This window comes from Thamnophis elegans, chromosome 8, assembly GCF_009769535.1.
Source record: "Thamnophis elegans isolate rThaEle1 chromosome 8, rThaEle1.pri, whole genome shotgun sequence".
In the NCBI taxonomy this organism is placed as follows: Eukaryota; Metazoa; Chordata; class Lepidosauria; order Squamata; family Colubridae; genus Thamnophis; species Thamnophis elegans.
The window spans coordinates 29,461,307-29,712,119 of record NC_045548.1 but is presented as its reverse complement, the minus strand read 5'-3'; the positions used below and the strand labels follow the sequence as shown (position 1 = coordinate 29,712,119).

General features: G+C 40.1%; 4 protein-coding genes and 1 long non-coding RNA gene across 14 annotated transcripts; 2 read left to right on the top strand and 3 right to left on the bottom strand.

Moving 5' to 3' along the window:
* Nucleotides 1–11,081: 11,081 nt before the first annotated feature.
* On the bottom strand, nt 11,082–25,845 carry RIOK3 (RIO kinase 3). Its single transcript, XM_032222818.1, has 13 exons — nt 25,562–25,845; nt 22,785–22,906; nt 21,804–21,949; nt 21,565–21,672; nt 20,870–20,979; nt 19,815–19,958; nt 18,739–18,866; nt 18,004–18,192; nt 17,539–17,698; nt 15,119–15,199; nt 14,938–15,027; nt 13,667–13,774; nt 11,082–12,391 (listed from the first exon to the last, which is right to left on the bottom strand). Exons 1-13 carry the CDS (start codon nt 25,637–25,639, stop codon nt 12,284–12,286), a joined length of 1,572 nt encoding a protein of 523 aa, XP_032078709.1. The 5' UTR covers nt 25,640–25,845; the 3' UTR covers nt 11,082–12,283.
* Nucleotides 25,846–28,206: 2,361 nt separating this feature from the next.
* TMEM241 (transmembrane protein 241) lies at nt 28,207–75,434 on the top strand. Of its 7 annotated transcripts, none has more exons than XM_032222677.1 (15): nt 28,207–28,386; nt 31,594–31,640; nt 33,103–33,180; nt 38,566–38,647; nt 40,533–40,610; nt 41,207–41,229; nt 45,020–45,071; nt 48,180–48,228; nt 50,203–50,248; nt 51,780–51,815; nt 52,406–52,440; nt 54,714–54,783; nt 61,335–61,428; nt 69,530–69,594; nt 73,749–75,434. In XM_032222677.1, exons 1-15 carry the CDS (start codon nt 28,315–28,317, stop codon nt 73,807–73,809), a joined length of 888 nt encoding a protein of 295 aa, XP_032078568.1. In that variant the 5' UTR covers nt 28,207–28,314; the 3' UTR covers nt 73,810–75,434. The 7 variants fall into 7 exon arrangements, with proteins under 7 accessions (XP_032078568.1, XP_032078567.1, XP_032078571.1 ...); XM_032222676.1 differs by having other exon boundaries at nt 41,204–41,229; XM_032222680.1 differs by lacking the exon at nt 40,533–40,610.
* Nucleotides 75,435–80,997: 5,563 nt separating this feature from the next.
* CABLES1 (Cdk5 and Abl enzyme substrate 1) lies at nt 80,998–151,556 on the bottom strand. Of its 2 annotated transcripts, XM_032222543.1 has the most exons (10): nt 150,249–151,550; nt 126,268–126,339; nt 113,860–113,952; nt 110,413–110,490; nt 95,859–95,961; nt 95,395–95,551; nt 94,640–94,743; nt 88,963–89,069; nt 83,717–83,924; nt 80,998–83,120 (listed from the first exon to the last, which is right to left on the bottom strand). In XM_032222543.1, the coding sequence occupies exons 1-10, from the start codon at nt 150,950–150,952 to the stop codon at nt 82,980–82,982; spliced, it is 1,767 nt and encodes a 588-aa protein (XP_032078434.1). In that variant the 5' UTR covers nt 150,953–151,550; the 3' UTR covers nt 80,998–82,979. The 2 variants fall into 2 exon arrangements, with proteins under 2 accessions (XP_032078434.1, XP_032078435.1); XM_032222544.1 differs by lacking the exon at nt 110,413–110,490 and having other exon boundaries at nt 150,249–151,556.
* Nucleotides 149,203–156,753, top strand: LOC116512202. The gene is made up of 3 exons (XR_004255848.1): nt 149,203–150,146; nt 153,376–153,544; nt 155,140–156,753. It is a non-coding gene; the product is annotated as an uncharacterized LOC116512202 (long non-coding RNA).
* An 11,016-nt stretch (nt 156,754–167,769) lies between these two features.
* On the bottom strand, nt 167,770–224,728 carry RBBP8 (RB binding protein 8, endonuclease). 3 transcript variants are annotated; one of them, XM_032223492.1, is made up of 19 exons: nt 223,692–224,728; nt 221,873–222,081; nt 213,439–213,481; nt 205,434–205,529; nt 203,434–203,546; nt 197,110–197,185; nt 195,842–195,999; nt 192,103–192,204; nt 189,231–189,316; nt 187,460–187,539; nt 186,218–187,028; nt 185,858–185,981; nt 185,208–185,299; nt 181,192–181,306; nt 176,304–176,456; nt 176,050–176,119; nt 175,419–175,515; nt 173,267–173,408; nt 167,770–168,258 (listed from the first exon to the last, which is right to left on the bottom strand). In XM_032223492.1, exons 2-19 carry the CDS (start codon nt 221,982–221,984, stop codon nt 168,161–168,163), a joined length of 2,568 nt encoding a protein of 855 aa, XP_032079383.1. In that variant the 5' UTR covers nt 221,985–222,081; nt 223,692–224,728; the 3' UTR covers nt 167,770–168,160. The 3 variants fall into 3 exon arrangements, with proteins under 3 accessions (XP_032079383.1, XP_032079382.1, XP_032079384.1); XM_032223491.1 differs by having other exon boundaries at nt 223,708–224,728; XM_032223493.1 differs by lacking the exon at nt 223,692–224,728 and adding an exon at nt 223,151–223,237.
* Between the last annotated feature and the right edge of the window lie 26,085 nt (nt 224,729–250,813).

Genomic DNA, 250,813 nt, shown 5'->3' with positions numbered 1-250,813 from the left:
ATTTACCCCCGACGAGAATAGCAAGAATGTTCAAGAACATTCTGGAAAAGTGCTGGAAATGTCATCAGATACCAGATTCATATTATCAGATGTGGTGGACTTGTATAGAAGCTAAAAGATACTGGACTAAAATCCACACTTGGTTAGAGAAAATGATACATAAACACATAGACTTTAAACCAGAGATTTGTTTATTGGTAAAAATAATAAATAAATAAAATTAAAATTGCTAAAAATTGGAGAAATGAGAAAATACCAACGCAGGAGGAAGTTATTCATAAGATAATGGAATGTGCTGAAATGAGTAAATTGACATTTGAAGTTAGAGAAAGAACGTTGGTCTTACCCAAACGTCTGTTCTCTGTAGCGTAGGTGGGAGGGACTACAACTGGGTTTGTGATAGCCTGATTGGTCCAGAGACTGAGGGATTTTTCTTTAACATCGCCTCCTTTCCCTCCTGGCTCCCAGTTTCATGAGGTCAAATGGGCTATCTGATCACTTTATGTAAGGAAACGAACATTCCAACAAGAGCGATAGACAGAAAGAAAGAAAGGAAAACACCGCACAAGTCAACCGCCCCGACCCCTTGCTGACTATCTAGGGTGGGAATGTAGTCTCTCCCACCTACACTACAGAGAACAGACATTCAGGTAAGACCAACGTTCTTTCTCCTGTAGCTCTGGTGGGAGGGACTACAACCAGGACATACCCAAGCTAGGTCCCTGGGCGGGAAGAAGATTCCTGGGGAGGGAAGGTCGCCACTTGTTGAAGCACTCTACGGCCAAAGTGCGCATCCGCCGAGGCAAACCAATCAAGATGGTAGTGTCGAATAAAGGGGGAGGCCCAGGTAGCCGCCCAACAGATATCTTCCAGAGGTGCTCTGGTAGCTCAGGCAGCCAAAGTGGCCGCACTCCTCGTGGAGTGGGCTGTGATGCCTTGAGGAGGTACCTGTTGGCTAGCCTGGTATGCCTCCATGATGGCTTGCCTCACCCACCTGCCAATGGTGGCCGAGGACACCCTAGCCCCCAATGACCTCTCCTGAAAAGACAGAAACAGGGCCTCTGTCTAAACAAGGATGTACGCCTGAGATAAATGCATAGGGCACGGCATACATCTAAATGATGCCAGAGGAGAGGGGCAGAAATTGGGAAAGATAACTTCCTGGGATCTGTGGGAAAAGGTATTCACCTTCTGGAGGAAGGTGAGGTCAAGTCTCAGGACCACCCTGTCCTGATGGAATTGACACAGATCCTCCTTGGACAATAGGGCGCCCAATTCGGAAATGCGTCTGGCGGACATGACAGCCACTAGAAATATGACTTTCAAGTTGAGAAACCTAAGATGGACCGTCCTCAGAGGTTCAAAGGGAGCGCCCGTGAGGGCCCTAAGCACCAGGGAAAGGTCCCACGAGGGAAACCTGTGAACTGGAGGGGCTATAGATTTGCTGCTCCTCTCAGAAATCACTTAACTAAGGGTGCCTGTGCTAACGAACCAGGCCCCACCCCTGCTAGGACTGAGAAGAGGGCAGCCGTCTGTCTCCGCAAGGTATTATGAGACAGACCACGGTCTAGACCGTGTTGCAAGAATTCAAGAACCTGGGTAATGGAAGCTGAAGCCGGAGAAACCTGAGACTGCTCGCACCAGGATGCAAACGCCAACCACGCCAACCACGAGTTGTAGATTCAAGTGATGGAGGGTCGTCTGGCAGCTTCAATCGTGGAGATGACCTTGGCTGAGAGGTTTGCCTCCCTCAGCAGGTGCCCTCAAGTGCCAGGTGGTCAGCTGGAGCCACTGGGTCTCCGGATGGATCAGGACCCCCTGGCACAAGGCGATTTCCTCCTGGGGAATTCTCCAGGGGGGAGATAGGGACAGCTGGATCAGATCGGCAAGCCAGGGCCGTCTCGGCCAATAAGGAGCTACCAGAATGACATGGGCCCCCTCTAGCACTATCTTTCTCAGGGTCCCCTGGATTAGGGGAATGGGAGGAAAGGCATAGAGAAGGCTGGGGGGCCACGGGCTCTGGAGAGCGTCCGTCCTCTCTGCGTTGCATGCCGGAAAGCGGGAGTAGAAACGGAGAAGCTGGGCGTTGCTCGGGCTGGCGAACAAGTCCACCTGTGGATTGCCAAAGCGGAGGCAGATTCTATGGAAGATCGTTGGATCTAGCTGCCATTCGCCGTGGCTCAGCTTAGCCAGTCCGCTTGGTAATTGGCCATGCCCGAGATGTGTTCCGAGAGGATGGATGACAGGTTCCTCTCCGCCCATAGTCCCAGTCTGTGTGCCTCCAGCCATAGGCCCCTGGAATGAGTCCCCCCTTGGTGATTTATGTGGGCCTTGGCTGCCACATTGTCCGTCAATAGGAGGACATGTCTGTTGCGGATGGAGTTCCTAAAATGCAGAAGGGCTAGAAGGGCTTCAGCTCCAGCCAGTTTATATTGTGGCGCAGGTCAGACTTTGACCAGCGACGCTGCGCCAGGCTGGACCCCATCACTGCCCCCCAGCTGAACAGGCTGGTGGCCGTTGTGATGGAGACGCGGTCCGGCTCCCAGAACTCAGCCCTCCAGTTCAAGGACGGGGATAACCACCACTTTAGGGACCAGCGGAGCTCCGGAGAGAGGCGGATGGGAAGTGGGGAATTGCTCATTCATCGGCGTTGGTACAGTATGAGAGCCCACTGGAGTGTCCTGGAATGCAGGTGGGCCCACAATCCCTATGCAGGACACCATCTTCCCCAGCAGTTGCGCTAACATCAGGATGGAAGCTGACCGACTTGTGCGAACGTGCCGTGGCAATGTCTGTAGACTTGAGAGCCATTTTGGTGACAGGTGTACCAGTCCCGTGGTGGAGTCTATTACCATGCCCAAGTGCAATATCTTTGTTGAGGGAGAGAGGTGGCTCTTGGGAAAGTTGATGGAGAACCCCAGGGACTGCAATGTTCTGATGGTGAAGTGGAGGTCTGAAACTGCCTGGGTGCGGGACTGGGAAAGCCGCCAGGACTTTCATGAATGTATGGGGGGGGGGCGAGGCTAGACCAAAGGGAAGGGCCCTGTATTGGAAGTGCCGCTCCCCTTGTGAGAATCGTAGAAATTGCGATGGGATTGCCAAATTGGTATATGTAGATACACCTCTGTTAAATCTATGGATGCCATGAAGTCCCCCTGCCGGATCCCCAGCAGGATGGACTTTAGGGACAACATCTTGAAACGCCTGTAAACCACGTAGGAATTCAGGCATTTCAATTCCAGGATTGCTCTCCATCTCCTGGAACTCTTTGGAACCACAAATAAGTATGAGTAGACCCCTAGTCCCCCTTCCTCCTCGGGAACTGGCTCGACCGCCCGGATGTCCAGCACATGTTGGATTGCTAGGAGCATCAGGCGCTCTTTTCCAGATCCCTGGAAGATGGGAAAGTTTGAAAGAGCATTGGGGGAGGGGAGAGGAACTCCAGCCGGAGTCCCTCCCTGACTGTCGACCTGACCCAGGCATCTGAGGTAACCTGGTCCCACTGGTCCGTGAAGGATGCCAGGCAGCTGCCTATGGGAAGGCTCGGGTTTGAGTCACTTCCCTCTGCAGAAGGGACAGCCTCCGCCTCCCCCCCCCGAAAGGGCCTCTTAGACTGTGGCTGATATCTATTCCTGTCCTGATAAAAAGGCCATTGGTTCTGCCTATCGTATCTATATGGCATATACCTTTGCTGACGGTAATCCTGGTCAGGACTCCTGAAAGAGGAGGAAGGCCTACGGAAGGAAGAGAAAGAACGGTTTTCTGACTTCTTGTTATTAGCGTGAAGGATCTTCTTTTTATCCCTGTTCTCCACTAGGATCGGGTTGAGGGATGCCCCGAAAAGATTGGGGCCCGAGAAAGGAGCTGCCGCTAGATTACATTTGGATTTGTTGTCCATTTGCCAGTTGCGCAGCCATAGGAGCTTCCTGGCCGTCACAGAGGTTGACAGGGCTCTGGACGCAAACTTAATAGAATCTAGGGTAGCGTAAGCGGAGAATTGGGTGGCAGATATAATTTTTGTGAGGTCTTGATGGAGACGCTCATCCTGGATCGGAATCCGATCCTGTAGCTGACGGAACCACATGACTCGTATAAAATATTTTATTCAATTTTCACATTCCATTTGCAATCATTTATATACAGGGTATTTACTATAAGAAAAGAAAAAAAAAGAAAAAGGGAATAAAACGAACAAATAAAAAGGAAACACAACTCATCATTCACAACCCCACCTAACCCTTGCATCCTCCATACACCCCATCTACCCCCTCCAACTTTCCTTTCTCCCTCTAACACTCCCCTCCTACTTCCCTTTCCCCTCAAACCTTCCTTCTCCCCTTACTCCCCAGACACCCTCCTTACATTCCCCTTACTCCTTACATTCCCCTTACTCCTTCCTTACTCCTCCCTCTTCCTTCCCTCTACCTCCCTCCTTGGTGTATGCCTTTATTCGAGTATTGTTTGATCTGATAAAAGTAAAGTGAACCAAGGAAAATAATAATAATAATAATAAAAAAAAGAACCACCGTATATAAATACATTCTTGTTCTTATTAAAACTATATTAATACCCCCCCACCCCACCCCCCACAATCCCCATCCCTAATCCTCCCGACTTCCCAGGGCCCACACCTGGCACTACCTTCTATCTAAAATATCTTGTATACATATGGATTAAAAAAATAAAAGTAATATATCAAAAAAAAAAAAAGAAAAGCAGAGAAAGAAAAAAAAAAGAAAAAAAAAAAAAAGGAAAAAAAGAAAAGAGAAAAGAGAAAAAAGAAAAAAAGAAACCACTCTTTGTGTTGATCTCAGCCCCCCATCTTTATCTATGCTTAAATAGTATAAATCATTCTATCTATATTTTATTCTCATCTCTTACTTCTTTGCTATTTACCCCAACCTTCTGTAGGCTCTCCCGTTCCCTTCCTAAACCTCATGATCCCTTCCAATAAGATTTAAGCAACGTGGTTCATGCCATATATTCAAATATAACTTTACAGACAAGTAATCAAACTTTCCCTTCTAGTAAAATTTAAACAACGTAAGTGATCTTTCTTTACCCCTTTTTCAAACAGTAATTCAAAATAATCTAACCAGATTTCCCCTTCTTAGTAAAGTTAAGCAGCGTAGATCAGATATTACTTTACACAGGAATCAATTTCTATCTTAAGATAATTCCAACCGACTTCCCCTTCTAATACAATTTAAATAACTTAGTTCATTCCACATGTATTTTACCCTCATCCCCCACTTGTCTGATATTTACCACTATCAAATTTATACTACCATTTGTTTAAAATATAACTCAGAGCGATTTGTAGCATAAATCATTCCACATATTCCAATAATACTTTCAGCAAGAGTCAGTTAACCTTCTATTTTAAGGTAGTCGCTTCTAACAAAGTTTAAACAACATAAATCATTCCGCATTCTTTTTACAGTTATCTTAAGATAATCCCAAGCGGCTTCCTATTAAACAACATAAATTTTGCCCTCTTCCCTTGCTTGTCTGGTATTTACCTCAAATAACGTAGTTCATTCCACATGCATTTTACCCTCATCTCTTGCTTGTCTAATATTTACCACTATCAAATTTATACTAGCGTTTATTTGAAATGTAACTCAAAACTATTACAACCAACTTTCCCTTCAAATAAAAGTTAAATAGCATGGATCATATTCAAATAATACTTTCAGCAGGAGTCAGTTAACCTTCTATTTTAAAATAGTCCCATCTAACAAAGTTTAAACAACATAAATCATTCCGCATTCTTTTAACCACTATCAAATTTATGCTAACGTTACTTTAGAATCTAGCTCAAAGTAGTTTCACCCAGCTTTCCCTTCTGATAAAAATTAGTCCACTTTTTCTACCGGAGAGAGGTCTCGAACCCCCATTCAGTCCTCAACTTTAGGAAGTCTTTTGAAGTATCTAAATTCTCGATCTGTGTTCTTCTGCTTCTCCGAGGGAGGAGGGGCTACCCCTCCATCTTGCAGCCGCATAGCCAGCCGTTTGCTTTCTCCTTCCGCTTGTCTCTCCTCTCTTCCAAGCGCATCAGGAAGTCCCGCCTTCAGAATCCTACAATAGAAATCTTGAGCCTCTGAAACAGAGTTAAGACGAAATCTTTGATTCTCAAATGTAACCGTGATGCCGGCAGGGGCCTCCCATCTGTATCGAATCTGTTGACTCCTAAGCTCTTTAGTTAAAAAGGTGTAGTCCCTTCTTGCTTTCAACATCTGGGAAGGTATATTTTTGAAGACAATCACGTCCTGGTCATCAACTCGGAGACTGTTATTATGAAACTTTTGCACAATCGCGTTTCTAGATTCTTTTGTAGAGAAATGTATAATTATATCCCTCGGGAGCTGTCGCTGTTCCGCTATCAATGAGTTCTGGCGATAGATTTTCCGAATCTGCCAATCAAAGTTAAGTCCCGGGCTTCCCAGCGCATGGCTGAAGGCTTCAGCAAAGGTCTGTTTCAAATTCTCTTGCTCCTTTTCACGGAATCCTCTGACTCTTATTGAAAATGCCTTCCTATCAAAATTTAGCATCATAAGCTGTTCTTCGTTATTTCTAATTTTTTCTTGTAAAATTTGAATATTGGTAGTCAAATCAAAATTAGCCTTCTCCAGACTTTCCAATTTGTTCTCTATTTCAGCAGAGTAATCCGACAGGGCAGACACGGCTGCAAACGTATTCGCCTTCATTTGATTAACTTTAGATTTTAGATCATCATAAAGTTGCAATACAAATTCCTTAAGTTCTTGCTTAAAGGCATCAAAGATTTTAAAGAGATATTCCTGTGTTAAAACTTCTCCAGTAGAGGGCGTAGGAGACAAAGGCTGTATTTCCAAAAAAGATTCTTTAAATTCTTTAGACACATTTGTAGCAAGACGCTTCTTTGATCTGGGTGCCATAATAAATAAACAAGTAAGCAGCGCTTCGCTCCCCTCTATTTCCAAAGAAAAAGAGTTTATTTTGTTAAGGAGCGGTCTGCAGGAAGATAAGCCCGGCTAAGTACATCCAGTAATCATCCACGGAGAGAAATCGCCATTTTGAAGTCTATTTAAACAAAGAAGTCTTTAAGACGAATGGTGCTGGTATTTAAGATAGTAATAAAAGCATAAATCTCACAGGGGTGGTACCCTCCCGTATCAAATCTAGCTTGAAAAAAAACTTTGTTTTGTCCTGGGGGGGGCTAGCCTGTCTGGGGCTGCCAAAAAAAAAAAAGGCAGCTGAGAAGAACTGGCCGGAGATAAAAGCTCCGCTTCGGCTGGATCTAATCTCTTCCACAGCCAAAAAAAGAAAAAGGCTGTGGCTTACGAATAGACCCTAGTCTACGGAGCTACCCTCCCTGCCCCTTTCTTAGCCAAAAAGGGGTGCTATCTATGATCTTATTTAGATATACAGACCAGATCTCTGAGGAGCTCGGTGGAGCCCTCCTCGGCAACAGGCCACGCCCCCAGGAAGCCCGACGGAACCACATGACTGTCGTACAGTTGAAGTACGATGCTGCCGCGGCTGCTTTAATGGCCCAGGCAGACACGGTGAAATTTTTACGCAAAGTGAGCTCTGCCTGCTTGTCTTCTGGTTTCAGCTTATCTGCCACATCTCCAGAAACCACAGTGGAGGCATTGGCCAGCAAGGCGACAGGAGCATCTACTGTTGGAAGTTGTAAAGCCTTGGCAAAGGCCTGCTCCATGTTATAGTGCCTCTTGTCATTCCCCCCAGGGTTGGGCAGAGAAGATTGATTTTGCACAACCTCAAGAAAGAGGGGGGAGCTGGCACCTCCTCCTTATCTGTATTGGGGTTGATGAACATGGCCAGATTAGGGTCCCTGTGTTGGGAAACAGGGGGAGCCCCTGTACCAATTTGAGTGGTCTTTTTGGCTTTATGCAGCATTGGTTTAAAGGCCTGAGGAGGAAAAAGGCCGGGAAAGGCCGGGGCCTTCGGAGGACCAGAGTCTTCATCTTCCGAAAACCCAAGTTCTGGATGAGCCCCCTCGCCCAAGATGGAACCCTCGCTAACAACTGAAGGAGAGGGAGGCCTAGCACTGTCCTGCCTGGTAGAAAGTGGAGGTCTCTGTCTGGTCTCTGATGAAGGCCTATGGTCCCCATGAGAGTTACCCTTCTGAGCCATGCCAGAAGAAATGCCCTTCTGAATTGCCAGAGATATCAGTCTCCTGATGCTGTCGGGAAGCAGGTCTAACTCATCTAGTTCATTCACTGACAGATCACATAAGGAAGGTTCTCTAGGAGCTAGTTGGGCAGCTAGGAAGTCCCTAGATCCCCCCTCCCCTGGATCCTCCAGCCCTTGCCTGTAGGCCCTAGGAGAAATGGAGGGGGAAGGGGATGCCACCTCCCTCCGGTTCCTGGTTGGAGAAATCAAAGGAGATGAAGGGCTGAACCCCCTGACAGGGGAACCTGAAGCCAGGGATCTGGTTTCTATAGGTGATCTTGACCTGCTCGGAGATTCAGGTCTGCAGGCCTGGGCTAGCTTTTCCGCTCTGGCCACCTATTTCTCCAAGGCCTTCTGCCTGCATGACTCATCCTTGGCAGTGGCCCTAGAAGGACGTTGTTTAGCTGTGGGCTTGGAGGCCGCAGCCCTGGGCCTGAGCCACCTGGGTGGTATTAGTAGAGGCCATGCTTACTCACGCTTCTTGAGCGCCTTGTCTGTCAGGAACGTGGGCCGGGTTGTAGATGTGCGGCCCTGATCTGCCGGGGCTGTAGTGCTTGGTGAAGAGGCCTGTACTAGGCCGCTGTCCAACTGATGTCTCAAAATGGCCACCGCACCACGTAGAGCAGGCCTCGGCCTGTATAATAAAGGCTGTGAGGGGGCTACCCTGGCAGCAAGCCTGGGTCCTCTGACCCTTGTATTCCGGCGCTCAGAGGCATGCTGCGTCTTATACGGCCTAGGAACTCCTCTCCAATAGCTCAGAACTCTTTCCGCTGAAAAAAAGCGGCAGCGCGGCTTTTACGCGCCGCCCACATCGCCGATCTGCTGGGCCAGCCAGATGCAGCAAGAGAAGCCTCGTGGGCAAAGGAGCAGTGCCGAGATCGCTGCTGGATGCTGCCAGACGCAGGTGTTGTTCGGAAATATGCGCCTCGCTCCGGGCGGACTCTGCTGAGCACGAAGGGAACGATCCCCCCTCCAGAGGCTGCAAGGCTGTAAGTGATGACTATGGAAGTGATGCACAGAAACCTTGTAACCAACCAACAGCTTGTAATTGAAGATGGCTTTATGTTGTTTTGTCTGTCTATGTTTGTTTAAAAATAAAAAAAATTAAAAAACAATCCAGTTACATGAATATTATACACATATATATCATGCATTCAAATTATCCTTGTGAGTACAGTTAAGTCATTAACGGATGTTTTCCTTTGACGTTATGCATTGTTTGGACTGTGGCTTTCTGGCCCGTTTGGAGGTCTGCATGAAAACAATGGGATGTTTTGGGGTGCCCATTCTCCTAAACACAATCCACAGCTTGATATGGTTGATTCAATCAAAGGCTTTTCTTATCAACAATGAAGCGCGTATTGACTTTTGGGGGGAATTCTCTTTCAGCAATAATGTCTTGTTCCTTGACTTTTACTAAAGTCAACTTGAATATCAGGCAACTTCCTTTCCATGTGGACTTTAATCTGCATTGGATGATCCTAAGCGTTATTGTACTAGCATGTGAATTTTTATTGTGTGACAATTTGCATACAGGTAGTCCTTACTATAGCAGCTGGGACCTAAATTTCTATCACTAAGTAATAAAGTTGTAAAGCATGACCACATTGCTTTGTGACAGAAATCCCTGCAGTTCCAGGCATAATTCAAATTCCTACTGTTTCAGGAAGTTGCAAGCAAGGCAGCTCACAAGCAGGTTAACAGGTAAGCAATGCTTTGGATTGGGGAGGGCATGTTGGGATGCATGAGTGTGTGAAGGAAGTGCAGCAGGGCTCAGGGAGGGTGTACAAAATGCATGGGAAATGCAATGAGGCTTAAGAATATGCAAGGGTGCAAGAGAGGTATGGTAAGATATGGGGAGGGTGCACAGGAGTCTACAAGATAGGTGTGGGGAAGGATGCACAAAGAAGGTGCAGCAAGGCTTAGGAAGGGTGTTTAGGGGTACATGAGCAGCAGGCACACTGTGAGCACAGAGGAGCTAAGGGAGGATGCACAGGGAATACTTATAACAGCAATTTGAAACATCCCCATTGACTTTCTAAAGAAGCTGATAGGGAAGGTCACAAATAGTGATCCTACAATCAGTTGTGTGAGCTGGTTGCCAAATATCCAGATTGCAGTCAGATGACCATGGGGATGCTTGGATTGCTAGAACTTTAACCACCATTCATTCAGTTGGTTGTAACTTTGAACAATTGCTGAAAAAATGTTTGTAAATTAAGAAGTACTTCTATTGTGTTAAGGTTTTTTGGTATTGGTATATAGCCTGATCTCTTCTAAACTGTGGTCACTGTGCTGTCATTTTGATTTGCTGACATACTATGATTAGAACCCTTGCAAAATTTTCTTCTATTACTTGCCAAATTTCTAAGGAAATACGATCAATTGTAGCTTTCTGACTTAGTAATGACCAGAGTACTAAGTTTATCTTCTATCAAGAGATTCTTTTAAATAGAGAGTATCTTCTAAAGCAGTGTTGGCGATCCTTTTTGGCACTGTGCCGAAACAAGAGCGCACACACAGAGGGAGCGCTGGAAACCGAAAGAGCAGTTCCTCAACAAAGGGGGAGGGATATGACATCTTCTATCTCCAATCTACAACACAGTCCTGTCAACAGTTCCAAGAAGACTCCACACCCATTTGCACACTCAGGTGATCCTGGTGAAACAGATAGGTGATCTTAACGACTGGCAAATGACCAACTGTCTGCAAAGAGTATAAATCCTTCCATTCCCCACCTCCAGTCAGAGCTGAAAAAGCTTCTTGGATGAGAAACGAAACGTCTTCAAAGAAAAATCAGAAAATCCAGTTGTCTAACGAAAAAGCACCTCTGAGATACTGCAAAATATTGATTTTGAAACAAAACTGAAATGTTTCCTGGCACAAAAGAAGAAAAGGAACACAATCTGATGTTTTATTTTTACTCCCATAACATTATATGAATGTCATATATCAACTTAACATAAAGGAGGACACATTTAAAAAAGAAACCTGTATCAGTGAATTGTCTCACTTTATACTGACTTTCTAAAATAATTCTCATACAAATGCAGATCTTGGGAATTCTTTCACTTATACATATAGCCCATGAGGACAATTTTTATGACGAATGAATCCAAATTTCATTCTCTCATGAGAATTTATATGCTCTCTGTACATATAAATATGAAGTAGGCATTCTGAGAAATATGATAAAACAGACTTGGTTCTGCTGGTTTATTTTTAAGTGGTTGTACAAACTATGTCATACCATATTACACATGAAAAGTTCAATGAACTTTTTTTCCAAATGAGGATGTTCTCTGAATCCTTTTAAAACACTGAAAATCTATAATCAGCTCAAGTTTATATAAGAGACAACCCACCTGTGTATTTTCTACTCATTTCACATAATTCAGATTTGTTTAAAGGTATTGAACTATCTTCCACTGAAGCATTATTTTAAGTAATAAAAGATTAAATATTTGTTACTGATTATCTAATAACACCTTTCTGAAGAACTATATTCTACCTAAAATTTAAAGTCAAACTGTAGGCTAATTTTCTTTATACTGTGTATAAAAATTATAGAAAAGTTTTGAAGTGTTTTTAGTGTTTAATATAGGTTTCGTTTGTTAAATATTAAGAAATTTTCCATGTTGTCCTTGTAAAAATAATAAACTTTTGATAATAATGTAATGTCAGGTAGAACCTGAATCATAATTTCAGTATCTCAAAATATACCACTATTTAAGAACAAGAAACAATGGAGGCAAGGAAAAGACCATCTATCTTTCTTACCTTCATATGTGTACTACTTTGATGTTTAAATCTGAAAGTATTACATTGTTTTGAAATCTTACTTATACCACACATACGTTGCTACTGAAAATCTGATTTAACAGAAAATGAAATTATTTTCATCGTTACAAAGGTATGCAATGAAGTTCCAATGGACTAATTGTGGACTTTTCTAAAATACATCAAAGCACCAGTGTATATTCCCTGAATGTTTCATTTACAGCATCTGAGCATCCTGTACTCCATTGCCTTTGGCAGTTGACTTTTAATCACTGCTCTAAAATTTAGATACCAATTTTTTTTTCCAGATCAATGCAAAGTGCTATTCTTTATAAAGTGTTGGTGGGTCCCCATCGCCATGTGTAAATAAAAACATTTTTTTCCCATGATTTTCTACATGATCTTCATTAATCTTCTCCAAAGTTTCAATCTGTAAAGAAGACATATGTAAAGATTAAGAACTGTGTAGCACTTCCCCAATTTGAAACTGTTTTTTTGAATTTGTGTTTTCGGTCTTTATTATCAAATTACAAATGAAGATTATACTTTATTCACATTACCACAATTCATAAAATACACAAACATAAACTGAATTCTGCTGAATTAACTTCTTGTCTCAGTGACAATAGTTACTATGCTCATAAATTACCATCTTTCTTCTTGGCAAAACCAGGCAATATCTATTGGATGTGAAGAAAACAGGTTTGTAATTTTTTAATTTTACACTTCAGGAAACGCTTGCTTCAGCACTCTGATAATTCAGCTCTCACCTGAAGGATTAGGTACATTGTGTTGGCATTTAAAAAAACAGCACATAATTAATTCATTTGTACCAGAAGAACGTTTTGCTTTCTCAAAAAGCAACTTTCTATCTTCTCCAATACATGGAAATTATTATTGAAGCAGAAATGGCTGTAAAGCTGTTTCTGATAGGGTGGAAAGGTTTTCGGTTCTAAATAAGTTAGTACTAAATTGAACATATAAAGTATATGTTTGGATCAGTGGTGGGTTCCGGCACCCGTTGCAACCAGTATGCTGAAACGGGGCTGTGTGTCCACCACGTGCACGTGTGCAGCGTGCGCATGCTTACCCACCACCTGCCACGCTCCAGCTGCTTGGCGGAGCGTTGCACAGGTGCTGTACACCGCGTGCGCAAATGCCCCGGTCAGCTCAAATAGAGGTAAGGAGAGCAGTTGAGCGGGCAGGCCCTCTGGAGCACCGTACCGGAACAGTGCTCCCAGCAGCCATCGATACACCCATACTGGGTTGTACCGTTCGTATCTCACCACTGGTTTGGATTCAAGTTATTAGATTAAAAAGCTACTGACATCTGTTGATTTTCTAAAGGATTGTAACAGTGTTTTTCATCCCTATCACCTCAAATGTTCAAATTCCAAATACTATATTAAATTGCAATTGTTATAAGGAACCATTTCTTTAAAAAAAAGCCATAAGAATTATTGACATTGGCTTTGTCATCTTGTTTTCTTCAGAAGTGCTTGGTATTGCTGAGGCAGATAACAGCACAATACTTTGAGTCTGAAATTACTTTCAAGACTGTTACTGTTTCTCCTGAATTATTCCAAATCATAGTTTAGATTCTTTATCTTCTTAAACAAGCAAAGAACTTCATAGCAAACTAGTGTAAATTCTTGTTCATAAAAAGTAATCCTTAATTAAAAACAAGCAAACAAAATACTCTTACCTGGGCTAAAAAATCCACCTCGTTTTCAGCTGCAATGTTTAATTCTGAAACAGCATTGAAGAGTTCTCGCTCATTTAGTACATCTGGCACACCACTTTTCTGAAAGAACTTTTAATAAAAATTAAAAAAAAATTAGGTACCCTGACATGTAAACTTTCTAGTATGTAACTGTTTATGAATGTATGACTTTGCAATAATAGTTCTTAAGCTGAACATGCAAATTGCTTCTACTTCAACAATTTCACATTTAGATCCCCATTGGAAAAAAATACATGTATTTTAGAAAACATAATTATGGCAAGTAAGAAAGGGCTTGAAGCTAAAAAGAGAGTGGATATTTTGGTAGGACAATGTTCTGAAATATATCTCCAAGTACTAATCAATCAAGTATTAACAAGAAATAAAAGTTTTGGAATGGCCTTCATGGTCTTTGGGCTTGAATACTATAGATCAGTGATGGAGAACCTTTTCAGAACCGAGTGCCCAAACTGGAACGTGTATGTGCATGTGCCAAAGCACCAGAAACACAAAGACCAGCTGTCCAGCATGCACATTCCTGGTTTTTGCCCACTTGGGCCAGTTTTGGGGGCCATTTTCTGGGCTGTTTTCAGGTTGGTTTTTTGGGCCATTTTCGGCCTGAAAAACAGCCTGAAATGGCCTGGAAAACGGCCCAAAAAAGGCCTGGAAAACGGCCCATGAAGACCAACTGGTGCGCGCGCTGGAAACCAGAAGAACAGCTGGCGATGGCACATGTGCCCATAGAGGGCTCCGTGTGCCACCTCTGGCACCTAGGCCATAGATTCGCCATCACAGCTATAAATAATCTATGCAGATAGTTCAAATATTCAATGCATGGAAGAAAATCTAAGAATATTTTTAATAAGAAAACAATTGTGCCAAAAAGTGTGAGAAAAGTTCCAGAAGCAAGATTGCAAATATTTTTAACTGGTTACAAGAAATGTTTGGACACTTTTACTTCTGACTAGAATGAAAGGATGTCCAAAAGTTTATACTTGCCATATGCACTATTTTCTTAGCTGTAAACCGAACAACAAAATAAGTATAGATTTGAATTTTCAGAAAGATCTTGTGCTTAATTATATGTACACAAAAGTTGTGTCTGTTTGTACAGAGATGGATTCACTAAAATATGCAATTTGACCAGGGGTTCCGAAGCTTTTCCATATAAGTATTTTTGCTTGTTTCATACACTAACTATTCTAATGTCTACAGGTCCGTTTATTGAAGACTGAGATAGGCAGAAATCTTACTTGTGAAACATTCCTACAATCTCTGAACAGGAACTGAAGTGCATGAGGATGTCTTGGATCCACAGATTGACTGACATCAATTAACCAGACCTGCAAAAAAAAAATTATATCTTGAGTATGCCAAGAAAAATACAGATGGGGCTATTTCAAATTTATCATCTTCTATTTAAAATTAGCTTACCTGTCCTTTATGCCACAGCATGTTGTACTCACTCAGGTCAGCATGCACTAAATTACATTCCTTATATAACTGTTGCATCATCTAGAAGAAAACAACAAATAATATTTTTGGAATATAACACAAATAAAAATGTCCAGTAGTCTTATTATCTATATATGTCTGTCTGTCTGTCTATCTCTCTGTGTGTCTGTGTCTGTCTTCAATTCAATACAACCAAAAAACATTACAGAACATGGCTGTATTAACATCCATGGTTACAGTTCTACTTAATTATATTTACATTTATATTTATATACATACATACATACATACACATTTATTTTATATTGTTTAAATATTTAAATTTGTTTTTATCTTCCATGATGTATAACGCACAGAGTTACTTGTTGAGATAGGTGGCTATAGAAATCAAATACAGTATAATACATTATAATTCAGGATAGTATAGTACAGCACAGTGCAACACAGTACATGTCATAAATGATACAACATACAGAAAGAGGAAGTCCTTGACTTACAACCATTCATTTTGTGACCAAAGTTACAATGGCACTGAAAAAAGTGACTTGACCGTTTTTCACACTTATGACCGTTGCAGCACCCATGGTCATGTGATCAATTTTGAATGTCTGGCAAATGACATGTATGTATTATGGTTGCAGTGTCCTGGGGGGTCATGAGATCACCCTTTACAACCTTCTGACAAGGCAAGTCAATGGGGAAGCCAAATTCACTTTACTATCATAACTTAATAATTGTTATTTAAGTTATAACAACAATTATAACTTAATAACTGCAGTGATGCACTTAACTGTGCCAAGAAAGATCCTAAAATGGGGCAAAACTCAGTTATAACTGTAGCCAATGGAAATTTTGGGCTTCATTGAGGTGCTAAGGCAAGGACTATTTGTTTTAAAGAGAAATGCGGGGTGTGAAAGAATTTTGAAGATAACTATTTTTCAAAAAGAAAATATAGCGAAATAATAATGCTCAGAATATTTATCCCAATTATATCATCTTGGAACAACCTATGTGGTTGCTAAGAGTTGACAGTGACTCAGTCAATCTCACCTGATTTGCAATTAATTAAACTCTCTATTTCCAACATATATTTAAAAGTACCCTACTCATTTTCTCCAAAAGCCAGTTCCTACTAGCTAGACCACCTTAATTTTAAACATTCTCATAATCAGTGCCTTCAAAGTTCAGTGGTTCCATGACCCTTATCAACATTCTCTGATCTGTGATTGGAAAAGCATTATATTGGGAAAGGCTACTTTATTTTCCATTCAATGCTGCTGAGCTTTATCATTTATTTTTAATTTCACAGATTGCCCTAGAACTATAGAGAGCATTTTAAGAAATGCTTTGGTAGAGGTAGTCCTTGTTTTAACGAACATTTATTCAGTGACCAAAGTTATGACAGTGCTAAACAAATGCTACTTAACAATGATACCACCAGTCCTTGAACTTATGACTATTGAAGCACTCCCAGGTTCATGTAATCAAAATTTCCATGCTTGACAGCCCACCGGTATTCATGACTGCAATGTGTGCTTCAACTCTCCCCCCACCTATCCCTCCCCCATCACTTCTTTTGGCTGCCTTGCACTCTACCACCCCTGCTATTTTGCACCCCAATTTGCACCTCTAACACCTTCAATTAACTCTTCTTTCACCCATGCTAATGAAGTGCGCTCAGTCAAAGCAGCTGATGGCCCTTTACAACACCTCAGGCCCTCCACTCCACTGCCTTTCCTGCTCCACCCTGCTGACCTTTGCTTCTTGTCCCTTTGCTGACAAAGTATGTCCAGTTGAGGTAGCTGGAGACCCTTCCCAAGGCCTCTTAACATCTCCAGAAAGTACTGAGGCCTTAGGAAGGGGAAAATCTGATATGTAGCTGCTTGGAAAGATTTTCCAGATTGTCTCTGCAGGTTTGCGCAAAACCATTTTTGCCAACATTTCTAGAAGACCTGCTGTCTGTCTGTTCATGTACAACACACAACCTATGATATCTTTTTAAGTAGCTCTTCCAGTGGACAATGTTGCCCCAGTGTTGCAAAATTGAGTGTTTCCCATTTGAATGCTTTTCATTATCCTAGTTCATTTACTTCCTTTACCTCAAATTCTGCATCTTTGCCTATTATTCATCATCATTGTAACATATTTCAGTCAGAACTTTCTGTAATTGAGAAAGACTCTGTAACATGGGATATTCATCTATAAGCCAAAGAGACACCACTGATATAATAGATTCTGCCTCTCCCATCAAATGCCCCACAGTTAAGAAGATTCTCAGAAATGAATTTGCTTGTACGTGCATGAGGTATGAAATGGAAGAAAAGGAGGAAAATATCTCTCTGCAAGCAGAAGCTTGCTTCCATAACCATGGATCTATTTTCATATAACAGTGATCTTACATGAAGAACTTGATAGTAGGCATTTTTCATATCTTCACTGTTGAGTTTTACTTCTTTTAGTTTAGGAGCTGGGACTTGATCTTGACCAATGAAAGACATGACTAAGACATGCTTTTTTAGGCTAACAACTTGTGGACAAGGAATGCCTGCCTTCTGCATTCTATCAAGAAGAAAAACAACATTAGTATGTTGATGAATGTCTAATTATGAAGTCCATTATCTTTAACATAATTCAGGGTTTCTCAAACTGAGAGCTCCAACTTCCCAAGAGGTCAAGGGCAATTTAAACAAGAGGAAATGGAATAGCCAATACAATTTGTGCAGGCACTGTCAAAATCTGTTCTGAGCAACCTGCAACTGGCTTGCTCACACAAAGTGGGGAGAAAAGAGTACATTTCAACAGGACCCCCATTTCACACACACACACACACACACACACACACACACACACATCCATTTCTGTACCTTGTTAAGTTGTGCATTTCTTTTTCAGCCCACATGCGGATAATTTTTCGTGGATTCAGTTTGCTGAAACGTTCTCTAAATCTGTAATCATCCTTGATATACTTGTCACGATTCTTAAATTCATTAAGAGTAGTTTTAAATACTTTTATAGCACATTCTGAAGGAACTGATTTGATTTCTTCATCCAAACTTTAGAAAAAAACAAAACACTGAGTTTAGACGTATGTCATACAAACTCATTCTTTAAAAGTTGCAAATCAAAAACAGATGACTAGAATATTTGTATTATTCAAATATGTCAATATTCTACTATCATATATCTCTGAAATATGAGATTTCTGCCGCATTATTGTATGCTACCTTTACAGGTATTTTAAATTTAAAGTCTATGGAGATTCTCAATCATCCAGGTTATGATTGTCCCAAAGGTGCTTTTTCAAGAGGCAACTGGACTTTCTGGTTTTTCTTTGAAGGCATTTCGTTTCTTGTATGAGAAGAAAAATGTCTTCAAAGAAAAACCAGAAAGTCCAGTTGCCTCTTGAAAAAGCACCTTTGGAACTTAAATGTAAAAATATAAATAATGGATTTATGTTAAAACTCCATTGCATAAAATACCTTTCTCAATCATTACACAAAGGACTGGGAGCAAGATAGTTCCACTGCACTTATTATTTGAAACACTGCACTGCTCTAAAATAATTTTCATTTTTAGTGATTATCAATACCACAATATACCTTCCTCCATATGCATGGAACACCACAGACTCTTTTCCTGTACTTATGCATCCAGTGATGGTATCAAGCAATCCAGAATTGACCATCTTGTACAGAAGCAGACGGGTTTTAGGATCTACAGCTTTTTCCTGCACAAGAAATGGAGTTCTTGTTATTGATCCAGGACAATTATTTTGCAAATAGATGTTTTCTTAAATTTGCTGACCAGTTCAAATAAGAAAAGGTTCTTTTAATTTACAGGTGTGCCAAAAATGAGAATTATTTTGATCAGCGTCTCAAGATCATAGAAAGAGTTGTGTTGTGATAGTGGGCAATTCCCTACTGACAGGAAACAAAGCTGTAATGTGCAGATTTGATATGACATCATGGAAAGTGAAATGTCTTTAAGATGTTTGTATCCAGGATTGATAGACAGTCTGATAACTATGTCTTTTAATGACAGATGTGGGAACAAGCAAAAATGCCAAAGAATATTTTGATTGGAATTCCAAAGACTATGGGAGAGTGCAACTAATGTTTTCTTCAATTTTTCCAGTTGGGCCATGGCATAAGAGAGAACAGGATCCTAGAAGTAAACCACTGGCCCTGTAGATGGTGTTATTCCTCAAACACAGACTGTGTTACCTAAATTAATGACTTTACCCATATGGATACATATGACAAAGACTCTCACTAGAAATGCACTAAACTAGTGAAAAAGCAAAAGAATGGCGAATACTGCATGTAATGCACTAAGGTCTGAGACCAAGAATTCTGGACATAAAGGAGGAAAGAGTAGCGAGATACATGTTCCCCTTCACTGGAGTTTTTCTAAGAGGGTGGATAGCATCTGTTCGAAATATTTTAGCAGCTCCCCTACCAAACAAGGGTTGGATTACATAACCTCTGAGGGACCACCAAATTTATGATTCTATAACAATGCCACTATTCTATTGAATTCTTAGGTCCTTCATGTGAACTTAATTATCTGTAAACCCTTTGCTTTACCAAACTATCCATTTGATAACTCTTTCATTTGATTAGAGTCATTAGAGAAATATAAAACTATTTCATTTGATTGAGTCACCAAGACACACCGCAGTAGAATGTTCCTTCTTCTCATGGAGCCTGGCACTCCGGCGTTCCTCAGAGTATGCATGCCGCTTTAAGGCATTGAAGACATGATTGGATAATTTTAAATCCATGCCAATTCCATCACCAACTTGAAATTCTGGTGCAAACTGCAAACGAAGATGTAAATTAATAAGCAACTAGATTTCAGCATTATTTTAAATAAAAATGGATCTACATGCTGATATATTCTGAGTTGAATAACTGAAATTACTGAGATTAAATATCTCTAGGTATGCTCCCTATTTACCCATTCAATTTTAAATTTAAAAATTAAATTAAATTTGGAAAAAGACACTAGTGTAATGTTAACCTTACTGTCTAAGGGATGACCTTTCTGATTATGAATCCATAGACACACTAAGAAGGGGACCAGTAGTAGCAGCTCTTTTTGAAGGTATTCTGGTTTATAGTCATCCATTGGTCACATGCAGAAAACTCATGCGTATACATGCTCTGCCTTCATTGCACTGCTCAAATACACTACTTCTTAAGTGCAATTGAGTCTTATTCTCTCCACAATTAGAAAAGATGTCAAAACTTAAATCTCTAATTTTTTTCAATCATTTTAATTATTTATTACCTTATATGTCTTTTAAATCATATTTTCAGTTTTTTTTATCTATACTTATTTTAGTATAGTGGTGGTAGTTAGTTGCTTCAAATATTCTTTGGGTGGAAAAGTAGGAAACAAATATAAATACAAATAATCAATCCAGACTGCATCAGTGTAAAAATCAACTTATTTTTATTCTTGTTGCTGAAACAGAACCAATTTTTGATTGTCTCTACCCATGCCAAAATTTTATTAGAATATCTCAATTAATTAGGCAGGTTTCTAATTTTAAGAGCTAATATATAAATTTGGTTTCTTTTCATTTTCGTACATTATGAGAGCAGGAATTCATACTACTGATAGTTCTAAGTCACTGTAAAAACCTCTCTTAATAAGGGGCTAAGAAGGTGAATAGTCCCTTCACAATGGCTGCAGTAATAGAATAGTTATTTGTCTAGAACTTACATTCTCCATCCGCGCTGTGTTCTTTCGTCCACATATAACTTCATCATGCTTTGTGGTTATATCTTTTCCTTTTCCTATAAAGCCCTTTTTTGGAGTAGTTGTAGGTTTATCTATAAATAAGCAGAACATTATATTTAAATATACAGTATCTCAAAAGCAAGTAGTATGCTATCCTTTAGCCATAGTTTACACATTCTTCTGTGCTCTGAAATCCCAATGACACTATGCTTAGGCAGCTGTTCCCCTTGAGAAAGTGTGATTCAGCTTTATATTTAAATAAGAAAACTTTCAAGGAAGCTATTTTTGTTACTACACACTACAGAACACTTAACCAATTTTGCTAAGGAACACACAGCCCATTCACAAATCTTTAAAATCTGCTCTCTTCTCTGAGAAGCCTGATTGGTCCTATAGTCCTCACAAATTAAATTTATCCCTGTTTTCCTTCCTTCCCCTCATTATAAATGTAGACCTGTGGATCAAGAGTTTGCCTTTTGCTTAGGTCATAATAATTTATACTTTATAATGTATGCTAATCAAATATTCTAGTATTAATAAAACATGAATACTTCACTGCTTACTTTTTTATTAAGTAATCACGCAGACAACACAATCATCACAAGACCTTATTTCCAAAATCTAAAAATCTTTGTTAATCATGAGATTCCTTGAAACATTTTGATTCCACAAACTACCTGCTTTGTAGGGATCATGACGAGTATCCTGCCAATCAACCTCATCTTCTGAACTGTCACTGTCTTCAAAAGGATGCACTTTTCGGTAATTCTCAAAAGATATGGATACTTGAGAAGCAAAAACAAACGTATGTCATTTAAAACAAATTCTACCATCTTTGTTTTTTGAAGATTAAGACAAAGATGAATGAGAAATAAACTTTATTCTAACAAAGGAGTTATGACAAATTTGAGGTAACCTTTGCTATCACCGTTGAACTTTTTTTCTTCACGCCGAAGTTGGGCATCATATTCTCTATCAAATTCCATTTGCATCATTTGTGCCAGCATAAGGTCACTGGAAGTATCAACATTCTCTCCACTAACAAAGGGTCTATCAATAATCCTGGGTGTAATAAGACAAAATAAAACATTAAGAGCGACAAAGCAATACCAACTCAGATTTGTTATTTCTATGGATATCATTGAATAGGAGCCATTAATACAAAATAAAAGGGTAGAATAGCTTCTTTTGTAACCTTCGGTGAAGAATTTAAATTTCAAAAAGCATGAATATACTCAGGAATACTACTATACTCAATGAAATATTAATGACATTTGGACTACTACAAAGAATGGCAAGGTAGACTATCAGAGTAAAACTGCCCCCAAATACAGGAAGCAATTACATTTACAAGATCTTTTCCCACAATGAACTATTTTGAAATCTTTGTCTCTACCAGAAGATTAAATAAATGGGGAGGTGCAGGAATTTTGCAGGACTAGGTATCAGCAGTCCAGGTTATATTCATTCAATGGAAAAATTTAGGCCATTTCTAGGAGGTCTTTCATATGCAGAGTAAAAGAACTGAGTTTCCTGTGATATAAATTAAAAATTGTAATAGATTATGTCTTTCTTCCCACATGTTGTTGCCTACTTGAAATTGTTCTCTATTTAAAGAGAATGAAGTGATAGTGTTCACATTGTGTACGGGTTTTGTTAAGAGAGCAGAAAGAGCTTTTTCCTTCTAGAAAACTATTGTGTTAGATAAAACAACTCAGGTGGCCATCTTCCCTATCTGACTTGCTATATATTTTATAAGCTCTGTCTTGTAAATCTGTTTTAAATCATTTATTTAGACATTTCAATGATTTAAAACAGGCTTACAAGACAGAGCGTATAAAATTGCAAGTCATATACATATAACTACAATACGGACATGGAAATCTATTCAACTTACGATACTACTTTTGGAAAAGAAGCACTTTCTTCTTCCAACTGCAGCTCTTTAGCTAGCTGTTCACTCATGACATCAGCAAGAGAACATGATATTGTAGTGTTTTCAGGAGTTCCCCATGGACACTGCAAAGACAAAACATTGGATTGATCAACAGAAGATGCAATGTCAGGTACAAGCAACCATGCCCATCACCAGGAATAGTCCCAAACAGACATTTTATTGTTGATTAACTATATTGTAAGAATCTCACCAGAATATCTGCCTTCCCTTGGGAAACCGTGACTATATACCTATGGTTTTGACAATAGACACTTCCTTCCCTGAAAAACTAGAACGTCTCTGGACTACCTTCCCTTTAGCCAGTGATTCCACAACACACATTTCTCTACAACTTTTCATATGTAACAAAGAAGCCCGGCAATTAAGAAAAATATTTATTTTGCCACTATTGCTTCTTCAGAATATAAATTACACTAGATTTTTTCCCCCCAAAATTTTGATTCTTGAAAAACTTTTGGTGTTTATGATGGACCCCTTAAAACTGAAAACGTAATTTCAGAATGAATGAACATTGGGATTTTGCAAAATATGAAATTAACTTTTAATGACTATAATGTATTTAATTGCATGTTTCTGACATGCTGCACAAATGTGGGGAACTCAGGCCTTGTCTTGATTATCAATCTCACAACCAAAGTATAGTTCATACACTTTCTTAAGAACTTCAGTTGTGGTGCGTCTTTCAGGCTTAAGCATGTACTGACCACAAATGTACCAGAACGTATCACGGCGACATTGTTGAGACATTTCTGCCATTGTCAATCATCCTCTCGCACATCTATAACTGGTTTACTTGTTATGTAAATTACATGTACATATCCATACAGCCTCAGCATGCCTAGACATGCCCAAATTGTACCAGATTCAGAAATGTTATGCAATATGCTGACTGCATGCCTGGACATGCTTGAGTTACACAAATCATCTTATAATGCAAGCAAAAAATAGTAAATTTGAAATATATCTAAGAAGAAATTGCAAAACCAGACGATTTCTATAAAACAGCATGTAATAAATTAAATTACAGGTTAGTTTCATGATTAAAAGCTAAAACTTTGTAAGTTATATCCAAAAGTGTTCAGAAAGCAAACTCTTTGTCGTCCAGGGTTATCAATTATTTATAAGCCAAATAGTTGGTTTCTTGGTGTCTATTAATTTTAAACTTTTTAAAACCTGAATGCACTGCTAAAGAAAAAGATTAGAAATCTAAATTTTCTTTGAAAAAATACATCTTAGCCCATTAGCTCAAAGATTACATTTTTATTTAAAAGTAAGTTACTGAAGTAGTGGGTTGAGATTCGAAATACCACAAAGGGTATGGTTCTTCTCTTTATATCCACTTTTCCTCCAATTTAAAACCACATCAATGTTTCTTTCTCCATTCCATTTTTTTGCGATATATTGACAGTAAAAGTGAAGTAAAGGCTTAAGGATGTTTATAATTCAATGTGACATTCTAGATACAATCTACTTCTTATTGCCCCTTCCCCGAATACTGGGATAAGAAAGCCCCAAATGAGCTCAGAATTAAAGGGGGGGGGAATCTTACAAGGCTAACTCAGATTTCCTGGTGCCCCTGGGAGTATTAGGATTTGTCTTCCCTGAGATGTTAATGCTTTTATTATTACCAAGAGTAAAATGGAAAGAAGGCTGTAAAAATAATTAGACCCCTCACATCCTGGACATAAATTGTTTCAACTTCTACCCTCAAAACGACACTATAGGGCACTGCACACCAGAACAATTAGACACAAGGACAGTCCCCCCCATGCCATTACTCTGCTAAACAAGGAATTTCCACAACACTGTCAAATTACCCAACTGTATTACTATTCTTCTTCTCTTCCTTCTTAGTACCAATCTCTTTCCACTTAAGACTATAACCATGTTGCTTGTATCTTTAAAATTTATAGTTTTGTTTCCAAGTATAATCTGATTGCTTTTTAGTAACCTATGACTATCACTAAGTGTTGTATCTTATGATCCTTGATGAATGTATTCTATTTTATTTTTTTCTTTATGAACACTGAGACCAAATGCACCAAAGACAAATTCCTTGTGTGTCCAATCACACTTGGCTAATAAAGAATTCTATTCTATATTCTATTCCATTTTCTATTCTATTCTATATTCCATTCTATTCTCTATTCTATCTTATCCTATTATTCTATTCTATTTTTTCTTTTCTATTATTCTATTCTATTTTATTCTATTCTGTTCTATTTTCTATTCTGTTTTATTTTCTATTCTATTCTACCTTTGGGAGCCTTAAGGCGACAGAAAAGATGGTAACCTTTATACTAGGCTAAACTGCACCTGTTGAATATCCGGTTATTAATCAACTGCGAAGAGGCAGAGTTCGAACAGAGAAAGATGGCCTCTCTGCGGGTCCAATAAGGAAGAGGGAAACCCCGAAGCCAGCGGGGCCTAAAGAATCAGGTCCTCCATCTTCGGGAATCAAAGCCAACGTTCCTGGCTGGCTGAGGCTAGAGCCTTAAGTAACCCGGTGGAGAAACACAGCGGCCCCACACAGGCACAAAGGCTGCGGACGTCACCGTTTCGGCCCGGCCAACAGTTCGCGTCAAACGTTCACGCGTTTAAAACAGCCGTTGCTCTCTCTTCCGGGAGAGATCCCAATACATGGGATCACTCAACCAAATCCAGATTCGGGATAGTCCCGGATCACGCACCCCGTCCTGCCCTTTCTCCCCGCGCACCTTGCTTTGAGGCCAGGCTGGACTGGGGCTCGCTTCAGCAGCAGCAGGGATGACAGCAGCGACGCCAACGGGGTCCATGTTGGGCGGAGAAGGAAGCAAGACGAAGGCACGCAAGAGAGAGAGAGAGAGAGAGAGAGAGAGAGAGAGAGGAGGGGAAAGCAGCTGAACCGAGCGAAGAGCAAAAGCGACTCCTTAATGGAATGGATCTCTTTCCGACTTCAGGAACTTCCCGAAGCTTCTCCCGCCCCCTGATCGTCATCGGCGGCTGTTCATTGGCTCCAAAGCCGAATTCCAGCCCAGCGGCTGAGCTGTTTCCTCTTTTGGAAAGGTCGCTTTTTCTTTTCCCCGCCCTCTCGACGTCATTTTCCCCGCCCTCTCTTGCTCCTCCCAGTTGCGTTTCATCGTGACAAGAGGCTTTGACGTTTCTGGAAACAGTTTTAAAACGGGTCTCCCACCTTGGTAACTTTACGACTTGTGGACTTCAACTCCCAGAATTCCTCAGCCAGCATGCGCTTGTGGACTTCAGCATGCGCTGGCTGAGGAATTCTGGGAGTTGAAGTCGTAAAGTTGCCAAGGTTGGAGACCCCTGAACTAGACCATCTGTAATTCTAAACAGATTCTCATAATCAGTGCCTTCAAAGTTCAACCTTCTCTGATCTGTGATTGGAAAAGTATTATATTGGGAAAGACTGCTTTATTTTCCATTCAATGCTACTGAGCTTTATCTTATTTTTAATTTCATAGATTGCTTTGCTGGCTGAGGAATTCTGGGAGTTGAAGTCCACAAGTCTTAAAAGTTGCCAAGGTTGGAGACCCCTGGTCTAAAATAAAAACAAAACAGCCTCCTTCTTTGGCTTGAGTCCTCTCCAAGCTTGAATAGATGCAAGATCAGGGAACAATTGAATAAGCAAAAGGTTGCAAAAAAAATGGCTTCGAAACAAAAGCAGGTTTTTTGAGTAACATTCATCATCACCCAAAAGCTCCTAGAGCACAAAAGACTCCACAAAAGTAGTTTTGTTAATACAACTGTGTTATGCTTACTCTCTCAACCAGGAACCATGAAATGAATGTTTGTATCAATCAGTATCTATGGAGATTCTGAGTCATCCAGGTCATGGGTGTCCCAAAGTTGCTTTTTCAAGAGGCAACTGGACTTTCTGGTTTTTCTTTGAAGATGTTTCACTTCTCATTGAAGAAGCCAAAACGTCTTCAAAGAAAAAAACAGAAAGTCCATTTGCCCCTTGAAAAAGCACCTTTGGGTATCAATCAGTAGATTGAGTGGCAGGCTGAACGAACCTTAGTGCTTCCTTTTCCTCCCCTGTTTTGGTTAGCCTCCTTTCCACTTGAAAGATGCAGTACAGTGTTTGACTTTTTTTAACTTTCCTTACACACATGCAGAGAAGCTCTCTTACAGTATCAAAACATGAATGAAGCAACGACGCCACAGTTTTAGTGTATGTTTGTCCTGATCAGTATTACTATTCTTACTATTCTTCACACTGTTTAATTTCAGAGCCCAGAAGACATTGCAGTTCACTTTTCCCTGCATCGTAAATGTAACAAGTCAAGTTAAAAGGTATAAATAAAAAGATGTGTTGGTCACATGAGTTTTATTATCAAAATAATATAAAGGAGCAGAGGAGCAGTAAGATGCAGCAAAAGCAGTGAAGAAACCTTAAAATTAAATTCATTATATAATCAGCATACTGTACATGATGAAATAAATTTTAATAGGCCAAAATATTGGCTATAATAAAGCTGTAGCTATGGGGAAACCACATGTCTCTTTGTAATTGATATCAAATAGAAATGAATGATGTCTTAAAAGTTCCTCAAAGATGGGTTGGTTTTGTGTGAGAGAAAGGAAAAATCACAGGCGTTTGGGGTTGATGTCTTAAAAAAAATGTAGGACCTTAGATTTTTTCTTGTCTTTTCCATTGTTTTTTTCTAATTCTATTACATTCCATTTTGAAAATGTTGGGAAAAATTATGCTGACAAGTTTCTAAGATAGCATGCCTTTTGACCAACATCGGTTATATTCTGCCAATCCATTTCTTTGATCCAAATCCATTGTGTCCTTTCTGAAAACAGCTGGAGTACAGATACTTCCTTTGCTCTGGAGAAGCAGTTCTGAGGGTTTCAAGACCCCATCTCTGTGTCCAGTATGCTATCAGGGAGTCTGCAAAGTCAAACAAACAAACAAACAAACAAACAAACAAACAAACAAACTGTTTACATTTCTAATGCAGTATGTATCAATAGTTATAACTCACAAACTTTATGTGTCCTCAATCATTTTTATTTGATTTATGTATTTATAACCCACCTTTATTGTTAGTATAAATAACTCAAGGCAGCTAACATATCTAATTCTCCTCCTTTTTCCTATTGTCCCCACAACAACTACCCTGTGAGGTAGGCTGAGCTGAAAGAGAGAGAGAGTAGCCTAAGGCCACTCAGCTGGCTTTCAGGGGTCCTGAGACCAAAATACTGCTCTAGAGCAGTATTTCTCAACTTTGGCAACTATGAGATACGGGACTTCAACTCCCAGAATTCCTCAGCCGGCGTGCTCTAGTTTAGGAGGTTGAGAAATGCTGTTTAGAGAGAGCGCTACCCCTTTAAGAAGGCTGTTTCTCGGCTTCTTTTCTTTGCGTCCATTGGAGCAAAGGCAGCAGCGACGTGTCCCTGTTATGGCAGCCACATGCAGCCGGACGGAGATGCTTTTTTAAAGCCTGGTGGCATGCTTTGACTGATGCCTTTCAAGAGACCTGCCACTGGTTTTGCTTTCTGTTTCTTCTACTTGAGTTCTTATTTCACCAACAAGGTGAGGATGAAGGCGCTACCAACGACAATATTGCAAACTGATCATTATGTATTCCTTTTCCTCTGGTTGGGTTTGGGGTGACCCGCTTAGGTATTCCAACATTTCAGAGGAGTTCAGGACTTGCCCGATGTATATGTTTCCATGATTAAAACCTGCTTGGTGAAGTCTGACTCGGTAGCGCTTTGTATTTGAACATCGCGGGTCCTTCATTCAGCCCACCCGGCATCCTGCCTGACAATGAGAATTGGGAGAGTGAACAAAGGGATATCTACCGTCTGAGTGGGACAGTTTGTGAAGGAAGATTTCAGCTGATTAATTCACAAAAATGCACTATTTGCATGATAAGTTGTCCAAGCTTCAATGGGACTTAATATCTCAGTGACAGCAGTCTATGCCCAGCCTAACAGTAAAACTCTCTAGCTGAGTTTGACATGCTGAACTACAAACCAGCCAACCACATTTCAACCTAGCATATTGAGAGTTTCATATAATTGATTTATAGTTCGGTGTTCAATGTGAACTTGGAAAGGGAAGTTAATAGGGTAAATAGGGTCAGTTAATATAGGTATAATGAAAAGCCTTTTATCTCAACTTTTAGGAAAAAACTAGGAAAAATTCAGTATAAGAAAATGGGCAACAGATTTATCTTATACAAGTCATATCAAGTTCAAGCATCCAACTCTACTTATGCAACATATTTTCAAGTAAGGAGGAAACTATCAGATTTTTTTGCTTATCTCTTAAACACACACACACACACACACACACACACACACACACACACACAAAAGCTATCAAATGAATACTGATCTCATAATCATTGAGTTGAGTCCAGTGCCCAGTTCAGTTCTGGAATTCAAATTAAGAATCCTTAACAAATGGCTGTCTATTCTCTGAACATCTTCAGAGAAGGGAAGCAAGCCAGCCAAAATTTGTGGATAATTGGTTCAATTATTAAACATTACTTGGTTCTTGTGAAGAGCCCACCCCACCCCATCATTCAATCACAGCACTCTTTCTTATAATTTAACGTTGTTATCTCCTGGGAGATAATTTTGATATAATCAGTCTATAATATAGTAATGAAGGGAGCATGCATACAATTGATGATTCTTCCCTCAGAATGTGGCTTTGTTTATATATTCTAAAACAATATGGTCAGTTAATGGGCCACTTATTCACTATTTTTCTTTATACTGAATCAGCATTTCATGACCTTCACCTTAAAGTTATGCTCTTATGGTATCTTAACTGCTGATGACTCATTTTTTCATTTTATAAAAGTAGATCTACATATTTTATGATAGAGCAATGTGTTCATTTAGTACTATATATACTGGGTTAGCCAATTATTGGCTTCTAATTTGTGTTGGACAATTATTGGCTTCTAATTTTGAGCGTGAAGCCACATCTTCCATAAGTGTGGCTTGTCCACGGTCACTTTATGATAATGTAATGAATGCTCTCAGTATTACATTTTCAAATATACAGTTTTCAAAAAAAGTGAGGATATACCCAGGAAATGAAGTATGTCTTTATAATATCATGCACACACAATTATTCATTAGATTTCAATATTGGCTTTATTTTGTACAAGTCTAGGTGGCATACATAAATTGTCCCACTTCCTATTTTCCCCAAAGCAACAATCTAGTGAAGTGAGTTGGAAAAAGTAATTAGCTTAAAATCACCCAACTGACTTTTGTGCCTAAGGATGGATCAGAATTCATGATCTTCTAATTTCTAATCAACTATACAGTACAAAACTGATGTAAACATCTTTTAATCTAATAAAAATGATAAGGCTTTTCAGGCCAGTGAGGTCTAGGAAAAAAATTCAGAAAAGAAAGAAAAGAGGAGTTTCCAGTGAGCCATCATGGTCTCACTTCTGGAATAGGCTGAAAATGGTCCTTAAATATGGGCTTTGGTCTGCTAAAATCTCTCCAGAGTAAGGAGAAATTGCAAGATTATCCATAGGTACTCCAGGCAGCTGGGGGTGGGGGGGGGCGTTGTAAACAGATGGCAGGAATTGCTTTTTTGCTGTTGGCTTGCAATTAGCTGGGAGTTGCAGGATTTCATTGTGCTTATAGCCATTATAGCCATTATAGTAATGTCGCCTGTATGAACTTTAAGGTTGACCGAGGCTCACCTCTTAATCACTGTGGATTTAATTTTGTTTTGGTTTTTTGGTTTTTTTCAAGATTTTCTTTTTAAGATTGAGAACATTCAGACTGGCAAATTTTATTTAAATCATTTGGTGAGTTTTTTCAATCCTTTAAAAGCAAAAGGGTTAACTAAAAATATAAACATATGTAACAAAAAGTGTTTTTGGAATGTACAGCAAAAGGATGATTAATGTTGGCTTTAGAAAATTTTAAATAGATTAAGGGCTTAGATGGGCTTGATTTTAAACTTTGAAATTAATTGAAAGAATTGTGTTTATACTTAGAAATATTTGATATGATGACTTTGCTTTGTGATTTTGTGACACAAAATTGGTTTAATGGGTTTATTTTTAATTATGAATGGATGTTTACTAGGATTGGATGGTGATGTCTGGATGAAGAGAGGGAATGGGAGTATATGTTTAAATACGGTAGAAATGGAGATAAATATAAAAGGAAGGATTCAAATCAGATGTTAAAAATACAGTATGTAATAGTTATGTTATTTCTGATAAGCCTTAATGGAGTCTTGCTGAATAATGTGGAGATATTTAAATTTTAGAGATGGATTTATAAAAATTGGGGTGATGTATGGGATGAAGAGATGTTGGTGTTACTTTAAGAGATACTGATAAATTGTTAATGTCAACTATGTTTGCTGGAGATGAAGGAATTGCTTTTCTCATTTTTCTTTTTTACTCTGCCTTTTTTCTTTTTCTGCTCTTTTTAATGTTTTACTTTTTAATATATTTATGAACAATGTAGGTTGTACTATTAGTTTTATCTGCATAATATAATTTTCAATAAAGTTATTGGGGGAAAGACAACATCTTAAGTACATGTAAAAGTGGTAAGGAGCAAATACAATCTTCTGGAGGTTGTGACTGTCCATACTCATAGTGGCAGATCTTTTGTGTGAGTGGCCTGGTCCACATTCCCACAATGCCTATTGGGTCATAAAAGTACACTATGATTTCTATAAAATGTATTTTCATGCATGTTTGTAGATAATATATACAGCTGTGTTTTCTGATTTTTCCAGTATGTCTTATCTGTCCTGAAATTCACCTATCCAACGCTTTTTCAAGGGTAAGAATAATTTCATATATACATGGAAATAAAATAAGCAATCAATGGGGATTGAACCAGAGAGAAGCTAATCTTTGTACTGCATGTATTTTTCCTGACCTGGAGAGCTCTTACAGTATTACAGTTACCTAGTACCTTTCTGGACTACATTTCCAGTCAGTAAGCCTGATTTCTGACCTTCCAGGTTATATTATATTGTATCATTACAATATATCCTAATATCCTAATAACAGTAAGTTATGGGAATAATTTATGAATGCTTTGTTTTCACTTCTTTTGATCAGCAATAAGCAAGACTATCCTGATCTGTAGATGTGATGTGCAAACATGGTTTGCATACTATACTAAGGTACGGTTTCATATCTGGGCTGAAAAATTGAACAACACTAGATTGCAGTAGAGATACATAAAACTCTTAACTTTGTTACTACTGACTAGCAGTAGCAGCCTAGATATGGTAGCTCTTATGCTCAACCATAGTTCATAAAAAAGCCACTGTTTGTTAGATTTATTACAATTCAGTAAGCTTATGGTGTCTTTCATAACACATTACCTCAAACTGAACAAGCCCAATTTGTATACATGTGAATAGGGAAGAAGAAGAAAAACAAGCCATTAATTCTTAATATTACAGAGCTTTTGGTATATACCGTATTTTTCGGAGTATAAGACTGAAAATCGGGGTGCGTCTTATACACTGAATAAAGCATTTTTGGCCTCCTGAAACCCTGCCCTGTTTGCACAAATAGCGGTGCATAGCCTTTAGGAGGCTTCCAGACTGCTCCTGGGGGCTGAGGAGGGCAGAAATGAGTAAAAAACAGATCATTTCCCCCACCAGCCCCCAGGAGCACTCTATAGGCCTCTTAAAGGCTATGCATGCCCTTGAAATGTATTTGTCATTGTGTATCTAAGGTCTCTTAGTTCAGACAGTTTATTTCTGTTAGTACTTACCCAGTGTTTCAACTTCATGATTTAACTTAATCTACATACTCCCAGAAGAAAGGGCTCAGTCTTTCATCACATGTGGTAGACATATAAAAATGTCTTTGGTATCATTTACAAACATATGTTCTTTGATAAGGAGTGGTCATTGAAGTGTTCATTCCCGTTGTTGAACATGTGCTTGTCCACACTCTACCACTAATAGTACAGGCCTAGGAAAGAGTCCTATTGACATCCTATTGATGTCCTAAGGGGACTCCTACATTACTGAATTAGATAAGTAACTTTGTTCCTAAGCTCCTTAATAATTTGGGGGGGAAAACATAATAGTAATAAAAAAACAGCAGGAATCCACAGGAATTGCAATATCAGCACACTCTGAGATTAAAAAAATTTCTAGCCTCTGCTGCTGGAAACTGAAATTTGGCATCCTATACATTGTACAGAATCCAGAAGCCTCTGTTACAAATTATAAATCACAGAATTTTTTTAACTTATATTTTTTACATATGTTGTACAGGTGGCAGACACTTGTTGGTGGAATTCTCTTACATGCTTCCTGGAAAATCGGCTGGGTTGAGATCAGCACCAGTTCAAGGTATAGGTGAAAGTGCAGCATAAATAAATAAACCAATGTTAATAGATAGTCTCTGAAGTACAATATTTAGATTAATACCCATTGAGAGACATTTTATTTTACCATATATTTTGATTGTATTCCCATTCCACCTCCCTTAATATTACAAGAATTCTGAAGTGAAAAATTTTTTAAAGGCATTTTTTAAAACTTGCTTTTATTATTGGGATGTTTTATGTGCAATAAAACAAAAACAAAAGAGGTTTGATCATGTCGTCCTTGCCATCTTGACTATTTTAACACAGTTATCTGTGACTTTTCTCGTACATTCATGAAATTCATGGTTCCTATTTTGGTCAAGCATGTTGCATGATATGTGCACCATGAGTGTTTTTCTACCACTAAAATTGCCATTAACATTGAGTAGATTTCTCAAGTCCATAAAAATCTGCTTTTGAATGTCAGATGCTATCTAGGCCTAAAAACACTAGCAAACATAACAACCCTGTTTCTAGAATATCAGCAACATTCCAGGCCCTTCAGTGAAAAGCTTTTTACAATATTTATTAATTTGGATTATTATTTGACAAAGGCCAGGTTCCCTAAGGAAGGAAAATCAAGCTTAACATTAAAGAAATAAATTTATGCTGGCTACCTTAGAAATATGAAAATATTTTCAGCCAATTATCCAGATTTTTAAACATTCTATAAGTAGTAGGAGATTCATATTGATTCCTGTCAGCATTATCAATTTCGTTGTATTTAAGTACAATGACAATAAAGATTATACTTATTTATCATTTTAGTTGTACCTGAGAGTAGATACGGGTGGGAGTAGGTGGTTATTCATATGCAAATAAAACCCAAACCGTAGTATAATTTCATGCAGTAGATGTTCAACTTCTATTCCCTTATTCTAATGCAATCTTTTTTTCTAGTTGTCCTAGACAACGTTTTATTTTTTTCATGCTTTTTCACTCGCTTTTTGTCATATTTTATTCCATGTAAAATACTGCAATTTGGAATAGTGCACAATGCCTTTTGACTGGTGATATTCCCTTAAGTTTCAAAACATGACAGTCATTTTGTTCATCATTTTCTTCACTCTATTTTTTTACATTTAGAGCTATGAGTTTTATTCCACTAGGTGTCAGTGTAATTTAAGCCAAAGAATACCACTGTTATGCCATAGTTTAGCAATAAAAGCATCTATGTTCAATATATCTTAAAGGAAAAGGAACTTGCTGTATTATAAAAGTCAACATCATCACTTTTGATTAAATCTAAAGACAAACAAGCAAGCAGACAATGCATAAGAGGAGTTTTTCATTAGATTATCAAAAGGGCTTTGAAATACTTTGCAGGCTGTTACTTCTAGTATTATGCAAAGCTGAGGTACTTGACAAAATTCACTTCCTATCTCTGTGTTAAAGCAATCCTGTCAACCAAAAAAAGGTTATAGGCTTTCAATAGTTGTGGAAGAAAGCGTTGAAACAGTTGTATGACTCTTCCACAAAAGACACCTGCTTTAATTAACATACTTTGTGATGCAATCTCTATGGCTCCTCTGCAGAGGTTTACTAAATTCTAAAGAGACTTCAAAGGCAGCTCCATGTACTGTAGAGTGTATAACAGTAAACCAATTACCGTATGTTTTGAAGTATAAGATGCACCCGAGTATAAGACACATCAAGATTATGAAGAGGTGAATATAAAAATATACCTCTTCTTAAATTTTGTGAAAAACAGGGCATGCAGAGAGTTTGAGAGGCCTGCAAAGTGCTCCTAGGGGCTGGGGAGGGCAAAAACATGACACGAAGGGATTTGGAAGGTGAAAAACAGACCCTTTTTTTGCAAAAAGCGGGACATGCAGAGGGTGTGGGAGGCCTGTAGTGTGCTCCTGGGGGGGCTGGAGATGGCAAAAACAAGCAAAAGATGGCCCGGTTTTTGCAAAAAACAGGGTGTGCAGAGAGTTTAGGGGGCCTGCACTGCTCCTTGGGGCTAGGGAAGGCAAAAACACAATTTTTGTGAAAAACCAGCATCTTTTCACTTGTTTTTGCCCTTCCCAGACCCCAGGAGCATTCTACAAGCCTCCCAAACCCTCTGCACGTCCATTTGTGTGAAAATGGATGCACGGGGAGGGGTTTTGGGAGACTATTCAGTGTATAAGATGCACCCAGATTTTCACCCTCTTTTTTGGGGGGAAGGAAAGGTGCTTCTTATACTCTGAAAAATATGGTAAATGGTTACATAGATGATTAGATAGAAGAGCCAAGGTGGCGCAGTGGTTAAATGCAGCACTGCAGGCTACTGCTAGATCAGCAGGTCAGCGGTTCAAATCTCACCGGCTCAGGGTTGACTCAGCCTTCCATCCTTCCGAGGTGGGTAAAATGAGGACCCAGATTGTTGGGGGCAATATGCTGACTCTCTGTAAACCGCTTAGAGAGGCCTGAAAGGCCTATGAAGCGGTATATAAGTCTACTGCTATTGCTATTGCTATTGCTATGATTTAGACTACTTAGATTTTTATATGTAAGTAGAATTCTCCATCAGCACATTAGCTAAATATGCTAAAAGATACAGTTCCTTTCTGAGACTTGAGCTGATTTGTATGTATTAATGAAACACCTCAATGATAAGAAACTTTTCTTTTTGAGGGAATGTGTCATTAACATAGGCAAGACCACTCTCTCCTCATCTTTGAATGGGCCATTATCAACTTTTCATACCTGATTTTTTCTTTGACTGTTCCTTCATTCTACAACCTTGATCCAATTTATGGCTTGCTGAATTTTGCTTTAGAGTTTATCACTTAGTGTAATTGAGCAAGTGGACTAATTATTTGGGATACAGGTTTATAACTGTAACACAGCGGTGCTTTGAAGAGTAAATATATTTGAATCATTCTTGAGCTTAGAAACTCTCCTACAAGGCATGTAATGCAGCCTTGTAAATTCAGATAATAGGAGTAAATTTTATGTAAACAATGGTTAATTTATTCAAAAATGTTAATATCAATGTGAAAGTCAATTGCTGTATAAGACTGCAATTATACTTCCTCAAAGCATTCTGTCTTCTTCTATATTTCTGTGTGACAGTTAACATACAGTACAGCCTTCATAGTTTTGTCCCACAATTCCTCTGATTATCAACTGGATAATCCAATTCAAGAAGAATAAACAAAAATGTAAAACAATGATTGAAACAGTTCTTAAATAATGAGTTTTTTCTTCTCTTCAACCATTTTTGTAATTTGCTTTTCTCAAAACATACAATGAGGAATTGTTGAATGAACCACTTTGGATTTCTTTTAGTTTCTTATTTCTATTCATGTTATATTTGATTCACTGGAATTGCAATTATTTTATTTGGATGGTTGTTTCTTTAAATGTATGCATAAAAAACCTAATATGGCATATTTGTAGTTCTTTTCATACATTTTCTATATTCTTTCATAATCCAGAGTTTTATAATAGTTTCTGAGCTGCAATGTGAAATTGGGATAATTGTGAATTTTAAATTATTTTTCAGTTTAATTATCTTTTATATTACTAATTTTCTCTGTATTAATTGCAATAACATTGAAAATGATCATTTTATAATATTTCATAATTTATTTTCTGTGCAGCATGAATTGAAATATCCAAGAATTGAAAGTTTGCTTTCAGTTAGGTGTCAGGTTCCGAAGGGATAATGAAACCAGCCAAACACAGAAATAGTTTGAAATGCAGTTTCTATTCTTCCTACCGCACGAACTGACCAACAAAGCACTAAGGCAATGAATAAATTGTCAGAGCTGCCACCCTGTGCTTCCCACCACCTTTTATAGCTATATTGGTAATTAAGATAAGGTGCACTCGCACACCCATCACCTTGTGACCCAGAGCAAAACCACCCAGCAATTAATCATGGATTGTTAGCATGATTTTCTTCAGTTTGTGTAGGTGGGACAGTGAGTCTTGGCAGCTGGCCCAGTCCTCTCCCCACTGAATGGCAGCTCCAGGCCTCTGAGCTGGCCGGAGCTGACATTAGGTATATTAGGTATATATATTCTTTGAAATGTTTCTTTTCCATTCTGTTCCTTTGAATGAACAGGCAAAGGCGGCACCTACCTATAGCAACCTCAAATAGTTTCTAAATGAGCTTGACTTTTAAGCTCATTAACAAAGGAAGTCTGGAATTGCTTTGTGTTTGGATACTGGTTTTTTTATTGATGCTTCTGACTTTTTCATTGAATAGCTTTTGGCAAGCTTCATTGTGAAAAAATAATGAAACTGCAGTTTTGATCTGTCACCTTCAAGTCACTGACATAGTGATGCTTTCTGTTTGTGCAGTATTACATATTTCTTCCTTACATGTTGAAAATATACAGCCCATAGCTTCTATGGTACATAGTCATTATAGCAGACTCTGATTTTCACCATTGTATGGTTTGGTCCATAAGAAGGATTGCTGCTAAAGCATTTCCTGTAGTTGTAGACATTCTTTCCAACCCTCTTGGCAGTACAGAATTCAGTTGTTACATCATGGGAACAACTTTTGTGCCCTTTTCCATTGCTTCTTATATGGCCAAAGATTCTTAAAACTTTACACTGTGGTCAGTGATCTCTATGGAGGTCTTGTTTTCAAGCTTGATGCTTTATTTTTCTCCCAGCTCAGATGACTCTGATTATTTACGGAGGCATCTGATTGGATTTTACCAACAGTGTAATTACTGTTGCTTGATTAGTCCTAAGGAAATTTATCTGGACCAATGTCCTTAAAAGGAATGATAATATTCAAACTTATGGTTAACCTTATCTGGTTATAGGGTAGTAAGGGATTCCAGCATATGTTAATTAACAATTTGAACTATAAATCAGGTAGCAATCATTTAAATGAGCTAAATTGGATTTATGTCTAATCCTTGGATTTAAATTATAAAACCCTTGGATTTAAATCAGTATGGTCAACAATTAAATATAAAGCAAATGTTTTTATTTTATTGAAACAGTTTGCCCTTTGTCTGACTATAATATAAAGTGTTTTTATAAATGCACTGCTTACATAGTGTTCTTGAAAATACATTTTAAGGCACTTTTCAAAATATGATATAAACATTAATAAGGCCATTTGAATACACTCACACTTTATGCATACACACACATATATACTTATAATAATAAGATAGTTATCAGAAAATGCAGACACAGATCTATGTGTTACCAAACTATTCAGACACCATACTTCCTTGGATTTATTTTAACTTTACTTATTTTATTCTCATCTAATCAAAGTGATGCTTGTATTTTTCTTTGGCTGAAATTATTTTTATTCAGGAAGAAAAGGATATCCTCTGAGGTTCGTAAATAGAATCTGATGATATGAACATAAATGAAGGATGATTATTATTATTATTTGTTACAGGTCTGAAGTATTATCATGGCTTCCAGCTTCTGCACTTTTTGTGGGTATTATTTATTCAGGTTCCAGGGCATTATCTAGATTGGTAAGATATTCAAATAGTATTTGGCATGCCTTTTTATTAATGTTTTGCTACAAATGTCACATAGGGTTGAAGTAATTAAGATTACCATAGTTAAAGACACATGTAGCACATTGAAAATTGAATAGATAGTTCTAGAAGTCATAATAGGATTTATTGAACAAACAGTACACAGTCAGTAAATTCCTTTTCTAACTTCCAATTCTGCAGAAAATCTGTGCAATTTGACTGAGCTTTTGAATATGCGTGGCATGGATTAATATTATTATTATTAAACATATATTATAAACATATTATTCATAAAGTGGTGCCCAATACACATAATAACTGTGAAAATAATTCCATCAGTGAATTGGTCAAATTCATCTTTATTACCTTGCTGGCCTTTAAATCAATGGATGGTCTTAAGTGAAAACATACATCTGTGTTACAAACCACTCATACAAGAATTGTGAATTAAGTTATGAAAGCATGAAGGTCAACATTTGGGCTCAAATTCCTGTCCTCGTCTTAAATCCTTTAACCCTTCATCATGAAGGGGGGGAGATAAATGAAAGGATTCCGACAAAGATGTTTTCGGCAGTTGAAAGATCACAGATATTATTCAGAATGCTGCTGTCAGAACAGAGCCTAAAGGCATATGTTGGCCTGCTTGTTTCTTTGTCTGAGGTTTGTAATGAGATGGAGTCTCATCAGATGAATTGATCAGATGAATTGATCAGATGATGGATTTGGAGAGATAGGAACTGAAACTAATTGGTCCAACGTAATTTCCTTTCCGAAAGACTAAAAGGACTAAAATGACAATCAAAGACAATAAACATCTGGTGAAAGTTAACTGAACTAGGCAATCTGGAACCATAGTTGGCAAAAAAACATTTCTCTTGGCCCTATGAAGAGTCAACAGCAAAAGAGAGATGAAAGGTGTGTGTGCATAAATGTGTAAATTTGGCTGCAGAAAAGAAAAAAAATGTAAATTCTGATGTCAGATTTTCTAGGATAACATTATTCTAGTGTTTCCTTTCATTGTGCTCTAGTTCAAAAAACTCATGCTTAGCCATGGATCTTCCTTCTCTCTCAGCAACAAATATGGCAACAAGCCCAGCAGTGGAGCTGTGAGCTGCGTTTGTTTCCGGGTTTTTTCTTTTTCTTTTCCTGATTCTTCCAGGCTTGTTATCTCTGTGTCTTGTTCATTTGTTTTCTTTAATACTGGTTCTCACAGGTTCCCAGGTAATTAAACAAAACCTTTGCAGTTGTGATCTCTTAGATTTACTCACTCCTGTCCTGAGCATACTATGTATCTTCAGTTAACTTAGAATAGTAGAAGAACAAATGCATTTTCCATTGAAAACATTTGCTAGACTCAAAATATTGAAAAACACTTCAAAGAGACCTCATATCTAAAAAGATTTTCTTATGTTAATTTGTCTAGACATTCAGTATTTCAAACTTCCCATGTTTCCATTCCATTTTTGGAATAAGAAAATGAGTTGAGTTAGCAGAGAAAATCTGCGGTACTATACTGTATACAATTCCCTCCCTCCTTTTTGGTGGCTCAGGCTATCAATGCCTCTTCTGATGTAGTCACAATACCATCTCTTTCAAAGATGGAGGCAGGTCTATAATCACTGCAACTTTTCCTCACATCAGGGATACCATGTGATAGCTCTGAGCATCGGCAGTATAAAGAAGGTCTTGATTTCCTCACTTTTAACTTAGACATCTTCAAGTATGTAGCAAACTTTTTCAAAGAAAACTGAAGGAATACTTTTGAGAGGCCTATCAAATGTCTCCCTTTAGTCCCATCAGATGGGGAGACAGTGATGGGCAGCTTGATTCATAGGGTCTGCAATGCTAACTTTATTGATCCCATTTTCTTTCCTGGCAGCCAATTCCTATCTTTCTTACCTTACACAATGCTGCAGATATTATATTTTATGGAATGGAAGTCTCAGTGCACAAAGAGGTATGGAGAATTAATTAAATAGCCTTTATACCCCTGTATATCAGGTTTCTGTAGTCGCTTTGTTAAGTATATTCTCTTAGGCTAAATATTTCAGACATTAATGCATGCAAATGGATTAAATGCAATACTTTTGCATCTGCTAGGCATTCTATTACCACAATGTGGGATATATATAATCTTTGGAGGGAACACCTTCTCTTTTCATTTGTTTGGGTAGCTGGTGATAGAAAGTTTGCTACCAGCATTTGCAATTGTGATATATAGGATCCCTATAGATTATTTTTTTTAAAATTAAGAGATATATATGATCTGTAGACAACTGAATGCCTAGTCCAGTATATTGGTGAAGATGCTAAGGAAACACAGCCTGAAATCTTTGAATAAGTTGTAACCTTTGAGCTAGTTACTCTTAGAGCTTAGCACATGTTCCTGATTGTGAGGTAAAATAAATGTTGTTCTTCTATTACTGAACTCATAATAATTGGAATTCCATCAGAAAACAGGTGACAGTTAAAAGTATGGTAAAGGTTTCTTTCATTAATCATGTTTTGAAAGTGAGGTTTTTGATATTATTGTATTTTTTTTCTTAACAGCAGAACTCCACCCTAAAACTCTGCAGGTAAGTTTCCAATGTTTGTCCAATGTAGAAATGTATGGAATTTCACAGAGACAGTACCTGAACAATTGATCCTCTATTTAATAAAGAGTTAGGACTGTTCATCATATATTATACGGTGATGAGAGCAAGTTTGAATAATGCAATACTCAGTTTAGTGCAACTTGTGAATTGATACCAGATCATGTTTAATGCAACTCAGAATTCAATTAATGCAAGGTTAATGTGAGCGCATTTGAGACAAACACCTGTGCAATTGAAGTTGGGGTTTAGATGTTGCTCATCTTCATATGTGCAAAATGGAGAAAAGGACGATTCAATGGAAAACAGTGCATTAGAACAGTATTTTTCAAACTTGGCAATTTTAAAACATGTGGACTTCAACTCCCAGAATTCCACAATTAGCATAATAAAGTGATAGAAATATCACTTCAAATGGTGCAAATTCGAATGATGGAACCATTTTTGTGAAATTCATTAACTGCACTAATTGAGATCTACTTATGTTGGTTGCAATATATGTGGCATTTTACTTAGTTAAACATCAATCCTGTTAAAATCTATTACTAATGTACATAGTGTTTATAATTAAAAATACGATTGTTTAAAATATTATTCCAGACCAGTCTTTTTTCAGGATTATAATTGGGCTTCAATTTGCATTTGCATCTTTCAAAATTTGATAGGGTGGTTTAGTAATAGATTTTCTAGTCTTTAATTCTTTAATGCTGTTAATATGACTTTGCACTACATCCTACAACATCTTGAATCTTCAAGGACCTACGCAATGATCCTTTTTGTAGACTTCAGCTTGGCATTCAATACCATCATTCTAGATCAGTGATTCCCAGTGTGGCGCCCAGGCCCCACAGGGGGGCAATTTGATTTTTAATAGGGATAATTTGAATCTTGCTTAAACCAAGTTAATGACCTTTTAGGCTTGAGTAGAGTTCACTTTTTGAGTAAAGTAAGAATTATATGTCACAAGGCATCAGGATTTTTAAAGATGCTTAGGTAGGGCATGGCCAAAAAAAGGTTGGGAACCACTGTTCTAGATATTATTCTAACTAAACTGATTCTACTAGCTATGCCTGACCACACTTGTAAGTGGATCATAACTTTCTAACAGACAGGAAGCAACAAGTGAATCTAGGCAAAATCACATCAGATACCTATACAATTAGCACAGCCCCCCTCCCCCCTAGGGCTGTGTGCTCTCTCCCCACTTATTTTCTCTATATATACAGTGACTGCATCTCAAGACATCCCTCTGTTAAAGTACTGAAGTTTGCAGATGATACAACAATGATTGGTCTCATCCGAGACAAGGGCAAATCTTCGTACAGACGGGAAGCTGAACAACTAGCCTTATGGTGCGACCAGAACAATCTTGAACTAAACACACTCAAAACCATAGAATTGATGGTAAATTTTAGAAAAACCCTCCTCTACTACCACCTCTTACAATTCTAGACAACACATAATCAGCTGTAGAGACTTTCAAGTTTTTAGGTTCTGTAGTATCTCAAGACTTAAAATGGACACCTAGCATCAAAAATATCATCGAAAAGGCAGAACTAAGAATGTTCTCCCTGTGCCAACATAAAAAGGTCAGACTGATCAAGGAACTGCTAATACAGCAATACAAAGGAATGATTTGTGTTACGTACAGGCGTATGTTATTAAATGTACATGTCTTTACATGCTCACCGCAGATTGGTTGCCCAAACACCGGGAAGTTTAAACAATTATCATTGGCTGGCTGGTCTGCCGGAGCTCCTGCAGAGCACAGTCACTTACTCTTGAAATAAAAAGTGCCTCTCACCTGCTGCTTCTCACCGATCCAATAACTTGAGTCTGTCATTTGCACCTCTATAACTGCTTGTTTGGCACTGCAACCAAACAAGACAGACGCAGACTTCAATGGATAGTTAAAACTGCAGAAAAAACAATTGCTACTAGCCTGTCTTCCACTGAGGACCAGTATACTGCATGAGGCAGAAAGAGGGCTGTGAAAATATCTACAGGCCCCACACATCCTGGACATAAACTGTTTTAACTTCTTCCCTCAAGATAATGCTAAAGGGCATTACACACCAGAACAACTAGACACTAGAGCAGTTCCCCCCACCCCCATGCCATCATTGTACTGGGATATGTTGACATATGTCTTAACTCATTCAAAAAGAAATTGGAGGAGGATAAGGAGATGGGGCAAACAGGAAGTATGGGTGAGAAAGAAGATTTCTTTGTCAAGATAGCATTTACCGTATTTTTTGGACTATAAGACACACCGGAATATAAGACACACCAAGGTTTTGAAGAGGCAAATAAAAAAAAAAGTTTTTGCACTCTGCAAACCTCCCAAAAATGGCCCGTTTTTCACAAAAACAGGCCCGTTTTCCCCCCCAAAAATGACATGGATAGCCTTTAGAAGGCTTGCAGAGTGCTGGGGGGAGGGGAATGAGCAAAAAAATGACCCATTTCTCACAAAAATGGGCCCGTTTTTTGTAAAGGCATGGATAGCCTTTAAGAAGCTTATAGAGTACTCCTAGGGGCTTGGGGGGGTTAAAATTGAGCAAAAAACGGGCCGTTTCTGCTCTCCCCAGCCCCCAGGAGCTCTCTAAAAGCTTCCTAGAAGCTATGTATGCCCCGCAGGACCATTTTGGTGAAGGTGGCAAGGTTTTGGGAGGCTAAAATGCTGTATTCAGTGTATAAGACACACCCAAATTTTCAGCCTCTTTTTTGAGGGAAAAAGGTGCATCTTATACTCTGAAAAATACGGTAAATTTCAGTCCAGAGCATTCTTTCTTACTGCCCTCTGTTTAAAGTCCAAAATAGTACTAGGGAATAAATAAATAATATTAAATCTTTACTTCTGTCTTTTCAAATATAATTTTTCAGCTGTCTTTCAAATATCATTTTTCTCCAGACAACAAAACTTAAAGTACATAATAAAATCATTCTAAAACAAATATTAGAAGTGACATTAAAATAAAATACAAGAAATATGGTAGTCAGAGGAGCAGTAAAAAGTCATTTCATTTTAAAACAGGGCAATTTATCAAGCAATTTAAAATTAGGGTTGTGCTATGTTAAATGGAAAAAACCAGAGGTTTTTTTGTGCACTTATCACCACTGTAATTGAGCCCCTCCATCTTGCTGGTTGTCTTCCACCTTTCCCAGCATTAGAACCTTTTGGAATAAAGTGTCCCAGGTATGATAATTTCATCCTGGTCATTTGTGCCTCCGGATTGATTTGGTCAAATTGTTTCCTTGGGTCTCTATGATATTCTCAGGAGTCTTGTCCAACACTAAAAGTTCAAAGGTGTTCAAAGGCATCAATACTCTTCCTGTCAAGTTTCTTCAAAGTCCAACTTTTGCTTCCATGTTATAACAACAACAACAACCAATGATAAATATAAGATTGAAGCCAAGCTGATTAAATTAATACATTAGCACTCGTGTCTGTGGAGATTCTCTTCCTCAGGAGAAAAAAAAAACCAGTCCAGTTGTCTTTTGAAAAAGCAACTTTGAGGCATAAATTAGCACTCAAAACTCTGGTCAGCCATTAAGTCCTCTGGGGATTTTGGACCAGATACTGTTTCAAAGGATTTTTATGAGAATTAAAAAAACTGTGGCAGGAATGACATCTGCACTTTCTGATCTTGTTGGAAGGAAGAGTAAATGTTAACATAAAAAGTATATATTATTTTTAACTACAGTTCAAAATAAAAACATATAATTTTTTGGAATCTCTGGTGCTAAGTTGCCTTTTCATCTTTAATTGCAGAGGGCTGATTCTTCTGGTGGCTGCAGGAGGGCTGCCTTTCAATGACCCACAGGTTAGTTCAGTGATGGGCAACCTTTTTGGCGTGGTGTGTCAAAAATTGGCAAAAAATCGAGCATAACTCGCGTTGTGTGTCACTTCGACAAAAACATAATTTTGCGCAATTTATAGTTGCTGCTAATGGCGCTCACAGTTCCCGTTGGCACTCCGCTGTTCCCTGCTGTGGTGCGGTCGTAACCGACAGTCCCAGGAGTAGACTCTCTGTGCCAGCCTGACTAGAGAGAGGCGCGCACTGTTCCCGCGCTCCTCTCCTGTGGGTCCTCCCTCGCCGCGCTGATGACGTGTGTGCACACGGCACGCACGCCTTACCAGCAGCCCCTGCGCTCAGAAAGGGGCGGCGGCGATACAGTAAGTGAGTGTGGGCGGGGGAGATCACACGTCCCGCCCCCCCCCGTTCCTCCAGCACAGATTCTTTCATCCTCGGCGGCCGTGCAGGAGCCAAGGATGAATCGCATGAAATCCTGTGCGTGTCACCCCAAATGGCTACGCGTGTCAGCACTGACACGCGTGTCATAGGTTCGCCATCACTGGGTTAGTTGTTTTGAAAGAAATCCTGAATTGCTATGAAAAGCAAACTCTCTTGTAACAGATGCATGAAATAATGAGAGAATGAACTTCACCAAGTGGTTTGAACTAAGGAGTATTTTACCTAGAACAGAGTTTCTCAACTTTGGCAAGTTTAACATGTGTGGACTTTGACTCCCAGAATTCTCCAGTCAGCATGCATTTTAGCCCACTGCATTTCAGGCAGTGGGCAAAGCAAGTCTACAAAAAGTGTATATATTTGTGGCCCCTTAGAAGTATTACATATTGCAATACTAAGTTCAATGACTTCAAACATATGCAGAACATCATTTTCATTGTGTATTTTAAATTTTCCATTTCTGATTCACTGTGTCTAATAATGCATGTATTTTATAACCCACCCACCCTGAAATTGGATGCATTTTAATATAGTATTTAATTTAGATTTTAGATTTTAGATTTTAATAGCATTTATAGGCCGCCCTTTTCCCTGAGGGGACTCAGGGCGGCTTACAATAACAAGGAAGGGGAGTGAAGACAAAACATAAAAAGAAATGTGCAATAACTGAAAAATACTAAAAACACAACATTCTCTCAGCATTCGGGAGGGGCGGAAGAGTTTATCCCCAGGCCTGACGGGCTAGCCAGATCTTGAGGGCTGTACGGAAGGCCTGGACTGTGGTCAGGGTACGAATCTCCACGGGGAGATTGTTCCATAGCGTCGGAGCAGCAACTGAGAAGGCTCTCCTCCGGGTAGTCGCCAGTCGGCACTGACTGGCGAATGGAATACGGAGGAGGCCCGCTCTATGCGATCTGATGGGACGCAGGGAGGTTATTGGCAGAAGGCGGTCTCTCAAATAGTCAGATCCACTACCATGGAGCGCTTTATGGGTGGTAAGTAAGACCTTGAATTGCACCCGGAGATCCACAGGCAGCCAGCGCAGCTCGCGGAGGATAGGTGTTATGTGGGCGAACCGAGGTGCGCCCACAATCACTCGCGCGGCCGCGTTCTGTACTAGCTGAAGTCTCCGGGTGCTCTTCAAGGGCAGCCCCATGTAGAGCACGTTGCAGTATTCCAGCTTAGAGATCACAAGGGCTCGAGTGACTGTCGTGAGAGCCTCCCGATTCAGGTAGGGCCGCAACTGGCGCACCAGGCGAACCTGGGCAAATGCCCCCCTGGTCACAGCCGATAGATGGTGATCAAAACTCAGCTGTGGATCCAGGAGGACTCCCAAGTTGCGGACCCTATCTGAGGGGTATAAATTTTGTCCCCCCAGCCTGATTGATGGTACGGTGGTCAAATTATTGGGAGGAAAACACAACAGCCACTCGGTCTTGTCTGGGTTGAGCACCAGTTTGTTTGCTCTCATCCAGTCTTTAACAGCTTCCAGACCCTGTTCCATCACGTCCACCGCTTCATTGAGTTGGCACGGGGCGGACAGATACAGTTGAGTATCGTCCGCATATTGGTGATACTTTATCCCGTGCCTCCGAATGATCTCGCCCAGCGGTTTCATGTATATGTTAAATAGGAGGGGGGACAAGACCGACCCCTGTGGCACCCCACATGTTAGGGGCCTCGGGGACGATCTCTGCCCACCCACCAACACCGACTGCGACCTGTCCGAGAGGTAGGAGGAGAACCACTGCAAAACAGTGCCGCCCACTCCCACCTCCCGCAGTCGTCGCAGAAGGATACCATGGTCGATGGTATCGAAAGCCGCTGAGAGGTCAAGGAGAACCAGGATGGACGCAAAGCCTCCATCCCTAGCTCTCCAGAGATCATCGGTCAATGCGACCAAAGCAGTTTCTGTGCTGTAACCTGGTCGGAAGCCGGACTGGAAGGGGTCAAGATAGTTTGCTTCCTCCAAGGTACGCTGAAGCTGGAGGGCCACCACTTTCTCAACAACCTTCCCCACATAGGGAAGGTTGGAGACTGGACGGTAGTTATTAAGAATAGCTGGATCCAGAGACGGTTTCTTCAGAAGGGGTCTCACCACCGCTGCCTTAAGCTCGGTGGGAAAATGCCCCTCCCGAAGAGATGCCACAGCAACCGCTTGGATCCAGCCTCGTGTCACCTCACTGCTGTTGGCAACCAGCCAGGAGGGACACGGGTCCAGTACACAAGTGGAGGTACTCACAGCTCGCATAGCCTTGTCCACATCCCCAGTGGCAACTTCCTGAAACTCAACCCAGAGATGGTATAATATAGTATTAATATAGTATTCCTTGGCACTTCTCCATTTTACATCTTGCTGCAATTTAAATGTGCCAAAATCAGTCTTGGATTTTCTTTAAAAAAATGTTCTCTGTGACAGAGGGTATTTCCTCTGCCTTATTCTTAACGCTTAAAAATTTCTTTAGAATTAACTTTTAGGAATATATTGGACTTGCTTATTGGTAGAGTTGGCCAAAGATGAGGTTGCTGGTTTTGCTTTTTCTATATTATTGGATATGAAAACTGTAAGACTATTGCTGTGGTGAAGTGATTCATAAGATGCTTTATTTATTAATAAAATATTCCTTACTGTAACAGTCACATTTTGAAACAAGGACACTTTGATATTTTATTTTGCAGTTTGATATAGATGGCTATTTTTGGGCCCTCATACATCTACTATGTGTTGGTAAGTTTTTAATAAATTAGCAAATAAATAATTCAACTTTCTGGCCTACGCGTAGCACCTCTGCTATGAGTCTCACTTTTCTGTCTTTACTTATATATGGTATCTGGTGGCTTACATAAGCATGGTCTTTGTACTTTCTCCTGGAAAAGAAAGTCGTGGAATAGAAAATCCTCTCCCCTCCCTTCCCCTCCCATCTCGTTGTCCTCTCCAAAGATCCATGTTTGGCCCAACTTTACACTGAATTATATAGCATTGTGAAAATGGAAAAGTAAATTAACAGAATCAAATGGGAGATCACAGCACAGAGGCAATTTTTTTTAAAAAATTAGGAATTAGGAAAAGAAATTTAATCTGTACTAGATAGGAAAAATGATTGTTAATACAAAATGCAACCTAAGCAGAAATAGCTTTGATGTTGTAGTAGAAGGTTTGGATTTTTATGCAGGCAAATAGATCTTTAACCATAGCTCTTGTCTCCCTTTTTAAATCTATTCCTTAGCTGTACCAGAGAATGAAAAATCTATTATCTGGATTCCTTTCAGTCTGGATTCAGGCCTGGCTACAGCATGGAAACTGCTTTGATCGCACTGATTGATGATCTCTGGAGAGCCAGGGATGGGGGCCATGCCTCCATCCTAGTGCTCCTTGACCTCTCAACGGCCTTTGATACCATCGACCATGGTATCCTTCTGCGGCGGTTGCGTGAGGTGGGAGTGGGAGGCACCGTTCTTCGGTGGTTCTCCTCCTACCTCTCTGACAGGTCACAGTCAGTGTTGGTTGGAGGGCAGAGGTCGACCCCTAGGCCCCTTAAGTATGGGGTGCCGCAGGGTTCAGTCCTGTCCCCCCTCCTGTTTAACATCTACATGAAGCCACTGGGTGAGATCATTTGTCGGCACGGGATAAAATACCATCAATACACGGACGATACACAGCTGTATCTGTCTGCCCCGTGCCAACTCAGTGAAGCGGTTGACGTGATGTGTCACTGCCTGGAGGCTGTCAGGGTGTGGATGGGTGTGAACAAGCTTGCACTCAATCCCGACAAGACCGAGTGGCTTGTGTTTTTCCCTCCCAAATATTGGCCTTGTATTCCATCTCTCAGGCTGGGGGGTGAAATTATACGCCCCTCAGACAGGGTTCACAATTTGGGAGTCCTCCTGGATCCACAGCTGACTTTAGAACATCATCTGTCGGCTGTGACCAGGGGGACATTTGCCCAGGTTCGCCTGGTGCACCAATTGCGTCCCTACCTGAACCGGGAGGCCCTCAGAACAGTCACTCATGCCCTTGTGACCTCAATACTGGACTACTGTAATGCGCTCTACATGGGGCAGCCCTTGAAGAGCATTCGGAGACTTCAGCTTATCCAGAATGCAGCCGCGCGAGCAATTGTGGGTGCACCTCGGTACACCCACCTTACACCTATCCTCCGCGAGCTGCACTGACTGCCTGTTGGGCTCCGGACGCGCTTCAAGGTGCTAATCGTTACTTTTAAAGCCCTACATGATATTGGACCTGGGTACTTGAGAGACCGCCTCCTGCCAATTACCTCTCTACGACCAATTAGATCCCACAGATTAGGCCTCCTCCGAATACCATCCGCTAGCCAATGTCGACTGTCGACCCCTCGGGGGAGGGCCTTCTCTGTGGCTGCTCCAGCCCTCTGGAAACGATCTCCCCGTGGAGATTCGGACCATCACCACCCTTCAGGCTTTCCGCAAAGCTATCAAGACCTGGCTGTTCCAGCAGGCCTGGGGCTGATGAGTTCCCAGCCCCACTTGAATTGTTGCGACTGTTGCGTTGTTTTAATCTGGTTTTTGTATTCGTTTTTGTCTCTGTTTGTTATTGTATTCCCCCGCTCCCGCCTTGTTTGTTAGCCGCCCTGAGTCCCTCGGGAATAGGGCGGCATACAAGTGTAATAAACATTGAACAAACATTGAACATATTAGCATTTTGTGTTTTTTTCTTTCATAGGGGCTTACAAAGTATTTCACAAGTTGTGGAAACCAAATTCTCTAAGGTGATTTTATTTTTTCTGAATATGGAATACTTAAAACAATTCTAGCTGGTCTGGAGAAGGAAAAATATTATATCTTTAGCTCTTTATAATTATATTATTAATATAAAAGACTAATAAGGATTAATAAGGAGACAAAGAAGAAATTGATGGTTGCCTTCTGCAAGTATAGGCTAACTTTCCAGAGTTTGATACACTTAAGATGTATTAGAACTAAAATTTCTTAGTCAGCCTATCCAGTAGATAAATAGGTACTACTTTGGTGGGACGATAATGTCTTTGGACAGCGTTGTTTCAATGGCCTTGAAATGGAGGTGAACACCGCCACTGATAGTTGGCAACAACTAGTGGAGTAAAATCCACAGGGACTCCTTTACCTTACCTTATCTATCCAGTAGTAGTTGAAAATTCTGGAAGTTACTTTTGGTCCCAATGTACCTAGAAAAACCTGGTTTGAAAGGTATATTATTAGAAACAGATGTAATGAATGGAAATATTGCTCAGTAGATCCTTACCATTCATTATGGTTATTAAATAAACTTTAGAACAAAAAATGTATGAGTAGATTTATTTATGTATAAAATTTGTTGATTACCTCAGTTCTTAGGGACTCCAGGCAGAGTACAGGTCTACAACATAATAATTGATACATAATTTGTTGGAAAACAGTAACAACCACTCTGATTTCATTAACTCCATACAACCAATGCCCACCAAAGATATTCCAAAAATACAAAATTTATATTTGCTTTCAGATAATGAGCATGGGAGTCATTTTTGCTTCTGGAGACATCTTATTCCAAAAGTGAGGTGTCCGTAGAAAGGACCCTCCATCAAGCTCTTACACCTCATAATAGGAGGACACTTTCAACATATGCATTCTGCTCATCCAGATCAGTTGTATATCTCTCAAACCAAAGTCAGTGGCAACAAAGAGTACAGAGATAAGACAGGCTCAATAAATAATTGGTTTACTCCTTGAAAATATGTATAGATACATTATTTACAGATAGCTATATTTTTGAGTGAAGACAACCTCTGAAAACAATGTCAATCTTTTTCTAATTCTGTAGACAAACAGAACATCTCACTTTTTAGTATGACGGGAAAAAATACTTGTTTTAGATCAGAGTGTGAAAAATGTGTGGGAAAGCCTGATCTGTAGTTTTCTGGAACCAGAGACACTACTCTAGCAATTTCTATCACCTTTTCTTGGAATGATGTAAAAATCAGCTTGATTAAACTTCTGCCAATTCTTGTTAACTACTCACCATGAGCATTTAACTATTTTGATGAAACATTTTCATCTTCAAGACAACTCTAGATGTCACATTATATATAGCCAAGATAACATGTATCTGTTAGATTGAACAGCTTGCCGAAATCAGATTCAAGAAATCTCTTAAGTGACAGCAAATAAAAGTTAGTACCACATGTGTATATTTGTGCATCTAATTATTTAAGGAATTATTAATATTATTTTGACAGAGTTCTGACATTAAAGTAACTGACTCTTCCCCCCCCCCCTCCTTAGTATCTCTGAACAACAATACATAAACTATGCATTCAGGTACGTTATATCTTGATTAAGAAAAAATATGGAATGTTTACCATCTCTTCATAACTGTATGAACATTGTTGAACATTAAGTTAATACCTACTATATTCTTATTGCTCATTCATCTTATTTAGTGCTATCTTTTACTTAATTAGATTTTGATGGAAACACAGAAGCAATTTTCATATACATTATCAGCTGATTATAAAAAAGTAGTGGATTTTGAATTGAATGTGATATAATGTGATGCCCCAGAGCAATTATGCTTCATTCCATGGAACCTATATCGAGAATTACATGGACCTAGAAAAATGATATTTTTCTGTCAGCATTCAGGAATGCTGCTTATATTTGTAACAAATGTCTTTCTGTGGGTATCTGCAATCTTAGACTCACAAATATAGAACCATGCTGTATTTATAGAATTCTCGTACCGAGATGAATCAGAAAATAGTCAAAAGCGTCTATATCCATCTTGAGAATATTTTTAGATGAATTGAGAAAGGTATCTGGAAGAGTCTTAGATTAAAGATGTGCATTGTAATAAATAATGGGTTATCTACTGGTATATTAAAATTAATAGTTACATCTTTTATTTCTAGTGTGGTGATGTTGGCTTTTGCATCCCACCCAACAGGTAAAAATATCAATAATTATAACTGGTATATGTGTGTGTGCATTTTTCAGATATATTATTATTTCTTTAAGCATGCTACTTAGGAATTTAGTTTGAGTGTGTGTTCAACCCCACATATTAATCATTTTTACACACTCAGGACTCTATTCCTTTTTAAAGTATTAGCTAATCCAAAAATAGCCTGAAGCCAAATCCAGAGATGTTCTGATATGGCATAACTTGGGAGCTGCACGTGCATAGCAGATGTTGTGCAGATATTGTGAACATGTGCACATTAGAGGGCAACATCAATTTGATGCTGAGGCCAAGGACTGCAGCACAACTTCATGTGAAGGAGAGTCAGGGTGCTACAGACAATGGTGTCAGTTCTTGTTGCTCTCTAGCATGGCTCCTGTTTGCCTGCAGAACAGCAGTTTCAAGTCTTTTCCTTTATGCTGAGCACTACTTCGTCAAGAGCTTTTGGGAACAAAATGCTTGTGAACGTTTCAAGCCAAAAGCATAGCTTTCTCTCTGTTGATGGTCTACAAAGGAGAGGGTTCAGATTTGCCAGTAAGGTGCTTTTATTTCTAATCTACTATAAAACAGAATTTAGTTTTTTTAAAATTTTGATCTCCAAAGATTGTGAAATAAACCATTCATAGGATATACAGCATTCAAATTTTGTGCAAACTGGGAAGCTATGAGTTCTAGTTCCTCCTTAGGCAGGAGGGTAACCTTGCACCTGTCACCTCAGCCTGCTGGATAACCTTGGACTAGCTACTTTCTCTTAGCCTTAGGAAGCAGGCAATGGCAAATCACTTCTAAAAAGGGAAACTTCATGGTCTTCTCCCGGCAGTTTCAGAGAATTTGAACATGATTAAATGGGGGGAAAAGACAAGTCTTTAGTTTACAATTGATATGGCTCTTAGCCAACAACTAGAAGACCTCCTAGGTTCCTTCCAACTCTGTTATTCTGTTATCCAAAACAAGCTAGCTATTGTGACATGGCCTTTCCATCTGCATGTCCCAGATTCCCTCAAATATTAGGACAGGCCATTTTAAGGGATACACAGAGTTGGAAATCTTGTTTCAGCAATTTTTTTTAAAAAGTGGGCAAGGCTTTATTTACCCCGACTCTCCCAGATGAAGAACATGGGCAGGTGCAAAATAAATTGACTATTGTCTTTCAGCCTTTTCTATAAACTCTTACACTTACTCCTAATTTTCCCCTCTGACTAATACCTTTTCTTGTCTGCTATTTAGGGGAAGATAGTGGAAGTTTGTAAATCTTGGGGGATCTGATTACAAGTAGTACTCAACTTACAACCATTTGTTCAGTGACTGTTTGAAATTATAGTGGCACTGAAAAAAGTGATGTATGACTGTTTTTCACACTTACAACCATTGCACCATCCCCATGGTCAAATGTTTACACTTGAAATATATTTATGATGGTTGCATTGTCTCGCGGACATGTAATCCCTTTTGCAACCTCATGAGAAGCATGGTCAACGGGGAAGCTAGCTTCACTGAACTACTGAGTTACTAACTTAACTTTCACTGATTCACTTGACAATTGTGGCAAGAAAAGTCATAAAGAGACAAAACTCACTTAACAACCGTCTTGTTTTGCAATGGTAATTTTGGGCTCAAGTGTGGTCGTATGTCAGTGATATTTCGTTCTTCAAAGAGCACAAAAATCTCTGATTTTTAGGAGACAATACATTTAACATATAAGGCTATTGAAGAACACCTCTTCTGTGCAATGTATTCTCAGATGTACCTTAAGAAGTCCCTCCTTTATGTCACCCTAAAATGGCAATCCAATTCATATCTTCTTCTTTGCAGTTTCTTCTTCTCTTTACAACAATTCAAAGTGATAGAAGGAAATAGTCATTGCTTGCAAATATTTCCTATGGCATCATATGGAGCAAAAATGAATGAATATAGTCAGTGGAAAACAAATTACTCCCTGAACAACTATAATTATAAATGGGAGTGTTGCTCATGAATCTCCATGGAAAATACAAACATTTTTAAAGTAGAAACATACTCCTTAAATGGCATTCTTCCTTTTTTACAAGCTGATTTCAGACTGATGAGAAAGAGAATGAAATGTTGTAAGAGCAGTGGCAAATTATTGAAGTGATAAAAATCATGTTAAAACCAAGAACAAGCCGTTCAATTCCAGTTTTATAATGTTGTGTTCCTCTCTTCTGCCCATTTTTCAACAGAGCAACCAAAGACTGGTGCCAGTTTTTAAAAAAAAATTAAAATATGATTTTATTTCTTAGGTGATCTCTTCAGTGCCTTGGAATTTCCACTTCTGAACTTTTACATCTTTCACAGCAGTTGCCTTGCCAGGTAACTTTTCAGGCTACAAGCCAGACCTTATGATATGGATGGGAAACAAAGTATTATATTTTTGATGAGCTGTTAAAGGTGCTTCTTTTTTTCTAGGCTCGAGTATGGTCAAAGCATTCAATTATTGGTCCACAGTGATGCATCATATTAATCTGAAATTTAATATGCCAAACATTATAATGTGAATAAACTATAGGATTATTTGCAGCAAAAGGCTGCATAAAATTTTGCTGGGGATTATACAAGTTATAGTGCAGAGTTCATGAAAGGCACCAACACAGAAAAAGTTCATTTATTATTATTTATTTATTATTATTATTTATTAAATATATTTATATGCCGCCCAATCCCAAAGGACTCCGGGCGGCTTACAAAAAATATTAGGAAAAAACACATAACGATAAAAGAAAACAATTTAAAAACAACAAACACCCTCATACATTCATTCTAATCGGGGCTGGACCTCAACAGTGAGGTCAACAGCCCCAGGACTGCCAGAACAGCCAGGTTTTTACAGCTTTCCTGAAGGCCATGAGAGTGGGTATGGTCCGGATTTCCGGGGGGAGCTGGTTCCAGAGAGTCAGAGCAGCCACAGAGAAGGGTCTCCTCCGAGGGCCCACCAGCTGACACTGTTTGGCTGACGGCATCAGAAGGAGACCCAATCTATGGGATCTTACTGGCCGCTGGGAGGTATGTGGCAGCAGGCGGTCTCGAAGGTATCCTGGCCCTAAGCCATGTAGGGCTTTAAAGGTAATAACCAACACCTTGAATTGAGTCTGGAGACCAATTGGTAGCCAGTGCAGCTCACGGAGGACAGGTGTAACATGGGTGTACCTCGGCACACTCAATATCGCCCGCGCGGCCGCATTCTGAACTAACTGCAGTCTCTGAATGCTTTTCAAGGGTAGCCCCATGTAGAGTGCGTTACAATAATCCAGCCTCGAGGTGACAAGGGCATGAGTGACCGTTAGAAGTCCTCCTGGTCCAAATAGGGCTGCAATTGGTGCACCAGACGAACTTGGGCAAAGGCCTCCCTGGTCACAGCCGACAGATGATGTTCCAATTTCAGCTGCAAATCCAGGAGGACTCCCAAATTGCGAGCCCTCTCTGAGGGGCGTAAATTTTCATCCTCCAGGGTTAAGGATTGACTGTCCAAGCAGTCCTTCGGGGGCAACATCCAAAGCCACTCAATCTTATCGGGATTGAGCACAAGTTTGTTCGCCCCCATCCAGATCCTAACAGCCTCCAGGTATCGGCACATCATGTCCACCGCTACACTGAGCTGGCAAGGGGCAGAAAGATACAATTGAGTATCATCGGCATATTGATGGTACTTTACCTCATGCTGTTGCATGATCTCACCCAGCGGCTTCATGCAAATGTTAAATAGGAGGGGGGACAAAACAGAACCCTGCGGTCCACCACATTCGAGGGGCCTAGGGGTTGACTTTTGCCCCCCAACCAACACTGACTGCGACCTGTCAGTCAGAGAGGTAAGAGGAGAACCACCGTAAAACGGTGCCTCTCACTCCCACCTCTCCTAGGCGTCGCAGAAGGATACCATGGTTGATGGTATTGAAAGCCGCTGAGAGGTCAAGAAGCACCAGGATAGAGGAATATCCTCAATCCCTGGCCCGCCAGAGATTATCGGTCAGGGCGACCAAAGCGGTTTCCGTGCTGTACCCAGGCCTGAAACCGGACTGAAAGGAGTCTAGATAATCCGTTTCATTCAAGGTCCGCGGAGTTGAAGCGCTACCACCTTCTCAACAACCTTCCCTAGAAAAGGAAGGTTGGAGACGGGACGATAGTTTTTCAAAATAGCTGGGTCCAGGGAAGGCTTCTTAAGGAGGGGTCTTACCACTGCGTCCTTTAATGGTTCCGGGAAAAACCCCTCCCGCAAGGATGTGTTGGTAATTGTCTGGAGCCAGCCTCGTGTCACTTCTCTGCTGGTCGAAACCAGCCAGGAGGGGCACGGGTCCAGTAAACAGGTGGAGGCACTCATCACTCCCATGGCCTTGTCCACTTCCTCAGGGGTGACAAATTCAAACTCATCCCAAAAAATCTGATTAAGACTAGCCCTCGGCATCTCGGCTGGTATGGCCCAAGCGGAGTACAGGTCTGTCCGAAACTGAGTGATTTTATCCGACAGAAACTGAACAAACTCCTCAGCTCTTCCCTGCAAGGGTTCCCCTGCCTCCTCACCTTTCAGGAGGGAGCGGGTCACCCTAAACAGGGTGGCTGGGCGAGATTCCACAGATGCAATAAGAGCAGAAAAATGCGTACATTTTGCCGCCCGTATCACCACTAGATAAGTCCTAATAAAGGCTCTTAATAGTGATCGATCAGACTCAGAGTTACTAGTCCTCCAACGTCGCTCTAGGTGTCTCTTTTGGCGCTTCATCTCCCGGAGTTCCTTGGTAAACCAAGGTGCCCTCCTGGATCCACTGCCGCGGAGAGGCCTCAAAGGTGCAATCCGATCCAATGCTCCAGCCACCGCAATATTCCAGGCAGCGAGCAAAGACTCGGCCGGATTGAGGACAAGGGAGTCAGGTATCTCTCCAAGCTCCATCTGAAATCCCTCCAGGTCCATCAGGCACCTGGGGCGGAACCACTTAATCGGCTCCACCTCCCTGCAATGGGGGAGTAGTGTCCTGAAGTCCAGCCTCAGCAAGGAGTGATCTGATCATGACAAGGGCAAGGTCTCTATTCCCCTTAAATCAAGATCACATCTCCACTGCCCCGAGAGAAATACAAGATCAAGCGTGTGTCCCGCCCTATAAGTCGGACCCTGAACTACCTGGGTCAAGTCCATGGTTGTCATGGAAGCCATGAACTCCTGTGCCCCATCTGAGTGTTTACCGAGAGACGGCAGATTAAAGTCCCCCAGTACTATTAGTCTGGAGAACTCCACCGCCAACCCAGCTACTGCCTCTAGCAGCACAGGCAGGGCTGTTGTGACGCAGCTGGGAGGCAGGTACATCAACAGCAAGCTCAATTGAACCTTTAGGTTCAACTTCAAGAGGAGAAACTCACACCCCACAATCTCTGGGGCAGCGATCCTGCGAGGAACTAACGACTTTTGGATGATAACTGCTACTCCCCCACCCCTTTTTCTGGTGTCGTGGTTGGTGGAGCACCTGAAATCCATCTGGACACTTTTCTGAGAGGGGGACCCCCCCTCTTGGCCCAGCCAGGTTTCGGTTATACATGCCAGGTCTGCCTCCTCGTCTAATATTAGATCCCGGACGAGTGGGGCTTTATTCACAACCAACCTGGCATTTAGCAACAACAACCTGAGACCAGGGCCCTGTGCTCCTCTGCCACCAGATCCTTGAGTTGAGCCTGAGGAGCCGGAACAAGCAATCGCTGTAATGTAGTGAGTCCTTCCCCGGTAATGGCTAGTCCTATAGCTCCTGCCATATCTGCCCCTCCCAGTCGTGACCGAAATGCTCCGACATCCCCATGGACCCCTCCCCCTCTCCCATGGCCCCCATTCTTCCTGGCAGGTCATGTATTCCATTCACACCAGGACAGGAGGTGAGTCTGGGTCCCCATCCACTTCTGCTTCTGCACTCAGTGCAGGGGACTCCAGGTCGCATCCCCGGTCCTATCATACTCACCGATCAAACACTCTCTTCAGACACACCCCACACTAATTACTAAAATACAATAGGATAAATTAAAAGTGGGCACATTTTCTCTCACATTCATACACTCATACCCCCAGCAAACCGGCTAACATGCCGTTCCTAAATAGATAGGCAATTAAAATAATTTAAGAACGGTAAAATTTAAATGTCCCGGAAGGGAAAAGGGGGGGGAGCACTCCGACAGAGGCACTGGTAAGCGGTGGCCGGGTCCAGGGGCAGCGTGGCAGGCATTGGCTGGATGACCTGGAAGAGGGATTTCCAGATGGTGTATTGCAGAGGCCCCATGTATTTCAATATGGGGAAATCCTTATAGGTGAAACTTGTTTTGTGGATCTTCCCCTTCAACTTCTCTAAGAGAGAGGCGATGCCCGCCAGGAAGTTCTGCCTGTCGATTACCGCCAGTCTTTTCTGCAGGATCTGGGCTATAGTTCGTCTTCTTCCACAGTGTGCCGGTGTAGGCCGGTTCCTCCGGCGTGCCTGGAGGCCTCCCTGAAGGCCTGTTCCCCAAAGCCGGCCCTTGTTCCGTTTCCTCTTGTTGCTGGCCGCCGCCGCCACCAGAGCAGGGAGCCAAGGCCACGGTGGTCGAAGAAAGCCCTGCCCGGCGTTGCCCGAAGAGACCGCCGCCGCTGCCGAAGTGGCAGGCGAAGTCGCACGGGGAGCCGAGGCCCCTCCCAGCGTTGCCCGAAGAAGCCGAGGCGGAAGAAAGCCCTGCACGGAATTTGGTGCATGCTGCCAAGCCGGTGGTGCCCTCCTCAGCTATCTTCTCCTTCCAGCTGTCGCCTTCCACTGCAAACAAAGTCCATCCCATCCATGGCAAGACAGGAGGAAGGAAGGAAGCGGCGAGGGAGCGAGCTGCCTCCTCAACTGCCTCCTCAAAACATGAATTAGACCAAAATCCCAACATGTGTCTATTCAGAAGTAATAGCAATAACACTTATATTTATATACCGCTTTACAGCTGTCTCTAAGCGGTTTACAGAATCAGCATATTGGCGCCAACAGGATGCAGTCTAAATGTTAATTTTTAAATAATTTTGTCCCTTCATTCAGTTTTGTTGAAGCATGCTTCTAAAAGGTATTCTTACTAGATTGAAAGTTATTAATAATGTTAGTAATATTTCAAAGATTCTCAAGATTTCTCAGCTGATATCTCCAGCTCTGACATTTTTGAGGCATTCTTTAGCTACCTTTTGAGTTAAAAATAGGTTTATTAGTCCTGAGAGCAACTGGGACCAGAATTTCTGTTGCTAAGCAGTAGGTTGTAAAGTGCAATGTTACGTGACTGCATCACTTAATGATGGCAATCCTGCAGATCTGGCGCTGGAATAACTCTGGAACTGTGTGAGTCATTAAGAAGGAAGAAGCCAGAGTAACAGACAAGCAGGCCAGTGGGTGCACAAATGCTGTTGGTGGAGAGGGGAGGGGAGGGATACTGCAGGCAGGTTCTGTTGCAGGGGATGCCAGAAGCAGGCCTGATGGAATGCAGGCAGATGAAAAAGCAGTGGGAGCAATATCCAACACCCTGCCAATTTTCCCACTGACTTTCCTTGGGGGGAAGCCGGCGGGGAATATCAAAAGTTGTGAAATAACTGTGCTTCACTATACTGTTGCAATTGCGAATTGGGTACCGAGTGCCTGGATTGCAATCATATGACCATTGGAGAAATGTGACAGCAACAGCTGTGCAGACAGGTCATACATCTCACTCATTTAGTGCCATTGTAATTTTGAATGATCAATAAACAGGATCTATGGCTATGATAATTTGCCATGGCAACTCACGACAGGCCAACTCACTACTGGACAAGAGTTACATTAATTACATTAATATCAAAGAAATAGTCAAATAGAATCATCAAAGAAAGGTTGTCAAATGTGAAGGACAAAAGTTAAATTAAATTGTTGAATTATCCAGCAGCAAGTTGTCCCAAGATGAGTTGGCCATGACGAGTTGTCTCACAACGAGTTGGCTGTGGCAAGTTGTCCCATTCCACATTGAACAAGTGATTGTAATCCAAGGACTACCTTTATTTTGACTACAGAAGCATACCATCACATTTGTATTCTGGCCCTATTCCATTGAGATGTTTTAGACTAGAGCAGCAGTCCCCAACCTTTCCAGCTCTGCAGATTGGTGGCAGTGATAGGGAGGGGATGGTTTCACATGCGTGTGCACCACTTGCAGAAAGGCAGCTTCATGCACTTGCCTGCTGCTTGCGCAGCCTGGTTCCCAATGGGCTGCCGACTGGTACTGGGCCATGGACTGGGGATTGGGAGCCCCTGGTTTGTGGACATGATTTTAAAATTCCAAGAATTGCCTCCTGAAAAATAGTGACTCTCTAAAATCTCCAAGTGAACTGAATAGCTGAATAAGATTTGAACTATGGTTTAAAGATGGGCAGATTACTGTATTCTCTACAGAATCCTGGACCACATTTTCCCCCAACCAAACAAAGCATCTTTAAGCAAAGTTCTGCCACTAGGATGCTACTGCCAGCAAAATGGAAGAACAATTTTTTACTGATTGGACTTTCTCCCTGTAGCTTAGTTTCTCCTATCACAATCTCTTCCAGAATTAGAATGGTCCTGCAATGGGAAAAGGAATTTCAGGAAATTCTTAGTCCTGCCTTCCTTGATGGGATTCTTTATGAAATCTAAAGCATCTTTCCCTAATGTGGTGCCAGAGGCCATTCTGCCATGATCAATTTTGGGAAATAATATCCAATACATCTGGAGGACATCATGCTGGGAAAGCTGATTTAAAGCTTTCCATATGTGATAGAAAAGTGATAGAAACATAGGGTGGTGATTGCTTATCTCTAAAAAATATTAACTTGTTTTTTAAGATTCTTATTTGAACACAAAAACTCAACTAATACATTTTTCTACTACCCACCACAGTGGACTTTTGGGATTTCTTCTGACTTTACATACTATGAAACTTAAAAGTAGCATCTCCTCAGGACAATATTTAGCTTGGAATTTCGTAGCGAAGGTAAGCTGATTACTATTCTATAACTCAAAAGTTTAAGTGAGCATTGTCTTTAATTTAGTCATTACAGTAATAGTAAATTATAGTTCCTGTTGTATAAATACCATTGTATTTGGCTAATATTTGTTTTCTATTATGTAATAAAACAATAAAAAGAAGTCTTTTCTCACTATGTAATTCCATCTCCTTCACAGATTTCATCAAACTATATATAGATCTTCCACAAATATACTTTATGTATTTTTGAAATATTGTGGTACCATATTTTTTGGAGTATAAGACGCACCTTTTTCCCTCCAAAAAGAGGCTGAAAACCTGGGTGCATCTTATACACTGAATACAGCATTTTTTGCCTCCTGAAGCCCCACTCCCTTCACCAAAATAGCCGTGCATAGCCTCTAGGAAGCTTTTAGAGAGCTCCTGGGGGCTGGGGAGGGCAGAAATGAGCAAAAAGCGGCCCTTTTTTTGCTCAATTTAATCCCCCTCCCAGCCCCCAGGAGCAGTCTATAAGCTTCCTAAAGGCTATCCATGTCCTTTTTTTACGAAAAATGAGCCCGTTTTTGCAAAAAAACGGGCCATTTTTTTCTCCCTAAGGACTCTGCAATCTTCCTAAAGGCTATTCATGCCTTTTGTGGGGGGGGAACGGGCACGTTTTCACAAAAAAAGGGCTATTTTGGGGAGGTTTGCAGAGTGCTAATTTTTTTTAAAAAAATTGCCTCTTCAAAACCTTGGTGCATCTTATACTTCGAAAAATACAGTAATTCTTTCAGATCTCATACAACAGAACATATGCTTCTTTAGGCATTTCTCCCAAAGACAACCTCCCAAAGGTTTTTTTTTAAACCCACAACATAACTGGTATTATTACATTGGAAACCACAGCCATACTTCTGCAGCCAATGGGAGTAGTGGTTTTTTTTAATGGGGGGGGGGATGGAATTTTTCACTGCACCTTCCCTTTAATCAATTTTAGTACTTAATTTCCATGTAAACTCTTAACTTTTTGTCATGTGGCTTTTTTTCCCTTTCTGGTTACATGTAATATTATTGTATAAAATGCTGAAATGTGTAAAGCATCTTCCTACTGCCACTCAGAATGCTGGGCATCATTAATAACACAAGAGGAAAAAAATGTACATAGATTTCCTGCCAAGCCACCTTTCATAATGCTTAATAAAAGGTGTTCTGCATGTAGATTTACTGCTGATATATTCAGGAATATTCGGGGTGGTTTTTTTAGTAATTAGTCTTGTCTCATTATGACTTTCATATAGATGCCACTCAGATTTTTTTCTCTAAACACCTAAGCAAATGTGATCAAATACACACAGAGGAAACATCAGAATTGATGGTAGAGGAGAAGGCTAGCAGATTCTTTTATTTTTCTGGTGGGGGAATGAAGGGATTTTTGTTCAATCATGATTCAGGCAAGCTTATTGTGAGCACAATATACAGGGGGCACAAAAATACCTGTTGTCCAAGGATTGCCTGACATTTTCTTCAACCACAAATGGTTTATGCAAATATAAATATTCACCATGATTATAACAGGAAAAAAATAAAGGCAACAGTAGCTGAATCCATTTACTGTAACTATGTTTTGAAAAGGTCACTGTGGTCTATGAATATAATAATGAATATTGGTCCTAAGGCCATGATGGCGAACCTATGGCACATGTGCCACAGGTAGCATTCAGAGCATTTTCTGTGGGCATGCAAGTAGTTGCCCCAGCTTAGCTGCACTGCGTATGCACCCGCGACTCCAATCAGCCAGCTGATTTTTGGGTCTCTGCTGTGCAGGCATGGGGGCTGGGGCGCATGCAGATGCGCATGCATGCACAAGGGTTGCACGCACATGTGCCGGGTTACGGGGGGAGTGTCATGCTTGCATATGTGGGGGTGGGGGAGCAGTGCACCCCTCCCCCCATGGCCTGTTTTTGGCCCCAGGAGGCTGCACGGAGGCCTTCTAGGCCCAAAACGGGGCGGGGGGGGGGGTCATGCACAAATGTGCAAGGTGGGTGGGGAGCATTGGGGGGGTGTCATGTGCATGTTCAGAGGACAGGGCACAGGAGGTGTCAAACGCGCATTATATTATGGGTGTGGGCACGTGCAAGCAGTTGCGCACACTTGTGCACACTTTTAGCACAGAAAAAGTTAAGCCATCGCTGTCCTAAGGCATACCCAAAACCAACATTCAACTTTCCTATAATTTTAATACCTGAAGAGGATGTGGAGTATAGAGGGTATTGATACAAGGGACTTGTTGCAGCTATAAATGTAGGATTTCTGCTTGTTTCCATAGAGATGACTTGATAATAACTTTGAGGCATCCAGCACTAATTATTCAGCACTCAAATTGATGCAAAGTCCTCAAAAAAATCTTGACAATGCTTGTATTAAAAAGTACAATTTATTTCATGAGATTAAAACTATCAAAATGAGCTTTTGCAGTTCAAACCTATAGAAAAACAATCTAAGAAAGAATATGGTAACTGCAACACTGGCTATATTTCAGGCTAGTCTTAATAGTGCCTCATTTAGCTTGGTATAAATTAGAGTTGTGAGCAATCTAATCAGTTCATTCACACTGGCCATTCTCATACATGTCAATCATTGTAGACACTAATTAAGAACATGATCTGAAGACATTACGATTTTGCTAAAGCTAAGGTGGTTTGGAAGACCTATTAGGAACTTTGGTTTCACGCCATGAACTCTACGATAAAAGACAAATGGAATCAAAATATAATAAATATTAACAGTGAAATAGCAATCCTGTCGTTTCCAGCACCAAGCAACCGGGAGTTACTGAACTTTTCTTCTTTTCTGGTTACATGTCAGATTATTGTATAAAATGCTGAAAAGTATAGAGCATTGCCAAGTTACTCATAATCATAACATTATTACATTATTTGTAATGAGTCTTCTTTACCACTTCAAATGTTGGTACTGCTTCCTAATAAAACAGTATGAGCAAGTTCCAGAATCTGTAAAATCTTAACCATTAAAAATTATTCTCTATAATTTTCCTGTGCCCACCTTGGCAAACCAAGGTTTTTATTTAGTTTTTCTATTAAGCTATTTATAGTCAACAATGATTCATGGAGACAGTAAAGGGGAAAAAATAACAAGAATTGGTCCGGGAATAATTTGCAAATACATACACCCGATGATTGAATGTTGACAAATGTTCAGATTTAGAAGATATAGAAATTAGACAGTATTATGTAACAAGTACATTCTTATTCAGGTCATTAGCCTATAGTTTCTTTCAGGATAGCTTGGTTTTCAGGTTTGTCCTTGGTCCCCAATCTTATCTGATAATTTGTTCCTGACAATTCTAGTTGGAAGAAATAGGTATTGTAGTGGTGGGATTCAAAAGTTTTTACTACTGGTTCTGTGGGCATGGCGTGGCTTGGTGGCCATAACAGGGGAAGGATACTCTAAAATCTCCATTCCCTCTCCCCTCCAGGGGAAGGTTACTGCAAAATCCCCATTTCCTCCCGATTAGTTGGGACTCAGGAGGCAGACAATAAATGGCGGTGGGACCAGTCAGAGGTGGTATTTATCGGTTCTCCGAACTACTAAAAATTTCCGCTACCGGTTGTCCAGAATTGGTTAGAACCTGCTGAATACCACCTGGTAGGGTGAGTAGAAGCTATGGGACAGGGAAGATAATGGGATAAAAATAGGCCAGAGCTAAGAAAATACAGTCATATCTGTGTTAGGTCTCCTTTGAGTCCATGGACAAATTCATAATACTGCCAGGACTCTGCCAGGAGTAGTCAGATTGGTTAGAAAAATAGCTGGCTGAGGGAAGAAATACAAAATAAAATTAAACATAAAACAACTATGCTGAGCAAGCTGACTTAGCATACATGATCCAGAAAGGTAGGCTGCTAAAAAAGTTGAAATTAATTTATCCCAGCTGTATTTACCCATATTGGTTGGTACACCTGCCTGTAATATCTAAATGACAACAAGCCTTGTAACATGTGAGTCAGTCCCACATTACAGGCATTACGTATGAAGGGTCCCGGTGCTGGGAAGGAGAAGCTCAAGATCTTAAGCCTGCTCCAGACTCAGAAATTTAGACCAGCTGTTGATTTGCAGTGGAAGACCTTAAGAACAACTAGGCAAGAAATGGACCTTAAGAACAACTAGGCAAGAAATGGATGGATCAGAGTTTTCCAACACAGAGCTAGTAGCATTGCTAACCTTTTTGTAGAAAAATGAAGCATAACACAGCTCCCTTTCCCTCCTTTTTGCTTTTCCATTACATCATCTGAGAAACAGCAGACATACTGCAAAAGTGACATAATTTTTTAATTCTGCTGTGGGGACAAACAAAACAGCAAAGCTGTTCATTTTGTTCTTTTTTAAAAAAATCTGTCTTAGGAGCACTTTTTTTGCTTTTTAATATCTCATTAACAGACTGGAATTTAAAATAAAAATGGAAAATAATCATAAATATCTTTAATGCACAGCAATATTTGAAAAAAAAAACAAGAGGCATAATATAAATATTGGTTTTTTTAATCAAGTGCTGTAAGCTGCTCAAAGTCAGTTTCATGTTATTTGGATGACTATACAAATATAAATAAAAATAACAGAAATGTTCTTTTTTGCAATGAAATTAAGCAGACACAGTTTTTGTGCTGCTCCAAGTGCCACTATCTTCCCAAATAATTTTAATATTGCTGAATAATATCCATTTGTTTGTCAATGTTTTATTTAGTAAAAGCTTTGAGTCTTAGTATTGGTGACTTAATGTGGACTTTTTCCTCATTCAAACCTAAGTAGGGCACAGATGTGGTTTTTGCAATCAAGAGGCTTGTCAGAGGCTTGTTGCCACAGCATATCTTTAAGTCTATTTTCTGTTTACAAGGTATGCACATATATACAACATGCACGCATAATTTTTGCTTTGATACAGTTTTTTTTAAATGAAATCAGTCCTTTCATGCTATCTGCAACTTGGAAAGAAGAGAATTCAGAATTTCTTTTCCTCCTCTACTTTCTACCTTGGCAAAGTGCCTTATTTTAATTTCCCAATTTATTAAGTTTAATAAATTTTAAGTGTTAAATTTAATCTTAACTTCAATATAAATTTTATCTCTCAGTCCAGTTCAATCTGTTGTAGCCAGTTTTACATGGCCAATAGAAAACTTGATTTTACATAGTTTTTTTCTACTTTCGGCCTGCACCTCTGAATCTTCCCTGAGGAGTTTTCTGTAGTGAAATCGATTGAAACATTTTGGATTTGGCAGGTAATTGGAGCTATGATTGCTCACAAAAAACATTATAAAACCTGTCAAAAAACATTTTTGTGGGAAAATAGCTTCTGTAAGGTTGGTTGTCATATGCTTGGGGAGTAAGGCAGTTGATACACAGACAGGATATGCAATAAATTTGAAAAAAAGATTACAACTTTTTTTTTATAAGGATGATGTTCTTATAAACATGCAGGATAAGTTGAATTTAAGTTTCCTTACTTGGAATACATTTGAAAATAAGTTCATAAATCAAACAGATGTTTTTATGTCCCTTCATTAAGACTAGAGAAAATAGAAATTAGATTCTCTGTAATTGATTTAAAAGCTATAGAGAAAAGTTTTTCAGGATCCAACCTTCTAAGTTTTTGGGCTCATGTTGGAGCCCATCAGGGAACACTGGATAATGAGCACAAGCCCAAAAGCTTGGAAGAATAAACCTTTGGTCCCAGTGACCAACTCAGATTGGATGCTGGGACACATATATTTATCTTCATTTGAAAGAAAGAGTTTTGCATGAACTTTGCTGGGAATATGGATGTAAGCCAGTATGAGAAAATTATTTCAATAGGGAAGGTACTCTCCTTGGTTGTGGTTCAGTAAATGTAGATTGCTTGCAATCTAACTTTGGGGACTAGTTCAAAAGTTAACTATTGAGAAAATGTATTAAAGTTTATTGATACAAAAATCACATCATATCAGAATGCTAAAGCCTATGATGTCCAGGACTCATTTAGTTGCTATACTTCGAACCTCTGGCTGGTTGGGGTTTTTTTTCTTTTCTTTATACAAAATTGCAGAAATTCATGCATATAAATTAATCTAAATGAGAAGAAAGGCATGAGGAAACAGATATTAAAAGTCAATTAAAAATGCATACACTATTATAATTTATTTTATGATTTTGATTATTTTTTAAAAGGTGAATTTGAATTCAAATTTTGGTTGATTTGTTATTTTAAAGTGTATTAGATTTAAATTGAGTGTACAAATCAATGTTTAAAAACACAACTGCCTCTATTTTCAATCCTATACTTTAAAAGAAATGATGGGGGGGAAATGGGATGGTAGGGGGAAAAATCCCATTCTTATAGTTTTATATGTAGTGATTAACAGTGATGGAAGCTATTCAAATAAGAGAGATCTTAAAATAGCTAATGCGTGGGTAATCTTTACTCCCTCTGCTTGAAATAAACCACATTCAAACAATGCAGTGTTGCTGTGTAAAGTATTCAAGATTCTGGCCATTTAATTCTGTTTTCTGACCTGCTTTTGGGCTATTTTAAGGGATTCTTTCCAAATGCCCTCCCGCCCCTTTTTTGTTTATCTCCAATACATTGTGGCTGCAAAGCCATGACAGTCTTCTTCCCATCACCCTTGTATTCCAAATTCCAGAGACTCTAAAAAATATAATTACATTCCTAAGGGACAGGAATTAAGATGCTTTACAAGCAGACAATTTAAAAAAATGGCATTCCATCAGTGCCCTGGAGACTGTTTTAAAAAATCCTTCCACAAAAGGGAAACTAAATACATGCATAACACGTGCACACACATTTTCAGTACCAATTATGCCCATTTGGACTTTGTAAAAGGAAATGAAGGGAACTCAGCCAGTTTCAAAAGCACCTCATGTGAAGGTGAAAAGATATCCTGCCAACTTTTGTAATTTGGCACTTTTTACAATGGTTGAAAATTAGTGTTTCTCACCTTCATTGACTTTATTTAAAGATGACTGGCTTCAATTCCCAGAATCCCCCACCTCAGCATGAAGTTGCTGTGGGAGAGAAACACTGCCTTAAGCAATGCTGGTTTTTGTTGTTGTTATTGCAGCAGCAGGAGTGGAGGACTTCAACAGGAATTACTTTCCAGGGACAACAGTGAAATGGTCATGTATTACTGTACTTCCTTTGACAGACAGACAGCTGGTTAGAAAAGGCCTTGTCACTGCTGCTTGCTTTCTCTTCTTACTTGCCTTGAAATGGAAGGTCCTATGATAAATCCTAAACTGAAGTTGAGGGAAGGAAAGGAGGTTAATTATTGCCTCAACTGCAGGAACTGGGAGATGGGTTGAAACTAGAATTCCCACTGGCACAGCATTTCACATTGCAAAAAGAAATACTGTGCTAGCTTTGCCAGGGCGGAAGTGTAGCAGTTCAGTTTTCCATCAGGGTTGACAGCAGGGGATCATAGCAGTCGAAGATCACCAAGCTTTGGGGCAGGGGAGGGGGGAATTGCTGTTTGGTTATCTGGTAGAGCACTTACTTTGTTCCTGTGGTTGGCTGGATTATTAGAATTCATTTCTTAAACTGAAGGCTCATCTTTTGAAATGGTACACTCCTCGAAATCATAATAGGTTAGTGACCATTCACAATTATAACACTAATGAAAAAATAAGTTTACCAATCCTCATAATTACAATCTATGCTGGACTGTAAAGCAAAGGAAAATAGAAGACAAATTGTAAGCATAGTTGCAGTTTCATTTAAAGACTACTTTGCTCCATGACTCAGATACTTCTCCAAATGAAGACTACCTGTAAAAATAACACTATAGTTCATTGGACCATTCAGTACAAGATTCCTGATGGCAGATTTTTTCTCTTCTCAAAAAGATGGCTCAGGTTATGTTAAGGTCAGACAACTTCTGAGGGACCCTCCAAATTTTTATGCAGGGTATCTGCCACATTTAATCTTCAATTGTACCATTGTGGCATCTTGACTTTTTTGACCACATCCTCAGTACACCCGACCTAGGTCTTTGTAAGTTCTTGGGATTCATTAAAATGAGATTATTGCAACAATCAGCTTTCCGTCTTACTGTCTTTCTAGGTTATCACAGCTGGTCTGTCTCCATTCTTCTTTGAAATTACAGTGAATGTACCAACTGCCTGCTGGTATGTACTTTACACAGAAGTTGTGGTTATTTAAAATGTCCTTGAATTTCTAAGCCATCTTCCTTAGTTTCTTATGTCTTGAATCATTTTTGCCAAACCACAGAGTTAAGCTGCAGAGAAAGAACATTTTATAAAACTAGAGAAAGAAGTATTGAACTGATGCTGTACATTGTGACAGGACCTGCTTTCAAATAAAGTTCATGAAAAATACCAAGTGTATCAGCAATATGACTCCATTGGGTTGCCGATGGGAATAGGGAAGCTGTGCTGTTTAGTGAAGAAAACCCCCTGACCTCGTAGGCCAGAGATGGACAAGCTATGCCTCCCTAGTCTTCTCTCTTTATTTCTTGTCCTTTTCTCCTGCTGCTGCCCCAGGTATCCTGACACTTTAGAACAGTGGTTCCCAACTTGGGGCCTACTCCCCACAGGGCGGCAATTTGATTTTTAATAGGGGCAATTTGAACCTTGTTTAAATCATGTTAATGGCCTTTTAGGCTTCCTCCGCATGAGTTGAGTTCACTTTTTGAATAAAGTAAGAATTATATGTCACAGGTGGGCATCAGGATTTTAAAGATGCTTAGGTGGGGCATGGCCAAAAAAAGGTTGGGAACCACTGCTTTAGAGGATAAGAAGCACAATGGGCCTCTGGTGAATGGCTGTAGGTTTAAGTGGTGTTTTTATCTTCTCTGAAATGATGAACTGGTATACATGGGTACTCCTGCTTACATGGGAATAATTCCCATTAATTTTAATAGGGCTTTTTAGCAGTCAAAGCACATAAATTATATCTGGTATGGAAAAAGAGAGCCAGTTTGATTTAATGGTTAAAATGCCAGACTAGAAACTAAGAGACCATGAGCTTTAGACCTGCCTTAGGCACAAAGCCAGCTAGGTGACCTTCGGCCAGTGACTCTCTCAGCCCTAGGAAAGAGGCAACACAAACCATTTCCAAACTCTTGCCAGGAGTCAAGACTGACTTGAAGACACCAAAACAAACAAAGATTTTTTTTGGGGGGGGGAGAATTTTCTTGATATAAACCCATAACTGTTTGACAGCAAAGGCAAGGCAAAGTAACTTCCTCACCAACAGAAAATTACTTTTTGGAATACAGTTCTGCACAATGAGATGACAGGAACTGTTTTCTTAAACAGAAAATTGGTTAAATCTATAGAGAAAAAGCTTTGATTAGTCATCATGACTACTCTGTGGAACCTTTTCTAGACATAATAAGGGTCAAAATAAATTATTCTGTTAAGACGATGGGTTTACGCAGGAATCACTTTATGTTCAGATGGTTCATGAACCTGTGAAGGGTCATTATTTTCTACTTCAGTCAGTGGAAGCTGAAAGCTTTCTTCCCAAGTGGGCCTATACAAGATGTTTCTAATGGGCTTTGATCTCACCATTTTACAGTAGACTACAGTAGACTAGCAGTAGACTTATATACCGCTTCATAGGGCTTTCAGCCCTCTCTAAGCGGTTTACAGAGTGTCAGCATATTGCCCCCAACAATCCGGGTCCTCATTTTACCCACCTCGGAAGGATGGAAGGCTGAGTCAACCCTGAGCCGGTGAGATTTGAACCGCTGAACTGCTGATCTAGCAGTAGCCTGCAGTGCTGCATTTAACCACTGCGCCACCTCGGCTCTTGCCCCTCCTCACCTCCAAGAGTATGTTTTTTCCAAACAATCCCATCCTTGGCTTACAATGAATAATGATTTTAGTATGTTATGGTGTAAAAATGGTATTGTTTACATAATACCAATCTTACAAATCATATTTCAGGAATAAAGGCATCTGTATGATTTGCAAAAGAAATGAAATTAAGAGTCTAAGAGAATATAATACTCTCAAAATCCAGAAGCTTTGCTATTTTGCCATAAAAAATAAGTCTTTCTGTTTGTACATTGTGCAAAGATTTGTTTATTGATATAGCTGCAAAAGCAGCTTTGGGTTTTTTCTTTTTGTAAACCAAGTCAGGGAACTAAAATATAAGGCTGAAACATAGAACTGTTGGAAGAGACACAGAGCAGAGGCAGCATTTGGCTGATTTTGAGGAGGAGGAATGGGAGAATAGCCTTGAAGCCATCTGTTGCTCTTGCTCAAGATTAATGCATGGGCTGACTTTTCTAGAAACAAAAGATGAACCTCTTGAACTTCTGGTATCCTTTGTTCAACTTACCCTGTTGGTCACATTAACGCAGGGCAGGAAATGCCATATACATGACTGGAATATGAGAAGCCAGAATTGGGGAAGTACCTTTGGAGGAGGTGTGATAGGGACCCCTGGTAGTGATAGGGACACTGGTAATGTTACAGAAACACAATAGGAAATTCAAGTGACCACCCAAGCTGCTGTGGAGGTTTCCTTCCAAACCCATTTGGAATAAATAATTTATATAAACGCTCTTTAAAAATAAAATGGAAGTAAAAGATGACACAGGAGAAGCTTAGATTGGCAAGTTATTGCATCCTACCTGCAGGGCAGCAAAGCTTACTAGTTGATTTTCCTTCCTCACATATCACAAGGGTATTGTAAACCTAAAGAAAGAAAGGATCTGCAGCTTTAGTATTTTGGAAGGAAGGGAAGGATAAGATGTCCTTAATTGTATTTGTATGCATTTGCTAGATTTATGCCCTGCTTTTCACCAGAAGTTCAAGGTGGTGTATGTAAAATACCTTCCCTTCCCCTCATTTCCTCATATCTCTGTGAGGTATAGTGGGCTGAGAGAAAATGATTGGTATACTCATGTGAATGGATATGAATTCAGGCTTACCTGATCCTCCTTCAGCACTTTAACTGCTATCTCATACAAATATGAAAAAATAAAACACATATTTATTCATACAATTCCATTCTTGAGATCAAATTGCCTGCCCTCAAGAAATTTCTGATACTGTGAGCAATACAAAGGAGGGGAATTTGTGACCTGTTGACAACACTATGGATAAGAAGTTGGGTTTGCTTATGAAGTGTGTGTTGGCTCAAGCCACTGAGAACAATGTTCTGTCTTAAAACATATTAATCATAGGTCTATTCACATTTAAAGTATGAGGATTGTACAACAGTGGCAGTTTTAAAATAGACGGATGAGAGACATTTTGGGTTAATTATTACATACCCATGTTTCCCCCAAAATGAGACCCTCTTATATTTTTTTTGCCATCAAAAAAGGCACCAGGTCTTATTTTCGAGGGGAGAATATCGTCCACTGACTCACCTCACTTGCGTGCATCACCCCTGGCTTCCTTTTCCCCGTCAAAGGCTTTCAGGAACTTTTTCAGCTTCGGATACTTGCATTTCTTCTGCAGCCAGCAAGGCTTTCCTGAAGGCCTCTGCAGCCAATAACATGGGCCGAGGTGTGCGAGGCCTGGCTGCAACTATCCAAAAGTAAGGAGTAGGGCAGCTCCAGGCCTCCCTCCCCTCCCTAGCTTAATTTTTACCCATGCACCCTGGAGAGGTGGGGTCTTAATTATGGCTTATTTTGGAGGTAGAGCTTATTTTGGGCGCACGTATAAAAATCAAGCTAGGACTGAGTAGGTCGTATTTTGGGGGAAACACAGTAATAGTCCTAGATGTCTGTGCAATTAAGAGTAAATATTAAGGCAATGAATTGGGAGTCTAGTCATCCAGATCTATGCCTTCCGGCTTCACTAGCCTGCATAACCAATACCAAGATTTGCTGCGATTCGTAATTCAATAGCATTTGGAGGGCCAAAATTTGTTTGCATGGTTGAAGAGTCTGACATTGAACTGCATGCGCACCCTGTTATTCTCAGAGCTTCCCTAGAGGAAAACATTGATCCAAATTTCAAAATGCCATGAATGAATCAGTGGTTCTGCCTTCCAGGATTTAATTGGGAAGGGAAGGCTAGGAGGAAGAAAGTCGAAGAAGGAAATCTATATCCTTCCCAATTGTTGGTATCTTTCCTTGGACATAACCAACAGGATTGGGGGATGAGTCTTATAGATGGAACCTGCGTGGAATCATATTTTCAGCAAACGCAATCCATGCTTGCTTCCATTATTGAAAACTGAAAAACCTTCAGAATTAATTTTATTGGCTTTGGGTTATGCTGTCTTGAGTGTGTGTTTCTGGTGTTTGTTCTAGCAAATATTTGCTAACAAAGTTTCTACTATCTTTTCTTAACAGTCTTTTGCTGGCTGGATTTGCTGAAGTCTTTCTTCTTTACATTGAAAGGACTGGCACGTGAACACTGACAAGTGAGGAAGATGACTCTTCAATGGGACTGCTCAATTTTTGTTTAAGAACAAGTGATTACTGAAGATGTGTAAGCAAACATCAGGTTACAAGCGCAGTCCCATGACTGCACTTTCTCAAAAAAAAGTCCTATTCGCAATAACACCGAGACATCCGCTATAGGATAGTGTAGGATGAATTCTACCTGTTCCTGTTTTTAAGTCATACCTTCTATTAATAGCAATGCATAAAAATGGGATTTGATTCTTTTTTTTCTTTGATAGTATGCTAAAATGAAGGATCATCACTAAACTGGAACTTCTCTGGTATTATCCAAACATTCTCTACTTTTCTTCTCAGGGCCAATCTTCTAATTGTAGCACTCTATTCAGATGATAATTGCTTATTTTATCACAAAATGGAATAGATGACCTATTACCCCCTCATGAAGCCCTGCATTAGGGGTTACTCTGATCTTGGATGTTTTTCAGATAAAGAGTAGTTCTGTTCCTCATCAGCCTGGAGTGCACATTACTTATTGTAGGTAATATACTTCTTGCTTCCTTATCCTCCTCCTGACACTGGATGGTAAGATGTTGGCAGCAAAACTGTGTGGGAAGAATAGATCCATTGGCAAGCATCAGTACCATACATTCCTGGGGGTGGAGGGGGCGATATAGATATAATGACCTCATATGATCCAACCCTCACATATAATAGTGCTAAGTTTTGTGAATGCAGCCAATTCACTGTTTTTTACACTTAGCAACTTTTAAGATGTGCAGACTTCAACTCCCAGAATTCCCCAGCCAGCATGCCTTTACAAATTTGCTGTCAGGCAAACATAAGATGCAAGAAAAATCCAACCAGACTATAAATGACCACTCATAAATAAGTGATCATCAGTTACTCTGATAGGATAAGCGCACTTGAAGACTTACCCCTTTTTGTCCGATCACACAACACTAGTTGTGTTAACTCAGGTACATAACATCATTTGTGCTTATTTCCCTACACCTTCTATCATTGATTCACATACTGTACACTAATTCAGTTAAACTGTTAATGAGTTACATTAGTTGGGTTCAGACAATACTCCAACTCACATTATGCTTTTGTTATGTATGATAATATATGAACACAGCCATCTGTCGCCAGTTTGCCTTGGCATGGGCAAAATGTAAGCATATTGGCTAAGTTAATTTTGTTCCCGTGGATACAGGGTTATAAGTACATTGTGGGTTGGCATTTTTGAGCCTCTTTGTAAAAGCAAATATATTTCCAATATACCTTGAAAAGAAATAATAACTCATTGGAAGGTCTTCTCCAATATTCTGTACTTTTTGGCATGGTAGAGATAAAAATCACTGTGAATATTCAAATTCAATAGAATTGAATGGTAAGCAGGAAGGATCTGGTTCAATCTCCACTAAAGTAAGAGCATCACATTCAGTTCTACTTTCTCTATAAAATGAAACCATTTGAGAATTAGAAATTTTAAAAAAACCTCACCCCATCCCAGAATCTGATGTGTGCCGAGGACTCTTTGGAAAATAAGAGTAAAAATTAGGATGATAGTCAGCAGATCTGCAACACTACTTCCATTGAATGAAAAAATAAAGTGAATCTTACATTTAAGCATTAGACTATTTTTTCACTCAAATGTTTAATTATTATTACTACCTAAACATTTATACATACGGATTATAACACTTACCTGTATGTTGTGATTAGTTTCTAAAAGGAAATATAGTGATACTGCATAGTTTCAAAATTTGGTCTGCAGCATTGCTTCATATGAACTCTTTCCATAGCAAATATTTGTATCTCTCTTATTCCTAAACATTTTTGCTTAGCAAAAGTTATTGTCATCTGGGTAAGGAGCTTGTTAAGGGGCATTTAGATACAAGTAGTCTTCAACTTACAACAATTCCTTTAGTGAAGATTCAGTTACAACAGCACTGAAAAAAGTGAATTATGACCGTTTTTCACACTTACATTATATCATCCCCATGGTCACCTACTCAAATTTCAGGTGTTTGGCAACTGACTGATATTTATGACAGTTGCAGTGACATAGAGTCATGTGATCACTTTCCACAATTTTCTGACAAGCAGTCAATGGGGAAGCCAGATTCACTTAACAACCCTGTTACTAATTTAACAGCTGCAGTGATTCACTTAACAAATGTGGCAAGAAAAGTCATAAAAAGGGGCAAAACTCACTTAACAGCTGTCCTGTTTGGCAGCAGAAATTTTGGTCTCAATAGTCATAAATCGAGGACTATCTTTGTCACTTCCATTTTTCAAATCCTCAAAAGGACTGTATCATTTGCTCTATTTATTCAAAGCAAAAAAAAAACCAAAAAAAACCCACCCTCCAAAAAACAAATACACTCTAGATCACTCCAAAAGAGAAATATTTCAGCCAATATTATGCAATCTTGTTGCAAGAATCTGGCAATTTAGAAAGAGCAACAGAAGTCACAATGTTCAGCTCACTAACGTTTTAAGAAGAACCTGATTTTGCAGGTCTCTGAATCTCACATTCAGAATAAAAAGTTCTTTTACTACACAGCTAGTGTAATATCTGATCTAGAACTGACTCCCGAATGAGCAAAAGTGTATTGCTGTGTTCCTTCCTAGAAGGCAAACATTTGACAGACATGATAAACACTGCATGTATTCTGATGAATTCATATGAGTCCTCTATGCAGAGTTTCAAGTCTCTCCCCATCAAACATGTAAAAAAATCTCTACACTGTGTTTCAGCCTTGGTAGCTTGAAAATAAATGGACTTCAACTCCCAGAATTCCCTAGCCATCATGCACTTTGGGGAATTCTAGAAGCTGAAGCCCACATAACTTCAGATTGCCACGGTTGAAGAACACTGCTCTACATTCAGACATCTGTAGACTATAGGCACACTTACTCAGATGAAGAACAGTCCACTGCCTTCCTCAAACCTGAGGCTTATTCAATTGTTATGTATATACATATACCAAACAGTTTTACATTAAGCCATGTTACTCCTTTTAGCCCTAGGATGCACTGTCTAAAAACTCTAGGCTACATGTGTACTCCAGAGCCTTGGGTGTGACCAATGTAGGCTTTGCTCTACAACTGAGATTATAATCCCAATTGTGGTCATGTCAAGGATTACTTGTAGATTATTACAGGATAATAAATAACATTATTCAATTTTATTCACCCCAAATTTAACTATCTTTAAATTAAATTCAATGTTGTCTCAACCATACTGTTTATATTCCCATCCATTTTTGGATTTTGCCTTCTCTCAGAATACTAAAAAGTCTTAAAGGTTCTGTACCATTCCATTATAATCCATGCTGATCTAGAATAAGGTCTCTACCAATGAAAGCTTCTAATTAAATTACTGCTGCAACATCTGGAAATATGTGCAGGCAAAGAATATGTTCTTTGCATTATGCTATGGTCTAAATTATTTGTAACTTAATATATCATTATAGACATTTTCATTATTACGAGATACAACCCGGTATTTAGTTCAAAAGCAAAAACTGATTCAACATGCTTATTTTTTATTGAGAATGTAGTGGAAATCATTAAGAAAAGAAGTTTTATTAAGATAATTTATTCTTGCCAATGAGTTTCTGTTATGTTGCATATTTTGGACTTTCCAAATTAATGTATTTTCTAAATACCCCATCTTCATAAAAACAATTGCTTTTGTAGCTTTATGAAATTGTACATAACTTCCTCTACTTCCTACGCTTTCTCAAATAAACTGTTATATTGAGACAATTGACGTAATCAGTATCTTTTCTTAAAGGTGAACATTAGAAAACATCCAAAATGTAACTCGGCAATCCTGAGTGCCTTTTAATGAAAAGAGGTGAGTATTTTAGGTAGCTGAATGGAGTTTCCTAATCCAATGACGGAACAGCTTTGTCTTGGACTTCTGCATCATTAATCAGGATAAGGACTGACTTAATTAATTATAAAAGATTTTTCTTGGCAAGGATTATTTTTCATACTAAAAAATAACAGATGGTATCTTGTAATAAAAAAAAATTGGATTTTGATCATTGTGATTTTTGGATTTTCTCATAATATTATGAGATGTAGATACTTAAGTGTTCTGCAACAACTACAAGGAACATACTGCTCTTATTCACATATCTGAAATTATAATTCTGAAAGACCCAGCTATGGAATTGATGATTTGCTATTCCCTAAGAAATCTATGAGAATACACACTGGATATAGATAGTCTATGCACCCATTAAAATGCCAGATTTCTGAAACGTATCAGACCAAGGTAAACCACTTCAGAGTTCTTTCCACCTTTAATATAATATATACATTGTATACCTTAATAGAAAAACAAACTAAAATCTTTTAGGGGGAAAAATAACAATAAAAATTTACAATAACATGGTTGCATAAAAATACTCTGTTGTAGCACCTCTTGATTTTATGACACCATTCATTCTTTTGGGGAAGGAGCCTATCAGCATGGCACATTTGTCTTGGGCATCTTTGCCCAGTCTTCATTGCAAAGGTGCTCAAAATCTGTCAGATTGCGAGAGTTTCTCCAGTGCAGACACTTTCAGGTCAGCCCTCATATTTTCAATTGGATCCACATCCAGGCTCTGGCTGGGCCACTCCAAACCCCATTTTCTGGTGAACCTATTCATTTGTTGATTTGGAGGTAGACTTTGGGTCATTGTCCTATTGAAAGGTGAAAGTCCTCTTCAGCATTTTAACAGAGCCATGAAAGCTTTGTGCCAAAATAGACTAATATTTGGAACTGTTCATAATTCCTCCACCCTGACTAAAGGGTAAGTTCCAGCTGAAGAATGCAGCCCCAAAGCATAATGCTGCCACAATGTTTCACTGTGGGTATGGTGTACTTTTGGGGATGTGCAGTGTTGTTTTTATGCCAAAAATTTTGGAATTATGGTCATAAAGTTCAACCTTGAACTTTTTGCATGTGGGTTTTTGAAAACTCCAGCTGGGATTGGATGTCTTTTTTAATAAAAGGTTTCCATCCTGCCACCCTAGCCCCACTGCCCAGACATACGAAGAATACAGGAGATTGTTGTTACATGTAGTATAAAATCCATACTTGCTAGAAATTCCTGTAGTTCCTTTAATAACACTGTAGGCCTCTTGGCTGTTTCTTGGACTAGTTTTCTTGTTTTTTCATCAATTTTGGAGGGACATCCGATTTTTGGTAATGTAACTGTTGTGCTATTTTCTCCACATGTTGATAACTGTCTTCATTGTGTTCCATGTTATATTTAAGGCCTTGGAAAAAAGTGCACCCTTCTCCTGATTGATATCTTCTAGCAATGAGATCTCTTTGCAGTCCATGACTTTTGCTGTACAAGGCAACTGAGTAAACTTTAAATGGGCTTGATCAATCACTTTAATTGATGGCAGGTGTGAATTATAGCAGTTAGACTTATATACCGCTTCATAGGGCTTTCAGCCCTCTCTAAGCGGTTTACAGAGTCAGCATATTGCCCCCAACAACAATCCGGGTCCTCATTTCACCCACCTCGGAAGGATGGAAGGCTGAGTCAACCTTGAGCCGGTGAGATTAGAACCGCTGAACTGCAGATAACAGTCAGCTGAAGTGGCCTGCATCCTAACCACTGCACCACCTCGGCTCCTATTAAATATTATAATTATTAAATATTATAATAAAACTATTTATTAAAATTATTTAATATCAGTTTGAATGTGATTAGTTAATTCTGAACACAGCTATTGCCTTACTTACAAGAGGGTATGAACATTTATGCAGCCATTTATTCTAGTTTTATTGTTATTTTTCTCTCAAAAAGATTTGAAAGAAATTAATAAATATAAAAAACATGATTAAAAATTTGATTTACAAAGGTGCAAATGGAATAAAGATCCAGAGAAATAAGATTTTGGAATTAACTACAAAGAACACTTTCCATGGGAAAATAATTTCATTTTGAATTTAAAAGACATATTAAGATAAACTTTTAAAAATTGGAGACTAGAGGGAACTAAATATTATAATTAAGGGAGAAGAACATTTAAACTCAATTTACAGAACAAAGCAAAATATTTTAACATTGGATATTAAATATTTTTGAACAATAAACTCAGATGTTAATTTTAACAGAAAGTGCCCTTTCAGATAGACTGTGCCTAAAAGATGTTATAGAAAAGGAAGAAGTTCTATCTGACAATTGAGATTCACAAGAAAAAAAATGCTACACTGAGTATGCAAAAATAAGCCAGCTGATTATTAATAATTAAAAGGGATATACAAATAAACCAAGAGAATGGTCTGGATAATTTTACCATATTGGATTTTCAACAACAAAATTAAATTTTGAAGAATTTAGTGAGAAGAAGCAAAAAAATTAAAAGGAAGTTCTTTGACATTATTTGAAGGGCCTAAAAGATCAAAATTATTAGAAGTAAAAGTAAGGAATATAAAGTTGGTTTATTTGATCAAGTTAAATATATTGTTATTTTTATTATCCCTTATTAAACCCTTGCTGGCATCAGAACTGAAATGACAATGTTTCATGGATTTGTTTATAGAGGAGATGGGCTATGAGAAGAAGAAATCATTTGTTGTATTTTAAGAGAAGGTGATAAAGTTCTTCTCTGTTTTCATTTTGAATTAATTTTTACTGCTATAATTATAATCTTTAATTAAATTATTATAAATATTCCTTGTTACACTGAAACAAGGTAGAGAGTGGGATACTGTATACACAAGATTCAGATTTGGTTCTAGTATTCTTGAATATTTGCATAAGGACTGGGATTGAGATGGAAAAAACATTTATAGCAATAGCAATAGCAGTTAGACTTATATACCGCTTCATAGGGCTTTCAGCCCTCTTTAAGCGGTTTACAGAGCCAGCATATTGCCCGTCATTTTACCCACCTCGGAAGGATGGAAGGCTGAATCAACCCTGAGCCGGTGAGATTTGAACCGCCGAACTGCAGTCAGCAGTCAGCTGAAGTGGCTGCAGTACTGCACTCTAACCACTGCGCCACCTCAGCTCTTATCAAATAAGTGTGGCACAATTTCAGGAGAGATATGTAATAACCTTGAAGGCAGAAGCAAAACGCAAAACAACAGGTTGGAGGAATGAAAATGAGAGAATGAAATTTACCAAGACAAATGCAAAATTCTTAAGAAAAACATGCAAAGGTATATGACACCCGTTTTGGTAAAATATATTTGTAAAAAAAATGCTAGAATTGTAATTAATCATAAGCAATACTATAATCATCAATGGCATGACTATGAAAAATGTAGGTTCTGTCAATTGAAGTGTAATTTCTGAATCACATAATATGATTTGCTCTACTCTGCATTGCTCAGACCACGCTCTATGTAGTAGTGGATCTCATAGAACTGTAGTAATGTCCCATTAATCAAAGCAAATAAATTAAAAGTCTACTATTGTTAAGTCTGAAGCCTTAGGGTCCATTTTTTCAGTGTCTGAAATGTAAGACAACAGATTTTTGTTCGTATACTATTTTCATTTCCACTTCTTTTAATCCTAATACTAATGACTGATAAAGAGGAACGTGAATAAAACAGTTGTTCAATTAATCTGCATTGCGTGACAAACAATAAACACTTGATTTTATTTTAATTAGTGTGCCAGTCATAGTCTGTACCAAGTGAATTAGCACTGGAAAAAGTGGGACATGAGCATAAACTATATATAAAAATAGTAATTTAATTACCTGATGCTTGTTCTGTAACCTGTTATGAAGCACATTCAGCTGTCTATCATCTTGCAGATCTGTGTGTGTGTGAGAGAGAATCTAGGCATACATACATTTATTTAGAAAACAGAATACATGGAAATTACAGCAGTTTGTCTAGGACAAGTCTGCTTTTTTGTTTTCAGCTTACACGTTGTATTTTATGAACATGCGGTTTATAAAGTTTTTAAGATTCCAGAGCAGTATGAAAAAGTGGCAATTTTAATGGCCCCTAATTTAAATTTGATTTTATACAGTCATTTCTAATGAAAACAACAATTGTTCAACAATAAAAAATGCTTACGTTAGGTATACATCTACTATGAGGACCTAAGGCTGCTGCCGAATATGCCCTCAGCAGTACAACTTTGTTTTATAAAACACTGCTTAAACATAGAGCATCATCAATGTTAACTTGGAATGCACTCTAACATAGAGTACAAAATAACAATACTACCAAGTGCAAATCTAACCATCTACACTGAGGGAAAAGTGCAGTGATTAGAAATATGCATGTGGCCTAAAACAAGATCTTCATATAATAGCATCTTTGTTTTGAACGTCTGAAAGGCATCACATACAAAGGTGAAAACATAACACCAGTTATTTGTTTCTTGTACATGTAGCTATTTTTAAGTACTATGAACTTGGAAAAAAAGTTGGTGTTAGGGTAATCAAATAATCAGGAATTACAAAACACTATCTGAGCTTATTCCAATGTAGCCATGTGTCTCTCTTCCAGTAGTTTTCATAAAGCAAACAGAAAAAAGTTGTCCTCTGGTCTTTAGTAAACAATATCACTGCAATGATTCAAAGATGCCACTGGGTTCCAAATCTGTCCAATATTTTGTACACAACTGAACAGTCTACCCACCCACCAGGAAAAGTGCACTTTCAATAACAGTTACAAAAATAGATTGGCACATTGTTGACACAGTGACAATATAATCACAACCCATCATTGGTTTTGGATCCATTTGTCAGGTGGATATCAGCTCTAGCAGGAAATGCATCCAGTTCCAAGTGAGTCAACAGGACAATTTTCAAAAAGTGTAAAAGAAAGGTGCTAATACTCCTCGTTCCTTCATGAATTATTTGGGCAACCCAATAAAGTTCTTTTTTGGTCCACAAAGTATTGTGTGAAAGTTCCACTCACTGTCGACTCATATGTGAACTCATTCAACATTTGCATTGAGTAGCTAAACAGTTAATCTAGCCTGAGAAGTCTTAAAGAATTCACTGTTTTATTCCTACTATCTGATTGAAAAGCTGCACTGAAAAGAGAAGAAAGGGCACTGGGGCTTCTGCATCCCATTTTTTTTTTCTTTTTTGCATTTTCAGTAGTAACTTGCTGCTCTTCTGAGCAAAATAGACAATAGTTTTTTAAACCCCTCCCCCTTCTTGGAAGGGTAGCCTGTGCTAGGAATTCTGGATCAAACGTCTGTAATGTGGCATCACTTCATGTTCAGGTAGATGAAGAGCAAATTCCAAGGCCACTAACACCGGGAACTCAAAGGCAATCAACTCTCGTCTATTCAAGCGGAACTTTTCTTCCAGTTTCTGTAACATAGCCAACAGTTATAGCTTAGTATTTTAGGATACTAATTGTAGGAAAGAACTTAAAATAACTTCCCCTAATTTTATTTATACATTCAAATAGTAGCTGCCCAACCGGTTTGTGATCAGTCAGGATTGCCGCACCTTCAGAACCCTAGAAGTGCATATTCTCCATAGCAGTGGCTACTTTCTGGAATTAACTTTCTCCCAAGATTTGAACAGCCCCACCCCCACAAAACTGGTATTTTAAAGAATCCTGAGGACGTGGCTGTTTGCCTAGGCTCTTAGTGAGGCCGTCTGATTACCCTTTCTTTTCCTTGTTGTATGCTCTGTTATCCCTGCTCTTCCGTTAGTGTTAGTTTTGGTTTTGCACATCTCTCTATGTTTAAGTATTTTTAACATTTTGTAAACCACCCAGAGTTACTGGGAGTTGAACAGCATAAAAAATTAATACATTATTAGTATTATTAAAATAGAATTTTCTAATCATTTTAATTATTTTTCAAACAAATGTAATACTTGATGTAATGACCACAGAGGAAGACACAACCCTTCCCAATACCTTTTTATGGCAAACATTAATGGCCAGAGATACTTACATCTATAAGATGCCTGACTTCATGCTTTTTGATGTCACTGCCAATTTTGGCAGCTAGTAAGACACATGCTCCAGCACAGAGCTTTCTGTTTTGCTTGTTGAGTTTTCCCTTGAGAGCAAGCTTTTCAAAATAGACAAAGGCCATAGCCACAGTAGGCTCCTCAAAACCACACTCTTCTTGAGCTAGTTTGCGCATTTCTCGCTTCAAGCTGGAAAGAGGAAGGAAAGTAAGTTATATCGCCAAAGAAAACTGAAGATAATAACAATGTCTGTAATTAGGAAATCTTGCCTAAATATACATAGCTGAAATATTTGTAGTATTATGTTGCACATTATTCTCATTACATGTAATTATTTATGCCTTCTGAATTTCTGAACACTGAAATGTTCATGTTTGAAATCATACCTACTTACACAATAATATGCCTGGTATGTTCGTGCTGAACAAGGCCAACATAGCAAGGGGCTTTTTAGTCGAAGAGCTTAAAAATCGTAAAGTTCAGATGGGATGCACCAGTTGGGCTAGCACTCATTTTTGAGGGGCAAAGATACCATCTTAATTCAGTATGGAAGGCCCGAGATTTTTACTATAATATTTTGAAGGCCGGACACCCCACCCCACCTGGACCTAGAGAAAGGGAACAAGAAGGACAAGATAGACAGCAAACTACACAATTATCAACAAGGATGGATCATCTTCCTCTCTCAGAAGCACAAGGAGCCAAGGAACAAAGACAAAGCCATGTGATTACCAGACGAATGGACCAACAATTAAAAAAGCAACAATCACAACAAACACCTGTTACCGGTCAAGATGCTACAGGTGCCAGCTTAGAAGCAGTGGGAGGAGCCAGACCTAAGTTAAATTCCAGGATGTTCAGATGGCTCTAAAAAAGCTTCAGGGAGCCAAAGATGACAACTAAGTTTCTAACATGGAACGTCAATGGATTAAACTCTCCACAGAAAAGAAAGAAAATATATCACTATCTTAAACAGTTCAAGAATGATATAATTTGTTTGCAAGAAACTCACATTAGATCAACTGATCAAAAATATCTGATTAATACAAGATTTGGACAACATTTTATAGCTTCTGCTACAGAGAAGAAAAATGGTATAGTTATATACTTAAGGAAGAATATGAAAGCTGAATTAATCGAAGCAGATCCCCACAGAAGATATATGGCAATAGACTTAGTATTAAAAGGGAAAAGGACATTGCTACTGGGAATATATGCTCGCAATCAACAACAAGATGGATTTTATAGAAAGCTTCATGCCAAATTAGTACAGTGGGATTATAGGTCCTGCATACTATTGGGTGACTGGAACCGTGTTATGGACACTAAGAAAGATAAGAAGGCTTCTCGCCCAAATTCTCAAATCCGAGCGAAACTAAGTCCTTTTTTGATATGATGGATGATTTCGAACTGAGAGATATTTGGCGAGAAAGAAATGCAGAAGAATATGATTTTACCTTCTTTTCTGATAGACATCAATCCTTTTCCAGAATTGATTTCATACTAACTACCAATTATTTGCTTTCTAGGGTGAAGAAGACAAAGATATGTGCCAGAGTTTTATCAGATCATAATCCAGTTTGGATGGAGTTGGGAAGGGTGATGCAAGCAAGAAGGTCTTAGAGATTCAATGAAAATTTATTTAGATATGAGAAATATACTAATGAATGTAAAAAATTGTTAACAGAATATTTTGTTTTTAATATGAATAAGGTTACATCTATGGAAATTGTATGGGATGCAAATAAAGCGTATATGAGAAGAGCTTTGATAAATCTTACATAGACGTAAACAAGGGGAAAAGCGAACAGAACTGGAAGATGAAATTAGAAAGAAAGAGCAAGAGTTAACTTTAAAACCAGGAGATATAAAGATTAAAGAAGCAATTACCTTATTAAAAAACCAATTTAATATGTTGATCTCAGACCAGGTAGCCACTAGTCTGTTAAATGCAAAACATAATATTTTCTGCAATACAAATAAATCTGGTAGATGGTTAGCATATCAGATTAGGAAAAAACAAAAATTTCGTAACATAGTCAAATTGCACTACAGAGGGAAAGAAGTATTTCAACAGGGTGAGATTCAAAAGGTCTTCCGTGAATTCTTTAGAGTGTTGTACAAGGGTGACAAAATTAATGGTCTAGATATAGAGAGATACTTGGATAAAGAAAATATACCCATAGTTAAAGAAGAGCAGAGGCAAAGATTGAATCAACCAATAACTTCGGGGGAAATTTTACAGGTAATTAAGCAGTTAAAGGCAGGGAAGGCACCTGGTACAGATGGCTTGACAGCGGCTTACTATAAAAATGTACAATTAGAAATGGTAGAACCTCTTAAGGAATTATTAGCCTAGCAAGAAGGAGCTAAGCTCAATGTAAAGATGTTATCAATTTTTTATTTTTTTCAATATATTTTAGACTGTTTTTGTTAAAGATTTATACTGGGGAGGGAAGGCTGGGGGGATTGGGGGGAGGGATGAATATTAGGCTTGACGAGGGGTGTTAATTTTAATGTAATATGATTGCACATGTATACTGTCTTCTCTTATTTTTTCTTTAAAACTAAGATATGTTAAGTATATTGATATGGAAGCATAAATACCATCAACATAGAATGGAGTTTGCTCAGAAGCTGAAATACACCAATAAGAGGAAGAGTGGGAAATAGAGGAGAGAAGAAAGATAGGAAGAGAGGGATAGGAGAGAGGGTAAGGGGGGAAGATGAGGAGGATAAGGAGGAGTGGAATGAAGAGAGAGGAGAAGGAGAAAGGAAGGGGAAGTAGAGTAGAAAAAGATGGAGGGAAGAAAGGAGGTAGGAGAGAGGTAGAAGAAAGAGGTGTATGGAGAGCAGAAGAGCTAATAATGGGTTTTTATCTTTCTGGGCGTTGATGACAAGAGGAACTGATGTAACTACTACTTAACACAATAGGATATTGGCTATGTAATAGTATACATGTGATTATATGTTATGAAAGTGGAAAATAAAAAAGTATATTAAAAAAAAGAGTGTATGCATTATACTGACACTATTCCAGCTGGTTAACTGGAACTTGGATATCACCAATTGGCTTGTCCAGGTAGTTCCTCAACTATACATAGTTGATTTCCTATAGCTGTTTTTAATCATCAAAATGGAGAATGGCTGTTCTTTCTTGTAACCAAGTAATCAAAATTTGAAACCAGCAGTTAAACTTGATTAATGCTAATCAAAAATGGTAACCATTTTGAGATCTATTCAACCGATGAACTCATCCACCTCTTCCTGTGTTACTAGTTTTACTAGCACTTCTCTGTTTTCCTTCTGTCTAAATAATTACATCTGTACACCTAGTATTTGCCTCTGTACTCCATGAATGCTTCTTTTTCAATCTGTGTTAGAACTGACTTTATTTTTTTCTATCCATGTGATTTTCTTGATAAAACAGACATGATTTATCACTGCCGTCAACTGTGCAGTATGATATGATACCCTTGCCATTGCAACTAAAGTGATCATCTATCGCTGGCAATTTCCTATATCAATCCTGCCCAATGTTGGTAACTAATGAATTTCATTAGGCAGCTGCACATGTTGGGTGACACTGCTAGGAAAATCTGCCCACACTCCCAACATTCTTCACTCATCTGTCTGAGGAACACCACCAATATGATGATAAGGCAGCACAGCAGAGGGAGGATGTTAGAAGGAGGGAATGCTTTTTTGAATGAAAAATAAGAGTCATATGTCAACAAAAAATGAAAACAAAGCAAGAAATTGATTTTATTTATTTATATCCTGACTTTATTGTTTTTATAAATAACTCAAGGGAGTGAACATACCTAACTACGGTAATACTCCTTCCTTCTCCTATTTTCCCAACAACTCTGTGAGGTGGGTGGAGCTGAGAGATGGACTGGCTTATAGTCATCCAGCCAACTTTCATGCCTAAAGCAGGACTAGAATTCATGGTGTCCAGCCTGCTTTCTTAACCATTAGAACAAACTGGCTCGCTACATTATATATTTCCTGCAATGCTCTTTCTGAACTTTTGCAATTCCCTTCTTCCACTCTTACCTCTTCTACTCTGCCCAGCAGACCTTAAAAAAAGGCTCCTGCCTGAGATCTCAACTAAGATTATTTATTTATTTGTCTTAAGCCAAGGGTTTTTGAAAAGAGGCAAAGGAGTATACACTGCTATTAAGTAGACATGGTAATCTATTTTTTTACATGCGTATATAAGGAAAAAAAAATTTTCTATAAGTTTTCCTCTGTTAGGACTTGTTTACATAGTTGGAGGGGAGGCGCACATATGTACTTGTGGATGTTTTTAGATACAGGTTTATAGGCATATGCACAGTACATGTACATGTATTTACACACATATGCAAAGTAAAAAGTGTTTGTATAATGCTATAAGCAACTGAAGACTATCTGCCAAATTTCTTGGATATGGATTTTTGTCAGACATGAAAACCAAAAAACAAAAGCTGTGAACAAGAATAGAATGAATTTAAATTTAGAAAAATGAACAATGAAGAAAATTAAATCAGACATATTTGCCAATCACTTAAAGGTAAAGGTGAAGGTTCCCCTTGCACATATGTACTAGTCGTTCCCGACTCTAGGGGCTGGTGCTCATCTCCGTTTCAAAGCCGAAGAGCAGCACTGTCCGAAGATGTCTCCGTGGTCATGTGGTTGGCTGTTACCTTCCCACAAAAGGTGGTTCCTATTTTTCTAATTGCATTTTTACATGCTTTCGAACTGCTAGGTTGGCAGAAGCTGGGACAAGTAACGGGAGCTCACTCCATTACATGGCGCTAGGGATTCGAACTGCTGAACTGCCGACATTTCTGATCAATAAGCTCAGCATCTTAGCCACAATCCCTTAGCAGTCATTAATAAAATGCAATTAGGATTATTCCATCAACTGATCCTGTTAATGAATCTCAATTCCTTGTCTGTCCCTAAACTACCCAGTAGGAAATTTTTCTATTTTGTTTACTGCCTTTACAAAAGTTCTCACGTCCCTTAAGTCGTTCCTTTCAGCATTTATATTTAATTATTAAACATTGCAAGTCAATAATATATACTTAGGTCCATGTGCTATCTTATTTACTGAACATCTGATCAGGAAGCAGCTGATTGTTTAGTGTCCTTAAAGGTCATTTTGCAGAAAATCTACTGTTAATGTTTTACCTCTCTATACTAAATATATCAAAGGGTAGTTGCCTGGGATTAGTACCTTCTTATTTTACTGAGTGTCAACTTGATGTGAGGAAACTTCTCCTTGAAGGTCTCATTCATATCTTTCTTAAGGTCCGATGGCTTCACATAATCAATGACTGTAGTCTGTAATATATTACAAACAAGATTTAATATCCATTTGCCATTAAAATCTCTGCCTCTTCCTTTTCCTCTTTCTTTCAAAAATTACCATGGTAATTATTTTCTAATGCACTTCTGTTTTATCAAAGAACAATAAAAGAGTTTGTGGTATTTTCAAAATAATGTAAATATCATTGCATAGGCTTTCATAAGCTCAAGATTTCTTTATCAATATCCACAAATAGTGTAAATGTGAAAATCATGCATGGACCACTCATACACACACAAATACATTACTAATTACTTTTTCACAATTAGCTGGGCCAAAAAGCAAAGGGCAGCAGTAGGTTTGCATGTAGCCTACTCTGAATTTTATTGCTGGGAACAATTCTTCACAGAGACGCCAAGCAGAACTTTTGCAGGTTGTAAATGAGTTCCTTAAGCCAATCTGAAAGCTGACTATTTACAGTACCCACATTGCACTTTGAATGTAAAGTTACTCATGTACACTTCAGACTGAGTAATTGCAAGCTCTACTGAAGTATCATGTAATTGAGAATTTATGGGATCTAGTTCATAGTTATGGTTTAAGCATTTGGACAGATGTCCATAGAGATCAGGCCTATTCTCTGATGCTTACCTATTATAGCTCATAAGATCTAGCAGGAAGGATAGTGGTCAGTAAGTTGCATATATGGAAGCCAATTACTCAGACTAGAGGTAAGCAACCTTGTAGACAGAGAAGCCATATTTTTTAAATATGAGATTCCTCAAAGAATCTCAAGGGGTATATGCCAATAATACTGTGTTGTTATGAAAATGGCATGGGTCCTTGGAAGAAGAGAAAATTTAGCATAAAACAGATACATTAAACCTAACTAAGGTTTCATAAAACTATTTTAATTTTTATTTTCCAGGGAGGAACACCTCACAACTGGGCCATTGCAAAGGGGTATTCTGGTAAATTTTAATAGCACGATCTTAGATAATTTAGGGAAACCTTCTACCCCAGGAAGAACTCATTTAATAATTTTTAAGCCCCGCTAGGGGCTTAAAAAAATAAGTTAAAAAATTAAGACTTGTGGAATTTCTAAATAAAAATAACAATACAAAAGTTCACAATACAATTTATTTCTAACCTACACAATTCAAGTTTTACAATATTTACCAGAGAAATCAAATGGCAGGCTAGCAGCAGTCATAGTGCGTAAAAACTCATAACACTGAAATGTTATTGTGTGGTACATGAAATATGTCTATCTCTATCTCACAATTTTGAGATAGTTAAGAAAGTCTAGTTTAAGAAGTTGCCAATTTGCAACTGCAGTGCATACATCTTGCAAGCCATGGGTTGCTAAGCTCTCATTTAAATCCATTTTTAAATCTATTATTTCAACCCTAATTATAGTTTAAACACTAGAAATTATATATTGCATCAGAGACAGGAGATAGCTATTCTATTGCAAGTCCTATTCCATCTTGCAGAAGCACCTTATTAATTACTGGGGGTCCCTGTTACAATACCATTCCTACCTGCAGGACTTATATACTCACTTTCGTTATGCCACATTATATCTTCACAACTGGATCCCATTGGAGAAGCCACTGGTAACTCTGGTATGGATTGTGATCCCATAAAACCACAGTTCTCAGTAGCTTCTCCAGTGGAACCAGTTCTATCTCTTCATTTTGTTTGTTTTAAGAGGTTACATGGATGCAATCGTGGGCTAGATATAGATCAATACATTGAATCTGAAAGAATTGCTATATACAAACAGCTGCCAAGTTTCAGAATTAGAGAGATGGCCTATACTTTTTTCCTCTAAAGAAACAAGTTTGTACTTTATGGTCCTCCTTGACCCCAAACTATCAAAACAGATACATGTCTCTTCAGTGGTGTTTAGGTTCAGGTTGTGCACTAGCCATTAATTATGGTTATTTTTCATTCTCACATATGATCTATCTATCTATCTATCTATCTATCTATCTATCTATCTATCTATCTATCTATCTATCTATCTATCTATCTATCTATCTATCCATCTATCCATCCATCCATCCATCCATCCATCCATCCATCCATCCATCCATCCATCCATCCATCCATCCATCCATCCATTTAATCTAGCTTGCTAGAAGTTTCCACAAAGTAAATTCTATATGCTAGAAAGTATTCCTGCCTATGTGGCTTTTTAAGCTATAAATTGCACAGTGTACATATATTTTGTACTGTTTTGCTCTTGAATTAAGTAAATCAATTAGATCTGTATTGAAGGTGCTTAACTTCAGTAATATTATAGCATGTAATTGAATTGGTTAAAAATGCAGACTATTTGTTCATAATGGTTCAATGTTATGGTGGTGTTGAATGAAGGAAGTTATGCCAGAAGTTATGGCTATGACAGGACCCTCACAGTCATGTAATCAAAATTCAGGTGCTTGGCAGGTAACCCGCACTTATAACTGCAGGAATGCTGCAATTTCCCCACTCACCAATTCCTGCCCCACCCCCTTCTGTGACCTTATGGGCCAGTGCTGTGGCTGCCAAGTGCCACTATGCACAGTACTTAAAAAATACAGTTCTGGGGTGATAGATGGGTGGGGAGAGTTGCAGCAACCCTGCAGTCAATTTGAAAAATAATGGAAGATACTACATCTCTGATTATTGCCTGTATATTTTTGGGGGAAAGAGTAAAACAGAGTTGCCAGAGATTCTTTATGAAGTTCTGAAGTGTACAAAACTTCTCAGAATACAACTGTAAATTTTATTAATCTTTAAAATATAAAGGCTAAGAAAATAGCAAATGACCTGTCCAGTTTTTCATCCCTAAACAGTGTTGAATGTGACAGACTGTTTACTTTTGAAGACATGAAATATGTTGTTAGCACTTAAATGTAGGAGAACAGCTGGCATGAGTCCATTGGAACTGGTAGCTATTTATGCTGGCAGACATTCAACTGTTCAACCAGACACAGCAAGCAGACTAATCCCCTTCAGTGGAATGGATAACTAAATATGAGATGCTCCCCTGCGGCACAATTTAAGTCCTTTTGAATTTCTGCTATAACTCACTATTGAGACAAGTCACCACGGATAATTTCTTGAATATGAAAGCAATTCTAAATAACTCCTGAGGTTTTCCAGTAACTATCAAATTTGGAAACAACCTGAAACAAAATCAAAAGTTGGACGTAGCTCTCCATACAATTTTTTTTCCAATAATTTCCAAGTTGGAAAAAGATGAAACATTTGCAAATTGTAATATAAGCAAGCATCATATATTGTTAAGTTATGTGCAGAAATTTCTGGATCTGCTCAGTTATTATTTTCCAAATTAATCAAAAAAGCATTCAGACATGCTATGGTGCAAGAAATTTGGCTGCAGACACCGCCCTTATTTTTAGGTAAGCCTGAAATAAAGTGATGTTACTTTAAAAGCTTCATTAATTTTAGTGCTGAGATTCCTTAAAGCGTGACATCTTTTTTCAAGCTTATGTGACATCTAAAATGGTCAATGGATGGTTCAGTGATACTGTCCTTGTATGAAGTCTGAAAAGCTTCCAAATTACTTTCAAAGTAGTTACTCCAAATTACTTTCAAAGTAGTTACATGGCACTTTAGAAATAGACAGAATAATGCAATGTTATTGTTTTTTAATCAGTTCAGTCCAAACAGAGGTTTTTCAGGACTGTTTTGCCTGTATCAGTTCTTGGATACCTCATCATCTTAAATGCTATTGCATAGTATAGTGCCAGGTAAAGCTACTTCAAGAGAAATCCAATACTGCACATGCAGTCATTTATTGATACACTTTCTATTTTCTTCTTCCTTCTGCAGAATCCTAAAGAAATGTCCCTCCTCAACATTTGTTGGAAACATCCTCAATCTACAAGAGTAGATTGGAAATAGGGGAACATGGAACTGCAGGGAGTAAAATTAATTATATTCTTCCCCACGCATCTGACAAAGCTATTTTGTGATGGAATGGTTGGAATGGACTACACTGGAGTATAACCTTCTGCCAGACTGTAAACATATGTATTTCTCAGTACACAAGCTGACAAATACATAGCCCTGCCAAAAAATTCTGTTTTTAACCTAGACATAGAGACTGGGTTAGTTAGCCACAACTACAATCTATTTCCCTGGCCCTCAAACCACACAAATAGAGATTCATAGTCCCCGAGAAACAAGTAGTGGAGAAAGAAGATCCAGTTTGCATTGTTCTTTTCCTTTTAAACCGCTGTTGAAATGATACATCCCAGAGTACTATATTCTTAGTATAACAAGCAGAAATACTTTATGTCAATCCCCTTCCAAAGCATGCTCCATAAACATATGCAGTGCTATCAAGGCACATTTCTTTGAATAAATCCAAATGCCTTAAATATTAAACATTTTGTGGTGAGGTGTTTTTTTGCCAAATTCTGTCCTAATTTTTTTTTAATTATGTCCCTAGACTACCAACATAATTCTACTCTCCAGACTAGAACAAAGACAAAGAGTGCAAGAGCAAGCTGTTTGAATACATTGTACAAAAACTGGTTTACACCACTATTTCAGACCATTTTGTATATTCTACTCTGAACCCATCCCATGTATGTATGTATGTGTCTGTCCTCACCCATGAGAAAGCACAATTTTACAAGACTGCAGCTGCCAAGCTGTAATGATATAAGCCTGCCAACAAATGACTGCTTAATTACAAACCAGATTTCAGCACGCAGAGAACAAACTGTTCCATGCTGACACAAGGACCACTCTCAGTTCGGCACCCTTGTAAAATGTAGCAATTAAAATAACTGTATTCTCCTCCATGCTGCAGATTATTTTGGCTTTTTGTTATATAGTGAACAGAATCCAGTGTCATGTAAGCGGAAACCTCCTTGTGCACAATTTTCTTTTCTTTTCTCCTCATCCCTTCAATTTTCTTCCACATATACACCCTCAAAGTCCTGATAGCTGAGGACTAGAAAGCCAAACAATTTAAGTTAAGTTTTATAACTAACTGCTTATACAAAGAGATCTATATACATAATGCATTTGATAGTAGCTACACTGGAATGATTCATTATCACAGTTAGACCTATGTATTCTGTTGGATGTTCAGCTTGTAAACTGTATAGTATGATTTGCTGAAATATCACGTGAACCGGCTCTCAATATCAGCATTATTGATTGTTTTCTCTTTCAAGAAGGATGAATTATAATTCTTGGCAGCAGCAGAATTTTCTGAAATCTAAATGGAAGTTGAAACAGTCCCTTTTATGAAATATTACAAGATGCCGATAAAGAGAAAAGCAGTCTCTCAAGAGTAATAGAGGGTATATAAGAAAACAGAGGGCAGCTATTCTATAAAAAATGTATTAAGGCACACTTGATGATGTTGAAGCATGAAGAAAAATCAAATGGTATTTCACTGTTCTCTTTCATTTTAAGCACAGTTCTATGAGTGCTATTCCAATTTTAGTACAATCATAATAATTTGTTACCCACAGATGGCATAATAGTAATCAAGCCATATAAAAATCAGAAATATAACCATTATAAGTGAAATGTAACTACCTGTCACATTACTGAGTATTATACTCACCATATAGGAAGGAAATATCAGCACCCGCTTATGTTTTCCACATGGCCACTGAGGATCATCTAGAAGATTAGGATTGTATTCAGTGTAGTCTCCCAAGTCACTGCCTATGAGGAATATTAATAAAAAGAAGCAACTGCATGAGATCTAAAGCAACAGCAGTCAAATGGATAATCAAATTATATAATAGTTTGCCTTCATTTTTGTTATCTGAAATATATATTTAATACTAAATGGGATGAGCCATGGTACAAAGCTGATATAGTTTCCAATGACAATTTAGGACTTAAGTAGATTGATGGATGGATAGGTATAAGAAATGTAAGTAAAAGAAGCATGCAATTTAGATCAGAAAAAGAGACATGCTTCCTAAATGATAAACCATGAATTTTATATCAGCTCTATTACTAGATCAAGGTAGAGGCTAACAAAACTACAATATTTTTTCACATCATGTTTGTAGAAAATGAACTTACTGGAGTCTGAACAATGTCAGTGAAATGCTTGATCTACAAATAGCTATGCTGCACTGAGTGAGCATCTACAATGAGCAAACTTGCTTAGTCACAAAATGCCTTGGCTTTTGGTTATATGCTAAAGCAAGGCATCCAATCAATATCAACAGCTCTTTGATTTCATACAACAACAGAGGAAAAGCACAATGCAGCAGATTTGTAGAATGTGTCCAATGTTAGCTTTGTCACATCATTTCATAACAGCCAATTCACTCATGTGTGCATATGCTATTAATATGCTACCTGTATCAATGCTCCCTTGGGTGCTATTAGCTCTTCCCAATGAAAGGCTACGATGGCTTGCATTACGAAATTGTGAAAAGGATGAGGTCGAGTCTATCGTGTTTCTCCGTGTTCCCAAGGCATTGGTTGGAAAGAGAAACTGGGTATAAGAAACAGTCTAATCAAGAAGAAGAAAAAAAAAATTCAAGTTGAGAGAACACATCATAGAAGATGAACCAGAAGCTATTTATAGAAAAATACTGTTTCACAATTCAACTTGACTACGGTATATTGATAGTTAGCAGTAAATTCCATATTAAATGCAGTGAAGCTTACTCTCTGGAAGATTAATGATTTTGGCATAAACTTACAAATGAACTGAATAATCTAATGTTGTTTAGTAATAACCACCCATTTCCCCAAAGATAGTAATTAAATATAGTTTATGATTTCAGAGACTATATTTAAAGAATGAGTACTCATACCTTTCCATTAGCTCCTAATTCCACACCTTCAAGGCCAACTATGTCTTTCAAGCAAACACCTGCAGTAGAATGACATTGCCTTCCACCTTCTGTTTTCATATCTCTGTGAAATAAAATCAGTGATGCATATTGTTTTTAGAATTATGTGGAAATGATGAATTTAAAAAAGATCCTGTTTGTTATTTCTATAGTTTTGTACAAAAGAAAAATGTGGAAGATAAATAATGCAATAAAATATCTCTGAATTCATGTAAAATTTCAATTAAGGTCATGAAATCTTGGGAAGAAATACAGAATCTGTTAATCCACTCACAGCATCTGTTATCCCCAGATGGCAACATGGAGTTACCAAAACAAAAAACACCCCACTTGTAGCTCTTTGCTACTATATCTTGGTCATCTTCGTTTTTGCAACCAATTTATAGTAATCTTAGTGGATTAAATAGATTACATTTTATAAATTATAGATTAAGATGTAAAAGAAACAAACAGCAGCACAAATTCAGTAATAAGTCTACATGTTTGCAACATTTTTATTAAATATTTTATTAAATTAAATGTTTTGTTAAATTAAACATTTATTAAATATTTTACTATATACCTGAAAATAGAAAATGATTTATTTTTACAGTAAAAATAAAAAACCTTTAAAAAAACCCCAAAGAAATCCTGTTACATATCAATACCATAACCATGAACTCTTAGAAAACTCTTGTTATGAATTTAGGATCTGTATTGTGTCAATGTAGTTCTACTCAAAAATATTCCTATATTGGAATAAATGGTAATATCTATGCATGGACAGGGAAAGGGCAGGGAAACATATGACCAGAAAGCCTCCTCTACTGCTTACCTTCATGCAACACTGTGATGCAAGTATGAAAGGACAGAGCTTGTGCTGTGACATCAAAGCACATGGCCATTGTGCTATGTGGCTGATGACTCTTATGTATCTATGGCCAGAGGAACATATATTGACTGGGTTCATCAAGGAAAACCAGGGTGTGAATTATTTTATTTTGCTTAGTGTTCTAGTGTGCGAATTCTATTAACTGCCTAGACTCATCTGCTATGTCATGGGCGGCAAATAAATTCAATATATAAATAAGGTTAAAGATCACAATTTACTGTTTTGTATGATATGTAAAGCCATCTTACTGATAAAGCAAACTTCACCTTAGCATAAATCAAGCCACAGAATGTGATATGATTAAAATAATTTAATTAAAGGGGGGATTGGTTAATTAAGGCCTCCTTAAACTTAGTTTTATGTTACAAAACAGCTTCATTAGGTAACCAACAGAGTTCTTATGCCCATGGATAGATGCTTCCCTTAAAAATCACATTTTACATGTTCTACTGTCATCAGATTTCATGTAGTTGAAAGATAGATCTCGATCTAATCCATTTTATCATTAATATGATAACAAATGCTGGCAATTATTGTTAGACAAAAAACCACACACAAGGGAATATGGAAACACTTCTTTTCACTCTCTAATAAAAATGCCCTCTTCTGAGACTATTTCATACCTCATTCATTTCATTTGACTAAAAGGCCACGTTTTGTCCTTAGTCCCCTAAATTTCTATTAGGAAGCCATAGTATTACTTTCATAGCTCTTAGCTGAATATATAGTTTACTTTATGTAAGACTTCTTCCCCTTTTATTTCATTTATGAGAAACTTAGAAGCAATAATTTATGCTATAAACAAACATTATTTTGCATTCATTGTAAGAATTCTAGATAACATTAACATTAAAGCAACCATGTACTTCAAACCATATGATATCTCTTAATGTTACTTATTGCACAAAAATGCTGCCCTGAAAGCTCAAAAAATTAACCAAGTAAATATTTGTAAATACAACAGAAGGAAATCACAAGATAGTAACAACTTATCTAGAAGAAGTTAAGAATTTATTATTCATTATTTATTTATTTGTTCCCCAGATACATAGTATTTTCTGAAAAGTGACTTCTTAAATTTTGTGGAAAATGTACCATTTTATTTCTAACAGAATACCTATTACATGAATTGCTGCACATTAATGTTTCTCTTAAATTTGTATCATTTGAACTCAGGGAGAAACAACTACATCACATTTATTTCCATTCTGATTAAAATATACCTCATGTTAAAAGTCTGCTCGTTTTGCTTTAATTTTTAAAATTTTAATTGTAAAACAGTGGTACAAACTTATAATTCTAATGCAACTTTTCTTAAATTAGATGGAACATGCTTGCAACCGGAATAATTTATCATAATGTTGTTAAGTATTGTTTAATAAACATTACTGAGTCAAAAGTCAAGGCTTGGCTCATCATTTTAACAGTCTTCCTCTCATTGCCAATATTTTTAGAATTCCTGAAATTTTTTAGTTTGTTTTGTTTACTCCCTATTTCATCAAGCTGCTTCTTCATAATATGAACTCAGATTATCAGCGATTTAATTGCAAACAACACCACAACATCAAACAGGCAGTCAGAATTATTGCTAAGATAATGTTAGGGAAATTCAGCATAAAGGAATGTTTCCTATATGATATTGTATGATGTGGTCTTCTGTCTTGATGACTAGAAGTAGAGAAGGCTTGAAGAGCAAACTGGAGAAGGAAGAAAAAACGGTGGCTAAAAATGTAATACAAGTGCAAGGAAATAAATTTGTTCAAATATATGTTTTATTTCATCACCTGGATACAGGATTGGAAAATTAGGTGCACTTTTTTTCAGTTCAACCCCTCAATTTATCTCTTTAGTTATTCAAAAAAATTCATGTTTATAAATATATTCTTTCTCTTATATACAGTGGTACCTCGGTACTCATTGCTAATTGGTTCCGGTAAGTGCAATGAGTAGTAAAAACAATGAGTGCCAAAAAACCACGGGACTTACCATGTATTTTACCACCTATTTTTTTGGTCAGGAAGGACTTCTGTCAGTCACCTTCGCAGCATAGCTGGTTTCTTGTCCATTCTCCATGTCCCTCCCCCTTTTCCTCAGTGTGTCAAGTACCAACAATGAGTATCGGAACATTTTCAGGTCAAAATACAAAATTCAACAAGTTTTTAAGCAGTCAAGTACAAGGTACCACTGTACTAATGAAAGTTAAATTCAACTACATGTCTTCCATGGATTGTGTGATTTCAAAATATTATTTTTAAGGTAAAAATAACCAATAATTTCAATTTTCGATTTTTTCCGATTTTATTGTATTTCTATGCCGCCTTATTCCCCGGAGGGACTCATGGAGGCTCACAAACCGAGTAAAGGGGGGGGGGATACAAACAGGAACAAAAAAGACAACGGACAAACAACGTCACAATTTAAAAACAATCAACAGCCACACCATTCGAGCGGGGACAGTAACTCATCAGCCCCAGGCCTGCCGGAACAGCCAGGTTTTTAGGGCTTTGAGGAAAGCCTGGAGGGTGGTGAGGGTCCGAATCTCCACGGGGAGCTCGTTCCAAAGGGCCGGAGCAGCCACAGAGAAGGCCCTCCTCCGGGTGCTAGCCAATCGGCATTGGCCAGTGGATGGAATGCGGAGGAGGCCTAATCTGTGGGATCTAATCAGTCTGTTGGAGGTAATTGGCAGCAGGCGGTCTCTCAAGTACCCAGGTCCAATACCATGAAGGGCTTTATAAGTTACGACTAGCACCATGAAGCGTATCCGAAGACCAATAGGCAGCCAGTGCAGCTCGCGGAGGATAGGTGTAACGTGGGTGAACCAAGGTGCACCAACGATCGCTCGCACGGCTGCATTCTGGACAAGCTGAAGTCTCCGAATGCTCTTCAAGGGCTGCCCCATGTAGAGCACGTTGCAGTAGTCCAGTCTTGAGGTCACAAGGGCACAAGTGACTGTTGCGAGAGCCTCCCGGTTCAGGTAGGGACGCAATTGGTGCACCAGGCGAACCTGGGCAAATGCCCCCCTGGTCACAGCCGACAAATGGTGTTCAAAAGTCAGCTGTGGGTCCAGGAGGACTCCCAAATTGCGAACCCTGTCTGAGGGGCATACTGTTTGACCCCCCAGCCTAAGAGATGGAATACTTGGCCAATTGGTGGGAGGGAAACATACCAGCCACTCGGTCTTGTCCGGATTGAGTGCAAGCTTGTTAACCCCCATCCAGACCCTAACAGCCTCGAGGCACGGACACATCACGTCAACCGCTTCACTGAGTTGGCACGGGGCGGACAGATACAACTGTGTATCGTCCGCATACTGATGGTATTTTATCCCGTGCCGTCGAATGATCTCACCCAGCGGCTTCATGTATATGTTGAACAGGAGGGGGGACAGGACCGAACCCTGCGGCACCCCATAATTCAGGGGCCTAGGGGACGATCTCTGCCAACCAACAACACTGACTGCGACCTGTCCGAGAGGTAAAAGGAGAACCACCAAAGGACGGTGCCTCCCACCCCCACCTCCCGCAGTCGTCGCAGAAGGATACCATGGTCGATGGTATCGAAGGCCGCTGAGAGGTCAAGGACCACTAGGACGGAGGCGTGACCCCCATCCCTGGCTCTCCAGAGATTATCGGTCAGTGCGACCAAAGCAGTTTCCGTGCTGTAGCCAGGCCTAAATCCCGACTGAAAGGGATCTAGATAATCGGTTTCATCTAAGGACCGCCGGAGCTGAGAGGCCACCACTTTCTCAACAACCTTCCCCACAAAGGGGAGGTTGGAGACTGGACGATAGTTATTTAAGACGGCTGGATCCAAAGATGGCTTCTTCAGGAGGGGTCTCACCACTGCCGCCTTTAAAGCGGGGGGAAAGAACCCCTCCCAAAGGGAGGCGATAACTACCACCTGGATCCAGCCCCGTGTCACTTCCCTGCTGTTCGCAACCAGCCAGGAGGGGCACGGGTCCAGCACACATGTGGAGGCACTCACAGCTCCCATGGCCTTGTCCACTTCCTCAGGGGTAACGAGTTGAAAATCAATCCAGAGATGTCGCTCCAGATTCTCCCCTGGTGCCTCGGCTGGCTCTGCGCAATTGGAGTCCAGGTCCGCCCGAAGCCGAGCAACTTTATCCGTGAGAAATTGGATGTATTCCTTAGCTCTACCTCGCAAAGGATCACTCGTATCCTTCCTATTCGGAGGGAATGGGTTATCCTAAACAAGGCGGTTGGGCATGACTCAGTGGAAGCTATCAGAGTGGCAATATGAGTTCTTTTTGACGTCCTAATTGCCTGGAGGTAAACTCTGATGCAGGATTTTAGAAGTGCTCGGTCTGACTCGGACTTACTGGATCTCCAGCGGTGCTCTAGGCGTCTCTTTTGGCGCTTCATCTCCTGGAGTTCCTCAGTAAACCAAGGAGCCTTCCTGGATCCACTGCCTCGGATCGGCCGTAAAGGCGCAATCCGGTTGAGAGAGCCTCTGACGCTGCTGAGTTCCAAGCAGCAACCAGGGTCTCCACCGGACTGCGGGCGAGGGTATCAGGAACAACGCCAAGCGCCGTCTGAAAGCCCAAAGGGTCCATAAGGCACCTGGGGTGGAACCACCTAATCGGTTCCTCCTCCCTACAGTGGGGGTTTGGTCTCCGAAAGTCAAACCTCAGTAGGTAGTGGTCCGACCATGACAGGGGTAAGGTCTCACTACCCCTCAAACCAAGATCACAGCTCCACTGCTCCGAGAGGAATACGATGTCCAGCGTGTGACCCGCCGAGTGAGTCGGGCCCCGGATTACTTGGGCCAAGCCCATGGCTGTTATGGAAGCCATGAACTCCTGCGCTCCATCAGAGTGTTCGCCAAGCGAAGGCAAATTGAAGTCCCCCAGCACCATAAGCCTGGGGAACTCAATTGCCAGCTCGGTTACTGACTCGAGGAGCGAGGGGAGGGCTGTTGCAACGCTGTTGGGAGGCAGGTACATTAACAGCAAGCCCACTTGACCCTCGAGGTCCAACTTCACCAGTAAGGACTCACACCCGACAAGCTCCAGAGCAGGGATCCTACGAGGAACTAGGGACTCTCGGATAACAATAGCCACACCCCCACCCCTCCTCTGGGGTCGCGGCTGATGAAGCACCTGAAAACCCTCTGGGCACATCTCAGTGAGGGGGACTCCTCCCTCCGGGCCCAGCCAGGTTTCAGTAATACATGCCAGGTCTGCCCTCTCGTCTAAAATTAGGTCCCGGACGAGGGGAGCTTTGTGAACTACAGACCTGGCATTTAGCGACAGCAGCCTGAGACCAGGGTCCTGATTACTCGCGCCATCTGGCCTTGGAGTGGGACTAGTAGGGCCGGAAGGAGGGATCTCTGTGACGTAGCGAACCCTCCTTCCCCGGTAATGGCTAGCCCTAAAGTCCCCGCCATATCTGCCCCTCCCTGTTAAGACCGTAATATTCCGGCCCACTCCCATGTCCCTCCACCCACCCCCATAGCCCCCACGTTCCCTGGCAGGCCCTTCGAATCAATCATCCTGGGGTTGGGAATAGGCCCAGATCCCCCCAACACTTCTGCAGAGCACTCAGTGTGGGGGAACCCGGTTTCAATCCCAATCCTCACATACACACCCAAGCGCTCACTCACTCAAACCCCCACAAGAAATTTAAACCTCTAGATTAGAGAGAACACATCAGTGGGATGTGAAAAAGTTTAAAAAACATGGATTAGCATTGAGAATGAAAGAATGTTGGTCCTTACCTGAACATTTCTTTTCTGCAGCAAAGGCGGGAGGGGCTACAACAGGGTTTAGTTACAGCCTGATTGGTCCAGAGACTGAGGGAGCTTTCTTAAAGTCACCATCCTTCCCTATTGGCTCCCAGTTTCCTTGAGGTCGAATGGAAAAGCTGTAATCTTATGTAAGGCAATAACTGGAAAACACACAAAGACTATACACACATCCTCCCCAACCCCGACCGCCCCTCTCTGAGCTTATCTGCACTATCTAGGGCGGGATGTAGCCCCTCCCACCTTTGCTGCAGAAAAGAAACGTTTAGGTAAGGACCAATGTTCTTTTTCCTGCAGCTCAGCGGGAGGGGCTACAACAGGTACATACCCAAGCTAAGTCCCTGGGTGAGATGAAGACCCCGGGAGAGGGGAGGTCGCTACCTGTTGAAGGACACGATGCCCGAAAGACGTGTCTGCCAAGGCGAAACGGTCCAAACGGTAGTGTCGAATAAAGGCCCAGGTGGCCGCCCTACAGATGTCCTCCAGAGGAGCCCTAGTGGCCCACGCGGCCGTGGTAGTGGCGCTGCGTGTGGAATGGGCCATGATCCCTTGGGGAGGGGCTCTGCCCGAGGCTTAGGCCTCACTGATGGCTTGTCTCAACCATCTACCAATGGTGGCAGATGAAACCCTAGCACCCAGTGTGCTGGACTGAAAGGATGGAAAGAGAGCCTCTGACCGGCGGAAGGGGGATATCCGCCTAAGGTAGATACGCAAGGCGTGACATACATCCAGTTGGTGCCATAGGTGTTCCCTCTCGTGAGAAGGAGACAGGCAGAAATTGGGAAGTATGATTTCCTGTGATCTGTGAAACAGAGTGTTGAACTTCGGGATGAAGGTGGGATCTAATTTAAGGACAACCCTGTCCTGATGGAATTGACAAAGGTCATCCCTGGATGACAAAGCTCCCAAATCTGATATGCGTCGAGCCGAAGTGACTGCGACGAGAAAAACTATCTTGAAAGTGAGGAATCTAAGGTGAACCGTCCTCAGTGGCTCAAAGGGGGCACCTGTAAGGACTCTGAGTATGGTAGAAAGGTCCCATGTCAGAAAGCGATGCATGGGAGGTGGATGCAAGTTCGCCGCCCCTTTGAGGAACCACTTAATGTAGTGTGTTATGGGAAAGGCAAATATCCAGGCTGTGTTGGAGAAACTCTAGGACCTGGGCAACAGATGCATGGACAGGGGAGAGATGAAGTCTCTCGCACCAGGCGATGAATGCTGACCACATGGAATTGTATATTCATGTGGTCGACAGGTGTCTGGCCACCTCGATTGTGGAAATAACCTTAGCCAAGAAGTGAGCCCCCCCTTAGGAGGCACCGCTCAAGTGCCAGGCGGTCAATTGGAGTCACAGGGCAATCTCCTCCTGGGGAATCCTCCACAGGGGAGAGATGGACAGCAGCCAGAGGTCTGCAAACCAAGGCCGCCTCACCCAATACGGGGCTACTAGGATGATGTGTGTCCTCTCTGATATTACCTTCCTCAGGGACCCTTGGATCAGGGGAAGGGGGGAGGCATAAAGGAGCCCTTGAGGTCACGGGCTTCTGAGTGCGTCCGTCCTCTCCGCGCTGCGTGCTGGGAAGCAGGAGAAGAATTGGGGCAGTTGTGTATTGCTCGGACTCACGAACAGATCCACCTGTGGGTGGCCGAAGCATCGCCAAATCTTGTGGAAAAGTTCTGGAAGCAGCTGCCACTCCCCGTGATTGACTGTTGCCTGACTCAGCCAGTCGGCCTGATGATTGGCCATACCCGAGATGTGGTTTGAAGTAATCGCAGCCAGGTTCCTTTCTGCCCAGAGACCAAGTCTCTGAGCCTCCAGCCATAGACATCTGGAATGAGTCCCCCCTGTCGATTTATGTGTGCCTTTGTGGCCACGTTCTCCATCAAGAGGAGGACATGTTGATTGGCGATGTATGACCGGAAATACAAGAGAACCAGGCGGGCTGCCTTCAGTTCCAGCCAATTGATATTGTGGCAAAGATCCGATTTTGTCCAATGGCCCTGTGCAATTCTGGAGCCCATCAGGATCCCCCAGCTGTAAAGGCTCGTGTCTGTGGTGATGGTAATGCAATTTGCCTCCCAGTTGTTGGAACCTAGACGTACCACCTCAGGGACCAGCGGAGGTCTGGGGGCAGTCAGATCAGATGTAAGGAGTTGCTCATGCGATGACGTTGATACGGGATGAGTAGCCACTGCAGTGTCCGAGACTGTAGCTGTGCCCATGGTACTATTCCTATGCATGACACCGTCTTGCCCAGGAGGCGGGCCAAAGTCAGGATGGAAAGTGACCAACTTGTGCGGACCTGACGTGTCATGGACTGGAGACTGTGGAGCCTCTCCTGAGATAGTCGAACAAGTCCTGCTACAGAGTCTATCACTGTTCCCAGATGTTGGATTCTTGTCGAGGGAGAAAGGTGGCTTTTTGGAAAGTTGACTGAGAACCCCAGGGAATGGAGAGTTTGAATGGTCAGCTGCAGGTCGTGTAGCGCTTCAGTGCAGGAATGAGCCAGGAGGAGCACGTCGTCCAGGTAACAGTGGAGTCTCACCAGATGGGATCGTAGGTGAGCCGCCAGAGCTGCCAGAACCTTTGTGAACGTGCGTGGGGTGGAGGCCAGACCGAATGGAAGTGCCCTGTACTGGAAGTGACATCCCTTGTGTGAGCAGCAGAGGAATCTGCGGTGAGCTGGTAGTATGGGAATGTGAAGGTACACCTCCGTCAAGTCTATGGAGGGCATGAAGTCGCCTCGTCGGATTTCCAGGAGGATAGACTTGAGGGATGCCATCTTGAAGCACCTGTAGATCAGGTAGGAATTCAGGCGCTTCAGATCCAGAATTGCCTTCCAACCTCCAAACTCTTCGAGACCACGAACAGGTTGGAGTACAGGCCTAAGCCGTACTCCTGTCCTGGAATGGGTTCCACCGCTTGGATGTCCAGCAGATGTTGAATAGCTAGGTCCATGGGACAGCGGTGTTCCGGATCCTAAGATGGGGGGAAGGTCCTGAAGAGTGTTGGAGGGAGGGAGAGGAACTCCAAATGAAGGCCGTACCTGATCGTGGATCTGACCCACGCGTCTGATGTGATCTGATCCCACTGATCTTCAAAGGATGCCAGGCGGCCGCCTATGGGTTGACTCAGATTGGAGTCATTTCCCTCTGCAGAAAGGGTGCCCCCCCCTCGAAAGGGGCACTTGGACTGTCCCTGAAATCTACCCCTATCCTGGTAGAAGGGTCGCTGGTCCTGCCTTTCGTACCTGTAGGGGGCGTAGCGTTGTTGTCTGAAATCAGGCTCAGGAGGCCGGTACGAAGAAGGTCTCCTGTAAGAAGAGGAACGAGAGTCTACTTCTTAAAATTAGAAGGGAGAACCTTCTTCTTATCCCTGTTTTCCACAAGGATAGGTTCAAGTGAGTCCCCAAAAAGGTTCTGACCGGTGAAAGGAGCGGCCGCCAACCCCCACTTGGACTTGTTGTCCATTTGCCAATTGCGAGGCCACAAGAGGCATCTAGAAGTGACTGAAGTGGCAAATGCCCTGGATGCAAACTTAATGGAATCTAATGTGGCATCCGCCAAAAACTGGGTGACCGCAATAATTTTTGCCAGGTCCTGATGGACCCGTTCATCCTGGATTGGAATGTGATCTTACAACTGGCGCAGCCACATGGCCATTGTCTGGTTAAAGTAGGAAGCAGCAGCTGCAGACTTAATCGCCCAGGTGGAAACTGTAAAATTTTTACGTAAAATGAGCTCCGCCCACTTATCCTCGGGCTTAAGCTTATCTGCTACATCACCGGAGACAACAGTGGAGACGCTGGCCAGGAGTGCAATGGGAGGATCTACGGTCGGTAACTGAAGGGCCTTAGAGAAAGCCTGCTCCACATTGTAGAAGTGGCAGTCATTGTTCCTGGGTTGGGCAAGGAAGATGGCTGGGACCATTGGTTCTGAACTACTTCTAAGAAAAGGGGTGGAGCTGGCACCTCCTCCTTATCTGTATTTGGATTAATAAACATAGTGAGGTTTGGGTTCCTCTGTTGAGAGACTGGCGGGGCCCCAGTGCCAATCTGAGTAGTCTTCTTGGCCTTGTGCAATAGGGGTTTGAAGGCCGGAGATGTAAAGAAGCCTGGGAAGGCCTGGGTATCTGAAGGAATAGCTTTCTCGTTGTCTGAGAAGCCTAATTCTGGGCGAGCACCCTCCCCCAAAGCAGAGGCCTCGCTGACCACCGATGGGGAATGAGCCCTGGCCTGGCCTAGGCCCCGGGCTGGGGAAGGAGACTTGTGGCATCTATTGTCAGAGAACGATCTAGAAGCCCTTTGTGATGACTGGTCCCTTGGACTAACCCTGATGTGATGCCTCTATTGCTGAGGCGATAAGCCTCCTGATGCTCTCAGGTAGGAGGTCTAAATCTTCCAGGTCCTCCTCCGAGGGTCACGTGGAAGACGGGCCTTGAGGGGCTAGGAGGGAGGGAGGTAGATAATCCCCGGATCCCCTATCTAAAGGGTCACCATCCCCACCCCTAAATGATCTAGGGGAAATAGGGGGAGAAGGGGAGGCCACCTGCCTGCCACGTCTGGCTGGGGAGACTGAGGGGGATGAAGAGAGGGAGAGGGGGGAGGAATGGCCTCACCGGAGGCCTAGATCTGTGTGGAGAAGTGGGTCGAACATGGTGAGATAGTTTCTCAGCCCTGGCCACTCTCTTCTCCAAGGCCTTCTATCTGCGAAGCTCATCTCTCACTGTGGCCCTGGAGGGGCGCTGATCCGCAACCTGGCCTGGCCTTCCTCTCTCTCCTCCCCATTGCTCCCCTCAGGGTCCTGCGCTGGCCCGATGCTTGTAGAGGCCATGCCTCTCTCATGTGGCTGATCTGCTTGGAAGTCGACCCAGAGCCTTTCTGTCCTCAATGTCGGTTGGAGGAGCCTTGCCGCTGATCTCAATGTAGGCCTTGCTGAGGTCGGCGCCACGAGGTCGCTCCAAAATGGTCACCGCACCTTGTGGCGAAAAAGAAATAGGCTGCCCAGTAAGGTGACTCTGAGATGGAAGCCTCTCGGCGAGTCAGTTAGTAGCGCTGCTCCCACATGCCTTGGCCGCATGGCCGCGCTGCTGCACAGGCTTCCAAAGAGCTCTGTATGAGACGCTTCGTCAAGGCTAGAATGACACACCCAATTTCTTCCGCCACGGTGAGCTGTTAAGGTACGGTGGCTTCAGGGCACGTCTGTGAAAATCCCAGCGACTCGGCTCCCATTCTGCTGATCTAAGGACGATCTTGTCCTTCTGCCTACCTTGTTGCCTTAGCCTCTCACAATCGCGGCTGTGATGGGAGCTCGTCACCCCTGCACACCAAGGAGTCAGACCACCCCCTTCGGCCCAGAGGCAAGGACCGGGAGCCCTTTCTCTGACTAGCAGCCTCGATGGCCAGCAGTCCGATAATTTAGCAATTTAGAATATCCAATTAATCGAATTAAATAACTATTTATAACAAATATTAATATCTCAAGGAGCCAAAAAAAAACAGTGCTTGGACCAGGAGACTGGGAGGAAACTGGAAGCCAATAGGGAAGGATGGTGACGTTAAGAAAATTCCCTCAGTCTCTGGACCAATCAGGCTGTGACTAAACCCTGTTGCAGCCCCTTCCGCCGGGCTGCAGGAAAACTGCTCCATAGTAAAAAACAAATGTGTATTTTTGTATTCCCCTTCTCTCTTTCTCTCACACATATGTATATAGCATTACATGAAAACTATCCTTACATAGAGTGGGACAACTCACCATGACCAACTTGCCACAGGACAATTCAACAAATACAAACATTACATTAATTTCAAGAGAACCATGGTCAATAATAATGTAATAAAAATGTCAATCCATAAATACAAGAGTATTTACAATAATTTCAATGAAAATGTGGTTACCAATAATAAAAATAATTGAAACAATATAGTGTTGAATTGTCCTGCGGCGAGTTGTCCTGTGGCAAGTTGGCCATGATGAGTTTGCCACATAAACATAATGTAAACAATACTGTAAATTGCAGTCATGTGATCACAGGACACTGCAAACAGCTATACATGTGGAGCAGTTGCCAAGGCCTAAAATATAATCGTATGACTGTGGGGAGGCAGCCGTTGAAAACTTGAATCTGGGACATTAGTGCTGAGGCTCCGAGAAAATCTGTGGTAATTTCAACAGTTGCTAAGCGACCAGGCTTAATGAGGACTACCTGTATAAGTATATTGTTATGTCCTTTCTGTTGCAGGATTGAGAAACATCACTGTTCTAAAGCTAGTAGTTGTTTTGAGAGATTATTATCACTAATGATCAATCTTCTAAAGCAAAGAAATCTTAAATTGCCCTTCTAAAATCTTTAGTCCAAATAATTACTAGCTTCCACTTTCTTTCTGGTTAATAGCTTTTTCACTGTAACAATTAACAATTAAATGCAAAGAAGCAGTTAACATAATTTATGTGTCATATAAGTATCTAGTTCCTGTACCTTTAACTGCACCTATTTTACTTATCAATGAATGTTTGGCTTTATTTATTATTTATTTATTTTATTAAATTTATTAGCTGCCCATCTTAAATTGAAGCAACTCTGGACAGCTTATAGCAGTAAAACATTAAAATAATAAAGGATAAATATTTCTAAAATAATAAAAATGAAAATTACGATGAAAAATAGAATTATAGTTAAATGATAGGTAAGAAGCAGGATGTTTGTTAGGAGAGGGAGGTAGGATTGCCTTTTAAGTCATCAACTACCTCTAGTATGAAGCTCCCTCATGGGGGCCTCAAACCATCTGGGAAAGCTGGGTGTTCAGGCCCTTATGGGAGGTCAGAAGGATGGAAACTGATCTCACCTCAGAGGGTAAGTTCTTCCAAAGGCAGAGGTGGCCCTTTTCCTTGACCCTCCCAACTGGAATTCCAGAAGTGCTGGGGTCCACAGCATGTTTCCTTTGCTTGCATGGAGTGGTGCAGGCAATGCCAATAGGGTGAGAGTATTGATATCCCCTTTTCTACACTATATACATGGTACAGTATATGCTAACTCAGCACAGAACCAGCTGTTTTCAGCAACTATATCAATGTTCACATGATAGCCATTCATGTTACACAGTACTGATGAGACTTAGTATCTCATTTTTAAATTACCTCATCTTATAAAAAAAGAGAGCAATTATTGTCAAATTGCAGTTCTAACTAATTTGCCTTCAAAATCTTTAGGAAACAGAGGCTATGACTGAGCTTCTTGTTAATCTCTATTCCTCCTACATGTTACAGCATATTTAGTTTTAGAAGAAGAATAAATAATAAAATGCTTGAAAAACATTTGTCCTATATTTACATGTTTATTAAAGTATGTTTAATATAGAGAATACTTTTACTTTTGCTTTACAATATAGCCCCTTGTTGAATCGTTGTTCTTAATGTTCTTCTACTGAAGAGTAAGAAGAGATCCTGTGACAAAGTCAATTCATTTCTAATCTTACCACATCAATATTTCTTACTTGATTACAATGGGCCCCTTCTAAGAAGGCAAATCCCAAGTGCTGCAAAATAATTATATCTGTAGATGTTGTTTTTCCATCAAAAACAAACTTTATATATTTAGTCAAATGTATAGGCTGCCTGACTCTCAAATGATTCTGGGTATCTTACAACTAAAAACCAACTAATTAAAAAAATACAACTAGAAGACCAAAGACAAACAACCAAACCCATAAAACCAAACCAAACCAAACCGGAGTTCCACAAGCAGGTCTTCAACAATTTTCAGCTGGGCAGATATTGTAATTAAGTTAAAGTATCCTTTTCCTGAAATGACAGCTGTGGCATCCATATTGTAAGTCACACTTAATGTATGCTCAGAAAAAAACTATGAAAAAGTATACATACCCAACATGGCTATAATCCCGATATGGCAGCACTGAAAATATGCTGCAGAAGGATCTTCTGCCACTAATAAGGACTATTCTAGAAGGCAAACAAGATAAAGGATATGATCTAGAGTAGAATATCCAGCAATTCAGAATGATCTCATAAATCTACTTCTCATTCTTCTTTTTCTTTTATGTTACTCTTGCTATTCCTGTCTTTGCTGTATGTACTCTACATGCCATTCCTTCCTCCAGTTTTCCCCACAGCAACATCCCTGTGATGTAGGTTAGCTGTAGGGATAGCTCAAATCACCAAGTTGACTTCCATGGGTGGGGATGATTATGAACCTGGCTCCTCACAGGATCTAATACTTTAACTCCTCCATGATCACAATGCCTGTCTATTATTTTGCTGTGGACAAAGTGTTTTCAAATGTCAAAATCCAACCTTCCCTGCTCATCTAGTAACATCAGATGCAAGTCCAGGCATTATGAATTTGTAAAACACAAGGACAGCTTATTATCCCCTTTTGGAAGGGGCAGCCAGTCCTTTGAAAGAGTGTAGCATTAATCATACCATTAATGTGAGAAAGGAAGGTCTATTCTCTGTATTTCAAACAAGCACAACAACTGCAGAACAGAATACTGTAGACATTATTAATATGAGCTTTAAGAATGCTATGTCTAAGAAACAATGAAAGTACACCGGGCAGGAGATAAGAAAGAGAAGAAAGTAAGGATCTGGCCCTGGATCAGGTTACCATAAAACTTTCAGCAAAACCCTCAATGCAGCTGTCATATTCTTGTCTCTTTCATCATGTTTAAATATCTGACAAGATAATTCCCAGAAAGCTACTAATGAGACAGCTAATTATCTTTTTTTTAAAGCAGAATGCTGTGCCAGAGATGTTTGACAAATAAATGATTCTTTCTGCCCATGTTTATAAAGATAACAATAGGTAAATCCTGCTGAGCAGATGACAGTACAGATACTTAATAGCTAACCAAATCTAACATCGAACAGATGGCTTTACTATTTTGTGTTTTCATTCAAAAAATGAAAGCACTACAATTTAAAAGAGGCATATTCGAAGCCTCTTCGAACTATGCAATGAAGTATCAAAGTATGGAATGAAATTGTGCAAATTGTTTCTAATTGAGAACACAGGTGGCACTGTAGTAAATTACTACACAGAATGTCTGCTATGTTAGATGTTAATCTTTTAGGAATGTTCATTTAATCCATTGGGAATTGAACTCCATGAAGCATTAAAACTGAACTTTCATTCACCCTTTAGTTTACTTGGTATTACTCTGCATTGCTGATCATGAACTACATATTTTAATTACAAGAAGAGTGAAAAAACATAAAGCAAAATGTAAGGATAGCAATCAAGAGACTAGTCATAATAATTTTTAATTAAGGTATTCATGACTATGATAATCACATCCGGACTGCAAAAACCTGTTCAGCCATTAGATAACAGAAAAGTGTAAGAATCTCTCTGCTACCTACTGTTTCAAGGTTTTTTGAATAGTATTATGCTTTCTCATAACAAAGTTCAATATATAACTGAAGTTGGCAAAAGAAACCCAAGGCATTACACTAGCCTTACTTATTAGAAACAGTTGACCACAGGAACGGATTTTAAAGAATCTTCATCTAAAGCTCTTAACAGGACACATACAATAGAAACACCACTGTGAATGTGGTAGAGATCAAAAAGACCAAGTAGTAGGGAAGGAGAAATAGTTCCCTGTAAGAAACCCTGACAATTAAAACCAAACATGCTGGACTAGATAGGAAAACAATCTTTCTTTGTAGAAACCAGCCTGCCTTGTTATTATAAACAAATGCTATGGTTTCATTGTGAAATAATTCTTCTAAATGCCTTCAGTTATTAGTCATGTACAGAAGTCTATCCTGCTGCATAAGAGCTTTTAAACTGGCAATACAAACAGATAAAATAAGGAAGCAGGTTTCATGAACACATTTCCTTATTTCTAAGGATTTGGAAGTCACTGCTGATTGTTAGTGGCTGAAAAAGAAAGCCATCCAATTATTCAGATATTTTAGCACTGAAATAAAGTTCTTTCTCTCTTGCATGCCCAGCATCCATTTGTATACCATCAAATAAGTTAGGTGGTCATTTATGCTACCAATTTCACAACATCTCCAGCACAAAATAAGAAACAAACATTCTTTACACAATTATTCCAGACACAGTGTGCTCAGGCTTCATTTCTTTTCTATACTTAAAAAATCCTAGTCTTCAATTCCAATAAGTTGGTATTGCTCAGTCACTGAAATCTAACAGTAAGTTTCAAGACAACTGCTGACTATTCCCTACTGCATCGAAGAGTCCCTTTGCCTATTATATTTCATGGTTCAACTGTAACAATGTAGGATTTTATTACTTCTGTTTCTTATTATGTTGTACAGCACACAATCTTATCGAAGTGTTATTGAGAACAATGATGCCTGTCATCTTTCACTCCTGTAAATATCTCTTATTAGCTAGATGCCTAGGCCTATCGAAATAGTGTGCTTGATTTCATGTAAAGATTTAATCTTCACATTACTATGAATCAAGCTTGTTCATGTACAGAAGAGATTAGCACAGCTGCAACCTTCAGTAAATAAATTATATTGATAAAGATTAACTAGCATTTATAGTTGGTGAAACTACATGAAGAGACCTCAGTATCTGTTGCAGATATTTGCCACAAATAAAATGTTCCAGTTGATTTGTTCTATGGATGGAATACAGAAGATTTTAAACCATTACCTCTCAGGTTAGTATTCTGCAGTTGTATTGGGTTAGAGTTCCTCAAATTCCCAACCAACACAGGAGTGGCCATGATGGTTGGAAATGTTATATTTTGTGCTTCAATACATCTGGATAGACAGGCAGATAAAATGTATATTATTTATAATTTAGATTTCTATAAGTTGACCCACTCAGCATGGATTCTGGGCAATATATTATTAAAACTAATGCACTAACTTAAACACAAGTGAGCTAACTTTAAATAAGAGTTACATATAGCAAGGCGAATAATGTACTATAAGCAAGGCAGATTATACATACGAGTACAAAACCAACCTATCTGGGAGCTTGGGGAAAAAGACATGTTTCAAAAGATTATCTAAAGATTAGCACAGTCATGGCAGCCTAAACCTCTGAGGCAATGTTATTCCAGAAGGCAGAGTTCATAACAGAGAAAGCATGCTTTCTAGGTCATAGAAACAGCACAACAACAATTTTTAAAACATGTAGCTCAGCTTGCTGATCAGCATACATAAATAATTCTCCATCAATATGCTTGATGATTTTATTTGCAGAGTTCTTCCATATGAAAACATACAGTTCTAAATTTAGAATCCCATTTCTATATGCCACCCCCCAATAATTTGTTCTCATTTCCTCTATTCATTATATGGCGTTTTTTTCCTGCAAAATACCTGCCACTTCTTGTATCATTCTGCCGCAAGTTCTTGATGAAATGAATCTTCTTAAAGTTCTTTGGTCTGGGTGAGCCTGACAGAGTCCTGCATCTAAAAAATAATGATGTTGAAAAAATTAAATTCTTTCTGTATAGCGGAATCTCTCAGCACAAAAACAAGAAGGCAATTATTTAAGTGACGTCTCTACTAACATTAAGGAGTTTAAAAAAATAACAGAATGTAGAAAAAAAAACACCTTACATTTAAAAAAAAAAACAATGTATTTAAAAACTAAACATAAAACTTTTTGGATAATGCTGTAGCTGTCTTTAGGAAAACTGTTTACAAAAGAATGCAACATTTTTTTCTGTCACAAGAATTTTCTGAATATGTATCTTAAAGTGTATGTTATAATTTCTCTGTTGCAAATTATTTTGGAGTGAGTGAAAATATGTCTCATATATAAATAACTAGGTGCATGAGATTTTCCAAATATTTTCTGCCTCTTTTTTTTAATTTTCCATTTGCCAACAAGATCTCAGAAATGGAATAGATTTGACATCTAAGGGGGTATGATGATATAAATAATACTAATTATAATATTCATTTTAAACACCAAGACAACTGCAAAAATTGCTTTCTTTTAAAGAAAATGTTGCACAATACGTTGCTTAGTGAATAACCACCCAGCTGTTCTTTGTATTATATATATATTGACTTAGTAAAAACAATATTCTTGGAAGTGGGAGTATTAATTTCTGGATAGCTTAGTTTATTTTTGTAGGACCAAAAGGAAATGTCTTTTGTAGGAAAGAAATATCCCTATCTTAAGAATAGGAAATTACAAACCTAAAATAATTAGATACAAGATCCAATGAACAACTAAAATTAATTATTTTCCTGTCAATATTCAGAATGGCTTTCTCTGCTGAAGAACTGGGGAAGGGAGAACAGTAGGTAAGGAAAAAGTTATAGAACTTATGTGACTCTGTTCAGAGTAACATTTTGTGAGATGTGCAGCTATACAAATTTGATAAATAGTTGAAATTTATCTAATACTTAATTTTTTTATATTTATCAAATATATTTTTCTAAATATATTATGTTTATTTAAACAATAATTATAAACATTATTTAATTGATTTACACATTTTTATTTTTATACAAATGGAACTACAAACTGCTGAATTGTAAAAACATTAGTTAGCATCGCTTATTTCTGTCTATTTAAGAGAAACTGGAAACTATTTCTGCTAACTATTTTGCTGTTTTTCAGTAGAAGAAAAATTTAATAGAAATACTACTGCATTTTAATATGTAATTTGGCACTGATTTGGCACCTGAGTTCATGCATTTGAACCACAACTGATCACAAGATACACAAAACAACATATAAACTAAATATCCCTTCTGGAGACTTTATACTGCTAATTATGCTTATTTCCATAATTCTAATTTGCTCTCCTTGTAACATCTTCCTATTGCTCTTGGCAATCGCAATGGGTTCCAATTAAAAGATACCTCACTGTGAAAAACGCCACTGGAAAGATCGCCTTAAATAAATGATATAAAATATTAAACATTATTTCTTTTGGCAATTATGCACATATTTAAATAATGTACAATGATACTTTCCTTCTTGTGAATGTGCAGTTGTACATGCTACATAAAATAACATTTTACTACTAAGAAAGTGGTAACGGTAAAGGTTCCACTCGCACATATGTGCTAGTCGTTCCCAACTCGAGCGCGGTGCTCATCTCTGTTTCAAAGCCAAAGAGCCAGCTGTCTGAAGACATCTCCGTGGTCATGTGGCCGGCATGACTAAACGCCGAAGGGGCACGGAACACTGTTACTTTCCCACCAAAGGTGGTTCCTATTTTTCTACTTGCATTTTTACATATTTTCAAACTGCTAGGTTGGCAGAAGCTGGGACAAGTAATGGAAGCTCACTCCGTTATGTGGTGCTAGGGATTTGAACTGCCGAACTGCTGACCTTTCTGATCGACAAGCTCAGCATCTTAGCCACTGAGCCCCCGCATCATTTTGTTATTTCTGTTTTTGTTTTAAGAGACAAAAAAAAGCAGACCTTTTCAGTTCAGTTTAAACAATAATGAATTGATAAACCTAAGCCCATAAAGATGATAAGGGGAGTTACATAATAATGGTTATGTATTTTTCAAAATACAGGAACTAAAAGAAATGGCCATTTCTCTTCCTGGGCGGGACTTACTGATGGAAGCAGCTAAACATAGCTGCTCCCGAGTTACCAGTTGCGTTATCTGTTTAGATGATCATCTATCAGACATCTGACAGACACCTTACTCTTCGGGCAAGAAGGGAAGGAGAGAAGTTTTGTCGAGCAAATGCCTTTCTGATCTTTGCAGCTTCTGTGTTTGCGAAGAGAGAGGGGGGCCAGCTGAAGGCAGAACTGTTCCGTGCTGGAAATCTCCAGCTGCTTTGTAGCACAAAGTAAGCATCCCTCCCACTCAGACCAAAGATTGAATTACTTGATTTCAAAATGAGAATTCGTATGCGAGAGCATTAATTGTTTATTTAAATCCTAGCTTCTTTTTTTACAAGATCCTCGTCCGTTATTTTATTTATTTAAAGAGGCACTTAAAATGGCGACGAGCCAGTTGAATTGCTGAGTAACAATGTTTATCTAGTTATACAGAGTTTCAAAACTTCAAAGGAAGGGAGTGATTTATTTTGCCTCACAGCCGGCCAACAGATCTTTACTTATTAGTTTCACTTTTAAAAGACTCTTTGCTAATATAGAGACATTCAAAACGGTTGTGAATATGCTGAACTGTTTCGTTACAATGCTTATTTTTTGAAACCTTCTGCAAAGTCCTATGAAATTTAAAAAAAAACAAAACCTCAAAATGAAGGGGTGATTTAGTACCTCTTTCCACAACTGTATAGCGGGCCAGTAGAGTTTTCCTAATTGCTTGAAGATAAAACTTGGAATGGCCTCAAAACCAAATCCTAATCTGAAACCCCCTTCTTCAGCCCCCAGAAGCACATCGCCAATACTTGGTACAAAATCACAGCCACCGCCCTCTATGCCCCCTACTGGAGAGTTACTAACAACAGAACTCTTCCTGAGAGAACTGAGTGAAGCTCATAACATGCTGACAATTAAAGTGGAAAACAAACTGAAAGATTTTAAAGAAGAGATAAAAGGGGAGATAAAAGAGGAGATAAAAGAACTTAAGGATGACTTGTATGATAAAATTGATGCCAGGGTTGCTAAAATTAAAGATGATATGCTGGGGCTTGTAACTGTACTGACAGAACATGTTTCAGGAGTTGAAGATAGTTTAGAGGATCTTAATCAAGCTAATACTAATTTGACATCGAAAACAGAGGTGGTGCAACAAAAAGTTGAAAATGCTGAAAAAGAAATTATTATGATACAGTACAGACAAATGGAACTCGCATTAAGAGTAAGGGGGTTGCGTGAAGAAAAACAGGAAAACCTGAAACAGATTCTTTCAGAAGCCTTTGATAATCTGGTGGGAAGACAGGGGTTTGACTGGCAAATTGATAAAGTTTATCGTGTTAACTCTTGGGCGGCAAAGCAGAAGCAGCTTCCTCGAGACATTGTTATATATTTCACTACAAGAGAGCTCAGAAACACGATATTACAAGAGTCTTATAAAACTAAGTTCCAGATTGGGGGTCAAGATCTGACTGTTTTGAAAGAGATACCACCTCAAATGCTAACAGCCAGGAGAGATTATGCCTTTTTAGTTGAATAACTTAGAAATTGTCAGATACAGTACAGATGGGACGCGCCATTTGGCAACATACTCACACTTGACAGGCAAAGATATTGTCTCAACTCCGTATGGAAAGCCCGAGATTTCTATCATAATATTTTGAAGGTTGGACATCCTGCACCTTCTAGATCCAGAGAAAGATCACAAGAAAGACAAGACAGACAGCAAATCACACAACTACCAGATAAGATGGATCATCTCTCTCCTCTAGAAGCGCAAGTTGTTAAGGAACAGAGACCTAGCCGTATGATTACCAGACGAATGGAGCAACAAGTTAAAATGCAACAACCGCAACAACTATCGGCTATCGATCAAGGAGCCACAGCAACAACCTCAGAAGCTGTGGGAGGAGCTAGGCCAAAGGTTAAACAGGCCATGCAGGAGGCTCGAAAAAAGCTTCAGCTAACCAAAGATGACAACTAAGATTTTAACATGGAATGTCAACAGATTGAATTCTCCACAGAAGAGAAGGAAAATATTACACTATCTTAAACAGTTCAAGAATGATATAATTTGTTTACAAGAAACTCATATCAAATCAACCGATCAAAAATATTTGAGTAATCCAAGATTCGGTCAACATTTTGTAGCTTCTGCTATGGAAAAGAAAAATGGTATAGTTGTATACTTAAGAAAAGATATGAAAGCTGAATTAATTGAAGCAGATCCCTATGGAAGGTACATTGCATTAGATCTAATCCTAGAAGGGAAAAAGACATTGTTTTGGGGAATTTATGCTCCTAATCAACAGCAAGACGGTTTCTATAGAAATCTTCACGCTAAATTAGTACAGTGGGAATATAGGTCTTGTATATTAGTGGGTGACTGGAATGGTGTTATAGATACCAAGAGAGATAAGAAGATTTCTCGCCCAAACACTAAGATACGAGCAAAACTACCTAAATCCTTTTTTGACATGATGGATGATTTTGAACTGAGAGATATCTGGCGAGAAAGAAATGCAGAGGAATACGATTTTACCTTTTTTTCTGATAGGCATCAATCCTTTTCCAGGATTGATTTCATATTAATCACTAATCATTTGCTTTCTAGGGTGAAGAAGACAAAGATTGCGGCTAGAGTCCTTTCGGATCATAACCCAGTTTGGATGGAATTGGGAGGGGTGGTACAGGCAAGAAGGTCTTGGAGATTGAATGAAAATTTATTTAGATATGAAAAGTATATCAATGATTGTAAAAAATTGCTAACTGAATACTTTGTTTTTAACATGAATAAGGATACACCTATGGAATTTGTATGGGATGCAAGCAAAGTGTATATGAGAGGAGTATTGATAAATATAAATAAATCACATAGACATAAACAAGGGGTAAAACGAACAGAGTTAGAGGAGGAAATTAAGAGGAAAGAGCTGGAGTTAACAACGAATCCAGCCAATACAAAGGTCAAGGAAGCAATCACCATATTAAAATCCCAATTTGATATATTGATCTCGGACCAGGTAGCCACCAGTTTGTTATACGCAAAACACAATACTTTTTGTAATGCAAATAAACCTGGCAGGTGGTTAGCTTATCAGATTAGGGAAAAAAAGAAAATTCGAAATATATCTAAATTGACCTACAAAGGGAAGGGGGTATTTCAACAGGATGAGATTCAAAAGGCATTTCGGGAATTTTTTACAGAGTTGTATAAGGGGGATAAAATTAATGGTTTAGATATAGACAAATACTTAGATAAAGAAAAAATACCCTTAGTTAAAGAAGAACACAGGCAAAAATTGAATCAACCAATAACCTTGGGGGAAATTTTACAGGTAATTAAACAGTTACAGTCAGGGAAGGCACCAGGCACAGATGGCTTGCAGCGGCTTACTATAAAAACTTACAGTTGGAAATGGTAGAACCTCTTAGAGAATTATTTAATAAGATTCAAATGGAAGGTAAGGTACCTCCTTCATGGAAGACAGCCTTTATATCTTTGATACCCAAAGAGATCAAGATACTACTCAACCAAAAAACTACAGACCTATTTCATTACTTAATGTAGATTACAAAATTTTTACTAAAATACTAGCAAATAGGTTAATGCTGGTTATCCAACAATTGATACACGCTGATCAAACAGGTTTTATACAAGGGAGACAGATGAAAAGTAATGTTAGATTAATTATTAATGCATTAGAATACTTGGGAAAGAACAATCAAATCCCTGCTGCGTTCATATTTCTGGATGCTGAGAAAGCCTTTGATCGAGTTAATTGGCAATTTTTGCTGAAGATATTGCAAAAAATGCAGATAGGAGATAGTTTTTTACAAGCAATCAAAGCAATATATCAACAGCAAACAGCTCAAATTATAGTCAATGGAAGTTTAACAGAATCCTTTCAAATTGAAAAGGGTACAAGACAGGGCTGTCCTTTGTCCCCACTATTGTTTATTATAACTTTAGAGGTATTATTGAATAAAATACAGGGCTTGGAGGGCCTAAAAGGAATTAAGGTTAGGCAGCAAGAATACAGAGTGCGGGCTTTTGCGGATGATTTGGTTATAATATTGGAACAACCGCAGGAATCCAGTATGGTTTTAATGAATACGATTAATCAATATGGTCAAGTGTCTGGTTTTAACATAAACTTAGGGAAAACGAAAATATTAGCCATAAATATGAATACTAAACAAAAGGAGGAGTTAGGAGGAATGTTAGGATGTGAGATAGTCAAAAAGGTTAAATATCTTGGAGTTAATATTGCAATCTCAAATGGGAAATTATACAAGTATAATTATGAACCACTCTGGTATAGTATACAAATAGAGATGAAAAAATGGGAGAAGTTACACTTATCTTTGCTGGGAAGAATCGCGGCAGTGAAAATGAATATCTTACCAAATTTTTATTTCTTTTCCAAATGTTACCTATACTTAAAAAAGATGCGAATCTTTTAGAATGGCAGAAAGGGAATCAATAAATTTGTATGGGCAGGAAAGAAGCCGAGAGTAAAGCTGAAAATAATGCAAGATATACGTGAGAGGGGAGGCTTGAAACTACCCAATTTAAAACTATATTATGATGCAGTGGTGTTGTCCGTAATTAGTGATTGGATCAATTTAACTAATGATAGGATACTGAACCTTGAGGGATATGATCTGGTATATGGTTGGCATGCTTACCTGTTATTTAACAAAAAACTGAACAAAAACTTTAAAAGTCATATTTTAAGAAATGCTTTACTGTGGGTTTGGAAAAAATATCAACATAAATTAAATGATAAGATACCTATGTGGGCAATTCCTAGACATGCAATTGAAAATATAAATATAGCACAAAAACAGGATAGAATTACTTATAGACAGCTTCTTATTTTGGAAGGAGGGGCACTACAATTAAAATCCTTAGAGGTATTAAAAGAGGAGAGGGCAGTTCAAACATGGTTCCAGTATGGGCAATTACAGGTCAGGTGGAAAATAGATCAAAAAATTGGTTTTGTCCAAATTGAGGACAACTTATTTAAACAAATAAGAGATCAACGTTTAATGCATATAAAGAGGATATATAATGTATTAATACAGATAGATTCGGAAACAGAGTTAGTTAAAGATTGTATGGTAAAGTGGGCTCAAAATATTGAAGAACCAATAATGTTGGTTACATGGGAAAAAATTTGGGTAAGAAATGTAAAATTTACACAAGCTCAAAACCTGAGAGAAAATTTTTACAAGTTGTTCTATAGATGGCATTTAGATCCTAAAAAGCTGGCTTCTATGTATCCGAATTTACAACCCAAATGTTGGAGATGTGGTTCTCTCGATGCTACCTATTTCCATATATGGTGGACTTGCCAAAAGGTTAAGGCATCTTGGATAAAAATATGGTGGATTATGCAAAATATCTTTAAAAGAAGGATAAAGTTTACCCCTCAGTTATTTTTGCTAGGTATAAGTACTGACTTTACAGCGGTAGAGACTAACTTGATCCTGCACTTAACGGCAGCAAGACTGTTGGTGGCGCAATACTGGAAGAAGGAAGACCTGCCTACAACTCAAGAATGGACATTGAAAGTTACAAATTTAGCCGAGATGGCTAAAATATCGGCATATCTTAAAGATCACTCAAATGAGAGATATAAACGAGACTGGAAAAAATGGATTGACTATATAGAAAATAAATACGGGACCAAGAAATTCCAGTTAGCCTATGCTTAAGATCAGGAATGATTTAAATTGTTTAAAGTTAGCTTAGCAAGAAGAAGCTAAGATCAATGTAGAGATGTTATTAATTTCTTTATTTCTTTTTTCTCAATAGATTTTAGACTGTGTTTGTTAAAAATCTATACTGTGTACGGGTTCTGGGAAGTTGGGGGGGGAAGTTGGGGGGGGGAAGGAGGAGGGGGGTCGGGTGACTTCACACGTATACTGTTTTTCTCTAATTTTTCTTTAAAAATAGGATAAGCCAAATACATTAACATATAGTGGAAATACACCGAGGGGAGGAGGAGTAGGAAAGAAGAAAGATGGGTAGAGAGGGATGGGAGAGAGGGTGGAGGGGAGGCAAAAAGGAACGGGGGGAGTGGATCTGGAGAGAGGAGTGGAAGAGGGCGAGGGGAAATAGGGTAGAGGTGGATGATAGAGGGAAGATAGAAAGTTGGAGGGTGGTGGAAGAAAGAGGTGTATGGAGAATGGAAGAGGTATATTGGGCTTTTATTTTCTGGGGCATTGTCAACAAGAGGAATTGATGCAATTATTGTTTAATACTGTATGGTGTATACATGTGAGTGTATGAAAATGAAAATAAAATATACTAAAAAAAATAAGTGGCCATTTCAAAATTTTCAACTGGTGATTTTTTTTGCCTTTAATTTGAAACAATGGAAGCAAGAGTTACTATGGCAGGTTTCATAATTAAAGCCTCCCCCCCCCCCAAAGGAATACTAAAAAATAGAAGAGGCATTAAACTCAAGGATTTCCCCAATTTTTCTTCACTTCAGAGAACGCACACACACACACCTGGCTCCTGATAGGACAGAGCACTTGTTATCCAGTAGTCAGCAATTTACTTGGGAAAATTTTAGATCTTGGTTTTGGATCATCAAATAAAACTTCTGCTGCGCACCGAATCACATGATTAAACTCCCTAGACAGATTTCCTTTTAAATAATAAGATGCAGAGCAATCAAGCCTTCCTTTTAATATACTCAGTTTATTTTACCAATACAGATTCTCTACTACAGATGGCAGCTTATGTCAAAAAGAGCTTTTTAGTTGAAGGATCTTCAGACAATGAAATCAATTCTTGATTATGATGTGCATCTAGATTCCGGAACAATGAGGTTTTGGATCATCTTCACATGTTTGTATATGCACACTTTGCTTGTTTTCTTTTCCCCCCACCAACAAAAGTGAAATGACTGTGTATGCACATCCATACAGAGACAGCCAGAAACAGCTTAGCTATATTCCCTAATACCCCTTTCTGAATAAAACAGAATTCTGTTAGCTGTTATTAATCTCCTGCCATAGTTTACATAGTGTTTGGCTCAACTGTTGCACAAGTAAAGAAAGTCGTGATGTAGATCACAAATTCTATATGTACACATTCCAATAATATTTCATTGTATAAATTATCTTTGTTTCGGGATAGGTTAATATATTTTTGGTTTTTGCTTTCAAATGATATGGACAAAAGTCATTTAAAATAGTTTTAAAATTATTGGCCAGGGAAAAGTCCAAGATAGAAAAAATATTGATGCTTTTGAACTTTGAAATTGGAGAAAACTGGAGAGTATTACAGACAGCCAATAAAACAAACAAATGGATATAGAACATAGAATGGATCATAGAATCACCCTGGAGTTTACCACTCAAGGCACAAATGATCAGGCTTAAACTCTTACAGTGTATAATATGCTTATTGCATAAATAGCAACTTAGTCTGGGAGAAAAAAGATCAGAAAGAAGCATTCAAAGTAATTCAAAGGAACTCTGTTTTATTAACTCACTATGAATGAAGACTTGAAATTCCTTTTACAATTTTCAAAATCCTGTCTTTACTCCCGACGGTGTTAAATATACCACACTAAAAACAGTACAATGCTCCCATGATGTTGCTCAGTTGCAAAACATTTGACATATTATAACAACCATACTGAATAAACAAAAACTGACAGGAGTGTAACAGATAGGAACAATCTTTTTCTAGGAGGGCTTTGTGAGTTTGTAGAGCTCTTGTTTCCTTATGTTTTATTCTTCTTCTGAAGCTAGCATAAGAAAGAGATGAGACAAAGCAGCTTGTTTCTTGCTGTACAAATTATAGGTGGTTTAAAAAAAGTAGCCTGAAAATTGCTTTTGAAACATAAAACATGATTAAATGAGAAAAAAAGACCTGTTGCTAAAGGAGATGCTTAGTGCTTCACATGTTCTTGGTTTATACATATTTTGATAATTAGAACAAGGTGTGATTTAGTAAAGCTGGCTTCAAATTAAAGATGGAGAAGGAGAGAATATGTAAGTATTTAATTGCAAAGTCCTCAACACATTTTTTCCATAAATACGATAGGCTTAAAACCTAAAAAAAATCTGGACACAATAAACATGTTACAAAAATTTGGATTTATAGAAGCTTGAAACTAGAAAGTTAATTGGAAGGAAAACCTAACTGACATGGTCTCTGCATGGTTCTCTCTTACAAGGCTTTAGGAATATTTTTTGCTATGTAAACATGTTTTATGTTCTATGTTTTAAACATAGAAGCCACCTGACTCTGGATAATTTGGTACATCTTACAATTAAAAATTAGAAAGTAACAAAAAACTGAGCCAAAAAAAGAATCACGTACATCCAGAAAACATACAATATGCAGTAATGAAAACAAATAACAGGGACTCAACATACACCTTAGCCCCAAGTTTGAGACACTAAACAAGTCTTCAAGGACTTCTGGATTATCTTCAGAGTGGGAGCCATGTGAATTAACTGAGTACATTCATCAATAAATATTTTGGTGCATTTAAAAGCATTTGACAAAGTGTCTACAAAAACCTTTAAGCTGATTTAGCTGCCATGGGATAAAAAACCAAAATCATCTTAGGGTTCTTAGCTAAAGAACAGCAAAGAGGAAAAAATAAATGATTTATTTTTACTCTGGAGGGAAGTAACGTAATAGAACTATACTGTTGCTAATATATTATCTAGAATTAGGAACAAGCAATGAGTTGGTTAAGTCTACTGATGAAATATGTTGATTAAAACTAAAAGAGACAGCAAAGTATTCTAAAACTTTGTTTACCAATCTAAGAAAACGGAGGGCAAAATACCTCCAGGCCATCAATTTCTAAATATGGTTAACCCATGTATTTGCAAGGCTAAAGGGCAAATAATATCCCAGCAAATTAGATAAAATTTATTGCAGCAAGCAGTTTTCAGAAAACCAGCTTTCTCAAACAGTAGCATTTCTTTCTTTAACATGGGTGGTCAATTTGTGATTCCATGGCTGTATGAGCACAAAATACTTTTTTTCCAGAGGTCCTGGAGTCTCTCGTGATTATGAAGTTGAAAATACATGGGCCAGTTCCCACCAACAAGAGGTGGGAAAAATGCTAGGATGCCTCTAAGTCATAAAAGGATATCCACACCTGAGCAATAAAAGCTACTTTAATTTTCTCTTAATCTTCTCCAAAAACTTTCTTTAATTTTTCCTAACCCCTGAAGTGAAGGCAGTGATGATAGAAGGCTGGCCTCTCTTGGTTTACCTCATCTCCAAAACATACATCCCAACAATTTTTGTCTACTCTCATTTTTTTTTATTTCTTTTGGTGCCCAGTGACAACTTTTGCATTGTTTGGTGCAGGTTCTGAATTAGCACATATCTTCTATATTTGTGATTGTTTTGCTAATAGTAAGAACAAGACTACTGCTTGTTCTGACTATTAGCTATTTAGCTTATCTGAGGTTCCTTCAAAGAAAAAGAATATGAACTGCATCTCTAAAGCTCATGACTAACTAGTAGTTCCACTTATTTCTTTTATCATACAATTAAGAACCCAGATATGCCTGCCTTGAGCTTTTCTATTTAATCATCTTGCCTAAGAATACAAAAATATGCCTAGTAGACCAGAATGGATTTTCAGATACATCACACATTGAATAATTTGTTCTCACGCTACAGTAAGTTACTGCACAAACCACTGTTAGCTTCAGTGAATACAAACTGCTCTGAATTCCTATTATCGTACATAATATGTGAATGACAGAACAAAATATAAAAGTGTTGGCGAACGTTTTCAGCACCAAGTGCCAAAACAGGAGCATGAGTGGGGGAGTGCCGGAAACCGGAAGAGCAGCTCCCTAGTGCTCTTGCACGGGAGTGCCAGAAACTGGAAGAGCAGTTCCCCGGCGTGCATGCAGTGCCAGGAAGCTGAGTTTCCAATTTCCGGCATGCACATGCGTGTCGGTCACCTAGTCTTCTGGTTTCTGGCATGCATATGCATGAAGACCAGTTGGCTGGTTTGCATGCATGTGCCGGAAACCGGAAACTCAGCTTCCTGGCATGCTGGCCAGTGCGGAACCAGGAAGAGCAATGGCTGGCATGCCCGGGGAGATAGCTCTGCATGCCACTTCCAGCAAGCGTGCCATAGGTTCGCCATCACGGACATATACAGTATAAATCAGGAAAAAAACCTCACCTCCTTAAGGGAGCATTTTCCTCAATGTCTTCCAAAGTCTCCAATGAAGATCTCTGGGAAATTAGCCGACGTCTCTCAAGGGAAAAAGAAAGAAAGAAATTAAATGTTTGATATTTTTGCAAATTGGAGGAATTTGGAATGGCAACAGCTCAGAATGACCATAAAGTGGCAGATATGCTGTTAAAGATGTAAAGTACTAATAAAACAATACTTTTTATTCAAGCTGGTACTCCTAATTCCTCTATTTAAAAGGGTTATACTTCAACCTATTTTAATGTAAAATCATTGTATTTTTTTTTTAAAAAGATGACATTATTTAGAGATACACCATTCTAGAATGGTCCTATAATAGGATACATCCAAATTATACAGGCATGTTACAGATCTTACAAAAAATATAAGCAGACTAGCTGATAGAAAAAGCAATAAAAGATTTCCATGTTAATAAATTGTTCTTCAAAAAAAAATCCTGTTTACAATTTGCCAATCAAAAGGAGCTTTATGTCTACACTCTCTCCTCTTCTGTCTTTGGCTTCTCACCCTAACTGGTTTACATGGTATGATTCTGGTTTAAAGCCCTGGGTGGAGGAACATATTGTTTTGTGCATTAATCAATACAGGTAGTGAGCACAATTGGGAGTGGCAATTTGGTTGTTAAGTAATCACAATTGTGCTTAGAATGTAACATCAGTTTTCTGTTGCTTTACAGACCTATGAACGTGGTAAATGCTAGGATTGGTTACTTTTTCATTAACCATTGTACAAAATGGTTGATAAACAAGATAGCGCTAAGTGAGGACTACCTATGTTTCTATTTCACACATCACACTAAACATGCAGATCAAATTTAATAAGCTATGTTTTGCATCTGCACACAGCCTCCTTCTAATTGGGAAAACAAGGCAGACTTAGAGTGGGGCAAAAAAAGTATTTAGTTAGCCACCAATTGTGCATGTTCTCCCACTTAAAAAGATGAGAGAGGCCTGTAATTGACATCATAGGTAGACCTCAACTATGAGAGACAAAATGAGAAAACAAATCCAGACAATCACATTGTCTGATTTGGAAATAATTTTTTTGCAGTGTTTCTTTCAATTCAAGTTTTTTATGTATTGTTTTTAGTCACACAATCATCAAAAAAATAATTCTTCCAGCATCCTTAAATGTTCTTTGTTTTCTTGACTACATTTTTTTTTGCAACAATGCTTCCTCTTGGTATTTATTATACAATAGCTTCCTGACATTCTTTCTTTTAATACAAATACTGTAATCTACAAATTCATCTATAAATTTTATTTTTTCTTTATTCCCAATCTTTTTTATTTCAGTAATCTACCCAGCAGTCTTATTTGGCATTTGGCAAGATACTTTTCTTACTTCTGTTCTAAGCAGTTACCATAACCTATTTTGTTATAGACATTTTTCATTCTTCTATGCATTATGTTTTCCAATATTGTTTTCATATAGGATTTGTACTTTATATTTCTGCAACTCTTCTACTTACATTCTAATTTCTTTCATTTTTTTCTAATATATCATTTTTTCCCAAGATTTACTATCTCCTCCCCTAAATGGATGTAAATAAATAAGTCAATAAATCAATATGTAATTTAAGATTCAAATGCATCCAACATTACATTCACAGATTTATAGAATTGTGAAATTCATCTAGGTCGGGGGTGTCCAAAATGCATCACATTGTCATCATGTGACGTATTACAACTTTTTCCCTTCGCTAAACGGGTGGTGGGCATGGCCAGCATGTTATGCATCTGGCCCATGGGCCGTGAATTTAACACCCCTGATCTAGGTCAATGTGCAGGGAAACCAGTTAAACTATCTTTGAGAGGTAGCTTTATTAATAACTTCCAGAGCTGTAGAACTCATCACTCTATAATTAGCTGTTTCCACTATAGTACTGATATTACTACTGGAAAGTTTTCCCTTGTGTTTAAGCAAGGTGTAGATAGTTCTAACCTGTACACGTTAATTTTGGCAGTGGTTTCCTTTCCAAGTTTGTTTCCATTAGTTTCCAAACATTTCATTACCAGACTAGGTAACAGGATTCCCACTGATTATGTTACATAGTCTGGTTAACGAAACATTTGGGAATTAAATGGAAACAAGTTCGGAAAGCAAACCACTGCCAAAATCTAAAGCCTGAGCTACAAGTATTTTTTACTGTACACATTATTTCTGGTCTAAATTTCTTTAGCAGTGCAAAATAGTTGCTGCCCATTTGATATGCTTTCATGTACTTGAACAACTTCAGTCTTCTTTTCATCAGACTGAATATACCAAGTTCCTGCACAGATCATGTCCTTGGGTTAGTATATTGTCTTTGTTGTCATCTTTTGAACCTATACAATTTAGGGCCATAAATTTTGACTTTCTCTGAGTGTGGGTTACCCAACCAGTTAACAACACACAACTGGTCCCAAGTGGTAGCTTTCATGTAATTAATTTCCGATGCAACAATTCACCTTTTATTTTGCACTGGGATCTAGATCATTTGACCTGTGTTTCCCTCACTGCTTCCCTCATATTCCATGCTACAGCCTTATTCAAGAGAATAGAAAGTCTATTGGCTTACCTGAACGGTTGTTCTCTGGGCGCTGTGAGGAGAGTCCAAGCATGGATTAACACAGTCTATCTGCCCTAGGACTGAGTGAGTTTTTTCTTGGCCACGCCTCCCTTTGCCTCCATTAACTCAGTTTAAAAACGAAGAAGTAACCGTACAGGGTGTCCATTCCACAGTCACATCTAGTCAATAGTCTTGAAAGTTGCAAAAGACCATGGGCGGGTTTGGACTCTCCTCGCAGCGTCCAGAGAACAACCGTTCAGGTAAGCCAACAATCTTTCTCCTGTGCGCTGCTTGGCGAGTCCAAGCATGGGACATACCCAAGCTATTGTGTCCCAGGGTGGGTAGAGACCAGAATCTCCGGAGCCTCTGCGACTTTTTGTAGCATTCTCCTTCCAAAAGAGGCTTCGGCTAAGGCAAAGGTGTCAATTTTGTAGTTCCTGATAAATGCTGTGGGAGAAGCCCACGTGGCCGCTCTACAAATGTCAAGAATGGTTGCCTGGGTCACCCATGCAGCTGAGGTAGCAGCACTCCTTGTCGAGTGTGCAGTTATACAGCTAGGCGCAGACCTGCCTTGATGTTCGTAAGCCAATTTGATGCAGTCTCGCAACCAACACCCAATGGTATGAGAAGACGCCTTGCGACCCAGTGACCCAGGATGAAATGACACAAAGAATGACTCGGAACGCTGGAATTCTTTGGTCCTTTTTATGTCTAAGATATGCCAGTCACGTTCTCTAGGATGCGTAGGCTTGGGACAGAAAGTTCTATGAAAGTGAGTGTTGACCTTAGGGACGAACGTGGGGTCAAGCCTCAAAATGACTCTGTCAATATGCATAATTCATAGGTCTTCCCTGATGGAGAGGGCCGCCAGTTCAGATACTCGTTGAGCAGATGTAATGGCCACGAGAAATGCTGTTTTAAGAGTCAGATGGTGGAGACTTGCCGTTCAAAGCGGTTCGAATGGCACCCCCGTCAAGGCTCGAAGAACAAATGGCAAGTCCCAGGATGGATAACGGTGGATCTCCTGGGGGCTGATATTTACTGCGCCCTTCAGGAAGCTCTTGACCTGCGGGTGTTGGCTCAAGGGGCGAGAAGACCCATTGATGAGGATGGTGGACAGGGCCGCAACCTGATGACAGAGAGCGTGGCACGACAAAACCGCGCTCGTCAAAATCGCGGTGATAAAATCACGGCGCTAAAGCCGCGACATCATCACCGCGCGTCATCACCGCCGCGACAACAGCGCGGCAACAGAAGGGCGCTTTAAAACGGCGCCGCAGCAGAAAGCCGATTTCAATTAAGGTAAGGGTTAGGATTAGGTTTAGGGGTTTGTTTTAGGGTTAGGTTTAAGGTTAGTTTTAGGGTTAGGTTTAGCGTTAGTTTTAGGGTGAGTTTTAGGGTTAGGGTTAGGTTTAGGGTTAGGGTTGGGTTAGGGTTAGGTTTAGCGTTAGATTTAGCGTTAGGTTTAGGGTACTGAGTGCTTGGGAATGCACGGATTTGCCCTCTGCGATTATGTCATCGCGGTAGGGTCGCGTTTTTCCTTAGCGCTTCGAACGGCGCGAATTAGTCTTCGCGCTTATGTCTCCGCGGATAAGGGCTTCGCGGATTTGTGGTGGAACTGACGGAGAGTGTTGGGAGCCAATCCCCTGTCCAATCGCTCTTGCAAAAAGTCCAGTAATTGTGGAACTGAAGCAGAAATGTCTCTTATGCCCTTCTGACACCAGGTTGAAAACGCAACCCAGGTCACTTCGTATATCCTAGTGGTGGAAGGTCTCCTGGACGCTTGGATAGTTTGTATGACCTTGTCCGAAAGGTTCTGTTTCCTCAGGAGTTCCTCCTCAAGTGCCAGACAGCTAATTGCAGCCACTGGGGATCCAGGTGGCTGACAGCCCCTTGGCAGAGGGAGATCTGCTCCTGAGGAATTCTCCACGGTTTCTGGATGGAGAGACCAACAAGGTCCGCGTACCAGGACCTCCTGGCCAATGGGGCGCGACCAGGAGGATCTCTGCTTCTTCCGCTAGTAGCTTGGACACTACTTGCAAAATGAGCGGTAGAGGAGGGAATGCGTACAATAGTCCTGGGGGCCACTTGCACCTCAGCGCATCTGTCCCCTCCGCCCATGGAGAATGGTATCGGGAGAAGAATCATGGCAGATGTGTGTTGGCATGTGTGGCAAATAGGTCTACTTGCGGTTTGCCAAATCTCCTCACAATCTGCCTGAACAGGTCTGGATGCAGCTGCCATTTGGAGTGGTCGATCTGTTGCCGGCTCAACCAATCTGCTTCCTGGTTGCTGGTCCCGGAGATGTGATCTGCTTTGATGGAGGCTAGGTGGCGTTCTGCCCACCTGCCCAGGGACTTGCCTCTGCCATGAGCCTTCTGGAGTGAGTGCTTATATGGGCTTTCGTTGCCATGTTGTCTGTCAGTAACAGTACATGTTGACCTGCTACCAGGGTTGAAAACTGCCATAAGGCGAGGTGGGCAGCCCTCAGCTCCAGCCAGTTTATGCTGTGGGAGGCCTCCCTCTGGGTCCATAGTCCCTGCGCGAGTTGGCCCTGACAGTGAGCCCCCCCATCTGAGAAGGCTGGCATCTAAGTCACCACCACCCTTTTGGGTTCCTTAAAGAGGCACCCTTTCTCGACTGCCGCTATCCTCCACCAGGTAAGGGACCGAAGGACCTTGGGCGGGGGCCTCACATGTCTCGAAGAGTTGCTGGTCTTGGCCCTTTGCATTGGCAGGAGGAACCACTGCAGTGCCCTGGCATGGAGACGCGCCCAAAGAACCTTTAGGCAGGGGATCATGATCCCGAGGAGTTGTGACAGGAACCGACTGTGGGCTGCGTGGATCGAGACGTACAGGTAGGCCTCCTTTAGGTCTATCGATGTGAGCAGGTCTCCCTGTTTTATGCAATCCAGAATGGAATGGATGGACTGCATCTTGAACCTTTTGTAGGCCAGATGTTGATTTAGGCATTTTAGATCCAAGATGGCCCTCCACCCACCCACCCCACCCCTGAGCTCTTTGGGACTAGGAAAAGTATGGAATAGAATCCCTGCCTTTCCTGCTCCTTCGGTACGGGCTCTATGGCCCTGATCTGGAGAAGGTGGAGAATCTCTACATGCATAAGGTTCTTCTTCAGGGGACTCTTTGGAGTCGGACAACGAATGAATGTCCTTTGGGGAAAGGATAGGAATTCTAACACTAGGCCCTTCCTGATCATGCTGAGGACCCAAGAGTCCATGGTGATTTCCTCCCACTTGTTGGCGTATAGTTGTAGCCGACCCCCTATGGGAGGACCCCTGTGATGGTCACTTGCCCCTACGGAATTGGCGGGAATTGTTCCCGCCGCGGTACGGCTTCTGAAAGGAATGCTGTTGTTGCCTGCCCCGCGACCCGAAGGAGCTCCTGTCCTGACTCCTATCTCCTCTCTGGGTGTAGGGTCTATGATAGGTGGAAGAGGTGGACGCCTGGTTGGTGTCTTGGGCTCGAAAGGATTGCTTTTGAAAGGAACTAGAGTTTTACGCTCATTCTTCTTCAAAGTGGCCGGGAAGATCTTTCGTTTGTCCTTCGTTTCGATGACAAACTTGTCCAAGGCGTCCACAAAGAGTTGCCCCCCTGAATGGGGCAGAAGAAAGCTTCCACTTTGCCTTCATGTCGGCTTGCCAGTGGCGGAGCCACAGCAGCCGACGCGAGGTAACATTGGATGCCAACACCCTAGAAGCAAACTTAGCAGCATTCAGCAAGGCATCTGCTGAATACTCTACAGCAGTAATAATCTTGCTGAGGTCATGCTTCTAGTGGGAGCCCCCGGAGGGAGGTTTAGACCACAGTTATCTCAGCCAGAGAAGGGACACTCTGGTGAAGAAAGAGGCTGAGGTGGATGCCCTGATTGCTCAGACGGCCGCCTGATGAGTCTTATAGCACACCTTCTCAGATCTTTTATTCTCTGCCTTGAGACCCTCCAGGAGGTCTGCTGGCAGGTTCAAATTTGACGTTAAAGAGACTACCGGAGCATCCACCTCGGGCAATTTCAGCACGTCCTCCATCCTACTTTCCACAGAATAAAGGGATTTATCCCCTCCGCTAGGATTGGTCAATGTACTGGGCTGGGCCCACTGTCTTTGGACAACGTCCATAAACAGATCTGGGACTGGAATTAAGTCCTGAGTAGGAGCTGTCTCCTTGAAAAGACCTTCTTTGGGGTCCTTGGATGAGGAGGCCGTAACAGCTGTACTCTTAGGAGTAGAGCCTAATTCGGTAGCCGCCTTGGCCTTATGTAGAATAGACTTAAATAAGGTTGACTTGAACAGGCCAGTAAAGGCCGGTTTGTCAGGAGGGAGATCCTCAGCCTTTGACAGTTCAAAGCCCTCAGCCTCCTCTTCCTCCTCCCAAACCGACTCTTCCGTGGCCACTGAGGTGCCCGGAGAGGTCGGTGCCTAAATAGGGCTATGACTTGGGGCCCGCTTAGATTTGGATGACCCAGATTTTCGGGCCTCCTTTTGCTTTATGCCCTCGGCTATATCCTGGGAGATGGCTATGGTGATAACCTCCCTCACCTCCGCTGACAGGGCAGATCCTTTGTTCTCCCTGGGCTGAGATCCAGATAAAACGGGCCTGCTGCTGCGTCCCCTGACGCTAGTCCCTTCCTCCACTGGAAGGAGACCCTGAAAAGGCTCCACTTCCTCCCTGAGAGACGAACTGGGAGAATCAGGGTAATCCCAGGAGGTATCTGGAGAAGATTCCCTAGACCCCCTCCTCCATCAGGGATGGGGAACTACTGCTCTGAGGGGAGTGAGTGCCTCGTTCCCCCCTTTGGCTGGCGGGCAAGCCTAACTCTGGGGCCACAGGGACAGGAGATCTCTGTGGTTGCGGGGCTTTGGACTCCGCAGGCCCATGCTTCTGGGAGCCCTCCTTGGCCTTATCCATGGTCCCAGAAGTTCCTGGGGAGGCTCTCTTGGTGGTGCCTTTCCCTCCCTTGCTCCCTTTGGGGGAGGGAGATCAAGCCTACTGCGTTTGGTGGAAGGCCCTGCCTGCACCTCCTACACCTTCATTCCATCGTCTGCCATTCTGGCTCCCTTGCAGCTGTGGAAGATGTCTTGCAGGGGTCAGGCACCGGGCGCTTAAGTCAGCTGGCTGAAGTGCACCCACAGATCAGTGGGGAAGGAGAGGGCCTCCCGAAGGCCGGATCCCCTCCTCCTTGTAGGTTCTGAGTGATGGGGAACAGGAAGCCAGTGTCCCGAACAAGGCCCGTGCTTCCCGGTGGCAATCTAGGGTTGAGGGGCTTAAGTGTGCTCTCTCTCGCTCCAATGGCACACTGTGAGGCTTCTTTTTCTACATGAGGCTCAAGAAAATGGTGGCCGTTGCGCGCGCAGCCCAAGGCAGAAAGCGCGCAGATCCAAAATGGCCGCTGCCTCCACCGAGTAGAGAGGAGCACCACTGCTGCCGCCAGAATGCTCAGGCGCTCAGTGCGACCTTCATGACACAGCGATGGGGAATCAATGCGGTCCAGGAAGTCTTCTGCCGCCGGACAAGCGACTCACGATTCCACGCCATGAGTGCGACAGCAGATGAATTGCATAGTAGGAAGTTTCTAAGTCCTCATAGAGTAGTCATAGCAACAATTTTTAGTAAAGTTGAACTTTTCTAAAGTCCAGTTATCTGGAGCACTCCCCAGAACAGTCCAAACGGGTGGATTGAGTTTTTAAACTGAATTAATGGAGGCAAAGGGAGGCATGGCCAAGAAAAAACTCACTCAGTCCTAGGGTAGATAGACTGTGTTAACCCATGCTTGGACTCTCCAAGCAGCGCACAGGAGAAATAAAGAATTACTTGTTTTCTGTAGTACATGAAAAGGCAAGAGATTCTTAAAATGTATTATAAAAACATCACTTGAATAATTTTTACAAGATAGACATGAGAGTACTGCAGCAAAGAATGAACAAAAACATCACTATTTACAAAGGCATGCCTATAAAGAACAGTTACTTTCATCTGTGCATTTGACATATCAGCATTGAGGTCATGACCATTCAGTTCTGTAGAACCCAATGAGACCTCCATTATTTGAAAGAAGTATATCTCCTTTAGTAAAATAATTTAATATTTTACTTGCAATTTTAACAGTATTTAAAAAATTGTGCTATACATACTTGTCCTTAAAGAGTAAACACAATTGAACACTGGCAACTGAATAGTATTGTCAGATTACTTATTTTATCTGGACACCTATAAAAATATCAAGTTCCACTTAATGATTTATAGAGTGCTTAATCAAACATCTTTAGATGTTGCTAACAGTAACTTCAAACTACTAATTAGACTATGCCTATATTAGGGAAATGCTGATTGTTCAGCGATTATTTAAAAACTATACAAAGGTCAAACTGAAGCAGTAAGTGGAACTGCTTTTATTTTTTTCTGTTTTGTGGCCATTTCAAGGCCAAGTTTATGAATAAACTATATTGTTTAGGCCCATGATGGCGAACCTATGGCATGCCTTCCAGAGGTGGCACGCAGAGCCCTCTCTGTGGGCATGTATGCCATCGCCAGCTGATTTTCTGGTTTCCGGAGCGCCAACCAGCTGGTCTTTACAGGTGTCAGAGTGCCAGAAAACAGCCCGAAAAACAGCCTGAAAATTGGCCTGAAAGTGGCCCGAAAAACAGCCAAAAAACAGGCATGCATGGAACAAACAATTGATCTTCAGGTTTCTGGTGCTCCGGCGTGCGCCCACATATACGTTCTGGTTTGGGCACTCGGTGCCGAAAAGGTTCGTCATCACTGGTTTAGGCCTTCCAATAATATGTCTCAGTAATTCTATAAAACCTGTCCTAAGAAATGCTGCAGAATTATTCTTATGTAAGTAAGTTGACCATGGTTCTATTGACCATGTCAATAGAAAAATAAATGAATTTTAAATCAATCATGTGTGTCCTCAAGGTACAATATTAAAAACAAGATGCAACATGATGGAAGATGATAAAAAAAGATTATGTGTGAAAGAAGACTATGAACATTAATTTATTTTCAAAGTATCATCAGTTTTTTTTGCAAGAAATTTTTATTAAACAAACAACACAAAAAAATCATCATCTTACAGTACATCTTGTAGAAAGTGTGGCAATTGGTTACAATTAGCTTTCGTGCTCTCTTCCAGTCATTACTTATATTCATATCAGATGTCAAAGATTCTTAATGAATCCTGCTATCAACATAGCATAGTTCTCATTTGACTGAAGTTGTTTTAGTGTCCTTTTGCCTAAAATACACAACCACCTGTGTTAAAAACACAACCACCTGATGGCATTTCTTTAGTTATTACAAAAATCATCACCTTAAGCCTTTATAACATATTCTAAATATTAGTTGACAAAGTTTCTACGCCTTTTTTTCCAAGTCACTGTTACAATTTGTATCCAACTTCCTTTTGTTATGGTAGAGTATATAGAGTATATATATTCTCTCTCTCTCTCTCTCTGTCTCTCTCTCTCTCTGTCTCTCTCTCTCTCTCTCTCTCTCTCTCTCTATATATATATATATATATATATATATATATATATATATATATATATATATATAACTGTATCCCTTATCATTATCATTCCATTATTAGTTGTTATAGTTAATATTGATTAACAGAAGATCCTTTACTGTTTATATCCATTTTCTTCTCATCAAACCAACACATATGTGTACCTTATTGCCATTATAGATTATTTATTTAACATAACAATCTAAAAGCTACTGAATTACTACTTACTAATTATAAAACTTAGTTAATTTTTTGTTATCAACTTTCATATATCCAATAACATTACACCTTTATAACATATTCAAAATAAGGATTAATTAATAAAATTTCTAAGCCTTTTTCCCCAAGTCACTATTTGCAATTTATATCCAAATTCCTTATATTAAACCAGTATATATATATATATATATATATATATATATATATATATATATCAATCATTAACTATATCTCTTATCATTTCATTATTATTGTTGTCATTAATATTTGTTAACAAAATCCTTTACAAAAATCATTTACTGTTTATATCCACTTTTTTCTCATCAAGCCAACACATATGTGTACCTTATTGTCATTATCGATTATTTATTTAACATAACAATCAAAAAGTTACTAAATTATTACTTACTAATTATAAGATTTAGTTAGTTTTTGTTATCAACTTTCATATATCCAATAACATTACACCTTTATAACATATTCAAAATAAAGATTAACAAAATTTCTAAGCCTTTTTTTCCAAGTCACTGTTTGCAATTTATATCCAAATTCCTTATGTTAAACCAGTAGATATATATATCATTAACTATCTCTTATCATTTCATTATTATTGTTATCATTATTTGTTAACAAAATCATTTACTACTTATATCCAACTTCCTCACCGCCAGCCAACATGAATATGTACCTTGTTACCATTATCAACTATTTAACAAAGCAATCAGAAAATTACTAAATTCCTTCTTACTAATCACCAAACCTAGCTACTTTTTTATTATCAACTTTCATATATTAACCTGTATCCTTCCAGAAGGCATATAGTCTTATTTCTTTTGCCATTTGTGGAATTAATCTTCTGTTTATTACTTTAGTAACGTTTTTATGGACATCTCTCCGCACCTTGTTACTTGTTGCGTCTCTCAGGTAATCTCGGCGCCCTCCATTTGCTACTTTAATTAATTTATCTTTGGTTGTCAATCGTGCTTCTGGTAAGGTTTATCTCCTTAAAACCATCATTTTTCCCTTTCTTCTTCTTCTGTGCCTTGAAATTTGGGGTAGAGTTCCAGTCCATCAACTTCCCTTTTCTATACTCCCATTTTTTCGCTTTCAACCACTTTCACTCCACAAATCAAATCATTAGTTCTCTTTCTCTTTCATTTTTCTCAATTTTTGGGGCTCCATCTCCATCATTTTTTTCTAGTATAAACTCTATCTTCTTCTCAATTCTCCCGTTACCTCCAATAAATTTTGAATTCCATCCCAAATATTTTGCAAAATTAAAGTTTCCTCTTCTGAAAATTGATCCAATTTCCAAAGTATAAATTACTGCCACTCTAGCTTTCCAGACTTTTTTATTTATTTATATATATTTAGCTTAAACACAAGATCATTTGTAATCTTCACAGGAAAGTGGTTCCGTTTTTTCCCCCTCTCCCAGTTCCGATAAGGCTCTCAAAGGACAGCTGTGTAAACACTTCGTGCCCTTGGCTCTTATCACTTTTAATTACGGAACTTTGAAGTACAAAGAAAGTGAAATCAAAGGAGAAACAGGAACGAATGAGTAGTTTCAGAAACTCTAGCCTCCGAGCAGCAGTATTGCTTCCTTTCACTCTCTGATGTTGTCTCAGGCTTAAGGGAAACAAAGTTCTTAAATAGAGTTTAATAGCAAATAATAGAAACTTTTGTTAGAGTAGAGAAGGAGATTTTAATCCTTAAATTAAAAAGTAAAGCAAGAAAAAGTTGAAGAAGAAAAAAGTTGCAAGCACTTCAATCCACAAAGTGTAATTACAAAACGGAAAAAATACTATCCAAAACAATCCAATGCAGGTCAATTTCACCGCTTACTACTTCTGCTTAAGGATTTAATTTAGCATAGAAAAAGAAGTTTTTTGGGGCAGTCTTTTTCAAAACAGAAAGGATTCCTCACCAGATGGACACACTTTCTCTTTCCATTTCCTTCTGTCCCGGAGCCGTCCCAACTTTATCAGCCTAGGCTGCCTTTTGTCGCCAGCTTGAAAATCTTCTCTTGGATCAATCAGGGACTTTGCGGGGGTCTCTGAGATCAGCAAGACGTAGTCTTCCTGTTCCTCTTCGGGGCGGTTTAGGTCCAATTGGACCACCCAGCGGCAAAAGTATTGGCGGCAGTATCGGAGCATCAAGACCGCACATCCGTATTGTCGCGACGTTGGCTCCTCCTCTAATATCATCAGCTTTTTTTAAAGTGTGTATAAAGTTTTTATGTACTTATCACTAGTACATAAGCCACATGTATTCTGGTATACAATAAAAAGGGCTTTTTATTTCACTTAATTATAAATATGTCATTGTCTTAAAACAATATGCTAGTAATACAGGAGATAACATCAAGGGTGTGCGCACCAAGTCAACATTTCATCAAAATGCAAAAAAATGCACTGTTATGTCACAAGTTCTGTCCCTTCTTTATTTTTATTTGACATTTTGATGCCAACACCCATTAATATGGAAAAGGGGTTACTCTTGTCTATTTTGTTCCAACTGAATATATTCCACCCAGTCAGTCTGAGATGTTGCAACAATTATTCTCTTTGCTAATGTTTCCTGTCAACATCTTCTTTTAAGTTACAGAAAGGCCAAAAGAAGATTGTGTGTGTGCGTGTATACACATCTGCAAATGTGTGTGTGTATGCACACACATATTTATTGACTATCTTAAGGTTAATAACTGGTAGTCAATTTAAAGAGGTTTATTTTATAACTGCTCAAGAAACTAACTGGCGCCAAGAGTAATAGAATAAGGAGTTAGAAGGGACCTTGTAGGTTTTCTAGTCCAACTCCCTGCTCAAGCAGAAAACTCTAAACCATTTCAGACAAATCGTCCAGTCTCTTCTTAAAGTATCTTTTTTAAAATTGTATTTAAAGTTTATTTTAAAAAAGCAGTGGCAAGGAAATACCCAATGGCATTACATGTTTTAAAAAGAATTAAGCTTCAAAAGAGGAAGGAAAAATGGCTAGATCCATCTAAGATAGCATTTAGGTGCCAGAGAAAATCTGATTTGCAGAAAACATGTGAGGCTTGATTTTGAGGGAACAAAATAAAATTGAATCCTAATCTCAGTATATCTAGTTACTGCCTGTGCCTAGAAGTCTGGTCAATTAGATTCCATCCTACACCTAGAAGGTATTATCACAAACATTGGGTTGGGACTTCAGGTTTCCTTGACTTTCTTTCTCCAGAGCCAGCCAATGCTCCTATGAAAGATTCAAAAGCACAGGAGCTTCCAGGTAACGTCCCTCTTAAAATTTATCCTTGGGGGGGGGGGGGAGTTCTTCACAGTGAAGAATTTAGTGAACTAACCAACCTGTTAAGAAGCTAAATTCAAATTTTATTGACACTTGAATTGAATTTAATTGAATTTGATTTCTATGCCGCCCAATCCTGAAGGACTCTGGGCGGCTTACAGAAATAAAAAGAAATTAAAAGAACTTAAAAACAATAGGACACACGAAGTTAAAAAGGAACGCAACATGCCAGAAAAGCCAGGTTTTAATAGCTTTGCGAAAGGCCATGAGAGTGGGGAGGGCCCGGATCTCTGGGGGCAGCTCATTCCATATGGCCGGAGCGGCAACAGAGAACTTTCCCTACCATCCATCAAATTAATCCACAGGTCTTATGTCTGAAATCTTCTGTTTCAATGATGATTCATCTGATATTTTAGCAGTTACTTTTTGTTCAAGAGAAGCAGCTGTGTCCCTTGAATTTGGCACCTATTTTTCTTCCCTCCCCATCCCCCACTTCCATTTTGGTGGATGGATAAGAGAAGTACTAGATGGAACAAATTCTGGATTTTACACATAAGGGGGGGGGGCAATCTAGAACTCATTGGACAGGCTCCCATGAGATATGAGAGGTTGTGGGAAGAGGCAATTGACATCTATGTACCATATGGTGCCTAATAATTCCACCTGAATTTCCAACATATGCCTTGTCCTCATGAATTGACACTGCTATCAATAGACAATGACTCCTAGGAAAAAGAAGACTGCTTCATGCCAGAGTAGACCCTCCAGTGATGGTTGCTTTATAACAGGAGGGGAGGGTGTACCTTTCAACTCTCTCTAGGCTAGCTTTTTCTGTCATTTTATTTATTATCTACTTATATCCACCTTTAATAATTTTTCTAAATAGTACTCCTCTGACAGGAAGGTACTACGTAACTCCGTCCTTTCATGCTGGCCACATGATGACAGAAGCATCTGTCAGACAATACAGCACCCCCCACCCCCTTGAGATGGTCACAACTGGCCGGGAGGACCTGTAAACCTTTATTAGTATCTTGACATCTAAACAGTTTTACAAAATATTAGGGATGGGGGGCAGGAAAAAGCAGGGGATATGCAATCCGTACCCAAACCACACAATGATAACTTTGTTAAATATATCACTACATAATAACATAAACTATTAACATAAACAGAAAATCCAAGGAATTCTGATTATAGTTTTATAGCAGCTTCACGATGCTTTGTAAAAACAGGTTATGCACACTGCAAGTGACTATATTACTTCATTCATAATAGATGGCACAGATCTATCACCAAGTGGCTGTTCTTTCAATTGAAATAAAACAATTGTAGGAACTTTAAGAGAACTACAGAAATGAGTAATACTGGTTTAAATAGATTTATTCATTTATTATTTAACTTTTTGCCCTCTATAAATGTGAACGGAGTGCATAAATTCTGTGTAATTGCAGATAGATGTGTTTTAATGGAACTGCTTGATATAAGACTTTAGTTCAGCTCAAAGTGAGTCAGCCCACACACAGGCATCCACACTAGGGGTGGGTTTCAACCGGTTTGCGGTGGTCCCTGCGAACCGGTTGGTCGCCGAACCCGGAAGTAAGTAACTTCCGGGAACGGTGAAGGGCGCGCCCGCCCGCCCGCAGTCCTTACCCGGTTTTGACAAGTTCTGCGCTTCCACGCATGCGCAGGACGCATACAGTACCTGTGCGATCGTCCAGGAGCAGCTGGAGCGTCGCGCAGACGCTAGTACGCATGCGTGCACGAAGACCCCGTTCCAACCGAACCGGTTGGAATGGGGCGAGAAACCCACCCCTGATCCACACGCACATGCATGAACAGACAAAAGCTTATATTCAGGGAGTTGAAATGCACAAATCTTAAAGTTCTCAAGATTAAGAAATGCATAACAGATTCACTACTATCTGAAGAACATAACGGAAATAGTTCAGTGAGTGTGTTTATAATTATGTTGATCAATTTTAAAGACAAATTTGCAACAAAATCATGCAGTGAGAGTTCAAGTAGCTACCCACTTTCCTTCAGTATCTTCCATTTTTCCCTACCACCTTATTTTTCAAGGGTTTTTTGAATTGAATTTATTAAATTTTCCTTACTAACAAATAAGCAGCTGCTATCACCCTTGCTATTTTGATCCGATTATATGCCATCATGTTGGTGTTGATTCTTATTGACTACATAGTCAATAACATTTTCTTAATGCAATTTTAGAAGAGATATTCTCCAATGTCTCATGAAGAAATGCAAGCCATAGGCGTATGCTGTGCCAATGCCATAGACTGAAGTAGACTGAAATGCAAAATTGAGGACCCTGCAAAGAATAAGATTTTCCAATCTCTCATATATCAGATGTCTCTTCTCAGATGGTGCCTTAAGCAATATCTACAATTAGTGATCTACATAAAATGCTTGATCAAATCTGATCAATATAGCAAATAAAGCAGATACAAAACAAGTTTCTGAAATCACATTAATAATCAGAAAAAGTTCTATTTAGTTTTAAGTTCCTTCAAAGTACAATACAGCTTCATCGTTAAGCACTCACTCCGCCCTGATTTGAGGATATTGATTATGCAGTGTAAGCTACATATTATAGTTGGTTACCTAAATCTATGAGAATTTCCTTTGGGGTTTCCTTAAAATCAGGTCCTGGTTTATACAATAATTTACACAGTTAAAAAATAAAAAAAAATTATCTTTATTGTTGTGACTGATATTGGGATGAAAATTTAAACAAAATCAGTAAGAAAGATCACAGTGTAAAAATAACTATAACAAGTTACCAAATCAGGCCACATCATTTAGTTTTAGGGAATTGTGTCCTGCATGTATTCTAATTTGGTTGAACTAATGAAATTACAAGACACTCAAGTCAACAATAGCTCCTAATCTGTATGTATGTATGTATGTATGTATGTATGTATGTATGTATACATACATACACACACACCAACACACATACCATACATACATAAAATTATGCAATATATAATTTATAATCTATAAACTATTCCATAGTTACAAAGTGTATCACATGAGAACATGCAATAGCCAAAATAAACAAAAACATCATTTCTACTTCCTACTGGCATAACTGGTTATGCCAGAAGGCTTTTCCAGGAGGAGAAGCTGCTCTATATTCAGTTAATCTCTTCTATACGTAATCAGAAATGTGAACGATTCCTCTAAAGTAATAATTAATTTGGAACTTTATTATTCATTTTGGAAAAATGCCTTGAAGCTAAATTCTAACCATATTTAGTCAGAATTTATATCATAGTAAATGCAACAATTATATTACTACCAAAATGAGATAGCATATAAATAAAGCAGTACAATATGACATCACACGGCATGGAAAACAAATAAAGATTATATGCAAAGAAGATAGCTTCCGTAGATACTGCATTTAAGTTTCTTAAGGCTCATTTCAGTTTCTTTACTTTGAAAAGCACAGCTAAAATGTTGTATATGAAGACACTAAAAAAGAAAGTGTCTTCCAGATTCCACAAACCAAATTGTAGCATTTTATGTTACTGCAACTAGTATTTAGCAGATAATTTGTGAAAACATACAATATTACCTATTTTGATGTAAAATATACTACGAGAAAAATGAATATAATGGCAATGACATAATACTATAGTCGCAGACTCCTATGAAAGTAATTTGATTTTGTGCGTGAATACATCTTCAAGTCAATGTTGACGCCTTGCCACTCAATGACAGATTGAGATGACAGATCTGTGGACTACGAAACTCATAAATTTTCCCTTAGAATGACTAGACTAGCAAAGAAAAAGTAATAATAATAGTTTTAAAGTATGGTTTGGCATTTGTTGAAAAATATGTAATGCCATTTCATAGTTTCATGGACAATTCACAGGAGAACTGAGATGGGAAACATCTCATTTATATATGAGTTTTATATTCTATCAATGGAGTAATAATTTGAATATTTCACATTTAATTGATGTAGTATATTTTACAGTGGGGAAAACATCTGACATCTATTTCAGTTGGTCATATAGTTCAAAGGGCAAAAATTGCTTAATTATATGGTGTATTTCAATAAAATAAATTAGAATTAATTAAAACTGAAAAATCACTAGAAGAAATATGATTCAACCAATTAAACATTCAAAAGATACTTATACCAAGATTTCTGCAAAGCTAAAAAAGTATGAATGGATGGACGAGCTTTTTATAGTGATATGTCACCATGATTCTGCTTCTTCTCAGCTGGTGCTTTTCACATATTTTGGATCATAATTTCCCATCAGTGGAAATGTTTTACCTCTGGCAAACAACTAGTGGTAAAGTATACATTGGCTTGTCACGTAATATCACTCTGCATAAGGTAACAACATACTTAAATTAGACTCAAATTAAATATTTGAAGCAGAGAAAATATGGCACATAACAGTGAATTGCATCCATTGTATAATGGTAAAGGTACAAGGTAAATGGTACAAGGACTATCTCTGGTAAACCTTGAGGATTATTTCATACCAGAAGAGAATATAAATATTTTAAATAATAAATAAAATCCTTTTCAGGGCTTTAAACTAAATGCCAAATGACTGCCAGGGCATTATTATAAATATACAAAATAAATCTAGAATTTATTAGCTGTGTTTACACAACATGCTTAATCCAGATTAAGAAAATGCAATTGTTGTTTTGATGGAACATGTTATACCTAACAAATAAACCATGTCGTCAGCCTCTGCTTTGCTGCTGCTTTGACTGCCATGAAACGGGGAGGGAGGGCATGGTATTTGGGAGGGGTTACTAATTGTGCTGGAGGAAGATTCTGGAGCTCAGCTGCCTGTCGGACTACGCGTGCGTAAGAGGTTCCCGCCAAGACTAACGGCACCGACATTCCATCTTAGTGATGCCTTTTGAAGTTATCTCACACCTGACACTTGGGAGAATTATGATTGGACTGTAACTGTGATGCCAAGGGGTGGGGAATGGGTTATTCTATATATCAATCGCTTTCGCGCCTAAATAATCAGTCTTCGCTTCGCTATGCCTTTAATCATTTATAATTAGTAAAAGTACATTTGATTTCTACCTATGGAGGCTCGTGGTCTTCTTTCCTAATTACCTAATGGAGAGGTACTGACACATATTATACATCCTGTTCTCTAAAACAATGGCTCGGTTCCAAAACACAATGAAGCAAAAATTATTCAATCTTATTTTAATTTGGTATGAGCATGAATTTAGCTCTATTTTGTTTTTGTTTTTTTAAAGAAGAGTTAATTAAAGCCTTTAAGCTCCAAAAGGCATGCTTCAAATTGGTAAAGAAAAACAAAAGCAAGATTGAATTGGTAATATGGAAACACTAGGATATCACAGATAAATGTTAAATTCCGACTACTGAAATTAATCTTCTGTGCTACTATTAACATGATTTGGTGGGTGAAGACTATCACATGCTTTCCCTTTCATTTCAGAGGGGTTTTGTTTTATAGGCTACATTCTTGACAGAAAGATGGACTACTGTGATACTAGTTATTTCACATTAACCAATACATTCATAAAACCTTTCTCATGCCGTGCAGCCTACAGCCTACCACTGATCATTTTATTATAAAAATTATCTTGCCCCCAGAATCTGGTTGCAACTGTGAAAGTTTGGGGCAATAATTTCTAAACCTACTTTTTAAACCCATTTTTTTTCTTTAGAAGTATTGTATTTTCCCCAAAATAAGACAGGGTCTTATTTTCTTTTGACCTCTGAAATAAGTGTTTGGTCTTATTATCGGGGAGGGAGGTCTTATTATTTTTGAGGTGCAGGAGGTGGCAAGCGTGATCACCTTATGGCTGCTGCTGTGTTGCAATATTTTCAGTGAGGGTTTATTTTTGGGGGAAGGCTTATTTTAGCACACATGCTCAAAAGCCCGATTGGGCTTATTATCCGGGGGGTGGGGTGTCTTATGTTCGGGGAAACAGGGTAGTATTATTTACATGGATATATTTTCCCATCAATAAATTTTCTTTTTCCATGGGAGCAAGAGAGACACTTTGGTGTAGTGGTAGGGAATGGCAAACCAATTCCTAAAAACCTTGCCAAGAAAATTGCAGTCATTTGTTCCGGTAGCCACCCAAAGTTAACACTGACACACAGGGACAAAAAAAAAGGAGAGAAATCTAATATAAATACATAAATCCTTATCCAAGCAATCACACATTGTAACAAATAAATGCACATTTACCCTTATAAACATCTATCTTGATTCTGTCATGCACTCTTTTTATCCTAACCAGATCAGCGACACTACTTAATATCCTAGGGCAGATACAAACCTGAGGTTTCAGCTGCAGCAACCAAATGCTTGTCTTCTGCCAATTATTCTTATTAAGATCTAAATCAAGTTTAAAGCAGTTGGGGGGGGGGAGATTTACAGATTGTTGCTCTTATTTATTCACCGATAACTGCTTAGAAGACTTTCTTTAATGTTTTAAAATAGGTAAGATAAAGATGCTTCGAATTAAATCCAGCTCAGCATTTGTGTTAAGTTTCTGCACATCATTCCATTTCTACTTCTAGGTCTGCTCAGTCTTCTTCCAAAGCTTTTTTCTTGATTCCCTTGTCCAGCCAACAGACTTGGAATTCCCAAATGGTCCTTAATCCAAGCCAATCGGGGCCAGCCCTGCCTAACTTCCAAGATAAATAGAATGTTTACTCTTTAAACCAATGCTTCCCAAACGTGGCAACTTTTAAGGTATGTGGACTTCATCTCCCAGAATTCCCCAGCCATCATGGTTTGAAAGCACTGCTTTAAACAAATAGGCTGTGGTAGCTTCCCATTAAAGATCAATGCTGAAAAACAACAGAGTGCAAGTGATGGGGTGATGCATCTGCTCATAAATAATGCATGATAACAGAAGAGAATAAATGAAAGGATTAATATTTCAGATACAAAGATCAACACTCCCCAGAAAAAAAAGATTAGATATGACTGTTATTTTAATTGACTGTCTACCAGTGTTACCTTCAGAAAGGTATGGAGATTTGCTTCTCATTAATTTCACTATGATTTCATGAAATGATGACGCCATTAAAAATGAAAATTACTGACCCCCTTGTAATATGCTAAACCCATTATGATGATTTACAAGTAGAATCCAAAGAGAAAAGGAGAGGGGAGAGTAAATGAAATTTTCTATGTTACTTCTTTGCATCAATAAGTATTGAGCAGCCTAGTTTCTTCCCTTATAGGAGTACTATTTTGTCACTAAATTTAACAACTGGAATAGGAAAGGATGATCTGATCAAGGTGCAGAAATAGTTTTACATTTTAATTGATAGTTTGATTACTATACATAGTTTCAGCATTAACAACATTTAAGTGCTGTTCTAAATGTTACAGCTAGTCTTTGACTTACAAACTTTTGTTTAGTGACCTATCAATGTTACAACAGCACTGAAAAAAATGAGTTAGGACTCTTTTTCACTTATGACCTTTGCAGCATCCCCATAGTCACTTGATCAAAATTCAGGTGCTCAGTAAATGGCATGGATTTATGACAGTTGCACTGTTGGGTTGGGGTGTCATGTGATCACCATTTGTAACTTTCCCAACCGGCTTCCAACAAGCAAAATGAATGGGAGCGATGTGGGTCAGCTTGACTCAGCAATTCACAACACGGTGCCCCTCCTTCCCACAGCGGAAGCAAGCGGAGGGCTTGGGCTTGCCTGTGAAACCTCCCCTACCTCTTTTTTGTCCCTTTGGGAGGGGAGCTTTAGCGGCGGGAGGGGAATCCTCAACTTCTCCCTCTTCCTTGCAACGAAGTCTAGCCAAATCAAGCTCAATATCTGCAGCGTTTTCGTACCAAGGCTCTAAGCGACGGGGAATTCGTCTGTTTACGCACTGCTGGTAAACATCTCTGTTCAAGCCATCTGCGAATCGATCTAACAAGGCTTCTTCAGACCATCCCCTCATATAAGCCGATAATTCTTGGAATTCCTGTACATATTCAGGCACAGTCTTTTTCTCCTGTCTGAGAGTCGTAAATTTTAGCCTAGCTCGGCGCTCGGTGAGAGGGTCGTCAAAACGTCTCCTCATTGCTGCCATATAGTCATCAAAATTCCTCAGGAGAGGGGAGTCACTATTATGTAATCCGACCATCCAGTCAGCTGCTTTCTTCTCTAGAGCCATTAACACTATTCTTACTTTAGATTCATCAGAGTCCAGATCAGGCCCATATATTTGCATATAATTCCAGACCTGAATTATAAACAACCCCAAACTGCTAGGTTCTCCATCATACTTTACGCTTAAAGGTGGGACCTTAGCCATCTGGCGTCGCCTGCCCTCCCCCTGCTCTCGTAATGGCTCTAGCCGCAGGGGGAGAGGTCAGTGCTGGGTTTTCTTGTGCATATCCCCCTTCGGCCCCTCCAGTCTCCCTTAAACTAAGCAACGGGTACCTTCTCTCTAGTTCCTCTGCTGGGTCCCTTTCCACAGCACTCTCTCGAGCCCGGCGTTCACTCCTTGCCTTTTCAAGGAGTTTCATGGTTTGGGACATCTTGTAGTCTGCCTCCTTAGAGACACGCCAGTCAGCAGCTGGTTTTCTGGGCCTCCTTCTCGTGACTCCAGTTAGTGGTTCATCAGGTTCCTCTTTCTGTCCCACTCCCCAAGTCCACCTGGGTCGAACAGTAGGTTCCTCCACTCTCAGGTTGGCCAGCATTTCTGTTAAAGATGGTGCTGTCGTTGCACCCATTTCTTCTTCCTGGTCGCTGTCGTGTAAAGACATTTTTTTTTCTTCTGTGAGGGCACCCCCCCTCGGAAGGTGTTCGCTCCGAGTTGGGTGCGAGGTGAGACTCAGCTTATTGTCAGGTGCTGCTTCATTTAATAATCAGGAAATAAACCACTCAACTCCATTCTTGAAATTAAGTGTACTTTTACTAATTACAAATGATAAGTAGCAAAGCAAAGCTGAGTCTGGATAAATTGGCGCAAAAGCAATGGATATCATGTATAGTTCAATCCCCTCCCCTTGGCACCCCGTTTCATAGTCCAATAATAATTCACCCAACTGTCAGGTGGGAGATATCTTCAAAAAGCATCATCAGGGTGGAATGCTGGACAGTTAGCCTTGGCAGGAAACTCCCTTTCTCCACATGCGCAAAGAGATGGTCAGGACAGCTTCTGGAACACTCCTCCAGCACATAATGATTCCCCTCCCAAATACCATGCCCCCCTCCCCGTTTCAATGGCAGCCGAAGCAGCAGCAAAGCAGAGGCTAACAGACTGCTGTGATTCACTAAACAACTGTGGGGAAAGAGTGGGAAAATGGGGCACAACTCACTTAACTGCCTTGTTTAGTAACATAAATTTTGGGTTCAATTGTGCCCATCTGTTGATGAGTGGTACTAAGTGGTAATTTCAGAGGTTGAAATGCAATTGAAAAAAAGTGACTTCTCCATTAACCTAAAAAGCAGGTTTAGAAATTATTGCCCCAAACTTCGACAATAAGAAAATGACATAAGTCCTGATTTCAAGACTAGTGCTGAGATTTGGTTAGTTGCCTTCAAAACACTGATGAAATTCATCATGCTCATTTTACTTATGAACAATCCTTTTGGTTACAATACAGAAGTGGGACGCCAGTGCATTTTTCTAAGGTGTTTTAACTCCTTAGTTAGTCTTTTAATCTTGAGATTTCTTAAATCTTTCATCCACCTACTAACCAAGCCCTACCCATTTTAGCTCCTGAGTCCACCTGTGGACAAGGATAGTATATTAGACTTCTGATTTAACTTACAAAGATCTACTGGGGGAAAAATCAAATCAGTGCCAACTGTGTCAATGCATAACAACTAATTCCCCTTACATGATATTTGCACATGATCCCTTTCCACCACATTTTCATTGTTCAGCTCAAATCCCTTTTGCTAAATATTAAGAGCCTCAAAGTACAGAAGTTTCTCTGAACACGAAGAAAATATTTTCTTCTCACCAATATGTTAACATTGACTCCTCTACCTGTGTACACACATTGGAAAGTAAGTGGAAACAATTTGGAGACGCCTCAAACCCTGGAATTAAGCGGCACATAAATTGCAACAATAAATATATAACTGATCAAAATTGAGAACTAACTATAGCCTGCTCCTGATGTTACCAGCCCAGGAAAACCTTAAATATTCTTGAAGAGAGGCATACCTTTGGGCATGTGCAGAGTGATACAAAACTCAATCTCAGACATTAGATACCAAAAGAGCTTCAAGGTAAGATTTAAACCCTGGTTTGTTTCCTTCTGGGTTTTTTTTCCCCTCTGGAAGAAAAGGAGACACCCACAACCATTGGAGGCCTTTCTGAATGCCACTTACCTGGACCTCTGCAGCTCAAAAGCGCTGGCGCCCACCGGGCCTTGCTCGAGGCAGCAATAGTTTTGTGGGGCGGTTCTGGCGAAGGACACGGGCAGGATTCCCTGAGTGAAAGAGTTGAGGCGACCCCTTGCACAGGGGGTCCCAGAGGAGGCCGGGAGGGCGGCGGCGGCGGCGGGGCCGACGATGGGCACCTGCACGCTAGCGAAGGCATCTTCGTCCTCGTCCTCCTCCGGCTCGTCGCCTTCGCCTTGCTGCGGCTGGCCAGCCGCTCCCAGGGGGCTCATGAGCTTGACGTTGCCGCTGCTACCGCAGGCGCTGGCATAAGCTTCGTAGTGCTGCGGGGCGGGCGACTGGAAAGCGCTCAGGTTGCCCCGACGAGTCCGAGTGCTGTTGCTGCTGCTGATACCGCAGGCTGCAGCAGAAGCCGTATTTGCAGCGGCTGCCGCGCCGTCGTCGCTCTCTTCGCCGCCCTCCTCGCCCTGCAACACCGGCCGCCCGTCCAGCGAGATATTCGTTAGGAAGGAGAGCGCAGCCTGCCTCCGCCGCGGGTCCATGCGCGGCGGCGGCTGCTTCCTTAAGCAGGGCTCCAGCTGCTGGTGGAATGTACTGCCGTCGCCACTGCTGGCACCCTCGGGGCTGCTGCGGCTGCTGGTAGTGGCGGCGGCGGCGGCAGGAGGAGCCGCCGCCGCTGCCGCCGCCGCCATTGTCTGTGGAGCTTGCTCGTCCGCCCGTCCACCCTCTGTCCCTCCCTCGGAGCGGACAAGACTGAGACTTCGAGCGGCAGGCGCGACCTCCCCGGCGGCGAGCGGAGGGTTAACAGCAAGCTGGGGCGAGGCGAGGGAGCGCCAGCCGCGCCAAGCAGGGGACTTTTGGCTTGCATGGCATGTCTTCCGCCTCCCCCCCGGCCGCTTGCATGGATAGAGCGCCCGAGTTATGCACCCCCACCTCTCCCCTTCCTTTCCTCCCCTCTTCTGGCTCCTGCCTTTCTTTTCTCCTGGGCCAAAGTTATTAGCATTTATAGGTGCACGCGGCACGCCGAGCGATCGGCGCAAAAACACGGCAATCACGTGTGGGAAATAGCTTGGGAAGAAAAACAAAAGCTCCGGCCAGGAGGAGGAGGAGGATGATAAAGAGGGAGGAGGAAGGAGAAATGGTGGGGGAGGGAGAGGAGGAGGAGGAAGAAGAGGAGGAAACTAGGTTTAAGGAAGCTCCTCCAGTTTTTCTCTTCCTTTACCCCCACCCCCAATCTCCTTAGTGGGAGGGGAAGCGAGGAAGGTGGAGTTCCGCTTGTGTTGCACAGCACATGGTCATGAGGCGTTTACATAAATAGGACCAGCTCCTAGAAGTTGATGGGATCTAAAAATTGATGGATCCCCTTCTGGTTCTTGGTCGGCTTTTAACAACTGTGTCCTTCCAGGTCGTTGTGAACATAACCCGTTCTACTTTTTTCCCATCTGAGCCAGCTAAACTTGTCTTCCACTCCCAATTTGACCATGAAACCAGGCTGACAAATTCTTTTCCTTGTTACTCTTGAGGGATATCTTCAGAATAAAATGTCTCTTAAAGACTCCAGATGCACTGTAGTCTCTCTATGAGCCCTTAAGTTGTGTTGGACTTGTTAAAAGAAATGTCCTTCTGGGTTCAGCTCCAAGTGGGGAAGAAGACACTGGAGACATGGAGGCTGCTTGAAAAGATGGTTTATTGTTGGATAGGGCCACATGGCTTGAGCCCTGAACAGAAAAGGTGATCACATGCTTTAATGTTGGTGGAGAAAAAGAGAGAAGGGCTGAGGAAGGGGCTTGGTAGGCTTTTTATACCCTGTTTAGTCCCACCTCTCTGTTTCCTGTTCCTGTGTAAGAAATGTATTCTGATTGGTTATCAGACTCCCATGGTGCCATGCAGGGGGCTACTCTCTAGGCTGTGTTTTTGAATCCAAGTGTGGGTGAGCCCTCAGATGCCATGTGCTCAGCTGAATAAAGTTCCAATATTATCATGACTTTCTGTAGCTGCTGCTGCTGAAGTCTTTATTATGTAAAGTGGGCTAGCCTGGCTAGTCTTAATGGGCCTATTGACAAAGTGGGGGTGGGCAGGAAGCTACGGGCAACTATTCTGTCTTTTAAAACATACTTCTTTTCACATCCAGAGAAACATTCTGCCTTTTCAATATTTCCTAGGATATTTCATTTTTTCTGGGAGAGGGCTGGATGATAACTTCCCACAATCCCTCCTTTTTTTTTCCAAAACGTGAGTGGAACGCACATGTTTTGACAAGAGATTAAAATTAGTCAGATCAGGGAGACTTAATTCTTCTGATGAAAAAGCATTGAGAGAGACAGCTGAAGGATCTCTTCAGTGGCTCCCAGATAGCTTTCAACCATGAAGGTCTAGCAACCAGGGAAAGAAATTTACAGTATCCAATTTTCCATGCCAATTAGTATCAGATATCACTTTCTGTGAGCTTCCAGACAGGTTTTAAACAAGCAGAAATCCCAAAATTATTCACAGCCATGCTTTCCCTTTAAGTTACAGGCTGCCTATTTTAAAAGGCATGGTTCTTGAAACTGCCCTGGTGCCAATTGTTAAAAGAAATGTCCTTCTGGGTTCAGCTCCAAGTGGGGAAGAAGACACTGGAGACATGGAGGCTGCTTGAAAAGATGGTTTATTGTTGGACAGGGCCACATGGCTTTAGCCCTGAACAGAAAGGGTGATCACATGCTTTAATGTTGGTGGAGAAGAGAGAAGGGCTGAGGAAGGGGCTTGCTAGGCTTTTTATACCCTGTTTAGTCCCACCTCTCTGTTTCCTGTTCCTGTGTAAGAAATGTATTCTGATTGGTTATCAGACTCTCATGGTGCCATGCAGGGGGCTACTCTCTAGGCTGTGTTTTTGAATCCAAGTGTGGATGAGCTCTCAGATGCCATGTGCTCAGCTGAATAAAGTTCCAATATTATCATGACTTTCTGTAGCTGCTGCTGAAGTCTTTATTATGTAAAGTGGGCTAGCCTGGCTAGTCTTAATGGGCCTATTGACAAAGTGGGGGTAGGCAGGAAGCTACAGGCAACTATTCTGTCTTAAAACATGCTTCTTTTCACATCCAGAGAAACATTCTGCCTTTTCAATATTTCCTAGGATATTTCATTTTTTTCTGGGAGAGGGCTGGATGATAACTTCCCACAGACTTCTACTCTGATTGCAATTAGTGCCTGGAAATTATGGCCACTTTAAACCCAATCCAGATGAAGGGCACCCATGCAGGGAAAGTGGCTTGGATCAAAAGATGGAAGACTTCTAAATGCTTGTGAGTTTGATTTCCCACCATTTATATTAAATGTGTAGAACAAATTAGTCTAAATACACATCACTTCAAAGTAATTTCTAGAAATGCAGCTGTGATAGAGTAATAAGACACCTTGTATTGCATTTTATAAACAGCAGAAAAAGTAAACACAATTCTGAAATAGAAAATGAGCAAATTATTTTGCAAGCATTTCCTCCCAGTTGTATCAATGAGCTGTATAATATACTATATGCAGTTAGAAAAACCCAACATTGACCCTTTTGTTTTCCAAATGTCATATGTTTTGCAGATAGGAAATGAGACCAGCCATCTGACTCACTAAAAGACTGCTTCATATATTTTTCTGCAGGGCTTGTGGATTCCTCTTGAAAAGATGATCATAGATATATCATTTGATGCCTTTATAATTATGGGCATTTGGTATACATGGCAAATTATTGCATGGTTAAAAGAATATGCAGTGATGTAATACCAATTTTCTTCCTTATAAAAAAACCAACTCCCGATATAAAATATTTATTTCACTTGTCTGGCATCCTCACCAATCATGTTTCAATTTCTTTCAGACTGAGGGAGGATGTTGGCAGTTCTAGGCAAACTGCCACATGTGTGGTAGCTTAGTGTGTTTTAGAAATTCCTACTTCTGTTCTGCCTCCTAACCCTTCAGTAGATAGCTTTTTAGGTAATTGATTAAGTTCTAAACAAAAATGCATACTGCAAAAATACATCAATATTTTTTAAGATATCTAAGCTGAGGAACAGACACAATGACAATTCCTGCTAAGCTTGTCAAGATCTTTTGGTATTTAGTATACATCAAAAAACTATCTGTACTTTGACCTCCAGTCTTTTAAAAAATATTTCTGCATTCAGTTCATGAGAAATTACTGGTTTTGCCTTGGGCTGATCATGGATTCTTATTCTCAGGTATTATAAAGCTACTGATTGCTAAACAAGACTTTGTACATTCTCCTCATTCACATGTCATCATAACCACAGGCTTTGTGTCCATTAGTTTCTCACTTCTCCAAAATGCTTCTGTTGCCATCACAACAGTCCACAGCTATAACTGTTTCTAGCCGAGTCTGGAAAGCTATAACAGCTACCTGAAATTATTTGTGAACTTAACAGTTAAGCCTTTGCTGTTGCTTTGCCACACTTCTAATGTTTTCGATGATTTCACAATATTTTTTGGATAGAAATGCATATACTTAATATTCACGACTATAATAATACATATGTGTATTCTGACAAATATAGTAATCTTTTTAATCAGCAATAACATTTCCATAATTTCCATTAGAAACAAAATAATATGCACCTGTAGCTCAACTGACATATTTAAAATTATTCATTTACATGTCTTACCTGTCTAAAAAATTCAAAATAATGTTTTGGGTTAATAAAGAAGTGAATAACAGCTTCTTCTAAAATCTTAATATGCAAGGAAGTCTGGGTAAATATAGTACTAAACTTGTTAGGAAAGAAGATATATATAGAACCTATTGACTCTGAAAAAGAAATAACTCTTTAGATGCCTGGCTTTGATCATTCAAATGCCATAGTTGACCACATTCTATCCCTTGTTTTTCCAGAAAAAGCTGCTGCGTAAAAGATGGAGAGACGCTAACAGTAAATGGTCTTGAGCTAAATACAGCTCTTCTATTTCAGGGTAAGGTAGCTTTCTATCAAAAAATGAGTAGGAGAAAATTATTTCATCAAGTAAATGGTACTAGCTAGTAAGTACATGATTTTTCAGCTGCAAAGCTGCAAAGAAGGATTTGAATTACCTTTATAAATTTCACATTGACAAGTGGATTAACCATAACCATAAGGAAATATTTAAACGGTCTCATTATTTCTTTAAATGTAAAGCCCATTAAAAACACCTGGGGCTATTTTATCCAAAATATATCTGGATGAATAACCATGTCTTAGAGCTATTGCATGGGTCTAAATGGGATCAGAGGCAGCCATTCTTATCCAGAAAGAGAATTTCACAAATTGGGGGGAGGGGGGGAAGGACACAGTAGGTAAGGCAGTAACTCTATGTCAGAGTTTTGGCAATGTAACTATTATGAGATAAACCCAGGAGCAATACACAGCACACACGGAACCTTTAGACAATAGTAGTTTATATACAAAATATATACAGAATATACATGCAGGAGATAAATTCCCTTACCACTCAGCTCGGACACAAGGAGAGAAAATGAAATACATGATGAGAGAGAGGAATGCCCTCTAATGAACACCTATACATATAGACACCTTGTTGCATCAGTCTTGCCTTACATTGCATCATATTACAAATTACAGTTTACAACCTTTCATCAGCTGGCAGCTGTTAAATCCTCAGTACCTTGACGCTCTACTGTGAGTCGACTCCATGGTTAGAATTTTGTGTACGGTCTAAGTGGATGAAATTAATTCCAAACGATCGGTGATGTTGGTGGGAGATTTTAAGTCTTTGAGACTTAAGCTTTGAATTTTGCCTTTAGCTCACAGGCAGCCAGTGCAATGATTTAAGGACTGTTGGAATGGAATCTCAAATAGCAGCCCCATTTATATTGTCATGACTTAGGAAACAGACAGTGACTGAATGTGAAGAAGCTGTTACAACTTGTGAAATGTCGACCTCAGGAGAAACAAACTCAATCAAATGAAACAAATCAAACAAAGGCACTATCTGAATAGCTGAAGAAGCCAGATGAGGGTGTCAACATAAGATCTACCAGCCTCCACAACCCAGCAAGCAGAGTGAAATGAAACTGACATTTCTATGAAGTTCCTTGCCAAGCACAAAATGCATCGCTTGATTAGAGGTATTCCTGAGTCATGATCCCTTGGAAGCAACTATCTATATAATCTTTAGCTATTGTGTGATACTTGTATGTGGATTCTGCTCATGAAATTCTGACCTGGATCTTGGATCTCTGGACTGGATTTGGACTACACTTCTGTGTGCTGCCATTAAAGAAAACCCACTTAAGCAAACTTCTTTCAGATTCTGTTTTGGCTTGTAATCTTTATCTGCTCTTACTTTTTGGGCTTGAGTAAACTATTTCCCATAGCAACTTTTTGAGTGAGTGTTTAATTGGAACCAGAAGCAGGACAATTATCAACCAAACTGCTCTTCCACTGTTACAAGATCTTCTCCATTAAAACGTTTTTCTATTATCTTATGTATGAGATGTATCAACTTATTATGTATAAAAAAATCTTCATGACAAAACTAGAAATGTCATCATGACAGCTTATGTAAGATAGTTCTTTATGATTGTGGTTTGCCTTTCAAGAACTGCACTCGCATGCACACTCCGTTGCACCATCCAAATCTTACATAAATAACTGATGAAACCTTGGACAAAAATACTTTGTATGGAACATACCACCCATTTGAATGTATGTCTTATTGTTCTTGTGAGCACAGATTTTTTTATTACATTAGACAAAATGAAAACAATTATAGAAAGCTTACCCTGCAAGACAGTTATTAAAATTATAGTCAATTTTCTTCTACATCAGCTAAGCATTAACATCAAACTCCATTCATAATACTTCTTACAAAATAGATGAAATTATCAAGTTCTGTTATTAAATATAAATTAAACATAAAACTAAGTATGACACCATTTTAGCCATTTATACAGGTAGTCCTCGACTTACAACAGTTCGAAGTTACAGTGAAATCGAAAAAAGGTGACTTATGACTATTTTTCATTCTTGTGACCGTTGCAGCATACCCATAGACACATACTCAACATTCAGATGCTTGGCAACTGGCTGATATTTGTGACATGACGGCCATTTGTGACTTCCTCGCTTCCCATTCATTTTGCTTGTCAGAAACCGGCACTGAAGATCAGAAATGGTGATCATGTGACCACAGGATCCCATAACATAATTGCAAGCTGATTTCCAAGGAACAGATCACATGACTGCAAGGAGTATGTCCTATAAACTACTTCTACAACGACAAGGACTGATATTAAGCATTCTTGTTCAGCAATGTCATAACTGAATAGCTGCTGAACAAGAAATATTTGTATGGTAATTTGGACTTGAGGAAAGCTCATAAGCTCAGTCAGCTGATTAACTAATTTGCTAAATCACCCATAGAATCCTACAAAACTGGTTGTGGCCTGTCACATTCACACTTCTATTAAATTGTTTACTTTATTCTAATTTAGACTTCAGGCAGAATTGATCTGCAATTAGCAAGACATATGCTAAACCTATGCCTGGATTCTGACAGCCCAGAACATTATAGATATCAGTACTAGATTTCAGTTTCTTGATTCTGTAACTTAACCCTGAAGCAGACATCATACTAAGCCATTATTCTTATAACTAGTTTATTTAAAAAAAGTTAAATAAAATATTTTTGCATAACTTTTTTTGTTAGATTTATATCCCTTCCTTCCTTCCTTCAAAGGTTATGAAATAAAACTGGTCCTGTTTTATTTCATAACAATCCCATGAGAGTTTGGGCTTAGAGCAGGGGTGTCAAACTCGATTTCATTGAGGGCTGTATCAGGGTTGTGTTTGACCTCGGGAGGCCGGGTGGGCGTGGCCAGGGTGAACATAGCCAGCTTGACATCACTTGTGTCAGTGGGCGCCTGTGGTGGCCTGAGCACTCCGCCAAAGAAAACAGGCTCCCGAGCTCTGTTTACAGCCATGACTGCCTCCTGCAACCCTCTATAGCTCTGTTTTTGCTGGCAGACGGGTGCAGAAGGCATGGCCCTCCCAAGCTCCATTTTTGCTGAGAGGCACCACGGGCCGGTCCTCTATTTCCAGGGTAGCTGCACGGGCCAGATCTAAGCACCCCTTGGGCTGGATCCGGCCAAAAGACCTTGAGTTTGACAACCCTCGCTTAGAGAGTGATTTACCCAATGAGCTTCATAACTGATGATCTGGAGACCTGAGTCTCCCTACTCCAACATCTTGACCTCTATACTACACTGGTTTTCATAGCTTATAACCAGCCAGGAAATACCATTTGTAGTGACTCATAGCCTGTTATTATTTATATTAGCAAACCTGTGACCCATTGGGTCATTGTTCCAAAGATATTTCCTTAGCAGATTCCTCAGTTCCTTCAACAATGGCAGAGCTTCTATTATACCGTCATCATTGGAAAGAATGGGAGGGAGATATTCAGAAAGGCATCTACTTTGAAAATAGCCCGTGTTTTATGACATTTCATATTATGTCATAAAATGTTTTATTATAATTTTTATGTCATAAAATGATTTATAAAATTTGCCAAATTAAAAAAAAAGTTTTAGTAGTACATAAATAAATCACATTGTAGCAAATGTCGTGAGAGTTCAGCTTCTGTTTTAGCTGCTATAAGCCAAGACTAATTATGTGGTATCACATTGTTTTTGACTCCTAGCAACCATATAGAGATTTTCTCCATGATAGTATATCCCTAATCTGTACTTTCAAATCTCCCAAGGATGCGCTCTTCACTGCTATAACCATGTTGCACAAATATAGACATCACCTGTTTCCAATAGCATCATCTGTCTGACCAATTTGATCCTGCAGGATTGACCTTTGATATCATTTATTGGGATTTCAGAAATATACCTTTTCTGTAGCAACACTTGCCTTCTGGAATTAGTTTTTTCCTAAATTCTGAATAGCCCCCTCTGTTGCTGCTTAGAAGATCCATGAAGACCTGGGTCTTCACCCAGAACTTTAGTGAGAGAGAAAGCCCTATCTTCGTTCCACCTGGTCTGGCATGCTTGCAATTTTTTATCATTATTTTATTGTAATTTCTTAGATTGTTGCAGTGTAATCTTAGATTTACAGTTGGGAAGCATGCATGTTTATGATGATAATATGCAGGGAAACAAAATTTTATTCAAATTAAAATTGATTTATTTTTTGTTTAGCTTTTAAATGTTTTCTTTCATCCTGCTGCCTTTGCCCTTTCCCTTAATAGGATTGCTGGACTGAACAGTGGCAATAAGAAAATAGTGAATAAGAATACCTTTCCCAGTTCATAATGAAAGTCTAACAGTTATAAAACTATTCTGCCTTAAACTATTAAGTGTGCAATAGAAATAAGATGGTGAACGAGCAGAAAGGACATTTTTTATATGCAGAATAAACATTTAAATTGATTCCCTATGTATATTGCAAAAAAAAAAAAATCCCACAATCAAGGGAGACTTTGATTTGTACCTTACTTTTCAATGCTGAAACACCTGGGCTTCTTATGTAATTCTTGGTGTCAATTTTAGGCCAGGTTACCTGTACACTATTGTAAATTATTTAGTAGGCAGATTGGATGAGGACAGAAGGTGAAATTGACTCCGTCTTATCTTTAAGTGAGGAGTAGTAGAAATACTGTGACGCTCAAATACTAGGGTAAGAGCATATGGTATCAGTATTCCCTGCTTAATGAATCACCAATTGCCCAATTAATGAAGTATTTCCAGGCTAAATCTGGAATAATAAGAAAAAAATAAGCATTTTAAATATTTTCTCTGGTTAACTTAACATTTGTGCCAGGACCTTATGTTTTTGTTTTTAAAAAAGGCCAAGTCTGAGACAACTGTAGATGATACTCCCCATAAAGCTGGTTTACATGTGACATGGCCTTAAGGACCTATTTTAGTCTGTTTTTAGAGGTTATGTCATCAGATTGTTTTAAATCAGTTTTTATTATACTATTTTAATGCAATTTTATCATGCACTATTTCATAAATATGTGATAATGATAATGACAACACTGATATAGATCAGTGCTTTCCACAGGTGCTTTCCAAACATTGAGGGACTGGAATAACTTTCCAGTCAGGGTTGAAGTATTGTGAGGAAAGGCATTAAATGAAATCAGGAAACTGATTTTAGGACATAGAGGATATCTAATGGGAGGTTTTATCTGTGAAAAATGATGAAAAGTGGATCCCAACATACTGTAAGTCCCAGTTCCACCACTTAGCTAGCCAAAACTATTAAAAATAAAATTTCTATGAAAGCAGAAGAATGTAGCAATCATTGATTCAAAAAGCTTTCATATTAATATGGAGTCAATAGGAAAAGATTCCAAGCAGGAACCTGTGTGGGTACTAGGGGAAAATCAAATTAAACTTCAATGAAAAGAAATTCTTTTCAAAGCAGATTGGAAAAGGATACCACTGACTATAAAATAAAAGAAATGGTTGTGAAATGGAATGTTGTGGAACAAAATGGCGAATTTGCATTGTATGTGCGTATGTGTTATCTTTCTTGTTGATTATAACAAAGGACTACCAGTATATGTAGTCTGGACTGTTTGGAATCCTGAAATTCCTTTCCGGCCACTAACAATTCCAGTTTGTGGACATGTTATAATGCTTCTGTTTTTGACTGCCCAGACATTCAATATCCCCAGTCTCTCCCTTTAATGAACATGTTGAGCTTTCTTCTTGATTTATGTTTTGTGCTATACTCAGTCTGATTCTTTATTGCTTTATATAGGTTAGAGAACTGAGTCTTGTCAGTCCTGATCTATATATCAGGCTAGACATAAAGAATTATTTCTATTTATACACTTTATGTGATTTTCAATAATATACCACATTTTGGTATAACCAGAGTTTTCTATTTCTTTTGGAGTTTTTAACTAATTTGGAAGTGTCTGACTACTAAGTTGTGATGTGTGTTTATTTCTTTTGGTATTGAAATTTGGAATTTGGATGCTTTAAATTAAATGGGGGTATTTTATATTTTTGTTTAATTAAAAATGTTATCTGAGATTGGAAGGAAGGACTCAATTCTTCAGTCACACAGGTCTATGTCAGAAATAGACATATGCATTTCAACCTTTGCATTTTCATCTTTTAATTGCCCAAAAGACAGCAACTTATGAAAGTCTTCTTGTGCGCAGGTGATGGTAGAAAAAAATCACTAAGCCACTATCCCTAAACTGGAGATGGGAAAACCAGATTTTTGAAAGGGTATATGTGAAATACTCCATCTTCTAGTCAATAGGCTTAATCATCTATTATGGTTTCTAAGCAAGCCAAATTCCTCAGATATGCCCTCTTATATAAACATAGATCAATTTTGAATGAAGTTCAAAGGAGTATATGGTGTAATTTGTGAATTCAGCATTACAAATATTGACAGAAGTAAATACAGTTAGGCCTCAAGTTACGAATGGAATGGAGCCTGCCCATTCCATTGGAACCATAACTTGAGTATTTGAGGGAGTGAATCTCTTACCTTGGATGAGATCACTCCCTCTTTTCACCCAGGCATTCGCTAATCGAATGTGAGGCTCGTTAAGTGCACATGAGGTATTTCAGGGTGGGGAAGACCATGGGGGGGGGCTACTGATGGAACAGGCCACCTGCCTAAGACCACCCAAGGCCTCCCCGAGCAACTGAAATACCTCATGCTGCCCAAATTGCTTTCCCCCTGAAACCTGTCGCGCTGGTTCACTTGTGAACATCTAGCAAGTAGTCTCCTCCCCATCCTTGTGCACTCCTCCAATGCTCCATCTGGGCCTCCGCGGGCTTTCCCATGCCTGTTGCAGGCTGAAATGAAGCCTCCAAGGACCGGATGTAAGGCTTCCAGGGGCCGGATCCAGCCTGTGGAGGCTCCGTTTGGCCTGCAACGGGCCAGTGGAGGTCTGTGGAGGGCCAAACGGAGTCTTGGACCAGATTTGGCCCCGGAGGCTCCATTTCAGCCTGCAACAGGCCGGGGGAAGTCTCTAGATGGCCAAACAGGGCTCCTGAGGGGCAAATCCACCACTCAGGAGCTCCATTTTGGCCGTCAAGGTGCCAAGTGAGGCCTCTAGGATTTTTGAGGGGTGGATTCGCCCCTCAGAAACTTCTTTTCAGCGGGCAACATGCAGAATGAATGTTGCAGAGCCTCTGCGGTTGTTCATAAGGCAACCGTTGTCCATGTACTGCCATGGTCCTGCAACATTTGTAATTTCAGGGCTTGTTCGGAAACGCTAGGGGACGTTGATTGCATAACTCTGAATGTTTGCTAAGGGAACATTCGTAACCAGGGATTATCTGTAGAAGCTCAGAATGGTGAATTAACCATAACTATGATCAGAGAATTAATGGGAGACCTTTATTCCTTTCCTTTTTCTTTTTGCTCTGATACAGACCAAGTGGGCATTTGTTTTAGATTGTAGTTTATCAATGCTGATGGTAAAATGACAGAATAAACTGCGCATGTGCGAGATCAGAGATGGCTCCTAGGCGTTCTTCTCCGTTCTGACTCAGACGGAAAAACGCTGGAAACCTCAAAAAAATCGATTCGAATTTCCCGTGAAGAGGTCCTTAGGGATGTCCGGAGTCTGGGGGATCCGAGGAAGCCAGACCTCTGCGGGGGCCGCCGTTCTCGGGCGGCCCCGGCTCGTTCAAACATCGGAGGTCTGTGTGCTGCCCGGCGGTGGGGGAGGCGAGGCCACGCTGAGAACGGCGGTAGCGTACTTCGGCGTCTTTCTCTGGCGGCGACGTCCCTTGGCGTTTTTCAAAGGTTTCGGTGTCCTCGTGCTGCTAGCTGCACCTCCTGGGGACTTTCTCTGTTTACCATCGCCCCGGAGTGTAAGCGGACGGACGGAGGAATTATTGGAACTGTTGGCTGCGCTTCCTGGGGGCTTTGCTCGGCCGCCATTATCTCGGAGAGAGAGCGGACTAATAAGAACATTGCTGAGGGTGAGCGTGTTGGCTGTGTCTCCTGGGGGCTTTGCCGGACTATTGCTGCTTCGGAGGGAGAGTGGACGGTCAGAACTACTCTTGGGACTGAGGAAGCTGGGCGGCTGGCTTTGCCTGGTGCCGCGGCAGTCCCTCCGGATGGCTCTCCCCCCCGTTCGGCTTCGTTTTCGCCCCGTCTCTGCCCCCCCCTCCTCCGCTCTTGTCTGGTCAGGTGGCCCCACAGAAGGGATTCCATCTTTGCCTGCCCCCACTGTTGTGAGGCTTCCCCCTGTGTTCTCTGTTTGGCACTGGACTATCTCTTATTGTGGCATTTCAACATCCGGCCTTTTTCTGCCACGGCCTCTGGATTCCTAGGCTTGTTGGCACATCTCCATCTGGCCTTGATTATTGTCACTATTATTACTTTCTGTGGCTACCCTTGTGGCATCGCCCTGGACAGTGCCTGCACAAGAAAACCCTTTACCATCTTGGACTGTTCCGGCCGGTTGAACCTTCTTAAATTTGCAGAAGAAGAGGGGGGATATAAGACACTCCCCCATATATTTTATCTGAACTGTAACTGGTCTCCAGCCACTTCAACCACCTTGAACACTGAGAGCCAGTTATGTTATCTGATCTTGCATTTTTAATCAATTGCGCAATTTATCTTCTTTTCCTCCTTTTCTTTCATCTTTTTTTCTTCTCTTTGTATGGGATATGCATGGGATACGTATGAGATGAATGAATGTCCCACTTTTTACTATTATATTGTTGTAATTTTTGTGTTTTAACTGTTACGTGGGGATTGCTTGGGGGAGTGCATGGGTATGTATGATTTGGAGGACCTGCCGGGGGATGCGGGGGCCATGGGGGTGGTTGAGGGGACCAGAGACACGGGAGAGGGTCGGAGCATCACGGTCGTAACAGGGAGGGGCAGATATGGCGGGGACTTTAGGGCAGGCCATTACCGGGGAAGGAGGGTTCGCTACATTACAGAGATCCCTCCTTCCGGCCCTATGAGTCCCACTCCGAGACCAGATGGCGCAAGTAATCAGGACCCTGGACTCAGGCTGCTGTCGCTAAATGCCAGGTCTGTGGTACATAAAGCTCCTCTCATCCGGGACTTAATTTTAGACGAGAGGGCAGACCTGGCATGTATTACTGAAACCTGGCTGGGCCCAGAGGGAGGAGTCCCCCTCGTAGAGATGTGACCAGAAGGATTTCAGGTGCTGCACCAGCCGAGAGCCCAGGGAAGGGGTGGGGGTGTGGCTATTGTTATCCGGGAGTCATTAGCTCCTCGTAGGGTCCCTGCTCCGGAGTTTGTCGGGTGTGAGTCTCTGCTGGTAAAGTTGGACCTCAAGGGTCAAGTGGGTCTGCTGTTAACGTACCTGCCTCCCAACAGCGTTGCAGCAGCCCTCCCCTCGCTCCTCGAGTCGGTAGCCGAGCTGGCAATTGAGTTCCCTAGGCTGATGGTCCTGGGGGACTTCAACTTGCCGTCGCTCGGTGAACACTCTGATGGGGCGCAGGAGTTCATGGCTTCCATGACGGCAAGTAATCCGGGGCCCAACCCATTCAGCGGGTCACATGCTCGACCTCGTATTTCTCTCGGAGCAGTGGATTTGTGATCTTGGTCTGAGGGGTAACGACATCATACCCCTGTCGTGGTCAGACCACTGCCTACTGAGGCTTGACTTCCGGAGACCAAACCCCCACTGTAGGGAGGAGGAACCGACCAGGTGGTTCCGCCCCAGGCGACTTATGGAGCCGTTAAGGTTCCAGACGGAGCTTGGGGTCATTCCTGATACTTTCGCCCACAGTCCGGTAGAGACTCTGGTAGCTGCCTGGCACTCGGCAGCATCGGAGACCCTCGACCGGATTGCGCCACTACGGCCCCTCCGAGGCGGCGGATCCCGGAGACCTCCTTGGTTCACTGAGGAACTCCGGGAGATGAAGCGCCGGAGGAGACGCCTAGAGCACCTATGGAGGTCCGATAAGTCCGAATTGAACCGAGCAATGGTAACCATCAGCACCAAGGAATACACCAGGGTACTTAGGGCAGCGAAAAGATCTCATATAGCCACCTTGGTTGCGTCCGCTGAGTCCCGCCCAGCCACCCTGTTTAGGATAACCCGCTCCCTACTAAATAGGAGGGAAACGGGGGAACCCTTACAGGGCAGAGCTGAGGATTATGCCCAATTCTTAGCGGACAAAATTGCTCGGTTTCGGTCGGACTTGGACTCCATCTCTGCAGTTCCAGCCGAGGCACAAGAGGATGAAGTAGACCACCTCTGGGTTGAGTTTCAGGATGTTGCCCCTGGGGATGTGGACAAGGCCATGAGGGCTGTAAGTGCCTCCACCTGTGTGCTGGACCCGTGTCCCTCATGGCTGGTTGTTAACAGCAGTGAGGTGACACGAGGCTGGATCCAGGCGGTTGTTACCGCCTCTCTTCGGGAGGGGAACTTCCCCGCCGCGCTAAAAGCAGCGGTGGTGAGACCCCTCCTGAAGAAGCCATCCTTGGATCCAGCTGTCCTTAACAACTACCGTCCAGTCTCCAACCTTCCCTTTCTTGGGAAGGTTGTTGAGAAGGTGGTGGCCTTCCAGCTTCAGCGGTCCTTGGAGGAAGCAAGTTATCTCGACCCCTTCCAGTCAGGCTTCAGACTCGGTTACAGCACAGAAACTGCTTTGGTCGCATTGACCGATGATCTTTGGAGAGCCAGAGATGGAGGTCATCCCTCCATCCTGGTTCTCCTCGATCTCTCAGCGGCTTTCGATACCATCGACCATGGTATCCTTCTGCGACGACTGCGGGAGGTGGGAGTGGGAGGCACTGTGCTGCGGTGGTTCTCCTCCTACCTCTCGGACAGGTCGCAGTCGGTGTTAGTGGGGGGGCAGAGATCGACCCCTAGGCCCCTAACATATGGGGTGCCGCAGGGTTCGGTCTTATCCCCCCTACTATTCAACATCTACATGAAACCGCTGGGTGAGATCATTCGTAGGCACGGGATAAGATACCATCAATATGCGGACGATACCCAGTTGTATCTGTCCGCCCCGTGCCAACTCAATGAAGCGGTGGACGTGATGAGCCGAGGTCTTGAGGCCGTTATGGACTGGATGAGGGCTAACAAGCTTGTACTCAACCCGGAAAAGACCGAGTGGCTGTTGTGCTTCCCTCCCAACAATTCGACCAGTACTCCATCGCTCAGGCTGGGGGGTCAAATTCTACACCCCTCAGAGAGGGTTCGCAACTTGGGAGTCCTCCTGGATCCACAGCTGTCCTTTGACCACCATCTGACGGCTGTGACCAGGGGGGCATTTGCCCAGGTTCGCCTGGTGCGCCAGTTGCGACCCTACCTGAATCGGGAGGCTCTCACAACAGTCACTCGGGCCCTTGTGACCTCTAGGCTGGAATACTGCAATATGCTCTACATGGGGCTGCCCTTGAAGAGCATCCGGCGACTTCAGCTAGTCCAGAACGCGGCCGCGCGAGTGATCGTGGGTGCACCTCGGTTCACCCACATAACACCTATCCTCCGCGAGCTGCGCTGGCTACCTGTTGATCTCCGGGTGCGCTTCAAGGTGCTATTAGTCACCCATAAAGCCCTCCATGGTAGTGGGTCTGCGTACTTGAGAGACCGCCTTCTGCCAATTACCTCCCTGCGACCAATTAGATCTCATAGATTGGGCCTCCTCCGAGTTCCATCTGCCAGCCAGTGCCGGCTGGCAATTACAAGGAGGAGAGCCTTCTCAGTAGTAGCTCCGACCCTTTGGAACGATCTCCCCGTGGAGATTCGTACTCTCACCACCGTCCAGGCCTTCCGCATAGCCCTTAAGAACTGGCTAGCCCGTCAGGCCTGGGGACAAAGATAATTGCCCCTCCCGAATGATGAATGAATGTTGCTCATTATTTTATTCTATGTTTGTCTGCGTTACTGTTTGTATATCCTTCCCTTGATTTTATGTAAGCCGCCCTGAGTCCCCTCAGGGAAAAGGGCGGCCTATAAATGTTAATTAAAAAAAAAAAAAAAAAAAAGATTGTTACCAGATGAGGATGCTGAATGTGCTTGAGGGTGAGAGGATCTTCTGAATGCAAGAAACAGGTTAGGGATTCTGGATCGAGATGAGAAAGACTTGGAAGTGCCAACAAGAGACTTGTCTGTACTTTTTGCTAAGGCAAAATAGGTAAAAACTTTGGCCAAGACCTTTTTTGGCGGGAGGGTGGGGAGATTTGCCATCAAAAATTAGCATTTGCGAAATTGAGCCTTCAAGGTAATTTGCATCCTAAATTCCCTTACATATAGCACAACTGATACAAAGTAAAAAAAAATAATTTATGATATGATAACGTGGAATTCATTTGAAAAAAGAAAACTACTATAGGAACAAATACGTTTCAAGGACACACGTAGAGTACCATGCAAAGTCACACACATAAGGGTTCTTGCCAAAAAATTCTATAAGCTATAACGGATTCCAGATGGGCATGTATAGAATAAAAAATGTGTTGAATTAAAGTCATAATTAAGAAAGTATACTTTATTATACTTTTTCAAAACATTATTACAAAAAAACAAATGGTTATACTTTATTTAAATTATCAAGTGCAAAATAGAAGCACCCTACAAGGTTCCATCTAAAGTTCATGGAACTATTCTAGACCAGAAATAAGCAAATGCAACTTTGCCTGGCCCAAAGAAATCATACTAACTTATACCAGCTTAATTGCAGGGAGCTAAATGTAGACCTCCAAAGATCAGAAATACACACAAGGTGCAAAATCAGTTAAGACACAAAAATGTATCTACAAATATATATATTCTTTACATTAAATAGTTGCATTAGGAAGCTATCATTTTCAAATACAACTAGATAATTCCCAGGTCTCTTTATTATTTATCTTTCAATTGATCATAAATATGAATTGAAACAAAAATTTCTAGTTTTAAAAATCATTTCCCACCTATATTTTTTGTTCTTTGCCTTTTGGAGAAAACATCACGTTATAAGGCTGCCTTCTTTTGGGGCGTGGACAGGGAGCAAACTCTTCTTTTATATAACCTAAAAAACCAAAGAGAGAAAATGTTTACACAATGGTTTTGGTAAAAAACAACATGATTAAATTGTAGTGACATGATTTTCTGCCAATTTCAATATATAACAATCATAAAAATCTTTATTAAAAACCCAATTACAGGTGAAACTCGAAAAATTAGAATATTGTGCAAAAGTTCATTTATTTCAGTAATGCAACTTAAAAGGTGAAATCAAGATATGAGATAGACTCATTACATGCAAAGCAAGATAGTTCAAGCCGTGATTTGTCATATTTGTGATGATTATGGCTTAAAGCTCATGAAAACCCCAAATCCACAATCTCAGAAAATTAGAATATTGCATGCAATCAATAAAACAAGGATTGTATATAGAACAATATCGGACCTCTGAAAAATATAAGCATGCATATGTACTCATTACTTAGTTTGGGCCCCTTTTGCAGCAATTACTGCCTCAATGCCGTGTGGCATGGAAGCTATCAGCCTGTGGCACTGCTGAGGTGTTATGGAAGACCAGGATGCTTCAATAGTGGCCTTCAGCTTTTCTGCATTGTTCAGTCTCATGTATCTCATCTTTCTCTTGGCAATGCCCCATAGATTCTCTATGGCAGCGATGGCAAACCTTTTTTGGCTCACGTGCTATAAGTGAGGGGATCACAGGGTGAGTCGTGTGCGGGCGTGCCACACTCATAATGCAATGCGCGACACCCCCCCCCCCCAGTGCACATGCATGCACTATAGGTGCTCCCCATTTTTGCATGCTTTTTTTGCCCTCCCCAGGCTCCAGAGGCTTTATAGGAGTCTGGGAAAGGTGAAAAAAGCCTCCCTCACTCCCCCCAGAAGCTTCAGGGACCTTCAGGAGGCTTCCCTGAAGCCTCTGGAGCAATCAAAACGACCCTCCGAGCAAATCGGAAGTCACTTCCGGTTAGCTCGGAAGGTCATTTTAAGCTTTAAGTCCGTTCCTGAACTTCCGGTTTGCCCATAGGGCCCATTTTTTTGCACTCTGGCGGCTTCAGGGAAGCTCATGAAGCCTCTGGAGAGCCTCCGGGGGAGGGAGGCTCTTTTCGCCCTCCCCAGGCTCCTATAAAACCTCTAGAGCCTGGGGAGGCCGAAAAATGGCTTTAAAAAGGGTGAACTCAGTTGGCCAGCGCGCGCATGGTGTTCAGGTCAGGCGAATTTGCTGGCCAATCAAGCATAGTAATCCCATGGTCATTGAGACAGGTTTTGGTGCTTTTGGCAGTGTGGGCAGGTGCCAAGTCCTGCTGGAAAATGAAGTCAGCATCCCCATAAAGCTCGTCTGCGGAAGGAAGCATGAAGTGCTCCAAAACCTCCTGGTAGATGGCTGCATTGACCCTGGACTTAATGAAGCACAGTGGACAAACACCAGCAGATGACATGACTCCCCAAATCAACACAGACTGTGTTAACTTCACACTGGACTTCAAGCAACTTGCAGTGTGTGCCTTTCCATTCTTCCTCCATACTCTGGGTAATTGGTTTCCAAATGAGATGCAAAAGTTGCTCTCATCAGAAAAGAGGACTTTGGACCACTGAGCAACAGACCAGGTCTGTTTTTCTTTAGCCCAGGTAAGACGCTACTGACGTTGTTTGTTGTTCAGGAGCGGCTTGACAAGAGGAATACGACATTTGAAGCCCATGTCCAGGATCTGTCTGTGTGTGGTGGCTCTTGATGCACTGACTCCAGCCTCAGTCCACTCCTTGTGAAAGTCCCCAACACTTTTGAATGGCCTTTTCCTGACAATCCTCTCCAGGCTGCGGTCATCTCTGCTGCTTTTGCACTTTTTTCTTCCACGCTTTTCCCTTCCACATAACTTTCTATTAATATGCTTTGATACAGCACTTTGGGAACATCCAACTTCTTTTGCAATTACCTTTTGAGGCTTTCCCTCCTTATGGAGGGTGTCAATGATGGTTTTCTGCACAACTGTCAGGTCAGCAGTCTTTCTCATGATTGTGATTCCTACTGAACCAGACTGAGAGACCATTAAAGGCTCAGGAACCTGTTGCAGGTGATTAGCTGATTAGAGCCTAGAATATGGCACCTTTTCATAATATTCTAATTTTCTGAGATTGTGGATTTGGGGTTTTCATGAGCTGTAAGCCATAATCATCACAATTATGACAAATCACGGCTTGAACTATCTTGCTTTGCATGTAATGAGTCTATCTCATATATTAGTTTCACCTTTTAAGTTGCTTTACTGAAATAAATGAACTTTTGCACGATATTCTAATTTTTCGAGTTTCACCTGTACATAGTAGTTTTATATGGAAAAATAAAAAAACAGCAAAATAAGTCAAAGTTCTCATACACATACAAAATAAAAATAATATATTGTCTTTGTTAAGATTGTAAAAGTTAATTAAAATAATTTCTAAGATAAAAATTGTATTAATTTATTTTAAAAGCTGGATCTAAAAGACTAGGATGTGTTTGACTTTCATTCAGAACTTTTATTGTAACACACTATTCACAGCTATGAAGTGAGTAGGATGTTGTGCTACTTGTCAATTTATAAACTTCTTAATAACTGTTATGAAATGATTCATATTTTGAGATGTAAAAGTAACTTTCTATGGGCAAATAGAAATTTTATGCCACATTTTATGCAGAAATTTTTAAATTAAGAAATTTAATGAAGTTTGCTTCCTAAAGCATGGTGTATTGAAAACTGAATTTTAAATTGGAAAATTTCTCATTCAATTTTTACTTTATCCATGGATTTACTAAGTGTCTATAGATAAATTATCAGCTGTGCCTCTGTAGTAGGAATCTAATGCTGGTTTGACCAATAGGTTTAAGTTAAGTTGCCAAAAGAATGTGAATATTCAAAAACTAAATGATAAAAAATGGTTATTATTACTGTAATGAAGATTAGTGATATCCTATTAACACACTGTAAAAGATTATAGATAAAATTCACTGCAATCGGTAGGCATATCATTTGTTGTTGTAGCTTATGGTTGACCTTTATAGCTCTCTAAATAGCAATTATTAGGTATTATAATTGTTTCAAATAACTTTGTCATATAAACTAGAAAATAAATGAAAATGCAGTGTTTCCTGTCCACCAAGTACTATTCATAACCAACAATGGGCAAAACCAAAATACACTAAGCTGCTTAGACACCATGATTGTGCAGAGTGACTCAGTCAAACTACCTTTGGGCAAATGGAAAAATAATTTTTCTGTCCATCAGATTTCCTAGTCTCCCTGCGTCTAATTGAAATGATTTCCAGGCAGGAAACACTTCCTTCAGATTACCTACTTTAAAAAGGCAGCCAGTGAGTTGGTGGCCTTTGTAAAATTGGAACAGAATTATTCTTGTTTATTGGAGTTAAATTTGTGAAGAAATGGCCAGACTTCCCATGGTTCTTCCTTGACTATTTCCTGCCTGAAAAAAGATGGGTGTAGTCTCCAGAAGGAGATGATGAAAGTTTTCTTCTGTATGCCCTCAGTGTAAGCAAAGCTTTTTTAAAATTTGCAATAGATTCACCACAAAGGGAAAGGGCATCATAGGACCCCCCCTCAATTGGTGAATCCCCTCCCAGTGCTTGAGAATAGCACCATTGTGCCACCATGCTGTAAGTCATGGATCTGTTTGTAAAAGATTCACAGAAAAGTCTATCATGAGCTCTGTTCTCTGACTAGTTTTTTAATGCCGTTGCCTAGGTATTTGGGCTCTGTCACAACTTCTGGGAGGTCAGATGTCTCTATTACCAAAACTCAGACAATGGTGGAAGAACAGCTGTGGCCCTGCTTCTCAAGGCCCTGTTCATTTTTGGTTTGCTTCAGTGTTCGCTCCATCCATTCTTTGTGCAGGGCTGATGAGAGCTGCCGGAAGGTAGAGTAAGATATTATGTGTGAAAGCCCTGGGCAGGGAAAACCTGATGTAATAATTATGCACAGTGAAACCTTTCCCCCTCTTAAAATACTTGAATTTGCAACAAATCTGCAGTTGTGTTTAGACATCTTTAAATCATGTGGATTTTATGATGGCCTATTCTTCTACAATTCTTCCAAAAAAAACAACAACAACCCTGAGCAACCATTAAGACATGAGCTTAGATATGCATTTCCCTTGCTCCTCTCTTGGAGTTCAAACATCCCTCTTCTGATATACTGCTATATCAGTAATTCTTTGGTTCTCTTGCTGCATTCTTTTAATGAAACTGAGGGAGATCTGTCTGCTCATGCTAGTCTGGAATAAATGAGTATTGTTCTTTTATCTTTCCAACCTTATGACTTGTTTGTCTTCCGGGAATGACTGCCAAAGGCCTACCTGGAGTTTAGCCTGTGTAAGAATCGGCTCAATGGATGCCACACAAAAGTTTTTTCCTGGTTATCACAATTACTGCTGCCCCTTGTTTCATTCAGATGTGAGAGAAAGATGCCAAGCCTCCTGGTCTGCCATGCATAGCTATTGACTGTCAGTCACTGGAACTGATGCTACCTGGGACCTCATTTGTCATGGAGTTGAGGATTTCATGTGGTCTCCTGATCTGTCATGGAGCTGTTGGCTTCTCTGTTTGACAAAATATTCTGAGAAAAGTCTTTGCATTCATGGATTATTCACCCAAAATTTATTGCTTTCTCCCAATCTCTTTGATTTACAGATGGCATTTGCTTTGTATATTACTTAGCAGGAATATTATTTAAGGAATTGCATTTCATTGAATGCTGTTTTGCTACCTCTGGTTATCTTTTTGTCACATTTTTAATAGGCCCTTAAAATGGAGTTGATGGATATGCACTGGTCCTTCCTAAAGGTCAGAACTAAAGATTAAAATTGGGAGGTTGTCTTGCAATAGATAGATGCTTTTTATCTATAGGAGGAATTCAGTTAACCCATTTCTGTGACTTCCATTTTCTGTGACCAAGAAACTGAGAAGCAACCACCCTTTGTTGTTTCTATTCAGAGTCTTGCATTACCTTCTGGAAACAAAACTCATTCTTCCATTTTTGTATAGTATTGCTTTATATAATTACCTCTTTCAACACACATTTGTGTAGAAGGGAATCCAACTTCCCAGAAATTTTCTGGTGTTTCAGGAGGAATATAGCGAGATCGATGTCTAGAACAGGTAGCTAGTTTTTTTTCTCTCTCTTCTTCTGGCAAACCTGCATAATACTAAGATACAATAATTAGAAATAAGTAACAAATGAAGGAGAATATTTTAGCTATAAAAACATGGATACCCAACAATATTTAACACGCATCAGTGTATTTCTGAAACTCTGATTTGTACTGTTTGCTTATTATAGTTTTAGGTACAAATGAATCCCACACTTTGGGGTTAAGGTTTTTTCTAAATTAGCAATCTTCAAGCAATGGAAACTTTCCTGTACAATACTTATATTCTTATTGGTATATTGTAGAATATCTCTTCTTCTTTCTAAAGCTGTGAAAACAACACTAAAAAAAAGTGTTAATCCAGACAAAAGTCAATTAAGCATAACTTCTCCTGTCTTGTTTGTTTTGATTTAGAAGTCTTCTGCCGCTCACACTATCACTTTGGTATCATGACATGCTGACATTACAACATACATCTATGAAAAATTTAATTTTAGATTGTTTATACCGAACAAACTTTTTAAATAAATGCTTTAGATGTTTTGCCCATATTTTTAACATATTTGAACTGGTGGGAAAAGTTCTTGTTTTCAATACAGTTAGACACTAACAATCACTTGCAAAATGCAACAAGAATCAAGTTCCTGGAGAGGAGAAACCTTATCTGTGCAGGGACAGGAAATTAAACCTGTTCACACACAAACCTTGGCAAAGAAAAACCAATCCCAAAACCCACAAAGTTGCTTTTATGTTCTGTTTCTTTCTTCATTCAAGAATCCAGATGCTGCATGTTTTAGAGAATGGAATTAAGCTTCATCATGGGCTATAATGTACATTAAACAGAAAACACTAGCAACAATCACATTTGATAAATTAAGTTTCTTATTTTAAAGATTCCATTTCAGAAAAATATTGATAAGGATTTTAAAAGATGGCTAAAATAAGCATTTAAAAATTAATTATTACTGATTTTTTGAAAGACATGGTATAGTATAACACTGATATATAACCTCAAAACAAGTTGTACAGAATATTAATAAATAAATTTCAGGTACTCATATATGGAATTTACCCCTTATTATTTAAGGCAGTCATAGAAACAAATATACTCAAATGACAATAGCAATATATACATTTTTTTCATATATAATGTTCTCCCAATAATAAAATGGTATAATTATATGAACAGTCGCTTTTAATAATCCTAATTCCGAAAGTCCGCAAGGAGTATAAGGAGTACTTCTTAAGTGAAAACAAGGGAACTATAGCAGTTGTGCTAGAAATCAGAAGAGAATGTTGAGGGATCTTCTGTGATTAGGAATACGAACAATTTTCCATGGTAAATGTTTCTAAAAGTGGGCAAAAATTTCATTGGAACATTGTTGGTGGTTTATTCACACAGGCTGTTTGCTAACATACACATAATTTTTTGGGGATTAGTTATCATATTAGTCCCTTAACTGTTCCCATGTTATATAATGCATAACGTGGCTCATTGATATTTGATTTGACATGCAAACCCATTCTAGGGGGGGGGGGGATGATGGATTATAAATCAATGTTAATATACTTATTTTTGCAAAGTCTAATATCAGTTAGTCACCAGGACCAGAGTTTTACTCTTCTGAGTTTTCAGACTCATGCTTGAGCCCATCTTCAGGGAATTTCTCTCTACGGGAATACGTGCTTTGGGTTATTCCATAAGTCTCCATAGGACATGGTATTTTAATCCCTCATCATTTTTGGCTACCTTCCTCTAGTCACAAGTCAGTTTTATCTACATTATTTTCAAAATATATGACTAAGAACTAACACAGTACTAGCATATATTTATGATGGTTGCAGTATCCCGGGGCCATATGATCACCTTTTGCAACCTTCAGACAAGCAAAGTGAAAGAGGGAGCCAGACTCACTTAACAAGTGTGTTATTAATTTAACAACTGCAGTGATTCACTTAACTGTGACAAGGAAATTTGTAAAATGAGGCAAAACTCTCTTAACAACTGTCTTGCTCACAATGGAAATTTGAGCTCAATTGTGCTCATAAGACCCATTATATACTTACTATTTCACATTCTTTACAAGAGTGGCCAGGTAATTTTCTTCTTTCTTCTTTTTTCCGCACAACTTCAATATGAGGAAAATCCAATACAAGATTTGTTCTGCAGTGTAAGCAGAGAAAAACAAGGATATATATTTCTAAAAAATTGCACAAGTTGTCTATTACTGTCAAAATTTGATTTTTGTCCCTAAATATAAACATACACAATACAGAATCATGACAACAGTCTAGCAGTTATAGTATTTCTGAATATATTTCCAGTTTTATATTTATTTCTTTGTTTGTTTTGCTACAACAAAAATAATGAAAAGGAAAAAGGAAAGGAAATCATTACAGTAACTAAAATTCTATTGATATCAGAATGACTTCCCTATATTAGCCAAAAATGGGCAGATAACCGAATATATTCTTTGGGGAAGAGAAATTCCAAACTTAAAAATATCTCTTAAAGAGGTATTTTATTTGTGTGAAATTACAAAATAATCCTTTAAAATATTTTATATTTTTATTTGATTATTTTTAGACATATTTTCAAAGCGGATTAAATTCTTAAACTTTGATTTTGCCATATTGTCATCTCTGGGGAAAATGTAACTAATATTTATATTCTGAGGGAACTTGATTCCGTAAATACCTTTCACCACTTTTAAAATATGTTTCCACAAAAGCCTTCTGCTTCATTTTATTTTGCTTGTCTCTTTCCCCTGAAAAGATACATATTAAACCATAAACAATACTGGAAAGAATATGATATAATTATAAATTTAACTGAAGTAATATGACTACAGAAAACTAGATTTATAACCATTTGTAACAACGAATACATATTTTCTGAGTATCAGTCAGTTTTTTAAAATAATGTTTTAATAATAATAACAAGTTAAATACTTTGTATAGTGCTTTTTTCTTTTCCTTCTTCCTCAGAAGAATTCTTGTAGTCACATTCTGGAAGATTGTCATCTTCTAAATAGGATTTATATTCTTCATAAGTTGTCTGATCAAATATTTCTGTTAAGGTATCCTTTTCTCTTTTTTCTCCCTCTACAAATACAAGTAACAACAAACACGAGATCCAATAAATAGAGCACAACAATGATGAGAACTATCTTGAATGCATTTGGGTCAATATTAAAGGTTGGAGGGAAATGACATTGCCATAGGTCTATAGTACAGGCTACCCAACCAAGCAGAGGAAGTAGATGAACTTTTTGCTAGTCAGCTAACTAAGGTATGTAGGAAGAACACCAGAATAGTAATGGAGGATTTTAACTACCCCGACATCAACTGGGAAACAAACTCTGCACCAAGTGGAAGATCCAACAGGTTCCTAACGAACCTAGCAAACAACTTCGTTTCCCAAAAAGTAGAGAAGGGAACAAGGGGATCGGCCATATTAGACTTAATTCTCACTAACAGAGAGGAAATGATAGAAGGTGTTGAAGCCATAGGAACCCTGGAGGCAAATGACCATGCAATATTGGAATTTAACATTATGCAAACACAAGTAGTAGAACAAAGTCAAACTAGAATCTTGGATTTTAAGAGAGCTAATTTCAATAAACTTAGAGAGAGCTTGGGAAGAATTCCATGGATGAGAATCCTTTAGGGGAAAACAACTCAAGAAGTTTGGGAAATTTTGAAAAATGAGATTATAAAAGCTCAGTCTAGCACAATACCAATAAAGAAGAAAAATAACAGCCCCCAAAAGAAACCAGCATGGCTGCATAAAGAACTCAGTGACAAATTGAAAGACAAAAAAGTTAAGTGTGAAAAGTGGAAAGAGGGGGACATAACTAAGGCAGAATATCAGCAAATAGCCCGAGCCTGTAAAGATGAAGTAAGGAAAGCTAAGGCTCACAATGAAGAAAGGCTTGCCACAAAAGTAAGAAATAAAAAAAAGCTTCTTCCAACATGTTAAAAACAAGAAAAAACTTAAGGAAACAATTGGTCAATTGCTGGGAGAAAGTGGCAAGAAGGTGACAAGCAACAAGGAGAAAGCAGAACTATTTAACTCATTTTTTGCATCTGTTTTTACACAAAGGGATACAACAGTCCAACCTATCAAAAACAGCACCACAAAAATCAGATTAGGAACACAAATTGAAATAGGGAAGAAAATGGTAAGTGAGCACCTTTCTACCCTAGTCAAGTTCAAATCACCAGGACCGGACGGATTACACCCCAGGGTTTTAAGGAACTGGCAGATGGGATCTCAGAACCACTGAACTACACCTTTCAGAGATCCTGGAGCACCGGGGAACTGCCAGAGGCCTGGAAAAGAGCTGATGTGGTTCCCATCTTCAAAAAAGGAAAAAAAATTAGATCCAGTAAACTATAGACCTATCAGCCTGACCTCAATACCAGGAAAGATTCTGGAAAAGATAATCAAGCAACGAATTAGCAAATACCTAGAAGTAAACAAAGTAATAGCCAAAAGCCAATATGGATTTGTCAAAAACAGATCATGACAGACTAATCTTATTGCATTCTTTGACAAAGTGACAAAATTAGTGGACCAAAGGAATGCTGTTGATATAGTTTACTTGGCCTTCAGTAAGGCATTTGATAAGGTAGACCATAACCTACTACTAGATAAAGTAGAAAAATGTGGGTTGGACAGCATCATCACCAGATGGATTTGTAACTGGCTGACCAACCGCACTCAACATGTAGTCCTCAATGGAACTGCATCTACATGGGGAGAAGTATGCAGTGGAGTACCCCAAGGCTCTGTTTTAGGCCCAGTACTCTTCAACATCTTCATCAATGATTTGGATGAGGGAATAAATGGGGAACTCATCAAATTTGCAGATGACACCAAGCTGGCAAGAATAGCCAACACTCCAGAAGACAGGCTTAAGATACAGAAGGATCTTGACATATTTGATCATTGGGCACTATCTAACGAAATGAAATTCAATGGTGAAAAGAGTAAGGTTCTACATTTAGGCAAGAAAAACGAAATGCACAGGTACAGTATAGGTGGTACCGTGCTCAATAGTAGTAACTGTGAGAGGGATCTTGGAGTCCTAGTGGACAACCATTTAAATATGAGCCAGCAATGTGCAGCAGCTGCCAAAAAAACCAACACAGTTCTAGGCTACATAAACAGAGGGATAGAATCAAGATCATGTGAAGTGTTAATACCACTTTATAATGCCTTGGTAAGGCCACACTTGGAATACTGCATTCAGTTTTGGTCGCCATAATGTAAAAAAGATGTGGAGACTCTAGAAAGAGTGCAGAGAAGAGTAACAAAGATTTTTAGGGGACTGGAGACTAAAACATATGAAGAATGGTTGCAGGAACTGGATATGTCTAGTTTAATGAAAAGAAGGGCTAGGGGAGACATGATAGCAGTGTTCCAATATCTCATGGGTTGCCACAAAGAAGAGGGAGTCAAACTATTCTGCAAGGCATTTGAGGGTAGAAAAAGAAGCAATGGGTGGAAACTAATCAAGGAGAGAAGCAACTTAGAACTGAGGAGAAATTTCCTGACAGTTAGAACAGTTAATCAGTGGAACAGCTTGCCTCTAGAGGTTGTGAATGCCCCAACATTGGAAATCTTTAAGAAGATGTTGGATAGCCATTTGTCTGAAACGGTATAAGGTTTCCTGCCTAGGCAGGGGGTTGGACTAGAAGACCTCCAAGGTCCCTTGCAACTCTGCTATTGTATTGTATTGCATTGTATTGCATTGTATTGCATTGTATTGTATTGTATTGTATTGTATTGTATTGTATTGTATTGTAAAGGTATTAGTTTTTAATAGGACATAAAACACATTCTCATTTGATTTTTCCTCTTTAAAAAAGATAGGTGAAAGTGATATATCAGTTCTAAGAGACTCCTAGCATTGTTTTAAAGGGATGGCTTTAACTATTGGTTCAGTTATATTACTTTATTAAACATGTAAAAAGTGCCTCTGAGGGGGAGATGGACAGTTTTAAAATGTGACAAATAAATAAATAAAATATTTTAATTGCATTAAATGTCACCAGACTAGATGCAGAAGAAAATTTTGGCATATTAGTATCTCATATACACATACTCCATTTGTCAAAGCCTTTTTTCAAAATCCAAATTACTGATAATTTACAGGTAATCTTACATGTTTTGATAGCAATTGGGACTGCTATTGCTAAGCAATGCAATCATAAGATTCAATATCGTGTGACTACATTGCTTAGTGATGACAATCCTGGCAGTCCTGGTTGCTGTTGTAACCCTAAATTGTGTGAGTCAGTAATCAGGAACCAGTGGGAGTCTCAGGGAAACAGCATGTTATATGCCACACATAAACTGGGTCAGAAGGGTGTTGCAGTGCTAGGCAAACACAGAGCGGCCAGGTAATGGAAGATGCAGTGGGAGTACAGAGAGGCTGGGGGCCCTTACCAGAGTGACTGATAACTTTTCCTGCTGGTTTCCCCATTGACTGTGGTTGCGGAAAACTAGCAGGGAAGGGAGCAAATAATGATCATGAGGTAATGCAACCATCATAAGTACAAGCCAGTTGCCAAGTACTTGAATTGAGATCATGTAACTGCAGGATTGGTACAATGACCAGAACTTTGAAGACCAGTCATCAGGACCACTTTTTTTAGTGTCATCACAGCTTTAAACGGTCACTGAATGAGTGGTAAACAAGGAATATCCTATATGCCCTTATTCAAAGATATTACTTTGATTGTCAACTTTCCAGCACAATTTCTGTTTTTACTTTTCAATAAATAGATTAACTTTTTCAATAAATATATTAGGCTCTGAATATATATGGTTATTAAAGGCAGCAAGAGAATCCTCCTGAAGAAGTTCCCACTTTCCTTTGCTTGTATTTTGGATGCAAGAGAGTTGCCTTCAGCCTTCAATCTTTCCCGTGTAGCCAGACAGTCCATTTACCCTTGAAAATTCTTTTTACTCCATATACTTGTGTTATATGGTTACTCATCTCTTCTAACCTAGCACTTATGCTCCTGTCTTCCTACAACTGGTTTATAGAACTCCACCTGGGTTGTTGCATGCAGTGAATTTGCTTCGGTTGCTTCTTTGCAGACTCTCTGGTCAGGTTCCCACCAATAGCAGTAGACTTATAGCAGTAGACTTATATACCGCTTCATAGGGCTTTCAGCCCTCTCTAAGCGGTTTACAGAGAGTCAGCATATTGCCCCCAACAATCTGGGTCCTCATTTTACCCACCTCGGAAGGATGGAAGGCTGAGTCAACCCTGAGCCGGTGAGATTTGAACCGCTGAACTGCTGATCTAGCAGTAGCCTGCAGTGCTGCATTTAACCACTGCGCCACCTTGGCTCTGTCTCAGTTAGCACTGCCCACTGAAGGGTGGCTCCAAAGGTTGCCATGTCCTCCTAAGATTGGTGCTGAGTTGTTTGCTTTGGACTTTTCTTGTTTTGCTACAGTCTTACTGGCACAACTTCTTTTTCACCACATCTATACATGCTCTGGGTTTCTTATCTGTTTAACTCTCCAATGAAACAGAAGATGGAGCTGGTTTAAATCTCTTTTCACACAGCGTTGAAACTCTAGATCTTAAGAGGGAAGGAGAAATGTAGCTTGTTTGTGGCAGTAAGTTTATCCTTTCACAGTGGGCTAATCATGCACTACCATCATTCCCTATGAACTGTGATCCTGATGCAGCTGCTGTTTTGATGCGTCTATGGAGTAGAGTCATAAATCCACATAGGTAGAGTACATTAAGATGATCTAACTTCTTAATGCCTATTATTTGAATAATAAAAATATAATAAACAAAAATAAACTTACCTGGATTGCTTACTTCTTTCTGTCTTTGTTTTTTCATTCTTAATAGAATACTATCACTGATATATGTGTGGTCCATGTCCAGGGGCTCTGATCCAATTCTTGTTTGAGTTTCTTCCTTTTAATTAACAAAATTAAAGATAACTATGATAGACAAAATTAAAATAGCACTCCTAAAATTCAATTATATTTTTTATAAATTTTCAATAAATCTAAATCCACATTTTAAAAACAAACATTATACTTATCTTTTTAGATTCTAGAAGAATCCCAAATATTTTGGAGGTACATTATACAAAGCAGCTGCACAATGTGTACATTCTGATCAAAACCTCAACAATATTTATGTTTTCCAAATCTTGGCAATTCATAGTTTTTCATATTTTAAACAAGTATAAGCATGATTTGGTGTTTCTAACAGATAAACTTCATTGAACACTTAAATGAAGAGAATTATGTCAATTTTAGAATAGAATAACAGAGTTGGAAGGGACCTTGGAGGTCTTCTAGTCCAACCTCCTGCCTAGGCAGGAAACCCTACACCGCTTCAGACAAATGGTTATACAACATCTTCTTAAAAACCTCCAATGTTGGAGCAGTCACAACTTCTGGAGGCAAGCTGTTCCACTGATTAACTGTTCTAAGTGTCAGGAAATGTCTCCTCAGTTCTAAGTTGCTTCTCTCCTTGATTAGTTTCCACCCATTGCTTCTTGTTCTACCCTCAGGTGCCTTGGAGAATAGTTTGACTCCCTCTTCTTTGTGGCAAGCCCTGAGATATTGGAACACTGCTATCATGTCACCCCTAGTCCTTCTTTTCATTAAACTAGACATACTCAGTTCCTGCAATCGTTCTTCATATGTTTTAGCCTCCAGTTCCCTAATCATCTTTGTTGCTCTTCTCTGAACTCTTTCTAGAGTCTCCACATCTTTTTTACATCGTGGCAACCAAAACTGAATGCAGTATTTCAAGTGTGGCCTTACCAAGGCATTATAAAGTGGTATTAATACTTCAAGTGATTTTGATTCTATCCCTCTGTTTTATGCAGCCTAGTATTGTGTTGCCTTTTTGGCAGCTGCTGCACACTACTAATTTTGTTTAGAATTGATACAGGAATGAAATTATATTTTCATGGTGTTTCAAAAAAACAGAAAAAGAAAGCAGTAATATTGCCCTACCAAATACTTCAGGCAATTTCATTATACAAAATATAGTTTAAGTTAAATTTTGAACTTCTCTACATTAGACATATGTCTTAAATATTTATCCATAATTATACTGTGTACATATGTACAATCAGTTTGTACCTATCTGCAATTGTTTGAACAACATTCTGAAGTTATCTCTTCTCACTTAAAAAGCCAAAGTACTTTTAACTTGAATGTAATCCTCCAAGAGTCTAATTAGAATTAGTAGTATATATATAGGTGATCTATAGAAGTAAGATAGATATGCAAAAGTTTGCTGCCAAAAACCTTCTTGGATATAGTATTACTTTAATTTTTTTAAAGTTAAAGATGACATTATTAGTGGTATGTCAGAATGAAGATATTCTTCATATAATTCTCTAAAACCAGGAGTTTCTACATTCAGTCTTTTACAGATATCCTTTACAAATTAACAGAGTTGGAAGGGACCTTGTAGGTCATCTAGTCCAATCCCTCACCCATCACAAGCAGATTATAAATGAAAATTCATAAGGAAAATTTTTTAAAGTATCAATGTTTCTAAACATATATTTACAAAACTTTTCACATTTTTAATGGATTGTAATGTCCAAAGTGGTAAATGAGGAAGTCAAAAAGAAGAAAACAATACTTTTGGTGAGAACAAAGAAGATATATTAAAGGAACCTTTTTGAATGAGAAGTTTGAATAACATTTTCTTGGTCGATAATCATCAAGTAATCCTTGGCTTATGACTATAACCCAGAATTACAATTGTAAGTCATGCTGGTAGTTAAGTGAGTCATCATGTGACTGACCTAACCTCGCAGGTTTTTTTTGTGATAGTTATGAATTGAATTGAATTGAATTGAATTTATTTAGCTTGTATACCGCCCACTCTCGGAAGACTCAGGGCAACTTACAAATAAGAAGGGAAGGGGAATACAAGAAATAAAAAACAACAATTTAAAAAATTCAACAACATTCATAATTTAGGATGGGGCTGGATAATTCAACAGCCCCAGGCCTGCCGGAACAGCCAGGTCTTGGTCACTTTGCGGAAGAGTAGTAAGGGTCCGGGTCTTAACGGGGAGATCGTTCCATAGGGCTGGAACAGCTACAGAGAAGGCCCTCCCCCGGGGGGTCGCCAGCCGACATTGGCCGGCAGATGGAATCCGGAGGAGGCCTAGTCTGTGCGATCTAATAGGTCTGTGGGAGGTGATTGGCAGGAGGCGGTCTCTCAGGTAGCCAGGTCCGATACCATGAAGGGCTTTAAGCATTTGTCTAGCAAAAAATAACCTAAATCAGTTCACAGGACCACAGAATACCACAAACATGTAACGTCATGTACCAGTTGTGCCCTTTCCTGGATTGTAAGCCCCTGCGCACAGACCCTCATGGTCATCTCCCAGTTGAATTACTGCAACATGCTTTACATGGGGTTAACCTTGAGGAGCATTTGGAAACCATACCAATACAGAATGCAGCAGCACGGACAGTTCTAGAGGCCTCTTGGGTGGCCCATGTGACACCAGTACGTGAGCTGCATTGGGTCCCAGTTTGCTTCTGGGTCCAATTCAAGCTGTTGGCAATCATCTTAAAAGCCCTTTATGGCATGGGTCCAGGGTACCTGAGCAGTGGTGAAATTCAAATATTTGTTCTACCGGTCCTGCGGGAGTGGATGGTTGTGGCAGGGGAAGGATATTGCAAAATCCCCATTCCCTCCCCACTCCTGGGGGAAGGATACTGCAAAATCCTCATTCCCTCCCTACTCCAGGGGAAGAATAATGCAAAATTCCCATTCCCTCCACATTCCTAGGGGAAGGATATTGCAAAAACTCCATTCCCACCCCACATTGAGGCCAGCCACAGATGGTATTTGCTAGTTTTCCAAACTACTCAAAAGTTCTGCTACCGGTTCTCCAGAACCTGTCAGAACCTGCTGAATTAGGCTCCTCTACCTGTGGAACCATCTTACCCTGGTGGGACTAACCTGCCCCACTTTTTCAGCAGAAAGAAATGCAGATCTCATTGGCCAAAAAAGTTTGGTTGGTGGAGTCCAGGAAAAGAGCCTTTTCTGGTATTCTCTCATCACAGGTGAGATCTGCCCCCACACTTCTGTTCTGACCTAGTGCCCAAACACGACAAACCACTCTTTGGTTGTCTTGTTGCTGATCCTGACTCCCATGCCTCCTCTTCATCTGATTCGGCTGCTGGAGGGGCCGGTGGCTGACAGGCCACAACAACCCCCTGCCTTCCAGAAGAGTTTAAAATCTTGGCTCTGCCACTTGGCTGAGGGTGGCTGACCAGATAGATAAGGTTCTCATCTCCAGGCTCAACTTGATTCTTAACTTTTAATCTTTTATTCTATATTTAATTTTTTTTAGCACTTTTTAACTTTGCTATTGTAAGCCGCCCAGAGTCACTGTATTAGTGAGATGGGTGACAAAGAATTTAATAAACAAAGAAATAAATGTGGGCCAGTTACTGGGAGCCCAAAGTGCACTCTAATGACTACAGGGGAAGCGTGGGCTATTAGAACTTTGAATCGGGCCGTGTCCCTTTTGGAAGGTCCATTGTAACTTTGAATAATCATTAAGTGAGGATTACCTATACATGTTTAGAGATTTTAGTAACATGAAATAGTTTCTATGTTATTGTATAAAGAACACTGTTTCACTGTAAAGTTATGTTTAGCGATTAGCTGTAACACTTTGCATTATCAATAATGTATATCATTTTTTATTTAACCTAACTTTTACTTTCAAGAAAAAAATATTTTGTTTTATTTAATTCTTAATAGATCAAGAATCTATTCAGGTGAGTTCAATGAACAAAACTGTAAAATTCCTTACTTTTGTGTCAATCAGAGTAATGTCCATTTTGTATTGAGAAAGGTCAGCTCCTGGATCTATACTCCACTGCACATTTTCCAAAGATGTTTTATCTGGAAAAGAAAACAGAAGTTTTAAGTGTAATGACTGTATAGTAACAAAATTCCATACTTACAGTAATCCAATATAAAATACAAATTGTAGCCTGTATAATTACAGATTTCAAGCGTCATAAACACAAAAAGCTATAAGAGTAGTAGTAAATTAAAAGAAGATCCTAGAAACAAAGATAGCATGGAAAGATCTGTAGCTGGAAGAATGTTTTGGTTATGATAATAACAGCAATAATACTAGAGGAGTGTATTACTTTACAATACCAGAGAGAGTAATGCTAGAGAGCCAGTTTGGTGTAGTGGTTAAGGAATCAGGCTATAAACTGGGAGATCTAGTCCCGCCTTGGACATGAAGTCAGGTGGGCGAGTTTCTCTTAGCCCTAGGAAGGAGCAATGGCAAACCATTTCTAAAAAACCTTGCCAAGAACCTGCAGGAACCTGCCCGGGCAGTCTCAATCAGAACATAATTGAACAGAAGAAGAAAGAAACAAGCAAAGGAGTTAGATTCAAAACCTAAGATAGTCCTATTCATTTATAAATTTATGAGTAAAAAGATACCTTGCTCAAATTGTGTGATTTTTGTCACCTTGCGAGGATTTGGCTGAAGTACCGATGCTGGCTCACCTATTCCATGTCCCGATCTTATTCTCTTGCGTATTAGTTCATGATCACCAGCAGCCTCCTACCAAAACAATTGAGAATAAACAACATCCTAATTTTTAGTATAGAATTACTATCTGCCTATGCATATTTTCAGTTGCATTTATCTTCTGATTATCAAAGCTATATGCAGAAACAAAAGTAATCTCCTATTTACCTTGCAAAATCTATACAGGAAGAAATTAATTCAGTTTCTCAAAAAACTCAGAGTTCAAATAATGGTGCATTATAAAATAAATGCCTTAATCACATACTTACTTCTATACTGTCATCATTTTGCAAAGATGGATTAGACAAATTAGCAATTTCTTCTTTTACTTCATGCTCTTTCACTGGGGACATTTTGGTAAGAGATTTTAGGATTGCTTCTTGTATGCAGGGATGCTCCTGTGAATCTTTGTTCATTACAGAATTACTAGTGGTGATTTTAGATGTAGAATCTTTCACTAGAGGCTGAAAAACATCATGGAGAGTTGCCTGCTTCATTTTTATCTTGGAACTCTCCGCAATTATTTTTTCACAGGGAAAATCAGAGAAGCGATCAGACAGATCCAAAGGTTTATCAGTTGTGTTATCTCTGGCAATAGGAAGAACATCTGCAGGGGACGGAAAAGCATTTTCTTTTTCACAGCGGATTACATGGTTGCTCTTGTCATCATTTTTTTTCCTTTTAGAACATCTGTTCCCTAACCGTTTCTGTGATACAAGAAGGAAGCCACCTTTGATGATGTCACTTTTATCCAGATGTGTATTGGTTACACATGTTATGGCTTCCTCTGAATTCTGTTTCAAAGCCACTTGCCTACCAACTGGGGCTTGACTGAGAACTGTTGCTATTTCAGTCCCATGGCTCATAAAACGAATGTCTTCAGATTTTGATCTCACTTTCTCAGATCTTGAAAGGGAAGAACTGTTGATGGAGCTGCTTTGATTTGATTTTTTCTCGGCTGCTAAAACAGATGGGGAGAAAACTAAGCTACTTTTAATATTGGCAGATGCCCCAAAAACAGGAGAAGGTATCTTGGAATCCCACGTAGTTGGAGAAATATCCTCAGATCGGTCAGAAAATCTGAAGAGAATTAAATTTTATAAATAAATAAGTTTAAAGAAAATTACGAAACAACTCTCTGCAAGTACTTTTAATGATTTTGCTATATATATTACTTATATCATGTTCCCACAAGTAATATTTAGGCTAATTAAATTTTAAAAAGTTAAAATCTTTAAAATGTATGAACATTTATGAGTAAGAATTAAAAGGATTAAAATTAATAATACAACAGGTTCATAAGTTGAGCAGCAGACTCAGGTACTTAGGGAATCATGAAAAAGCTGTTAAACCAGGTATTATCTTTGAGAACAATATGTTCCTAGTAGTTATCCACTTATCACACATAATAGGCTAAAGTATTTATAGGAATATTTCCAAATATAACCCTAAAGTATTAATAAATATGTGGGAGAATATGAGTTTTCCATTCCTTAAAAAAAAAGACTTACTCTAAATTGTCAGTATTACTTTTAAAACACCCTTGAGCCAATTGTTTTCTTGTAACTTCAAGTGATTTGCTGCGAGGTTCCTATGGAATAAAAATATATGATTTCAGAACTAATTCCAATATTGCACAATATAATTTTCTAATGCACCTCAATTATATTTATTCACAGTGAACGAAGAATATTATTATTAATTGACAATCTTAAGACCAAACCAACAAACTGGTTGAGGCAAACATCCCAGAAACAAACAGTGTACCATATCAGATATACATGTATAGAGTTCTTATTTAAAAAATTAATTCTCAGTGAGCTTTGTGGGATGGAAAAGGGGACACAAAGTACATATAGAACCTTGAATACTGAAAGTGAACAAACTGTTCCTTGACTTCCAAAGCAAGTATTTCGTAGTCTTCAACTTATGACCAAAATTTCCATTGCTAAGCAAGACAGTTAAGTAAATTTTGCCCCATTTTACAATCTTTATTGCCCATCTTAAGTGAATCACTGCAGTTGTTAAGTAAAACAGTTGTTAAGTGAATCTGGCTTCTCTATTGGCTTTACTTTCTGAAGGTCGCAAAAGATGATCACATGACCCCAGGATACTGCAACTATCATAAATATATGCCAGTGTCCAAATTTTGATCATGTGACCACCTGGATGCTGCAATAGTTGTATGAAAAATTGTCATAAGTCACTTTTTTTCCAGTGCCATTCTAACTTTGATCAGTAACTAAACAAATGGTTGTAAATTGAGGATTATGTTTACTTGGTTTTTAAATATGTATTTATATCATAATTTTCAAATGCAAATAAATATATTCTTGTGTTACTAAGGATAAATGAAACTTTCATTGAGTAGTACTTTTGAATATTGGCCTGTCTGCCTCTGTGAATTGCCCTGCATAGAGTTAAAATATATTTCAAGAACTGGTTCAGTTTTTAGTCATATATTTTGAAAATAATGTAGAAAAAAATACTTGTGACTAGAGGAATGTAGCAAAAAATGATGAGATTAAACATCAAATCCTACAGAGAAATGTGAGAAACTAAATATATTCACATTGACCTATAAACCATGGATTATTTTCTAGTATGGGGTTTTTATGTCAAATTAAATAAAAATAAATGAGCCATATCATGGCTTAGCATAATGTGGGAACAGTCAAGAGACCAATATAATTATTCAAAATTTTTAATTACGAATGAAATAGAAAACAACCAGTCTGTGTAAATAAGCCACCAATAGTGCTTAATGCTACCTGTATTAAAAATATACCTTCTCAAACCTCTCAAAGAGCACAGGACTTTTTATACCATGTTCATGTTTATTAAAAAATGGATTAATTTCCAAAACTATAACTAAAACAATGAATAGTTATATTTATTCAGCAAAGAAATGCATATAGCAATGCAAAAATATTGGTATCTATTCCTTCATGCTTATTTCTAGTAATTTGCTTTCTAGCAAATTGAGGGGAAACATTCCTGTAATTGTCTTTGAAAAATTTATGCAGATGCAGGAATGATGTAAACATTTCATTTGGCTTAATTAAAATTTAGAGCTAGACTTCAATTTTTAGAATTTACCTTCTTTATTTAGCTTTTTGGGAAAAGATCAAAAGAATCCAATATAAATCACATGTGCATGATCTCTTTATGTACTGTGCTTAACAGCTGGCGGTATGTTTTGTAAGTCATTAGATGAAATAAAGAAAAGGAACAAACTCTTGTCTATGAAGATATATGACAGATCTTAAAATTAGTACTTACATGTTCATCACATTCAAGTGTTTCTGCAACAATTGCCTTCAAATTAAAATGCACTGAATTGGGACATTCTTCTTTTACTTCATTGCCTGTACCAATGGAAAAGGAAATCAGCAAAAATTCACAAGATAAATACTTTCCCATTCTTGGTAATGGTCTTTTCAATCTTTTCTTTACTGAATTAAGACTTAGGTTTTGCATCTCCTATCTAAAGAAGAAGAAAAAAAAATATGCTGGTTAGATTGGTGCAATCTTATGCCAAGTCATTTAAAAGTTATTGGACACTTGCTTTCATTAGACATACAAAACTAGTTGTCATACAGTAAACAGGAAGCTAGTTTTTTGCTGTTCATTAGGTCAAGATTTTTTCTCCATTTTGATTGGTTTCATCATCTACTGTACAGTGGTATAGTCTCAATATTGAAAATCAATATGTCAATATTGAAAGCCAATGTATTATCTTATCAATGCTGTCAACAAACACATTTTTTCCAAATGTTTGGTAGTCCATATTTAGGTTATATATTTATAGGTTAAAATATTTTTTAAAATATTATGTGGAGTATTGGTGAAACCAAGAGAAAATGAGAAATAAGTAATAGTTCTGAATCAAAGAGGTTTTATTCTATGAAATGGAATTGAATATATTAATAGATGCATGGAAGTACAGATGTAGTGTGGAACTGAATGTATATGTACAGACATGAGTACATTAATTAGGAATGAAAAATACGATGTATTTTTAACATGTAAGGCACAGAATGTTATAATAAAGATTAATAAGGATAAGTATGAAAGTACTAATTTGTAGATTGATGATAATTGGTTTGAATGGTGAAACGAATGGAATGAAAGGAGTAGATATGACTTTTGACAAAAACTGTGCAAATTCTGATTATATGTCATCCACTAAGAAAATTATGTTAGGAGCCATAAATAAATGATAGGAATGAGTCAAGAGAGTACAGAAAAATGATTCAACTTTTCAGAGATCCAGAAATGAATGAGAATTGGGATTGTTGGGATATACCTATGTAGAAGGTGTTATTTCAAATATGTCATATAAGCTTATTTATGAGCACATATGGCAAAGGAAGGGATTTAAATCTAAAAGCATGATTGATTTAATTGTTTTTAATGAAATGCTGAGAAAATTAGTGAAGGATATACAAAGATGAGAAATTCTGAATATGAGATAGACTATTTCTTAGTAGTGTTAAATGTAAGCTGGGGAAAGTGGGCATGAAAGGAACAAAACAATGTTATAGTGAACTAGATTAAGCTATATTTCCTTTCTTTTTCTTTAACCTCACAGCTTTAGTTCCTTTTAATTTATTTTCTGCCCTTTGAATAACTTACTATTAAAGGGAACAGCAGAGAGGGGGGGGAGGGAGGGAGGGAGGGAGGGAGAGGGAGAGGGAGAGGGAGAGAGAGAGAGAGAGAGAGAGAGAGAGAGAGAGAGAGAGAGATCCTATGTATTGCAGAAATAGTTCCTTTAATACATAGATATTAAAAAGAATAAATTAAAAGAATTGTTATTGGAATTCTTGCCAATTTATGTTTTTCAGTGCTGCTTGAAAAGTGAAGAATCCGAAAAGCATAAAAGAGCTTTATAACAATGCCATCACTCTTGTTGCTAAGCAAAAATAACCAAGCTGACCTTAAGTGACTGACAAAAGAAATCAGTATTTATTAAAGCTACCTCCTGTTTTTCAGCCAAGCTGGCTTCTAAAGCACTAAAATCAAAGAACTAAAATAAATGTACAAGCAGTAAATAATAGAAAAACACAGATTAAAAGGAGGCAGGGAGAAAATATTCAGGCTTTTGATCCCTGCATGTTGTTTTGGTGATGCACTTTCTTGCTGAGGTTCTTTATTGCTTCTTGAAGCCTGGTAGGATAGCTTGAAGAACATTATTTTTAAATAATTCATGGCACATATAAAACACTTGTCTGAGTAGTTCTAATTTGGCCTCGTCATCAAGATTATGTTTACCACAACTTCTGTTACAAACTTCCAACTTAACCAAAAATGTATAACCTTATAATATATCTAGATCAAATTTTCTGAGTGTCAAAAAAACAGAACCTACTGAATACTATTATTCTATATACTATAAAACTTTTTCTATGACAATATACACAGAAACTGAAATTTTAAATTTTAACTTACATTTCTTAACCAAAAATCAATTACACTAAAATAGTATTGGCTGGATTTATCAATATTAAATCATGTGCATATTAAATTTCTGTGGCAGAATTTTCTAACTTAGCAACCCCCCAGATATAATAGTGTGTCATAAATTTTCAGCAACATAGTTTTTCTGGCTGCAAATTATAGTAATTACATTCCAGCAAAAGCTGAAGCATCAGTTTGGTCAGGGCTACTGTACACCTTAGTTATTTTTGCAAAGCCACGTGGCTCTGTAGAGAATTAAATATACCCAGTATATTAATGCATTTCTAACCCATTTGCTTTGAATCATCTGCTTGATTTTAATTTGTTGATAAAAATCTTAAAAGCTGTATCAGAAAATAAAGGATTCCAATATTATGCAGCTGAATGCTCAAGCTTGACAAGCTTGTAGCAGATAAAAAGCTAAGCTAAGAATAATTAACTTACATCAAGATATAATTAGTAATTAGTAATTTAATAGATTTGTATGCCGCCCAATCCCAATATAATTGCTTTACTGTTCCATCTGTTTCTTCAAAAATATTTCGGAATGAACTATTTGAACCTCTGCTTCTTTCCTAACCAAAATTTTCTATAGGAGATATCTTTAAAACAATTTTTTTATTTGTTATTAAACAATAGTGTTGATATTTATTGTTATTAAATATTAAATAATGCTAAAAGTGGTGATATTTACTTGAATCTGGGGACAACTGTGGATCACATGTATCAGCCACCAATATTTCTTCTTCAGACCAAGCAGGCTTTTGAGTGGAAGACAATGTAATATTTCCAAGTTCTAGAAAAAAATATAAAATTTATATTTAAATATTTATAGAAAACATTTTTTTAAAAAAATCTGATGCATTTAGATCCCAAATGGCTTTGGTTTCTGGTTAACTGTCTTGCCTTCCTTCTTGACATATTTTGTTTTCTTTTGATTTCTATCTATAAGCTAACCCAGAGCTGTTATGAAGTTAGGTAGCCTTAATGTTGACATAGTAAACAGATAAATAAGAGCTGAGTGGACCTGGATGCACAAATCTATATTCTCTGACAGAATTTGAGTATGGTAATTTCTGTATGTACATGAGTCAGCAAAACAGCTGATTAAGAACTACATTTATTTATTCAAATTTCAATAAAGTACAAATTCAGTATGTACTTTAAACAGTTTACATTATGCTTAAATAATAGAACAACGCCCAGCCTACCTTGACAAAATCCCCCCCAAAAGATTTTTGTATTAATTACTGAAAATTCTATGCAACAATCTGAACACCTGTGGATTTCCATTAAAGTGATTCACTTTTTCTTGATTGGCTTTTAGATATCAGAGTTAAGTGGCTGTATATTTTAATTAGTTTCCATATTTTGATTAGCCATTAAACTATATTGTAAAAAAAGGCATTTCTGTCCAGAATACTACAGGAAAATGCATTTATTTAGAAGTACCGTATTTTTCGGAGTATAAGACGCACCTTTTTACCTCAAAAAAAGAGGCTGAAAATCTGGGTGCGTCTTAAACATGAATACAGCATTTTTTGCCTCCTGAAGCCCCGTCCCTTCACCAAAATGGCCCTGCATACCCTTATGGAGGCTTTCAGGGAGCTCCTGGGGGCTGGGGTGGGCAGAAATGAACAAAAAAGGGGCAGTTTGTTGCCCCCCAGCAGCACTCTATAAGCTTCCATAAGGCTATGCATGTAATTTGTTTGAAGAAAAACGGGCGCATTTTTGCAAAAAATGGCCCATTTTTTGCTCATTTCTGACCCCCCCGGGGCACTCTGCAAGCCACCCCCAAGGCTATTCATGCCTTTTTTTGGAAAAAGGCCTGAATACCTACCTACCTACCTATGTAATACCTACCCACCTACTCTCTCTCTCTCCCTACCTATCTACTGTATTTCTCTCTCCCCCCTGCTTTATCTACCTACCTACCTACCTAACTACTCCCTTTCCCTACCTATCTACTGTATTTCTCTCTCTCTATTTCTCTCTCTACCCTTCTACCTACCTACCAACCTACCTATTCTCTTTCTCCCCCTATCTACTGTATTTCTCTCTCTCTCTTTCTATTTCTCTCTCTCTATCCACCTACCTCCCTACACTCTCTCTATCTCTATTTCTCTCTCTATCCCTTTATCTACCTACCTTCTCTCTCTCCCTACCTACCTACTGTATTTCTCTCTCTTTCTCTCCCTGTCTATCCCTCTATCTACCTACCTACGTTTAAAAAAAAATCTGCCTCTTCAAAACCTTGGTGCGTCTTATACTCCAGTGCATCTAATATGGTACCTAAAGTATTGAAGCCTAAAAATTGGAGAACATTTAAGATTGAGGACCTGGGTATTGAACACAAGTTACTGACCAAAGAACAACTTGTTTGCTAGTCTAAATTAAGCAGATATGTACAGTGATATATAATGAAATGTAATATATAATATAGTATTTATATTTATAATATAAATATATAATAAACTAGATAAAATATTCTGTTTTTGCCAATGGCTAACCAGAGTCTTTCAAGAACAGAAGTTATAAAAACCTTAGACCATAGGATAGGTTTGCTTTCTTATAGGTCTTACCATTATTGAATGGTTTTAAAATAAAACCACACCTGAATTTAAACTATTTCAAAACCACTATATATTTAAAAAACAAAATTATAAACAAACACATTTGAAACTAAAATATCAAAAAGAATTCCATGCAGTTTAAAACGCAGAGAGGTGACCTGTAGATAAGAGCGCTAATACTGAATGTATGTGTTCAGGTTATGATTTTCAAATAAATACATAATTATACTTAAGTATTTAAGAAAAATAGTGTTTAAAAATACAATCATTCCAAAAAATTCATCTTGTATTACAACTATGTAATGTATATAGTATGAGAATTGCTTTTATTACTTTCAATTTGTATTTTTATCTTTAGCTATATGAATAATAGCTTGGCTTAAAAGCTTTCACATTATTTATTTATCAAATTTACACACTGCCCATCTTACTATCCATGTCTCTGGGTGCTTTACCGATACAAATAATAAAACCAAATATAATTAAAAACATAATTAATACAGAGTGAAAAATAAAATACGAGTGGAGTTTAAATGTAAGTTAAAAAGTGAGTAAGATTAAAAAAATGAATGGAGTACCAGCTAATCCCAGGATTATGTGCCACTCCTTGAACCCAACACCAGATAGCAGAGCCAGATCTTCACACTCTTTTGAAAGCATAAAAAAGTAGAGGACAACCTCTCCTCTGGGGACATGATATTCCATACTGCAAGGGCAATGACAATGGCAGAGAAGACTCTTTTCCTTGAATCTATCAATCAAAATTCTCTAAATGACAGGGTCCGTAACATACCTTTCCTGCCTGCCAGGGTGGGATGGTGAATGCAATTGGAACAAGATGGTTCCTCAAGTAACTTGGTCCTATGCCATAAAGGGCTTTAAAAGTGATAACCAACATCTTGAATCCAGAAGAACACTGGTACCCAATGTAGTTCACACAGCAGAGCTGTTACATTTGGAGCTGCAGCTTCTGGATACTCTTCAAGAGTAGCCTCATTTGAAGCAAATTGCAATAGTCCATATGGGAGTTGACCAACACATGAGTGATTGAGAAGGGCCTCCCAGTCTAGGAAAGGTTGTAACTGGCACACAACATGAAATTGAGAAAAAGTCCTTTCTAGCCACCACTATCTGCTTCTTGAGTAAATCAAGTAAATATTTAAAACACCCTTTTTCATTAAATAACAGCTATACTTCAGATTAAAATCACAGTTTTAAACAATTCTCTCTGGCCATCTCTGTATCTGTGTGTATGACTAAAAGATTTTAAACAATAGTTTATCACAGTGGTGAAATTCAATTTTTTTTACTACTGGCTCTGTGGGCGTGGCAGGGGAAGGATATTACAAAATCTCCATTCCCACCCCACTCCTGGGGCCAGCAAGATGTAGTATTTGCCAGTTCTCCAAACTACTCAAAATCTCCACTACCAGTTCTCCAGAACCTGCTAAATTTCACCCCTGGTTTATCATCTATATTTTATTCTAAACTTGGATATCATAAAATTAAAATCCTTCTATTGTCCATAAGGTGGTGGTGTAATGCTTAAAGAAAAAAGCAGCTAAAATTAAGAATTTATTTTTTTATGCAGCAGAATGTTTTTGAAGATACAATTATATTATTTCACTGAAACAGATGCTTGAACTACCAAATATATCATTTGAATATTGCTTATCTGAACTACTTATATTCAAATGTCTACATTCTGAAGATTTTAGTTTGCTAGTATTGAAAATGAGATTTAAAAATTGACCTGTTTAACAGGCAAAAAAGGAGCACAATTTTTTTTGTTCTGTTACCTTTGAAATGACAACTATTCCCAACTACTTTAGGGGAAGAATTAATTATTAAAAATTATACCATAGATTCTTCCTTTCTTTTCCAAATCTGTGTGCTTTTGTTCTGTGTACCGGACATGCCTATTTTCTCGTTTTCGTCGCATTCGATTAACCATTGAAAGTGACAGTGACTGAACTGGTGAACCTGGAATAACATCTTCCATATATTGCTCTTGCTCCCTAAGAAAACCATAGAAGAACAATATGAATAAAGGTTAAATACATTAACCTCCCCTATTCTGTCATTTTCCTGGAGTGAATCAATTAAAATCTGTTATCAAATAACACTGAATGGTTATTCTGGTATCCTTTTTTAATTTTTTTAATTTTGCTCTTACCTGCACTGGGGGAAGGAGAGTAGTAAAACAGGAGTGAAAGTAAGGAAAGAGATCCTATATCTGGAGAAATTACTGAGAAAGAGGGATGAAAAAGCACTATGAATTTAAAAATAATAATTAGATAGATTTAAAGTCTGTAGTAGCTGAAAATGGTCAGGAAAGGAACTTCAGAAAACAACAGCAATAAAAGTGGAAAAAAGAAATGTTTCATCCTTTCCAGTCTTCAAAACAACAATCTGGAAGACGCATATAGCAACTGATAAAACTTGGAAGAAAATACTGGTTAAAAAAAAAGAATGGCAGAAGTATGCATATAAATGATAATTTTAAAGACTGTAAATCATGCAAGTGTTAAAAACTAGAAATGCCAAGAATTCATTTTCCAAACTTAGCTTCTCTACTAAATACAATTTGGTTTTGCTATGACTAGCTCCACTACGTCCCCAATCCATCTGAATAACCTACAGTTTTAAGAGATTGAACTAAATGTAAAGAAATTTTCTCAGCAAGGAGCTAACCTTTGTTTTTATGTATTTATCGCAGAACTCCTATTTGGAAAACAATGGGATCTTTGAACATTTTGAACATGAAATTCAGAGGTGTTTTTACATAAGTGAAACTTTTTTGTTTAGAAAAATGTATGTCTCATGTTGTACTGAGTGGGAGTACTTGCTTCTATTAGTAAAATTATCGCATTTTGGTTATGTCATGAACATCTTTTTTCCAACACACACACACACACACACACACACACACACACACACACACACAGAGAGAGAGAGACAGAGACAGAGACAGAGAGAGAGAGAGAGAGAGAGAGAGAGTATAATTGCCTATACCTTAGCTTGACTAGTAATAACTTCCATCCATGCATTTTTGTTCATATGACATACAAGTTGTCTTTCATTTCTTCTGAGATAATTTTGTCTTTTATAGTTATAAATAAACTTACTCCACTTTTTGCTGCATTTTCTGAAGTTGTTCTAAAATCTTTTTATTTTCATCCTGTAAGTTGTTTCTTTCATTTACTGAAATAAAATGAAAGCATTATAATTTTCTGCTGTGGTTTATCTTTATCCTTTTCACAATCAATATATAATCACTAAGATAACGCTAAAATGATTTACATATTAATGTAAATGGAATATTTCATAACATAATTTGTAAATCAATGATATTCATCATAAGGTTTAGCAATATTTTTTTCCTATTTTACCTTTTCATCACATCAGAATTACCTTAATTATTAAGAATTAGAACTATTGAGAAAGACCGTTGGCTTACCTGAACGGTCGTTCTCAGGGCACTGCGAGGAGAGTCCAAGTGTGGGTTAACACAGCCTATCTGCCCTTGGACTGAGTAATGTTTTTCTTGACCACGCCTCCCTTTGCCTCTCCATGTTCAGTTTAAAAATGAAAGGACAAATATAAGGTAAGAGTTCACAGTCAATAATACAATCACAGATTGTAAGAACCCCCCCGCCAGGTGGGTTTGGACTCTCCTCGCAGCGCCCTGAGAACGACCGTTCAGGTAAGCCAACAGTATTTCTCCAGTGCGCTGCTTGTAGAGTCCAAGCATGGGACATGCCCAAGTTATAAAGTCCCAGGGTGGGTGAGAGCCAGAGCCTCCGGAGTTTCAGCAACTCTTTGCAAAATTCTTCTTCCGAAAGAGGCTTCGGCTGAGGCTGAGGCAAAGGTGTCTATTTTATAGTTTTTAATAAAGGTGGTGGTGGAAGCCCACATGGCCACCCTGCAAATGTCCAGAATAGATGCCTGGGTCGCCCATGATGCTGACGCTGCTGCGCTCCTAGTAGAGTGTGCGGTGATCCTGCACGGGGCCATCTTGCCCTGATGCTCATACGCAGCTTAATGCAAGCGTGCAGCCAACGACCTACGGTGTGAGATGAGACCTTGCGGCCAAGAGACCCAGGAAGGAAAGAGATGAAGAACGCCTCTGAACGACGGAATTCCTTAGTCCTTTTTACATAAATGTGGACGGCACGCCTCACGTCCAACTTATGCCATTCATGCTCTCTAGGGTGAGAAGGTTTAGGAAAAAAGTTAGGCAATATAATCTCTTGAGATCTATGGAACAGAGAGTTAATTTTAGGGATAAATGAAGGATCAAGTCTCAATATTAGCCTGTTGGGGTGGATCACGCACAAGTTCTCCCTGACTGAGAGAGCCGCCAGTTCGGACACCCTGCGTGCAGAAGTGATAGTCACCAGAAAGGCAGTCTTGATGGTCAGGTGGCATAGACTATATGTACACAGAGGCTCAAACAGAGGACCCGTCAGAGCCCTTAAGACAAATGGGAAGTCCCAGGATGGGTAACGGTGGACTGTCGGTGGACTGATGTTTGCTGCACCCTTCAGAAGCTCTTAATTTGAGGGTGCTGGCTCAGAGGACGAGACGAGCCCCTGGCCAGGATAGTTGACAGCGCTGAAACCTGTTGCCTGAGTGTACTGGGCGCCAGACCTTTATCTAGACCCTCCTGCAGGAAGTCCAGGGTCTGAAGGACTGAAGCTGAAAAGTCAACAATGTCTCTAGCCTTGCACCACGCTGAGAAGGCGGCCCAGGTGCATTGTATATTCTGGTAGTGGAAGATCTCCTGGATGCCTGTATTGTTCATATGACCTTGTCAGAGATGTTCTGTTTCCTCAGGAGGTCCCCCTCAAGTGCCAGACAGCTTGTTATAGCCACTGGGGGTCTGGATGACTGATGGCCCCCTGGCTGAGGGAGACTTGATCCTGAGGAATTCGCCACGGTCTCTGAACGGAGAGACTGACAAGGTCTGTGTACCAGGACCTCCTGGGCCAGAATGGTGCCACCAGAAGAACTTCTGCCCGTTCGGTCAGGAGCTTGGCCACTACCTGAGGAATGAGGGGCAGAGGAGGGAGAGGAGTTCCCGGGGCCACTCGCACCTCAGTGCGTTCATCCCTTCCGCCAACGGCGATTGGTAATGGCTGAAGAATCGTGGCAGTTGTGTGTTGGAATGTGTGGCAAAGAGGTCTACTTGCGGTTTGCCGAATCTCCTCACGATCTGTTGGAACAGGTCCAGGTGTAGGTGCCACTCTGAGCAATCGATGCGCTGTCAGCTCAGCCAGTCTGCCTCCCGGTTGCTTATTTCGGAGATATGATCTGCTCTGAGAGAAGCCAGATGTCGCTCCGCCCACCTGCCCAGAGTCTCTGCCTCGACCATGAGGCCCTTTGAATGGGTACCTCCCTGCCTGTTTATGTGGGCTTTTGTCGCCACATTGTCTGTCATTAACAGTACATGACGTCCCTTTATCAACCCTGCAAATCGGCGAAGCACGAGTCGGGCTGCCCTCAGCTCTAGCCAGTTGATGCTGTGGGCAGCCTCCCTCTGAGACCACTGGCCCTGGGCAAGTTGACCCTGACAGTGGGTGCCCCACCCCAGAAGGCTGGCATCTGTGGTCACAACGACTCTTTCTGGTTCTTTGAACAGACAGCCTTTCATGACCGCCTTGGACCTCCACCAGGCCAGGGATCGGGTCACCTTCCGCAGGAGGCGTACGCACCTATGGGAGTTGCTGATTTTCGGTCTCTGCATTGAGAGGAGAAACCATTGCAGTTCCCTGGCATGCAGACGGGCCCAGGGAACCACCTTCAGACAGGAGATTATGATCCCCAAGAGCTGGGACAGCTGGACGATGGGCACCCTTTCCTCATGCAATCCAGGATGGAGTGGAGAGATTGCATCTTGAACCTCTTGTAAGCCAGATGCTGATTCAGGCTTTTGAGGTCCAAGATGGCCCTCCACCCGCCTGAGCTCTTCGGGATCAGGAACAGGATGGAATAGAAGCCCCGCCCTTCCTGGTCCGTTGGAACTGGTTCTATGGCCTCTATTTGAAAAAGATGGAGAATCTCCGCTTGCAGGAGCTCCCTCTTTACTGGGTTTCTGGAAGTGGGGCAACGGATGAACCTCCTCTGAGGGAATGTTAGAAACTCTAGGACTAGGCCCCTCCTGATGGTGTTGAGGACCCATGAGTCTGAGGTGATCTCCTTCCACCTGTCGCCGACCCCCTATGGGAGGCACCCTGTGATGGTCACTTCCTTCTGTGGAATGGACAGGAGTTGTTGTTGCCACTGTTGCCCCTGCGAAATGGCTTCCGAAAGGAAGACTGCTGCTGTCTGCTACGGGACCCGAAGGATGCCCTATCTTGATGCCTAATGGCCTCTGGTAGGAGGAAGAAGAGGAAGCTGAACCGGCCTCCTGGTTCCGGAAAGATTGCTTACGAAAGGAACCAGAACCTTTACGATCGTTCCTTTTCAAGGTGGCCGGGACGACCTTCCATTTGTCTTTGGTTTCGATGTCCAAGGACTCCCCGAACAACTGCCCTCCCTTGAAGGGGGCAGAAGCCAACTTCCATTTGGCCTTCATCTCGGCTTGCCAGTGCCGTAGCCACAGAAGGTGGTGAGATGTGATATTGGACGCTAGCGCCCTAGAGGCAAACTTCGCTGCATTCAGCGAAGCATCAGCTGAGTATTCAATGGCTGTAATAATCTTGGTGAGCTTGTGACGCCACCTAGACTTACTGGGAGGAGGCTCGGATCTGAGTTGTCTCAGCCAGAATAAGGATGCCCTAGTGAAAAAGGAGGCAAAGGTGGAGGTCTTAATGGCCCAGGCAGACGGCATATGAGTTTTATGACACGCCTTCTCCGACCTCTTGTGTTTGGCCTTCAGACCTTATAGCAGGTCCGTAGGCAGTTTAGAATTGGATGTTAATGACACCACAGGGGCATCTACCACTGGAAACTTTAAAATGTCCTCCATTTTTTCTTCCACAGAATAAAGGGACTTATCCCTCCCACTAGGGTTGGTCAGGGTGCCGGGCTGGACCCATTGACGCTGGACCACATCCATAAAGAGGTCAGGCACAGGAATAAGCTCCTGGGCAGGAACCGTTTCCTTAAACAGACCATGCTTATGGTCTTTGGATGCAGCCGAGGCCTGATTAGAATAAGATTTGGGGGTGGAGCCTAGCTCAGTTGCCGCCATGGCCTTGTGTAGTATAGACTTGAACAAGGACGGCTTAAAAAGACCAGTGAAGGCAGGTTTGTCAGGGGGCAGATCCTCATTCTCTGAGAGTACATGCCCCTCAGCCCCTTCCCCCTCTGAGCTAGAGGATTCAGAGACAGATGATGTGGGAGGGGAGACTGTCTCCTTGGAGGTGGAGGCCTTAGCTTGATGCTTGACCTTGGAAGACCTGGATTTCCGGGAGTCTCTCTGCTTAATGCCCTCCACGATGCCTTGGGAGATGGCCAGAGAGATCACCTCCCTCATTTCAGCTGACAATACTGGGCTCTTGCCCTCCCTCAGGCGATGCTTGCTGGTGTGCCCATGGCTCCTAGCCCTGCCTGAATTGGAGTCCCCTCCCTGTGGTAATATGCTCTGGAAGGAGTCATGTTCCTCCCTGATAAAGGAACTGGGTGAATCAGGATAGCCACAGGAAGCCTCTGGTGAGGGATCCCTGGACTCATAATCCTCTACAGAGGGGGAGCTACTGCCCCTTGGAGAAGGATCCCCGTGATCTAGGGAAGAAGGTTCCTTGTGGTGGTGCGGGGCTAAAGGCTCTGCCTCCTTATGGGGACGAGGTGTCACTCTGGTCTCCTCAGGTGGCTCTGATGACCCTTGGGGGGACTTTTTACCGGTGCCCTTAATCCCTTTTCCCTTTTTGGGCAGGGGATCTATTCTGCTTCGCTTGCTGGAGGGCCCTGCTAGCTCCTCCTGCACTTCCCTACATTCCTCAACCATGCTGCCTTAGCCCAAGGGAAGGTCTGGAATGGCGATGCTGCAAAGGAAGGGCACCCACGCTGGCCAGACGGCTCAAGCGCGATCACAGATGCTTCAGGAGGGAAAGGGCCGCCTGATTGACGGAGTCCTTCCCCCCACCGCCCTCGGCTCCCCGAGACTTAGCTTGAAGGAGGACAAAGGCTAGCCGGCACCCCGAACTAGCCCTGCACCCCCGGCGGCACTCTGCGGCTGAGAGAAGGTCAAAGTCACTCCTCACAACCTGTTCCTTCGGTCTTCGCTCTCTGGAGCTCCTGAATGTCCGCACGCGATGACAGGCCTCTTCGGAGTGACCCAAAATGGTGGTGGGTGCGCGCACAGCCTCCTCCCGCCAATTCTGCTGTCACTCAATGGAAAGCGTGCCAAAGCAGCAGAAACCGTTGCCGCTGTTGCCGGACAGACTAGAGGACCGTGAAGCCAGCGACAAGTGCCTGCAAGGCCCTGGACGAACTACAGACGAACTACAGGACGCAGCCACACACACCCCCCTCGCTCGCCAGCAGCAGCCGGACAAGTGATCTCCACGCCCTGAGACGCTTGCGACCAGCGGACGCCAGGCCCGGCCCGGGAAACCTCTCAGCAATTCAAATCAAACCTTCACACAGAATCTGTAGATTTTTGATAGTTGAGAAGAAAGGTGGTCAAATGGGATTGATAAACACCTCAGTCTATCTGTCCTTGGACTGGAGCACTCCCAAAACAGTCCCAACGGGCAGACTGAGTTTTAAAATTGAACATGGAGAGGCAAAGGGAGGCGTGGTAAAAAAAAACATTACTCAGTCTAAGGGCAGATAGGCTGTGTTAACCCACGCTTGGACTCTCCAAGCAGCGCACTGGAGAATTCATATGATACAGGATCAGAATTCAAAACAAAATTATATCTTAATGCAAATTTGATATTTGAGCAAAGCTATCCACTGAATCAAGTCTAAATAAAATGCTCTTGGTAATTCAGTTCAACATCAACTAAAACATTTTTATATTTTGTCTCAAACAAATTAAAACTATTTTATTTGTCTTAATATATTAATAACTTTGTAAATGTATTAAATTATATTTCATGAATCCTCAAAAAGTATAGTATTAATAGTGCAATCCCTCACATATCTCTTTTGAAGTATATCAGATTAATTGTGAAGCCCTCGGTGTTCTCTGAGCTTGGTTCTTTTCTTGAAGATGTTTCATTACTCAACAGTAACATCATTAATGCTAGTTACCCTAGTTGGCTACGGAAATGTCTGCAAAAAAAGTCACGAAGCTCAGAGCACAAAGACTCCATTGGTCAACCCTGAGCTATAAATATTTTCTTCTATGGTATACTAAGTTAAATTAAATTGCGCTTACTACTGGGTAAATGGTTTTATGCAGAAATCTTACTATGAGATTAACTCTGATTGAAGGACAATAGCCCCAAATGCAAAAACAATAGCATTAAAAAAAAACAAAGGATGCTAAAACTCACTCAGTTCTGTGATTAACTTAAGGTTCTGTTGCCGGATATTTTCAAATTCCTGTTGTTTCTTCTTCATATGCTCTTCAGTTACTGCACACCGATCACATAATCCTGCCCTTAACCTATGTAATTAGAAGGGTGTATTTTCTCCATCTGTTTTTGGTTCAATATAAATTTTGAAAGTACTAGATAAGTCAGCGCACTCTAAGGACGGGCTTATGATAAGTTATATAAAGATTTTAGCTAATAGGATATAAAAACATTAAGGCTGAAATCATAAGCATACTTACAAGATATTAAGACTTATTGAACATTGCAGGATTTGCTTGTAAGTAATCATTCAATAATTGTTTTGTAGTAGTAACTGAAATACTTATAAATATTAAAGAATGTTTCTCGGCTAATTCCAATTTTTGATCACTGAGTGAAGAAAATACTATTTGGTAAGAGAAAAAACATTTTTCCTCACATATGTTCTTATTTTACAGCTCTTGAATATTCTCCAGAGAATTCATAGCTGGATATTATTGGAAAAAAATTCCTCACAACTCAATCATTATGTGATCCAGTAGGGCATATTCAGACATAAACCTTCAATATAAATGTTATCTTCAGCAGTTCTAATGTTATTTTGCAGCAAGACAAATACCTTATAGAAAGCAAAGCAAAAACATTAAATTATATTTTTATGGTCTGAAGACTTTAAAAATTTAATCAAAAATTATAGGTCTATGAGTCTAGAAACCCGAACAGTCAAATGACCCAGGTGATGTTAGGACCATTTTGGACAGGGCCACACAAGAGAGCAAAGTTTTATCTGTGCATGCGTAGGGTCTAGGTAGGATGCAAAACCATGTCCCCCCCCACCCCAAATCCATCATTTTGTTTTTGCTTTTGTAGAACTGGTCCCTGGTGCCCAAAAGGTTGGGAGCTGCTGTTGTAAAAGAACCTATTTTTAGTCTCATCCAATCAGAGTACAACAAAGATTATTGATAAGCAGTATTTTAAATGAACTACTGGCAATTTTACAACAATGGAAATTTCTGATCCAGTAATATAGCAAGAAGCCATTATTCTAACAGTAAAATTTTTAAAAAGAAACCATTTTCTGGTGCACCAAGTTGCTCTGCTTTTTTTATACAAATAGAAAGTGCATCCACATGCAGGCCTATTATTTTGGAGCCAAGCATAAGAACAAGCAAATCACTTTGTTTTTTTTCTATATTATAATAACTGGCAAGTCAGTCCTTACCCACCAGAATGGCTCAATCAGGGAATTAATCTTTACATACTAATACAAATGGAGTGTTCAGGAAACCCATGAATGGCCATGTTGCTGTGGCAGAAGCAATTCAGTTGTGCTTTCTACTACCATTGACTTAATGCTTACACATTAGGAACTTTTCATTATTTAACTTCTCTCTCTGGGTTTATGCAGAGCAAGATCTAAGTAAAACAGGATTCCAAATTGTGCTTTAAAATTTCTGTGTTAACCACCATGTTAAACCTAGAGCAGATTCAAATGATTGATTAAGTTTAACTTTACTATGTGTCATGCACGTGCTGCTACCAATGATCAAGTCAGAAAGCTTCTGACTACAGTTTCAAAACATGGGTTAGAATTCCAACAGAAGATTGTTACTATATATTTCTGGTTTGTTTCCTTGTACCCTGAAGAAAAAGGCAAAGTAAAAGCAAAAGTCTCATTTGTATTTCAATTTATTAACATAACATGATTACCTAAATATGGCCATTCTATTGGCTCATGAAAGCCATAACAAAAACATGTCAGTGTGGGTGGGTGTTTGTGAATGCAAAAATGTAAAACATACCAGAAAATATTAAAAAGCAACATAGTGTTATAGAATCATAATTGATAGGGATGTCAGAGATCATCTACTGAATAAAATCAATAACTAATTTAAGACTGTTCCTTTAAATTCAGTCATCTTGTACTAAAGAAAAAAGTTGCCAAATTCTGTAAACAAAAAGGAATAATTCTTACTTACCGATCTTCCAAAACTGTAATAGTATCATGCAATGATTTTTGTTGTTCTCTAAGCTGCTGGTTTTTTGTATAGAACTCATCAAGCCTCGCTGCATCCCTATATATAAAGGAAAATTAATTTTTAAACAGAGATTGCATGGGGTTAGGTGTAGTTTCATTAAGAAGAAATCCTGTTACTTCAAAGTTAATAAATAGCCATGAATACTAACATTTGAACTGAATACAAATTCTATATCTTACAAAATTAATGGCATTAAATGGTAATAAATAACAAGTTTAATCCATAACACATTACAACTAAATGACGTAAATGTAGCTGCACTGGACTTCTACTACAAACAACATAGGGAAAAATGAAAATTCTTATATAATACTGTAGGGAAGAATAAAATGACAGCAAAAATTCTTTTTCTCTATTATGTGTATCTATTAAGGGAAGCATGCACAGGTTTTCTAGTCTTAATAAATCAGTGTTCTATGTATATAAGCTGGATATAGAAAATAAAATGTCATATAGAACAGGAGAAACCGAGAATGGCAGTTGGTCTTACCTGAACTGTATGTTTCAGAGAAGGTGTGGGAGGAGTAACAGCTGGGTATTAACCAAGCCCTTTTGCCCTGGATAATCTGAGGATAATCTTTTGAAGCCATGCCTCTGATCCTCCTCTTGCTCTCCCAGATTAACCGATGGTCGTAGCAGAGCCCTGGAAGGAAAGAACAACAGAACAGCGCAAGCACATATCCTTCCTATTGACCCTGAAAGACCACTGAGCTAACTCAGGCCCCTGGCGTGGGGCGCCTAAACAAGGGGGGGAAGTGACTCCTCCCACACCTTCTCTGAAACATACAGTTCAGGTAAGACCAACTGCCAGTTTCCAGAGTGAGGTGTGGGAGGAGTAACAGCTGGGACATACCAAAGCTAGATGTCCTAGGGAGGGATCATTGGGCCTGAGCCCCTCGAGAGTCTAGGACTCCCTGCAGAACCCTCCTACCGAAGACTGCCTCCGTGGAGGCGGAGGCATCTAGGCGGTAATGTCTAATGAATGGTGAAGGAGATGCCCAGTCGACAGCCCGGCAGATCTCCTCTATGGGAGCCTGGGTGGCCCAGGCTGCTGAGGTGACCGCACTTCTGGTGGAGTGTGCAGTGATGCCCTCTGGAACCTGAATTCCCCGTGCCTCGTAGGCCTGTGAAATGGCCACCCTGATCCACCTGCTGATGGTGGCCGGGGAAACCTTAGTGCCTCTGGTGGAAGGTTGATACGACACGAAGAGGGCTTCTGAACACCTAAAGGGAGCCGTGCGCTTAAGGTAAATGCGCAAGGCTCTTCTGATGTCCAACCTGTGCCAAGATCTTTCCCTATCCCTGGAGGGCTGCGGACAGAAGTCCGGCAGAACTATCTCTAGAGCCCTGTGGAAGGGGGAATTGACCTTAGGCATGAACGCGGGGTCCAATCTTAGGATTACCCGGTTCTCTAAGAATGTGCAGAGGTCCGCTCTGCTGGAGAGAGCGTTGATCTCAGAAACTCGCTTGGCCAAGGTGATGGCGACCAGGAAGACGACCGTAAGGGTTAGAAATTGAAGGGAAACATCCCTCAAGGGTTCGAACGGTGCCTCCGTTAAAGCCTGGAGGACCGTAGGTAGGTCCCAGGAAGGGAATCGATGGACCGCTGGGGGTTTCCGATTCGCCGCTCCCTTGAGGAAGCGCCTGAGGACCGGATGTTGGGATAAGGGTGGAGCGTCCACCCCTCCCCCCCAGAATGGTGGAAAGGGCCGAGACCTGTCTCCTAAAAGTGCTGGGGGCGAGTCCCTTCTCTACACCTTTCTGCAGGAAGTCCAGGACCTGAGGTACCGAGGCCGAGGCAGGCTGAATGTCCCTTGCTTTGCACCAGTCAGCAAAGGCCACCCAGGAGGCGTTGTAAATGCGGGTGGTAGATTGCCTCCTGGACGCCTCGATGGTCCTAATGACCTTGGAGGAAAATTGGGCCTCTCTTAGCTGCTCCCGCTCAATCGCCAGGCGGTCAGATGGAGCCACTCCGGATCCAGATGCTCCAGAGACCCCTGATGTAGAGACACCTCCCCCGGGGGGATCCTCCAATGGGGAGCTGAGGACAGCTCCACCAGGTCCGCTAGCCAGGGGCAGTGTGGCCAGGTCCGCTAGCCAGGGACAGGGAGCCACTAGAATCATCTCTGCCCCCTCTGACACGAGCCTCTTCAGAACCCCGGGAATGAGGGGAAGGGGAGGGAAATGCGTAAAGTAGACCTGGTGGCCATCTGCAGCGGAGGGTGTCCGTGTCCATGGCTCCTCTGGAGGGGAACCTTGCTATGAAGTTCGGCAGCTGGGCATTCGCTGGATTTGCGAAGAGATCGGTTGTCCGAACCTTTCGCAGATCCGCTGGAAGACGCTGGGATGGAGCTGCCACTTTCTGTTGTCGACCGTCTCCCTGCTGAGCCAATCTGCTTGCTGGTTCTCCGTCCCGGAGATGTGTTCCGCTCTGATGGACCGGAGATGTCTCTTTGCCCAGTTGCCTAATCTGAGGGCCTCGTCGCGAAGGGCTTGGAGTGAGTGCCCCCTTGCCTGTTCACGTGGGCCTTGGCTGCCACGTCGTCCATCAGGACAAGGATGTGATGACCGGTGACTGTGGTCTTGAAGTGTCGTAGGGCCAGGTGGATGGCTCTGAGCTCCAACCAGTTGATGTTGTTGCACAGATCTGTTGGAGTCCAGCATCCCTGGGCTATCAGAGCTTCCAGGTGTGCTCCTCAGCCAAACAGGCTCGCGTCCATCGTGAGTACCTTCCTCGCTGGCTCCTTGAAGAGGGATCCCTTGCTCAGTGCTGGGGTCAGCCACCAACTGAATGAAAGCAGCACCTGGGGCGACACTTGGATCTTGAATCTGGCATCGCTCGTCCCCGCCTTCTGGTATGGAAGCAGGAACCACTGCAGCTCCCTGGCGTGTAGGCGAGCCCATGGCACGATCCCTATACAAGAAATGAATTTCCCAAGGAGCCTGGAAAGAAGAACTACAGGGACAGAGTGTAATTTACGAACTTCATGAATCAGCTGCACAATGCTGTCCTTTCGCTCCTGGGGGAGGAACACCGCCCCAGACACCGAATCTATAATAGAACCAAGGTGTTGGAGCCTGGTAGATGGAACCATCTGGCTCTTCTTTAGGTTGATAGAGAACCCCAGGGATCTGAGGATGTCAATGGTGGTGCCTAGATCCTGTCTGGCCGTGGCTGGGGACCTGGCTAGGACTAAGCTGTCATCTAGATAGCAAAATAGACGGACTGGTATGGAACGCAGGTGACTTGCGGCTGCAGCCAGCACCTTGGTAAAGGTCCTGGGGGCTGAGGCCAGCCTGAAGGGAAGGGCCCTATATTGGAAGTGATTTCCCTCATGGGAGAACCTAAGGAACCTGCAATGTTCCGGGACGATGCTGATGTGGAGGTAGGCCTCCGTAAGGTCGATGGAGGCCATAAAGTCGCCCTGTCGGATGCCTTCCAAGATGGATTTCAAGGAAGTCATCTTGAATCTACGGTAGACTACCCTGGAATTGAGTTGTTTAAGATCCAGGATAGCTCTCCACCCTCCTGAGCTCTTGGGGACCAGAAACAGGTTAGGATAGAATCCGGAATCTCTCTCCCCCTCTGGGACTTCTTCAATGGCCTTGATATCCAGAAGGTGTTTGATGGCCTTCGCCTTAAGGGCCCGTTTGGCCGGATCAGCAGAGGAGGTGAAGGTGCGGAACCTGTTAGGGGGTTGCGAGTGGAACTCCAAGTGTAACCCGAGCTTAACCGTCTGGAGGACTCACTCGTAAGAGGTGATGCGTTCCCAGGCATCCGTGAAAAGGGTGAGGCGACCGCCAATGGGGTGATCCGTGGCTGGATCACTTGAACCTGCGGAATGGGCAACCACCTCCTCCTCGAAAGGGCCGCTTGCCCTGCTGCTGGCCCCTGAATCTGTCCCTAAAAAACTGCCTGTCCCCCTGTCTGTGGAACCTGGGGGGTTGGTACCTGTGAGACTGAGCCTCCGAATCAGGCTGGCGGGAGGATGTTCTTCTGGGGTAGGGGGCGTATTGGTTATCCGACCGTCTGGTCGTGGCTGGGAGGACCTTCTTCTTATTGTCCTCCACCAGAAGTGGGTCCAGCAAGGCGCCGAACAGCTTGTCCCCGATGTAGTCTGCTCCTGCAAGGTGCCATTTGGCTCGGGACTCCGCCTGCCAGTGGCGCAACCACAGTAAGCGCCTGGACGCTACAGAGGAAGATTAAGCTCGGGACGCATACTTAACTGCATCCAGGGTGGTGTCCGCAGAGAATTGCATGGCTGCCAGCACCTTCGAAATGGCTTGCAGCAGTCGCACCTCCGTGGCCGGTGTTCTGTCTCTCAGCTCTTCCAGCCACAACACCGTGGATCTGTTAAAAAAGGAAGCAGAAGCGGCTGCCCTAATGGCCCAGGTTATTGCCTGAAATGTTTTACGTATCAGTTTCTGCCTTCGTATCCTCTGGCCTAAGGCAGTTTGCAATATCTCCCATCACCACGGATGAGGCTGAGGCTAGAGTGGCGATCGGGTTGTCCACTCTGGGAGCTGGAGTGCCTGGTCAAAGGTGGGGTTGAGGTTATAGAACCTCCGCTCATTGCCCCCCGGATTGGGGAAGGACCCTGATTTAACCCACTGAGATTTTAGGACCTCTATGAACATCTCTGGAGTTGGAATCTCCTCCTTTTTTACCAGGGGTCTATGAAATGGCCCCTTTTTCCTCCCCTTACTGGTGCTAGGTGTGGCAGTGGTCGGCCTGGGTTCTGGAGTGGGATCCAGGTCCGCTGTGTCCCTGGCCTTACGTAGTAGGGAGCTAAATAAGGAGGGGGGGAAACAGGCCTGTGATGTTGGGGGCCTCTGTAGACTGAGCATCCTCATCCTCAGAGAACCCCACGTCTTTCAGCTCCCCTTCTTCTAAATCTGAGGCTTCACTGGCAGTAGAGGGAGAAGGGGACCTGTGCTCTCTGGTCACAGAGGCTCTGGGAAGAGTCTGATGATCTCTGGGCTGGTCCCGGGATGATCCCTGTTGTGAGGCCTGGGGTTGGTGCTGTATCCCAGCGGCCATCACTTGGGCTAAGGCCCTGGCTAAAACCTCCTGGAAACTCTCAGGTAGCTCTGGGAGGGCAGGGCGGAGCTCTGGAGGTTGCAGGTGATCCCTTGCCACTGGTGAACTTGGTGCCAGCCTGGGCCTAGCTGGGCTGGAAACCCTGCGACCAAAGGGATCCCCCCTCGTTTCAGAGGAATGAGCAGGCGAAAGGGGGGGGGGGCGAAATGGAGCTATGCCTTCTGCCTGAGCTCCTGGGGGAGCCAGGAGAGGACGCCTGGGCCTCTGCCAGTGCAGGGAGCCTGCGGGGGGAGCGTGACCTAGAAGGCAATGGGCTGATGGTCACCCTAAATCTCCTAGATGAGGCCCTGGTAGCTCTGCCTCCTTTAGGATGAGTCTCCTTAGTGGATGCCCTGGGGGTGTCCTTCCTGGTGGGAGAACACTCTCTGGTGGCCTGGGAAGCTCCCCTGGAGGTCCCTTCGGCTGGATCTGAGTCCCCTAGGGATCTCTGCCCAGCACCCCCGCTCCTCACCGTGTCTGCCTTGCACTTACTCTTTTTCCCGCTCATCTCTCCTCTCTCTGCCGGCTCAACTGCTGCTTTCTTCCAGCCGCCGATCCGCGGCTTGAGCGCCGGCCTGCACCGTATTCAGGCCCCTCTGCGGATCCACCGGCAGAGTGGGGGCCACTCTAGGCCTCTTCCGGCCTCCTCGGTGCTTCTTGAGTGCTCCTGGCTACCGTAGATGATTGCCGGTCATGTGCTCAGGAGCATGCCGGTCGCGTGCTCCTTTCAAAATGGCGGCAGCCGGCCTGCGACCCGAGCCTCTCTGAAGCTGGAGAGCGCTGGGGCGATCCTCTGTGGATCCCCGGTCCTCCAGAGTCCTAATCGGGCGGCTGAAGTGCAAAGGCCTCTCCACGCACTCCGATCGGTGCGGAGGCTTCCTCCCCTCTTGCGCGACCATCTGGCCGCTTGGGGAGCATGCGTGTGCTAGCAGGGCAGCAAGGCCTTCGCTAGCAGTGCTGAGCACGTTGGAGGAGAGATGCAGCGCTGGATGCTTCTTGGTGAGAGGAAAAAATGCTAGAGAAAAAAACCTACACTAGAAAAACCTCCAGATTTCCAAAGTGAGGGAGAGTCAGAAAACATTCCTTCTGGGCTGGAGTCTGAGGTTAATCTGGGAGAGCAAGAGGAGGATCAGAGGCATGGCTTCAAAAGATTATCCTCAGACTCCAGGGCAAAAGGGCTTGGTTAATACCCAGCTGTTACTCCTCCCACACCTCACTCTGGAAACACAATGCAGTCTGGGACAAATCAAGCACAATGGTTTGTTGTTCAGTCACTACATTATATCCGATTCTCTCTGACACCAGGCTCCACTGTCCTCCAGTGTCTCCCTGAGTTTGCCAAACCCATGCCCACATGTGGATAACACTATCTAATCATCTCATCCTGATGTCCCCTTCTCTTTTTGCCTCCCATCTTTCCCAACATCAGGACCTTTTCCAATGAGTCCTTTCTTTCCATTTTGCGGCCAAAGTATTTGAGCTTCAGCTTCAGTATCTGTCCTTCCAAGAAACAGTCAGTGTTAATTTCTTTTAGGATTGACTGATCTCCTTGCAGTCCAAGGAGACTCTCAAGAGTCTTCCCCACACCACTAGTTGAACGCAAAATACAATGGTAGAAGTATATTTTTAAGCATTAAAATGTATTGGCTCAGTTATGGAAACAGAGCAGGTTTGTTTTTAGCAGGAAAACAACTGAATATGATGCTGTATATCTTGTGGCAGCTCTCTTTTTAACTAATTCAAAGCCTAAAACACTATCTAATATAAATTAACATATGCAAAAAAAGAATTTTACTAGCAAAAATGGCAACAAAAAAGAAAGAAAATATTTAAGTGACATTAAAAGCTAATAGCAAGAGCCAATGCAGTAAGGTCACAATCCAGATTTAAAGACAATACACATTAGTATGAAACATCTTTCTTTAGATCAATAAAACTGCTGCACCTTTTTTGCAGGATATATACGCTTTGTAAGCTGCTCCCAGCTATCTTAGTATGTGCAATCAGCAGCATCCAAGTTATATTTACTTGAAATATTCTCATTGTTTTAAAAACAAGTTGTTCCCAGCGTAAAAAAATTCATCCCCAATACTTTCCACATACAGATAGTCCTTGACTTACACCCACAATTGAGTCCAAATTTATGTTATGAAATAATACATTTATTAAGTAAGTTTTGCCCAATTTTACAATCTTTCTTGCCTCAGTTATTAAGTGAATTACTGCAGTTGATAAGTTAGTAACCTGGGTGTTAGGTAAATCTGGATTCCCCCTTGACTTTGCTTGCCAGAAGCTCGGGGCACAGCAATAGTCATAAATATGAACCACTTGCCAAGCATCTGAATTTTGATCACATGACCATAGAAATGCTGCAATGATCATAAATGTGAAAAACAATCATAAGTCAGTTTTTTCAGTGTTGTAACTTTGAACAGTCACTAAACGAACTGTTGTATTCAAAGACTACCTACACATTAAATAGGGTTTAATTTCCAGCTTAATTTGGTATAATGATTAAGATACTCGCCTAGAAACCAGGAGATTGAGTTCTAGGTCTCCCTTATACATGAAAGTTGGACGGATGATTTTGGGCCTGGCAGTCTTTCAACCCAGCCATTTTAAGGGCTGTTGTAGGGAAAATAGGAATATTAACCATGTTTGCCACTTTGCGTTATACATAAAAAAGGAAAGATAAAAGTATAACAATAACAATAACTTTCAAGAATTAAGGAGGTAATAGTTATAAAGGTGTATCTTGTAAAATTTACATACCTCAATCTGATATATCGTAATTGGCCATGAATAAGGTGGCCAGCTCAACTATTAACATTTAATCAAGAACGCTTTTTTGCTTAAGATACTTACAAGCACCTTTCTGCTTTCAGTTTAGAGATCTTTGACAATAATCCTAAGAAAAGAAGACAGGAGACAATTAATTCTGTGTTTAAATTTTTTTCTAATCTGAAAAAGGTCTTTCATTCAGAGAGACCTTTAGAAACTGGAATTGCCAACAAAACTGCCCATGTACTCTCTGAAAGTATAAGAAATTTTTATTTAAATATCTGTTTCATTATGGTTTGATATTTATGTCAGTTATTCAGTTATCAGAGCAGATAACAGCAAAATAAAATAAAATAAATTTTTAAAAAAAGATAAACTAGAAAGTAAAATAGACAAACATTTGAAAAGTTACTCTTCCAACTTTAACTACAGACAATTAAATGTCTACAACTTTCCAGACAGTTACAATACCTGTAAAAGATTTGTCACTAAATATTATAGGATAGAATCACAAACTCAAGCTAAGAATGATATGTCAAATGACATTTAGGCCAAGAATAAGTTGTCAGCCATTGAAGTTCTTACAGCATGGAAGGCAGATACTCTGTACTCCTATATAGGATGAAATCATCCAGAATATATAGGACTTCAGAGGCAATGCTATAAAATAGTCAGTTGGCTCTCACAGCATACATATACCAAAGACTATCTTTTCCATACAGAAGGCACAGTTAAAAACCATACATAGTTGTAACTTCTACCTTACTTGTCTTTTCTACTAAAACAAGGCTAATGGCAAACTGTATGCTTAATGAACTAATAGATGATGGTAAAGAATTGAAAATATTATTTGTTTCTTGACTGAAAAGTAGCAAAGAGGGAAAGTGTGCTGGCAAAGTTAAGAAGAGCCTAGCCCTATAGAGAAAAGCAACTGCCAGTTTAAATAATGACAACAAAGGTCAGAATAGTTAAAAATATTAGTGTTTCTAGTGATAATCTATAACTGTGCAATATGAAAAGAATTTATCTTTGTAGTACATTATGGATTTGGAAATAGTTGCAAAAATGTCTTGGACTGCCAGACCAAATCTGGAACAGAAGTGTTGATTATTCTGTTTTCTATATTTAAAAAAAGGAGCAAAGCAAGATTAGAGCCACCATTTCCTATTTCCTCTTAGTTGTGACCAAGACATTATTCTTTGTGAAAATGGTATTGGCATGGATTCTTGATAGCCAAAGTTGTTTTAGTTCTCAATAGTAGCAAGAAGTCATAATGAAATAGAATTTTAGACTTGATTATATGAAGTTACTTGATTCAGTAGCTTTGTAATGTAAACTATTGCTGAATGCAATAAATAAATAATTACAATTATATAAATATTTCAAAATTCATTTTTATAATTAAAAAACAACAGTGATGTTAAAAATGATCATAGTCATACACTGGAAAGTGACTGAAAACTACTTCACAAGAAAATATGAATATAAAAATCATACATATCAAATCAGCCACATAACAATTAAATATCTGGATTAAAAATACTAAAAGTTATTCCATTTTATTCCTTATCAACACCCATCAGAAAGAATGAATCTGTAATACAATGGAGCTTCTGCAAAAACAAGTTATTGTTTCAGAAAGTATTTAGAAATGTGATATTAGCAACCTGAAATGTCACTAAATAAACAGTGCTTATATGCTATAATTAAAGTGATCCAATGTCAGAAATCATTTTGCAGGAATTTTCAAAGATTAAATTGGAATTTTAGCATTCACTTTATAATCTGCCAGCTGAAAACAATTTAAAATGACAAAAAGTGATTTTCATAGAATTAGAATCATTATCTTGACAAACTTGAACATTGCACACTATAGGTGGTACCTGGTTCGATAGTATTAATTGTGAGAGGGAACCTGGGAGTCCTAATGAACAATCACTTAAATATGAGCCAGCAGTGTGCTGCAGCTGGCAAAAAAACCAACACACTTCCAAGCTGCAATAGAGGAGTAGACTCAAAATCACGTGAAGTGTTAATACCACTTTATAATGCCTTGGTAAGGCCACACTTGGAATACTGCATTCAATTTTGGTCGCCACAATTTTAAAAAAATATTGAGACTCTAGAAAGAGTGCAGAGAAGAGTAACAAAGATGATTAGGGGGTTGGAAGCTAAAAATATAAAGATTGGTTGCTAGAATTGATTAATCTAATAAAGTTTAATGAAAGGTAGGACTAGGGGTGACACAATAGCAGTGTTCCAATATCTCAGGGGTTGCCACAAAGAAGAGGGAGTCAAACCATTCTCCAAAGCACCTGAGGGTAGAAGAAGCAATGGATGGAAACTAATCAAGAAGAGAAGTAACGTAGAACTAAGAAGAAATTTCCTGACAGTTAGAACAATTAATCCGTGGAACAACTTGCCTCCAGAAGTTATGGCTGCTCCAACACTGGTGGTTTTTAAGAAGATGTTGGATAACCATTTGTCTTAAGTGGTGTAGGGTTTCCTGCCTAGGCAGGAGGTTGGACTAGAAGACCTCCAAGGTCCCTTCCAACTCTGTTATTTTATAATTTCCTGTCATTAATACAGTTACAATTAATCACTGTTTTTATATTTATATCTAAACTATAGTCCAAGTGGGCTGAAAATGAAATGACTTTATATTGTTGCCATGTACCTTCTAAGAAAATGTACAACAACATAGCTATAGAGCATGATCCGTACTTTTACAAGTGTTAAAATTCCCATTAACAACATGTTTATAACAAGTTTACAACAATTTCTGCAAGCCCATCCCATAAAGATTATTAAAATAAAATGAATTATAGCCTGAAGTAGGTTGTAATGTGGATTGATATTATTTGGATTCAACGTTATTTATAGAGGAAGTTTTCAGCAACTGACTACAGATAGCAAACAACTTGTTGTAAATCAGACATTCCCATGCTGCAGTTAGGAAGAGAATAACCTGCAGTTGTTAAACATGAGATAACGTAACTGAAATGTGCACATTCCTAATGGCTTTCCCATTGACTTTGATTGTTGAAAGCCAGCTATGAAAATGACAAATGGCAACTATGTTACCATGCAACACTACAACCACTATACATGCACACCAGTTGCCAAGTGTCCAAATCACAACTATGTAGCCCCTGGGTCACTGCAACTGCTGCAGGTTTGAGGATTAATTGTGTATCTCCTTTTTCAGTGTCATAACTTTGAACAGTCAATGAACAATCAGTATGTAAGGACTACTTGCATTTAGTTTACTCAGCTATACTCCTTTCAAGTGATTGATGTGATTGTAAATAATGTGCAAAGATTTGCTAAGGTGGACGGGGGGAAAAGAGTACTGTAGTTGCTTAGCCTTTCCTATCAGTTATTCTATATAAGTCTTTTCCCTAAGGTTTTCCCATCTAAGTACTTAATTCTCCAAAGATGAGATGAAGAAACGTCAGACATGACAGCAGTTGCAGAAAGAGCTTGCCTCCCCATCAAACATACCCTTAAAATCCTTTCACTATATTAGCACTTATTTGCTTTCTGAATTTATCTCCCTTTCCTTTTGACTGTAAGCCGCCCTGAGTCCCCTCAGGGAAAAGGGCGGCCTATAAATGTCTAATAAATACAAAAAATACAAAATACAAATGAATGACTCTGTTTTGATCAGGCTCACTTGTTTCAAATCAAAACTGACAGAAAAAATATAATTTTTACTAAGAAATATGTATTTTAAGCCAAAGTAACTAATATTAAGCATAGTGTAATGTCTACTTGATCACATTTATCTCAGCCATGTTTATTAAAAATCAAACGTTAAAAACACATAAAATATGGTATTTTGGAGCTTCTATACAACAAACATAACTATAAAAACAAAATTCACTGATTTTAGACTTCTATTTTATAAAGCATATTTTGCTGACATCTAAAATTAAAAATAGTGAATCAGTTTTAATTCTTATTTATAGACTTCAGAAACATAGTGCAGACAAGTTTGTATTTGCCTTATATATCACCATATGGTTCTATTGTACAATCATCATCTTTTGAAAAAACAATCCTTTGGGCATGTTTTTGGGGGGATAAAATCATGCAGATTCTAAATTTGCCATGCATTACATAAAACACAGTAACAAAGTTTCAGAACATGAAAAAAATCCACTTTATCTGTTTGCACTGACACACCTACAGCCTTCATTAGACTTCCAAAGTGAGACCTTTTTCTTAATATACATAATATGTTTTCGGTTATAGCTCCTAACTATTTTGAAAGTTTACCCTCATTTTTTTCCTAATGTTTAAAATTTAATACTTAGTTTTCTATTATGTGGCTCCATGACATGGAGGTACTCCTTAGGCAGCCAAATCTTATACTGGTGATACCTCAACATGTACTCTGTTGACAGTATCCCACGAATTATAAAACTCAGCTGTGGAATAAACTAAGCCTTAGAAATGTATTTACTTAATAGTCTATAGAAAGTAATCAATATTCCAATAGGTTTTATAAAGCTCTTTTAAACTTGCTATTAAGTTTTGAAAAATAAGACAATGGTTTTATTTCACACCAGCAATTTTGTAATCATTGCTTCAAATGTCAACCAGGTCTTTCAGCAGACACCTATAACCAATTAAATTTTAATTATTGTTATGTCACATATCTTAAGATTGCTTTAATTATTTCATGAGACAGATTTTTAGCTATTATTCTGTCTCCTTGATCCTAATCTTCTTAGCTATTGATATTAGTTTCACTAGTGGATTGCTGTAACAAGTTCTTAATATCTCATGGTACTTTTCTATGGTAATCAGCTAGATAAAATAGATTAAGTTTTCTCTTTGATTTTTGGAATCTGATAGTATCTTTTGTTGATCTACTTAGATGGAACTTGGGCAGTTTTCTAAGCATACAGAATTCCTATTTAAAATTTCTATCATCATTACACATCTCTGGCTTTATAAGACTGACTGTTGAACATAATGGGATTTGCTTCTGATTTAAAAGTTATTACAGGATTATACTGTAGATCTTGGATACATCAAATTCTCCATCACTGGAATCTTCATATCCATCATTATTACTTTATTATATTATGATTATGATACATTACATTATGATAAAAAAAGAAAAGATATATATAACTCAACTGTATCTTGTGCACTGCTTACTTAATCTACCATAGGAACTGTATACTTGATCTTGACTGCCACTGTGATATGATCTCATCAAATATTATAGAATATACAGGGCAAAAAAGTCAGTATAATATTTTTTTAGATTTAGATTTAGATTTTATTAGTATTTGTAGGCCGCCCTTTTCCCTGAGGGGACTCAGGGCGGCTCACATAAAATCGGGGAAGGGGAATACAGACGTTAAGATAGAGACATATAATAAAATAATAAACAACATACATTCATCATTCGGGAGGGGTAACTATCCTTGTCCCCAGGCCTGACGGGCGAGCCAGTTCTTAAGGGCTGTGCGGAAGGCCTGGACGGTGGAGAGGGTGCGAATCTCTACGGGGAGCTCGTTCCAAAGGGTCGGGGCTACTACTGAGAAGGCCCTCCTCCTTGTAGTTGCCAGCCGACATTGGCTGGCCGATGGAATGCGGAGGAGGCCTAATCTATGTGATCTTATTGGTCGCAGGGATGTAATTGGCAGAAGGCGGTCTCTCAAGTATCCAGATCCACTGCCATGTAGGGCTTTATGGGTGACTAATAGCACCTTGAAGCGCATCCGGAGATCAACAGGTAGCCAGCGCAGCTCGTGGAGGATAGGTGTTATGCGGGTGAACCGAGGTGCACCCACAATCACTCGCGCGGCCGCGTTCTGTACTAGCTGAAGTCGCCGGATGCTCTTCAAGGGCAGCCCCATGTAGAGCACATTGCAGTATTCCAGCCTAGAGGTCACAAGGGCCCGGGTGACTGTTGTGAGAGCCTCCCGATTCAGGTAGGGTCGCAACTGGCGCACCAGGCGAACCTGGGCGAATGCCCCCCTGGTCACAGCCATTAAATGGTGGTCAAACGATAGCTGTGGATCCAGGAGGACTCCTAAGTTGCGAACCCTCTCTGAGGGGTATAAAATTTGACCCCCCAGCCTGAGAGATGGAATATTGGTCGAATTTTTGGGAGGGAAACACAACAGCCACTCGGTCTTTTCTGGGTTGAGCACAAGCTTGTTAACCCTCATCCAGTCCATAACAGCTTCAAGGCCTCGGTTCATCACGTCTGCCGCTTCATTGAGTTGGCACGGGGCGGACAGATACAATTGAGTATCGTCCGCATATTGATGGTATCTAATCCCGTGCCTGCGAATGATCTCTCCCAGCGGTTTCATGTAGATGTTGAATAGTAGGGGGGATAAGACCGAGCCCTGAGGCACCCCATAAGTTAGGGGCCTAGGGGACGATCTCTGCCCCCCCACTAACACCGACTGCGACCTGTCCGAGAGGTAGGAGGAGAACCACCGCAACACGGTGCCTCCCACTCCCACCTCCCGCAGTCGTCGCAGAAGGATACCATGGTCGATGGTATCGAAAGCCGCTGAGAGGTCAAGGAGGACCAGGATGGAGGAGTGTCCTCCATCTCTGGCTCTCCAGAGATCATCGATCAATGCGACCAAAGCGGTTTCTGTGCTGTAACCGGGTCTGAAGCCTGACTGGAAGGGGTCTAGATAGTTTGCTTCCTCCAAGGACCGCTGGAGCTGGAAGGCCACCACCTTCTCAACAACCTTCCCCAGGAAGGGGAGGTTGGAAACTGGACGATAGTTATTAAGGATAGCTGGATCCAAAGATGGTTTTTTCAGGAGGGGTCTCACCACCGCTGCTTTCAGTGCAGCGGGGAAGTTCCCCTCCCGAAGCGAGGCGGTCACAACCGCCTGGATCCAGCCTCGTGTCACCTCACTGCAGTTAGTAACCAGCCATGAGGGACACGGATCCAGTACACAGGTGGAGGTACTTACAGCCCTCATGGCCTTGTCCACATCCCCAGGGGTAACGTCCTGAAACTCAACCCAGAGCTGTTCTGGTTGATCCTCCTGTGCCTCGGCTGGAACTGCGGGGGTGGAGTCCAAGTCCGACCGAAACCGAGCAATTTTGTCCGCTAAGAATTGGGCATAATCTTCAGCTCTGCCCTGCAAGGGTTCCCCCGCTTCCCTTTTATTCAATAGGGAGCGGGTTATCCTAAACAGGGCGGCTGGGCGAGACTCAGCGGACGCAACCAAGGTGGCTATGTGAGATCTTTTTGCAGCCCTAAGTGCCCTGGTGTATTCCTTGGTGCAGGTGGTTACCATTGCTCGGTTCGATTCGGACTTATCGGACCTCCAACGGTGCTCTAGGCATCTCCTCCGGCGCTTCATCTCCCGGAGTTCCTCGGTGAACCAAGGAGGTCTCCGGGATCCGCCGCCTCGGAGGGGCCGCAGTGGCGCAATCCGGTCGAGGGCCTCCGATGCTGCTGAGTGCCACGCAGCAACCAGAGTCTCCACCGGACTGTGGGCGAAAGTGTCAGGAATAACCCCAAGCTCTGTCTGGAACCTTGACGGTTCCATAAGGCGCCTGGGGCGGAACCACCTGGTCGGTTCCTCCTCCCTACAGTGGGGGTTTGGTCTCCGGAAGTCGAGCCTCAGTAGGCAGTGGTCTGACCACGACAGGGGTATGATGTCGTTCCCCCTCAGACCAAGATCACAAATCCACTGCTCCGAGAGAAATACAAGGTCAAGCATGTGCCCCGCCGAATGGGTTGGGCCTCGAATTACTTGGGTCAAGCCCATGGCTGTCATGGAAGCCATGAACTCCTGCGCCCCCTCAGAGTTTTCACCGAGCGACGGCAAATTAAAGTCCCCCAGGACCATCAACCTAGGGAACTCAATTGCCAGCTCGGCTACCGACTCGAGGAGCGAGGGGAGGGCTGCTGCAACGCTGTTGGGAGGCAGGTACGTTAACAGCAGACCCACTTGACCCTTGAGGTCCAACTTTAACAGCAAAGACTCACACCCGACAATCTCCGGAGCAGGGACCCTACGAGGAACTAACGACTCCCGGATAACAGCGGCCACACCCCCACCCCTTCGCTGGGCTCTCGGCTGGTGTAGCACCTGAAATCCTTCTGGGCACAGCTCTACAAGGGGGACTCCTCCCTCTGGGCCCAGCCAGGTTTCAGTAATACATGCCAGGTCTGCCCTCTCGTCTAAAATTAAGTCCCGGACGAGAGGAGCTTTATGTACAACAGACCTGGCATTTAGCGACAACAGCCTGAGACCAGGGTCCTGACTGCTTACGCCATCTGGTCTTGGAGTGGGACTCCTAGGGCCGGAAGGAGGGATCTCTGTAATGTAGCGAACCCTCCTTCCCCAATATTAAAATGTGAATCCCAACCATATGAACTCAGTAGGATTCTTAAAATAAAAAACAAGGTTTTTTTAGGAATTACATTATTTTACAGCTGTTGCTAATTTAGAAATAACCCATGGCTGTCAATATTAATGTGCCAATGATTAAATACATAGAGCAAGCATACCTTTGACATCTTTATCATGACATTCTTTCAGTTTGGACCACAGTTCTTTGAAACAGTCAGATGCAGGTTCTGTAGAGTTGGGACTTCCACAATTCCCTCCAGAAGCACTCATTTTATCTGTTTATAGTTTTTCTGAATTCTTGATGTTTGGCTATCTTCAGGTTCACATTACAGTTAGAGAGCGTTTTTTTTTCCAGACAACCAAATTCCTACAATGACAAATACAAGATTTACAATATAGGTTATTAAATGATAGTTATTGTGATCAATTTATATCATTATTTTTAGATCTTGATTGCTCATTGCATTTAAAAAAAACAACACATAAAGTATTAGAAAGCTGTCTTTTCTAAAAACTTGTTCTCAAAAGACAAGTTTTTCCTGAGGAAATAAACAAAAGCCGTAGTTGGCTGTTGCAAGAAGAAACATGAGAGAATTGAGATTTTATAAATTATTATGCTGTAATAAAATTAATTATATTATTCTGCTAGCTATAGATTACATCTTGCCTTGTTTAGTGATTGTTTTGTTTAGAAACAGATGATTATATTATAATGTTGTCAGTCTTTGCATTTACAACATTTGCATGTCTGTAAAGCATAGGAAAGCTGAAGTAAGATCATAAGCATAGTCATTATTTCACAGTGACTGTTTTATTTAACAGCCAAGTTGTCAGTTCCAATTGTGGTTGAGAAACAAAGATTACCTGTTGATGAAAACGTTAAGTGATATGCAAAGCTAGGCACAATAGTGAAGGAGACTGAAAATGATGAACTCATAGAAAAATTAAATGCAGAAAAGTATTCTAGTGACTAATGTCCAGGAGGCATGGCACAAATTAAGAGCAGTTTCAAGGCAACTGAAATACACAGTGCTTTTACAATGTTTATATAGTTGTATGTATGGTTGATTCTCATTATTTCCTAGATCTGAATGCCTTAGGATTGGGTTGGGCAACTTGCAACCTGTTGATCACATGCAGTTCTTGGCTCCAAAACTGCAATCTGTATTACCTTGCCTGCTCTTCTCACCAGCAAGTAGCTGGCTGGAAGATCAGACTGCTACCTATTACAAAAAGGAAGCAAGATAGGGAGCACATGGGAAAGTCTTCACTCTGACCACGGCAGCAGTCGTTGTTCTCAAAGGTGTGCCCGCCCCGTCCTCATAACGCAGCTCCCGAGCTAAGCACACTACAGTACACTCTTGATTCGTTTTAGCCGAATCCCCATCCAACGCTCAAAGTGACTGTTCCAGCAATATCTTCCTTTTACCATTTACCATCTCTCCTGAAGATCTGACGCCTTCCATAAACATCTGACGGAGATCATTGCGCCTCCAGGGGGAACTCTAAGCGTAGCGGAATCGCTTCAATTTATGCCCGCCACGCAGCGGTTAAAAACTTCGCGAGACGGCCCGACATAGCAGGATACGCCTCCTGAGAGGGCAGACTATTTCTCCAGAGTTTGAAAAGGGCGGCTTTTTCAAAAAGGGCCCAGGGGAAAAGGGCGATATTAGCCTGTGCGCAACAGAGCGCGCGCGGGGTCCCTGCCTCCCACGGGAAGGAAAACTTTCGGGAAGGAAAGAAGCGAAGCCCTTTGGTTTTTAGCAAGGGAGGTGCGTGGCCGCTTTTGGGTGCTGAGCGGAGTTTGGGGCGGGGAGGGGGGGGGAGTTTTGCCCCAGACGCGGAAAGCCCTGTGCGGAGTGCTCTCTCCGACCGAGAACAATGGCGAAGGGAGTCGGGAAAGGACACGCTCCTGAAGGGACGAAGGCAGCGGCCGCTCGAGGCTGCCCAAAAAGGCGGGCTCTGGCGCGCGGTTACCTGGCGGCGTTAGTACCTTTCATTGAACGGCAGGACAGGGAAAGCGAGCGAAGAAAGATGCTTCTCTTTTTCCAGTCCGCCAAGCCGCGGCGTTGCTCGTTCTTGGCCCGCCGCCCGCGGTGGGAGAGCCAACATTTGAGTCGCGGGGCTTCCGGAAGAGCCGAGCTGCCCCTGCTGGTCGGAGGCTGTTTTGGCGGCTGAAAAAGGAGAGAAGTTCCCTTTTCAAAATGGTCAGGAAGAAGCGCAGTTTGGTGGGGCCGGCCTTCAATTGGAGCCGCGGGAAGAAGAGGCGAAGAAGAAAGGAGCGCGAGTCACGGAGCGCGTGCAGAATGGCTGAGGAGAGAAACTTTTGAGCGCATCTCGCCTAAGCGACCCTGTCCTGCCGGTTCAGCCCGAGGAGCAGATGGAGCCCTGAGATCTGAACCACCGCTAGAGGCATTTTGTTTATAGAATTAATGCGTTTAAATATAACATCAGATTTTCAAATCCGGCCTTGCTTTTAGAATCAGATAGTTGTTTCTGTTCGTTTTATAAAATAATAATTAATAACAATAATAACAACAATAAAATAGAAAAAGGCCCTAAATGATTTTTTAACTCAAAGAAGTAGTGGAAGATTGGAAGGTGTGAAGAGACTTGGCCCATATAATTGCTAAGGGTCGGACATGACTAAATGGATATCATCATCATGTGCAGCAAACGAGTAGTATACATCGTCCTCAAAATAAATAAATCTCTAGAGTGACTGCTTTGTGTGGAAACTCAGAGGAGAAGGCAACAGTATCAAGGAAAGGGAGGAGATAAAATAGTGGAAGAATATAGAAATGTAGTTTTTTCTGGCAAAGCACACTGGCTACAAAACATGCTAAAGGAATATTGTATAATATTGGGATTAACTGCCCTCTGAACATACTTTTTGATGCGATTGTTGTTTAATCTTGCTCTTCAGTATAGCATTTCCAAGTAACTAATACATTCAAACGCTTAGACTGCATTCATAGCCTTGAAATTAAACAGAAAGATCAAATTGTCAGTTCTTAGAAACTGCAGTGTTCTTAGAACTAGAAATTTTTCTAGAAAAACTAGAAATTAGTTTTCCTTGCTATAGGCTATAAGAGAAAAAAAGCTGTTTTCAGGCCTGAATATAATATTATGCTAACATAAGCCTATTTGGAAAGTCTCAAGTAGAAGAGACCTCAAGGCATGTCCAAAGTACATTTGGGAATAGGATAAAGAACGTCTTCTTACTCCTACAAGAGTTCTTCCATCTACCTAAAATCTAGAGTAAATTTTGAAGCTACTACCTTCATTACTTGGTATAGGATTTCCTGCCTAGGCAGGGGGTTGGACTAGAAGACCTCCAAAGTCCCTTCCAACTCTGCTATTGTATTGTACTTTGAGGGTACAGTGTGAAAAAGGAAACATGGGATATTTATTCTTGCCTATCTTAATTTTAATTATAATGTATTAATTATGTATTAGTTAAATAAGTCATTTAACATGCTCAGATATTTTACATACCATATTTTTCGGAATATAAGACGCACCTTTTTCCCTCAAAAAAGAGGGTGAAAATCTGGGTGCATCTTATACAGCATTTTTGGCCTACTGAAACCCCATTGCAAAAATGGACATGCAGAAGGTTTGGGAGGCTTGCAAAGTGCTCCTAAGGATTGGGAAGGGCAAAAAAGAGGAAAAAATGGGCCATTTTTGTTCCCCCCCAGCAGCACTCTAAGAGCCTCCCAAAACTCTGCATGCTCTTTTTGTGTGTGCAAAAAACGAGGCATGCAGAGGGTTTGGGAGGCCTGCAGAGTGCAAAAATGTTTTTTAAAAATTTACCTCTTCAAAATCATGTTGTGTCTTATACTCTAGTGCGTTTTATAGTCCAAAAAATACAATATAACATATTAGTTATTCCATCCATATAAACTGGATCAAACCAAAGATTTATGTGATTTAAATTTTATTTACTAGAGTGGTCAGATTCTTTGTACATTTTTGATGAGACATGAGCAAAATGGGCCTCTTCTGCTAATGTTCCACAGTTTCTGGTCTATAAAACAAATCTTCAACTTAGTACTATAATTTAGACCAGAATTTCTGTTGACTTTTTTGTGATGGTTGTTAAGCAGATCACTGCAGATGTTAAATGAATAATGTTCCCAAAATTCCCAAAATTTGATCACATAACCCTGGGATGCTTTTACAGTTATAAATGCAAGATTGTAAATAACTTTTCAGTGCTGTAACTTTGTCCGGGGACTTAAATGAATGGTTGTAAATTAGATACCAGAGATAATAACTATTAGCTTTGGTAGCTGTATGCCCCATGAATTTCCCTTACAGCCATCTTAAGCTGGTAACTATAATCTTTTGTCTGTCCCAACTTCATCCATTTGCCAGGTCCTGCCAGGTGAAAAAGGAATTAAAAGCTGCCTTCGTTCACCTGGTCTCAAATCCCAAGGTGACTGCCACACCAAGAAGGCAGATGTGGGTTTCTCATCTGGTGAGCTGAAGGGACCTCTGGCAAGACAGACCACAAGTACGAGTCCTGTGACTCCTGGGAAGGAGTTAGCAGCTGCTGTAAAACTGCGCTGAGATATCTGTTTAGACTATTCTTGCTTCCCTGTCAGAGCTATTTGCCCGGCTTTGGGCATCCCAGAGTAGCTTCACTCATTGGGGCAAAGCCCAGCCTCCATTCCCCAGAGGTCTTCTATTCTTTTTGCTTGGCTCACAGCCGCCAAGAGAGCAACAGTTGCCACAGGAAGTCGAAACCCCTCTCTGTCAGGACAAGGTTCCTGCATTTTAGAAACCACCGGAAAGAACGCAGAGCCACCCCGGGCACCCAGTGATCCCTCTTTCCTGCTGTATTTCTTTGGTTCTGTTCCTCGCCCGAGGAAAAGCTTCTGCGTGCAGGCAAGTTCTCGCGAGATCTCTTCTATTGGGGGGGGGGAGGAGGTGAGCGGGACAACCAAGGGGAAAAGTATAGAAGTGATGCATAGCTTGCTTTGCTGAAGGATAATAGAAATGACTAATTGCCATTACTACGTATCAATTCGAGAGTACATTGCCCATAATAATCAGAATAACAGAGATGGAAGGGACCTTGTAGGTCTTCTAGTCCAATCTTTTCAGGCAGGAAACCCCATGGCATACTGTGCTGGGGTGATGCACATGTGCCTACAGAGAGGGCTTTGAGTGCCCCCCCTGGCATGCATGCCATAGGTTCACCACCACTGATGTAGGTGGTAGTAAGTTACTTGTGCATAGTATATACCATATAAAGAAGTTTTTTCCATTTTCTAATCCCAAATCTTAGGTTACAATACAGTATTCGGCTTTATTGACTCCCCAAATCTAGCAAATCTAGAATTCTGAGAGCTAAAAAGTTGATAAGACAGTTCACCTTATCAATTTGCTCATAATGTAAAACATGATTTCTGTGGTCTACAATCCACAACATGTAAAACATACTATCAGTGAAATTTGGCTTGTCACACCTCCTCCTCAAGTCTCTTGATTCTATCCCTCTAAGGCTAAGCCATTTTTTTTTAAAAAAACTTTATTTCTATATTTCTGTAATGAAGCGTTGCAATGTAAACATTTGTTGCATATGTAAATTGACTTTAATTGCAGGATCTTATTTAAAAATATGTTCAAAAGATTGCAATTACATCAGTTCAGTTAGTGACCGTTTGACGTTACAATGGCACTGAAAAAAGTGATTTATGACCATTTTTCACGCTTAAGATCTTTGTAGCATTCCCAGGATCATGTGGTCAAAATTCAGAAGCTTGGCAACTGGTTCATACTTATGACTGTTGCTATGTCCCAAGGTCATGAAACCTTTTGACAAGCAAAATGAATGGGGAAGCCAGATTCATTTAACAACTGTATTACTAACTAAACAACTGCAGTGATTCACTTAACAACTGTGGCAAGAAAGGTCGTAAAATGTGGCAAAAGTCACTTAAATGTCTCACTTGGCAACAGAAATTTGGGGTTTCATTTGGTCGTAAGTTGAGGACTAGTTGTATCAGGTTTAGATTTGATTTTCCATAGAATAAATTTAATAGTTACACTAAATATTTGGCTGTATAAAAGTAAATAATTCTTTCCCAAATTTAGATTTCAAGAAATGTGTTACTTTATATTATTACTGAAAATCCAGGGATATCATGTATATCGCCCACAGAGTTACATCTGCTTTTGGTCAGAAATGAATATACAAACAGAATGAATTATTTGAACCTATTTAAAAGCCCATCTGCTTATCTGTAGTTAGAGATCTGTTGCATTAAGTTTTTATTGTAGAAACAAAATAGGGAAGTATGAAACAAATGCTGTGAACTGTTTGATGTTCACAGTTAATGAGATGACATATTACACCTAGCTCTGTGTTGAGTTCTCATGAAAAGAATACTTCTCAATGGATTCAGAGTTGATGCTGAAATATACTACAGCATGCGTCATTTGTCTAGGAGGAATAAAATCATTAGTCAAACAATAAAACTGAGAAAACAATTAGCACTGTTGTACTGGTCAAACATGGACAGGAACTCAGACATTTTAAAGTACTTAATACATTGATAATAGCAATACTTAACTGACTTAAATGTTTCCCTCTTATTTACATTTATTTTTATTACAATATTTTTGTTACTACCAGGGAGACCTATTTAGTAGGGATTTTTTTTAAAAATCTTAACATTACTATTTCCAGAAGTATCCCTTTTATTTCTTTATTGCCTGAATAAAAGTAGATCTCTACTTCCTAATGAAAATCATTCAGTAAGTTTATAAATACATTGGGACTAAAATCTACTCTAGTTTTTTTTATAAATGTGTAATGATAAGATACTTATGATGCTTGAAATCATACTAAAAAATAGTTTCATAATTTTCATATTATTTTACTGATTATTGTTATCAGAATAAGCTGTAAGAATGGGCTGTATGGATAATTTTCCACAAGAGAAAGTTACACAAATTGTTTCCTAGTGAAACAATTAATAGTGCATATAGTTAATAGTGCATCAAGTCTATATAGACATTTCATTTAAGTTTCAAGATTGTTCAGTGAGCTCTGTTTTTTTGTAAATACATTGTTCTCTTGGGAAGGAATATTTATATGTTTAAAAAAAGAGATCTCTCCCCCAGGAAAATAATCTTAAGAGTTGATATGCAAAACATACATTATACTGCTTTCAGAGTATAAATATAATGCATTTGTAACTTGCAACTTCTTAAATTTTGCTTCCTACAAATTTACATTCTAAACTGTCATACGTATACTATAAAAGAATCCAGTAGCCTTCTGTAATGGTTACTCTATGCCTCTGTTTCCATAATAGCTGAATGCAAGAAGTTTGGGTTCAAACCTTCATTTTCCAAATGATCAGGTACAACATGTATTATTTATATGAAATGCTCAACATGTATGAGAACTTTTTCCAGTGCCTGTAGTTGTGCACTTTACAGTGCTTAATATGTTTGCTAAGTAGTATTAGCAGAAAATATTTTTATATCTGTAAGTATTATATAATTGCTATTTGAATCAGGTTATGCTTTAGGAATGCTCCTTGAGGCCTCTTCTGTTTTAGAGTTTTTAAAAAAATTGATGTAATCAAGTAAACATTAGTCATTTAGACTTGTGATAAAGCCTTATGTGTGAAATTTCACTGTATGTATGTATTTCAGGAAAATACTGCATTCCTTGGATTTTTTCAGACAATTATTTTGTGTTAGTCTTCCTGCTAGCTACTGTTTGTTTTGTATCATAAAGATGTAGGGCATTCCAGAAATGTTAGTGTATATTTTTTCCAATTTGTTTAACTAGTAAGGAATTCATAGTTAGGTGATAGTCCATGCTTCCTTCATGCAGAAGGCCTCAATTAAACTTTGACATTTCCAGTTAAAAAGAAAAGAGTTGGTGACATGAGAAGTTCCTCCAGGATGTTGCTTTGACATTGCCAATTAGAATAGCGGTACTAGATTAGACAGATTAGAAGTGCTCTAGATATAAAAAGAGTTTCTTGTAACTCAGTTCAGATTATGTGATGAAGTAAACTGAGATATATTATTTCTATACTGTACTAAACCTACTCATCATGTAAACATTGAATTGCTAGTGAATTTAATTTTTGAACTACTAATAATTAAAAACAATTCCAACTTTCCTTGCATTACCAGCAACATTAGTTATATCAGAACAAGAAAGGGACTGGACATTCTTTTTCAAGAAATACCTTGTCATTAATGTAGTCTTATTGAAGAACACAAATAGATTTGTAAGAAATGCCAGGAATTTTAAATAATTTGAAAATGATCCTAGTGCAAAACGTTCTCATAATCCATGGATTACTTTAGAAAACCTTTAGGAAATCAGAACAAAAAACAAAATGGATAATCACTGAAATGTTTATTCAGTATATATCTTTTTGTGAAAAGCCTTCAGGAAATTATTAGTCATGGTTTTTTGAATATGGATCCGGTTACTAACACACAAAAGTCTCAAAAAATCTAATTTTCATAGTTTAACTTTTAGAATCTAGAGTCTTTTACCATGTTCTCATATAGTTTTAGTACAGCAGAATTCTGTATCAGAATATTTGAGGCATTGTTGTGAAAAATACTGCATAGTAATATGAGCCTATATGAAAATATCTCTTCTGGCCAAACCCAAATTGGTATGGGTTTTGTAGTTCAAAAAAGAAAAGTAAGATGTCCATTTAGAAAGATTGGACATCTTACTTTGTTTTTTTGAACTACAACACCTATACCATATGCTACACTACAGTTTTCCACGCTGCCCAAAATGCAGAATTAATTTTCTTCAGGTTGGTTACTAATGTTTGTACTGTATAAAATCTCATAACTAGATATATAATTGGAACAAGTAATTGAGATGGCATTTTGATAGATGAGGCAGAAAATCCCAACCATTCATTTGATTTATATTTTGTCCTATCTATGCGGGGTCAGCCTGTAAAGGGCATACTGTGCATGAAATCATTTTTAAAACATGGTTGTAAAATATGTAAAAATTCAATCATTAAGAATTTGCTACCATTTATAATTATGCAAAATCTACCAAAATGCTCTTTGCTTTATCAAAGAGATTGTCTTAAAACATCTTAATAACTAAGAAATATTGAATCTAAAACTCAAATATTCAAATATTGGAACATGGAAGATGGAGTAGTTGTACACTCACCCCAAAGCTGACTGACAGGGCTGCAGGATGAATTGGAAGTCCTGCTCATTTGACAGGGAAATCTACAGACATATATACAGCTGGCACAAATATCCATTGATGTACTGGCATTGATGTTTGGCAAAAACCCTAAGCCTGTTCTTTTTCCTTACATACCCAAATGTCGGCCTACAGCTATACCAAATGTTTTGGGTTGATTTTATTTTATACTGTAGTAAGTAAGAAAGTTAGAAAAGTCAAAAGAAAATAATGCCTTCCTGGTCTGACTGCAATAAGCATTGGCTTTGACAGTCACCTAGAACCACTCACCATTCCTTCCTTCCACATATGTATACAAAAGGATAGCAGTGAATCAGAAAAGCCCTATAGCCACTTGTGGGTGAGCCTTTTTGAAGTGCATGAGATTTATTTCTGAGCCAATATATACATAATTGCACTGTGAACTGTAGATACTAGAGTTATAGTACAGATTAAAAGCATCTGGAAGCAGACAAATATTTTACCAATTCACGTAGCCAGCACTGTAGAGCAATACAAGAGAAATTGTTCAAGATATTGGGTTTTGTTGCCTTTTTCAAAAGCAGAAGAAAATGAGCTGACAAGAATTCAGGCTCATACATTTTTCGAATCCATTAATATAGTCTTCCATTCCACTGCTAAAGGATGTTATGTGGGTTGATACTATTTTATCAACAAAACAGATTCTTTATCCAGCATTATGTATCCCCAAATAAGACCATTCCATCATTCCAGAGCAGATATGAGTTGGGGAACAGGGAGGATGAAAAGTGAAGATAAATTTTGTTTCATAAATGGAAACTAACTGACATGAAATCCAGTTACAATTACTCATGAGTATGACCAATTAAAATCCATGCAGTTATTTGCAATTTTTCATTGTAGTGTAGCACTATTGTGTATTATTAAGAAGCAGGTCTTACTGAATTCACTTTGGCTTTTACCGAAAATAAATGTGGTTCAAATTTAATAAGATAAATCTCTAGTTAGATTAGCATATAAGGTTGCAATCTTATCCATTTGTATTTGGAAGGAGTGCCACTGTATTTGGTAGGAGTAATTTCTATGTCAACATGCATAGGATTAAGCTGCTAAACTCAACAATTAAACTTTTGAGTAATGCTTTTAAGTTGATGAGGCCACATTGTCTAAAATATTTCAAAATAGTTTACCTACTGTTGCCTAGGCAAAAAAAAAAAGATTAAGTATGTGATTCCCTGATAAATCAATAAGAACTATTTGGGATTGTCTGAAAGAATAATTAAAAATAGTTGTTTATCAACTTGGATATTTGCAGAGACCAACGTTATTATTGAAAGGATTCCATAGAATATTCTGAGCAATTAAGCATTAAACATTGCCCAATAGACACTGATATTTTTACTTACCTTGTAATTAGAAAGATTCTTAATTGTTTCTTCTAAAATTCATATTACAACAACTTCCCCTAGGAAGAGAAAGTCCAATGTATACTTCTTTTTGTTTTAATTCCAGTTGAAAGAGGAATACAAAAGTCACATTTATGTTAAACAAAAGTTATTTTGTCCTAACAGACATGACAAAACCTGTCTTCATTCCTTTCTGTTCAGCTCAGCCAATATACTACTTAGCTTCAGCAAGTTAATCAGTCACCAGATTCTACAGCCTTTGTTTTCAAAGATGTCTAATTCTTACATGACACTACCTGTATATATAATAAGATCCATACCCTAAGCACCTAAACTAAAGGTGGAGCTACATTTTGGTCTATACTTTAGAGAGCACAATGTCTGTGTACAGCCCCTATTTATAATAGTAAAAGACAAACTACCCTTCTAGTGGACAATTTGTAAAGTTGTGCTGAATCAAGATTTGCCAGATTTCTGTCAGAATAAGAATCTGATATGTTAAATAATTAAAATTAATTAAAAATAAGAACTAACGTTGCAATGAAAAACAACTCATGTGTAGCATTTCCTTTTTTAATTTTCTGTCCTAAAATGGATTGAGTTACCATCTATTCTACGCAGAGAACATATGACTACAATGTAATGCCTATCCAGTTTGGCATAAGATCAATTGAACTTCTGAATAAATTTGCGAAGAATTACATTGCAGCACAACAAATAAATTTATACACTGGATCACTGCATCACAGTAGGCAATGATCAGGCTACAATTCAGCTATTCATCTTTAAAACTATTTCCCCATTTTAGAGATGTTTCTACAATCACCTTTGCCTGAAATATAAATGTTAAATGAACCTGATGAAAAAAAATCACTCAAGTTACAAACTGATGTAAGTCATAACTATATACTGATATAGAAAAAATATATTCACCAAAGAACACATACAAAGAATAAGTGACCTATTTGTACAGCATCCAGAATTAAATTTCAGAAATAATATAGTATTAAATTGATGCTTTCAAAACTTACCTTTTAAAAACTGAAACAGGTTTATCTGATTCTGTTCTTGATCGTCAATGAGGTTTATTGAGCTTCCCTATGCTGATAAACATCAAGCTTATATAGGATGAGAAAGTCAGAGTGGACCATGCAACAGAATGCAGAGAGGAGTTCTGCTGCACCTAAAATATATACAATGTGCAATGGATAACCTAATATGTCTTTCATTTAACTGGCTGGGCAGGTTTTTGCATTCTCTGGAACATGGAATCATACCAGAATTTGTTGGCATAACAGTCCTGTCAAACCAGTTCCTTGGTAGAACAGAAACCCGTTCAACCAGTCGGCATCAAAGGGCAGTTCAACATGCTGCGGCTCAACTCAACTCTGAAGCTTCATAAGTGGTGAATTATTCACGCCTCCATCAACTCCCAACATAAAATGTAGCCTCCAGCAAAATAATTTACCAAAGGAGTTAGGGAGTGTTGCGTTCGTAATTATCAAATGCACCATTATCCTATTGTTTCAGTCTGCCTTTTGATGCATCTATTCTAGATGGAGTAACTGATGAATAGTTTGAAACAAATCAGAAAGGTTTATTTATGTTAAGGAATGTTTAAAGCATTTTTTACAAATTGAACACAAAACCCAGTCTACTAGATTACATTTTTTTTTGCTCATTGGAAATTAAATGCTGAAAAATAGTCAAAATGAATTCCCTTATACATGTCACTGAATTGCTGACAGCTATAAAACACTACACTTTTTTTATTAAGTGTCATCTGTTACAGAGATTTATATCAGAAAGGTAGCAAAACTACATGTACATGTAAAACTAAGACATGAAACATTTTTGAAAACATCATTATATGTGGATAGACATTTATCCCTAATTTCCAGTCTACTATAACCTATTGTAGACTTTTCCATTAATTATACTTTATAACCCTACAGAAATATCCTTAAATACATATTGCAAATAATCTAATCTCTAATCAAATACTATTTTCTTGCTGACTTAATGAGTTCATAGTGGCAGTGTAATTTTTCTTAGATTCCAAAATGTTTGATGCTTCTTTCATGGGGACCTTCCAGATGATTAATTCATTGAGCATAGGAACATGATGGTTCAATCACAGGAACAACTCACTCTGAGACATCATCCCAAGTCAAGGACAAGCACAGCAATGACAGAAAGAAGACCTGGTTTTTGTCATAAGCATGGAATAATATGTGGCTGGAGCCCCATAAGAAAATGTATTTGTTTATATACATCATTGATGCACCAACCTATCTCACATTAGTGACTGGGTATTTACAAGATCAGAAACAAGCAAATCCCCTCAACATTGGATGCCCAAGAATAAACTAGATCTATAATACAGATTGTGTGTGTGTGTGTGTGTGTGTGTGTGTAGAAGTTTCTTTTGTAGATGGATGGATGGATGGATGGATGGATGGATGGATGGATGTGTGTGTATCATTGTAAGCTGCCCAGGTTTATGATTTGTTGTTGACCAAATATTTTTAGTAAGTAAATAAGTTTTGATTGGTGCCAGATTTCTTTCCTGTTAAAAACATTGCCTTTTCTACAGAAAATGTACTTGAGGCAATATAAAATTACTTATACAATATACTGAAACATGAATGGCTAAAAGAAATAGATGTGTGCAAGTAGGATGGAGAACTTTGTCAACATAGTATTGGTTTTGTGTAGGTCTTTTTAGGTGCTTTACAAAATTCTGAAAGTCAAACGTTCAATCACTGAGGAAGGAAATATAATTTGCCTGACATGTTATTTGCCTACTTATTTTTATTTATAGCCTTCCCCCATGTTGAAGGAAGACACTGTATATGTTGGCCTAATTTGATATACAAATGAATACTGAATTCCCATTCATGTTCATGTCACTTTGCAACCACCACAGAAGAATAATAGTTATCTGTTGAATATTTAGTTTTATTTTAGAGTTTAAACTTATCTTTCAGCTATAAATATTTTCAGGATTTCCAAAGCGGCTGAAAAAACAATAGCAAAACTAAAATCTTTATATAATATTTAACTTTAAATCAGTTGTTGGACATTCATAACCCATAGTTATGAATATCCAAATAACTCATAAGATACAAATCTTTATGACTAGCTTTAAAGTAAATAAGCCCCATAAGAATCACCACATCCTAGTTTATGAGAAGAACATCCTCATTATTATTTTCAGTTTATAACTACAACATCTTTAAAAAATATTTAAATGCATCCAGTCTAAAAAGATCATTGAAATATCCCAGCATTTGCAGTTCATACTATATGCAGATAATGTAAGAATAAAATAGGTGCACTGATAGTTCTCTCTAATTGCAAAACATCTTCCATTCTGATAACATCCCCTTTCAAGGAGAATGAGAAGAAGATGGTAAACATGTGAGAACCATGTGCAGAAGTGAATCTGCAAAGTGAAATGACAGGAAGCCAAGAAGGACCAAGGGGTTGCTTGCTAACCCAAGTGTCTTGCCCCTGAATCCCTCATTTATCAAAACAGCATGACTGGAAGCCTCCTGCCAGATTTTGGACGACCTGTATTTTGGACCTGTTGCATGATTTAGAATTGTAATGACTAAATTGTTATCCCAATTTTTGGAGTTCTAATTATTGTTAAATTTCTATCAACAAAATGGGCCCTCAAAGTGAAAAAAGAGACCAGTCACATTTTGGTGTCTATTATTTGTAAGTATAGGAATATTAGACAAAACCATAGGAGGAAACCTATATGGACTTTCAGATGAAGTTACTACTGGCAGCCTTGATGATGTAACTTCTTATATTGCCTTTCTTTGACCTCTCCCTAAGTGAGAGTTATGCACAGGTGTGTGGAAGCATAGAATTGAAGACTAGCATGCCCTGGAGCAGAGAAGCATTGAGACAGAGACACAGAAGACTGGTTTCTCCTAATATTTTTTCATCCAAGATCTTTCTACACACTTGGTTAACATTTGATTATATATTTAATTAATTTGACTTGTTTTTAAGGCCAAACAGTATGTCCTGTCATTCACTTTGAGCTGCTTTCCCCATGCCTAACCAACACAACAAGGGTTCACCTATTCTCACCCGTTACATTTATGCAATGGGATGCCCATATTGCAGCTGCCTTTATAGCTGCCTCCCATACTGACCACTAGCAGATTTCTGTTCCTCATTTTTATTTTTCAGCAATGCAGTACAACCCCCAATGGCATTGCAGTACTTGTTATTTTAAATGAAGTAGGACCACTCTTTCCCCCTGGAAGCACAAGATCATGTTGACTTGTTCCAAGGAGTGCTTTTCTCATATTTTAGTTTGGCCTCTAAAGAATCTCCCAGAACAAATGAAGTCCCAGGAATCTTAGCTAATAACCACGTTAAACCTATATTAGATATCAGTTTTCTCCATGTTCACAGATTACATAGGGCCATTGTACTGTAGTAGCTTCCTGATCTTTCGATACCTTACTGAGCAATGAGTTATCCACTTGATACAGAATATTAGGATTAGGATTAGGATTACTTTATTTATATGCCGCCCTTTTCCCTGGGGGGACTCAGGGCGGCTCACAATCCAAGGGGAAGGGGAGTACAAGACAAAAATACACACATAAAACAGTACATCGTTAAAAAAACCGCAACAGTCATACTATTCGGGTGGGGTTGAAATCTTAGCCCCAGGCTTGTCGGGACAGCCAGGTTTTAAGGGCTATGCGGAAGGTCTGGAGGGTGGTGAGGGTACGAATCTCCATGGGGAGTTCGTTCCATAGGGTCGGAGCAGCCACCGAGAAGGCTCTCCTCCGGGTAGTTGCCAGTCGACATTGACCGGCTGATGGAATTCGGAGGAGGCCTAATCTATGGGATCTTATTGGCCTAGTGGAGGTAATTGGCAGTAGGCGGTCTCTCAAGTATCCAGATCCAATACCATGAAGGGCTTTGTAGGTGACAACAAGCACCTTGAAGCGCACCCGGAGATCAACAGGCAGCCAGTGCAGCTCGCGGAGGACAGGTGTTACGTGGGTGAAACGAGGTGCACCCACGATCGCTCGCACGGCTGCATTCTGGACCAGCTGAAGTCGCCGAATACTCTTCAGGGGCAGCCCCATGTAGAGCACATTGCAGTACTCCAGCCTAGAGGTCACAAGGGCACGAGTGACTGTTGTGAGAGCCTCCCGGTTCAGGTAGGGACGCACCAGGCGAACCTGGGCAAATGCCCCCCTGGTCACAGCTGACAAATGGTGTTCGAAAGTCAGCTGTGGGTCCAGGAGGACTCCCAAGTTGCGGACCCTATCTGAGGGGCGTAGTATTTGACCCCCCAGCCTGAGAGATGGAACACTTGGCCAATCATTGGGAGGGAAGCACAGCAGCCACTCGGTCTTATCTGGATTGAGTACAAGCTTGTTAACCCCCATCCAGTCTCTAACAGCCTCAAGGCCCTGGCTCATCACGTCCATCGCTTCATTGAGTTGGCACGGGGCGGACAGATGCAACTGTGTATCGTCCGCATACTGATGGTATTTTATCCCGTGCCGTCGAATGATCTCGCCCAGCGGTTTCATGTAGATATTAAAAAGTAGGGGGGACAGGACCGAACCCTGTGGCACCCCATATGTTAGGGGCCTAGGGGTCGATCTCTGCCCTCCGACTAACACCGACTGCGACTTGTCCGAGAGGTAAGAGGAGAACCACCGTAAAACAGTGCCTCCCACCCCCACTTCCCGCAGTCGTCGCAGAAGGATACCATGGTCGATGGTATCGAAAGCCGCAGAGAGGTCAAGGAGCACCAGGATGGAGGCATGGCCTCCATCCCTGGCTCGCCAGAGATCATCGGTCAATGCGACCAAAGCGGTTTCTGTGCTGTAGCCTGGCCTGAAGCCAGACTGGAATGGATCAAGATAACTGGCTTCCTCCAAGGACCGCTGCAGCTGAAAGGCCACCACCTTCTCAACAACCTTCCCCACAAATGGGAGGTTGGAGACTGGACGATAGTTGTTAAGAACGGCTGGATCCAAAGATGGTTTCTTCAGGAGGGGTCTCACCACCGCCGCCTTTAAGGTGGGGGGAAAGACCCCCTCCCAGAGGGAGGCGGCAACAACCGCCTGGATCCAGCCCCGTGTCACCTCCCTGCTGTTAACAACCAGCCAGGAGGGGCACGGGTCCAGCACACATGTGGAGGCACCTACAGCTCTCATGGCCTTGTCCACGTCTTCGGGGGTAACAGCTTGAAAATCAATCCAGCGATGACCTACCAGAATATCCCTTGGTGCCTCGGCTGGTTCTGCAGAATTGGAGTCCAGGTCCGCCCGAAACCGAGCAACTTTATCCGCGAGGAACTGGACATAGTCCTCAGCCCTGCCCTGCAACGGATCACCCGTATCCCTCCTATTTAGGAGGGAACGGGTTATCCTAAACAGGGCGGCTGGGCGCGACTCAGCGGAAGCAATCAAAGTGGCAATGTAAGTTCTTTTTGACGTCCTGATTGCCCGGATGTACTCTCTGATGCAGGATGTTAAAAGTGCTCATCTCGATTCGGATTTACTGGATCTCCATTGGTGCTCTAGGCGTCTCTTCCGGCACTTCATCTCCCGGAGTTCCTCGGTAAACCAAGGGGCCCTCCTGGATCCACTGCCTCGGAGCTGCCGTAGAGGCACAATCCGGTTAAGAGACTCCGTCGCTGCCGAGTTCCAAGCAGCAACCAGAGTCTCCGCCGGACTGCGGGCGAGGGTATCAGGAATAACCCCAAGTTCCGTCTGGAACCCCAAAGGGTCCATAAGTCGCCTGGGGCGGAACCACCTGGTCGGTTCCTCCTCCCTACAGTGGGGGTTTGGTCTCCGAAAGTCAAGCCTCAGTAGGTAGTGGTCTGACCACGACAGGGGTAAGATCTCACTACCCCTCAGACCAAGATCACAAGTCCACTGCTCTGAGAGAAATACGAGGTCGAGCATGTGACCCGCCGAGTGGGTTGGGCCCCGAATTACTTGGGTCAAGCCCATGGCTGTCATGGAAGCCATGAACTCCTGCGCTCCATCAGAGTGGTCCCTGAGCAAAGGCAGATTGAAATCCCCCAGAACCATGAGCCTGGGGAATTCAATCTTGATTGAATTCTTCTTAGGGCTACCAAAGAATCATTTATCTGGATGTTGCTCCTTAGCTCCAAAGCTAAGCTTGATCATTCAAGCAGACATAGATACATATATATTGGGATTGTTTACAAGTTCCTAGTGCGTATGCATAAATACATTGGGCAGGAATCTAGGTGTTGGCATGCTACGATACATACGAAATCAAAAATTGGGAAGCATGCACAGACATGTAGCTTCTTATCTATTTGGCTTCTATGCATGACTTGAACACCCGAGGTTTCTGCTTTTCGGTCCATGTTCCTTTCTAGTCTTTCTGGTTCACTTTCCACCTCTGGCTCCTCGTCATGTGTTTTTATGTAAGCAAAGATTAATAGCACAGTATGCATTGTTGAAGTACTTTGAATATTCTGCACCCTACCCTCAGAACATTGCAGTGGAGGAACTGCTGATGGGCATGGCTGAAAACTTTATGTTTTGCAATAGTATCTCATTCTCCACTCCCCCCATCCCAATTTCTTCTGTTTTTAATCTTTACTAAGTGCCACACTTATATGTATCATTATCTCCACAAATGTTCTGGCACAATCAATAGTGGCAAAGTAGTATATTCAGGGCTGTGTATAAATGTGTGGTCCCTTTCCACTCACCCTGCTTTCTTCAGAACACATTTCTCCTAAGCAGATCTCACCTGACACTTCTGTTTGTCCTCTCATTGAGAGAATAATTTGGCTAGCCAATCTGGCATATTTTATATTTCCTGAATCCCAGATATTTTCTTTTGTCCTATAAAACTTCTAACCAGAATTGCATTGTTCTTTCTTGATAATCCAAATATATTGTGGCCACTCCATTCACATTCCCTAATGCAGTGTTTTTCAACCACTGTGCCGCGGCACACTAGTGTGCCGTGACATAGTGTAAGGTGTGCCGTGGGAGAATTACTTTATATATAGTCAATATAGGCACAGAGTTAAATTTTTTTAACATTTTCTAATGGTGGTGTGCCTTGTGATTTTTTTCATGAAAAAAGTGTGCCTTTGCACAAAAAAGGTTGAAAAACACTGCCCTAATGAAGGATTCTGTTAAAAAAAATAGGAAACATTCCAGAAGCCCATCTCCGTCTGAGGACAGCTTTCTTTAAATGGAAATTGTGAGTAACTGATGTCCAAGAAACTAATGACGTGTCTAATGACGGCTTAGTGTCTAAGATGCTGAGCTTGTTGATCAGAAAGGTTGGCAGTCCAGTGGTTCAAATCCCTAGCGCCACGTAATGAAGTGAGCTCCTGTTACTTGTCCCAGCTTCTGCCAAACTAGCAGTTCAAAAGCACATAAAAATGCAAATAGAAAAATAGGAACCACCTTTGGTGGGAACGTAACAGCGTTCTGTGCGTCTTCAGTGTTTAATCATGCCGGCCACATGACCATGGAGATGTCTTCGGACAGCGCTGGCTCTTTGGCTTTAAAACAGAGATGAGCACCATCCCCTAGAGTTGGGAACAACTAGCACGTATATGTGAGGAGAACCTTTACCTTTATTCCTTCCACAGATTCTGTCTTATGAATCGCCACCTTTTGTTTCCACTTTTCAATAAAAGAATCAAAAGAATCATTAGTGAAAGGTAGATACAATAGGACATTTGGCAAACAACAAGTCCTAACACATACACACACCACCCCTGTGCTTCAAGCACTAGCACCTATGGATCCTGATGAATTGGTACCAGCTACATCAAATTGCACAGCATCAGCTCATGTTGTGGCAACATAGAGATCATCATGGCAGCAGAGCTGAATTTCTGCTCATATTACCTGTAGGTGCCAGTTTTGTGGTCTTCTTGGTTAATTATGAGGAGTTGCCTAATCTCACTCTTGAGCCAAGATAGCTGCAGGAGATGGGTGCGAGAGTCTGTTTGGCCGTAAGCTGCAACTATCTCTTCTGCCAATCTGTACAGAGGTGTGCTTTGCACCATTAATTTAAATGCCAAACTGTAAGCTCCCCGGAAAATGTGGTACAATTAGGGGTGATATGGGCACACTGGGGAGTTATTTGTGGATACTGAGATGCAACATCATTTACAACTGGCATTCAGTTGCAAAGTGATGGTTTACATTGTAAATATACTGTAATTTCTTTTTACATGATTGAAAACTTTACATATTCTCAAAAATGTTATTTTTTTTGTAACTGAACAGATACTTTTGCTGTAACTTAATACCACCAAAGGTTTTCAGAAGTGCAATTGATTCAGATCTTTTCCTCATGCTCCTCCACTAGCATTTTGTGGATTGTATTTTTGAGGAAGAAGAAATTATTGTATTTAGATGAAAATGAAGGAGAAGGGAATAACAAAATTGTGACAGAGAATTTTGTCTCTAGCTAGAGCTGCAAAGGAATGATGAAAGTTCTAAACTTGTAGCTAGTAGCACCAAAATTTGATAGTGGATGACCAAGGAAAATATGTGTTAGAATGCCACAATTCCACAATCATGCCATTATGATTGATCTGTGCATAATAACAACAGCTTATCATGCCATCTTGTGGCACCAAAACCAGAATGGGAAAGATAAAATGTTGCCCCTTTAAAGCTGACTTAAAGAACCAACAATGACTTGCATAAACAGGTATAGAAATTGCACTTAAATGAAATTGTCTCACTCAAGAATATTCTTGTTGCGTTCTTACAGTATGTCGTGTTCTTTGGGCTTTTAATTTGTCTGGTTGTTGAAATAGCAAAAAAAATACACTGGCATAATTTGTGCTGTCCTGATAGTCAACGGTTTCCCATCAAATGGGATATTAACTAATTAAAATGTTTGCATATTATATTAGAACCATGTTTGCAGTTTTCTGCATTCTATTAGACACAGATTAAAAACAGTAATTTCTATATTCTTGGGACAAAAGAGCTTATATTGGGTTCAGTTTCATAGTGGATTGTGCCCTGAAATTCTGAAGAACTGCAATTATTCTTCCAGTTACTTTGCTTTTCATGGGATACCTTAATTTTGATAAACTTAAATAATGAATATTAACATCTTTACAATAAATTCATTTTCTTCTAGTATCTCACAAAATACAGTTCTTTTATTGACCTTCCCCAGTCAAGTTGACATACTAATTAACCACCTGCAATGCTGTCAATTAGAGCCATAGGAAATTACCGTATTTTCACCCATATAACCCGCCCCCGCAAATAACCCGCCCACGCGAATAACCCGCAGGTTTTCAAGATCGTGTAAAATATTTTCCGTATACCCCGCCCACTTATATAACCCGTGACGAGTAAGGGAGAAGGGAAACTGCTGAGATCGGGGGAAGGAACGGAGGAGAAAGCCTGGGCGAGCTGGGGAAGGGGGAAGGAACGGAGGAGAAGGAAACTGCTGAGATCGGGGGAAGGAACGGAGGAGGAAGCCTGGGCAAGCTGGGGAAGGGTTGGAGGAAGGGGAATATCTTCCCGATTCCCCCATCTCCTCGCCCGTAGAACTGAAACGAGAGCTGCCCAAATATCTCCCGGCCCTTCAGGGCTGCCGTAGCGTGGAAGAATATACTCCTTCACTTCAGAGCGGGGCTAGGAGAGCTTTTCCTCCCACGGAGTTCAATAAAGTAGATGGAAGGGAGGGAGGAAGGGTCCCTCCCTCTTACTTTCCGCCCATTGAGATGAACCAGAGCCCTTCTTGAACCAGAGCCGCTTGCTTTGATATACTGTCCATCTATCCGTCCATCCATCCACCCTTCCTAAATAACACCGAAACCTTTTACAAGAAAATCCGCTCAAATCCTCTTACAAATATCTGGGGATATGGATTTTTTCTTCTTTGGGGAAAAATATTTCCTTCCACTCCCCTCCAGAAGAACGGAGCTGATCTCGGAGTTTGGATTCTTAGGACTTGGGAGTCCCAGGGCGGTTTTCTCTCCCCGTAAAATCCCCCTTTTCTCTCACGATCCTTGCAGGCAAAGCGTTGAATTCCCTGGCAAAGAACAAACGGCAGGAATGGAGAATCCGGCTCCTTCATCGTAGGAAACGTTTCTGAGGTTTATGGTGCTTAAAGGTTCGTTTCAAATCAAGGCAGAGATCTGGAAAGGCGGGGAAAGCTGCATTTATTTGGAAATGGCATTTCTCTTCGAAAGACGATTTCCCTTCCTGCCATACCTGCCCCACCCCCCCCCTGTGATTCTGGGCATGCGCAAGAGACATGTGTGGGGCATGTCCGGACATGCCATACCTGCCCCACCCACCCCCTCCCCTGTGATTCTGGGCATGCGCAAGAGACATGTGTGGGGCATGTCCGGACATGCCATACCCACCCACCCCCCCTCCCCTGTGATTCTGGGCATGCGCAAGAGACATGTGTGGGACATGTCCGGACATGCCATACCCGCCCACCCACCCCTCCCCTGTGATTCTGGGCATGCGCAAGGCGCACCTGTCATTACAAGAGCTGGTTAGTTTGCCTTAATTTCAGCAGTCTCTTGAAGATGACAACCTCTGATTCCAAAGATGTTTTTAAAACAACAGCAAAAGCCAGCATCGAATGCTCTGACACAAGACCCCTGCCACCAGAATGCAACAAACCCTGTATGGCAACCTCAGAAGGGGATTTGTTTGATATAAATTTGACCCCCAAATCTCCCAAGCATGGGCGTAGAATAAGAAAAAGACCTGGCTTCATTGAAGAGAATGAACATATAAAGCTTTGTTATTGCAGATTCTGCAAAATATCAAATGGCAAGTCAATATAAAAATTAAGAAAACAGTATTTTGATTAGTTGAAACACCCCAATCTAATTCTACCTTATTTCCTGTTTTAGAAACGGAGGAGCCTCAAAATGTCAGCATGCCGCAAGTCCTGAGAGCATGTGTTATTAAAATAATACATCATTGTTTAATGGGATGTTTAAAATCAGAAGATAATGTGGATGGAAACAGTGAAACAGAACTTATTAACAGCTTATGTATTCGGCTTTCTATGCCGCATGTTCTCTGGGTCATCATCAGTATTACTGACAAAGTGAATAAATTATATTTCACCCAGGATACACTTGACGATCTCAAGACATTCATACAGTGTATTGAGAAGAGTCATAAACCGCTGTCATTAATGTCAAAGATTGAAGCTGAATTGCCATTGGCTCTGAAGAGGATCATATGCCAGAATGTAACAGAAATTAATTACAAGAAACTGTTAAAGCTATGAAATTTATAATAAAATGTGCTTTACAAAACATATGAAAGGTGCATTATGTTTTTTTTCTTTTGCTGACCCTTCTGTTTAAACTTTTCAAATGTTAAACACAGAGATACAGTTTAATTAAAGCTCATGTGATATTATTCATTCGGGATTTCCTATGCTGGTTGGGGGGGCCTGGTCAGTGATTTATGGCTATTTTTTTTTGAAGCACTGACCCCTTGTTAAATGTAAAAATTATTTATAACATTCTTGCTTTCTTGCTTGTTTGTTTGACTGTTTGTTTGTTTGGTTTTTTCACTAGAATGAATTGACAGACTCAGAATGTTTGAGGGCATATGAAGATATTTATCTTTCATACTTTCATCTATTTAGATTCTTATAAACATTCTGCAACAATTCTGACTATTGGGGGGGGGGTCTTTTCTTCCAGAATGGGTGGATGATCAGGCATTCGTGGATCTCACTATTCCTGCAAAACCCCAGGGGTCCCAGCGTAACATGACCCCTCAGCCTTCCACAAGCCACACAGCACGAATGCCGTTAGGAGGTATAATGTCTAACATTTTATCCAACTATAACTCTATTAGTATTATTTTTTAGAAACTAAATGTGGGTCTGTGGAGTTGTTTGTGGCGGCTATTCTGGTAATGTTGGAAGTGGCTGAGGCTCCCCCAGTGGATAAATGAGATTCAGTTTGTCCTTTTCAGACCCATTTTGCCTGGTCAGTCTTAGATACCTCTGCAGTACAGAATTGTAGAGCTTAATGTTGTCATCCTCAATCAAATCATGCCTCTGAAGTATGTTGCGCATCTCATCATCCAACCGGTTAGTGGCTGTAGTCCCCATAGTAGGCGTCTTGCCCTGTAGCTGCTCCATCTGATGACGCGACACCAGATACATTTTCTCTGCATGGTCCATGGTTTACCCTGCTAACAGGCTAGTCAACAGAGGAATAGCAGCCCCTAGCAAGGGACCTATAAAACTGCCCGACTGAAGTATGATCTGTTTCTTCTTTTTGAGTGAAACCTTTCTATCACTCAGCTTTTTAATGACACCCTTCTTACCCTTTAGAGACCGGAATTATGAAGGTTTCAGAGGAAGATTTCCTTTTAGGGTGTTCAGTGCTATTTCTGCTATTGACCCCACCAGGTCATTATTAGCATTGCATAAAATGGCTTTTCTCTGTCTTGGTCCGGACTTTACTAAGATTTTTAAAAGCCCCCAATTTCTACGTAACCTCTCTGACATCTTAAAAGAACTAGTGCTAAGATAACCGGGCTACAACTTTTTACTCTTCTTTTTCATTGTGTAAACAGTAGGCCAATCGGGGGAAGAATCCCGTTCTTAGCCTATAGGATTCTGGAGTGGTGGCTGACAAATCTACTAATAGGTACCCGTGTGGTTTGTGAGTGGCATCTTGGAATACTTCTAAAAAATACTTTGTGTTAGTGGGATACATCTGCCTGGCCAGTGTGACAATTTGCATTTGATCACGGGGGCTTCTGAATAAAACCATATATTTGAAATTCAGAGCTATTGTCCTCATTTTCTTACCTTGAAAAAAACAGGTTTTGTAGTATGAGAATAATGCTCAGGTTTCTGTGATGAACGTACTGTGTAAAAGCCTTCTCTATTTGGTCGCTGTCACCGACAGATGCCATGAGATCATCTATCACAGCTAGAGTTATTTGATTTGGCGGAAACAAAACATCATCTTCAAAAGAAGATGGAAGACCTTCCATAAACTTAATATAAGGGAATTTATTAAGCAATTCTTTGTATAGAGGTTGCCAACAGCTATAAAACCATACAATATTTTGAGGACTTTGAGACAATACTCCATCACCATGTTCTAACATTTGTTTGATAAAAAAAGATTTGCCAGAATTGGACGGCCTACTTATAATACAGGAAAAAGGGTGTACAAATTGTGCAATGTTTTCCATAATCCTTAATAACCGTAAGGCAGCGTACAGTAATCCTCACTCTTTAATAACCTTTTATTATACACTACTTTTAGAGTTTTTCGGAGGACCCTTGTTTCTAGGGTCCACTGTTTCTTAACCCTGACAATTCCCAACTGTTCTACACTGATCTCTTTTTTTCTCTCTGCATCAGGCAGACAATAATCATCTACCAAATCTTTCAAACTATCAAAGTTAACTTTACTGCTATTACCACAATTTAGCGTGATACCCTTCACTTTTACCACTGCTTCACCGTTGGACAAAGCATAAGCATATGTTTTGGGGCCGGCCACAACAAACTCTGTTATCGTAGTGTTTGGTGGAATTTCGCTTGTCAGTTGTCCTAAATAATCACCCAAGGGGGGTGTCCACGCCCCCTCTCTACTTACAAAGATGACTGAATCGGTATCATGGTACAGACACCTATCGCCCAGCCCCTCCAGTAGTCTGTATAATTCTAGCCATGCATAAGCGGTCGTAAAGCTGGCAATGAATACATTAGTGCATGAGGATTTGGTGGGTTGGTTCTTGGCTGTTTTCCACGTCACGACAGCTGTTTCTGTATCCACAAGCTCACATGAAGAAACATCATAATAGGGCACAAAAAGATATTTGAATAATTCCTCAGGGTTTGTCACCACTGATGTGGTCAGGTGATTGGTGCTCTGGCCAAACTTGGCCCACAATGAATTTAAAAAGAGTTTGGCAATCTGTCTTTTGGCAGGATTTACTTCAATGTGGTCACGTCGTAAATGGACCCCTTCCATATTTTCGTAATCCTGAATATATTGCTCTTTATCTTGATCTGTTTTGCACCATTCAGGGTAACCACTGGCCTCCTGTTTCTGTCTGAGATGCATGTTCATATATCCTGAAAATAGCTCATTTGAAGTTCTTTCAAAATGCCAGATCTCATAGTGTCAGCCTCCTCTTTGCTACTGCTTCGGCTGCCATTGAAACGGGGAGAGGGGGCATGGTATTTGGGAGGGGACTCATTGTTGTGCTGGAGGAAGATTCTAGATTTTGAACTGTCCACCTTACTGCGCATGTGGAGGAGGAGTGTTTCCTGCCAAGGCCAACGGACCAGCATTCCATCCTGGTGATGCCTTTTGAAGTTATCTCACACCTGACATTTGGGAGAATTATGATTGGACTGTGCACGGGATGCCAAGGGGAGAAGAATGAATTATACAATATATTATTTGCTTTCGCGCCTAAATAATCAGACTTAGCTTAGCTTAGCTTCTATTCATTTATAATTAGTAAAAGTACACTTGATTTCTACCAATGGAGTCCTGTAGTTTTCTTTCCTGATTTTTGAATGAAGAAGGGCTGACACATAGATTTCAACAATTCTGTAACCTTTTTCTAAGGCTACATTCAATTCAACAGTACACCATGTTCCGGTCAGAGCTCTTTCCTCATCACTGTGTTAACAGGGGGAGGTTTGCAGTTTTTCTGTGCAGGTTGCGCACAAACTAAATATTAATTTGCCTCCTGATTTGTGAGGTAGGACTGGGAAATAGAGATTCCTTGGCGGGTACACTTTGACTTCGACTAGCCCAAAATATTGCTTTATGTCCCCAAAGTTTTGATAGATGATTTGAGGGTGCCCAATTGGATACTCCTTGGTCTTATTCACAAAAGGGTACAAACTGGTGAAATCATAGTATAAGATTTGTTCACCAGGTTTTGGTTTGTAATACAGGCATGTAGCATTTGTTCTACCACCCAAAAAAGCATCTCGAGGATTCAAAGGAGTTGGGAGCTTATTCTCAACTAGAAACTGCTTCAAAGAGGTGTCATCCTCCACCATGGCACGCCACTCAGGTTCCCAGATGCAGCGCACAGCATAACCCTGTGCCCTGACGTATTCTTCTTTAATCTTAGTACGGCTGTGCAGGCTACCATACGTTGACTCAAGTAATTTGTTGAAGTCTTTTTCAGAGTAGCAGACAGGGCACCCATGAAAAAAACACCTGTAAAATTCAAAAGCTGTGGGGGTTCCATTTATGACCGCAAAACCATCCAAAAAATATTTGCCCACTTTATTTTCACCGCCCTTCAGAGCATGTTGAATATTGAGCTTCTCAGTGTGCTCTATATACAACAACCATTGAATCGCTGGAGCCGAATACCTTTTCTGTGTATTGTGATAATTGTCAAAAGGATCTAAAGCAATGGTATTGCTTTTCAAATACATGAACAGGTACTGCGCCATGCAGACAGATGCCAATGTGATATATTGGAAGGGGTCAATGCATTGAATCTCCTCAACAATATCCAGCCCGATCCCACTGTGGTACTCACACTCAGTCATTTTCATCACCTGATCCCTAAATCGAATACAGGCCTCTCTTAATATATCTACATCCTGTCTGCAAGAGTAAGCCAGAGCCTTCTTTAGTTTAAACACAGTACCTCTATTAGCAGTGTGCCATTTCAGGAATTCTTCTCTCTCCCCGGGCATCATGGTTTCTAGGCTGTAATACTTGGTTTCAGGGAGTGGTCCCACGTAGTCTTGATTGGCCATTGTATTGAACAAGTGAGGGAAATATCCTTTGCAGCCTTGAAACCCCATAGCTTTGGGTAATTTGGATAATTTAAGTGGTAAAAATGAGAGGCTATCAATAAACCGAATCTTATAGTCTGGAAGGGTAATACACAGTAGTTTCCCCCCCCCCCTGACTTATAAGTTGAACCCTAACCTTTTCACGGATCAGCTGCCTCAGTACAAGGTACCCATCATAACCTTTGGAGTTGTGGGCAATAAAAGTACATCCTTTAAACTTATGATTTATAAATTTCTTTACAAACTGGTCCAGGCATCTAACACCATAACAATCCCACCTCACAACATCTTTATCGTCCTCATCCTTCAACATATCCCTGGCACATGTATAATTAGGTATGTGGGTGCCTGTTTCTTGGCAGCATTCAAAATCAAATAATGTATCTTTTGCCAATTCGTGGTCGGTCCAACGATTTTAGAAAGCATAAATGATCTTCCAAGCTTTCAACCTTCTCAGAGCACTGCCCACATTTGACTTCCTTGCACTTTTTGTGGTGGGTAAAGACATAAACCCCACACGTTTCACAATATTCTTTAGTTTTACAGTCAGCTTTCCCCTCCTTAGCGAGTTGTGTGTGTCTTTCAGCACATTCCTTAGACCGACAAGGCACTTTGCACCTACAGCACAGCACCTTCTCCACCTCAACCTGCTGACATTCTTGCTTTAGGCATGCTCTGCAAATATATTGACACCCGTGACTAAATTTGTGGTGGTAAGCTGTGTGGCAGAATTTACAGAAATAGCGTTCGCCCAGAAAACCCTTGATATTTTTGATGCCATAGTAATGCTTGTTGTGTAATAATATAAATACTATTTTTTCTTGCTGCGGGTGACCTGTAACAAAAAAACGCCACCCGTCCTGCATGTAAAACAAGATCTTTATAGTGATCCGTAAATGTTTTTCAAAGATGTGTACCTGAGAAAAGTCAATCCTGTTTCCTGTGGAAATACCCAGTCTGCTGTGAAGTTTCCTGGCCCTGGTAATAATTTCTTGATTTCTACCATCAGAACCAATCAGACAGAGCAAACAGCTAGCAAAACAAAGGAATTCGCCTTCCACATTGAAATCTACTAGATGCTGTCTTTTTTTCTCCAGTACTCTGGTGAGCAGCAAAGTATTTAACTTCCTAAGCCCTCCTCCCTCCTTGTTCTTCACGATGGTAACCACTAATTGCAAATTTCCCCCCCACAATATTCCAGCCTTACTTTGAAGCAGATATTCAATACTGGTCAGAAAATCATCAGCATTTAAATCATTCATACACCTCCTATGAGAAAAGAGAGGATGGTTTAACCCCTCTGCATCCAACCGGAGTTGAACAAAATCATTTGGTCCGATGTTCATAGCTACATTATTCAAAAGAATCTGTAACACATTATGAATGGCCTCTATAGCAACTACAAAAGATCAGATTCGGTCAAGATTAACAAATCTGTATCACTGATAGTATTCCACAGCTCTGAAATTCCGGATAGAATTCTCCCATGCCTGCACCATATCCAGATAAATATTGTTCATATTCTGAGAGTTTACAGAGCTAGGAGATTGTAGCTGGGACATAGAATGGCGTGTATCTTCTTCTGATTGAGACACAATCATAGAATCACAACTAACACTGTTTGCTGGGGATTCAGGAAGTCCGGCGCCATGCCGGAGATTCGT

Coding starts and splice junctions, on each gene's coding strand:
- RIOK3 (XM_032222818.1), bottom strand. CDS start 25,639: ATGGACCCCGTTGGCGTCGCTGCTGTCATCCCTGCTGCTGCTGAAGCG. Junction 21,673..21,803: donor GTTCAACGGTGATAGCAAAG/GTTACCTCAAAT, acceptor TTGCTTCTCAAG/TATCCATATCTTTTGAGAAT. Junction 12,392..13,666: donor AGGTGGATTTTTTAGCCCAG/GTAAGAGTATTT, acceptor TCTTCTTTACAG/ATTGAAACTTTGGAGAAGAT.
- TMEM241 (XM_032222676.1), top strand. CDS start 28,315: ATGCCTTTCAAGAGACCTGCCACTGGTTTTGCTTTCTGTTTCTTCTAC. Junction 41,230..45,019: donor TCCACCCTAAAACTCTGCAG/GTAAGTTTCCAA, acceptor CTTTAATTGCAG/AGGGCTGATTCTTCTGGTGG. Junction 50,249..51,779: donor TGGAAACCAAATTCTCTAAG/GTGATTTTATTT, acceptor CCCCCTCCTTAG/TATCTCTGAACAACAATACA.
- CABLES1 (XM_032222543.1), bottom strand. CDS start 150,952: ATGGCGGCGGCGGCAGCGGCGGCGGCTCCTCCTGCCGCCGCCGCCGCC. Junction 126,340..150,248: donor TTTGAGCTGCAGAGGTCCAG/GTAAGTGGCATT, acceptor TTCCCTTGAGAG/ACGTCGGCTAATTTCCCAGA. Junction 95,962..110,412: donor CGGGATTATAGCCATGTTGG/GTATGTATACTT, acceptor TTTATTTCACAG/AGATATGAAAACAGAAGGTG.
- RBBP8 (XM_032223492.1), bottom strand. CDS start 221,984: ATGAGTGCTTCTGGAGGGAATTGTGGAAGTCCCAACTCTACAGAACCT. Junction 205,530..213,438: donor CTGAAAGCAGAAAGGTGCTT/GTAAGTATCTTA, acceptor CTTTATATATAG/GGATGCAGCGAGGCTTGATG. Junction 173,409..175,418: donor CTTGTAAAGAATGTGAAATA/GTAAGTATATAA, acceptor ATTGTATCTTAG/TATTATGCAGGTTTGCCAGA.